This window comes from Arvicola amphibius, chromosome 1 (assembly GCF_903992535.2).
Source record: "Arvicola amphibius chromosome 1, mArvAmp1.2, whole genome shotgun sequence".
NCBI lineage: Eukaryota > Metazoa > Chordata > Mammalia > Rodentia > Cricetidae > Arvicola > Arvicola amphibius.
In genome coordinates this window covers 72,432,570-72,719,373 of record NC_052047.1, presented here as the reverse complement: position 1 = coordinate 72,719,373, position 286,804 = coordinate 72,432,570, and the positions used below count along the sequence as shown (strand labels likewise).

The following is a 286,804-nucleotide window of genomic DNA, read 5'->3' as shown; positions in this document are numbered from 1 at the left end:
ACTTACTTTGTAGCCCAGGTTGGCCTCGAACTCAGAGATCTGCCTTTCTCTGCCTCCTAAGTGCTAGGATTAAAAGCATGCACCACCACTACCCAGAAAATTCACTTATTTTTTTTATTTTATGTGTATGAATGTTTAATCTGCATTTATGTCAATGTATTACACCATGCAGTGCCTGCAGAGGTCAGAAGAGAGCATTAGGTCCTGTAGAACTGGAGTCATAGAGAATTGTGAGTTTCAATGTGGATGCTGGGAATTGAACCTGGATCCTTTGAAAGACCAACCAGTGCTCTTAACCACTGAGCCATCTCTCCAGACTCTAACATACCTTTTGTCTACCATTTTGAAGTCAAGACATTTTTTAAATATATAGGTTAGTTTAATCCAGCTGTGTCCTAGCAGCTGTCATTTCTTTATTAGAAGTCAGAAAATCTAAAGACAACACAACAACATACAGAACCCAGACTCTCTGTGTATTTTCCATCTTTACATGGTTTATTATATTTTTTACTCTATTCCTTTTAAAGGTCTTTATTTTTTTTAACTACTTTTCAATCTTTGACTGTTTCTACCCTTTCTCTTTTCTCTCCCAAGCCTATGTATATTTTTAAACACACTGTTACCTGTTTAGAGATTTGTTTTTTGTTTTTTGTTGTCTAGATCTGTCTTTACTAAGCATCTGTACTGTTTTTTTGATCATGTGAGAAGAAACTTAAACAGCTATATTAGTATCCCCTCATGGTTCAGTTTAGTGCATGGCATTGGTGGCTCCTCCTCCCCTTAGTTCTTTGAGAACTTAGCTTCACAATGGAGGTATTGGCAGGAGCCACATTTACCACCCCAGCTCTGGAAAGTTGTTGGGTTCACGATGTCACCAAGTAGTGCACAGCCTGCTACTTATAAGCCCCATTTAAGTGTTAGGTAGCATTGGTGGGGGAGCTCTTTAAAGAGCTGTGCTCACTAGCAGCTAGCACAGAGCCAAGGAAACCGTCTCTCAAAGGAGTCGTGCCTCCGTTTGCTGTTAGAAAAACCATTTATCAGAAAGCCACATCTGGCTCTATATTTGTGTGCTTAGAATCTTTTTTTGTTTTTCAGACTTTGTTAGATCTTATGTGAACATTCCAGCCCCACGTTGTGTGCCCTACATAGGCAGAATTTCTCTGTGTCTCAGCAGCTGCTCCCAAATAACCATTCAGAGACTTATTATTATTTATAAATGCTCAGCTGATAGCTCAGGATTGTGGCTAGCTAACTTCTACATTTTAATCTGCTCTCTGCCATGTGGCTCTACCTTCTCTCAACATGGCATGTTCATCTTGCTTCGCTCTGAATCTCTGGCGACTCCCGAGACTCTGCCCTTCTTCTTCCCAGCATTCTTTCTGACCCTAAAATCCTGCCTGGCTATCAGCCAATCAGCTTTTTATTAACAATGAGAGCAATATATTTTCACAGTGTACAGAGGATTACTTCACAGCACACACAGTGGCTCTCAACCATCTGAAACTCCAGTTTCTGGGCCTCTGATATCCTCTTCTATCCTTCCTGAGTGCCACATGTACCTAGTATCCATGCATACATGCAGACAAAACACTTGTATAGTTAAAATAAATAATTTTTAAGTGGCCAGCCAGTAGATGAAGGGCAAATTTGGGGAAGTATCTAGAAAGCAAGTGTGTGAAGGTCCACAGGACCATTGTCTTAGAGACCACAGGGAGCCCCTGAAGCCCTAAACCCCAGCATGCAGCAAAACTTCAATAGTCACGTGTGGGAAACAGCCGGCCAAGCAAACATGTTACAAGCATATGTGTGCCATCTGACTTTCGGATCCTATCTTAAAAACAAAACAAATGAGTTCAAGTTAATGAAGTGACTTCCTCTCTTCCCTCTTCCCCGAAGTGTTCACAGAAGGATGAAGACATTGGAAAGCTGCCCTTGAGCTTACACACCAGCATCTGCTACCCTGCCTCCCCAAGACAGTGGGTGCCTGGAAAGGGGGGTACTCAGCCAGCTGAAGTAGCTCAGAAGGCAGAGATATTTAAAACCCTAAAGAAATCTACTTTCCAGCAGCCTGTGAGACCCCGGATGTTAGACCAACAAATCTCCTTATTCTCCCTTACATAAGACACATGCAGTTTCTTCATATCCTCTAAACAAACTACAGGCAGCTCTGAACCCTTCTTCTAGGCTAGCGGGGAACTCAGTCCTGCGGTTCTGGGTCTTCCTGCTAAGGCCCTGGGGGTCTTTCCAAACCTTGATGATAATGAATGTATACAAGAAATGAAAAAAAATATAAATTAACATGAAGTGGACATACCCACGTAATTGTCTCCCAGGTCCAGAAAAAAAAAAAAAAAGCATCAACAACCATCCAGGATCACGCCACAGCCCTCTCCAGTGTCTGATGTTCCCAGTCCCCACAGATGACCACTGTCCTGACCCCTGGCTCGCCCCAGTTAGACAGGAGCTACTTTGGTGCAGTGACTCAGTGGACACCCTCCATGGCCCACTGCCCTGACAACAGGACGCCATCCCAAGAAGTGAGGCTCCAACATCCTTCTAAACACCAGAGTGATACTGGAGACCACACAGCTTCCTCCCTCAGATCTGGGATTCAGGACTAGAGCCGCGCCCCAACATCTGGGAAGTTGTGCTTTTCCCTGGAAGGGCAAATCCCCTCCTGGTCTTGGAGTCCTCACCCTCCAACAGCCGGAGGCTGGGGCGGGATTCCTGTGGGAACCTCCAGGGTCCTGCAATTTTACTCTCCTATAATTTCCAGAGCTTGTGTCTATTTTGGGCTCTGCTACTCAGAACACGGAAATGCAAGTGCTGTTTCAGAGTCTGAAGACATGGCGGACCACGGGCCTAGCTAGCCACTCAGAGCGAGTATGTGGGCTTATTTTTTTATTTTTATTTTTTGAAATCTTTATTATTTTGGGAGGGGGATGGGTGCTAGAGATGGAACCCAGACCGACCTTGTGTATGTCAGGCAAGAGTTCTGCTACACAGAACTAAACTACACCCTCAACCCTTGGCTTCATCTTTATCTTTATTTATTTATTTATTGGTTTTCCGAGACAGGTTTTCTCTGTAGCTTTGGAGCCTGTCCTGGAACTAGCTCTTGTAGACTAGGCTGGCCTCAAACTCACAGAGATCTGTCTGCCTTTGCCTCTGAGTGCTGGGATTAAATGCCACTACTGCCCAATTTTGGTTTATCTTTAATTATTTATTTTTATGTATTTATGTTTTGCCTCAATGTGTGTCTGTGTGAGGTGTAAGAGCCCCTGGAACTGAAGTTACAGACAGTTGTGAGCTGCCGTATGAGTGCTGGGAATTGAACCTGGCTCCTCTGGAAGAGTATTAAGAGCTCTTAACCCCTGAGCCATCTCTCCACCCCTAAGCTTGTTTTCAAATAAATAACAGAATTAATTTTTAAAATCCTATGCCTCCCCATTCGTTTTAATTGTTGTTGTACTAAAAGCAAAAATACTTTTCATAGTTTGTAACTAAGAGAGAGTTCCCTGCATTAAGGAATGCAGCTGGAAGGCGAGAGAAGGCAGTGACCTTCCTCTCCCCAAACTGGGACGTTAGAATACTCTAATATACTCCCTTTTCTGTAATTGATTCAACCCAGTGATTCAGAAACTTCAAATGCTACTCATTAATTGCTCTAATTCTTATTGTAAGCTGATGGGCTTCTAAGTATAATTCCCCTGAAATATAAAAACTCATCTTAGGACACTACAGAAGACAGCCTGCAACCTGATGGTGACTCTGACTCCATCCTGGAGAGCCCTGGCAGGGCCAGTTCCAATGCTCTATGCCAGACTCCTAAGGCTTAGGAGACAGGGACCCTCATGTAGGAGAGACATGACCGGAGTACTGGAGCAGAGAGGGCGCACGCATACTCGCACACTCGGAGAGAGGAGATGGGGGACGGAGACACGGGGGCAGGATGGGCATGATGAGGGCATGACCCCTTTTAGGGTCAATTTCAGAGCACCTGGGGTATAGAAGAGATAGTCTATGGGATGAGAACCAGAAAGGTAGAAATAAGGCAGGTGATCCGAGACAATGAGTCATTTCTGTGGCTCTCACCTGCTTACTCTCAGTTTAGCTGATCCAGTTCAGCTCGGAGGTGGCTCAGCAATTAGACCAAATCACAGGCACAAAGGCCTCTGACTTCCAAAGTGGTCCCTTTACGCCTTTGAGTTCACTGGGAACCGTACAGGAAAAGATGACCATACTTTAATTCTCAATTTTATGATCTTTAAGCTTGACAAAAGCCAATGGGCAGGAAGGAAAAACGTCGAGAGGAGAATGAATGAGAATGTATGCTTGTGAAGAAATGTAATCACATTTAGAAAAGACTGTGGTCAGGGCTGCCTCTCTCTCTCTCTCTCTCTCTCTCTCTCTCTCTCTCTCTCTCTCTCTCTCTCTCTGTCTCTGTGTGTGTGTGTGTGTGTGTGTGTCTGTCTGTCTGTCTGTATCTATGTGTGTCTGTGTGTGTTTATGTGTGTGTGTGTGTCTGTCTGTCTGTATCTGTGTGTGTCTGTGTGTATCTGTGTGTGTCTGGGTCTGTATGTGTCCAGTGCCTAGTCCCCCCTCCATGGCCTCGATCCTGGGTATCTTGAGACTAGGACACACTATGTAGCCCAGGCTAGTCTTGAACTCACATCCCCCTACTTCTGCCTTCCCAAAGCAAGGATTACACTTGGTGAAAGTGCATTTTTACTCACTTTGTACACGATCAAATAAGTCTCAGGGGTGTTAGATGATGCCATCAGAGCCAGAGAAGTAAGTATTTGTGTTGGATTATACATCTGGCATTCTGGCATCAAAGCCCCCACACTCTGCTACTACACTCTTGGCAGAAACATCCTCCTGGCCCATATTTCCCTTTCCCTTCATGCTGGGGATCAGCTCAGAGCTGCGCTCATGCCAGGCCAGTACCCCTGATGCCCCTGTAGTGCGCTTTGAAGCTCTCCAGCCTCTGAGCCAAGCTACCTGGACAGTGGCACCAAGCGCATGACCCTGTGTCTTAAAATTAAAATTTAGCTGGGTGTGATGATGCAGGCTTGCCTGGGATCTCAGCTACTGAGGCAGTAAGATCATGAGTTCTAGACTAGCCTGAGCAACTTAGGAAGCTCTCATTTCAAAGGACAGATGTGGGAGTGCTCCGGGAAGTGCAGTGCTGAGTACTTGCCTCGGCACTGAGTTTGCTGTTCCCAAAACTGCGGGAAAAGAGGAAAACCCTCAGTGTTTGTCCTGAGCCTTTGCTTCAGAGACTGTCCTGTCCCCAAGGCTGGAGGGATAACATGGGATCCACAATTGAGATCTGTCCCACACGTGTGTGGAATATTTCAGATGACTCATTGTTTATTTTAGAGATGTTTGTGAATTGGGCATTTAGGCCATAATTCATATGGGTTTATTTTGAGGTTTTGTGTTGAAATGGGTGGATAATAACTAGAATGACCCTGAGAAAAGTTGTAAACACTTGGATGTGATTTCCTGTGGCCCGCGGTCTTTAGGGACATTTCAAGGGGGCTGGTAAAAGGGACAGAGGTCGTTCTCGGAACACAAGGAATGGTGACACTGGCTGTTCTGTCCTCTGTGGGAAGGGCAGTTGGAGGGAAGGGGAGCATTGTGTGACCACACCACACAGAGATGTTTGATCTCAGACAGGTGGCTTCTACAATCTTGGTTTCTCACTCCATAGTTGGGACCAGTTATCCATGCCTTCTCGTACAAGTAAAGTTCTCCACATGAAAAGTTGCAGTCAACGGCAATAAAAATCTTGGTGGTGACCCAGCAGGATCTTCCTAGAAGTAAGCAACTGAGGCAAATGTCCTGCTACGGAGCTGGCCCAAGCGTTGGTCACTGAACCATACAAGGTCAACAGCTGGAAGCATTGTTCCCAGTGCGGGCTCTTGGAGCAAGGTGAGCCATGACACCCTAACAATGTTGCCCTGACAGTGGTCCCCATGAAGGGATAATCAGCGGGATGCAGGAAGATCAAGGTAGGCTGCCTGGGAGAAAGGCAGAAGCAACTGAAGATTGAGGTCTAAGACACTTCCCAGCTCCCACAACGCCTTGCATTTTCATTTCCTGTCTTGTGAAGGCGGTACGTGCATTCCGAATTATTTTCAAAATCTAATTTTCCCCCCATGATCTCAAACTTCCCTGAATGTATTTCCAAGGTAACTGACAATCTTCAGATATAGACACATGTATATGTTTTGAACCTCAGAACGACCTCTCAACAAACATTGGGGGAAGAATGTTGGCATGAGAGCCCACATGCCTCCTGTGGTTTGGGTTGCTGGAATCTCACCGAAACATTAAACCCACACATCCGTCTGGGTCAGGAGGAACACAGGGCTGAGTCCCACCCAGCGAGTCTAGGACATTCCCGGAGCTTGGGTCTCTGTGGGTCGGCCTGAGAAGTTATGATTTGCAATCATCTCTGTTGTCCGTGGTTTTTGTTTTGTGTTGTTTTGTTCTTGACTGTTTCGTAATCCAGAAACAAAACAGCCCTTCCTGGCTTTAATGTGGCTTTTGTCTAGAGGATGACTAGGGAGCCAATGGAGACCCTCTAATTATCAAACATCCATGGAACGAACAAAGTTTTAGAAACCAAAATAGGCTGGTCAATGGAGGCCAGTGAAACAGGACATTCTCTCCCCTTCATTAAATTTACCATTCCCAGGTTGGCTCACCCCAGATCCAGGGAAGGGACCACACTATGAGTAAGGGAACAATCTTTCTCTTTCTTATTGCCTTTCTAAGACAGGGTCTCATGCAGCCTAGGCTGACCTCAAACTTCTGATGTAGCCAAGGCTGGTGTTGAACTTCCCACCCTCCTGCCTACTCCTCCTGAGTGCCGGGATTACAAGAGTGCACTTGCCTGCATGGTGTTGTGGATAGAGCCTGGGGCTTTGTGTATTCTAGGCAAGCACGCTGTCAACTGAGTTACCTCCCAGCTCCACAGCTTCTCTCTTGATGATAAGGAAAAGAAAGATAAGCTTCTTCGTGGGTTTTAGAGCATGAATCCATAGGCCAGCATAAAACACATCCTAAGTTTGGTCTCAAATGCCTGACCCGGGAGCTCCGAGATAGTTCGGTTTGTTTCCTTTTTGTTTTCTTGGGCTGCATCCACAATCCTCAGAGCTAATGATATAGCTCGTGTTTGTGGAGTACTGAACTAACCATTGACTGAATGGCCTCTCACTGCGTCTCTTTTCTAAGACACTTGCTGAATCTGACTGTGAGACCCTTGTGACGTACCGTGAACTCAAGGCAGTCGTGAGCACATACGAGCCTGGAAGCCTCCATGTTACATGTTGCTGTTTTCCTTCTCAGGAATTTTCCATGCCCTGCTTCAGTTCCACTTGGTATCAATAACTCTGATTCCACAGGGCATCCGATGGAGCAGCCTGGACAGATGAAGAGGAGCGAAGCTGCATGTGGACGACTCCTGCTGAGACCATGTGAGAGGGATCAGCTGCAGGAGGTGTGAACTCCTGTTTGCTGTCATGCCATAGTCAGGTCCACGGAAGAGACAGAGCAAGAAAGCTTCTGTCCGCTGTCACTTACGGGATTATCAACTCCTCTGGCACACTAACCCAGAGACAGCTCATGGGGGGTTCAAAAGAATATTCCAGCAAGTGGAAAGGTGTGCAGCCAAGCAAACAAAAGGCAGGCTCCTGGGGATGCTCTGAGGGTTCCCAGACGCTGTCCCTACTACGTTCTCAGAGGCACTGTCCTCAGCTAAGTGACTTGTGGGGAGAGTACAGTAGTGGCCTCCTGAAGAGTAGAGAATTGACTCTTCACAGCCTCCAGACGCCATTGTAGCCTTCACTTTGTGGTGCCTCTTTAGTCTTGCCTAACCGAGGGGCTTATGGGTACCCATTGAGCGGCATTTCCCGTCCCTCTGAAGCCATCTCATGGGAGGCTCCTCAAGAGTCCCTTCTAACCAGCAGTTATCAAGAGACTGAGCAGGCCAGGTGTGGAGGTGGGGCCCTAGTGTTTGTACTACAGCTTAGGCCGCTTCAGACCTCTCCTGATGAGGAGTTTTCTGGGATTCCAAAGCTTAGCCTGGGAGTCGGGAGTAATGTGGAAAAGTCTAGGGCTTTCATTTAAACTCAGGGCTTTTCGTTATCAAATGAAGAGGTCCTAACAGCCCTGTGCAGAGAGCCTTTCCGTCTTCCATCTGAGGAAACAATGAGACAGCCTCCCACCCAGATGTCACTAACCGGATGTCATTGTAGATGCACACCCTATGCACGCGCGCACGCACACACACACACACACACACTCACTCACACACACAAACACCAGAAGTCAGGCTGTTGTTGTCACCCTCTGTGGGTCCTCAATGTTGCCCACAGAGCAGCGGCTTCACCATGTTTTTAGAAACGCAGCACCCCAGGTCCTTGCTCAGATCTCTTGAATTCACATTTGCAGTTTTTCCACAGGGTCAAGTTCGAAAAGCCCCGCTTCACAGAGCCCAGTGAGTTAGCCCGAGGTTCCCCCCACCACCTCCACCCAGTGTGAGTTCTGAATAATCCCGGCTCTAACCACGCATATTCAGCTCTGTAGCTGCTCTGCATTTGAGTCTTCCTGTCTAATTATGTGGTGACATTTGTGATCTTTAGGACAGCAATAACAGAAACAAAACTCTAACAGGCGTGCTTCTGGACCGAGAGAACAAGACTGCAAATTAGGAAGCTCTGGGCCCTGATTTCCATGTAGATAAAGAGACTGGCCCAGATGACTTTATAGGTCTCTTGGTGACACTCAAAGCTCTGTAGTACCCAAGTAAATGACCAGGCAAGGAAAAGCCACATAAGGGCATTTAACTTCCCAGGTCCCACTCTCTCCCTGGTATGACATGGTTGAAGAAAGCCATAGCCCAGCTAACCCTTTCAATCCAGAGTGGGCAGAGAAGTTTCTGGGTGCAGTGTTTGATGTGCCTGGGGATGGCCTGACGAACTGGCCTCTTGCACCTCTCTCTGTGCTCAGAGAAAAGCGGTAGCTAAGATTCCAGGCTGAGAGGGGTGCAGGAAGCAGCGGCACCACACACCTGCAGGTGTGTCTCTGTGTGTGGTGGGGGAGGGTTGGGCAAATGAATATGACAGAATATCTGAGGCCCCTAGTGACTCTGGGGTGAGGTTTCTTGAAAAATTCAGCCGTTTAAAAGCAACCACATAAATAGGGAGAATTAGGAGGGGAAAAAAAATCTTAAAGTAGTTCAGAAAAATCTTAAAATAGCTTATGCCTTCATCTGGGCTGATCTCAAAGCTCAGACCTGTTCATTAGCAAAAGGCCTCCCAGTGTGCAAAATAGCATAGCAGAAATCACGCCTGTGTAACCCAGATATCAGACTTGTTGATAAAGGGCTTCAGGAATTGTTTTGAATGTGCTTGAAGAGTTAAAGGAAAATGCAGAACAACCAGAAAAAAAAAAAAAAGATCGGGGAAGGGTGTGAGCAGCTATTAGAACAGAGTACGAAACCAACGAGATGAAAGGAAGCTAAATAGAATCCCTGTGCTGAAAAAATTTAAGAGTCAAACAGAAAATCAGGACAAGCACACAGAAAACCAAAAGTCTGTGAACCCGAAAACAGGCTGCTTTGGGCCCTCTAAGGCACAGGGAACATCACCCAACTGTGGAAAAGGAAACAAATATATGAATCGAAGATGCGAGTGGGCGTGGATGCCTATAACCCTGACACTGGCGGAGTGAAGATGAAAGGATCAGGAGTTCAGCCTTGGCTACGGGAGACACTGTCACAGTAAAACCAAAAACAAAAGGCAAATTCATGGAAAATAAATCTACTCGTGAGAGCATGAGCTATAAAGAGGAAATGGATCAGAAGATCCAGTGTGGGGAGCAGAGCTGTCGAGAGCCAAGTCTTTAGCGGCAACTGAAGTTAAGTTGTTATCAACTTAAAAGGGGTTGTTGCTGTTTTAAGACAAGTTCTTCCTACATAGCCCTAGCTGTCCTGAAGCACACCGAGTTGGCCACGCTGGCCTCAGACTCACAGTGATTCGCCTGCCTCTATCTTCCAAGTGATGGACTCAAAAACCTGCGCCTGCACGCCTGGCCTAAAATGGATTGTTAAAACTTTCATATGGTATATACAATCCTCCAGAGACACTCATATACAAAATATGAAAGGAAATACCAGGTATTAAAGGAAACGAGACAGAGTTTAAAATGTATCCCCACCAAAATTAATTAATCAAGCAATCAAGCCCATCATGAAATGAGAGAGAAAATATTTAATAATATTGAGAACAAATCACATAGCATCAACACTAAGGTCTTCCCTACCAACAACTCATTTTATGTACATAATTTACTCTCAGACCCAGGACAATGTGCTAGTTTTTAATTGTCAAATTATACAACATAGAGTCTTTCCTGAAAAGAGAAAAGCTCAATTGAAGAACTGGCTGGACCGCACTGGCCTGCCTGTGGAGAACCTCCTTGTTTACTAATTGATAGTGAAGGGCCTCCCCCACTGTGATGGCGGCATGCTAGGTAGGTGAGCCTGAGCTCTGTAAGAAGGTTCACCAGGAATGAGCCAATGAGCAAGCCAGTGAGCAGCCTTCCCCCATGACTTCTGCTCTGGGTTCTGGTGTTGAAGTGCTGCCCTGACATGCAAAAGACAACACAGAACTTTGTATACTTGTTAAAGAATTAACTCACCAAGAAGTTGGAACAATGACAGGCAGAGTCACTAACATCAGAGACCCAACAGGCAGAAGTCAAACTGTGATGGAAAAGGAAGGAAACACAGCAGGAGTTCTCAGGACCAGCTTTCAAGAATGCCCTAAAAGAAGATCAGTTACGAAGATGGAGTTCAGGGGTTCCTGCCTGTAATACAAGCTCTTGGGAGGCTGATGCAGGAGTCCTGGCATTTTGGGGCTAACCTGAACTATATAGTAAGTTCTAGGCCAATCTTTGCTACAGAGTGAGACTGTCTCAAAAACAAAAAAAAAAAAAAAAAAAAAAACCAGAAACAATAAAAAACTCAACAACAACAAAAACAGGCAAAACAAAGAAAGGAAGGAGGGAAGGAAGAAGTCAAGGAGAGTGGGAGACAGGCAAGAAGAGGACGGAGGGAGACAGGCAGGGAGAGAGAGAGGGAGGGGAAAACAATGATTTTTTAGCACACTATAGATTAATTGTGCCTGACAGACACATGGGGAACAACTCACCTGTCAAGAGAATATTTTATTTTCTCAAGTCCACTTAGAATATGCATTAGGCCACAAAACAAATCTTTACAAATTTAAGATTCTATTCAGTCAAAAATTAATCTCAAATAGATCAAAGGCCTAACTGTAAGAATTAAAAACTGTTAAACTCAAAAGAAAGTTTCATGACACTTGACTTGGCAATGTTATTTTTGATACAGCATCAAAACCACAAGCAATAAAAGAAAATTTAGTGGGCTGGAGAGACAGCTCAGCAGTTAAAAGCACATATTCCAAATGTTAGAAATAAAAACAGGGCTTCAAATAAAGAGACCACCACTCCAACGGAAGTGCCTGGACAAACCAAATTACTTTCATTTTTATTTTATTTCATTTGTTTGTTTGTTTATTTGTTTTTCTGAGTCAAAATCTCTCTATTACAGTGGTTCTCAAGCCTTTAGTACAGTGTCTCATGCTGTGGTGACCCCCAAACATAAAATTATTTTTGTTCCTACTTCATAACTGCAATTTTGCTACTGTGATGAATCATAATGTAAATATCTGATATGCAGAATATATTATATGTGGCCCCTGTGAAAGGGTGTGCATTCCCCCCATAAGGGTTGCATCCTACACGTTGAGATATGCTGGTCTATTATGTAGCCTTAACTGTCTGGGGACTCCTTATACAGACCAGACTAGCCTCTGCCGCCCAGGTGCTGGGATTAAAGGCGTTCATCATCATACCAAGATGCAAAACTCTGCTCTTAGTCAAGAGAGTGTGTCCAGAACGCTGACACACAGACAGGAACTGTAGCTGGATTTTATTTTAATGCATGCAAGAGGTTACTGTAACTTTCTCCCTGTGGCTGCGGTCCAGCCACACAGTCTTTGAAGACTGGTTACTTTTAGAAGAATTGGTATGGGTAAAGGAGATGAAGGGGTTTAGGGATAGGACACTGTAATCAGAAAGTGTAGCAGGGACTTTGTGTAAAAGACTTTACCAGGTGGGCAGGATTAAAACATTTGCATAAAAGCCTTGCAAGGAGGTGATGATTAAAGATTTGTATACTTTGTCCTAAAGAATACAAGTTTTATAGTATCTGATAGAAAAGACTTAGAGTTACTGTTTCTTATAGTCTCCCAAGGGATACAAGTCAATCCCCAGCACCCACACCAGGCAACTCACAACTTCCTGTAACTCTAGCTCCAGGTAGATCCAAGAACTCCGGCCTCTGCTGCCACCTGCACACACCCCCACAAAAACATACACAGAGACACGTGAACTTAAAAATAATAATAAAAAACTTTTTAAAAATTGGCAGCTTGGACTTCATCAGATTCTGAAACTTTAGTGCATCAAAGTGCACAGTCAACAAAGGGGAAAGGCAAAGTCACAGAACACTAGAGACTACAGGCAGATGACAGATGACTTTTTGTTTTGTTTTGGTTTGGTTTGGTTTGGTTTTGGTTTTTCGAGACAGGGTTTCTCTGTGGCTTTGGAGCCTGTCCTGGAACTAGCTCTTGTACACCAGGCTGGTCTCGAACTCACAGAGATCCGCCTGCCTCTGCCTCCCGAGTGCTGGGATTAAAGGCGTGCGCCACCACTGCCCGGCTTTCAGATGACGTTTTATAAAGGATTTGCATCCGGAATATGTAACAAATTCTACCAGTTCCACAAGAACACAAGCAATCTGATTTTAAAACTGGCAAAGTTCTAAAAAGAAAATCTTTTCTGAAGAAAATGTACAGACTCCCAGCGAGCATATGGATAATGGCTGGGGAGATGCAAATCAGAAGCCTGGTGCCTGCCTGTAATCCTAGCATCCTTGAAGCTGAAACCTGAGGACCACGGCAAGTTCAAGGTCCTCCAGGTCTGCAAAGTGTGCTCCAAGCCAGCCAGGATACAGAAAGTGACCATGTCTCCGAAAGAACAGATTAGACCATTCTATTGGTTTGGAATCCTTACAGAAAAAAGAGACAGAGAAGCAAAAACATTTTCCTTTGAGAACTGGGAACAAACTTTTTCCTTCTCTGCACATGAAACTCCAGCTGTTGCTTCTGTGGCTGGTCCAAGCCTGAATGATGTCTACTGTTCTCACATAAGCCCTGTAAACACCCTCCCAGGCCTTGAGGCCCCTGCAGGGCCAGTCCTCTTCTTCAGCTCTGGTTATTCATTTTCTAGTTGGTTTCTTCACACTTAGAGACAACTCCCTCCTTCTCCACCTCCCCTCTCCCCTTCGCCTTTTCTTCCTCTTCATCTTCGTTCTCCTTCCACTCTTGATTCCAAGAACCAAATCCAAGGCCTTGCACACACTAAAGACACTCTACTGTTGACTGTATCCCCAGTCCCCTGACTTTCCCCTGTTATTTTCTTTGTTAATTTATTATTTTATTTAGAGTAGTATCAACACAATTCACTCTACTTCAAACTTCTAATGATAAATGTTTGGAAATCCAGAATCATCACGACTAACAGAATATACACAGAAATTACAAGTAGTCTTTAAAAATCTCTTACTCTATGTGTAACAACTGTGCACATTAATGTGGTATGATGTGGTATTCTAATATATGTATATGCTGTGATCAGATCAGGATCACTGGAATGACTGCCTCAAACAGCAATGAATTGTCTGTATTACAACGTTTCACATTCTCTCTATTAGCTCTTTTGACAATTTCACTTAATGATTGTGAACTATAGTTACCTGATTGTAAAACAAAACCTTCGGTGTTATCTGTGTTATCCTGTGCCACCCCTGGGCCCGTCAGTCATACTTTCATCTTCCCCTTCCTGCACACCACCCCAAGTTTGTGGTCAGACCTGCACTCCAGTTCTTTGAGGTCTCACACATAAGTGAGAACATGTAGAATTTGCTTCTCCACGCCTACCTAATTTCGCTTAACACCGTGTCCTCTAGTTCCGTCCATGTTGCTGCAAATGACAGAATTCGAGCCTTGGTATGGCTGACAATATTCCATTTGGTACATACATGCTATTTTCTTTATTCATGCACCCATCAATGGACCCATTCGCATTCTGTACCTTGAATGGCAAACGGTACTGAATTACAGATGTCTCTGGCAAACTGGTTTTAAGTCTTTCTGGGGTGTGTGCATGAGTGTGTGTGTGTGTGTGTGTGTGTGTGTGTGTGTGTGTGTATGAGGGTCACACAGTAGTTCTGTTTCTACCCTTACAGGAACCTCTGTACTGTCTTCCATAGAAGATGCATTAGCATACACTCCCACATCCCTACCAGCAGTGTGCAAGGGTTCTTTCTTCCCCACCTCCTCACAGGCATCTGTTTGATAACAGCCACTCTATAGGGTAAGATGTCTCGTTAGGGTGTTGGCTTGTTTCTTCCTTGTAATTAATTAGTGATGGTCAGCATTTTTCTCCTGTAGCTTTTGGTCAGAGAGCTCCATGTGTGTGCATGCATTTGGAAGCCAGAATACAACGTCACATGTCTTTCTTCATCCCTCTCTCTGACTTTCTTTTTGAAAGAAGTTCTCACTGAGCCTAACACTTAGTGGTTCCGTAGACCAACAGGTTAGTAAGTCACAGGAATTCTCCTGGCTTCTCTTCCCTAGTGATGGGATATTGGCCACCAAGCCCAGCTTTATTTGTGCATGGATGCTGGGAATATGAGCTCAGGCTTCATGCTTGCCTGGCAAGCACTTTACCAACTGAGCTAGTTCTTTGAGCTCATTGAATGTTTTTAATTAAATGATTTTGAGGGTCCTTGGTGTGACTGCTGGTTGCTATTGTATTGTTTGCGTTCCTCATATTAATTCTGGGAACTGCTTCTGACTGCAGCAATCGTTTGCTTTTTTTTTTCCTTCCATTCTACAGGCTGTGTCTTGACTCTGTTAGTTTTTGTTGTTATTGTAGATTTTTGATTTAATGTGATTCCATTTGTCAGCTTCCCCTTTGTTGCCTGTGCTTCTGATGTTGGTGTTACACACTTAAACACACACATACACACATGTGTGCAATGTGAAGATTTTATATATAATTATACACATTTGCCGGGCGGTGGTGGCGCACGCCTTTAATCCCAGCACTCGGGAGGCAGAGGCAGGTGGATCTCTGTGAGTTCGAGGCCAGCCTGGTCTACAAGAGCTAATTCCAGGATAGGCTTCAAAGCTACAGAGAAACCCTGTCTTGGGACAGGCACCAAAGCCACAGAGAAACCCTGTCTCGAAAAACAAAAACAAACAAACAAAAAAAAATTATACACATTCATTCAAATGCACTTAGATATAAAAATAAAATCTTGAGAAACCAAACCCTTTACCCAGATCAATGCCCTGATGTGTTCCGCGTGCGTTTTGTTCTGGTTTGGCTTCGTCTTTCACCGACTTCACACCGACGGTTCTATACGGTCAGAGGCAGAGACTGAACTTCATTGTTCCACACACAAACACTCAGCTTTCCAAGCTCTCCTCTTTGAAAAGATTTTCCTTCTCCCAACTGATAACCCTTCCAGCTCAGTCCAAACTTACCTTGGCTACGCCTATGCAGAGGGTTATTACTGTATCTTGTATTCGATTCCATTGGCTTTTGTGTCCATTTTTCATGCCAGTGCCATGCTGTTCGGCCACTGCTACTTCACAGAATGTTTTGAAGTCAGATATGTCAGTGTTGCCAGCCTGTTCTTTTGTTCTGGATTTTGCTTGAGTATTTGGAATCTTTTGGGATTACCTAAAACTCTAAAGATTTGTCATGTGTATGTTTCTGTGTGTATATACTTACTTATTTATTTATTTATTGTGTGCGCTCAAGCATGGGTGCAGGCGCACCCCTGTGTTGATGAGAGTGGGAGAGTTTTTGAGGCAGGATCTCTCTGGTTCATTTCGATGCTACACTACATATGAGAGCTTCTGGCCTTGGCTCCATCTCCCCTCTTGCTGTCGGAGTGCTGGAATTACAGACATGAACCGCTGTAGCTGCCTTGTATGTTTTTAACCATGTATGTATGTGTGTGTTCTGTCTGTATAGGTGCTGTCACAAGCACGCGGAGGCCAGAAAGACAACTTTTGAGAAACAGTTCTCTCTGTCCACCATGTGCTAGCTGGAAAGCAGAGTTAGGTAGTGCCCTGGCTGCAGCATCTTGCACCCACTGATCCGTCTCTGGTACCCATCCTGGTTTTCTTCCATGGGTCCCAGGGATAGAAGTCAGGTTACTGGGTATGTGATGCAAAGGTCCTTTAGCCTTTGAACTACCTGGTGGCCATTCCTACCAATTTAAAATGTTTTTCTTTTTCTGTAAAGAATATCACTGAGGGCGAAGGGAATAGCTTTATTGGTAAAGCACTGGTATAACGTGCATAGAAAACTGAATCAATCCTCAAAACCTACCTAAAAGAGATGAAATCTGAAAATCGGCTCTTCCCCAGCCCTCATCAGAGAAGCCGCTTCTTGCGTTAGATGGGAGCTAACACTGAGAACCATGTATGGACAATGTATCGAGAATGAGAGACGTTGGAGCACTCAGTCCTAAATGAGATGGCATCGTTGTCCCTTTAAGACTGAGAGATCCATGTGTAAAGGGAGTTTGAAAGACATAAAGATGGTTGACTCCAGAGAAACAGGGTCTTCCAGACACCACACGACCTCTGCACACAGGAACTCACAGATACTGGTGGTACACATAAGGCCTGTGCAGGTTCAATCTAGATGGCGTCCCAGCATGGACAGGGGGATGTAGACATGGGCTTCCATCCTTGATCCAGAAGCTACCTGCAACTGATACCTGCAGGCAAATGAAAAATCAGTCTTCTCCAATGGAGTCTCACTGCATATTATTAATCATAGCTCAGGGCGGGTCCCCCTCCCAGGAGTAGATGGCCAACACAAAATATCAATGATGTTTTCACAGACTTTTCAGATCATTTTGCTTTGTTTGGACATTTTTTATCTTATTGTTCTTTTGCTCATTTATTTTGATTTTTCATTTTTGTGTTGATTTTTTCTTTTTTTGGAAAGTGTGTTTCATGGTTTTTGTTGTCTTATTTTAGTTTTTTTTTTCTTTAAAGAGAAATAAAAAGAACATAAAACTAGATAGGGAGGTGGGAGGACCTAGAGGAGGAGAGAAAAATGTTCAAGACATATTGTATGAAAGCAATGTTTTTCAATAAAAGAGGCTCTTTTTGTTGTTGTTTTTGGATTTTTTGTTTTTGTTTGTTTGTTTGTTTGTTTTGAGACAGGGTTTCTCTGTAGCTTTGGAGCCTGTCCTGGAACTAGCTCTTGTAGACCAGGCTGGCCTGGAACTCACAGAGATCCACCTGCCTCCTGGAATGTTGGGATTAAAGGCATGAGCCACTACCACCCAGCTCAATAAAAGAGTTTTAAAAAAACAAGCAACTAGGTGTAGAGGCATGTGCTTGGAACTCAAGTTCAAGAAAGGCAGACAGGACAGGCCCCTGGGTTCACTGACCAGCAAGCCTAGCTGCTCGGCAAGTCCCAGGCCAGGAAAAGATCCCAAAACAGCTGGTTGGTGTCTGAGGAAAGATACTTGACTGATGTAGGAGTGTCTTCTGTCTATGTGTTACTTTCATTGGTTAATAAAGAAACTGCCTTGGCCTTTTGACAGGCCAGCCCTTAGGTGGGTAGAGTAGACAGAACAGAATTCTGGGAGGAAGAAAGCAGAATCAGGCAAACACCATGAATCTCCGGCCCAAGACGGTTGTAGGTTAGGATCTTTCCCAGTAAACCACAGCCTAGTGGTGCTACACAGATTTAATGGAAATGGGTTAATCAAGATGTGAGAGTTAGCCAATAAGAGACTTGAACTAATGGGCCAGGCAGTGTTTAAATGAATACAGTTTCCATGTAATTATTTCTGGTAAAGGTAGCTGGGTGGCAGGACTCAGCCCACTTGCCTCATCACTACACTTGACCTTGTCCTCTGATGTTCACATAATGCTCACACACAGGGCAGGCACTCAACAACATCACTGGTATCGTCATAGGAAGTTCATTGACTCTATAGATCTCTATATGTGGTATGAACATGTTGGCAATATCGATCCTTCCAGTTCACAAGTACAGGCTGTTTTTCCCTGTGTGTGTGTGTGTGTGTGTGTGTATGTGTGCGCGCGCGTGTGCAATTCTTACCACTGTTTTATAATTTGCATTGTGTAATCACGTTCTGTTCAAATTTCTTCAAGACATTTTTGTTTTTATTTTTGTCATCACGAATGAAATTGATTTCTTGGTTTCTTCCTCAGGAATTTCATAACTGGTACACAAAAAGCTATTAGTTTTATATATTGATTTTATTTTCCACAAATTTGCTATGTGCATCTATCAATTTTAACAGCCTATGGACGTAGTATTCAAGTTCTATCTATAGCCATCAGCAGAATAAACTGACCTCTTCCTTTCTTAACTGTAAAATCAACATTTCTGCTGGGCGGTGGTAGCGCAGGCCTTTAATCCCAGCACTCAGGAGGCAGAGGCAGGAGGATCTCTGTGAGTTCAAGGCCAGCCTGGTCTACAAGAGCTAGTTCCAGGACAGGCACCAAAGCTACAGAGAAGCCCTGTCTAGAAAAACAAAACAAAACAAAAATCAACATTTCTTTCTCTTGCCTTATTGCTTGGCTAATACATGGCAAATAAGATCTTGAATAAACTTTGTAAAAGTGGACCTTGGACTTTTCGGGGGAGGAGAAGCAGGGTCTCCTCAGGGTAGTTTAAAACTAGATCATTAGCTGAAAATGAGAATGACTTGAGCTTCTGATCCTCCTGCCTACACCTGTGATGATAAGAGTTTTCCACCAAGCCCCATTTGATGAAGAGCCTGAGACTCTAATCCAGAGCTTTGGTCACAACGGACCAGGTTCTACCACAGAGCCACACCCTCAGCCTCAAAATGAACGTTCTTGTCTCGGTCCAGACCTCAGAGAAACAGCGCCGGCTTTCCCCAGTGGGTATGATGTTGACTGTGAGTTGTTTGACAGTGTCCTCTGAGATTGAAAGAGTCATCCTGCAGAAAAGCTCCTTAATCAGGAAAGTAAACAACTCAAAATAGCTTCAGGAAGTCCCTGAAACTGACCAGATCCTCCAGGCCCTTCCCTGCCAGAGTAAACAATAAAAGTTGAGCCCTTTGAGACTAGCAAACCAGAGCTGTATCCCAGAGGAGCAAAGCTCAAAAGAAGGGATTGCAAGCAAATTAGCTGACTCTTGGAAGAGGGTGAGACCAACTGAAGCACATGGAATGGACACTTGTCAACCTTTTGAGCTGCCCACAGGCAGCTCAGTGTACTCCAGGTTCCCAGCTTTTGTGAGTTGTTTGTCACACATGCTGGGATGGGCTTTGGTGAGCAGATGTTGTTTCTGCTCCTTTAAGTAATTCCTCGCCTTTATTCCTGTAAGTAACCCCCCCAAAACTCTTTGGTTCACCAAGCTGGACTTTGATGTTATCTTTTTTTTGGTCTGTCATAGTCTCTGTATATGGGGGAGTAGACATGAGTGTAGTAGCTCCCCAGGAAAAGATTGTCCTTCAACATTCAGACGCATACCTATGCAGTTAACCAGGTATTTAGTGAGATGTGTAACACTTGGGCTGACTATTACCTTCGGCACCTGAAGGGGATCCCTGTATAGCAGAGATTTCCTCCTGGACCCCAGATTAGGCACAAACCACACTGAAACACCTGTTTTCAAAAAGAGATCCTTTACGAAGCAGGGATTAGAAAGTTTCAAGTGACTGCTTTCTGACTCAGGCATAAAGCAGCAAATGACCTCAGATGTAGTTTTTAAGAGGAGGAAAAGGGAAGTCCGTGTTAGAATGGGCTAGGATGTGGTGGTAAAGGAGATAGGGGACAGGGGAGAAGGGGAAGAGGGTAAGGGAAAGGAAGCAGAGATGTTGATCCCAGAGGGACAGATGATGCCTCTGGACAGAACAGAGACAGACATGGCACCACACACAAATGGTGGTCTGTACAGGTAAAGGGGGAGGCCCCATATTAGGATGAGGGGTTTAATTTTAGTTGGGCATGTTAATTAGGTGAACTATAGAGGGCTTCTGATACTGAACTTTGGTAGTCAGCCTCAGGAGAAAGAAGTGGTCAAAAAAGGAAATAGGCTTTGATGGCTAGCTTTAGGAATGTAATCTAACGGTTTTTAGTAAGGCAGAGGCGGGTGGGAGAGAAGGGCACGGCCTGCCAGAACCATACTTGCTGCTTGAGTTGGCCAGAGTCCCTTCAGCGCCACCTTGTAATGAAGAAAAATAGGCACAAATCCGAAGGAAGAATATCAACAGGAATGAGGAACAAGAAGCCAGGCAAGTGGTACACACTGTAATCCAGTGCCTAAGAGTCCAAGAGGCAGGAGGGTCAGAAGTTCAAGGTCAGCATGGGCTATACAACAAGTTCAAGGCTAACCTGGTCAAATAGGAAGATCCAGTCTTAAACATATAAAGTTGGCAAGCAAGGAAATGTGAGTTTGAGATCCCAGCAGGGCTCAAGATAAAGCCTTTGCCTTGGAAATACAGACACAGGCAAGTGTTAGATCCATCTAGGACAAGGGTGACTGATAGATCCAGGGCTCAACCTGAGCCCTGGGTTAGGAGATAAATCCATCCTGTTGGCTGCTCTGGAGTGTACTCGCATGTGAGTTCATGTGGATGTATTTTTAAAGACAGGATAGCTATGACCTTTTTTTAAACTTCATCATGCTTTATACTAACTCACACAGGACTCCAGCAGCTCCCCTGGCAGCCTCAGTCGTGCGTGGAGTCCAATGTCTGCTGCCGCCGGGCTCCTGTCTATCACAGTTCTCCCTTCTGCACCTCTGGAGCATGGCAGGGGCCTGACTCACAGTACAGACTCAGTAAACACATAGCTGACCAGCAACAGCACTGCTTTCTGGCTTCGAGCACTGGGACTCTGCAAACCTACTTATCGAAGTCTCTTCCACTTGGCGTCCCGTAATCCACAAGACAGTGTCTTTCTTTCCTCTGCAAGCACCCCAAGGCCCCACTGGCTTTGTGTTGACAAGCAGCAGAAGTGGGGTCTCCAATTTTCCCTGCCCCACCCCCACTGGTTTATTTTATTTCATTTTTTCAGAGATGCTGCCAAAGTAAAGAGGATTAGCCCTGTTCCAGGGTTTTGATGCTCTGTTGTGCATTCCACAGGGCGCTCAGGTTACATTCCGAGGTGGGGCTTATTCCTGGGCCAAACTGAGCCCGAGCTTCTGTCTGGAGATGGGGGAGGAGAGGAGGGATGCATGGCAAACTGCAAAACAAATCAGGCCATGAGCCAGGCTTTTTGGCAGGACTCAAAAAGAGCAGACATGCACACACATTGGCATTCATGCACACTCACAAGAATGCACACGCCCCACACACATCTTCACTTGCAAAAGCATACACTCACAGGCCTGTTGGCACACACATGTGCATACACATACACACCTACATGTTCATACTACGTAAACACACGCACATGTCGGGAGGTGTTGTTTATACTGCGTCAGATGCTGTTCTGCCTTATGTACCATGTCACTCCCTTTCCTGGCTCCCCCTTCAGGGCACGCGTGACCACAAAAACCAACACTCCAGCTCCATCTCGGACACTGTGAACTACAGTTCACTCGCCCGTCCTCCTCTCCCACCAGCTCTGATGTCTTATGCTTTAAAAGGTGAACATCTTGCCATTCTTTAAGGTACCCAGCCGGGTTCATCTGATAAAAAGATCTCTGGCTATAAGCTGGCCAGACGACTCTGCTTTCTACCAAGCCTGACAACCTGAGTTCAATCCCCAGGATCCACGTGATGGAGAGCACCAGCACCCACAGATTGCCCTGTGACCTCTAACACACACAGTGGTACATGCACACACACACACACACACACACATACACAAAATAAATAAATATAATAAAGACAGGAAGGGGTCACGAAGAGTCTTGTTTATGAGGTCATGAAAATAAAGCTGCTTCCCTGGGCTCAGGTGTCTGCACTTTTCTCATTTTCTAACTTCCATCATGACATTTCAAGAATTATTTCGTGTTTGGCACAGCTGAGATGAAGGACACTCGTGGGCAGGTGGGAAGCCTTGATGCCCAATGGCTACCACACAGAGAGCTCACAACCACAGAAATAGTGAGTGTCCCGGTCTCCTAACTTGATCTTTCTATTTATGAAACTCTTGAAGATAAAAGAGTTAATTCTCGAGCAGACTCTTCTAAGTGGGCTAAGCCTGCTTGGAGCCTGAATCTTCCAGCACACAGACCTCCAGTGCCTGGAGGCAATCAGACATCAGACAGTGTTTCATTCTCCCCTAAGTGACAGCCATAACTAATGCCAGGCTGGGAGGAGGATGCATTCCATGCCACAGCTGCCAGGGACTAGGAGAACTGTTTCTGCTTGACAGCACCTTAAAGAAAGAGAAATATCTTGGGTGTAAGACTTGGGGAAGAATGGAGTGAAGGCTTGCCCTAGCTTCCAAAGCAAAGGATGACAAGCCCCATGTCTCCTCAGACACAATCCTCTGGTGACAGTAAGGGGGGACTCCAGCAGCCAGAACTTGCTTCTGGTCCCCAGCCTGGGGGACCACGGAGGGTGCTCTCAGATTGAGAAGACACTTAGGCTGGGCTGGTGGTCCCAGGTTAAGTAGGAACAAGCCTGTAAGCAGCCTCTTCCATCCTGTCCACATCGGCTCCTGCCTCTGGGTTCCCGCCGGGTTTAAGTCCCAGACTTGGCTTCCCTAAATGGACTATGATTCAGGATATGTAAGCCCAATAAATCCTCTCCTCTCCAAGGTTCTTTTAGCCAATGTTTCATCACAGCAACAGTAACCTTAACTGAGGCAGCACTGGACCAAAATTAGAGGAGAAAGGCATTGATAGAGATCTTATTCTTTCTCCTTCCTGCCTATGCCTCCTCTTCCTCCTCTTCCTTTTTGTGGGCTGTTGATATTCCTTAGAAAAGAAAGGGGGAGGGAGGGACGGAGGGAGGGAGGGAGGGAGGGAGGGAGGGAGGGAGGGAGAAAGGAAGGAAGGAAGCAAGCAAGAGGTAAAGATGACGCACAAACCAAGGAAACAGAAGGTTCCATTTTATCTTCTAGAGGAGGCCAAGCCTATGGACAGACGGTCTGAAGGCTAGAGTGTGTGCTTCGACCATGATTCTGCTGAGTTGCTGTGAGTGTTCCAGGTTCCTCCACACAGATGCTTCTCCCCTCACAGAACTGAAGAGCAGCTTCTTATTTTTATATGGGGCATTGTGGCACACCCCTGAAATACTAACAGCCAGGAGGCTGAGGCAGGAGGATCACCACCAGTTAGAGGGTAGCCTGAGCTACAGAATGAGCCCTTATCTAGGAAAGAAAGAATAAAAGGAAGAAAAGGAGAGGGGGGGCTATCGGAAGGGGCGGGCTTTCTTTTAAACACTGTCATGGGAGCTGGAGAGATGGCTCAGTGGTTAAGAGCATAGCCTGCTCTTCCAAAGGTCCTGAGTTCAATTCCCGGCAACCACATGGTGGCTCACAACCATCTGTAATGAGATCTGGTGCCTTCTTCTGGAGTGCGGGCATGCATGCAGACAGAACACTGTATATATATAATAAATAAATAAGTATTAAAAAAAAAACACTGTCAGGACAGTTGTCTTGCTGTCCATAAGCAGTGGACGCTCTTGTTAGAGTCAGTGGCTTAGTTCATATTTCTTTATCACTCCCACACACAGATGCCCATGAATACAGCCTTGGAGAATTAAGTACCAAGCCTCCAGGGCATTTGACAGGCCCTGCCCTGGAGCCAGGCAGAGCTGGCTTCTGTGCTCCTGCAGCCACTCTGCCCTGAACCTCTCCAAACCGCTCCTCTGCTCCTCCGTGTCCTCAGCTCTGGAGTGAGCACATAGGCCAGGACCTAAAAGCTTCTGGTGACCATCCCCAATCATGTCCATTGCTAACCAAGCCTTTGGTAATGAGCTTCCATCTGATGGCTGAAGGGTGTCAGGAAGGGTCAAGGAGTGTGAGGAGACGAGTATTTTTAAACCTTTGACTCACACAGCAGGGGTTTCCACATGCACCCAAAATGGGAACTCACTCCGTTTCTCTATCACTTTCTGTGGCACCGAGCATGGTTTTAGTTCCCTCCTTCGCCCTCCCACTTCCCTTAGAATCCTCCTACCCACACCTTGCCCCACACTGTCTGCTTCTTAAAACACTTTTGCCCTGTAGACCTCGTGGTGGTTGCCCATTGCCCAGGCACAAAGCAAGCTTTCCCAGTCTGGCAGCCCTTCTGAAGCCCACACGCCCTCCCTCCCTACACACCTAGATGTCCCCGCCTTGCTCTTTCCAACACAAGAAGAAAAGCAGACACGGTGGCTTCTGCAGCACTCTGTCCTGAAGGATTCCAGTCTGCTCCTCCCAAACTTCTGAGTCTCCTCAGTATTAGCCTGTGTGGGTAGGGACTGTATAAGCAAGTGTGGGGTTGATCTGGCCTTGAGCGTCTGTGTCTGAGAGTGCTCGTGGTGACTGACACAGCAGCCCATGGTGGGTCACCATATCACCTGCCTGCTGTGGGCGGGGATTCAGACGAGGCTTGGCTGTCCAGCTCAGGCGCATGTCTTCTCAGGAGGCTGCTGGCAGGGGCTGCGTCAACCGAAGACTCCGCCAACACTCGAGTTCTTTTTATTTAAATATTTTTATTTTTTAATTATGAAAGCAAGCCAGGAGGTGGTGGTGCACACCTTTAACCCCAGCACTCGGGTGACAGGCAGGCAGATCTCTGTGAGTCCAAGGCCAGACTGTTTTACAAAGTGAGTTCCAGGACAGCCAGAGCTGTTACATAGAGAAACTCTATCTCAAAAAAATACCAAAAAAAAACAATGAAAAATGACAACAAAAAGAATTATGAAAGCTCAGCCTCTCAGCCTATAGCTTAGACTTGTTCCTAACTAGCTCTTATCATGTAAATTAACCCATTTATATTAATCTATGTTCTATCAGGGTGGCAGTACCTCTCTTCCATCTTGTACTTCCTGTTTACTCTGTGTACCAGGTTTCTCCTTTGTGCCTAAATTCCTCCTCCTCTTCCTTTCTCTCCCCGGAAGTCCCACCTATACTTCCTGCCTAGCTATTGGCCACTCAGCACTGAGTTCTTACTTCAAGTTCACTCATAGGCTGTTGGCTAAAGACCTCAATTTCTTGCTACATAGGCCGCTCCAGGAAGCTAAGCTGTGGCGTCCAGCTGGCTTCTCCCACAGCCAGCACTCTACGCTAGAGCCACAAAGCTTTCTTAGGACCTGATCTCCAAAGTCACATACTACCACTACTGCCAGACACTGTTCTTCACCAGTGAGCTCATCCCCAAACTGGCAGGACAGCAAATGGAGTCCCACCCTTTAAGGAAGGCACAACATGAAGGTGTAAGTCTATATTGGATTCTACTGTCACCTGCACTTCCAGAAAGAGGGGGTACTGAGTGAACAGGGACCTCACGCCTTGAATATTTCTTAGAATTTGAAGATATACTTTCTTTTCACATTCATACAATCCGGAAGGGAGACATGTTCCCAGAACATAACCAGGTTTGAGTAAAAAATGCTACATTATATGAGGTTCATGTCCACCATCAGTTGCTGAACCCTTATAACAGTGCTGAGAGGTAGCTACTAAGAGGGGTTCCTTTAATGTGAGGGCCAAGGTGTTGGCTGGAGTCACTGGGTTTCCAGTCTATGCCTAATGCCCAGATGGCTGACATTGAAAACTAAGGCATGTTTTGAAAGCATCAACTCATTGGTTCTGCCAAGGCTGCCTTCTCAACATGCTTTCTGCAACTCCTTGATCTGGTCATGTTCCATCAGCTCTTGGAACACCATCAGTGATTTGAATGTCAATTACAAACTCGAGGAACTCTTGCCTACCGCAGGCCCAAACTCTGGAGCACCAAGAAGGAAGGTAGGATAGGTGGTCTTGGTCACATATACTAGGCTGTGCCACTTAAAACTTAGTAAAACACACGTCTGGTTGTGTCTATGAATGTGTTTCTGGGATGATTGGCATATAGATCAGTGAGCTGAGTGGGGAGGACCATCCCCGAACACGGGTAGCTCCATCCAGATGGGCTGGGACCTGGATGGAAGAAAAGGCTGTGTGGGGAGCTCACTCATGCACATGCTCAGCTCTTCTTGAGCAAGTGTAGTTGTTTTCTTTTGTTAGGCTTTTTGCTGTTAACACTATGTGTGGGCATCAGAGTCCAGATGGTCCATCGTTAAATGTGGACTTAGACCAGGAAGTGTCCAAGGGGCTTCAACTTGGTCTGAGGCTGCTCTGGTGTTTGTCTATAGCCCAAACTCACCAGCACGTCTTTCATGCTGGACTGTTCACCACCCACCCCCTCCCTAGCCCTCTCAAGAAGCCTCATGAGCTGGGTGGAACACACCTCTCCCGTGACCCTTGCAAGTGACTGGAGTGGATCGGGACTTCGGGACTCCATCACAGAGCACAAGCCCCTAGCTATTAGTTTCTTTTCTTTTTTAAATATTTATTTATTTATTATGTATACAATATTCTGTCTGTGTGTCTACCTGCAGGCCAGAAGAGGGCATCAGATCTCATTTCAGATGGTTGTGAGCCATCATGTGGTTGCTGGGAATTGAACTCAGGACCTTTGGAAGAGCAGGCAATGCTCTTAACCGCTAAGCCATCTCTCCAGCCCCTGTTAGTTTCTTTTCTGTTACTGAAACTGCAAGTCACAAATAAACACATTTATAAAGACAAAGTCTTGCTCTCTTTATGTTCTGAAGTAGAAGCTTGAGGTCAGGTGCCCCATCTGCAGGCAACTCAACAGGTTGGAGAGTGTCCTTTCCAGGTGATTCTCTTGGTTTAAACTTCTTCCAGGCAGCTGGTCTGGTCTAAGCATCTTGGCTGTAGCTGTGTCTCTCTAGTCTCAAAAGGACAGTGTTCTTTTATTGCTTACTTTGCCAGGGAGGGCTTAGTGAATCTGCTCTGTTTCAGGGACTTCCTTGAAGCGCCTTTGATTTGTCTACCTTCCTGCTTAAGGAGCTTCCCTGCAGGATGGATTATTCCAGTCTCAGAGGAAACTGCTACCCAACATAAAGCCATACAATCTCTTTGTATCATATGCTCTTAAAGGGGAATTCAACCTTAATCACCTCCCAAAGGTGCCTTATCCAAACACTGTAGAGGATTAAATTTCCATCCTTTTAATACCACAGAAAGTGTACTTATTTTCAAGGTGAGGTTTTGTTTGATTTTGGTTGAGATGGAGTCTTGCTCGGTAGCCCTGTCCTGACACTCACCATGTAGTTAGGCTGGCCTTCAATTTACAGTTCCTCTGGTTTTTGTGTCACTGGAGCTGGGACTACAGGCATATACCACCACACCCAACTCAGAGTGGGTTTTGATGGGGACATTCAAACCACAGCGCTGGCTCCTCCTGGACACTGGCCATGTGCTTCTCTTCTGCCCTGCAGGAAGCCTCCCCTGCTGAGGCATTACAGGGTTTCTGTTTCGGTTAGTGGGCCGGAGCAGCCCTAGCTCATTAGGACATGCAGGAGGACATGTGTTCCTATAGGGAGACTTCCTGCCACTCACAGCATCTAGGAAACAACCGTCCCCAGACAGTCATTAGAAGCCAGAGTGCCTACAAGGACATGGAGCATGAGAGTCAAAGCCAGAGCCCTAGACTAAGAATCTCTTTTTTGATGTCAGCAGCAGTAAAAGTTTCTGAAGTTTTGCAACCAGGACCAAGTTCTACATGTGTAGCATCATTTAACAATTGGAAAGAATTTAGTATTAAATCCCAGGCCCAGTTCCCCCTGCCATGCTGCATGACAGATCTTGTTCCATAGTATCTACAGCGCCCTGCTGAGAACTACACATCTCTTATTTGGATTTCACCAGACTAAACCATGCCATTTGCTGAGTCTTTAACGAGTTGACTCATGTTCATCTTGTCTTCTGGTGTCCAAGGGTCACCTAAGGAGGGGAGGCTATTTGATGGTTGGACTATTCCACTTGCATGCTCCCCCATGAAGGAGGGGGGAGGTTCTGGCTTCCTGTTGACTCATCTTGTATGTCTGCAGGTGCCTCTGCAGCTGGATAATCACAGCTGGGTGATTTCAAGGGCTGCTGGTTTCACAACAGCTGGCTCAGGTCTTTTGGGCTGCTGAGTCAACTCATTTTTCCTCCACTCCTGGCTTGGGCCTTTGCCCTTGACCTCCTTCTTATAGCCCTCTAGCCAGGTCAACATCCTCAGATCAAGAGGATCCATGTATCTGTGCTCTCTCACCCCAGCCCTACAGGTACCAGACCTGCATAGGGCCTTGTCATCCTAACCCTAGGGCCAGCAGTAGATAGTTCTCAACACTGGGTCCAAGCACTGGATGACAGGGTATCCCTCGTTCTTCTTCCCACCACCCTGGTACTCTCTGAGCTGTCCATCTCAAGGGGGTCACCCATCACAATGGTAGGTTGCTGCTCACCAGTGGCTGCACAAAGCCCCCAGGAAAGCGGGCCAGAGTCTTTCAGCTCTCACTCCTGCTTCTCTCTTGTTGTCCCTCAAGGGCCCGAGGAGTGGTTCTTCCCTCATTTCGGGGTGTGTTTGGGAGAGGTTATATCCCCATGTGACCTGAGCAGAGACCTCAGAGATCAAGGTGTGGAAGAAGGACTCATCTTGCAGGAAGAAGAGATCCCAGAAATTCTTCCTCTATACCAAGCCCCACGTCTGTCCAGACCCCAGGGTAGAGCAAGAAGGGGCAAGTCTGCCAGATGCAGGAGTTATGAGAGAATTAGGTGCCATAGTTTAATATTTGCTCCCTTTCAAATCTAGTCTGTGAAGACTTAGCAAGGTATAGTTGGGTGACTGTCCAGGAAGCCAGCTGCTTGGCATTTCTTGCATTTTTTGGGAGTCGCTTGCTTGCACTTCCAGCTTACTCAGTTAATAGTGTTTCCTTCTTGGGTCTCTGAGGGAGTTGAAGACTAGATAATTATAGGTTTCCTTGTTCACCTGACACGGAAAGCAAATTATGATAGAAAGTAAATTGGGTACAAAAATTTGGATTCACCAAGATAGGATAGATATGGAGTATTTTCTTGTGTTTGTCAAATGCAAATAAACTAGACATCATTGATGCTTTATTGCCTATATATTGTATATAGTTATTGTATTTATTGTATATAGTTTTTCTTATATTATTTATAGACTTTTATTTTAGACCAGATGGGGAAATATAGTGGTGTATTATTTGTATTTTAATAAATAAATCTTGCCTGAAGATCAGAGGCAAAGCTAAAACCACTAGAGGTCAGGTATGATGACACACATCTTTAATCTCAGGATTTGGGAGAGAGAGGCAGATGGATCTCTGTGAGTTCAAGACCACTCTGGTCTACACAAGATCAGTGCAGAAACAAATCCAGATGGTAGTGGCTCAGACCTTTGATCCCAGTACTGGGGAGTCACATGCCTTTAATCCCAGCAGTAGAGGGAATATAAAATAGGAGGAGAGAGAGGCTTAGGTTGCTTAGTTTGAGATTACCCAGCCTTGGTAAAGGTAAGACTTCTCTAGTGGCTTGGCTGCTTAGATTTTCTGGTTTTCAGATTGAACCCCAACTTCTGTTGCTGGGTTTTTATTATTCATGATATAGTGTAGTTAGTAGTGGAAAGCATTACTTGCAAGTAAGAGTATGACAAAATTTCTATGTCACTATGAAGATGATGATGAATAAGGACACTGATGATCGCAGTAAGGCAGCCTATGGTTGGTTCTGCACAGGCACCTGTTAGTGCCTATGCAACACAGAGCAAGGACGCATGAGCTTGCTCCTGAGTGATGAGATCCCAGTGAAGAGGCTTTTTTCAAACCTCTCACCAGGTATTTCAAATATTTTATTATAAGCCTGGTTTATTTTTAAATTGGAGGATGGCAAAATAAAAAACAAAAAAACAAATAAAACTTTCCTCCCAAAATAGGTATTAAGGACTGGAGAAATGGCTTAGTGGTTAAGAGCACACCTGAAAGACCTGAGTTCAATTCCCAGCACCCACATTAGCTGGCAACTCTAATTCCAGGGGATCTAATGCCCTCTTCTGGCCTCTGCAGGCACTGCACATAGATGGCAGACATATAGAGGCGTATACACCTAAATTAAAAAGCAAAGCAAAACTTTACTTTCAAATATGTATATTAAAGTATAAGAAAATGCCCTCTGTCCCATATGTCTACAATATTTGGGGTGGGGGGGTTGTTTGTTTGTTCAGTTGGTTGGTTTGCTGGTTTTTTGGGATAGGTCTCTGTGTGGCTAGCCTGGAACTCAATACGTAAACCAGGGTAGTCTCTGCTTACTGAGTGATGGGATTAAAGGCATATGCCGCTAAGCCTGGCTTGTTGGTTTTGGAGACAGAGTATCACCATGTCATTCTGATTGGCCTGGGACTTGTCTTGAACTCACAAAGATCCACCTGTCTCTGCTTCCCAAGTGCTGGGGATCAAAGGAGTGCACGACCATGTCTGGCCAGTCTTGCGGTTCTATCTTCAGAACTTGGGCTTCAGGGAAGAACATCACTTCTGTTCTGAGAAAGGCAGAACCTGGAAGACTTGAAGGCTGAGAGCTTTTCTCCTTCCCTCCCCTGGGAGCCTCTCCTGAACACTCATGAGCATAGCCGAGTGTTCTGCTGTTCTGGCTGGAGAGAGCTGAGGCACCATCCACGCACCATTTCTGTCTACACTGCATAGTCTTTGCTTCTGCCTGAACGCTTTGTCCAGTCCCAGGCCCCCTTTCTCATTTTGCCTACTCGCCCGTGAACACCTTCAGCTTCTGTGCACAGATGCTGCTGGGAGGAGACAGCACAGTGAGGATTGTCAAGGACCCCAAGCTGTCTGAGAGCCATGGGTCTGGGGGCACTGCTCACCTCCTCCCTGAGTCACACTGTGGGACCAATCCGACCAGTTCCTAAGATGCAACCTGTTCCTAAGATTGAAGCCTCCTTTCTGCCTCTGTGTTAGGAAGTGGAGACCACAGCCACTGCCTGCCTCCTCTCCACTCAAGTTAACTTCAGGATAGGTCCTGGGACATAGATAAATTTAATGTACTGTTCCAGTTTTATTCAATCCCTAAGCGCATGCGACTGCCACAAAAAGACCAGCCTGTGTCATGGACCTGAGCTTGGGCACAAAACAAGAGCCGCTGAGTTTTGGTCTCTCTTTGGTCCAGCTTTCCTCACTGTGCTCCTCTTTTTGGAATGGTAATGTATATTCTGTGCTATTGTGTGGTAGAAGGATGGGATCTGCCTTTCCATGTTGATTTTATAAGGGATTACATGCATGAGACTCAGAAGAGACTTTGGACTTTTAAATGAATTTAAGACTGTAATAGACTATGAAGACTTTTGAAATGGGACAAATGCATTTCTGCATTATGATATGGCTACAAGCCTATGGGGGTCAGGGAGTGAAAGTAGCAATTTGAATAAAAATGGCCCCCCATAGCCCTCTAGGGAGTAGCTCGATTAGGAGAGGTGGCCTTTGTGAAGTAGGTGTCCGAGAAGATGTGCCACTAGTGAGTGAGCTTTGAGGTCTTTGAAGCTCAAGCCTGGCCAGTATGTCATTGTCACTTCCTTCTGTCTGTGGAGCCATATGAAAAACTCTCTGCTGCTTCTCCAACACCGTGTCTACACGCATGCCGCCATGCCTTCTGCCATGACAAAAATCAACTGAACCTCTGTACTATAAGCCAGTCACAATTCAATGTTTTCCTTTAGAGGAATTGCCATGGTCATGGTGTCTCTTCACAGCAATAAAACCCTAACTAATGCAAAATCTCACAAGGACCTCGACCCTAGACAAAAAACACAAGCAAGTACAGAATGCTAAAAGAGGGAAATATAGTTGTCTCCAGGGAAAAACCCCCTAACTGGTTACCCAGTGTCAATTGTTCAGCTGTGAAATCACACAGGTACAAGCAACATTAAAGGGCATCAGCAGATTGTGTCTGTGTTTGTATGTATGTATGTTTGCATATACTTATGTATATGTAATAATAATAATAATAATAATAATAATAATAGAAAAAGACTATGAATTTGAAAGGGAGCAAAGGGAAAGACAGAAGGAAGTGGAGGAAGGAAACGGAAGGGGAAATGACATAATTTTTTTTAATTAAAAAAAATAACAAAAAAAATTAAGTAGAAGAACCAACCTAGAGGGAGAGTCTAGCCCCTGAAGCTACAGCTTCAGAGTATGATCTGCAGCTATTCAGAACCATAGAGGATGTGTGTGGTTGGGAAGAAGGGAGCTTTGGAAAGAACTCAGATGGGAGGTAGGTAGCTAGCAAGGAACCCAATGCTCTGTGCACTGGGCTACTCTACTACTGAATATAAAGACCAGGAGATGAGTGGAGACATCACACTTCTCTAGGGAGAGCTAGGGAATTTGAGTTGCTGAAATTGCCCATTATGCGGCTGAGTAGTCTCCTGATGTTGATGATCAGTTCCCCAATACGATGAGCCATGGATGCAAGACTGAACGCTGGCTGCAAGCCATGAATGACAGGATGGACACCTAGGAACAATTTGCAACTACTGAGTGCCGCCACAGGCTGCACGTTCTGGGTCCAGGAGGACAGATGGTGCATGCGCAAGAAACTGAGCTGGCAGAGAGAAACATCGCTTAAGGAAAGGAGCCAGCAATGAGAGTGCTGCATATCACTGAGTCCTCGGGGCTAGAAGATTGCACCTTCACTGTACAGATGAGAGAACCGAAGCGCTCTCAGATAAGGTCTAGAGCTTATATGAAGATAGGTGGATCCCGAACCCGGATCCTCAACTTCCCACGCTCACATGCATAACCACTCCTGCTTGAGACTGATCTGGCTCCAGTTAGTCAAAATGCTAGGCAGGGAAGTCTGAAACAGTGCCAAGGCCTCTCACTCGGAATGTCAGAGCTCAGCTTGCCAAGGCTACGCTGTATATGTATACACATTTTAATGTATCCTATTAGGTATGCATATATGCATTTTTACACACATTCAGATGCACGTTAAATGTATGCTATGCACTCCTTTGTGGATGCTCAGAAATTTCTAGACTGATGTGTGGTCAGACTAAACAATGTCATCTTCAAGAGGATACGTAGAGTTTGAATACAAGAGAGGGGGATTTCTATCTGCTAGCCTTTCTGCCAACTTTGGGCTTTTACTGTGTATACACTCCATTTGCAGTATTATACAAGCTTGGCTCTGCTCTTTCTTGTGTGGAAGAAACGTGGCCTCTGGGACCCATTGTGCTCCAGAAGACTGTGGGGACAGGGCTGTGCCAGTGTTTATTGATGGGGAGGCAACAATACGTCCTTAGAAAGCATGGATGACTTACCTCACCTTTACCCCAGAGGGGTCATGAGTATTCCAAAGCCCTATGCCAGCAATCCATTTGCTTGGTCCTAGAAAAGGAGGCCACTCTGTGCACAACTTCTCAGGCTCTAGGACTTCTGCCAGGATCCCAGAGAACTTGGCCTAAAAGGTGCACGAATTGGGACAGTGGCTTTTGATAGTGGAACATTCCCCAAGCTCAACTTCGACAATGGGAAGGGAGTTATTTTGAATCTCTGGCCAGCTTGGGTCGTCTCAAGCCGCCAGCCTTCAAATGGCATCTGGGCTTCCATTGCTGCTCTTCACTTCTGTCTCCCACAGAAAAACGAACACTGAGTGGCCATGCTCTTGGATGACTCGTCAGGCAAAAGCAAGATGGACTTTAACCCTGACAAAGCTTTAGAGAGAGATCCAAAGGGGCCTGTGTTCAAGGAATTCCCAACACTGAAGAGTTAATACGACTACTAATAATTGTTGACAGGAAGATCTCTGTGAGTTCCAGGCCAGCCTGGTCTACAGAGCGAGTTCCAGGACAGCCAGGGATACACAGAGAAACCCTGTCTCGAAAAGCCAAAATGATGCTGATAATAATGGCAATAAGAGGGTGTGGAGAGTGCCTTTTGCAGCAAGATAGTTGCTGTGGTGTTTTGTGCCGTGATAAAAATGAGATGCATGCCTACCATGGATGGGGGAATGGGAGAGTAACCCCAAACTGAAACCCAAATGGGTTGGGGTGTGGTTCAGTGGCAGAGCACTTCCCTGACATGTTCAGGGTCCTGGGTTCAATCCCAGCAAAACAACAAACGGGGGGGGGGGGGACCAAATGTCCATGGTCCTGGGTGTTTTTCATGGTTCGAGTCATCTGGGAAGAGTGAATCTCAGCTGAAGATCTGCCTAGATCAGATCGGCCTGGGGTCAGGATTGTGAGGGATTGTTTAGACTGATGATTGACGTGAGCCAGGGCCTATAAGAGAACTAGCAGAGCACCGGCCTGTGAGGGAGGGAACCAAAGAGCAAGCGACAAGTGGGTTTCCTCCATAGTTTCTGTTTCGGTTCCTGCTTGAGTTCCTGCCCTGCCATTCCTCGGGGATGGCTTGTGACCTGGAAATGCAAGCCAAACAAACCTTAGCTCCCTCACCGACTTGTGTTTAGTCATTGTCATGGGAGCCAAATGAAACTAGAAGAGTACATTAAATTCATCTTTGTCCGAGGACCTACCCTAAAGCTAGCTCGAGTGGAGAAGAGGTAGACGGTGGCTGTGGTCTCCATCTTTCCAACACAGAAGCATCAGGGAGGCTTCTGTCTAGCTTAGGAATAGGTTGCAGTGGCCAGGGTGAGATCAGGACAGCTTGCTGCTCCGGAACATATCTGTGCTAGTGTCATGCCTCACAGAACAGCTGGAGTCCCCTCTAACCTTCCCCCTTCTTCGTCCAAGTGCTTAGGGACACTTGTCTCTTGAGAAAGCTGTCATCTGCTAACTATTGATTTCTAACCCATCGACACCCCCTCCAGTCAGATCCTAAAGTACAAACAGGAGAGCCTTCCTTTCAAGGCACACACTTTCAGATGTCTGTACCCCCATCCAGGTTTCTCTGTCTATAAGTCCTGCCGTCTGTATTCAGCTTCCGCTGTGGTGTGGTGGTGGTTTGTCCTTTCTGTAACTCGGCGGTGCTTGGAACTGGGCCTGATGCTACTGTAAGGTCTCAGAACATCAAGAAGTTAAAGGAGCATGAGAAGGGCATGGCCCTTCCTCCTCGGGAGTAGTCCCTTCGAAAGCCCTGGCCCCAGGAAAACTGGTGAGAGAAGTCACACAGCTGAGTGTCCTCAAGACAGAAGGGCTCAGTGTAGACGTGTTCTGAACAGTGCTGCTGAGAGTACTTGGGTCTGCCTTGGGGTCCAGGACGACAGCAGGAGTATGGACGGTGGGAGTGTGCAGAGACTGACACAGAGAGAGACACTACTCAAGGACAAGAGCCTGCCACAGACTTCTCCATAAACAGCCCCCAGCAAGGAGGCCGAAACCCGCTTCCCAACCTTCCATCCTTGCGACATCGCCCGAGTGTTCGGGAGAGACCACACATTGCTTTTCCGGTTGTGTAAATACAGACGTGCCTGCAGCAGTGACCAGAGCCCCTGAGGGCATGAATCATGAGACGAAGGACAGGCCTGTGCCAGAGGGAGATGCTGCTTTGCTGCATCTGCCCCACCCCACCCCATACACTGACCATACCATTGCCCCTGTCCCCATTGCTTTGAGGACTCCCTGGAGCAGCCCTTCTCACCAAGAATGGAACTGCTTCCTGACCAGTCTTTAAAGGAAACTCTGCTCCACCTGAGATAGATCCAGCGCTCCCTGCATGTGGTTGTCCTGAGGGTGACATTCTTCTGGTCACCAGTGAGGCATCCAGATAACAATTTCAAGTGTACACAGTTGATCTCATCTCCCCCTCAAAGCTACCTATCTATAGGCAATCAGGAAAGTTAAGGGCTTTCCTTAAGGGCATTATGAACTTTTCCTGGTCATCGGTGACCTCACTCTAAGGTCACGTGATCAGCAGTACACTTCTTGGGTAGGTCACTTGAAGGCATGCTTGGAGCAGATGAATCAAGGGCCTTCAGCTTTGGGACTACAGGGACAAGTGTTCTTCAGAATGACCAAGTGTTGTATTCACACAAAGGTATGTACCTTGTATCACGGCACAGGTCCATAGGCTGTGGGACACGGCTGTAAAATAGGGGGTGCCAGGTGGGAGCGGAGTACACCGAGAGACTGCAAAGACGTAGTGTCTTGCTTCCTGTTTAACCGACTAGGCTGTCATAAGAAAGAATTGATCTCTCACTGCAAGTTCATAGTCAACGTGTTGGTAGGATTGGCTTCTCCTCAGCTGCCTCTGGCTGCGTCTTCTCATGGCTGTCTTCTGTGTGTGTTCTCATTGCTTCTCGTTTTCAAGATATCAGTGGGGTTTGATGAGGGCTTACCTCACGTCACTCATAACGTTTATAAAACGTCTGAAATAAACAACTTCAGGGGGAGGAGATGTGTTCTGCCAGTCTGAGACTTCAGTCCATTACGACTGGGGTGCGGTGGGGTGCTGTGGAACGCGGGGGTGGTGGTGTGGGGTGTTGGGGTGATGTGGGTGGGTAGGGAGGGGAGGGATGGCAGAGTGGAGGTGGTGGTAGTAGTGGTAGAGTGGTGTGTGGTGAATAGGGTGGGGGAAGTGTGAGATGGAGTGGCGGTAGTGGCGGTAGGGGCAGTTATGGTGGTAGTAATGGTAGAATAGAGTAGGGTAGGGTGGGGGATGGTGGTAGAGGGATGGGGTGACAGTGGTGGTGAATTTAGGTGGCAGTGGTGATTGAGCAACTGGCATCAGGTCAGTATAGAGATGGAACAGAATAAGACCAAGGATGGATGGACACACACACACACACACACACACACACAAATAGTTGGCTTCCTCTAGCCAGTTCCCACCTTCCTCAGTTCTCTCTGCTCTCCGCAGTCTATTCAGATGTTGCAGTCATTAGGTTAGCAATCTCATGATTGAATTATCTCTGCAAATGCCTACTTTATTAATTTCATAGGTGTTTATCAGTCTGGTCAAGTTGACAGTCAATGAATCACTATGAACTAGGGATGCAGCGTGGTTGGTCAAGTGCTAGCCTAGCATGCACAAAGCCCTCAGTGTTAAATGTGCAGAGTCAAAACACAGGGCATGGGACACATGCCTGCAATCCCAGCATTAAGGAGGGAGGATGATACGTTAAGGGTCATTTTGCTATCACAGAGAGTTTGAAGGCAGTCCAGAAACCCACGTGACCCTATCTCAAGATAAAAAGATTCCCAACTGGGCGTGGTGGCTCATACCTTTAATCCCAGCCCTGGAGAAGTTGAGACAGGTGGATGTCTGTGAATTGGAGGCTCTCCAGGTCTACAGAGAACAAAGTAAAAAGGCAAGCTACATACTTTCAACATACAATGGCATGCCATGAACAGCTCCATTCTGAGAGGATAGAATAAGAGAACATTGAGGAAAGATCCAACCAAAGATTATGTGGAGAACATCACCCTTCAGTTCTGTGTTCCACATCTGGGCACATGGTATCAGGATGCCAGCTCCAGAGAACTCTGGCAGCCCCATCCTGCTGTTTACATCTGTGTGGCCTCTCTCTTAGGATAGCTCTGTTCTTCTCGCCCATGGCCCATGAGCTGACTTGCTGTGACAGTCCGAGATCTCTGAAATGGCAGGCTAAACAGACTTCCTCCCTTGAAGCTATGCGAGCTATTTTGTCACCCTGCTGAGAAGCCTAACCAGAAACACTCTAATGACCTATTTACCTTTAATGACCTCTTTAAAGATCTTAACTAGATGGCTTGGTGGCACATACCATGCACTTGGTAGCCTGAGGCATGAAGACTGTGAATGAGAGTCGAGCCAGATCTAAATAGCCAGTTCCTGGACAGCCTGGGCTGTAAGAGCCTGTCTCAGACAATAAACAAACTAACTAAAGTGATCTTAATTCAAATTCAGACACACAGGGACTTTCTGAAGTGAGAACTTGAATCTTTGAATTTGGGGTAACACAAGTCAGCTGACTATCTTGTACTACTTAATATTTTTTTCCTGAATGAAATACTGTGTATACATTTAAGAAGTTAATAAGCATGTGACACACAAATGAAGCCCGGGGAGAAATCTTAGCCTGCCTGACCTTGCTTTAATAAGAGACGCAATTTACCGACAGGCATTGGCCATAGACAGTTGTGGTAAATCTCTGCTGGTGCCTCAGGCTTGCCCATGCTCAGTCAAAGCACTAAAACCCCCACCATCTAAGAGAAATCAAGACAAGCCTTCTGCCACTGTGCTGCTCTGGACAGGGCTTTTCCAAGTCTTTTGTTTCCTCTGATTCTGTCCTGACTCCAGATTATGCTTCATTTTCCAAATTTTGACTGAGCTACACCATAGCTTCCAACCTCCAGTGATCTTTCCCCCCTCCGCATTGAATTGGAGGCCCCTCAACTCCCCAAACCATCTACCACCCATGCAAAGCTACACTGGGTCACTTGCCAATCCAGCTGTCCCCATCCCTTGAGGCAGCAGGTACTTGGTAGGTAGCCCAGGCTGGCCTTAAATTCCAGATTCTTCTGCCTCAGGCACTGCCCTGGTCTTATAGGCACATGCCATCATGCCCAATTCCCTATATAATTTCATCATGGATACTAGATGGGCAAAGAAGAGAGTTTTCTTGAAGATTAATATTTGGAATTCACGTGGGGCAGTCGGTGGTGGCATACACCTTTAATCCCAGCATTCGGGAGGCCATCCTGATTTCCAGAGCGAGTTCTAGGACAACCAGGGTCTCAAAAACAAACATAAAACAAAAAAAATATTTGGAATTTTCTCTTTCCATCCAGCATGGCATGGGTGGTAGAGGGCCACTGTAGTCCACGAGTAGGGCAGACTTACGTGTGGATTCACCTGTAACTTCCACCCGTGTACATACACCAACACAAAGGGACTCAGGGACCTCAGTGCTGGAGAATCCCCTTGATTTTGCTGTTCTGTCTCTGCAGCAGGGCCTCCCTCCCTTCAGTAGTTCACTGCCTGCAGCAACCGCTGCTTCTCAGAGAATCAGAGAGGAAGTTAGGATGCTAGGAAGGAATCTGGACTCAGCATCCTTCATGGCACATGTGGGTGTATGCTGTATGCTGCTCACCACGGGGCCTGACACTGTGCAGAGGTTACAGACAGTATACTGTGAAAAGCTGGAAGGCTCACCCCAGAAAGGAATGTTGGCAAGGGAAATTATTTACCCAGAAGTTGACATCTAGGCTGGTTGTTGGGACTTTCCACGCTATTTAAAAGAATCCTGGCATCCCAAATATGTGGCAAGAACTGACCAGGGTGAAAAAAAAGTTGCTTCGTGTCACTGGTGTTTGGAGAAATGAAACTGGCTTTGCTTGGAAACAGCACCCAAAGGTCACTCGAGTGGGAACTGGGGAAGGTTTCTGGGGAAAGCAGGATCTAGAGCCCATGGCCTATCCTGTCAGACAGTCAGAAGAACAAGGGACCACTGTTACAATTACATATTGCTTGGAAACAGTGGCAAAAAGTATATAAGTTCATGGCTGAATACCTGAGAACTGAAGAAAAGCCAATTATCTGTAACCACCCACACAGACGCCTATCACTATGAGCCTCTGGTCTGCTTCTAAGATTCCTTCTCAGTAACGTTTTCACTGTTTGATTTTGTTGGACACAGGGTCTCACTACATATCTTGGCTGGCCTGACACTACGTAGACCAGGGGGCTTCAAACTCACAGAGATCTGCCTGTCTCTGCCTCCTGAGTGCTGAGAGTAAGCTCATGGGCTACCACACAAGGCCATAGTTTTAAAATATGTCAACATGTTTTTTTCTGCCCACTTTTGAATAGTTTGGTTAAAATCTCCCATGAAGAAAATCTCGAAAAACCAAAAAAAAAAAAAAAAAGAAAAAAAAAAAAAAAGAAAATCTTTTGAAGGGACTGGAGAGAAGGCCCAGCAGTTAAGAGGGCATATAACGCTCATGTATTTAGATACATACAAATGTGTAATTATAGAATAGTAAAAATACATGTTTGAAGCTATCATGCTTTAAAAAAAACTTTTAATTTTTTTCTTATTTATAGAAGTTTTGTCTTCATGTGTCCCACATAAATGCATTGCTTGAAGAGGGCCTACATTCCCCAGAACTGGAATTACAGACAGTTGTGAGCCACCATGTAGGTGCTGATAACTGACCTTGGGTCCACCGCAAGAGCAGCCAGCGCTGTTAAGTACTGAGCTATATCTCCAGTTGGAAGCCATTATTTTAAAGCCTGTAATCCCAATGCTGTGCTGGACGAGTTCAGTCTCCCTGATCCCTGGCACACGTTAGACAGTAACAGTTCCTGCCTCGGTGGTGCTCTTGAACAAAACACTTAAGACAGCCTAATTTATCATGACTAGAAACTTAGCTGGGGAAACACAGTCTCTGCTTCTTGGGTGTTGCCTGACCTTAATCTCTCCCAAGATAGAGGGGACAAGAAGGGTGGGGAAAGACTAGAATCCTTCAATCCCAGTCTTGTAAGAGTAGCTGGTCCCATGCACAATATCGGAGCTCTGAAGACTATCCTCCCCAAAGACCTCTCAGTGCATTGGAATGTTAAGTTTCAACATGAAGTTTTGAGGGAGCATCTTCATTGAGCTCCACCTCAGGCTATTCAGAGGATAAAAGAACTAAAATCTTTAAATCCTGCAGACTACTCCCCAATCGCAGTGTGTCCTCGAGAAGTGGTCCTACATCCTTGTATTTCTGGTAATTAGGAAATGTGAACAGTCTCTATCCCAGATCTCTGATGTATTCCTGAGGACTGAGTCTTAGCCTTTGCTTTATCAAGGGCCCAGGTAAGGCCCAGAGCTGGAAATGACCTCTCTCTTCTGGAGCTTTGGGGAAACAGTTTAATTCTGAAATATGAGCGTCAAACCAGTGTCTGTGGATGCCATGGCCACATGGTGTACCAAAGAAGGAGTAGCAGGCTGTGTCAAGATCCTCCCTCACTTTCCAGTCTCTATCCCTGCTCATCTTTCGCGGACATGTGCTGAAAACAGCATAATGCCTCAGCTTGGCCTCTAATAGTTCATTCTGTTTCCATGGGAAACACCATGCCCCAAAGCAACTTAGGAGTGAAAGAGTTTATTTGACTTATATATCCATGTCAACAATCCACCATTGAGGTAAGTGAAGACAGGGACTCAAGTGGATATTTGCAAGCAGAAACCATGGTGGGATGTTACCTGCTGGCTGGCTAAGAGGCTTATGTTTAGCTAGCCTTGTAGAGCCCAGAACTAAGGGCCCAGAGAATGACACCACCCATGGTGGGCTGGGCCCTCCGACATCAGCATTTAAGACTATCCCCCCAGAGACAAGCACTGACCAATCTGCCCAGGGCAACCACTCCATGAAGACTCCTTTCTCAGATGATTTTAGACCATGCTAAGTTGACAGCTAAAACTAAATACGACCATCTCCAAAGCCACACGTGCAAGAATCTTTGTCAACCTCGTCCCACTCATCTTGTTCCACAGCCTCTACCTAGGTCCCTGCTCAAGTCTGGTCACCTCTTATGTGACCCAAGGAATCCATGGCCTACCCCATTCCTTCCCTGAATAAGGTCAAAGAACAGAGGTCAAAGGGTCCCAGCTAGCTGGCTTTGCTCCAGATCAGGGAAGTGCTTGTCACCAGAGGGTGCCTCTGTAATGGAATTCTTCCTGGGTCTTTAACCTTACAGTGCTGGTGCTGAATCTGATGCAATGAACGAGAAATGTGAATTTGGTTAGAGGTCCCAAGAGGTCGCTCATTCCTCGCTGTTCTTGTGGGGATGGTCCCAGCCTTACTTTCTTTTCTATTGCTGTGACAAAACACTTACCAAAATCAATTTGGAGAAGCCGGGCGGTGGTGGCGCACACCTTTAATCCCAACACTCGGGAGGCAGAGGCAGGCGGACCTCTGTGAGTTTGAGGCTGGCCTGGTCTATAAGAGCTAGTTCCAGGACAGGCTCTAAAAAAGCTTCAGAGAAGCCCTTTCTCAAAAAAAAAAAAAAAAGTATGTAAAAAAAAATTTGGAGGATGAGGGACTTAATTTTCCTTCACAGCCTGTCACTGAGGGAAGTTACGGGCAGGAACTCTAGCAGGAACCTGGGGACAGGAACTAAAGGATAGACCAAAAAGAGGAGCATGGCTTACTGGCTTGCTCCCCATGGCTTGCCTTATACCACCCGTGACTATCTTGCCAGGGTTGTTCTTGTGCACAGTGGGCTGGGCCTTTCTACACCAATCATGAATCAAGAAAATGCCCCTCAGATTTGCCTACAGGCCATCTGATGGCCTCAACTAATGCTCTCTCTTCACAGATGACTCTAGCTTGTGCCAAGTTGACCAAAACCTAACCAGCACAGTCCCCAGAAGTCTCTTGGTGTCAGCTACACCTTCTTTGTCTGGATTATCCAGATCTCCCATTTTTTCCTATTTTCCCTCCACGAGAGTTGGCTCCTAGATCTTTCTCCTGGTAGAATCAAGTTCTTTATCTTTTTTTTTTTTTTTTTTTTTTTTTGGTTTTCCAGTCATCATGTCTAGGTTATAACAATGGAGCCCCAGGGCAGTCTTTCTCTGCTGAAGGTCTCTAAAAGGGATCACTGTAGAACATTATTTAAAAGGGGACTCTGGGTTTTCATGCTGCCTAGATGGGATGAATGAGACCAGGGCCATCCACAGTAAATTTTGACCCCAAGCTGGGCCTTCGGGATGAAGCCAAAAACTTGGGAAGGAAAGAACCTGGTGTGGTGAAGGCCTTGATTCTACCTGGAGAAAGCTGTAGGAGTCAACTCTCGGAGGTCACCCGTCCTGTAACCCTGGTGTTCTCATCTGTGGCTTACGCCTGTGGAGTCACGGAGAAGTGGTTTTCAGGCCTTTCAAATAGTGCGGAGAGAAAGGCATGGTTGAGAGACCAGGACGGGATTGAACCTGGCCCATACAGTGCCCACAGATCAGAAAAGACACATTCCGTTCTGTACCGGCAGAATAGCAGAACGGTATGGCCAAATGAAATTAGCGACAATCCGCTCCGGCAGCCTCCTCCTGTCTGTGAGATGGTGGGAACTCTTTAATGCTCACACTCACCGAATGAGGGCTCCTTAAAAAACAGAGACTTTCTCATAGCTCGTCACCATTTGCACTCAATAAACCTGCTTGCTTCTCTAAGGGGAAATTTTTTCACCAACCTGCCCAACCTTCACTGCTCATAGAACCCTGCAGTCAGCCGAACTAATACAGGACCCTGACATTGAAAGGGCCAACTGTCATCCCTGCCTATAAAAGTGTATATTCGATTTGGAAGACGTCATCTCACACCAAACCACGGCGAAAGGCGCGGGTTGAAGGTGATGACTACAGACGCCAGGGAGCCAGGGAGCCAGGGCATTCTGGCAGCCTCCACGCCGACAGCTTCCTCCCTCCATTTGGTTCTGTGAATAGGATTGTGAAGGTCTTGAGGCGCAGGCAGCCTCCAGCAGATTGTGGTTTGTGGATCATTTGCCAGAGCTTGAGCTGCAGAATGAGGAGTCTCCACTTGACACAAGTCCTGAAAGCCCGCGAGGCTAGGAGGAGACGTTTTCTTTGAATCATCAAGGTTTTCCTGTAGCTTGAATCAAGTCACCGCGCTCCTAAGAGGCCAGTGGCAGGAGGCCAACCATCCAAAGGTGTTGTGTGGGCAACACACACTGTGACCTGCTGTGTTTGGGCTCTCTTGTCTTGGTCGAGCTTGCTCTGGGAGTCAAGGGAAGAGCTAAATTTAGGCTGGTGTGAAGGGAGAGGAGCGTTTGGTGGGTGCCTGGTGTTCTTGATTAGTTTCGGGTAGGGAGGGGAGAGAGGGCTGGCTGGAATTTCTGCGCTTTATCACGCTGGACTCTGAAGAATTGGAAAATAGTTATGGAGCTGTGTGTTTGTTTGCTTATTGTGTCATTTCTAGGAAATGAATGCTGTGTTCAAAACATAAGTAAAAAAAAAAGCAGCCAGTCCAACAGCTGCAGCCTATCACACTCAGCCTCCTAGTATATGCCAGGGAGCTGGAGCGCCTGAGCAGACAGGGCAAGTGTGTGTGTGTGTGTGTGTGTGTGTGTGTGTGTGTGTGAGTTGGGGTCGGGGTGAGGAGTGTGTTTCAGAGTTTGTAGGTTAACAAGATGGCTCAGTGGATTGAGATACCTGGAGACCTGAGTTCAATCCAGAACCAGCATAAAGGTGGAAGGAGAGAGCCAGCTTCACAATTTTGACCTTTGATTTGTATGTATGTATGTATGTATGTATGTATGTATGTATGTATATAATTAATGCTCATGCAATAAAACAATGTTTTAAGTTAGCAATGAACATATGAGAGCCCGATGACCTGCTTTATTTCAATGGTAAAAGTGTAATTCACACATACTCAGAGTCCATCTTGGAGGGCCTGGGGTTTCTTGGGTGTTATGTGAGAGCTCTGAGGACAACTGCTCATTCATTCTGGGATCCAGTGGGATCCAGTGGGATCCAGTGGTCACTGAGGCAGAGACGAGGGAGGTGGGCACATGAGTGAGTGTGGTATGATAGTGGTTCGTTCTGATACAAACAGTGTGGGCTGGTAATGGGAGAAAGGCAGAGGTGTCCCAGCATGCCTTCAGAGTCTCGCGTGGCTTGTGTTTAGTGCTTCTGCTTGCCTCTCAGACCATATAAATCTGTTTGACCTCCAAAGCTGAGGTGTACACTAAAGGGCCAGACTGGATCTTGGGGGATCCAAGAACTAACCTCCAGCAGATCCAAATTCTTCCCTTAGAACGGCTAGAAAGATATTCAGCTAAATTCTTGCACCAGACAGTGTTCAATAACAACAGAGTCTCAGGCTAATGAGGAATGCACAGGGATAACCCAGCCTCCTAAAGACACAGATTCCTTCCTTAGATGGATATTACAAAAAAATCCAGAGTACTCCTTTCTCAGACTTTCTGGACCCAGACTGGGAGTTCAGAAGATATGGGATGGAAATGTGAATGTGTAGACTTTCTGCCTCCAAAGTGATGCTGATGTTCTTCGAGGTTTGGAATCCATACCTGAGGCAGAATATTGATTTGGCTTTGAAAGAAGCTATGGAGCTCCAAAAGATTCCATAGTGCAATGTCAATCCAATTCAGGTGGCTGGGGAGCTGACTAAGCTGTTCTCCCGTGGAGTTAGTCCTCATGCTCATTACCTGGGCTGGGTCCTGAAGTGTGAGTAATGGGGGTGCTCATTTGTGATGGTCGATATTTGCACAAAGTGCTACACTGAGTTCTAGCTAACATTCAGCAAAGCAGGATTAAACTTGGCTTCGTTCTTTTCTTCACACTATATGGGGAAAAAAAATAAGGTGCAATGAGGCTAATTGCCTTGCCAAAGTCACAGAGCGAATAAAGTGGCCACTGTAGCATCTGAAACCCAGGCAGCTTGCCTCGCCCCAGGCTATAAAACCAGAGAGCTTAGGGTAAGGTGGAGAAGACAGAGCTGTGAGCAGATGTGGTCCCCAGTGGCTGGATGGAAGATGCAAGTGATGCCAGTTCAGCAAGAGATGCCACAGCAAAAAATAAGGTGAGGCCCATGCCCCCAGACAGCAAGGCCCTTGGACCCTAGGACTCCAAACAGGTGACATCACAATGCCCAGGGTCAGGGACGGGTTCAGGTTACCCTGATTGCCTTTCCGAGTAAGCAATGAAACTGTGCTCTGATATTAGATGCTGGCACACTATGCAAACAGCGCAATGAGGCAAGGGTTATTGTGAGAATTAAAAACATACCCTAAATGTCCTCTGAGGTAGTGACTGAGTCTAAGCCAGGGCAGATGACATCACCATAAGGATCCAGGAAGCTGTACAAGTCCTGCCTGTCCCTGGAGAGTTTTCTGGAATAAGCAGGTTTAAAGAGAGTCACAGAAAGGGGAAAGGAATGTGATATCTAAAGCAGACCACACTACTGAGCCGGCTTTTCTTCTTACATGAAGGCTAGGTCCTCCATACTCATTTAACTGCAAAATCCATTCAAGTTCTTGGAGGGAAGCTATGAAAAGGACATAAAAATAATGTTTCCTTGTCTAATTCATAACTGTTTAAATATAAAAATGAAATCAAAACCACAGAGCCCTCAGCTCACCATCTGGCTGCTTGGCTGTGTGTTTTTTGACAGTGTCAAACATGGCCTGCCAAGGTTCCAGATACTGTGGGCCAGCCCTCGTTATCAGACTCACTGTGGATGAGCGGTCCTCTTTTCTACCTCCAGCCAGTCTCCAAAGACACACAGGTGTCCTTCTACACCATCCACAGCCTCAGCTCTCTCTGTGTTAGAGCCAGTGCTAAGGACCGCCGGGACCCAAACCCATGCCCAGGCTTGAGTTTTAGCAATTTCATTTTGCAGATTAGAAAAGGGAAACTCGGGAGTGTAATGCTTGCCTTTCCTACCCAGGAAATCCAAGGCCATGGGTTCCATCCCCAAAACCATAGGAGAAATAGAAAAATCAGAGGTGTCTGTGATATGGCTCCAGATTCTTATCCAAGTCTTTCTGGATTAATAGCAATGAGCTTAGCAATGCTGCTGCCTGGCCCTTACCTGAGTCTTTCTCTGTATTGAATCATGTAGCACACAGTCCACGTTCCCAGTAGGCTCCCACGGGGGCTCACTTTTATGCTAGTTCTTTACTTCTGTCCCAAACCCTTCTGGACCCATCCTCCTTCCCTGGCGCAGGCTTAGTGCACACACCATGCCTGTAGGAGGCTCTCTTCTCATGCCATATACATTCCCCCCCCCCAACCATGTTCTATCCAAAATATCTACCCAACACAGGCTTGCTTCTTAGCCTACTGCTTGATAGATCTTTCTGCAGTATTCTGCCTTGGCTGATGCACAGCCTTGGGCAGACAGGTTGTGGCCTCCTTTCTTAGAAAGGTCTTCCCAGCAGGCCACCCCACACATATTGAATAGATTGGTTTTTTCACAAAACTGGACAGATCCTATCACTGGAAATTGTCAAGCCAAGGTAATGTGCATCTATCAGAAGTGTTATGGTGAAGGCTGAAGGCTCCTCCATCATCAGGAAGAGTCTGAGATCTCAGATTCATCCAGTGTGACTCACTGTACTCCATTCAGGCTGTGTTTTCTGCCTGCGGCTATCCAATCCAGGAACAGAGGGCCTTATAGAACTTCCCCAGGGCAAGAACTCCATGAAGGTTTATCCATAAACTCACCACTCACCATTCACAGACAGGAACAGAGCCCAGATCCCAGGGAAACTGAACACCCGTGCCTGTATCTGTCTCCTAGCATCCCGAGCCTGCATCTGTCCTCTAGCATCCATGTTGCAGATATTGTCCCATTCGTGCTTGCTTAGGGAATATGGTACCACATCAGCAAGGCTTCCCAGGAAATAGAACCAAAATAACTTATTAATAAGACAGGATTTGTTACAGAGATCGGCTAGTGTTAGACTACGGAGGCCAAGAAACCCCACCACCGGCTGCCCCCAAGCTAGAGAGCCAGGGAAGCTGTAGTAAGAGCCAGAAGTGATCTGTTCAAGGGCAGAACAACATGAATTCACAAGCTCAAGAAGAGAGAACATTTGCTCTTCTGTCTTTTTTTTCCTCCTCAGCCCTCAGGGAACTGGAGGATGTGCAACAGTCTTGGGGAAGGCCATCCTTACTCACTGTGCTGATCCAGATGCCAAGATGCACTTGAGACATCTTCAAAAATGGCTTCTAAATAATGTTGGTCTAGCAGTCTATGCATCCATTGTCCTTTTCAAGTTTACACATACAACTGGCCATAGGTCTGTAGAAAGTTCTAGAGACAAGGTAGGCAAGGGTCAGGCTGGGCTGTAGTGTTTCACATCTGTAAAAACAACACTTGGGAGGCAGAAGCAAGAGGATTATGAGTTTGAGAACAGTATGGGTTACGTAGTGAGGTCTGTTTTTTTTTTTTAAAATTTAATCTGACTAAATAAATAAACAAAAATGAGGTGACCCTGCTTGGGGTTGGCCGGTGTGAAGTTTACGCTGTTGAGTTGTGGGTGAGGAACTGCATGTTTGGGGAGACAGAGGAAGAAGAGAAAGGGCACAGGGCTCAGTGAAGTTCTCAGAGGACGTGACATCTGAAGGCCAAGCCTTGGCATGTGTTCACACTCAAACCCGACGGCCTCACCGCACCACCGGTGATGCTGCTGCCGTGTGTATGCTTCCTGTTGCCATCCAGTAGGTCTTTGGAAAGCATCCATTTTCAGTGAAAAGGGAAGCAATAAGGAAAATACACGTCATCAATCTACGAATAAAAATCACCAGGCTTTTTATCATGGTGGTGAGGACAATCCTCACTGCAAAGACAAAACTACTAAGAATATTCCAGACTCTGGTGGGGAAGAATCAAGGAGGCTGCAGTGAGGCAGAGGAGGGCTGAGCAAGAAAGGAATACCACAGTGCTTCCAGCCTCACCAGCCCCTTCCCCTGCTGGGGGAAATGGCAGGGAGGGGCCATCTTGGCAGGCTTTTTTTTTTTTTTTTTTTTTTTTTTTTTTTGCTAAGTAGGTTTGACACTTTTGTTTTCAAATCTGAGAATTTTTTTTTTTGGAGGGCTAAGCATGGAAAAAACCACATGATCTCTTTTCCTGATAATTGTTCATGCTTTTTTTCCTTCTTTTTTTTTTTTTAAAGATTTTGGAAATTCAAAGTCATGACATGTGAAGGGGGGAGGCTCCATGGAAGTTAGCTCTGGATGAGCCAGGCCAAGGCTTCTTTGGTCAATCTGTAGACAAAATTCAGGAACCAGAGAGCTGCCAGACAGCCTGACATAGAGTACCCGGGGGTACACAGTCCAGCTTTCCTTTTCCGTGTGTGTTTTGAGCACTAGCATTGAATGTAAGAATGAACATTACATGCACTAGTCCCCACGTCACTAGTGCAGAAACAAGGGTCTAGTTAGGATATCCACCCTCACCCCACTGGAGCTACCCTATCATGGACTGGGAGCAGGAATGATTTCGTTTGGGTAAGGGGAACAGAGCAGGGAGATCTTACGAAAGACTTCTGCTGGAGGGATGGAGAGCCCCAGCCTTGCCTGGAGTCTTCCTCATTCTGAGCTAGCAAGCATTATTCTATTCAAGGGTGGTCTTAACACCTTGTGGAGTTAATGCAATCGGTCCTTCAGGCAGCAAAAATCAAGCAAGCCAACCCAGTGACTCATAAGAGGGCCAGAGTGAGTAGGCCATTGGAAAAAGCCTGAAGGAATAGCCCAGAATCTGGAACAGTCTCTGATCCCAATCAGTTGGTTTACCTTTGTCAAGTTAAGTAAGATTTCGGGGTGTTTTCTTGCCAGTTCAAAGGGCAAACAGTCCCTACTTCACCCCCGTATGTAGCAGGATGGACGTTACCACTTTCCTATCCCCTCCTTCTGAAGGATCATTTCCCAGCTTTCTGTGCCTCCCCGTGACCTCTTGGACACCTAGAGGCAGGGGGATGAACTGCTTTATTCCGCAGGGCCTGTGGCTCCTGCTGGGAATCCTTTGCCTCAGGGAACGAATGACCAGATTCTTCTCCTGAAGACGTGGCTATTTCCCAGAGCTTTCTCAAACCATGAAGGTCTCACACCTGTTTGCCTGGTGGAGGGGAAACAGAGTGTGGCCCAGGCTCCGCATTCTCAGTGATGAAATGGGTTTCAGTAGATTACCAGGGATTCAGATGGAGACTGCACTGAAAACAATAGTTCTGCTGGTTTTCCTTGAAGGCACAACAGGGCAAGAAGGACAATTCTTGGTACCTTGGCATCAGGCAGTGTCCTTACCTGGCTCCAGGTAGTACCCTCAGAGTTGTTGTGCCCGGCAGATGCAACCTTTGCCTTCTTTTGCAAGATGTAAGGCTACCTACCCTGAGTGTGTTCCTGGAACAGTGTCAGAGATATCAAGAGCTGCTGGTATCCACTTGAAACTGATGGAATTCCTTTGTGATCTCTAGGGAGGTACAGTACATTTCATTTCTGTAGGAGTGTTAGAAAGACTATAAAATAGCATGCTGTCCCTTCCTTATAGTTCACAATGAGAAATCTGGGACAGAGGCCCAGCTACTTGAAGCTTAGGGATGGACAGTCTATTGGTATGCCCTCAATAGAGAAAGGCTATTCAGCGGATCTTCTGGGTTTCTGGCTTGCTTCAACCTTGCCTTCTCCTGCTAGGTTCATTTTAAGAAATCAAGAAACTTCTAGCCAGCTTCCACCCCCCGTGTGAATTTGGGACCCTGCAGGGGCTGTTGAAGTATCCTGAGCTGTCCTTATATCTAGTGGCTCCCACTAGATATAAGCCCCAGGAGGGTACTGTAGGTCCCGGCCGACACAACACACTGAATGAAAGACTAAACTGGTTTTGCAGGAATGGGACTCGAACCTCCCTCTCCAGGTGCACTTGAAACGGATGAGTCTCTAAAGTACTGGGGCCCCGAGGTGCTTAGGGAGGCCAGCGGGTGGGAGGGTGTTTTAAGAGCTCATCCTTCTTTTCTGGAACCCTGGGGGGCGGGGAGGGGGTCCAGCCCCTGGAAGCGCAGGACATTGTTAGGGTGATGAGACCAGGTGACCGGCAGGGCCCCGGTGAGCGGGCCGTCCGTGGCGATTGCCCGAGCCGCCTCGAGGGGGCCCTGCGGCGGGCGCGGGCGGCCAGCCAGGAGGACGGGCCCGCCCGCGAGCAGCTCGGAGCCCAGCCTCGCTTCGGCCATCGCCCCACCGGATCGCGCTGCGGGTTCGCCCAGGTACCCGGGCCGGGAGCAGGACAGGGGAGGCCACGCGCCGCCACATTCTTTGTTTGGGGCCCCGGTTTGGTTCCAGAGCCTGGGAGTGCGGGGTCTTGCAGCTGGGACCCAGACGAGCAGGCACCATATCTGGGCACGGAGACAGTTGAGGGTGCGGAGACAGAGCGCGGGGAGCACCCGGGAAAGCCATTCGAGATCCAGAACTGGGCATGGCCACCGCGTCTGCGGCGATCCGGGGACTGGGGCTCAGCCAAGTCCCCGGGGAAAGGACGTGGCGCGAGCCGGCTTGCCTGAGCTGAGCAGGGCTGGGGACGCGGCTGGGGCGCGGGCCGGCAGGGTCCGGGCCGCTGGCGCCTTACTAGGCGGGCAGGGGCGGAGCAGCTCTATCGTCGCCTCGGCCCAGCGGACTTTGCTCCCTGAGACTGTTAGGGACGGGGCGACGGAGAGCCGCTCGGGGCTGCAATGGGATATCTCAGAACTTTACTCCCGCCTTTTCCAGGCAAGTGCGCTGTGCGTCTCTTTCCCTTTCCTTTCGGTTGCTGGGGAGGCAGGGGTCCCACCGCGCCTTTTCCCATCAGTCGGAGTACGGGTGCAGGCGCAGCCCTGGGGGCCACCTGTGACACGTGCCTCCTGGCACGCGGGCGTTGTAGCTGACAAGTAAAAGGGAGGGTCCTGGGCCCCCGGGTCGTTTTGCTGCGGTGTTGTGTTCTTCCCCAGAAGACATTTGTTTGAACTGATTTGAGAGTCTACGCTGCGGGAAGAGACCTTGAACCCCTTCCTTACCCCACTGGCATTCTGGCCAGTGCCAGCAGGTGATCCGGACTCCTAGCGTGACTGAACACAAAAAGTTCCATCTAGGGCGTGGGGCCAGCCGACCGCACTGGCACTGTCGAGGGTGATCACAACTGATTGGGATGCCCCAGGCACTGTCTAAGCCCACTCCAACTTTTGTTTTCTGAGGTGTGCCTCCTGCCCAGAATAGAGCTTTAAAAACACACCCCAAGCTGGGAATACAGAAGTGACTCTAATAATATTATATAGCCGGCCCATCAGAACTAACTCTTGACATTTGGTACATTTCCTTGAGGCTTTGCTCTGCTCATATTCATTCTTTTTTTAAAGTGCTTTTAGTTCTTTGCCTTTTAAATGAGATTTGAGCGTCCTTGTGATTTTTGTTGCTTCCCTCTTTGAGGCCTATGAGGTTATATTTGCAAATCAATCAACAAGTATTAAGAAAGGTTTTTCTGTGTGAGACCTTGAGGCTCAGGAAGGGGGTGGGGTTGAGTGCAGCTGGAAGATGGAGGAGGTCAGAGCTCGGAGTGTGTGTATTGGAGAATGTCTATATGTGTGTGAGGGTAAGGAGGGGGGAAATGCAGGGAGGTGCATTTACCGGGTACCAGGAAGCTAACTGGGGCAACCGGCAAGAAACCAGACCTCAGAGAAAGTCATGGTGACCCCCCAGGGTGATAGAAGGGCAATAAGGACTGATGGCCGAGTGTCCTAAACTCTGTGTGTATTCATCTCATTTCACCAGAGGGACTCTTGGAAGGAAGGCGGAAGTGGGATTATCACTCCATTTCGCAGATGGGCAAAGAAATGCCAAGCGCCCCGTTCTTGATGTTGAAGTGTGGCGGGGTAGCTGGGATTCTGGGGGAGAATGTCTGGGTTCTCTGCTGCCCCTGATCCTGCAGGTGGGCTGCCTCTGCTCCTCTGTCAATTGGATTTGAAAGCTTGTTCAGACAGCGCTTCCTCCACTGAGGCTAGCTCCTCTGCTGAGGCTGCTAACGCTTTCTATGGCAGCAGCTGAGTTATTTCTATACAAGTCATAGCCACTAAGAAGATAGGAAAGTAGTTGCTTCGGAGAACACCACGCTCTGAATGCAAATTGATTAGCTTTCCCCAAGTGTGTCTCTGACCTGCTGTGCTTTGAAACTGAGTTACTTGCAAATGTTGACTCCATAGCTAAAGTTCACAAGGTCAAATTATGTTACTGTGCTGCAGGAGGCTGCAGGAGGCGCTATGGGAGTGGTTGCATGTGGTAGAGCCTTAACCTGGGAAGGAGGCCATAATACAAGAAGGTGGCCTTGAAAGACACCTAATGGGGGAGAAGACATCTGAGCCTCTGCCTGGCAGTCTCAGCGTCTTTCTGCCCAGGGCACAAGGATCCATTTTACAGATGAGGAAAATTGCAAGCAAATTTCCTAAGCCCTGGAGCTACTTGTGGTCTGTCTGCTTGTGACCTGCCCCTGGTGCTTGTGACCTGCCCCTGGCTCTTTGTTTTGTTGCTTAGGATCAACCTGCTGTAAGGGCACTTTCAAGGGAAGCCTGTTCTGACCTTGTGTTTGAACTTGGACATGGGGAGGGCTGGGTGCTCCTAGCAAAAGCTCTTGACATTTCTTTTTGCAAACAGAATGTTCTTTATAGGACCATGCCCCCTGCCAGGTGGTCATGGGCATTGAGTGCCTCAGTGGCACCCTTGACAACGACTCCACACAGTGGCTCCGATAGACTGCTTTGCATAATTTTTTGTTTTGTTTTGTTTTTGTTTTTGCGACTGGGTGGAATCTGGTGGGTCTGGATGGGACATGTTGGGTCTAGGCAACAGTTCTTTAAAATGTGCATTGTCTGTGGCCCTCCTTCTTGTAGGACCATGAAAAGCAGTGGGGGAACAGGTGGGTCTTCGGCTCACCTGGAAAGAAACCTGCCAGCAGTGACCTAATGACAGAGTGAACCTCATTTACCTCATTCTGCTTGTCTAGAATAAGGGGATTAGGTTCGCTGCCTAAGTAGGCGTTTGGTTAACTGATAGCCACCGCTTGCTTCTCAGAGAGTAGAGAACGTTATCTGCCAGAGCACAGTTAACGTCTAAGGTACATAGTGAAGCAGATGTATACTCACTGGGTTCTCCTCCACGTGGAACTGCTGTCTAAATTCCTTATGGTGAGTGAGCAAGAGGAAGTACGGACTTCATTTTACTCCCTCCCCCAACTTCCAAGGATGTAGGGTATCTATCTTTAGGTGAAGTATTTCTGTAGCCTGTGAGAGCTTGGGTTCTATCACCAGGACTACAGAAGAAACTAAACAAAGTAAACCGCAGGACAAGGTGCATGCATCCATTCTCTTATTGAGCACAAGTCTGGGATTCGATTTTGTCATATCCGCCCCCATGTTCCGTGCATGTCTAGTTTGCTGAGTGCCGCTTGGGAACGGGGACATTGACTTTCTTGATGTCTGTTTCTTGTAAAAGTAGCAGATGCACATTTCCAAGTTTCTTGGGTCTTTCTTTTGAAGTCTTTGGGCGTGACCGCTGTTGTGACGGAAGTGGTGCTGAGCTCAGAGTCCCTGGGGTGGCCCTCAACGTTTGTGTCAGCTCTTCCCGTGGCACAACTTTTGTATGGCTCACCGCATTCTCAGACCATTGCTAGGCCACTTTCTATTTTGTTTATATTTGTGTTTTGAGATGGGGTCTTGCTACATAGCTCAAATGGCCTCAGACTCTAGGTGATCCTGCTGCCTCAGCCTCCCAAAGAGCTGGAATTACAGACATGAGCCACCATGCCTGTTTCTGGCTCCTATTTTGAACCTGTCCTCAGCGCAACCATGTTTAAGGTTCCTCGTGTGGTAGCACAGATGCCCAGTGGGGACTGCTTTTACCACACGGGAAGGCAGTGAAGAAAGGGGAATCAATGATTGGGGCCATCCCGCTTAGGAGATGAAAGACAGCACAGGTTAGGAGCCCCTGGAATGCTCCAGTGTGTCATGAAGGGGGACGTTTTTCTTTTTTAACTGTTTAATTTATTTATTTACTTACTTACTTATTCTGTCTGATGTGCCTGTTCATCCCCATGTGTTTCGCGGCCTGTGTGTGAAGGCGAGAGGACACCTCGCTGAAGTCAGTTCTCGCCTTCCATCACGTAGATCCCAGGGATTGATCTCGGCTCATCGGGCAGACACTCTCACCTGCTGAGCCATCTTGCTGACCCACAGTGGCAAATCTTGAGGGTCACCATAACGATCTGTAGATTCCTAAAATGTATTCTGATCTTTTAAAAAGAGAGCAATAAGGTTGGCTTTAATGTGCTTTGTCTCAAATGGGTAACCATAATGAAAGATAAGCTGAAAGCGTTCCGCCACTCATCTGGGAAAGTTTTCCGTGTGGGGCCCCTGGCCGAGACGGTTCAGGCACTCCTTGCAGGCATCAACCAACAGGTTTGGACCTTTATCTCTGTGTCTACCCCAAGCTGGGGAGCATCTCATTCCCCAGTGCTTGTGGCTTGTGCCTTCTCCCTCTCCCGCAGGCTGATTTTTCTCCATTTTCTGCAATAGACAGCAAGTGTCAGCGAGTGTAAGCAATCTGCCCACATCAGGGATGGCACTTTCTCCATGAGTCCAGTGTCTGCAGTTCTTGGTGTGCTTGCTCTGAGGAGGGGCTTCCTCAGCCCCTGGGAGGGCTGCCTCACCCCGCTTGAATGGACCGGCTTGGCTCAGCTGCTGCTGCCAGAACTCTGCTCCCAGCTGCTTCCTCAGCCACGGAGGCCAGCTTTTCTTCACATCTCTCTTCCTTCCTTTCAGCTCTAATTATGGCTCGTTAAGTTACTGGGTCTTCCTCTTCCTTTTCTCTTTGGAGAGAGATAATCACAGTCACACACCCTTACAGCCTGGCCTTGTTTCTGTCCCAAAGATATTAGAAGATATCTTTGGCAGTTCAGATTGCCAGCTTCCCAAGGAGGGCCCAGCAAGTTTTAATCTAGGTGCCTGCTAATGACTGAGAGGCAAGCCACGCTCTGTAGACCATGGGATACTTCAAGTAGATGAAATTATTGCCTTCTTAGCAGACAGTTGATAGAACGTCTCGTGTAGATTGTATTTATTTACTTATTTAAAACACCTATGTTCGTTTTCTATGTATAAATGTTTGCCAACATGAATTTATATGCACCATGTGCATACACAACCGTGTTGTTGTGAGCCATACAGTGTGGGACTGGACCAGAACTCAGGTCCCTTGCAAAAGTGAGTGCTTCAGCCTCTGAGCCATCTCTCCAGCCCTTGTGTGGAGTTTTTATTATTTATTTTTATTCTTTTTTTTTATTGGAACTGTTCGGAGAAATAGGGACCAAGTCCTGATGCTTTTAATGTATCAGAATCCAGTAGTTGGGAGATGAAAAGAAATCACTCTGGAATCGTGGGCAGGGCCTTGTAGGTTGCTTCTCTTTTTACAGGAGAGCCTGGCTCACAGGGGCCTGTTATTTCCCGCCGGAGGGTTCAGGAATCCCGGCTCTCCTCATTATTTTGGAGCACAGCTGCAGCTTGCTGCCTCACTGCGGGCCCACAATAAACTGTGCAGGCCCACATCTGGCCTGCCGGCGGGCGGGCAGGCAGCCCTGGGGCCACGCTGGGCCATTAGCCAGGGTGTCTGAGCCTGTGCACATTCCTTCCAGAACAAAGGCCTCCCTCGGCCTGGTTCTGGCGTTCCTCTACTTTAGTAATCCATCACCTTTCTTAGCTGCATCTTTACTCACCCACACTGTACTGGCCATTTTGAAAGTAGATCAGAAATGTGCACAGGGAACTGAACAGATCAGCCCCTGGCATCTCACAGACGTGAAGCAAAACGCCAGAGCTCAGCAGTTCTCTTCTGAAGTCCAGGCACTCTGAGAAGGCAAGGTGCTGGGTGACCGTGACTCTTGCTGCTTGCTGGCTTCAGGTCCAATCCTCTTTGGGTCCTGCTAAATTCCCTATGCCAAATGGGTCCGAAAAGCTCCCTGCCTGCTGAAGGGGGTGCGTTACCAGATCCCTGTCTGGAAGGGGAGATGGGTTTACACACAGAGGATGGGGACCGGAGTGTCCAGTTTGACTCTCCTGGAAACACCTGTAGAGTCAGGTGCTGGGGGTGGAGGAAAGTCCGGCTTTGTGTGTGCGTGGGGGATGGGCTGTCACTCAGGGGCTCTTTGGGAATGTGATGTAATGTATCTTGAGGTAATAGATGTGTTTTTGTTCTCTTGCTGCTTTTTGACCAAGTTTTTTTTATAGAACCTGCCCTCATTATCGACTTTGATAGGTCAGAAGAATGTTAAGGAAGCTGGGCCATTGTATTCTGTCAGTCAGCTTTCTGTCATTGGGGCAACACACCCAGGAAGATCTGTGCCAGGGAGAACTTTAATGTTGACTTCTGCTGTCAGAGCGTTTGGCCCATGGTCAGTATGACTTCTTTGCTGTTAGTCCCGTAGCAAGGGAGAAGCATCATGGTAGGGAGTTCAGGTCCGGCAACCTGGAAGCAGCCAAAGAGAAAGGGCCCCAATATCCCCTTTGAGAACACACCTCTCTTGACCTAATGTCCTCATCTCAGTCTCCTGAAGGTTCTACCAGCTCCTGATAGAGGTATCCATTGCAATCTGGAGACCAGTGCTTTAACACATTGGGCACCTGTGGGGATGTTTAAGATGCAAGTCACAGCAATTCTGGAGTCTGTTTCTGGGAGCCTTGTGTTTCCTGAGCTTTTTGAATCGACCGAGCTCAGCTCCTTCTATTCGCTTTATTTTATAGCCTGCATTTAAAAACACGGTGGCAGCTCACACATTTTCCCCTCTGAAAATAACTGCCCCAACAGTTTCTGTTGACAGTCTGCGTACACTGTGGTTAGTGGGGCTTACCTATTTGTCTGTTGGTCACGACTGGCGTCTATCTTTGCACGTAGAATTTCTTTTGGACAGATTTAGCTAGTCGTGTTCCTGGGAGGCTTTACTGGTGGGTAGAGATAAGAGAACTGAAACTTTTTTTTTCACCGTGAGAAAATACATGTTAGCATTTTAACCATGCAAATATAGCTCATTGCTTCTCGGTGCCTTCCCATTGCTGTGTAGCCATCTGCACCCTGGGTCCCCAGAACTCTGTATCCTGCAAACCTACATTCGCCCCCGGTTTCTCTCCCCTAGTTCCTGGCAACTGCCATTCTTCTTTCTGTCCCCATGAGTTGGGCTGTCCTGTGATCCTCCTGGAAGCAGAAGCACCTAGCATTTCTCCTATGACTGCCTTATTTCACATAGCACAATGCCCAGAATGGTCATCTGTGCATGCCAGATTTTCTTCGTTCCCCTCCTTCTCCCCCATCACCCCGCTCCTTCATTCTGCAGGCTTCCTAGCACTCCACTGTGGATCCAGCATGGTTTACTGGTCCAGTTGTCAGGCAGTGGTATCAAAAGTGCTTCCCTCTTTGGGTGGCGAGAGATAATGCTACTGTGGACATGACCGTGTTGTCCCTGCTTCTGGTCTTCTGTCAGACACCCAGAAGCAGCTGAGCACAGCTCTCTGGAGCTTCTTGACCTGGTCGAACTGCAGTGAAAACACTGTGTGTGATCACCAGCTTATCACTGTCCTCCCGCTGCTTTCAGGCTCTTGGTCGGCATCCACAGGGTAAAGCCCAGGCCTGCAGGGAAAGGATGAAGGAGTCCTCGCACCAAGCTGTTTTGACAGATGGCATAAACTTGGTGATTAATAGAATGGGAAAGAGGGAAGACTGGAGAGAGAGAGAGAGAGAGAGAGAGAGAGAGAGAGAGAGAGAGAGAGAGAGAGAGAGAGAGAGAGAGAGAGAACACCAGCCTAAGCAAGCACCTTTAGGGCTGCTCAGTTTTATTTTCAATTAGAAGGGTCTAACTTGGTTTCAGGAGAATGGTTTTAATTTGGATAAATGGTTCAGTCTGGGGACCACATGCCAGCACTTATGATCTATGAGTGCAATTACACAGGGTTACCTCAGCCGAGATTTGGAGGGAGTAACGCAGAGCCTCCGCTTGCTCGGGTCTGGCTTTCTTGAATGGCGCTGGAGGCCCGAGTCGCCTGAGAGGAGGCAACTTTTCTCATCAGTATGAGGAGCTTGCTGGGACCAGCAGCAAGAGCACCACCACAACACTCTTATGGCTGGTGCTGGTTAATTTTTACCCTCTAAGAATGCATTCACAATTCCAAGTCAGGAGTGTCAATAAATGGACTCCCGTGCCCCTTGGAACACACTCCACCAGAATTGCAGACACCTTTCCCAGCATGAGCATTTGCACAATTGGTCAGGTTTTGGAAGGAGGAGGGACACTCGTTCTCACAATCACCCAGATTCTTCTAGGATCCCGGGGCAGGTGGGAATGTGGGTCCTAGGGAGAGAGGGTGAGAACTGATCTACATGGGTGGTCAGCTCTGGCTTCTCTCCAAGGGAGTGTTGAAGGACTTGGGGCCACATGGGTGCAGGGACAGTGAAGATGAAGCTGCCAGGGGCAACCTCATTGCCAATGGAAACTGCAGAAGGCCAAGGAGAACGGGGAGACTCAGGATGAGGATTCCACTCACTAACTCGGGGAATGAGGTGGGCATAGGGCAGCTCCGCACACCGTTTGGAGCACTGTGGCCTGCAAATCTGCACCAGGGAGTGGTGATCTCGGGGGTGGGGTGACTTTAGAGAAGGTGGTCATGGGGGATCTCAAGGGGGGGAGGTGGCTATCTAGAGTGCAGACTGCAGAGCAAGAAGAGGTGTCATCTTGGTGGCTACAGAAAGCCTGGTTCTCGTCATGGTACCACAGTAAAGAAAGCAGAAGGGATGGCTGTGGCGTGTGAGGGGTGGCAGGCAGAACAGGGTGGACTCTGGCATTTAGGTCCTGACCCATTTCCTAAGGAAGGACAGGCAAGTGGGTGTGTCATTCAACTAAGAGTTACTATAATGAAACACCTGAGGCAGGTTGGCTTTGAAAAATACGGTTTTGGAGAGTACGTGTCCAGTAGTCCTTAGACTCTGCTGAGGGTCTAATAGAGGGTGTTAGCACAGGGGTGGGAACACATCCGGGAGAAGGTTCACATCTTGAAACAGGAAGCCAGACTGTGATTCAGACCTATTCTCCGATAGCACAGGATCCCAGGAGACCTACCTTAAGGTTTCCATGGTGGTGTCCCCAATGGCATAGCCACCTTCCACCCTGCCACTGAGCACGACTCTGACAACTTATAATACACAGACAGCTTATAACATGCCACCTTCTGTCAGGCTGTCTCTTACAGGTACATCCTATCTCTAAGTACCTCCACACAGAGAATCGAGGTCCTAGCATGTGACCCTTTTGGGGGACACACCAAACTGTACCCAGACTATAGCAGGCCTTGTCCCTGTTAGTCCGCTATGTACCGCTGCTCTGTAGTACATACCCTCATTTCTCCAAAGCACCCTGGATGTTCCTTAGAGACCCTTCTCCTCTAGCAAGAGTGTAATTTTAACCAGCTCATAACCGTTAAGAAATTGAGCTGCTGAGTACCCGGCAACACGTGTGTTATTTGTCTCATTCTTTGAACTCCCCCACCCTGCCCCTATTATAGTAGGAGTAATCTAAAAATATGGGTCATCAGCACACAATGCTCTTTCAAGGCAATTTCTTAGAGATGATAAAATTAACAGAATGATAGAGCGCACATAATTCTCCTCCTACTAACCTTCTCACACAGTGGCATGTCACTGCTGTCCTGTCTAGCTTTTTCAGAGGCTCCATGTTAGAAGCACCGTGTATGTGCTGTCCTCATGCTGATGGGTTTCCCAAAGCCGCCTCCCCATTATAAGGTGAAATGGCTTCACACAGTGCTCAAGGTAATGACCAAGCTTGGTCCCTTCACTTCAGGGCTGATTTGTAAGTGATTTTTGTCAATGCTTCTTCCCGGAAACCTGAAATCCTCTTCAGCTACCGCTGGATGGATACTGAGTGCCCTCTGATTTTGCACATAGCCTAAGCAATGTCTGTGATGTATGTATCTCCCATGCCTTGTGGTCTTATCTCCAGGTTCTGCTTTCCGTCCCGGCCCGAGCACAGACTAGTGTAGTTGTCCTGGCTTCTTGGGCTTCTTGGGTGACTAACGCTCTGATGAAGCTGGACATGCACTGGAGCATTAGTGCTGACTTTGGTCCTGTGGATGTTTGTGACTGGGGTTGCTGGTAGATGTCCAGCTGGGGCCTCCGAATTCAGCTGCATGCCCACTGCCAGCCCAGCCCAGCTCTAGCAGACTGGGCTTCAGTTCTCCGTGCCAGGATGATCTGGGAGGATAAAGTGAACAGAGGTGACAGAGACTTTTGGCTGACTGTGATCTCTATAGTTCTGTGTCCCTTTATCCTCTGGAATTGCTGTCTGTCCTTCTGTTGTTTCCGCCACGTTCTGCCTGTCGTCAGGCCCATGTGCCCTGGGAACGTCAGTTCTCTGGTTCCCGTGGTGCCAGATGGTTTTGTGCAAATAAGAGCAGGACCTCAGCCTTGAGCTGCTGGGGACAAACTGGCCCCGCCTATTTGTTCTGGGGGGTGAGATGGAGCATGGGAGACTTTGCAGGAACAAGGTGGCTCACACGCTTGCCTCTGCCCTGGGCTGCCAGGTGGTTCTGGGGCTGACGACCTTGCTGAATGAGTAGGGGTTGTCTGACTGTGCACCCGAGGGCCTTCCTAAGTAGAAGCTAAGGACATACCTGTGGCCTTTCATTCCTTTGACGTGATTTCCTCTTGGAGAGAGCACTGGGCCCAAAGAGTCCTCTTATAAGAAGGCTAGTGCCCTCACGTCAGACCCTGTCCCCTGACTGGTCAGGCCGGGCTGACTGCAAGGCCTTTTCCCCTCCGGGATGGTCTAGTGGGCTTGCTGGCTGTCAGAAGTCTGAATGCTTAGGTCCTACAACGGAAGTAGCCGTGCCCCTCCTTCTAATACACCCTGAGAAGTGGGTGGTGACGTGTTTGATCTCTCACTCATCACTGGCATTTGAACTCCAAGGACAAGAACCAAGGCCATGCCCCCCCCCCCCTTTTTTTTTTCAATGCGATAAGAGTTTTGGAAGGAGTTAAGAGATAGCTTAACTCCTTGGGCCAGAGATGCATCCTTGGGCCAGGCACTCATTACCAGACTCGGGGGCTTTGTTTGACTCTTGTCTGGTGCCCACATGCTTGGCATGAGTGTGTGTGGGATGCTGGTGGTTCTGTGCCCAGCCGGGAACGTTCTAGCTTATCTTCGCGAGAAGGGACAGGGTGGGGGCGGGGGTGAGCCCAAACTTGCACATTTTCCCAGGGTTTCATTAATGTTTCCAGGGTCGTGAATTCTCTGCTGGAGTTTTGCCTGGCAATATGTATCTTTAACATTCAAAAGAGTAATTTGTACTTTATTGAGATTTGGGGAATCTAGCCTGGCATGGCTTTCTTGGAAATAAGCCACGCGCCCGCCCAGTTACCGTCTTGGTGAAAGTTGACGGAGAATGCCAGAGAGGAATGCCTGTCAGGCTCCCTGCTGTGAACTGCAGGTACAGAACCAGTGTTTAGCTATGCTCGCTGGAAGCACAAGAGGATTGTTCTTTCTGGGTAGTGTGTGGGGAGACGGCAGTCTCCCTGAGATCCAGACAGTAAAATGGCCAGAATTGTTCCCTTTGTCTTCATCTCAGAATGAGTTCCAGTCGTAATACAGACCCACCAGTAAATGTGTAATCTCTTGTTTAACAGTTAAGTAAAGGTTCTGTTCTCCAAAGATGCCAGGCATCCTGTCGAGTCAGCTTGTGAAACCAGCCGTGGGGATCTCCCTACACGCTTATCCGGGTTCTGTTGAGGCTTCCTGAATCGTGTTCCTGGATCCTGCACTCAGGACCACACACACTGAGGAATTTTGCAGAGGTGTTTTTATGAAGACACCGGTTCCTGGAAGTGGAACAGCTAGCCTGGGTAAAGTGACAGCAGGTGGCCCCATCCACATTGTGGTCTCCCTTTACCTCCTGTGGTGGGAGATAGCACCTCTAGTCCTGCCCCAGTCCCTTGATCCAGTTGACCTTTCTCAGAGGATACAGCCTCCTCCTCAGGATCACTGAGCCAATCAGCTGGGTGAGGCCTTGACCCTGGGAGAAGCACTTGGCTGCTGTGTTGTCACGTGGTCAGAGCTCTCAGCTTCTGCCTGGGTTTCCATCATGCAGTTCTGTGGAGAGTTGTGTGAGAAACCATGGATCAGTGGCAGCCGGACCACTAAAATTGGTGGGGGTGAATGACAGGCCTGTACCTTGGGGTGGAGGCAGCGTCAAACATTATTGAGAGGTCATGAGCCTTAAGATTAATTTGTTTCCTTCTTTGTTCTTTAATTTTCCTCATTCTTTTATGTGCGTGTGCCCCAGACACCTTGAACCTTCCGGAACCAGAAGTCCAAAGCTGGCCACTGCTACGGGGTCACATAGCTGCCCATGCTTGGACAGAGCCAGCAGGAACTGCCAGATGCTGCCTTTCTCAGATCCAGGCCTCCATGGCTGTGTTGAGTTCTCCTGAAATCCTTTGCTTGCTGGCTGTGGTTCACAGAGTCAGGGACATGTTTATTCTGGGGCTGATGTCTGCTGCTGAATCACCCACTGCCTGGATGCCTTCTCTCCCAAGGGGGCCAGAGGCTTGGGTTTTTTGATAACCAGCCTCTCCCTGGGTAACTTTAGTGATCCACCAAATTCTCAAAGGCTAAGCCAGGGCAGCAAGTAGGGGCTGCTGGGGATGCTCCAGGGACAGGCTTTGCCGAGGTACCACATGCTGTGGATATTAACATCAGCGAAGATTTTCACAAGGAGGCTTGGAGGCTGCAGAGTCACCCACCTGGATGCTCCTCAACATGGCCCCAAGTTTTGCCAGTAGTGCATCCTGCCCCTGCTCCCATGTTCCGTGGCCCCACTGCTGCTAAAAGACTCCATGTGACGATAATCAAGATCTCTGCCTGTTTTCATGGTTCCCTTGTTTGTCCTTGGGACCAGAAGCTGATGTGGGGCTTAGGACAGATGATGGTAGGAATGATCATGCTACTGCCTTGTCTCATTGGCTCTGTCTCAGGTCTTCGTCTTCAGCGAGTGGTGTGGCATTTGGACCACGGGACCAAGTCAGCGCCGAGTTGACAACAGTGCAGAGTTGACCTGGTCACCTGGTCTTTCTGGAGTAGATACTGAGGGCCTGCCCTGAGCAAGACAACCAGGATATAAGGACAGGGGATCTTTAGGGACACTGCCTTTCCCCAGGAGCCAGGGGAATCTCTCTGTCACAGAAGGGTCATATGTATTCTGAGGACTGGGGATCAGTGGTCCTGCCAGTACCCAACATGTCAAGATAGTATCCCGAGGACGGAAGATCAAGGGGCAGCCCCATCATGGTCTCATCATAGATGAGACCCCCCACATTCACACTGTAAAAGGTCATGTGCTTTAATCTAGTTTGCCAACTAAGTGTTAACATATCAGAACAATCCTTTACAGCAATGGCTTCCTAAAGTCTGAGCACTTGTGTACCTTGCTGTAGCTGAGGCACCTTCACTAGGGCTTATCTTGGCTTCCTTCTTTTCATTATCTTGGGTTCCCTGGACAGCTGACTTCCCCTCAGTGGTGTTAAGTGTTCTTTAGGCCTACTGAGCGTCTGTAGATTTGCATAACTGGAACAGCCAGAAGCAATGTGGATGTCAGACTAGGTTTGACCTGAGGAACACAACCCAGGGCTGCCCATAAGCAACTTTGTTCCTTTTTCAGTTGCTTGCTGTTGCTTGCTTGCTTGCATGCTTGCTTCCTTCCTTCCTTCCTTCCTTCCTTCCTTCCTTCCTTCCTTCCTTCCTTCCTTCCTTCCTTCCTTCCTTCCTTCCTTCCTTCCAGAGAGAAAGAGAATATGTGTTTTCTGTGGCAATTTACAAAAATCCTAAAACAGCCCTCTATCTGCAGATGCTTTGTACTACCTAACCCAGGCCTGTGTTTCACCCAAAGTCAGTGACTGAGGTAGAAAAAAAAAAGACACATGGATGTGGGAAAAATTCCCAAAATATTCCCCTTACTTGATGGTTTTAGTGGATAGCTCTCAGGAGATGGAGCATTGTCGGCACATGGCTTATACCAAACAGTGGTGAGCAGACTCCAGAGAGGCAGGGTAGGGCTTCTGTAGTGGGAAGGTCAGGTCTCCGAGCATAGGGCACAATGTCCCCTGAGAGAGTGGCTTCCTGGTAGCAAAGGCCATACATACCTCAGCCCTCCTGGCAAACCCTGCTCCATCCTACACTGGGCCACAGGAGCTTGTGACTTACCCTATATCTTTACAATGGCTTTTTATATTTGTAATTTTAGTAGTTTCTGGGTTTTGCTTTTGGTTGTTTTTCAAAAATAGGCTTTCTCTGTTTAACAATTCTGGCTGTATTGGAACTCACTCTGTGGACCAGGGTGGCATTGAACTCAGAGATCTGCCTGCCTTGCTACCAATGTGTAAAAATGTCTTTGGGGCACATGCTGGGTTTTTTTGTTTTTGTCAATTTAACACAAGTTAGAGTCTTCTGAGAATAAGCAACCTCAATTGAGAAAATATCTTCAAAGATTGACCTGTAGGCAAGTCTGTGGGACTCTTTTTAAATTGATGGTTGACTTGGGAAGGCCAGCCCACTGTGGGTGGTACCAACCCTGGGAGGGTGGCCCTGGAGTCTGTAGGAAAGCAAGCTGAATAAACTCAGGGAGAACAAACCAGTAAGCAGCTTTTCTCCATGGTCCTGCTTCAGTTCCTGCATCCAGGATCCTGCCTTGAGTTCCTGTCCAGACTTCCCTCAATGATGGACTTTCAGTTATAAGCTGAAGTAAACCCTTCCTATCCAAGCTACTTTTAGTCAAACGATGTTTTCTCACAGTAATAGAAACCCTAACTAATATAGAAATTGCAATGAGGATCGTGGAATTGCTGTGCCAGACCTGACTATGTGTTTTGGAGAGGACTGGGAAAGAGAATGGAACTTTGAGCTGGAAAAGCCATTGAGTGTGCAGAGCTAAATGAGGTGTTGTGGGAGCATAGAAGACAGGGCCGAGAGCGGTGCAGGCGATGGAGGCTTGGCTTGTGAAGTTTCTGAAGGAAACAAGACTAGCGGGGCTTTTCGTGTGGAAACATTTGCTTTATGGGACAATCAATGGTGGTCAGCTGGGGCTGAGTCATCAGCTGTGCTTAAGAAGAGACCAACATCACTGAGGTGCAATCTAGGAGTGTTTCCTCGGGGTGAGAACACAGAAGCTTGGTCCATAGAGGACCAAGGCTGCATCTCACACTGGCGGCTGTCTTGCTAATGTGTAAGAGTCTTCCCGGTGTTGCTGGTGTTGGCAGCATGAAAGATGCTGGATTGAAGAAGTCATGGAGAGCAGCTAAGGCTTGGTACTTTGAGAGTCCAGGAGTGGCCATTGGTAAAGATACAACCTCAGTTGCAGTGGGATCTCCAGATTGGGATGGGGTCATGGAGAGAGGCGGAGGTTTAGCGATTGTGAAAGGGTCAGAGCCCCCAGAGAGAATGAAGTTGCAGCCTGTGAAGACCCCAGCATGCTGGAGGTTCCAGGACTGTAGGGTGACTGCCAAGGGCAGCAGCAGCTGTGCAGTGGAGCTGACCTGGGCCTATGAGGTGAGCTCTGTGAATGACAGAGTTGGAGAGGCCAAACAGCTAAAGTCCTTTGGAGCTCAGATGACCCTAGGTGAATTCCAGATGTGGGGCATCGAGCGCCAAGGTTTAATTTATACTGTTGGATGCCAGTTTTGCTTTGCTCAGTAATAACCAAAAATAAGTATGTAGCTTGTTATTGATTTTACAGGAGCCTACAGTTAAGAGACTTTGGATTTTTAGCAAGTCCGGATTTCTAGAGAGACACTGGATATGTTAAAGAAACTGAGTTTTAAAAGGCTTGGATTTTTTTAAAGACTGGAACTTTTAAAGTTGTGGCATGTTTTATATTTTGATATTACCTTGAGTGCTTGGGAACGAACAAGAATGGAAAGTAACACATTTGTATGGCAAAGGTGGCAAGGGGTCAGTTGTGCCTGGTTAGTTTTTTTGATAATTCCACACAGGATCAAATCACCTGAGAAGAGGGGACCTCAGTTGAGAAAATGTCTCTACCAGATTGGCCTTTAGGCAACTCTGTGCAACATTTTTCTAGGTTAATGATTGATGTGGAAGGGCCCAAACCACTGCAGGTGGTACCATTCCTGGCATGTGGGTCTGGGTTGTATAGAAGGCAGGCTGAGAAATCCGTGGAGGGCAAGCCAGTAGGAAGCATTCCTCCATGGTCTCTGCTCCAGTGTCTGCGTCCAGATTCTTGTTCTGACTCTCCTTTGTGATTGACTGTAAGCTATCAGTGGAAGTAAACTCATTCCTCCCGAAGATACATCTGGTCATGATGCTTCATCACAGCCATCTGAAGCAAACTAAGACAGATGTTGTGGAGAGGAGCGCTGAGTGAGCCCCTCAATGAAGGGACTTCGGTGCATCTCGGTGACATTGGGGCTGACCCTGCATCTTTGCTCTTGTTAACCAGTTCAGCTCCACTTAGAATGTCCATTCTGGGCTTAGGATTGAGAGCCTGTAAAGGGAGATTCCAGGTAAAAGAAGGCTCCATGTTCCAGCAGGGTCCCCTGCTGCTCTTGGTCTTTGGGTACTCCATTTGGAGTTTCTTGCTCAGGAGACCCATGCATTGGGAAGTACAGCTTGTTTGGGGATGGCCCCCACTGAATGTTGGGGCTCTCGACTGGGGCTAGGTCTTAGTCCATTTGTGTTCCAAGAAGATGCAATGAGTGGAGACAAGTGTATAAGCTTGTCTCGTAGGTCCCCAGACACATAACGTACTGTTAGCTGATTCTTGCCTGAATGGCTGCTATTGGAAAATGGTGTCAGAATCTGGGCCATGACTGGCCACCTTCACTGAGCAGCAGGTATGTGTGGTCTAGGGTTGTGGAAGAGCTGCCATGTGGCTCGGAAATGGCGGCTTTGTCTCTCTGGATAATCTGCTTATGTGTCTGGATGCTGGGATGGAGGCTGTGAGGTCTGAGAATGTTCCAGTGGCTTGTGGTAATCTAGAAGTAGAAAAGGAGTCTGAACTCCTCCTTGGCCCAGCTGGAGAGGATCTGCTCGGGGCTGGTTTCTGAATCCTTGCAGTGTTTGTAAAGACACAGCGTTCATCATGCATTTGCTACAAGGCAGGTGGGCAGCCCTTAGGGCTGGGGACATTGAACATTTTTAACAGTGAGTACAAATAAGGGAAAAAAGATTTATTTTAGGTAGGCCAGACAGGACAGAAGCCAGAGACTCTCTGTGAGAGACCCTGACTCCTTCTAGAAACAGTAGGTTTTTAAGAGTGTGGGGTGTGTGTGTGTGTGTGTGTGTGTGTGTGTGTGTGTGTGTGTGTGTGTGTGCTGGCGGAAGCCAGAGAGGACTGTATCAGATCCTTTGGATGTAGAGTGACAAATGGTGGCAGATCACCTGAGTGGGTGGCAGAAACTGAACACAGGTCCTCTGGAAGAGCCCCAAGAGTCCTTAGCCACCCGGCCATGGCTCTAGCTCTAGGAATGTGCTTTTAGTCTCCAAGTCATGACTGTAGCCCACAGAATCTCTGACTTTTTCTTAAAGATTAATTTTAATTCTCTCTCTCTCTCTCTCTCTCTCTCTCTCTCTCTCTCTCTCTTTCTCTCTCTCTCTCTCTGTGTGTGTGTGTGTGTTTATGTATGTGCACGAGCACGTGAGTGTGCACTCAGTGCCCAGAATTTGAGATTCACTCTTGTCTGTTGTGCCGTCTCTCCAGTCCCAAGCCCTCAGAATCTTATGTTCCTGCCTCAAAACCCTGCCAAGTTCCAAAGATGGTTTTCAAAGCATGCAGAATAAAGCATCTTAAAAGAACACATATCTGCAGAGGGAAAGCAATCCTTTGAGAGGTGACAGAGCCCAGGGAAGGTCAGTATTCCGTGGGCTTGGTGTGAAGTATTGTTGACTAAGTGACTAGGTCATGTGCCCCCTGAGTGTTGGCTCACACTGACTCTCAGGTGGGCCTCGGCTTCCTCATAGAGCTGCGAGCTGAAGTGGAGTCACACTAGGAAGGTCCTTGCTGTCCCTGAGCTGACCTCGGTGACCAGGCTCTCAAGGTCATTCTGCAGGGATACCTACTTGTCCTGCTAGATGGCATATAGGTCCTGCAGTCTCATGGGATTGCACAGTCGTATATTTGCCTCCCCCCACACCTGACCCTCTGAGAATCTTGACTGTCTTTGGGCTCCTCACTGAGGACAGAAAGGCTTAGGTACTGTGTCAGACAGTAAGATGCTCTTGGCCTGATTTGAACCTCAGAAGGGAAACTGCACAGCTCTGGAGGAGGTGGCTCTGGTACTGAGAGATGGAGATCTTTGTACCTCAGAAGGGCAGCATTCTGCTGGGATACTAATAAGAAAGGTTGCAGGATCCGGGATAGGCTCAGGCACATAGCTTACTAACAATGATCCATTAAATGTCCTTGACATTGGTGTTGGAAGGTGGGGTGGGGGACTTAGTGTGAAATGAAGCCATGAAGTTCTGTTGGCAAATACACAGAAGACCTTGTATTGTCAGGATTTTATGGTGGTTTGGAATAGGATGAGATCTTATTTGTCAGTCCTGCTGTGGTTTACCTGAAATCACTGCACATGTGGGCCAGGAAGTGAACCGTGTTTAGTGTAGTTTCTGCAGGCTAGTGGTCCATGACTTGGATACATCTGGCAACCATGGTGTTTGGTCGGGCCCACTCTCTGCTTCACAGAAGTGCTTGGTTTACATCTCCATGTGATAGAAGGACCAGTGAGCTCTTTGCTAAGGACACCAATCCTGACTTTGGACCCTCCACCGTCCTGACCCAAATATCTGTGTCTTCAGCCTCCAGATACTGCCTTCTTGGAGGTTAAGTTTCAGTTTGTGAGCTTTGGGGAGACATGAATGTTCTGAATGCACAGCAGTGTATAAAAGCCCTGGTCTTAGGATGACTGGCAAATGTGCAGACTCAGGGTTGGTGCTGCAGTGCTGGAATAGGATGTGTGGGCTGGAGCATCCCATATTCTCTGGGGAATGGTTAGCTGCATGCATGCAGGGGCCCTTCTGCACCAAAGGCTGTGGATGGTGTTGGGCTTCAGACTTGGTTATTGGAATGTGGAAGCATGAACTTTGTCCTTTTTAAACACCTGCACAGCCACAGTGTGCTCTGTGGTGTCATACCCAAGTTTGAGATTTGGGAAGGGGAGCTAACTCTGTTTGGAGGAATTTCTGACACTCATTCTTTTGGTAGTGTCTGTCTCAGCAAAAGCACCACAGCGGCAGCTACCCTGCTGCCATGGTTTCCTGAGGACACACTCCAGCAGGGATGGAGGGATGAAGGGATGAGAGCTGACAGGCTGGAGCTCCTGTTGTTGTTTTCTCTCACCAAGGCTTCCGCTGTTTTCTGTCTTAGTCCCTTGTGTGTTACCATAGCATACTGGAATACCCGAGAGTGGGTAGTTGATAAGGAAGAAAGCTTTATTGTGGCTGGTTGTTCTGGGGGCTGGAAGTCCATGATCAGAGGCAGCCTCTGCTGAGGGTCTTGACCTCCTTCACAGCACGGGAGAAAGCTGAAGAGAAAACACATTCCCACTTCCCATGGGCTCATTCTGTAGTAAAGGTCTATCTGGTACAGTATCTCATCTGTCTGGTCTAGAGAGGTAGGAATTCCTCATTCCCTAGAGAAAGGCAGTAATGTGGCTAACATCCTCATTGGTTCTACAGAGAAGGACTGTCATAGGAAAACCTTCTTGCAATGAAGGGAAGGGCAAGATTTTGCATGCTTCCTCCTTCATTCCTCCTTCCCCAACCCCCCTCCCTTGTTCATTCTATCTACAGTAACCCCATCTTTCAATTGCTTGATTAGGTAGGTAGATGCACATTCTAGAAAATGTCCTGTTTCCATAACCACAGTCCCTTCCAGGCACCTAAAAAGTGACATCATTGCCTGTTTGCCACATTGGTGATTAGAACTGTTCTGTTACAATCAGGGTCTTGCTCGTGCCCACATGTCAGGGGCTTAGTCTATCCCAGTTGTCCCTTTATCTCTCAGCAGCTCTGTTGTGGCTATCAAAGATAATGAAAGATGTGCTAGGTTGGGCAACACAGGTAGAGGAGTAGGGGGAGGGGGACTGGTATGGACAGAGGACTTGGGAGATGGAGCCAGAAGGGCTGGGTGGCTGGCATCTCCCTGTTTCTGCCTCAGTGTCCCCACTTTTCTATATATTCCATTCTGGATGGGTATGGACAGTATGAAGGGGACCCCTCCACTCCACTAAGTCCTTTGACATCATCAGGGGCTGGCGTTATTTTGTCTGAGGTTTTTGTCGTTGTTTCATTGAGAAAACAGGAGCTAGTTGGAATGTTCAGAAGGTAAAGGCAGATGTGAGACTCAACCTCAAGCCCTGAGAGTAGAAACCAGGTCTTTCTTCTCCTCGGAGCACCTGCGTCATGGCGAGATAGGTCGGCCCCTTTGAAGTGGCGTTGATGGACAGTCTGGGGGAAGCTGGGGTGTCCAGACCTGCCAGCACGAGGGTGCGGGACCCTGTGCAGAGGGTTGGAGTGGGAGCTGCACTTCTTGCCTGAAGGGAAGAAAAGAAAACAATGCCGGAGAGGAAGCATTCCTGGCGGGGATTAGCTGGGAGGTGGCTCTGGGCTTTGATCCTCCCGGCACCTGGCTTGCTAAGGCTTGCTCTGATAGGGACAGCAAATTCCCTGTCTCCTTTTATGCTGGAACCCACACATCTCTGACGCTGGAAGCAGCTTCCCTCACATCTACCAGTGGTGGGGTTCACTTAACCAGGGAGGGCAGCAGAGGGTCTGCTTTGCTTGACGCCATGGGGAAGTAGTTGTGGATGCTCTGGTCAGATGGGAGAGACGTGTGCTCACTGCCTCCTCCTATCCAGACCTCCCCCAATAGGATGTCCTTCCAGTTTGCAGAGAATTCCGTGACACGCTATTGAACCCTGCATGTGGTTCCTCAGTGAAGGCTTCATGGTGCTTTCCATGGTATACTTTGTTGGGGCCTGACTCCTACCTCGGTCCATTAAATGCTGGTGCCCACCCACCTCAGTCCTGGTAATGCCTACAAAGAACCGTTGCATTTCCAAACATCTCCAGGTATTAGGCAGGGAAATCAGCCATTGATCTAAAAAAAAAGAACTAGGTACATCCAATATGTTTACATATTGCCAGAAGATAGCTTTTGGCTGAGTGGGTGTGGTAGCACTTGGGAGTCAGAGCCAGGTCTCTGTGCTTTGAGGCCAGCATGGTCTAGTTAGTGGGTTCTAGGATAGCCAGAACTACAAGGGAGACCCTGGTCCAACCAAACAAAATGAAAAAGCATCCAGCGTAGGGAGGGTTGAGAGACTGTCTCGATGAAAACTGTGAGCTCCAGGGATGCTAGACTGGAAATAATTGTGTGGTCCTGGCTAGTTCAGGCCGTGGGTGTGGCTGAAGGGGTCTGTTGTCTCTTTATACCATTTATCAAACCATCTTTTACCTGTGATGCTATGAAGTTTCCCAAGTGCCCTGACGGCCTGGAGGGTCATTCTTACTGATGCTAGCGGGGTGTTGTGAAGGCAGGCTGAGCTGCTGCGGAGTCTGAAGTCGCTGATGAGCATGGACTGTGGACTCGGTCACACTCCACTTACCCACTATCCTGCCCCTGATTATCCTCTGACGGCAGATATGGGACTGGAGGACATCAGGCAGGTGGCAGGTCTCAGCTAGGTAGTCCCTCCCTGGGGCTTTCCAGGTACCATCCTCATGTAGTAGCAAGGTCCTTTCCAAGGTGAAAGAGAGAAGTTCATGTTGGGTCAGCCTGGATCGGATCCCAGTACTCAGAAGTCTGAGTCAGGACAGTCGTGAGATCAGGGACAGGCTATATAGCAAGACCCTGTATCGAAAAGGGGTGAGGTGTACCTCCGTGGTAGAGCACTTGTGTAGCAAGATGTAAGGCACTGGATTTGATCTTCAGCACTGAAAAAAAAAATCGAACAAGCAAAGCAACAACTGTGCCTTTTGCAGGTTGGACAGTCTGTCTCTCATAAGGATGCTGGCCCATGCAACATCAAACTTGAGACCTCTAAAGTTTGGGGTCCCCTGCATCCTCACATTCTGCCTCAGAAGCTCTGCTGCCCAGGCCCATGTGCCACCACCCTTGCTCGCCTTATTCTTTCTGGACCAGAGGTTGCTAGGGCAGAGAGTATATCCAAGGACATACCTTCTCTGGCAGGTTTCAGTCCTCAGTGTGGACCCAAAGATCACTCTGAGGACTTGCTTGGAGTAGCCAGTTTTTATTTTGTTAAATAAGGAAAAATGATAAAAATCACATTTTGATTTAAAACAGTCTGTAGGACTTCCTGTAGGCATCACTTTAGACCAGACCTTCCTTCTCCTTAGCAGCCATGGGTAGTTTTTATATAAACACACCTCGCAGCTCAAGAAGAATCTGAACTCACCACTCCCACAGCGTTCTGCCTGCTGCCTTTACCTTTGTGTGGGTGGATACGTGACTGTGCATATGAATGTGCGCATGCAAGTATCCACACGTGCACACAGATATGTATGAGTGCATGTGCATGCCCATGTATGCAGTGTACGTGTGTGTATTTGTGTGCATGCGTCTTGATTTCTGAAAGGGAGACAGAGGCAGGCTTTTTGGTTTTTTTTCCCCTTCATTCTTAACTCGCTCGTATGCTGAACTCTAGACAGCTTCCTAGCTTGGTAGGATTACGACAAACCCATCCTTAAGCATCTCTTTTATTTGTCAAATCCCTGTTGTTTTGTTAGAATCTATCTTGCAGCCAAAATAGCCTGAGGAGGAAAATGACTAACGATGAAATGAATTAAGTGTGTCAGAAGAATGTGACGGGTTGGGGTCCACACAAGTAAACGTTTGTGGGTAGCAAGGGCATGCCTCCCAAGTCTGGATGGATGCTTGCTTTTGAAAACTTCGCTTTTGTGACTGCATCTGTAGGAGGCCAAGACAGGAGTCTGCTTCCACACCCAGCTGGACCCACTGTTTCTTCACAGACTGTCCTTGTCCTTTGCTTTGTGGGTATACCGTTTGGAGTTTTTTTCTCCCACTGACAGTCTTAGGAGGAAGGAATCCTTCCTTGTTATTTCACAGTCTGGGGACCCTTCTGCCCTAGGTTTGCTCAGTCCTCCCTTTTCCTCACCTCAGCATGAGCTGTTGTCTGTTAACTCCAGGGTTGCCCGGTGCTGTATCTTTTTCCTCCACAGTGCAGGGTGTTTGCACATCTCTGGACTCTTTCTTGGTTGAGAGGCCCGGGTGGGGAGCAAGGCCAGTGGCTGGAACACCCTGAAGCGCTCCCTCTAGATTGTTCTGTTGTTTCTGCTCTGTCTCTCAGTCAGCTGTTGGACATTGGCCTGGCCAAAGGCTGCCCCTCCTCTGGTAGTTTTGCTGGTGTGTGCCTTTTGTCGCTTGTCCCTGACCTTCACGTCCCAAGGTGAACATCCCAAAGCTACATTGCCTAGTGTTTCTTTTGCCATCTCTTCTGCTTAGGAAACACCGGGTGCTGCAGCAGGATAGGGACTGTGTCACAACCCAGATCTAAGCCTCGATGGCCTTCCACCTCTAAGTATACCTAGGGGCCAGCCACTACCTAAGACACCTGTTCCCTGCCACTACCCCAACTCTGGCTAGCAATGACTCTGGCCATTTCCTGGAACCCATAGGCCTGATCACTGGCAGTTTTGTACCTTGGCTGTGGTCCTCGGATCAGTCAGGTTTTTGTTTCATTCCATGCCTCCCCTCCAGTCTGTGGCTCACAGATGGGGTAGCCAGAAACTTGTTAGATTTTTTTTTAAGTCATATTTCAGCAGCAGCTGGTCCTTCCTTCTATGTTACCTTCCGATTGCTCCATTATTTTTCCACATCGCAGGCTAGGTCCTTCTGCTGGCTACAGGACCCTGGGAAAGCTGCTTGGGGATCCTGCCCCACACAGCCCGGCTGCCTAGCTCTGTGTGCTCATCCATGACCTTGGTGGTGTTTGTATTTCTGTCTGAAGTCACCATATCAGCATTCCCAGATAAACTGCGGAAGCACCCTTGACAAAGAGCTGTCCGCCACACATCTCCACCCCATTAGCTGCCCTTTTCCCCTGCTTTCTCTTTGTTAGTAGAGGACCTCCTATGTCACTTATCGGAAATGGGAGGGCCCCTGAGGACAGGAGCTGTTCCTGGAGTCTAGCAGTAGGATTTGGGGACGCAGATCCACCGTCCTGCAGGGAGGGGCTCAGTGGCATGACTTGTCTGCCTGTTGTGGGATGGACCCTTGATGGCTCCTCTTGAGAAGCAGGGGCAAGGACTTTGAAGAGGTTTCCTGGAGACGCCTGTGTCTAGGGGGTGGTTTTCTCACCCCACAGCTGGTCTGAGCATGGTTGTCGCCCACAGGTCGCAGTGAAATTGAGCTCCTGGTCGGCCGTTGTGAATTAGTCAGTGCTGCTCGCCAGGCTCAAGCCTAGAGGTGGAAGGCAGCTAAGCCTTCCCGCAGTAAAGGACTGTCTTTGCCCAAGTGGTGTGATCCTGAGGATGGGCTAACACGAGGAATGACTCACAGCTCTTGCGTTTTGGGTACCGTATTGTTATATCATCGAGTGTTCTCCGTGGCAATAAAAATAGGTCTGTTATTGGCGTTATCACTTGTTTCTGATTATACTGAGAATTTTGCTTCCCATGCCAAGCAAAAGCTGTACCACCGAGCTACGTCTCCAGCCTCTCATTAGTCTTTTTATTGACTGCTTAGTTGTAGATGTGGTGACCCCATAGGCTGAGAGATTCTGCCGTGAATGTGTGACTGAACCACCCTCTCCTCAGGGTCCACACTCTCTTATCATGGGACAGAGACTCTCTATGGCCTGGCTGCCCACCCTCTTGTCTCCATATTTGACTTGTGCAGCAGGCACTGCAGTCCCCCAAGCTTGCTCTGTCTGCAGCTGTGAATACTGTAGTCATTTCTGGTGCAGACACACAGGGAGGTCTCTGTTCACATTTCCCTACCCCCTTCTTTGGTCCATTTAGCAAACAGGTCAGGCTGCCGTTCTCATTGTCCAGCCGTGGGCTGGGGTGTGGGGATAGACAGGGACAAGAGGGCCCTGGTGGAGCTGAGACCGCAGATGTTCTGACCAGCACATGAAGAAACGTGAATGGGCAGTAAGGGCTCTCTGTGTTGGACCCATCAGTAGTACCATTCATTCATTCATTCATTCATTCATTCATTGGGCACATCCTAACCCTGTCCTACTGGATAGAGTCCCTGGCCTCTTAAAGATGACTTTTCCTGCATCCCTGCAGTGATAAGGACACCAAAAAACAAAACAAAGACAGGAAAGAAGTACCCATTGGCAGGGACTGGTTTCTGTAGGGCATCTTATAAGGCTTCCTGGAAGAGGCACATTTTGGCAGACATTTGAAAGAAGAGGGAAGAAAATTGGGTTGGTAGGAGCAAGAGATAGGTGCACCTAGCAGAGCTCACAAACCCGTCAGGAGGACTACTAGTCTGGGAGGTAGGGAATAGATGAAGTTAGTCCGAGGGGCCTGTGGCTTTTTAAGCAAACCGATTAGATGTGGGAGGGGTTTTGCTGATTTGCGTCTTCTTCAGAAATCAGGCCCAGAAGAAGCTCCAGCTGGCTGACTTTGGATGCAGAGGTCAGTTTATTGGTGAACTGTGTGGCGGGAGAGGAGGTGAAGAGTCTAGCTTCACTTTGAATTTATTCTGCAGGGTTAGGTTGTATGCACTGGAGAAAGGGCAAGGCTTCAGGCTGATGGTAGCATGGTAAAGAAGTCAGATGGGTGGGAGGAGCTCTCAGAGAGAAAGAGTTGATGTTGGAGTCTTCCAGTCAGTACTGTGGGGAGAAGGGCATTTGGCTGACTAGTCAGTGGCTGCAGGGTGGTAGTTCTGGAGGATGCCCACAGTGGACCATCTGTAGGACAAAGCCCACCCTGTTTTGCAAGGGCAAGGCATTGAGATAAGACATACCATCTTGGAGACCAGTGTATATAGAGTAAGCCCTTGTTGCTGGAAACTTGGGAGTCAGGTGGGGAGGGGCAACTGAGGTGAGCAAAGAGGACTTGGGTATTCCTCCTTAGACTAAGAAGCTGTGGAGAGGTGGGGTCTGAATGTCTCTGCAGCATGAAGCCTAGCATTTGGATGGCTCAGTGGGATGAGGTGGAGTATCCTGCTTTGGGAGAAAAACGGGGTTACTCTCTACAGATGTCTTTTGGGAGGAAAGCGAAGTTGTAAATTAGAGTTGAGCTGGGAGGGTCCGTGTGCAGTTGATTTAGAAGGATGTTATGCTCTCTAGCAGGTTTTATTGCGGAAGGCAGGGAGGGAGAAAAGGATGGCGTTAGGACGTGCTGGGCCAGACGTGCTGGGCCAGCAGCATATGATTAGAGTCACAAGGCCTGGGTTCTGTAGTGTGTATCTAAGGCTATAAATGGTGGTGGCCCTGAGTGGCCAGTGCTGCCCTTCTGGACTAGAATTTGAGTTGTGTGTGTTGGTGCCGCAGCTGTACAATGGGCAAGACTCGGAAAGGCCAAGGTTAGACTTAGGGCTGTGTTCAGAACTGGAAGTGGCAACCTTGGCTTGCTGCCCCTCTGGCCCTTCACCTTTCATTCTCAAACAGCAGATGCACAGAGCAGCCTGGCCGGCTGGCTGGTGCAAGTCAAGTGTGATCCAGGGTAATGACAACCCAGGAGGAGAGTCTTCCGGTGTCCTGACTTCCTGTGCTGTCTGCTCTAAGCAGAAGCAGGTCTTCCCTTCTTCATCCCTGATGTCTACCACTCTTATGAGTGGAGATGTTGCCCTGGGTTTCTCTGCGGGTGTTTTTCCTGTCAGTTCCTAGCTGAAGTCTTTTAGGAGTGCTGGGTGCCGTTGGTCTCCTAAGTTCTTCCTTCTGCACTGGGTTCTGTTCTCCCTCCTCTCAGCTTCTGGGCACCCTTCTCACCAGGGCTCTTTTCTTTTCATCTTTTTATTTTCCAGAGGTTGGATTCCCCTTATCCCTTTAGGCTTAAGGCGTCTCTGCCCCTCCCACTCCTTAGTAAACTCCAGAAGGCATGAATGGAGAAATGGTCCCTATTGCAGCTAATCAGAAATTCAAAGGGCAGCTGATAGGAGACCTTGCATTCCAAAGGCCTAACCCAGGGTGTAACCGAGGGGTGTGGCCCCCAAGTGACAGTCACCTTAAACCCAGTGGCTGTCTTTGTTGATTTACACACTTACTCCTTGTATAAGGAAGCATTTGTCAAGCACAGCCCCATGGGGTGTGGGCTGAGGAACACAGAGCAAACACCCAACCTACCCCTGGAGGCTGGTGTGCTATGAGCTTGGGCAACAGTAAAGGTGTCATGCCCTAGCCAGCAACTCCCCTCACCCCCAACATGAAGACAGTAATGGCTAGAAACTTGTTCTTTTTTTTTTTTTCTTTAATAAAGGAGGGCTGAGAAGATATTCTTCAGTGACTGTTTAAAATGAAAAGCAACTGCTTAAAGTCTTTAGGAAGTTGAGAGCTGACACCTTCGGTGTCTACTCTTTGGAAGGCTTTCCAACCTTTGCTGGGTGGTTGTGCAGGGCTTGGGGTGGAGGGGTGGAGAGTGTGGGGGTGCCCCTTGTTTGGTAGTCACATGCGTTGGAGTGGTCATACGTGTTGGGCTCCTGCAGCGGTGCTGTGCCAGACCTGAGGATGAATTCTTCAGATCCAAACCTTGCCGGGAAAGGGGAAGGAACTGCCAGGAGTGTGGTGGATTCCCTGAGCTATCTGTGACCGGCCTGGAAAGGAAAATGCTGACTCACAGCCACATAAACAGCAAACTTACCTCTGAAGACTTTGATAATAAGTAGCTAAAACTTGTTGTGTTGATGAAAATAGAAAGGGTTGGGGAGGGGTGATTGCCAGATACTGAACAAAGCCCCTCCATGACTGCCTCATTAACATTCACTAGAAGTCTTTGAGGTCTGTCAGCTACAGTAACAAGGGAAGAAACCGTGACTCAGAGAAGTTAATATTAAACCCACTTTTGCAGCTAGCCTGGTTGGAGTCTTCCAGGGCACTCTCTGGCCATTGCAGTATGTGCTTGCTGCTCACCTCTTTTTAGGCTTGTCTGCTGTGGGAAGGACTCAGGCTATGGGCTTCTGTTCCCAAGATCTTTGCTCCTAGCCTGTTAACTAAGCTATAGCTGAGAGCCCCCAGTGAAAGCTTTTGAAGACATACGGGCATCTGGGGATCGCCCCAGGATTTGTGGTGTGAATGACTGGGGTAGAGCTGGTTCGTTTGGGGATGTTTCCATCCACACCCTTCAGGGCAGTACAAGGGTGAGTGTGGCCTGCCGTGACCCAGGGTGGCCCCTCTGATGTTTTCTTTCCAGGATCCAGATGGGCCTTTGCTGTTGTGTGCTGGCTTCAATAGGGGAAGTTGGCTTGTTTCTAGTCTGTAGAGCTGAGGAGGTGTGAACGAACTTGGGCCAATCCCTGGGCTTCCCTGTGGTTTCTGGAAAGGAACTGAACCAGATCTCTCTGTTGGAGAAACTGTTCCAGCTGTACTGGCCACGCTCTGTGGCTGATAGGAGACTGGGTAGAAACCAGGCTTAGGTTCTTTGCCTGGGCGAACTACAGGTGTTCCATAAATGACGTTTGATTGCTAACTTTAATTTTTAAACTCAAATATAGTAATTGTAGATATTCATAGAACACAGCAGTGAGTCTCTCAGCTCAAGCATGGTGTTTTGATATGGATGTGCATTACATACTGATAAAAGTGGGGTAATTAGCCTATCATCATCTTAAATGTTTATTCTTTCTTTGTGGTGAGAGCGTTGAAATCTATTTTTCCTCCAGGAGGTGGTGGCACACGCCTTTAATCCCAGCACTGGGGAGGCAGAGGCAGGTGAATCTCTGAGTTTGTGGCTAGCCTGGTCTACATAGTGAGTTCCAGGAGAGCTACACAGAGAAACCCTGTATTCTCAACTATATCAGCCTTCTGAAGAAAGATTTAAAGAAAACAAAACCAAACAAAAACCCAGAGACAGAAACTGGGGTTCAACCTGAAGGTCAAAAAAAACCAAAATAGCCAGCCACTGGCTCTTACCTCCACCTCAGTCCGGAATGGTGATCTTGCCTCCAGGAATCTCAGAATAAGACTCTATGAGCTGTCTCCTCCCGATTTATATTCCTCTCTAGGGGGTGGGATTAAAGGCGTGCACCACTACTGCCTGGTTTCTATAGCAAGCTAGTGTGGCTACTGGGATTTAAGGTGTATATTATTGCTGCCTGGACTGTAAGGCAGGCCAGTGTGGCTGTTTTACTTTTCCGATCATCAGGCAAGTTGTATTTATTAAAATACAATTGAAATGCCATTATAGCCTCCATTGCAATAGAAACTCAGAACTTACTTGCATCTAACAAACTTTGCACCGTTGGTCTGCCCACTCCCTGGCCCCCTCCTGCCCCTGTCCAGATGGTGCTAACCACCTCTTTCCTCTCAGTTCTGTCAGATTGTTTTTTTTTTCCATAGTAGATATAAAAGTAAGCTCTTGTGGTGCTTGGCTTTCTGTGCTTGGCTTATTTCAATAACCAAAGTTCAACTTAGATTGTTGAAAATGGCAGGATTTTACCCTCTTTACGACTGAGTACTAACCCATTGGTTATGTATACCGCATCACCCTTATCTATTCATTTGTCAGCGGGCCCTTAAAGTGATTTAATCGCTCCTGAAGCTGCCAAGACTTTGAGTCTGATCAGGTTATTAAATTTCCTGGAGCCACTATTTTTATTACTTTAAAATTCCTATTTGTTATTTTTAAATGTTATATATATATATATATGTGTGTGTGTGTGTGTGTGTGTGTGTGTGTGTGTGTGTATGTATGTATGTGTATATATATATGAGTGTGCATGTATGTGCACCTTATGTGTGCTGGTGTCTATGGGCTGGAACTGGTGCTCCTGATGGTTAGGAGCCACCATATAAGTGCTGGGAATTGAACCTGGATGGCAGTAGTCTCCTCCTCCCTCCGTTCCCCCTTCCTCATCTTTTGAAACAAGGTCTCACTAAGTGTCCCTGACTCGAATGAAATTCCCTGTGAAGTCTTGGCTGGTCTTCACAAGAAATAGTCCTGTTTCTGCCTCTTGAGTGCTAGGATTAAAGGTGTGCCATGTCCAGTTTAGAACACAATGGTGGGTCATGTTCTACAAGGAGTTCTCTAACTCAGTGTGGGGCACACGAGAGCATCTGGCAGCAGTAAAATGCTTTTGAATGCACGATGACCAAATGAACCTAAGCTGAAGCGCAAGGAGACTAAAGCGTTTCCTGCAGCACTTGCTTGGGTCCTGCGGCTTCTCTGCATGCAGCCTTGGTTCTGAACACAGCGTGCACACGTTGCACTGCACAGGCTGTCTTGCAGCGCACTGCCAGTTAAGACACTTTGCCTGGAACAGCACAGACTCCAGACTCTTAGGTACATTTCGGTGTTTTTAGTGTGATGGTTTTCTGCTCTTATAGAAACATAATGGCCTCATTGCTGAAAACAAAGCTTTGATATGTTTGGGCCATCATCTTCCAGCATTAACAAACTAGCATTTTTATATTATACTGTGTTGGAATATTTCCATGTGTCTTCTTCCTCCCTCTGCAGTGGTTGTGTGTATCCTGGCTCTGTGGGATTAGAAATCTGTCACCCCAGGCAGGTCACTGAGGGACAGACGTTCCCTTCTACTTGGTTGGCTCAATAAACACACAGAGCATTTGTTATGCATTTATCACATTTAATAATTGAATAATTGCTTTTCAGTCCCACCACTCCTTTCTTAGAGTTAATTCCTCCACTGGGAGGGTGAGACTGTATTTGAGTAGACAGCCTGGTTGGTTTGGGCATCTGGGTCAGAAAGCCATAGGAGGGTGGCTTGGGAACAAAACTCCTGTGTTTAGAAAGTTTCATACCAAAGGGCTAGAAGCTCACAGTAGGGATGGGATCTGCAGGAAAAGCAGTTTTTCTTTCCTTCTCTAAGTCTGGGGGAAGGAAGTATATGATGGGAGAAAACAGGGGAAATGGAGCATATTTCCTCAGCGCTGGTGGAACACCCTGCTACGAAGTCAGAAGTCACCATCTGTTGTTGACAAAGAAGTCTCCAGATGTGGCTGCATAGACTGACAGTTGGCCCTAAGCTGTTGTCCTGACCGATGTCTTGAACTCTGTGGACAGTGGAGGCGTGTTGGTGAACTGGTAGACTAAGGCCTGCCCCCTGAGGTCAGTGGCTCCAGGATTCTTCCCAGAGGCAGTGGATGCCAAGGCAGATTTTATAAAACACAATGTCCCTTGGAGGTAAAAGCAGTGTTAGGGGTGGAAACACATAGGCTGCTGTCCTACGTCCATCTTAGTGGTAACAACTGTTTTTCTACCACGTACTGTGGGTCAAGCACCTCAAATGCAACATCTTTAGTTTGTTCTATTGCTCTCTGATGTGTGCTCCTTGTCCCCAAGATGTTTCTGGGAATGAGAAAGCCAGTTTTAGAGATTTCTGCAGGTAAGAGCTGCCAGTAGCTTCCTGTTAGCACTGGCAAAGGCTTGCACGATCCAAGGTCACGGTTATCTTGACCTCTTGATTGACATGGGAGTCTACCACCTTCTCAATCATAGACTTACTCTTTTCTAAGGAAGGTACTGTGGGGCTCTCTACGCTCCAAGGAGATCAGTGCTAGAGGATGTGTCTCTGCCTGTGACCCCACAGAAGCCCCTACAGGATGAGTGAAGCTGGTCTCAACCCTGCCTTACAAACCCTGTATAGCCCTGCCCCATCTTCTCTAGGAGCATCTCCTATTGTTTTGCCTATCCCTTCCTGTTGAAGAAGGCCACTTGTTGTTTGCCAGCTGCTCAGCCCCGAAATAATCACACAGATACTATATTATTTAAAACACTGCTTGACCCATTAGCTCTAGCTTCTTATTGGCTAACTCTTGCATCTTAATTTAACCCATTTCTATTAATCTATATGTTGCCTTGTGGCTGTGGCTTACCGGCTAAAGTTCCGGCATCCAAAGTTCAGGCGTCTCTCTGGCTTGTCTCTGACTCTGCCTCCTTTCTCCCAGCATTCAGTCTAGTTTTCCCTGCCTACCTAAGTTCTGCCCTATCAACTGGCCAAGGCAGTTTCTTTATTAAAAAATGGTATTCACAGCATACAGAGGGGAATCCCACACCTTCCCTGTCTTACCAGGTAGGAGGTGCTGACCCCATGCAGACTCTAACTATGTTATTTGTTTGTAACAGTGGGGATTCAAGGACTCTATTGCCTATGGTTTGTGATGGAATATTTTTACTGTTTTGCCATTGGCATCCTCTGAGGGTTAGGCTATAGGCTCCAGGCTGTCTCCATTGTCCTTGTGGTGTGCTCTTCTGTCATTCCTGTGGGTGCGACCTTGCCACAGGCTCCGTTTCTCTAACCCTGACCCCTGTGGACAGAGCTGAGGGTAGCTGTCTGTCTTACTCTCACTTTTAAGTGTACCTATGCCAAGAGATGAGATTCACTGCTGCCCCAGTGTGTCTGCCTCCTGTAGAATGTTCTCCCTACTCCTCTAAGGCAGGAGGCTCCAGGTTTCATTCTCTTGCAGGTATCCAGTCTCCCATCACGTCTCTTTCTTGTCATCCTGTTCACATATGAAAGCTTTTCTAGGCAGGGGGCTGTGAGAGGGAACTCCGCCGCTACGCTCCCTGACATACAACCACCCTTGCACACACACTCCAGACTGTTCTTCCGAAATATCTTCATAGTGCTCCAGGGGTCCAGTCTGGCCCAGTTGGGGTCTTTCTCCTGTCACTGCTTCTTGCTATCTTGCTCAGTCCCCCAACCTCTTTCCTGCATCCTGTCTCCCTCAAGCATTAGCTGGACATTAGCCACCATGTCTGGCCCACTCACCCAAACACATTCTCACTTCCTCCCTTGCCTGGAAAATGTCCCCCCCCCCCCATCCAAATCTCAGTCCATTAGCCTCCCCTGCCCCATGCAAAAAGAATGTCATTTTGCTCCTGGGGACCAAGTGCAGCCAGAAGCCAAAGGGAGACCAGTCTGGCCAGTGGGAAGCACTAAGGAGTGGGGCAAAGCAGAAAGGAAGCAGGAGGCTGAGGAGAAAGTTGTCTCTCGCTGCTGTCTGCAGAGTGGGGATGACAGAGGCTGCCACTCAGGCGTTGCATGGAATCAGCCACCACAAGAGCTGGCTGCCTACCATGGCTTCTGGATGTCCCAGGCCCCATGGTTCTGTCTGCCCACAGCTTGCTTAAGAGGTGGAGCTGGGTGGGTAAGGGTGTGACGCCACCCATGTGAGTGGCCAGGGAGCAGAACAAAGAAGGACCTTTTCTTATCAGCCTCCACACAACACTGTGCCTGTGTGGCATGGGCCTGCCGAGTGTTGCTGCAGGATCCGGATGGCCAAACGAGGAGTGGTTTCCTCTGCCGTGAATTTTGCTCTAGGACGGGAGATGTTTAACCACCGGGGATGGGGACCAGGTGGAAGGTGGATCTTCAGCTGAGCCCAGAGAAAGCAGTTGCTATCAATTAGAAAAGAGAAAAGAAAAAAGGCCCAGAAGTCAGAAGAGAGCACCATGGCTCAGAGTGGAAGGAACCTGGAGTGTGGAGCCCAGCTGGGAGCCTGGCTGAGGGGTCGGTAGGGAGGCCAGGGAACGTTCGAGAGAGGTGCAGTCAATGTGGGCAAGTCCCCTGGTTTCAAGGCTCTGGCTGGACCTTGGCCCAGTGTCTTTGGCTGTCATTGTTGATTCTCCCCAGGATGGAGACAAACCAGTTTGCTGTCAGGAGCTAGAAGGTGTATCACATTCACGTAGTTTATAACTGGTAATAAAGAGTAGGCGTTTTCTGAATGGCGTGTTCTTTTAAATAACTTCCGGCAGATTCAGGTATGCCTATAATAAAGAGGCACCCTCTGATGTTCGCCTCCCTGTGTGGCAGGTCTGAGCGATGCCTCAGCCTTCCTACTGCTGGAATCACAGACACGAGCATCCACATTTGGCAGTGCCTGCCGCTTCATGGTAGTTCTGAGTGGACCTCAGAGTGTGTGGAGCACACACTCTCCCTCAGAGCTTATTACATTAGAACACCGCGTCTTCAGGTTCCTTCTGCTGGCTCTGCCATCACCTTAGTAAGGCGCTGATGCAGTCAACACCTCCTGATAGACAGGAGAATCACTGCTTCCTGCCTTCTTGGGTTTGATGTGGGGATCCAGAGTGAATGCAATCCTACTGTCAGGGATCCCCAGGCAGCGGAGGATAGAGACGGTGCATGCGGGACTATGACGGAGAGGCTCGCGAAAACCAAGGCTTAAATTAGTGGCTACAGGGAAACAGGAATGATGAAGGGATACCGAGATAGTGATAGATGACCACAGAGAAAGTGGGTAAAGATCTTAGTTGAGGGGGCGCGGAAGAGAACACGTGCACATCTGCCTGGTGATAACTGCATGAAGATTTGGCGTTCTGGATGGCATGGTTAGCTTAGGCAAATTCTGGTTTTCTTTCTATTATTTTTTGTAGTTGAGACTTGAAGAGCAGCCATTGCTGCCCCACTGCAGAAACAGAAAGATGGATATTTAGTGCCAGGACCTGAGAGGTTGAATTGATGGCTGGAATTTGCACATGTGGTAACCATAAAGGCCCTTGCGCCCACCCAGACTGCCCTCCCAGCTAAGGCATTTGGGCACATGGACTCAAAGTCAGAGTGTGAGATCCACAGAGCCTGGGCTCTGGGAAACTGCAGGCTATTAGAATGCCACATGGGCTGGGAGTGGCGCCAGGGCCACTAGGGCCTCAGGTTTAGAGCTACATGCTCTTAAACTGCGACTCTATTGCAGGGGTCTCCTCTGCTGCAACGAAGAGACTTGAGCAATTGCTTGAACTTGAACCCATCCTTCTTCAAAGCAGTCGTTCTGTAGTCTGAGAAGTTAGACTTGCCTTGTTTGAAGCTTTACTCTGCTGCTGTGGAGATTGCTTTTAAGGACACAGTCCCACGCAGGTCCGTAGGCCTGGGGTAGGAGAAAGGCTTCCCTTGATAGGAGTGTACCTTCTTTGCTTTTAAAAGGGACCCTCATTCATTCTGGGCTCCTGGCTTGCCCTCCTCCATCCCAGTGCCTTTATCCTGCCCCCACTCTTGGTTTTTAATTTTTTTCTAATACACCAGACCGTGAGTTTCGGAAAGGTTGAGATTTGTCAGGATTGTCCAGCAGCGGGTGGTACTGAGGATGGGGAATGGACACCCACACCCAGGTGTGCAAAGTGGGCAGTCATTTACTTTGGGCTTTGCCCGAAACCCCACAGCCACCAACCTTTTCCAGTAAGGTCACCCACCCCCCACCCGGTTTATTTTAAAGCTTCAGAAGCACATTGGTAAGAAGCCCTCTCTGCCTTAGTGTTTTCCCTCTTCCTACTCCAAATGCACTCTGGCTGGGTCGTGTCGATTACGGGTCGATACTTCCCAGCGCAGACTCAGGGTGGACTGGAGAACAGTCAAGATTTTAAAATGCCAAAAGCCCTGGGAACCTGCTGCGTTTTGATTCTCTTTAAGCCCCTGGGCCAGCGCGCCTAGAGGTTTGAAATCCTAGTAATGCCGAACCCCGAGCCAAGCGTCGGTAATTCCAGTCAGATGGCGGCAGGGAGGCGCCCCCACTCCCCCCACCCCCCGGGGGAAGGCGTTTCTTCGCCCACTTCTCCCGCGTCTGGCTGAGCAGCGGTGCCCGGCTCTGGGCTGCGGTCTGCGGGGGAGGGCGGGCTAATTCGTGTCAGATGGAGGGCGGCCGCGCGGGGCCCGCCACTCGCGCCTGGCTTTTGTTCCCGGCGTCTGACTTCTGACGGCTGGAGCTTTTGCAGAGCCCGCCTGAGACGCACGGGACCAGGGCCTGGCCCACTCAGGGCTTAGAGCCGTCGGTGCCCCCCGCGATTGCCCGTGGAAGGGGGGCGGATCGCAGAGGTAGCCATGCGGTGGCGCGCGTTGGCCCCGGGCCCGCCCGCGAGGTTGGCGCGGGAGACCGGGGCGCGTGGGCGTCCGCACCAGGTGAGTGTAGCGCTGCGGGCGGATAGGGCTTCCCCGGGCAGGCACGGGGGCGTCCCGGGTGGGCTCCCTAGGCACTCGTGGGCTGTGAGCGCGCGCGTACCCCGGCTGCTGCTCATTCGTCTGACTGTGCTGGGCTGTGAACACGAGTGTGTGACAGTGTCTAGGGACCGAGAACCGGATGCAGCCTACTGTCCGGGTAAGGCCGGGGCAAGGTGGGAGTCAGGACAGTCCTTGCCCATATGAGTCCAAAACCGCTGGAAAAGGCTTCTTTGCGACTCTTTCTCTGCAGCGGAGGCGGGCAACTGGCCATTGCGCAGACTCGCTCTTTCGCGCGCGTGTTTCTTGCCGAGGTTTCTTGCAGATGACCCGGTCGCGCCTGGAAGAGGTCTAGTGCAAGTTTCCGGGTCTTCCAGGACACCGCAGCGTCCTGTAGATCACAAGACCATCCTCTGTGGCTTTCAAATTAAACAGGCGCACGGTAGAAGCCCCACCCCCTTTTCTATATCTTATAAATCCAACATCAACTTCGATTGTTTTCCCAGAAAACTTTTGGGAGATTCTGTAGAGTGAAAGGTCCGTATGTCAGCTTTACTTGAGCAGCCAGGCGTGGCTTTTCTAAAGCAGTGTTTCTCAACTTTCCTAATGCTGCGACCCTTCAATAGCAGTTCCTCATGTTGTGGTGACTCCCAACCATAAGATTCTTTTCTTTGCCCCTTCACAACTGTAATTTTGCTACTGTTATGGATCGTAAATATCTGATAAGCAGGGTATCTGATATACAACCCTCATGCAATGGACGCTATTGTGACCCACAATTTGAAAACCACTGCTCTGAAGTGTGAGACTAATGTTGCGTGCCTGTGTGTGTGTGTGTGTGTGTGTGTGTGTGTGTGTGTAGGGGTCTCTCTTGCCCTGCGAGTCTGCCTTCTGTGGGTAGGTCTGGGGACAGCTCTGCAGACGAGAAGGGTTCTGGTTTGGTTGAGCTGGGAATGTTTTTGATCAGTGTTGTCTCCCTAGAATGTTAGCTAGCTACCCCAGTTCAGCTACATTTGCTTCCTGTGGTGGGCTGAATATTTCCTGAAGGGAAAATATAGCTCGGATTGTGCAGACACATCCTTGTACTAAGAAACTACTTAGCCACGATGACCTTTGGTGGAGAGAACCTGGCTGCGGGTTCCCTGTGCGGTTTTGCTTTTCCCCTGAGCTCAGGGCTTCCCTACCGTCCAGAGACCTCACTATCAAGGCTAATTGCCCTGGCCCTCTCCCGGTGTCCTTGTGGAATCAGCAGCCTTATTGGTTAGGCTTCCATAGTTTGGCTCCTAACAATTAAATGCAATTTAGGTTCCTGAACTGGCTTTGCCAACTGCTTTAGCCTTGCTGACCCTCCTCCCCCTTTCTGGGAGAAATGAAAGTGCGGCATCAGGTGAAGACAGGGGCAGGCGATCTAACTCTATCCAGTCTTCTTTCACAAGAGATGTTATGTAGGGTGCACGTGAGCAGATGTTATTACACTATCTTAATAAACTCCCTGGGGAGCCGGCAATTGAAATGGCTGAGCAGGCACCACAGTGCCCCTGCTGTTTCCACTCTGCCTCTGCTGTTTCCACTCTGCAGCTTCTAACTGTGGACCAGTGAGCAAGAACCTCGTAGGGAAACAGTATCTCTTTCTCCTGGCTTGGAATAAAGGTGTTTGTGACCACTGAAATGTTACAGTATCTCTCCCTGGCCCACAGACTACATACAGTCAGTTCATTTAGTGCACAAGTCTTAATTGAGGGACTGTGGTCTGCTATCTGCCAGCTGGGCAGGGCTCACAGAGGACAAAGGCAAAAGAGCTTGGCACCCCACACCTAGGGTATGGGGGTCTAGCACAAGAGAAAAGATTATAAACAAAGAGCAGCGAGATTGGGCAGAAAAGGTATGTGCCAGCCTGGGTGTAATGAAGGGTGAATTCCCATGCCTGTCTGAGTGTGGCACTGGAGTGAGCCTTATCGCTCATTGGTTGCCTGTGGGCTCTAGGTCTTGCATGTCAGTCTCCATCTGTAGGTCTGTGGGGATTGTGATAACTAATAACTACATGTAAGTGACTTGCTATGTGAATGTTTCAGACTCTTGCAGGGCTCTGGATACAGGGTGTCTGCTATCAAGTAGGCAATATCTATTTTGACACAGACATAAGAAGGAGTGGCAGAGCCGTTGCAGAAGTTTCTGCTGGGTTCAGGACACTTTCTCTTTCTGTGACAGTGTTTTCTACATCCTAGCAAAAACAGGGAGATAGGTAGGCTGGGAAGTGTCCACACAGCCAAGGAACTTGAAGCCTTTGAAAGAGTCTAAATCTAGAAATGGCCTCTGATGCTCTTGGATGTGGCCAAGGTTTCTGAATTTCAGTCAGGAGAGCTCATTGGTGACATGTGGACGGAATGATGTGGTCTTGCACCCCCCCCCCCAGCTTTGCTAAAGGTTTTTGTTTGTTCGTAGATCTCATCAGATTTTTCTATCTAGGCTGTCAGACTACCAGGAAGAAGACTATTTTACAGCTTTCTAAAAGGGGGGCCTTTTAATTCCTTTTCTCGCCTCATTGTACCTTTTAGACTCTCGATGTGAAGTCTTGATTAGGCTGCTGCAGATCTTAAAAGGAAGCCTGGGCTCCTCTGACTAAGGATGTTTGCTGTAGGGTTTATCTAGCCACATGTGATCACTCAAGGAAGCCTCTTTTTCTCCCTGTTTGAGATTTTATCAGAAAAGGATGCTAGATTTTGCCAGTGGGTTCTTCTCATTGATTTAGAAGACCAACTGGTTCCCTTCTTAGCTTATTAATTGCTTTTTTGATAGTTTTACTTTTTGAGACAGGATCTGGCCTCTACCATTTCCCTGTCTCAGCCTCCAGAATCCTGGTATTTAATCGATTGATATTTTGAATGTATGAACTCTTGTATTTCTGGGATAAGCCAAGTTTTCACGACATAGTATGTTGTAGATTATGTAGGCTAACCCACGGGTTATTTATTTTGTTTACAACTGTTTGGGAATTTTCCAGAGCTTGCTGTTTGTGTTCCCAATTTGGTTCCATTGTGGTCAAAGAAGATTTCTTTTTTTTTTTCCAGTGGGACTTGAATGCATTTTGATTTGTTCAGACTTGTTCTGTGTCCACAATAGGGCTGAACACGCCAATGCACTTGAAAGAATGTGTGTTCCCTTGCTCTTAAGTCAAGTGTTCAGTTTCTGTTAGGTCAAACTGTTTGATACTATCATCCAAATCATTTGTATCCATGTTTATTTTCTGACTGGATCTGTTGATTGCTGAGAGAGGGTTGCATAACAATGCCCCCGACATGGTGGCTTAACAGAAATGCATTCCTGAAGCAGTGCTGAGGAAGGACACAGACATCATTCATGGTGTGGGCATGGTGGGTTTGTTTTGTGGCCTCTTCTTCACTTGTAGGCAGCCATCTTCTCCTAGGTCTTTATATGGCTATCCCATTGTGAACACAGCTTCTTTGATGTGTCTTCTTCTAAACCATGACAATTGTTTGTATTATTGGGTAGCTCTAAGGTATCCTTGACCTACACCTCATAGGGAGATACTAAAAGCCTGACGGTGAGATTTTCAATAAAGGACCAATGTCTTCTGGGAGCAGCATTGTCTGTCCGTGTACGCTGATTCCATTTAAACTTTTTTAAGAAATATATGTTTAAAATCAGTTCACTTCACAAGATCGTGGGTTTCAATGTGGTTCTTTCCTTCTTCATTCCATAGCTTGGGCTAGCTTCTTTCTACCTCCTTTTCTCCACCTCCCTTCTTCCCCACTTAAACTTTTCCACCCTTGGTCTTCTGAGCCTTTATTTTCATATCACACATGTTCTCCCACAGCCCCGATTTAAGCCCCCTGCTCCCTCGATGTCTTGAGAGGGCAGCTCAAGTGTCTAGGCAAGAGATGGAGCTATGGGAGGCCCAGCCTCTAAGACCCCCAGGCCTGTTCCCCCAAAACAGGCTAGAGAGGGAAGGTACCAAAGGTAACCCAGTCTAGACAGTCAAAGGCCAATGCAGGGAAAAATTCTAGTTTTCTTTCTTTCTTTTTCTTTTTTTCCCTCACTGGGCAGTCCCAAGTTAAACATATAGATTTAAAATTTGAAGCTAGCATCCATATATAAGAGAGAAAATGCAGCCTTTGTCTTTCTGGACCTCATATATGTAACTCATTATAATGTTTTCCGGGTTCATCTGTTTTCTTTTGCAGCTGACTAAAATTCCTTTATGTGTATTTCTTCTTCATCATCCATTCTTCAGTTGAGAAAACGAGGCTGAGTTGATTTCATAACTACTATAACACATTGCTTTGTATTGGATGGTTAGTTACCTTTTGGTGGTTTCTAATAGGACAAAAAGTGCATATTTACCCATGATTTGCCGTTTGGGTGTTCCTCATTCTGCTATAAAGTCTCTATTTCCGTCTTCCTTTTATCTGAGGACCATTTTAAGTATGTCTGTGGTATTTGCCAGTTGTTGGCAAGTTCTTTTAACTTCTAGCTTTTGAGTAAATATCTTAATAAGTTTGTAAAAGTCTTTCAATTTTGGAAGATACATTGACTGCAGAGTTTAAATTGGCTGGTTTCCTTCACTGTTTTGTACTGTTTCACTAACTTCTCCCAGATGTTTTCAAATTTATTATTTTCCTAAACGTTTATGCTCATTTTAAAAATTAGGTACATGTGAGTGTGTCTGTGTGTCATAAAAATGGGTGCCCTTGGAGGCCAGGAGCATCACATCTTGGACTAGAGTAACAGGTAGGTATAAGCCGCCTGTTGTGTAAGCTGAGAACTCATCTGAGGTCCTCTGGAAGCAGTCTGTGTTCCTAAGGGCTGAGCCATCTCTCTGTCCACGTAGCTGAGCAATCTTGAAGTGAGAAATCTTGTTAATCCTAATTATTTGTCCTCTGGATGTGATGTGCCCCCCAAACAGTGTTTTTAAGATTTTTCTTTTTGTTACTGGGTTTGAGTAATTTGTTTTCATGTGCCTTAGCATAGTTATAGCCAATTTTTGTTTCTTGGCTCTATGTCTTTACAGTTTTCCTTGTATTTCCACACATATTTTAGTCATTATTTCTTCCAGTATCTTTTCTGTGCTTTTGCCCCATTGGGGCGCCAAGTAAACATTTATTTGTCTTGCACAGCTCTAGACACTTGTTTGTTTGTTTATATGTACATTATCTCATTTTGTTGCTTTATTTGGGAGGTTTTCATTGTGATTTTTTTTTTTGTGGGAGGGAGCATTTGAGACAGTATTGCTCTGTGTAGCTTTCAAGTCTGTCCTGGAACTAGCTCTTGTAGATCAGGATCTTGTAGATCCTTTAACTCACAGAGATCAGCCTGCCTCTGCCTCCCCAGTGCTGGGATTCAAGGTGTGCGCCACCACCACCGAGCTTCTTTGTGATTATTTTTTTTAAGTTCACTATATTTTTTGAGTCATTGTCCAATAATTATATCCTATATTTTTTTTTTACCTCTAAAGTTTGCTTGTTTTTTTTGCGATCGTTTTCTTTGGCTCTTTATGCAGTGTTTAGATCTCCCCATTTAGAGAATTGTAATACAACTGTAATCGCGCCCTCAATGTCCTTGTCCTCTAATTCTGACTTCTCAGTCAATTTCCATCATTTTTTTCCTTTTAGTTATGAATCTATTTACTTTCTTGCCTCCTTGAGTGTCTGATAAGTTTTGACTTGGTGAATTTTACCTTGTTTGGATTCTGGGAAATTTTATGGCCTTTGTGGTATTCTGGTGTGCTTTTTCTCTGAAATGCAGTCATGTTGCTGGACAGCAGTAACAGCCGTGGGGCAGTGTTTTTCAAATTGCTTACGCAGGCCAAGGAAGGTGTTCAAGGTAGAGCTAATTTTTACGAGGCATGGTCTTTCTGCATCTCCTGTAGTAAAACAGGGCATAGCTGGGGTTCCTGACCTACAGCAAGCAAGCACTGTTCTCAGCTCTGGGGGAGCACGGGGCCCTGTTCCTCTAATTCTGCTGGAGAGGCATAGGGTGTGTGTTGGAGGGCTCGGGGGTTCTTTTCTATATCCTTGATGGTCACAGATATGCTCTTCACTACTGGTGCTTTTTAAGAGCTTTTCTGCAGACCTTAAGAATTCTGCAGCTCTTTGGCGGTAACCTGTCTAGGAGACTCTTCTTGCCTTCCTCAACAGAGATATCTCAGTGGACTCAGCTTGGATCTTCTCTGCAGCCTAGAGAGTCTCTTCAGACAGAAGTGGCAGTAGGAGTGAGTGAGACAGGAGGTTCACTCCAACTAGGTTCACCCTACCCAACTTATTCTTCCCTTTGAAGTGCAATCATGGGTCCCTGAACAAGGATGCAGTTAGTATGTACGTCATCAGGTGCAGTTGTCATTGTGATGGTATCACAGAGTCTCTTTACATAAACTACAAGTGCCCTAAAATCCCCAAGTGGAAAGGCTTCAGCCTCATTTCAATCTCATGGCGGGGCATTGCTGACCAAAGCATCCTCATCACAGCTCTTCATTTCCTGCTGCAGTGATTTCAGAATAGTGCTTCTGTTTATTTTGTGCATGATTTTAGGTGTGCGAATACATCTAGTCTCTAGTAATACTTTTGAGCCAGCAATGAAAGATCCTGTAGATTCAGAGCTAAGTAAATAAAAATGCTGTCGTGGTGGAAGCAGGTTGTCACATCTTCCCGGGATTGTTATTTTATTTAGATCTACTAAATAAAATAAATACTAAATAAATAAAGTCCTTCCTGCAGCCCTGGGTACTTTGTAAATTAGGTTGTCACAGTTTTTAAAGTTTGAAAGAAATTATCAAGCTTTTTTTTCCCCCAAATCAATTGTTACTGAGAGCATGAGACATGATGTATTTTATTTTCTCAGTGAATGTAAGTTGTTTTGGTGTGTGTGTGTGTGTGTGTGTGTGTGTTTGTGTGCCTGCGTGTGTGCTGACAGTAACCACATGGTTATTAGTTACTGATCATGCCCTGTCATCAGTAAATAGGCATAGGGATGTTTTTAAAACACAATGAACTTTTCTAAGAGCCCCAGACTCTGTAAACACGAAGTTGACGGATGAAAGTTAATCTCCCCATACAAATACTTGTCATCGTGGTTAAGGACGGAGCATGCGTTGTGGGTCCCGGCTCATCCTAGGCCTGTCTTTTCTACAGAAGAGCACATCCCAGCACTGCTGGCCTGCAAATCTCTGAACCTTAGTGGTTATTTTGGGACACCTTTGAAAGAAAAAAATGTTCAGTGCCTCTTAATTCAGTACCTCTTAACTTCATTTTGCTCTGTGCTAATCATTTGTCCTAGAAGAAAAAGCCTGAGGGTCAGGGAGGGGTGTGTGGTTACTTTGTTATTACAGTAGATGATGTCAGGCTGGAGGCTGGAAGGAACATAGTATCTATCACCTAGGTAGCCGCCTAAGGTCTCAGTCCTGAAGCATCCCAGGGGAGATGCACCCACTGACAGAGGGTGAGCTGCCCTCTGGATTCCAGAATGTCATCCACGGACTCTTTTCCGGAACTGTAGTTTGCTTGGTAAAGCTCCTCTTTCAGCCCCTTTTAAGGCTCACTAGATTTATTATCTCCTAGGAAAGAAATGAAAAAAAGAAAAAAAAAAAAAAGAAGACGCCACGAGCTAAAGTGCTGACAGTTTCTTCCTTTACTCTTTCAGCCAGAAGAATTTACTACATGTCCTCACAGTTTTAAGAAAAAGGACTTTAAAAAATCCAGAGTCTGTGGAGTGTGCAGACAGACCATTGCCGGTCAAGGGATCGCTTGCCGAGGTAAGTCTATGCCCTTGAACTGCTCACCCATTAGACTCTGGGGAAGGAGGCGGGGGAGGGGGGAGTAAAATGAAGACTGCCTTTCGCCTGGGAGTTTCCAAGAGTTAAGTCATGGAATTTCCCTTTGTGCCTCTCTTCACCCCCACCTGGCAGGCCTTCCCATGTTTACACAGATAAATACTCCTAAGGAGAATTTCTAGAAAGAGCTGAGCTATTACCATGGGAAAGTAGGTTGCCATGGGCAATTTGTGACTTCATGTCAAGTCTTTTATAGCCTGCACTTCAAATCTTACAGTGTGTAAGTGAAATGCCTATTCTTGTGTTGGGGTTCATTTGTTGTTGTTGTTTTAATGACATTTATTTTATGTGTCTTCCCTCCCTCCCTCCCTCCCTCCCTCCCTCCCTCCCTCCCTCCCTCTCTCCCTCTCTCCCTCCCTCTTTTTTTTTCCTGAGTGTATGTCTGGATAAAAGTGTTGTATCCTCTAGAACTGGAGTTACAGACAGTTGTGAGCTGCCATGTAGATGCTAGGAATTGAACACAGGTCCTCTGGAAGAATAGCCAGTGCTTTTAACCATGGAGCCGTCTTCCAGCCCTAGTTAGGGTCCATTGTATGTTGGCACCTTCTTGATGCTTAAACCTTACAATTAGTGCAACTTTGAACTCTTTTCTGACTGTACACTGATAAGTCTCCAAAATGAACGTGTAACTGACTTCCATCACACAGCCTTTAAGGATTGGGCCTTTGGGGAATGATGAGGACTGTTCTTCCGTATCCAGTCCATTGTGGAGGTTTAGGGTTTCCTTCATGGTCAGTGTTAGCTCTGCCTAACCTCTTGTCTGCCTAGCTTGGAATCCGAGTGCTGGGATTTGTAGTGTTCACTGCCACCCCCAACAGTTCCTTTGTGGACGATTTTCAGGGTGTCCCTGGTAGGCCTCTGTAGCCTTAGGACCTCCTTGGCTCTTTTCTCTCTTTTTGACCTCCTGAAGTTTTGGAGTAGAGAGAAGATGTACCATGGCGAGCCAGGAGTGGGCTGAGAAATGGGCCCTCTTAGGATCTGTGTAGAGTTAAGGGCATCTACCTGGTCGGTAGTGTTACGGTTGGATGCCCTCTGCCACACAGTGCTAAAGAACATGCTAACTGCTGTCCTGTGGCTTCCATCCTAGGTCTGCTGAGTGTGTCTCCCGGGTACCTGAGCCCCAGATGTCTCCTCCCATCCTAGGTCTGTTGGGGAGGGGTGTCTCCCTGTTTACCTGAGTCCCAGTTGTCTCCTCCTAACCTATGCCTGCTGGGGGTCTCCCTGTTTACTTCAGTCCCACATGTTTCTTTCCATCCCAGGACTGCTGGGGGTCCTCTGTGTCTCTTGTTTACCCCCATGAACGGTATCTCTTCCACTTCACTCCTACCCCAGCTTCCTCTTCTCAACCCATTCCCAGGCCTCTCACCCCCTGTAGTGCAGGGCCTCTTCTGCCATTTGCTTTTTTTTTTTTTTTAAATGTTTTATTTATTTATCATGTATACAATATTCTGTCCGTGTGTATGCCTGTAGGCCAGAAGAGGGCACCAGACCCCATTACAGATGGTTGTGAGCCACCATGTGGTTGCTGGGAATTGAACTCAGGACCTTTGGAAGAGCAGGCAGTGCTCTTAACCTCTGAGCCATCTCTCCAGCCCCCTGCCATTTGCTTTGAGGCAGTTTCCTACAGTCCAGCACGGCTTTAAGTCATGACTGGGAAGATGTCATGGATACTGAGGTCAGCTAGGCAGTGGTGGGTGGGTGGGGCCTCATTGATTGGGGAGGGGCCTCCATGTGCCAGACTGATGTGTAAGACAGACAGTGGGGAGTGGCACAGCCACAGGAACAGGCAGGGTCTCTCCGTCCTTTTACTGATGGCCAACAGGAAAATTGAAAGGATCTGAGGGCAGATCACTGGTGCCCATGAGGTGAACAGAGCTCTTTGATTGTTAGCAGAGGTGACCTTGCAGGGAAAGTGCTCCGAGAGTAAACACGTGCTGTGTAAGCCGGAGGATCTGAGGTTAGTTCCCAAAACCCACATAAAGTTTAAAAGAATCAACTGGCTCCTTGAAGTTGTCCTCGGCCCTCTGCCCATGTCCCACACGAAATCCCCTATAGTAATGTTAATAAATAAAAATAAATAAAAGTAATTGGATCTCTAAACATGACTCTCAAATCTGAAAATGAGAGGTGAAGTGGAGTTGAGGCGGTCCCTTGAGTCAGCATTAGCTAGTTATGTGCAGCTTGGGGACAGTGTAATAGTGGGTCCACTGAGTCCATATAGACCTGGGCTTTCTTCTGAGCGGCAATCTCAGCAAAGACAAAGTTTGCTTCTCCATCTTGGACTAGAACCCACAGAGTGATTGAACCAGAGGGCTGGACGGATGAGTGCAAAGCATTCCTCCAGCTTTGCGGCATGCCTGTCAGAGCTGTGTCTCCCAAGATCCCTTTGTGGAAAGTGCTCTTACGGTGGTCCCGCCTGTCTGATACCCACACGCGTCTTTTTCTAATATGTAAGAACAGCTCATGTACAGAGATCTGGTGGGAGGGCTCTTTAGATGAAGAACTTTTGCTTTCCAACCCCTCCAGCAGTGACTGGCATGCGCCATGTTCATTGCCCCCAAGAAGAGTCCTATTTCTTTATATAGTGAGTCCTGGGTTTATTGAGGAACTAGCCCACACAGCCTTCTTCCTGTCTTAATATGCTACCCTTAGCACATCAAGTAGTTTCTGTTACTTTTACCTAAAGAGAATCAGTGAGTAAGAGCAGCAAGGAGAAGTCGAAAGCAGTGTTGAAGCTCTGACTTGCCGTCCGTGTGTGCTGGTTGGGTGGGAGCTATCGTCTTTCTTTTTCTGGACAATGCTCATTGTGTTAACCCTGTCATGGCCTGGCTTGGGGGTTCTTGCAACTTCTGCAGACTCTATCGGTGATGTTTTTAATAAGTGGTCCATGAAGTGTCAGGGATTTCAGTGGGCATGTCAGAATGGTATGTGGTTGTATGTATCTGACTGCCTGTGCTTGGTGCAAACATGTGGGGACTACCTATGTAGTCTTGTTTGTACATATGAATGGTTGCAGATATGAAATGCACATGTACATGATTTTTCTCATGGGTGTGGATGTGCCCATTCCTCTGACTGCATGTATTTGTGTGCACACATCTGTGTGCGTGTGTCTATACACAAAGAAGGTTCACCTGAGAGTATCACTGTTGCTCAGGGTGTTTGGTAGGATTGCGCTTCTCTGTTCTGCCATGCCTGTAATCTTTGGCAGAGCCTGATCTTTTTTCAAAGAGAAAAGTGGGGCTAGTGGTACTTGGAATGGAGGAGGTATTCGGCAGGTTCCTCCGTCATTCACTTCTTAAGAAAGATTTGGTAAGGTGTGTCATTCCCAGATAAACATTTCAGGTTTTCAGGTCCTGGGGATGCAATCAGGCATTCGTTCATAAGCGTGAAGGCCTTGTCGCCCAGATGGCACTAGCATTATGCAGCTTTCTCCCAAGTTCTGGCTTTCTGTAAACTGTGAGATGCCATGAGCACGGGTACCCCCCCCACCACACACACAACACTGGGACCCTCAGCTGTGCTCCCTCGGTGCTTTCTCCCTCATCAGTCAGCACTGTGGCCCCTCCTCACACTGCTTTGTCCTAGGACCAGAACTATGAGGAATAGATGTGCTGGCATTGCTCAGCCACCCAGATCGTGGTAGTTTCTTTTAAAAATAACAATCCAGGCCAGGCAGTGGTGTTGCACACCTTTCATCCCAGCACTTTTGGGAGGCAGAGGCAGAGGTAGGCAGATTTCGGTGAGCTTGAGGCCAGCCTGGTCTACAGAGTGAGTTCTAGGACAGTCAGAACTGTTACACCGAAAAGCCCTGTTTCAGAAAACAAAACAAAACAAAAGCAAAAATAGCCATCCAAATAGACTGAGACATCATATTTATACACCCAAGTACAGCAATTCTGTTGTTATGCAGTTATTACTTTAATACCCTAGAATTACATTTCAGGAATCTTAGATCTGGTCTTTCTCATGACCTTTAAATTTTTTTAAAAGATTATTATTAAATTTGTTGCGGCAAGTACTACTTAGCAGGAGGATGTTTCATCCTGTCTCTTAAGTGCTGCCCTCTGAGGACAATGTAGTGTGCCAGGAGGGAATGCTATGATGCTGTGGGTTGCATGTATGAGCCCGGAACCCTTCAACAGTGCGTTCAGAAGCACCCTGTGAATTCCACAGGCAGGGGTGTCAGCTGGGTTGTCCTGGGAGGCATAGAGATGACTGCCGCACGCAGCGTGGTGGCTCAGAGACAGGCAGACCTGAGGTGCATTAGGGAGATGCAGTAGGTTCTGCATAGTATAGGCATGGGACGGGAGACATCACAATGCCAGAGGCAGTGGACTTTCAAAGGGTGCCAGGGCCCAAGGCCTTAGTCTGTTGGCTCAATAAAAGCAGCAAAGCCTGTCTGTGGGAGGTCCAGCTCGTCTCAGGAGAGGAATCCGGCATCGCTGTATTGCCAGGTCTGCATCTCCTGCCGGGGGCATGGATCTGTGATATTGTGACCAGATACTGTGACCAGAACAGCCTCCCTCCAATGCTCTGGTTCCCTGCTCTGCGCTTGTTGTAGCCTTCTTAGAGGTCACTGCTCACCCCACCAGACTGCAGAGCTGGCATCTTCCCTCTTAAGTCAGTGTCCCTGCATTGTCCGTTGTCTGTCCGGGCTGGGTTGCCTTTGAGACCCGCCTCCCTGCCCTTTGATAGCTCCCATCTCTGGCCTGTTTTGGGGAGTGGTCCTGGGAAACCATAAAGCTTCCATTAGGAAGACTGCATCCTTCCCTGAGTGGTCTTTGAGGCTGGGCCTCCCGTGTGCATCCACCTCTTGCTCAGACACCCGAGTGACCCTCTCACAGTGCTCAGTCATGGCTGTTGCTGTACTGCTTCCTGGTAGCTCCCATCATCCTTTGGGCTTCTGCACAAGCCCCAGTTCCTCAGAAGGTACCTTGCTGCTCTGATTCTCTCCTGATGTCTAGATGATCAGTGAGTAGCTGTAGAACATTGTTTGGTTTCTGTCCTAGCAGGAAGTCCAGAATACTGAAAGGCTGTCTTTGCATTGGGGACCTTGGTGCTGAGCGTGTCCCTGGCACAAAGCAGACGTGCTGCTCTTGGTGTGGCACTCACTTGTACCACATTGGGTGAGCAAGTTGATGCTTGTGTATGATTACACTTGTGTGATGGGTGTGGTTTGAGTATGGTTTGTCCTCTCTTTTGGTTTCTGGAGAGAGGGTTTCTCTGTAGCTTTGAAGCCTGTCCTGGAACTCACTCTGTAGAGCAGACTGGTCTTGAACTCACAGAGATCCGCCTGCCTCTTTCTCCCTAGTGCTGGGATTAAACACATGTGCCACCACCGCCTGGTGGTTTCTCCCCTCTTAATCTCCATTGTGGATGTGAAGAGAGTGGAAACACTCTGACTCTGGTATTGTTATCAGGGTTTACAGAGTTATTCCCATGGACCTCAATGATTAAGTACTGGTGCTTTCTGTAAGAGGGTGCGTGGTTATGCTTGCATGCCTCATACATACACGCACACATGTATGCGTCCTATGTCTCACCACATGTCCTTCTCTGTCTTGGAACGTTGCCATTACGATACCATTGCCAGATATGGCCCTTCCACCTTGGAGAAGACCGAGGTCAAAGTCAGTTTCGTTCAGTCTGTTGGTTTCATGACAAGCCACACAGAATAGGGTAAGTTAATCAGGAGGACCCCCAAGGCCCAGTGTCTAGTGGGTAGGTGTCAAGTGCAGGAAAGTATTAAGGTAGCCATGGTATGAGGAAAGGAATGTAAACTCTGGGGAGCGGGCCGTCTCCAGGAGCAGGCTTGTGAAGATGCCACTCTGATTGGCTCTTCTTCACCCTCTCCACTGCCCAGGCTGAGAGCACCTGCAATGCCGTTGAGTCTCACACATGCCTCATGTCACTCAGCAGGCACGCAGGGGCAGCAGGCTGCTGGAAAATCTATATCAGGTTGGCAGATGAATGCCTGGCTCCTCCAGCTGTTCTTTTCTTGCAAATCCACTGGAAGTAGGTAACTCTAAACACTTTGCCAAAGCAGTTAGAGGTGACTCCCTTGACAATCCTAGTCTGACCTCTTCCGTAGTTTCCTCTGTATGGTCTTCCTTAAAATGCCCCTGTGATGAACTGGCCTGGCTCAACAACCTCTGTCCCCATCAGACTTGCTCCAACACAAGACATGGTGGTATGATAGAATCTTCCAGAAGAACAAGGAGGGAGAAAAGGCACCTGAGAAACTTCTGTCTCTCTCATCTCTCTCATATTACTTATCTGGTACAAAGTGCATGTTTCTCTTTCTCTCTCTCTCTCTCTCTCTCTCTCTCTCTCTCTCTCTCTCTCTCTCTCTCTCTCTCTCTCTCTCTCTTTCTCTCTCTCTCTTATTTCGCCTCAGTTCTGGATTTTGACTGAAATGCTCCCTGCTTTCTGTAAAGAAATCCTGGGTTTCTTCCCACTGTTTTTTTTAAAAGTTTGGGTGGTTAGACTTTGCTGTTTCTGTAGGCCAGGGACTTCTGAGTCCTGCTGGACAATTTTGCAGGCAGATTTTGCTTGAAATTTTTTTTGCACAGCCTGGCTATTAAAATTGAAGCTTCTGCTCCCCAGCAGCTGTAATCTGGACATGTTTAAAATGGCAAGGTTGCTGATTTCCACGCTATTGCTCAGCCAGTGCTGCTCTCTGAGTGCTCAAGGCTGTTCGGGCCACCCTTGGGACAGCTAAAGAAGTCGTTTCTGAGTTCCCACAGAGGGTGTTGGAGAACATGAAAAGCAGACAGAGATTCACTCACAGGCTCATTTGTAACTTGGTAAATATCTGTAGAGTGTTGTATAAAAGACTCTTGACAACCTTGTCAGCCTGTAGCCTGGATTCCCAAGGCTCCTGGAGACACTTTGAAGAATAGCCCCTCCAAAACGACATATAGCAACGTCAGGCCTTTGGGAGCCAGAAGGCTATGATTCGAGCCATGGCGGTGGTAGCCTGGATTCTGACGCCTGACTTTGCAAACCCTTCTGTGACTAGGGAGTTGAGGTATGCTGTGTGGACTCTCCCATGGAGCACGGGGTGCAGGCAGGCACTGAATCCAGGAGCCAGGACAGGAAGGAAAGCCCTCGAGTGTCTCCTGGAGTGCTGAAGGCTCCAAGCCTGGCCCTGGAAGCTTCTGAGCATTCCACCTTGCAATCAATTAAATGCAATTTAAGTGGCTATTACCTGAAGTGTCTGCTGTGTTTCTATGTCTTGAACAGGCTCGCTTTTCAAATCCTTTGTGTAAAAATTAGATGACTTTTTTTTTCTTTCTTTATTTCTCATTATGTTAGGAATGCTGCCTCTTTAAGATAGTATACCAGGCAGAAACATTTGCCACTTTCTAATGGCTATGACTTCTAAACAAATTGACATTTCTTACTTTTTCTGCCTTACATATTGCAAATTCTCATGCCGCTGCTCCCCCCTTCTGTTGGTGGTATTTATAGCATGCAAACGTTGTAAAGGTTTCAGGCTTACCCACCTTTTTATTTATATTGCCTGTTTGAGTGCCTACCCCTGCTCTCTGTCACAAAGATATTCTACTATGGCTAATGCTTATTTCTACCTCTCCTGTTTCCCGGTTGCCACATCTGGAATTCATGCAGTTAGTGCTGTTGGATTTTTTGTGGACTAAGCAGTTTACCTGGTTTTTTTTTTTTTTGCCCCGCCTCCCTTGGTACAACTTGTGATGTTTCTCCTGTGTCAGCTTCTTAGGGATGGATGAGCTCCTCATCTTTGCTTTGTATTATACAAAGAGCTTTCTTTGTATCTTCTAGCCTTGGCTTCTGGAAAGTACTTTTTTTCTTTTATTGGGGTGGGGGGAGAATTTTGAGACAGGGTTTCTCTTTGTAGCTCTGGCTATCCTTGAACTCATTCTGTAGATCAGGCTGGCCTTGAACTCAACAGAGATCTGCCTGCCTCTGTCTCCTGAGCACTGAGATTGAAGGTGTGTGCCACCACCGCCCAGTGGAAAAAGTATTATCACATATCAAATCTTTACCAGCATGTTTTCTAAATAACTACTTATATTTTACTTGTAGATCTATTTATCATCTTCCCTTCCTCCCTCCCTCCCTCCCTCCCTCCCTCCCTCCCTCCCTCCCTCCCTCCTTCCTTCCCTCCCTCCCTCCCTTTCTCTCTCTTTTCTTCCCTCCCTCCCTCTCTTTATATATATGTATTTTTTTCTAGGTAATTTTTCTTTTCAAAACGGAGAGGTCACTGCTATCACAGGTCTCTTGTCGCATTACCGAAAGAGAGGTGGTGGCAGCAGGTGATGATTGGGTCCTCATTGAGGGGAACTGGGACAGTTGCTCTTCACTTTGGTACAGTTTCTGACAGATGTTTGTATTATTAGCTTAGTGACGGTGGAACCCAGTACTGCACCAGACATAGAAGAGCCTTTGCTTCTGGTCTTACCATATATTTAAGTCAGGCTCACATGAGATATGTGCTAGCCTGGAACCCACTTTGTAAGAACAAGGTGGCCCCAAATGTGTAATTCTCCTGCCTCATCTCCCGAGTGCTAAGATTATGAGCTTGGGCCACCATGTCTTGCACTTTTATTTATTATTTGTAAAGCAGATCCGAGAATGTGACTGTGCCTTTCTCTGTGGTTGCTCTGGGAGCATTTGGGACAAGGTTTGTCAAGCAAGTGGTGTTGTGGCTGCTAGACCTATAGGACCTAGTCATGATGGAGGACTCTCATTGGTTAATAAAGAAACTGCCTTGGCTTTTTGATAGGGCAGGATTTAGATAGGTGGAGTAGACAGAACAGAATGCTGGGAAGAAGGGAAGTTAGTCAGATGCCATGCCTCTCCTCTCTGAGACAGACGCCATGGAGCCAGCTGCCAGGTCAGACATGCTGAATCTTTCCCAGTAAGCCACCACCTCGTGGTGCTACACAGATTATTAGAAATGGGTTAATCAAGATGTGAAAGTTAGCCAGTAAGAGGCTAGAGATAATGGGCCAGGCAGTGTTTAAATGAATACAATTTGTGTGTTGTTATTTCAGGGCATAAGCTAGCCAGGTGGCCAGGAGCTGGGCATCAGGAACGCAGCCCGCAGCTCCTTCTACATAGTCAGACAGTGGTGTGGGGTTTCTTCTGGGCCAGGAGGTGCAGGGGCTGTTGACCCGGAGCACAGCAGTTAGTGTGCCTGGGCACCTGCTGTGCAGACTGACTTCAGTAGCTTTCTCTGTATAGATCTAGCTCCATTCTCGGAGTGGATAGCCACCCAAGAACTTTTCCCTTCTTGTGTGTCTTGTAAGATAGTGAGGGACTTTATAGAATTCAGTGGGTTGGGTTCATTTGCTTATCCCTCAGTCAGAAGTGGATCTCTCCCCTGTTCTAAAAGAGACAGCCAAGAAGGATGAATGGAATTACCATCTATCCTAGGGTTGTCATTGCTCGTGTAAGTCAAAATGCCTTCACTGTCACCCTGCTTCCGGTCACTCAGAAGACCAAGTAGATATGATCCATATCTACTTTCATTTAACATGATAGAAATGGAAACAGATGGTACGAAAAATAAACTGTTTAAAAGAAACAATAACATACCTATTATATGGTAATTCATATATATTTACTGAAAAACGACTTCCTCAAAAATGTCATTCGCAAGAAGAAGTGAGACATTGTTCTGTTTTTTTTCTTTAGTGGGTAGGCGGGACTCCCCTGCTTCCTTCTGTATTCGTTCTGCGCATTCTGTGTAGGAGCTGCAAGCTCACGCGGCCCTGTGTCGATACCCCGACGCGGCCTGCTGTCAGCCTCTCAGGGTGCTCTGGTGCTCAGAGAATTGTTTTATAGAGATTGGTCTCTCAGTGTGGAGTCTGAAATGGAATCAGTCGTTTTTTTCAGCTGTTTGTGTATGGTCTTGTGTTTGAGGGGATCTTTGACATAGCAAGTATCACGATGCCCTGGTCATTTGGTAGTTCCGGTCAATTGACTTAGATTTCGTAGTCTTGAGGCATCTTTTAAAAAATCATCACGCATGCACGCACGCATGCACGCACCCACCCCAAACCAACCAACCTTTCTATTTGTTGGTAGTGTTGCTGGTGCTTTTATCGGAAGGGTCTTGCATGGTCAAGCTCCTGGTTTTGGATGTTCGCCTTTCGCAAGGAGAATCTCCACTTGAAATCTGAAGTTTCGCCTTTGGTGTGACAGGCTCACTTGGATTCACTTCAAGAATCTGGCAAGCAGCCCCTTCATATTCTGCATGCCAAGATCCCTTCAAATAAAAATGGTGTTCCTGAGTTAAGTCACTAGTTAGCTGACAGCTCACAGCTGCATCAGTGCTGTTGCTGGATGGTCCTGTTCGCACATGGTCCCGCTCCAGGTTGTCCCATTCCCGGATGCTGAGATACTCATTGCAGGCTCTCCCCTCCCCCGCTCTCACAGAATAGTGAAGAGGTGTCTACTGAGATTTTACATCAGGATATCCTGAGAAATAATTATTTATTTACATACACAGTTGTTTTGTCTGCATGTCTGTCTGCACACCAGAAGAGGGGATCGGATCCCATGGGACTGCAGTTACAGAAGCTGTGAGCTGCCGTGTGTGCTGGGGATTGAACTCAAGCTCCCTGGAAGAGCAGCCGGTGCTCTTAGCCGTTGAGCCATCTCTCCAGCCTTCATCAGGATATTCCTGAAGGCAGCTTTTTAACTCGAGTAGCTGCTGGTACTGAATGGAGTGGATCTTGTTTCCCAAATTCTTGCGGAGTCCTCAGCACTTTACCCACTGTGTTACACAAGAGAAAGGAGGAAGAGATGTCTGAACATATGTTAGGCTCATCAGCCCATTGGGAAGTCAGAGGGACCCAGAGGTCTATAGACCCCCTCTGACAATCGCTGGCTTCAACCAGGCAGGATCTATCTGTCTGTCTAAGGATGACCTTTCTCTGACTCACACAAGGATGGAGTGAGGGGAAGCTAGACTAAATATGGCTCCGTAGGCAAGGAGGAAGTGGGAGACATTCAGAGGGCAGCGGACACTGGCCAGCACAGGGGCACGAGGCTTCCCGAGAGTCTCAGAACAAGCGTGTGAAAGCTCTCAGAGCATGCTGTCTTTCTGAGAAACACTGCATGGGTGTGGGAGTGGCAGAGGGGTCCGAGCCAGCTGGGAAATAGGGTTCTGTGTGGAATCAGTGGATGGATAAGAAGGCACACGGCCGTTTCATATGGAGCGCTCAGGGGACCATGAGTTCAAGGTGCTTATGGGGACTCTGAAGAGTGAAAGGACACCTTTGAGCCCCATGAGCCTGGTGTTGAGGGGAAAGGTCATGGGCCGGGAGGAGGAAGCCAGTCTGTTAAATGGCATCTGTGAGACTCTGAGCAGCTGACTGTGGCATTGATACATGTCCTGCCCTCTTTCACTTGAGGAAGTTGAAGGGACTCTGTCCTTCAGTTTCGGGATATACTGGGTGATTTCAGCAGAAAGAAGTTGGTTTGGATGCTGAGGGGGCAGAAGCGGATGAGTAATAGCACTGTTTTTTTTTTTTTTAATTTTTAAATTTATCTTTACTTTTTATCTCTGGATGAGAAAAATATATAGGTTTATCTAAGACTCTAAAAACCAAAATGTTCCAAAATCTAAAATTTAGATGCAAAAAGTATCTCAGATTTTGGAGCAGTTTCAAACTTTGGGCTTTTGGAATAAAATTGTTAGCCAACAATATCTACGCAAATGTCCCCAAATCTGAAAACTCTTAATTCCAAGGATTTAGGATATGGGCACTCAGCCTCCAGTTGTCTTTAGGATGGACAGAACTCTTGCCCATGGATGATTGTGAAGAAGTCCTGGAGAAATTGTAGTGTACATATTTATACAATATAACCTTATACCTCCTCGATTTTAATCCACCACTAATGGCTTGAGAGGCAGAATCACAGCCTGAGGGAATACCATTAGAAAGGCTAGAAGTCAAGGATTTATGAGTGGTGGATTTTCTTTTGGCCAGATGTGGTAACTTAAATACCAAAAATCTCAGCGCTTGAGAGGCTGAGGCGGTAGTTTTGCCATAAGTTTGAGGCTAACCTTAGCTACAAAGTGAGGCTCTGTCCCAAGAACAACCACAACCATAGATTTTTTTCCCCTTTCTTTCCTTCCTTCTTTTTAGAAATTTTAATTAGGTGATAAATGAAAGATTTAGTTAGTTTTATTTCATATGTATTAGTGTTTTCCTGTATGTTTATCTGTGCACCATATGTGTGTCTCATGCCCAATGAGGTCAGAAGAGGATGCCAGAAATCCTAGAACCAAAGTTAGAAACAACTATTCGCTCCCATGTGGGTGCCGGGAATTGAACCTGGGTCCTCTGGAAGAACACCAGTATTCTTAACCACTGAGCCATTTCTGCAGCTCCATCCATTTATTCTTAGTAGTTTATGACCATTTATTTAGTAGGCAGCTGCTAACTGTACTCTCTGCTAAAGTTCAGAGAGTAATTGGAGTGCATTAAATACATTCTTGAAATTGTTAGAGAACAAGTATAGTAGTAATTTAAAAAAAACGCAGTATTTAAATCAAAACGTGATGGGCAGATGGGTGGGATTGACTGAGGGAACCCTTGCCTTTGGGAGCCTGCGTGCCTGTTGGTGGTGAGCTCTAGTGATTTGGGGGGGGTCCCATTTGCTGGCACCTTCCCCACTTGGGGGACCAAAGGCTGCTAGGTACAAGATCCTTGCTGTGTGTCAGCCTGCTTGCGGTGGGCTTCTACCAGCGTGGCTGCAGCAGGTCATGATTGGTTCACAGTTGATGTATGAATGAGTCGTCAGGATTCATCCAGACTCTGACCTGCCCTCAGTAAAAGAAGCAAAGACTAATGGCTTCTTGCTGGGATCTGATGAGTTTTTAGGAATGCCTGTGTGTTCCATGCTGTAGACACTGAAGTGTGAGTTGCCCTTGTGTGGTCCACTCGTGTTGCCCTGGGTAGAATCGGATGCTACACAACAGCCCGCTTTGAGCGATGGACTTTAAGATGATCTGACACCACAAGCCTTAGGGTCAGAGGCACCAAGGTAGCTGGGTGGGTCCTACAGGCAAGCATAGGATAGTCAGAACCAACACTGGAACCAGACTGAGGTGGGCAGGGGTATGTGGGGAGCTGTCATTGTGGGCCCACTGAAGATCTTGAGCTGGTGCTGAGGTGGCTGAGCTTTCCCTGTGGGCGATCTGACATTGGCTCTTTTTCTGGGATGGTTGTAAGGCAGCAAGCATGTGACAGCCCTGAACGAGGGACAGTGATGTCTAAATTTCACTGGGCTGTGAACATGCTCTCAATGCCCTGGGACAACTGTTAGCATCTGCTCTTTTCCACTGCGTCTTGGTTTGGGAATGTAAGACTTAGTGGACCAAGCCATCCACACGAGGCTTCTTCTCAGAGACTGTCCATCACTGAAGGCCTGGTCGAGGTTGGTGTCTGCTGTCACTGAGCCATCACGCTCACAGAGTTGGCAGCCGGACTGGCCAAGTGCTGCGTGCTGGCTGGTGGCTTCAGTTTCTTTCCAAATTGGCAGCTCTGCAGGGTTGCTGAAGTGGCCCCATAAAGTGGCAGGAATCACACAGCATCTCCTCCGCTGCCTTGCTCTAACATGCAGACAGCGGTGATTCGTTGTGCATGAGGCTGGAATTATTAAGGTCATCTCAGAGGCTGCCTGTCATGTGATTGGCCCAGTCATCAGCCGCTCCCGGGCTGTGCTGCCTCTCCTACCTTAGTACTTTCTGCCTGCCTTCCTCTGCCTGGGCGCGCTTCTGTCTGGGTTTTGAAACTCTCGTGGTTGTCCTGTTGTTATCCAGTGGAAATCTTTCTTGATTTCGAAATCCCTGATCACAATCCTGTGTTGTGCTGATTAGAAGATGAAGAATCAATATTTGTGGTATGTATTCTAACAGATCTCAAAAAGCTTGGGCAGACGATTGAAAAATCTAGATTACACACAGATAAAGACCTAAATAGGTTGTTAACTCCTGGGGTACACAAATGCCTAGGCCCTGGGCAAGTTTTTCTGTTTCAGCCTTAGTTAACCCTCTGTGAACCTTTAAGTATTGTCTAGAAAGCAGGATGGAAGGTTTCCTGAGCTCCTAGGCTAACAGCTCCAAGCTGAGATTTGGTCCTCTGTCTCTCTGACCTCTGAGGCCTTGCTGTCTGGGCTCTGCCCATTTCTGCTTGGGGCATTACCCTGCAGTGTGAGAGCAGGGGCCCATGAAGGATTCCATTTGACATCGATAGTTCTGTGAGGGGGCACAGGGGTCCCAAGAGATCCTAGGATTTGCCTTGGGCAGCCCTCCTGGAGAGGTAGAACACAGACAGAAGGTCTCAGGCAGGTGCCCCGGGGAAGGCATCTAGGCCCCTGTGATGCCCCCGGGAGTGGTTGTGGGGGGGCTGAGATGCAGTGGCTTCATTTCCCACCGTCCTCTTCCTGCCCTCTCTCCCATGTCTGGCCTTGTCACTGCACCATGCTGCTGCTGCTGCCTTTTATTCCTTGAGGCCCCGCTGCGGGCTGCCTCTGGGCCCGAGGGGAGGGCCTGTGAAATCCACATTGGTTCCAGCACCCCATCTGCATTGTTGGGGCCTCCCGTGACACAGGACCCGCTCTGCTCACATAATGGCCCCTGTTGAAGGACTCCTCTGTCGGAATTTAGACATGAATTTATTTTGACAGTGCCCGCTAAGGTCTCCCGGAAGTGAAAACCTGCGAGACCAAATGACCTCAAGATCAAATGACCTCGTGACTTTTTCCCTCTTGGGAGGGCTCTGATCAAATAAATGCCTGGGGCTTTGTTCCTTCCCTTCTTCTTTCTCCTCTTCTTTCCCTAGGGATAAATTATAACTTCTGTGTGTGCGCAGAGGACTTCTGCTCCCCGGGTTCTACTTGCCTTCTTCAGCTTGACTGGATGAAACCTTTTCAAAAACCTGTCTTCTTAGGACCCCACTCCTGATAAATTTCTGCCTCGACTGACTGAACTTTCGCTCTCTTTCTTCTTTTTCCTGCTCTGGGAACTGGAGCCAAGTCCTGGTGCGTGCCGAGCCCATGCTGTAACGCGGTTCTTAGGTGTCACCTTGGTCTCAGTTCGCCTTCTCGGTGTACAGCCGCCTCTTGTCGGGGAGAGACCTCCTTCCCCAGCCTGCCTGCTACACTTTCTCAAGGAGGGAGACCTGGCAAGCATCACCTAAGATTGCCTGACTAACAGACATTCTTTCTCTTTCTTCCAGCCTGCAAGTATTCCTGCCACAAGAAATGTGAAGCCCAGGTAAGCGTTCCGTGGCTTTCCTGTGGGACTTCCTGGTGGAGCTGGTCTGCACTGACTGGGCGGAGGGGGAGGGCAGCGCAGCGAGGGAAAGGAACTGGGACCAACTGGGACCGGCTGGAAAGAGGCCGGCCGGCAGATACTGCTGAGTGCGGCATATAACTTTCATCTCAAGAGCAAACCGAAAGAACTTTGAAATCCATGTTTTTAATTATAGAAAATAATTCCGAAGAATTTGATTTCAGATAAGGCCTCAATCATCCTTTTCAAAATGGCTATACCACCAGCTCCTTCCTGGCGATGAGTGATCCCGACTTTCTCTGTGTGTTGCCATCTATTCATGGGGTAGAGGTGCAGAGAAAGAGTCAGGGTGCGTGTCTAGCATGCCTAGAGGAGCATGCTGGCTAACTTTGAGGGTAGTAAGCTGTTCACTGTGGTTGGTGAAAACCTGGGCAACCTGGAGTAGGGATCTTTAGGCCTAGTGTCTGTGTCCCCAGAGTGCTTGAGAGCCAGGTGGTCCCCTGGTTGCTGTGGCCTAGCTTCCTTGCCAATGATGAGCAGAGAAGTGAGGGGCCTAGAGAGGAAGGTGCCGAGGATGTAGCTATGGTTCTTCCCCTTTTCTGTGCCTACGGCTCTGGATTTCCTCGCTTTGAGGCTGCTCTTCAGTGTGACTCCAGCCTTTCAAAACCTTGCTGATGTCAAACTGTCAGGGGTTCTGGCAAGCTGTCCGTCCCTCTGGCTGTAGGACGAGAGAGATGGGCTCTGCTGATGTTGTTCATGCTGTTCCCAGGTCTCCATCCTGTCTTCAGTCTCTGAACTAGAGGCTGTGGTGGAAAATTTAAGGATAGGGCTGGAGAAATGGCTCAGTGGTTAAGAGCATCGTCTGCTCTTCCAGAGGTCCTGAGTTCAATTCCCAGCAACCACATGGTGGCTCACAACCATCTGTAATGAGGTCCGGTGCCCTCTTCTGGCCTGCAGGCATACATACAGACAGAATATTGTATACATAATAAATAAATTTATTTAAAAAAAAAAAAAGAAAGAAAATTTAAGGATACCATGAACTACATGACTTCACATACATGTTTTCTATGTGAGGACCAGGAAGGGCAGAGTTTCTACACACACACACACACACACACACACACACACACACACACACACAAATATTTATGTGTACACATCCCATGTCTTAGGGATTTTTGCTGTGAAGAGACACCGTGACCATGGCAATTCTTATAAAGAAAACATTTAATTGGGGCTAGTTTGCAGTTCAGAGGTCTAGTTCATTATTATCATGGCAATGCGTGGCAGCATGCAGGCAGACGTGGTAGAGGGGTAGATGAGAGCAGGGCTCCAAAGGCAACAGGAAATGCACTGTCTTTGAGTTTAGCAGACCTCAAAGCCCAACCCTAGTGACACACCTCTTTCAATAAGCCACACCTACTCAAACAAGACCACACCTCCTATTAGTGCCACTCCCTATGGGTTAAGCATTCAAACACACGAGTCAGTGGGGTTCATACCTATTCAAAACACCATACCCCACATGAGTACACTCATTTTGTTCATATGTACATGCGTGTGTACTCACAGTCATCCATGTGCCCTGTGCACACATAGGCACGCATATTCACATACACACAAGTACCCCCACAGAGTTGCAAAATGAATGGTCTTAGCCGTAGGGCTCTTTCCAGAGATAAATGACTTGTCTTTTAAGTCTTCTATGGGCATAGTTAGAACGCGCAGAGAGCAGAGAGGGTTGCTCAGTGCTGCTGCTAGATGCCTTAGATAGCTTAGGACCAGCACCCTCTACCCTCTTCAGCTTCTGCCTCTCTTTCTTTCTTTCTTTTTTTTTTTTTTTTTTTTTGGTTTTTCAAGACAGGGTTTCTCTGCAGCTTTTTCAGAGCCTGTCCTGGACCTAGCTCTTGTAGACCAGGCTGGCCTCGAACTCACAGAGATCCGCCTGCCTCTGCCTTCCGAGTGCTGGGATTAAAGGCGTGCGCCACCACCGCCCGGCCCTGCCTCTCTTTCTTGAGGTCACTCAGAAGCTTTCCCAAGCCCAGTGGGGTAGCACGGAGCAGCTCTGCCTGCCCTTCTCCCTCAGCTCTATGTTGGAGAGGGTCCTCTTCCACCTGGTCACACGCCCTGGCGTGGGACTGATTTCCGACCCTGGTTTATCTTAGCCTCACTTCTGTGTGCCACCCACCTTTGGTCAAAGGAACCATGCCGCAATGGCATCTGGAATGAGGGATGCAGTGCTGAGTGGGGCCAGTCAGTTTCGGGAGAGGCTCCCTTCCCATGCAGGGGCTTCAGTGTGCCTTTCCGGTGGTGTGTCTCTTTATGGTGGCCCTTGTCCTCAGGGCACATGTCTTGTCACTGGTGGGAGTGTGATCAAAGGGCTGAGTGCTTGTCTTGCCACCCACTCCATCTCCTGGCTCTAGTCCTAGGCTAGTCACCTCTGACCTGAGCTGCAGCAGTGAGCCTGCATCTTTCTCTCCATTTCTGACTACTTCAAAGCATCATCCAGAAGTCTTAAGTATAACTGATATGGCATTGCTAAGCCCAGAAGTTGGCAGTCTGCTGAGAGATGAGTAGGCTTTCCTGCTATCAGAGCCCGCCAGAGGGAAATGTAGCCACATTCTTTTAAAAAAAGTTTTTAATATGGCTTTGAGTAGCATGAGAGAATGCCACCAGTAGTAACAAAGCACCTTCTCATTCCACACACAGAGTTGTGGTGTCAGGGAATTGAGAACCATAAATTCCCAGCAGCCCAGCAGAGCTTAGTGGCTGGGAAGCATTTCTTTCAGGAACTGGAGTGTGGTTTGTCCCACGTTACATCTGTTAGTTCGGGGTCCTTGCTTGTATGTCTTAGATCTCACTCCTTGGCTTTGGGCCTTTACTGCTCTGTGTATATGGATCACTGTGCAGCCTCCCTGAATGCGGCTTTGGAAAATCGGAAAGCTTGGTGAAGGTTTAGACTTGGCTCCCATGTTAGACGTCGTCTGTCTTGTACTGACAGGGTGACGTGTGCCCCATGGACCCTCCTCAGTGGTTCCTGAGGGTGAGAGCTAGGAAGGGTCCCTGCAGCGTATGTTCCGCGTGTGATGGAGTTCAGTGTCATGACCGCTGTTCTGTTCGGTTAACGCCACAGTCTTAGGTATCTGTTGTGCCAGTGGTTGCTCCATTAGTACTGAGGATGTGGAGGGAAGGTTCTATAAAGAAGACTGAGTCACAGTAGGGAGACGAGACATGGTGAGGAAACATAGAAGCCCCAGTGTGGTAGATGAGGTTTCTATCTTCCTGTGCATGTCCCTTATTCAAGGTCATGTGGGTGAACGGAGGAAGAGACCTGGCCTTTGATCTCCTTGTGGCTTTTGGCCTGAAACTAGGCCAGTCTACCTGCTGTGTTTCTAGTGTGGTCCTAGTGTCTCTAGGGGGTGGAGCCTCTGGGAGGTTATTGGGTATTGTTGGGTGGGACCTTATGATTAGTGGGCTTAGTGCCCCTTTCACAGAGACACCTGAAAGTTTTCTTCCCTTTCCATCAAATAGAGACTGCAGGAAGGCATGATGGGGATCCAGAAAGCAGATCCCTACCTAGCACTAAGCCTGTTTGTACTTCGATGTTGGAGTGAGTGTCCAGCCTTTTGAACCGTGAGCCATAAATTCCTGTCATTGAAGCCACTAAGTTTAAAGTGGGCTTTTGTTTATTTGCTTGTTTCTAAGATGGCTTGGATAAACTGAGGTAGGTCTGTCTGAGCCTCAGTTTCCCCCTGTGTGGAACAGACAGACAGTACTGCTTAAATTACACACAGCAATGGCTTTCTCTTAGACACGGTGTACAATAACACTGTGTGTGACCCTAGGGAAGTCAAGGAGACGATGAGAAATCTCTTTGAGAGTTTGGCATCTCAGGGTCCTGCTCCCCGGGTGCTCAGCTGATTCATTTCAGCCCCTGAGCCGTTTGGGCCTCGTGACTTGGTTTTTCCCTGCCCTCAGTTGACTCACTGACGTGAGGGGAAAGGAAAGGAGAAGTGCAGAAGTTTTAGGAAAGCAGATGTTGTGAAGAGAAAAGAAGAAGAGGACCTGGGGATGGTCCCCGAGAAGTGAACAAGAACAGATCATGTCTTTGCAGCCTGTGGCAGCCACGGACATTGGCTATTTTGATGTCTGCCCATGTCTTGAGTCACACTTTAGGATCAGGGATCAGCAGAGATTCCCCCATGAAGACTGAACACAAGTTAGCTGAGCTGGAGCACACCTGGGACAGCACTGAGCAGCCATGGGGTCCTGGCAGTCAGCCCTTGCTTTAGTTCACGAAGGACCAGTCCCTAGTGCCAAGGCTCCATCGAGCCCTCAGCCTCTAGGCCGTCCTCAGTCTTGCCTGCCTGGCTTCATTCTGTCTCTGACCCATCAAAGATGTCCAGTCCTCTACAGAGGCTATGGCAGGACTAGCGTGTGTCCCTCCATCCTGTTGCTCCTCAGCGTCATACGCAGGACTGGGCTGCCACAGATAGGTATGACTATGTGGAGCAGGTGATGTTCTGAGGTATAAAAGGAAGCCATGTGAGTTCTTGCTTTGTGGCATGTTAAGCCCTCAGCTGTGGATGTCCCTGCTCTGTCTCATTGTCTTGTATCTGGACTTAACCCCCTCAGGCTCCAGAGCACCAGACAGGGTCCAGGTGATTCCCCCCTGGGGCAGGGTGGCTACACTGTGAACATTCAGGAAAGAATGAACTGGCGGTGCTTGCTCGGGCATTAGCATTGAAGATAAGGGTGTCCACCTAATAATCCCCTACCCTAAGGAGTAGAAGGGATGGACCCAGATATTTTCCTAGGAAAATGAGCCAATTTCACTTAGTAAAAAATAAAAACAAAAACAAAACAAAAAACAAACAAAAAATCAAGCAAAACATTTTTCATTAAAACAACAAAAATCAAAGCCCCGACCCGTTAGGAGCTGAGCTCTTGCGCTGTGTGTGTGTTTGCCCGTTTCCTGATACACTTTCTGAGGTTCAGTGTCAGTATCTGAAGCTGGGATGGATACACTTTCTGAGGTTCAGTGCCTGTATCTGAAGCTGGGATGGATACACTTTCTGAGGTTCAGTGTCAGTATCTGAAGCTGGGATGGATACACTTTCTGAAGTTCAGTGTCAGTATCTGAAGCTGGGATGGATACACTTTCTGAGGTTCAGTGCCTGTATCTGAAGCTGGGATGGATACACTTTGTGAGGTTCAGTGTCAGTATCTGAAGCTGGGATGGATACACTTTCTGAGGTTCAGTGCCTGTATCTCAAGCTGGGATGGGCAGTTATAACAGTTATAGCAGAGTGTTGTAGAGTGACGTGAGGCACGTAATGTCTTTCATGAAACTGGCTTGTGGTGTATGCTCAGGAAGAATGTAAGTCAGTCGGTGCTCCCCAAAAGTAACAAAGAAGAGCTGAACCTTCAGGCATGGCCATTTCCTTGCCACCTGACACTGAGGGCTTCTGTTCTTGAAGGTGGCAGCTTCGGAACCAGGTGATGGCACTTCCCTGAGAGATGGTCGGCCCATGCTGCCAGCTCAGCGTTTAGCCAGCCTTCTTCCACTTAGACTCCCCACCATTTGTCCCAGTCATGGAAGTAGTTGAATTTTAAGCCGGGCAAATCAATAAACAAACACTTCTGAGTTTTGCTCTAGCCAGATGCTGAACAGGGCCCAGGTACAGCATTGACTTCAGGACAATTCCAGAGGACCACTTGGGAGCCTGGGTCTGCCAAGGGACGCTTCTCTGCGTTGCTTCAGCATGTGTGCTCGGTGTTTTAGAGAGAGGGAAGCTGGTGTGTGTGGGACGGGGTGGGGGGAGTGGGGGGTAGGGGATATCCTGAGCAGGGGATGCAGGGTTTTGGGCTTGCTGGGCAAATGGTCTGCCACTGAGTTGCCAGCTTTACAGCCACCTTCTACAATTGTTTTTAGAAGCCATTGAAGTTATTCTTTGGGTGTTTATGCATTCATAGTGAAATTGAAAGGAAAGTGGGCAGAATTCTCTGTGGTTCTACACAACCTCTCCCACCTTAATCATCTCTGTTGCAGCCAGTGGTGTCCATCGAGGCGTTGTTACCATCCAGAGTCTAATCTTTAGTAGGACTCTTTCTTGGTGTTGTTTTCTGTTGCTTTTCTCATCGCGGTGACAAAGATACCTGACATTAGACAATTTAAAGGAGAAAGGATTTATTTTGGTTCCTGATTTTACAGGTTCAGCCCACTGTTCTTGGCTCTGTTGACTATGGGCCTCAGTGAGACAGGTCATGATGGTGGGGGAATGTGATGGAGACACCATCTAACTTCTGGTGGATAGGAAGTGGAGTACAAGGGACTGGGAACCAGGCATATGCTTCAGAAGTCTCCAATGCCCTGCTTCCTTCAGCTTGGCTTCATCCTCTGAAGCTTCCTCTACCTCTCCAAACTCAACCGTCAGCTCATGAGCCAAACACAGCATGTGGGCCTGTTGGAGATATTTCGTATTTAAGCCACGACTCATATTCTAAATGTAGAGTACAGAATGTGTATAATATGGAGTATCTACCCTGCCTTAAAAATCTCCTGGGCTCCCTTTCTCTCCTGGCTTCTGATAACCCCCAGTCTTTTCGTTGTCTCCATAATTTTGCCTTTTCCAGGGTATCACATCTTTAGAATCCTAGAGCAGGCAACCGTTCAGATTGGTTTCACTTCTCCACAGTACACATTTTATACGCTCTCTTGATGTTTTTCATGGTTTTACAGTCTAGTTTCTTTTAGCATCATTGGCTCTTCTAGTCTGGATGACAATGGTTCATTTGTCCATCCATATCTTGCTTGCTTCAAGTCATCACTGGTGTGAGAAAAGCCATAAGGATCTTTAAACTTTGCCCTTTGAAGGACACTTTCGTCTCCCCTAGGTGGGCCTTTTTCAGGGAGGCTATCCTCATTGGCTTTCTTTCACCCATTTTGTTGAGGAAACTCATTGAAGTGTTGAGAGCTGGAGGCTTTGTTCCTGAGAGGGAGGGCTCTTCTGAGACCCTGGACAAGGGGATGGTTTGCCCCTAGGGAAGCCTCATGTGTGCTCTGAGCTCACCTCAGAGTCAGCAATTGCCCTGTGTATAAAGATTTAGGTTTTTAAACTCAATATAATCTGAGCCCCAGGCAAGGCCATTGATTGTGAACTTCTGGAACTTCACTGGATGGGGACAGGGAGAAGAAACCAAGGTCATTTTGCTGTTTTTTGTTTTGTCTTATGGTTTCTTTTGTGACAGGGTCTGGTCTTACTTTTTAACTAAGGCTGGAATGAAACTCACTGTGTAGCCCAGACTGGCCTCAAATTCATGCCAGTCCCCCTATCTCTACTTCCTAAGCGCTGGGATTATAGGTGTGACTCCCCACACTGGCTAACCAAGGGCTTTGAAGCTGGCTATGATGGGTGGCCAGACTAGCAAGAACGACTATATTGTCTTGTGTAGTTAACAGTGTAAATGTCTTTGTGGTAACATGTTTGCTCTTCAACAAGGTTCTATATTTAAGTAGTGTTTGTAGAGGATTACTTTCCTTGCCCCAACAATGGGCCAAAAAGGAATTATGGCAGGCGTGTACTACATAATGATGCTCTGGTCAACAGTGGGCTGTGTGTCTGATGGTGGTCCGCGAGCTTGCGTCATCTGGTGATGCTGTAGCGATCCTGGTCGTGCAAACACATGGTGTGGTGTTTGCACAGCAACAGTCTTGCGTCACCGCATTTCTCAGAGCACATCCTGGTTGCGAAGTGACGCAGGGGTATGTGCTCTTTTGAGATACTACCTTTGCCTTAAACTAACACCGGGATTTTAAAAACTACCGTTTTGATTCATCAGAAGTCGTCAGTCTGCGTTGCGTTGTAACAGATAAAGTAGATCTAGGTAGATCTCTGGAGTGAATCTGTACCAATTTGCTCTTTAATCGGGTTGCTTGGCTGTAATCTGTTATTGGCTGTGGTTGCCTGTATGCAGGAAGCTGGACGTCTGGTAGAGACGGCATCAGGCCTTTGTGTCCTTCACTGGGTTTGGGTCAGGCCGTGTATCTTGAGGAATCTTAAGAGTCTTCGCAGTGAGAAACTACCTTCCTACAGACCCTGATGGGATCTCGAGAGGATCGGTTGATGTCAGCGAGGGCACACCATAGCTGCAGGTAGTTTTGTTTTGAGTTAGAACTAGTGAAGTTCCCTGGGAAACTGCTCCATCCCTGTTTCCCTCAATGGTGTCCTAAGGAAGAAAGCTCCCTGCTGACCCTTACAGCTTGACCATTTCAAGCAAGTATAATTGTTGGTTGAGATCCATTCTGGTCATAGGCCATGGATGGGGTGTTTGTGTGACAGTGACTGGGGAAGGGTACAAGGCAGTAGATGTCACCTGACCTCCTGTAGACAGGTTGTTGCTAGTAAGGAAGGACACTGGCAATTATTAAAACAGATGCCATCTTGTGTGTGTGTGTATGTGCACGTGTGCATGTGTGGGCACATGCATGTGTGTGTGATGAGAATAACAAGCACATGACCACTTGCCCTGGGACCCCACAGAACGTGGTAGGACATTGGGTCTTGGAGGTCTTGGTTCTAGAGTAGGGGGACAGAACTCAAGACAGCTGTGAACAGCTGTCCCTCAAATGTAGATACTTGGTGACTATGTTTTGCCCTCTGGTTATATCTTTCGCTACCTGAATTTAGTGATAGGTTGTTCCATTCATTAGTTCTGGCCTGGCCATTTTTTGTTTTTGTTGTTGAGAACAGAACTGTAAAGTGGAAATTCCCATGTATTGCTATATGAAGCAATCTCGAGACCTTTGAGGACCTTTATGAAAATTCTGGGTCTGAGTTCTAATTCTACCTGTGTTAGTCTGGTCTTCTTCCACGAAATTACGGCAAGAACACCTTCCCGAGAGCCTTGGGAAGAGGACTTCAGTCCCCTTGCTAGCCCAGGCCTGTGGCTTCTTTGGGAGCTCTCTCTTGTTCCTCTGAAACACCGTTTTTCAGCCTGTGGGTTGCAACCATCAGAAAACACATATTTCCCGTATTTCCGGTGGCCTTAGGAACTGATACAGGGCTCAGTAGTAAAATTGCAGTTATAAAGTAGCAACAAAAGTAATTTTATGGTTGGGGTCACTACAACATGAGGAACTGTATCAAAGGGTTGCAACATTAGGAAGGTTGAAAGAACCTGCTCTGGAGGTACTGTGGAGCCCTGCAGTGTCAGCAGCTGAAGGACTTTCCTGAGGCATGGTTAGGGACACTTCCAGGGAATGTGGGAGATGAGTAGCATCCTAAAAGCGTGCCTTTAGGTAGGAAAGGCACGTGTGCTTTCTCAGTTCTTGAGAATGCTGCTTGCTTGTCTCATTTAGGTCTCAGTCAGAGGTTGTTTCTAAAGACTGTCAAAGACCCTGATCTGGCTTCTGGCATCTCAAGACCTCTGTCAGACTGGCTATGGACTGCCCACCTCGCGTACTGCCATTTTCTCTCAGCCTCAGGATCCTGCATTGTTGTCTGCATGGTCAGCTCTGGTTTGTTTACAGGGAGGCTTTTGTGCTCCTGGTCCATTTGTTGTGCAGCCAGAGTGACTGCCTGGATTAGAGTCCTCGCCTGGGTGCATGCTAGGGCTTGCTGCAAGTTCCTGAAGAGCAGGCCTCTGTCCCCTTCTTTAAGAAGTGTGTATGTGTGTATATTCACGTCCTTGTCCATGGGCATTAAGTTTCAAACCAGGGACAAATGGCTGAGCTGCCTATTTGACAAAGCAGACCTGGACACCAGGTTTTCTCCACATCTCTCAGTCCCTACCTGTTACAGGGTGTGTCTTGAATACCCCACCCTCTATCCTGAACTTTCCAGCCCAGGGACTGGGCCGGCCTTCCCCACATTTTGGTTCCCTGCCCTTTTTTTGTACCTTTGGCATCCCAACTGCTGCACCTGGTTTCCTCTTCTCCCCTCTCACACGCCTCAAGGTCATTTGTCTACTCTGGACTTTCCCAGATGTGTCTGCCTCTGGCTATGCTTTTCCCTTTTATTTACAAATAAACTTTCTCCTCCACCACACACACACCTAGGAGCAGTCACGTCCTTTCCTTTCCTTTATTTAGTGTGTGTGTGTGTGTGTGTGTGTGTGTGTGTGTGTCCTTTCCTGCTATGCATATGAATGTCTCTACTCTTCCCATGGACTCGCCTGCATCCTTGTTTCCCAGGCCAACTCGCTTATGGGTGATACTGCTGTACGGTCTTTAGTATCTCTCACTTTTCTCTGGAGACCTGACTGGGCTTGCATGGTGAAGGTTTATATCTTCTGGGTGCAGAGGCTGAAGGGTGACACTGGCTGGCTTCCATGCCTCCTCCATATTCCTGTACTCATTACTAAATGAAAAAGGAAAGAAGGAGAAAGGAAAAGAAAGGAGAGGACTGCTCCTAGGGACGGTGGAGGAGAAAGTTTACTATAGATATATGGGAGAGGGTAACCAGAGTGGACATGTCTAGACTGAGCAGGGCCTTGTGGGAAGAGGGCAAGGAGGTAGTGGAACGAGGGGCAGCAGCCAATAGGGCAAAGGTAGCAAAGGTGTGGCTAACCAAAATGTCTGGATTCTATAGGGAAGAGCCTCTGGGGGAAGGGCGGCCCAGCCCCTGGGCAGGAGAAGTTTAGGGTAGGGGGCAGAGTATTGCCAGCCATACCCTGTAGCAGGTAGGAACTAAGGGATCTGCTTTGGTATGTTAAACAGGCACCTCAGCATTTGTCACAGGCTTTGAGACCTAACAATTATCAACTTGGGAAATTCTTGCTGTTATGCTTAGCTCTCTGCCTCCCATCCCTCCTGCTTTTCTGGTCTCAGGAACAGTGTCTTCTTCTTCTTCTTCTTCTTCTCCTCCTCCTCCTCCTCCTCCTCCAACTCCTCCTCCTCCTCTTATATTTATTTATTTATTTATTATGTGTACAACATTCTGTCTGTGTGTATGCCTGCAGGCCGGAAGAGGGCACATACTCCATTACAGATGGTTGTGAGCCACCATGTGGTTGCTGGGAACTGAACTCAGGACCTTTGGAGGAGCAGGCAATGCTCTTAACCGCTGAGCCATCTCTCCAGCCCAGGAACAGTGTCTTCTTGCTGACACCGGCTTTCCTCTATGGGAGTCCTATGTCTCTTGGGTTCCTGCTAGCCTTGCTTTCTCCTTGCTTGTTATGGCTGTCTCCTGTCTAAGCCCATGGCATCTGGAGTCCACTGACACCTCTTGTTCCTTTTCTCCCCAGACTCCACTCCTCCTCTTTACAGGTGAGAAGCCCTGCTGGTGGCTACTTCTCCCCTCACTTCCCTTCTCTTCTCGTTGGGGAGATTTTCCCTTCAGTCACAGGATGGCGAGCAGCATCCAGCTAGGAAGCCATCAGGATGCTCTCCTTACACATTAAAGATACTGTGGGGTTCATCAGTGTGCTCCCCAAGGAAACACGTGTCAGAGAAGTTCTGACCGTTTTGGGAACACTCCCCTGGTCCAGTTGCGGGGGAGAGGGCTTTGCTCCATCTCTGAGTAGAGGCTCTTCCCAGCATTGCCCTCCAGAGCGTAAGTTTAGCCTGGGAAAGACGTTCTGACCTTCTCCTCCCCTAGCAGGACTTTTTTCGGTCCTGTTTGGGCAGGACACTTTGGTGGTGTCTCTAAAGGCTTATCCTTGGATGGGGAAGGCTCCATTCCCGGAAGACTTCCAAATACTTCACTTTGCCTCTGGGTAGTTCCCACTTCCAGTGCTGCTCTGTGCTGTGGACCCTGTGCCTGTGGACAGCCAGCTTATTGGGTTATGACGGTGTGTTCTCAGGGCAGCTTTGTGGTGTCTATAGGGTGACCTTCCCTGAGATGGGGTGATTCTGCTTATGGTCCAGCTGCTGCAGTATTCTGTTCCAGCCACTTTTTAGGGTGAGGTTTACTAGAAGAATCCCCCCTCCCCACCCACCACCTCCTTTTCAAGCAGCAGCGTCCAAATGAGTGCACATTTTAGTCCTCAGAATTTTAACTTGCAAAATCAAGTTTCTTTGCCACTTGTGTAAAGCTATTAATTTTAGGCCAGGATTCAGGAAGTGGCCACCCCCATGTTCCCTTGAGCACAGAAATAGCCCCAGAGCTTCCTTCAGCCTCCCTCCCAGGGACAGATGACAGCTCATTTTTGTATATTTCCAGACTTTTGACTCACCTGAAAATTCCCCAACACTTTCTCAATGAAGCAATGTGTGGGTCAAGCATGCCAGGATGTGGGGAGGAGGATAGGAGGCTGACCCTCCTCCCCCACCCCCGTTTTAGCTCTCCTGTTACTGTAAACATCCCCCTGCTTGCAGGATCTTAGGAATGATAAATACTTGCGCGGGGCTATCTGGAAGGCTGGGAGAGCCCCATGAGTGGAATGTAGATGGTTGGGTAAAATCTGAAATTCCAGTCTTATTGTAAATTCCCTTCTTTTGCATTTAAAAAGCGCTGGAGGTAGTTCACTAGTCTGTTGGTGGCCTGACCTTGAAGGTGTTTCAATGAATGGGGTCAGGATAAGGGAGGTGAAGGGCATCTTGTTTACTGTTGATTTTGCAGTGCTGAGCTGGAACACAGAGCCCCCACTGCTAGGCCAGCATTGTGCTCCATTTCCAGTCCCTTTGTGGAGACCTTTAAAGGGGAAATCTTGGGCCCGAAGTACTGGTCAGGTGGCACAGAGGTGGGTCTCGTGGGTTGTTCTTTATGGTGTAATATGCCCGGGAACGGAGTGACAGCATCATCAAGGTTGTGGGTGTGTTGTTCGATGGCAGGGTAATGTCGCATGGTATGAATTTGTTGGTGTTTGCAGCATATGAAGATGTGAAATGAAAAGTTAGCCAGTTGGATATAAAAATTATAGTTAATTTTACTTTAATTTTAGAAAAAGATGTATTTTTTGTTATATGTATTTGTGTATGTCTGTGTATGGGTATGTACCTATAAGTTCAGGTGCCAACAGAAACCAGGACGCCAGGAGAGGGTGTAGGATCCCATGGACCTGCAGAGGCAGTAACTGGAACACGGGTGCTGAAACGGATCCTTTTTAAGAGCACTGTGTACTCTTGACTATTGAGCTGTTATTAGCTATTTACTGTTGTTTACGTATTTAATTTACATCACATTATTCTTAGACATTTTGTACAAAAATGTCTTAAAGTTTCCTTTAGCATCCTGCTTTAAGTTGAATTCCTGAAGGCACTACAGTTTCTTTCTAATTGTTGGGTACGCTGTGCTGAAATATGGTATTTGATCAATCATTGTGGCTGATGAGTGTGTGAATGAATGAATGAATTAATGAATGACAGAAGGCTGAGACCACAGACTCAAGAAGAGTTAGAGATGTGATAGGTTGAAGGATCTCTCTGTCTCTAAGATGCTGACTGCAAGGGGGCACCCCCATGGCCTTTCTCAGTGTTTTACTAGAGACTGGATGGCCCAGTGTGTCCTTTTGTGGCCTGTCTGTTCACAGGTAGCTTTGGCTACCTTTCAGAATGGCAGCTGGTTGCGTCCATGGATGGGCTGGGGGTAGAAGCCACAGTTGCAGTCCTTAAGACCGAGCTCTGCCATATTTCAGCTCGGGTTTATTGGCACACACCAGCACTTAGGGGGTCGAGGCAGGACAATTGCTGTGAATTTGACCCTCGCTTGGGCTTCAGTGTGAGTTTAACCCTTCCACTTTCCCAAGAGAAGAAGGAAGACCAGGAGGAGGGAGAAGAGAAGGAGGAAGAAAAGTGTTTTTAAATTGCCTGATTTCATTGGTCATGACAGGTCACAGGACAAACCAGGAAGACATCCGATTCAAAAGAAAGGGCTAGATGGGGCCTCTTAAAAAGCAAAAGAGCCCCGATTTATTCGTTTTTAGTTTATGTGTGTGTGTTTGCTTGCATGTGCGTATCGGGTTCGTGCAGTGCCTGAGGAAGCCAGAAGAAGATATCCCTGGAATTGGAGTTATAGGTAGGTGCTGTGGAACAGAATCCTGGTCCTCTCCAGGAGCAGCCATTGATCTTAACTGTTGAGCCAGCTGAGCCATTTCTCCATCTACGTTGACTCTACCTCTTGATGGGGGAATGACTGACTCTGCAGAGACCCCGTGTAGGGCCATTATCTCCGAAACAAACGGACACAAAGTGTGGGACATGATGGGAATAGCACAGGGTTCTTTGGCTCAACACAAGCTAATGAGGCAATCATTTCCTCCTCCCTCCCTCACCTCCCTCCCGCCCCCCTCCCTCCTCCCTCCCTCCCTCCCTCCCTCCCTCCCTCCCTCCTCGCTCCCTCCCTCCCTCCCTCCCTCCTCCCTCCCTCCTCCCTTCTTTTCTTTCTTTTTTTTTCTTCTTTCTTTCTTTCTTTCTTTCTTTCTTTCCTTTCTTCTTTTTCTTTCCTTTGTAGGACTGGCTCTCACTACATAGCCTTGGTCATGCTAGCAATTGCTAAGTAGCTCAGGCTAGCCTTGAATTGACAGAGCTCTTCTTGCCTCTGCCTCCCAGTGGCTGGGATTAAAGGCATGCAGCACCTTGGCAGTCTTCCTGTTTAACAAAAATGTGAGTTACCAGTGCCAGGGTTCATTATTGTTGGCTGTGATTGCTGGTGATACATTGCAGGGCTAATGACGAAGTCCCTGGGAAACTGTGGCTATGGTCTGAGGCATGGATTTTCCTGTGGAAATGGGTCTGCTTATTTTGAAGCAATTACAACCTGATCCTTGGCATTCTAAGTGAGGAGAATGGCTTTAGAGGAATTAATGTTTCTCTGAAGCCGTTGTGTTTATTAGCTTACCTTTTCTTCTGGTTCTTTAGAAAGCATTTTACCCATGATCATGTAAGCTTTGTTTTTCTGTATGGGAGATAAGACAAAGGTTAAAACACTAGCTGGACCCCGGTGTCTTCTGATGGTGGAGGTCTAGGATGGTCCCCTTTTCCCGTGTGCCTAAGAGCCCCGCGTGCAGACCTTGTCCTGTCCTTCCTCTCTGACCTTGGACTTTCAGACAGACCGTTTTGCCTGTCCCTGGACACATGGTTCTGTCCTGCAGTCCTTGTTAGATGTTGAGACTGGTGGAAGCAGGATGTCCCAGGGGACACCTTTTGTGTCCTTTCAGACTCTCATTTGATTTCTGATCTGGGGCCCATGTTGGGAGCATAGAGGATGTAGAGTGAGACTCGGCTGTTTTAATTCTGTTGCCTTCCCCGACAAGCCTTGCGTGGTTTGCCTGAAGCCAATGGAGACCCGAGCTCCCCTACCACGGCCCCTTCTCCTAAAACTCAGAAGCATGGAGGTGGAAGAGAGAACACTAAAGCCTTAAAAGCTGCGGCCAGCTCACGTCAGCCCAGCCAAAGCTGAGACAGCTGGGATGGACTTGTTGATAACTGTACCAGAGGCATAATCTTTCTTGACCTGTTACCTTTAAGAGAAACAGAAAGCCCCAGTTCCAGTAATTTCCCCTCCTTTTCTCCCATTCTGATGCCTTGATTGGGGCTGGCAGTCTGGCGTTTAATTACGTCTGCCCGGCTGGCTTGTTTCTCATGGGGATTAGAGCAGGCTAAATTGGTCTTTGCCATTTAGTGGATAACAGGGCTTCCTAAGGAATGTGAGCCTAATTAGGGATCCCAGGGTCATGCCTAGCAAAGAGATCCCAGGAGCAAAGGTAGAGAGGACTCTCTCTCTCTCTCATCCTTGGAAAAGTTAATAAATTCTCCACAGCAGCAGCCTGCATTTCAAGCCCTTGTCCCTGTGGATCCCTTGTTCTTGCAGGCTTTGGGGGTAGCTTGACCTTGGCATTCATTGGCCCTGGCCTCAGGCATTGGAACTGCTCCAGAAGTCACCATGAATGAGGAGACTTGTTGCTGCTTGGGGGTCTAGCCCCGACTGATGTTCTGAGCATGCTCTCGTTTTCCCAGACCTTTGATAACTAACTATTCAGCTCAACGATGCTCCCTTAAGGTATGGGGGAAAGCCCGACTCTCTGAACTGTATTTGTAAGAATGGTCATTTACGAGGTGAAGTTTATAAACGAAGTCACCAGAGTGGGTTCTAATCCCCTGTGACCTTTGTCCTTCCAAGAAGAATTTAAGACTCAGGTAGGGAGGCAGAAGACCATGTATGGGTACGGGGAGAGAGCAACTTCACAAGCCAGAAAGCAGCAGGAAACAGTCCTGAGTCACCTCAGCCAGTCTGTCAGTTGGCCTTCAAGGCTGAAGACATAAAAACCTCTATTGTTTAAGCCTTCTGTCTATGGGGCTTCACGGTGGCCCCAGCAGTCTAGCATGGACTGTATTAAAGTAATGTGTCCCTTTGCTAAGTGACAGGATCGGGGATGAGGAACTTCCCTCTTGATTCACCTCCTCCATATAGAGTGAGTGATAATCCTGGCGATAAAAAAAATTTACAACTTACCTTTTCTCAAGCTTAGTACAATGGACCAGTTCTTTGGTCAGTGATATTTGACATACGCTGTAAGGGCTATAAAGTGATAAAAGCGCTTCTTAGAAAACTCCTCTGCCCCAGATGCTACACTCAGCAGAGATGAGCACTGACCTGACCCCATTGCATTGTGGGTCTCAGTGACCAGTCACCAGCATCTCTGTGGGTCTCTCCCAAGCCCAGGCAGCCACAATATCTCTTCCACTCTCCTGCGTCGGTGTTGTTGCCATGGGTTTGGGGTCCTCTGGAAATGGGGTTACAGACAGTTGTGAGCTGCCATGTGGATGCTGGGAATTGAGCCTGGGTCCTCTGGAAGAGCAGTCAGTACAAAGCCATCTCTCCAGCCCCCACTTTCCTGATTATGAAGGAAATTGTTGCCCTTCTTTCTGGCTTGGTGTCGAAGCTGAAGTAAATTTTGCCTCCAGTGTTATGTAGCCGTGAGTCATTGTTCTGATCAAAGCGATTTCACGTTAACGTGAGCACCAAGATGGCTCTTTCAGTGCTGAGGTAGCTGGTGACTCACCTTTCTCCTCTGTTCCTTTATCTTGCTCCTGAAAGGTTGTTGGTGGATTTATTAGAAGTTATGTGCTTTTATTTATGGGTGCATTTGTTTCGTCCAGGGTGCGGTGCATGCTGGGCTCTGCCACACTGCAACCCCAGCCCCTGTGTGCCTTTGCTGAATGCCTTACATGACTGATGGCTGATATCGCTGGGTTGACTCTCCTTTCCACATCCCTGTGTGCGCATGCTTGATGCCAACTTCAGAGAGCCCTCCCATGGGCAGAATTACATGGAGAGCGAACGAGAAAAGGGGCCAGAAAGCACCCAGGCTTTCACTGTAGTGGTGAACCGGTCGTGGAAACTAGAGGAGCCTGTCTCTCCATTCTTCCCTCCAGAGTTCCGTGACGTTCTAGGAAACTCACTCACGGGACCCAACAGGATTGGGATTTTTAATGATTGACAAAAGGTTGAATTCACCTTTATTCTGTTTATGTAGTAGCATGTAGTGGTCACAACCATGCATCTCTTAGAGACACTGGCAGGAAAAGAATCACTCTTGACATGGCTTGGCTGAAATGTAATTTAGTCGAACATGACAGTTATTGCCGAATTCATGCTTTAATTGTGTGAATCAGAAGGAAGACAGGGTCTGCAGACTGTGTGTTTGTTTGAACTGGGCTGCCCTTTCGCTCTCTGGGAGCCACAGTCACAGTAGACCTGGTCCTCTCCTCACCCCAGAGGCTCCTGCTGGTCATGGTGAGGGGGCAGAGGCAGCTGGCTGTGGACGAGTCTTTATTTTTTAAGGTAGACTCACTTGTTGGTCAAAGCTCTGCCTTTTGTCCTAGCTTCAGGACTACAGGACTCATTGGGCATACTAATACACATGGATACATACATGAACATGCTCACAGACAGACATTCTGACACAGGGAAGACACACAAACACATGTTCCCACATGTGTACGCATATACACATCCACATATACACACTTAGCTACTCTCTCTGTCTCGCACAATAGAGCTCACTCACAGGACTCTCAAGACTTCTAATTAGACAGACTGTCAGACCAACACACACATTTCTCAAAAATGCTCAATTTGGCTGGACCATCACATATTCTACGCAAGCCTTGTATCATAGAACCCACCTCCTCACCTTCTGCCCTGTCCCTGAATTTTAAATATGCACACTGCCGTTCACATACTCACCCCTGGGACAGTCCTGAGTGGAAGGCAGTAGGCCCCTCCTGCTTCCGCCTTGGTGATCTGGCTGGCTCCGAGACAAGGTTATCAACATCAGCAGGTTCCAGGCACCCACACAGCCAGGTGTGGGTTGGACACAGCCTTGTTTGTTTGTGGTTGTCCTTGGTAACCACAGATTAGGCCACAGACCAAGCCAAGTAAAGGCCATAAAATGGCTCTTATGCAGGTCTCTCAGAGAGGCCCTGGGTCAGGGTAAGAGAAGGACATGAGTTCCAACATCTTATGCTCATAGCTCAGAGTGTAGCTCTCTCCTGGGATTTTCTGTAGCTGCCAGACCTGCCCCTTTACTGCCACCTTTTGTCCACCCTAAGTCCAGTGGGTGCTCTCATCAGTGGAGGGGAAGGCAACTGGGACCCAACTGCTGTCTTTCGTCTGTCTGAGGACCAGTTCTGCTTGATTCAGCGTCCCACGCTCAGGACAGAATATACTCGCTTTCTGTGTTAGTAGGGTTCAGAACCAAGAGCAGCAGACAGGTGTGTCTTATAGGACATTTATGGCGCTGACTTGAGCCTGTGCATGTGAGGCCCCCTGAGGGTGTGTCCTGCTGCTTGGAGCACAGCCTGCAGGCCTTTAGTCTCCGCCCTTCTGCAACTTGTTCACGACTAATGTATATTTAAAAAGTATGCCTTGGGTGGGCGGTGCATATCAAGGAGTCATACACCGAAGGAGCCATCCCAGCTCAGAGATTCCGGGGGTAGAAACACGTGTAGGATTGTACCTGAGGGTGGGTTGGCACTGGGCCCTTGTCCAAGTCCACTGCATTCGTGTGTGTTGCTCAGTGTTCAGTGCACTTCATGGCCTTGGGTAGATAGCCTGAACACAGCCTGGAGATAGCCCAGGTCTCCGTGTTTCCCTCCGTCATGTGGAAGGGGCTTCAGGACCAGAGTGTTTGATCAGAGCTGCAGCTGGGGATAAGTCAGAAACAGATACCATGAGGTGACATTCTGATCTGGACCCTGGGTAGCAATCCTTTTTCTGACAGCTTATCAACTGCCGCTCTTGCTATGTCACCTGGCTCTTCATCCTCAGGAGATGGAGTTGGGGAGGTAGGCAGGTGGTTCTGCAGGTGACAGGGAAAAGAGCAGCAATGATGATAAACCCTAGAGCTTTCTAGGCTCCCATGAGGAGAAGGAAGTGTGGAGAAACTGTGTCCTGCTTTTCTAGACAGTTTGGATGGAAGGTGGAACCTACAAGCCTACAAAAGCAGCCAGAGAGCCCAATCACAGAACTGCTGAGCGCGCACATGTTTCTTAGTGCCAAGGAGACTGGCATGGACCAGGAACACTGGTATCCTGAGAGAGGCAGCCTCTGTTCATGGTTTCCGACTGTGGGCAATTGCCCTCCTTATTCCAAACAAGGAGGAAGAAACTGGAAATACTGGTTACGTCCTGGTGTCTCCTGTCCTGATACCTGCTGATAGCTATATTGGGAAGACACATCTTGATGCGTTTCCTTGATTGTAGATGGTCTGTCCGGAACTTTATTGAGTAACTCTACTCATTTGCAGTCCTAGGACTCCACCCTGAACACCACTTGTTTATATAGGAATGTGGGATACAGAAAACATCTGACCCCCCCCATTTGTCTATTTTAGACAATGTCTCATTGTGTGTCCTTGCCCGGTTTGAACTCTCTACACAGATCAGGCTGGCTTGAAACTGACAGATTCACCTGCTTCTATTTCCCAAGTTCTGGACTTAAAGACAATGCTCATGGCCAGTCTTTAGCTGTTGTTAAACTCAAGTTTCTGGTGTGGCATAGGAACTCCTTCTACGATCCTTTTGGTCAATTACTTGAAAATATTGATAAAGTTTATATTTAGGGTAGTTTTCAGTATATAGAAAATTAAGCACTTGTTTGGTGAATTTAAAAGTCTGTGTAGGGACTGGAGAGATGGCTCAGCGGTTAAGAGCATTGCCTGCTCTTCCAAAGGTCCTGAGTTCAATTCCCAGCAACCACATGGTGGCTCACAACCATCTGTAATGTGGCCTGCAGGAAGAATACTGTATACATAATAAAAACAAATAAATAAATATTTTAAAAAAATATAAAAGTCTGTGTAATGCAGACTGCTTAATGACTCAAAATCGATACATTGTTAACCAAGGTCCACAACCTATAGTGTAGGTAGGGAGTTTATTGGGTGTTGCTCATTCCGCGAGTTTGGACTGTTGTCAGTGACATGTACCCACCATGACAATGTCAGTCCAATAGTTCAGCTGCTCTCAGCATTTGTCTGGTTTTCCTCTTACTCATCTCTCCCCTTAGCCCCTGAAAACCACTCATATTTCACTGTTTCTGTGGTTGTGTGTTTTCTAGAAGGTCATAGTTGGACTCAACGTAGCAGGTGGCATCTTCAGGTTGGCTGCTTCATCTTAGTGACAGACATTTAATGTGCCTCTGTGTCCTCTCATGCCCTCTCAGGCCATTTCTGCGTGGTGATGAGTATCATTCCGTGTTGTGGAACTCAGGTGACATCCTAAGGAAGAGCCTGGTTCCTCATGCGTTCCTTACCAGTGTGACTGTCACAAGGCACCAGGATGCCTGTGTGCCCCAACTGCAGGCTTGCTGGAATGGAGTGAATCATAGCATTCTATTAACCATGGGGTCCAGCCTAGTCACCGTCCTGTAAGGTCCCGTTACCAGCTCCCTGCGTTTCCAAAGCCACATTTCAGTTTTCACTTTACATTTATTTATGGACTCCTTCCCCCACCCACCTACCAAAATTTAATATGGACATGTGGAGCCAAGGACACACAGATTTGAATTAGGTGTTTCTCTGCCTGCCGGTTGCTGTCTGAGTCCAGAGTTGCTGAGGATGTAGTTGAGGGAGAGGTGAGGTGCAAAAACAGAGGACCCCTGTCTCTGCCAAGAACATGAGTCATGATCTTGGTGGAATAATGGCGTGTCCCAGATGGATGAGTGGCCATGTGTCACATGTTTCTTGAGAAACTTACTGGGCAAGATAAGCAGGAGGCCTATAAATAATGTCCCCATCAGGGACCAAGGTCATACTGCTGCCTGAACTGCAGTGACCAGTCAGGCCCCTCGTGTCTCCTTCTTTGCCAGTTCCAGAAAACTCCTAGAGAACTGGAATGAGCCAGGGGTCTGAAGTGGGAGAGCGAGGAGAAAGGTCACGGGGGCAAGGTCCTCGGATGCCTCCCAAAGGAAGGAGAAGCCAGTCCAATGCCTTGACTCCCACAGGGACTTTTAACTGAGGGCCGCAGCATTCTCTGTCTCTGTGTTCCCACTGCTCTTTGAGCCTTCACAGCTGCCTGGCCAATAAGGTGCTGCTCTGAGCTGGGGGATTAACTGAGGTCTCGCAGCTTTGCCTGGGATGCTTTAGTGAGAGTCCAAGGGAAGTTCTTTCCCATTTTACGTGGTGACACAGTCGACAGGAATAAATACGTACAGACTCCATTTTCAGTTTTGTATGCACAGATCATAGACAGTTATAGAGAAAGCAGCCCAGAGGAAATCCGTCCCTGAGTGGGACTGTAAAGACTGTGGGCAACTTGAAACCACCCTTCAGAGCCCTCCACCTTCTCTGGGTCCCACTTCTCATGTTCCCCAATGAGGAAGAGCCGTTTCTGGAATTCTCAAGAGGGTTCCCAACTTCCGCAGGGTTAGCAGAGTGTAGGTTCTGTTGAGTCCCGGCATCCCGACACAACCACAGCCTAAGGGAACCCGCTTTGGCTACTGTGCCCCTTGTTGCCTGAGAACCCCTTGCTCATGTCTCTTTTCCCTTTCAAGGTGGCGGTTCCCTGCTCTGTGCAAGTCCACCCGGGCCAGGTAAGACCGTCACTTCCCTTTGGGACTTGGTGTGAGCAGGTAGGGTGGTCTTCCTGTTTGTTCAAGCTCTGTTCTCCCTGGGGACTTTGCTCACCTAGAGGGTGGAAGTACACTCTCGTTTGTTTTCATTAAGATCGAAAATCCTATTGGACTAGGTGGCTCACACCCTTAGTCCCAGCACTCAGGAGGCAGAGGTAGGCGGATCTCTCTGAGTTCGAGGGTAGCCTGGTCTATAGAGTAAGATGGGACAGCCAGGACTATACAGAGAAACCCTGTCTCGAAAAACAAACAAACAACAAACAAAAAGGTGGAAAATCCCTGTGCCCATTTGTAGTGGCAAACTTCAGGATCAGTAGCGTTTACCCTTGGGGCTTGCCCCCCTGGCGAAAGGTACCTAAGCTGTCTTTAGTGCCAGTACCAGTGTCCCAGGGTGGCTTTGTAAGTGTCCCAACAATGCCAGCAAGGTCACCTCTGACACGTGCTGTGCCCTGCTTTTTATCGCACTGACAGTAAACATAGCAACACTTTCTCTTTGATGCGTCATTAGGTGAATGTAAAATTTCCCTCTGCTTCTTAAATGAGTCTGCTTTGTGTGCCATGGCCACCTGCCTTCTAGTGACTTCTTAACTGGGAGGAGGCCTGTGGACTGGGAAGTGGAGAACAAGGTAGTCTTCTTACTGTCAGTCAGGAGTGGCCCTGAAGAGGCCACTGTTTGGCTGCCTATGGCTGTTTGTGGAGCACACACTGCCCTAGCCTTACTTGTGAGGGAAAGAAGTGGCCTGCCATCTCTCCCAAGGTGCCTTTTGTGTATTGCTTGACTTTTCCCTTCTGGATGGGGTCATGCTGCCACCCTGCTTCTCCTATATGTAGGACCCGGTGGCTCAGTTGGTGTCTTTGCTTGTTTTCCTGCCTTCATGTCATTGTGGACAGAGCCCAGAGCTCTCTAGACATGAGGCTGGTGCTGTGTCTCTCGTAGGGTGGTAGGACGTTCTCTGAGGGCTCAGCTGAGAGGTGGCATAGCAGCCTTGTTCTCCCGGAGAAGCCACACTCAGACTCCGCCTCACTGCTGAGCCTCAGCTTCCTTCTGTTTCCAGTGAGGGTGGTGCTGGTCCGTGACCTAGCTGGCAGCCAAGCAAAAGCCAAGGGATGCTGGATTGGCACATCACAGATGCCTCATTCACAAGATGGCTGTTGTGACTTGCCCCTTTGAGTGCGCTCAAAGGTCTCCTTCCTCTGGGAATGTAAGCTATGCATCTGACGTCATTGGAGGGATTTCTACCCAACTATAAAGACCATGCCGGAGCACTGAGTACAGAGTACTGTATGCTTAAATCCAGGCTGCTGTGCTGGTTTCAGGGCTGCCTAGGGCCATTGCCACTCCCTCCCCTTCACTTCTCTGTAAACTGCATAGTCAGGGTCCTGAGACATGTCTGCCTGTCTTTGTTATAAGTGTAAGGGTACCTAGATGTATGTATTATGCCTACCTATAATTATTATGTTTGTATGAATATGTGTATTATACATGCATTCGTTGTTTTTATATGAATATATATTATATTTATAAATGTTGTATTTATTGTTTATACTTTTCCTGTGTGTGTATATTGTATATAATTACTGATTGCTATGCCTATGAATTTGCATGCATGTCTGTTAAATGATTTTTATGTATACTTGATTGTGTATATTTATACATATACATAAATATAAAACATACATTGCTTAAGTTCTGAGAAATACATTGCTAGCTGGTGTTTACACAGACTGAGGTGGTATAACCAAACGTAATAGCATAGCTGATGCTTACTTTTAAAAAAATGTTTTAAGCTTCTTTCGTTAACATCTAACACCCAAATACACACACACACACACACACACACACACACACACACACACACGCACGCACGCACGCACGCACAAGCTGAGGCTACCGTTGTCCCTGCTGCCTACACTCGGCTGTGTGTTGCAGTCTCCCTTGTGTGACACCTGCACCACGGGAGGGTCTTGTCCCTGCAGTCCTCAGCATTATTTCTTAGTTCAGAAAGCATCTAATATTCCTTGTACTTCTGGCCCCGTGTGGGCTGAGAACCCTCTCACGTTGGCCATGGACGTTGAATTGGCTTGGACACGCTTTCAGATGGCACGGGGAGAACACTAAACATGTGACTGGTCAGGTTACCTGAGAACAGTTTTGTTTTCCTGGTTGTCATTCGCTGAGTAATTTCTCTGTGTCTGACACTTTGCCTCCTGAGGTCACCTCTGAGACTTAGTCAAGTCCTGAAGGTCGTTCAGATGTGGTGTCTTTAGCTGCAGCTGTGCACTTGCTGAGGCTAGAGCGACATCTTCACTGTGACTGTTCTGGAGTTAGTCACAACCTGGGTCCTAACAGCCCTAACAAGCTAGGCTTGGCCACCCATCCTCAACATGTCAGTTAAAGAGACAAATAACCGGAAGAACCAGGGAAAGAAAACTTACACAGTGTGCTCACTGAGGTTTGGTACACCCCCATCCCCACCCCCAGTCTGTCTTCATGGGCACTGATACGCAGTTAGGTCTAAACAGAGGTTTACATAGATGAGCAATCCTGGTCAAGGTTGGTCCTATGTGTCATCTCGGGTCTTTTCTCTCCCACAAGGTGGTCTGACTAGTTGCCAGAACCGTGTGAACCCTTCCTGGGAGAGTCCTCGGACTGGCACCAGGCTTTAGCTTTCCCCTTCTCCCAGCGTGAGTTTCCTGGGGGAAGTTCCAATTCCTTGGGAGCCTTTGTCTCAGCAGTCTGGTAGGCTAAGGGAGGGCCACTCTGGGCTCTTTAGAATATCTTCCCTCCCGCCAGGATGGTTACAGTGCTGCTTCTAGTGTTTAGTGTAACTCATTTGTAAAACAAGGAGCTGTCTTGTGCAAAACTGCTCACTTAGTAAAAGTGGGGAGGAAATTAGTGGTTATTTAGGGCTGCTGTATTTCCTGTCCAGGACTGGTGACCATCTCATGAATTCACAGGCACGTGTGTGGGATGCCCATTCTGGGACCAGTATCTGCAGACGCTCTTCCAGGGTTCACTGCTCGTGGATGAACTTGACAAGCAGAGGTTTTGTTGTCCTGTGTCTTCTGAGTCCCATATTCCTGGTCTCAGTGTCGTCTGAGCTGACATGACACACACATCCTCTGGGATACTCTGGCTCTTTCTGCCTGTGTGACCTTAGGGGTTCTGGTGGCTCAGCAGACCTCCAGGTTGGGGAGCAGGTGGCCTGCGTGCCTTCTGGGTGTGCTGTATGCAGCTGTAGCGGGCAGTTGCTTCTGAGGCCTTTTGCCTTGCCCGTGCCTCTGTCCTGCTGCCTGCACCTCCTGCCCTGCTGCTGTGACCTGTGCTGGTGGCCTTTTCTCCACCTGTAGCGTGTGCTGCCTCCCTCTGTTTGGTAGGTGTGAACCTGTAGAGTTCACATCATCCAGCACATTTCAGCTCAGCGAGCCGCCAGGTTTCTGAACTCCTGGAGTGATAAGGTTTGGGGAGTGACAGTTGGAAACTCTGGCAGATTTCATTGTCCTGGACAGTAAGAAGGGCACCATGAGCCTTGCCAGATGGACTGAGTGACAGCCTTTGATCAGTGACTGACTCTAGGGATGCCATTTATTGGTGGGAACAAAGGTGCCTTCATGATGGGGTGAGGGACCTTTGGAACGGCTGCCAGTCGTTTACCTGTGATGCTTGGCCTTCTGGCTTTTTTTTTCCTGATGGCAGAACCTGTTTGTCCTCCTGGCTTCCAGCAGTGGGATGTGAGGTTAGAATAATACATGAACTGAGAGGTAGTTGTGGTTGAGAAGAGGAGCTGGAAGGCAGACCTCTCTCTGTAAATCATGACGTTGTTGATGAGGCAGGCGTGCAGGCTGTGAGTTCCTGTGAGTCTGTGTGAAAAGAAAACCATGGTGATTGGCCGTGTGTGTGTGTGTGTGTGTGTGTGTGTGTGTGTGTGTGTGAGAGTGACAATGAGTACAGGGTTTTGTACATGTTAGGCAACTCCTCTATCAGGGAGCTACAAGAGGACTGTTACAGCCCTTCATTCGTTTTCATCTTTGAGACAGGGTTCCACCAAGTTGCTGAGGCATGCCTCGAACTCGTGCTTCCTCTCTTAGCCTCCACGGCAATGAGGACCACAGGCCTGTGCCACACGCCCTGGATAAAGCCAGGCACTTTGTAAGGATGGAAAAAGGGGGAAACATATATAGGAAATACAGAGGAAGTTGATCCAGGTGATAGAACATGTCCTGACCCAGAGCTGTCTTGTGGTTGTCAAGGTTTGCTTCATGGTAACTTTATTCAGACCCAAACCCATATGTGAATAGTGCGATAGGGTTTTCAGAAATGTTGAGGGGCGTTGTGGGTTTATGGTCTATTTAAATCTACTTATATATGATGAGAGAGGCAGGACCTGCAGCTTAGCTGTTCTGTACACCTACATATGTATACATGTATGTGGTCACATGTATATGTAAGGAATAGAATGTACTTACAAGTGTCAGATTAAACGTAACTCTGGTCCTATCCAGTCCATGGCACAGAGAATCCTATGATGTTGATCTGGGTTTCTTTTCTGTGAAATGGCGTGTCACCACTTTCCTGTGGGGGCCCTGTAGAGACCAAGAGATGTGTTAAAATAGCGCTACCTGGGCATGGTGATACATGTCTTTAGTTTTCCAGAACTCGGGAGGCAGAGGCAGGAAGATTTCTGTGAGTCTGAAGCCAAGTTCCTGGCCAGATAGCAAGTTATACACAGTGAGACCCTGTCTCAAAGAAACATCAAAACCAATTGAAACAAAAAAACCAAGCAAACATATAAACACACAAAAGGTTTCCAGTGTCCTCACGCTACACGGAACACACAGGTTAAATGCAAAGCCTGCTTTGCTTTTCTTTGAATTGAAGAGGACAATGAAGTCTTTGAGTTTTGTGGTTTTGCTGTTTGCTTTGTGTTGTTATCTTGTTGTTTTGGCGTCTGACAGGGAGAACCAGTCCGATGAGCTCTGGAGAAATAAATCCTCTACTTCCTGAGGGCAAGGGTATGGAGGTCATGCAACGTTGGTGTCCAGAGGATCCTCTGTGGAGACCGGGCACTCGAAGCCTGGGCGTGGGGTAGCACTGTCAGATGGGTGTATGTGCATCTCTTGTGAGACCTAACCACGCTCTAAACAGTAACCTGACAGCTTTCTGCTTAAGTGCAGAGGCAAATGGTGTATATACACACACACACACGCACACACGCACACGCACACGCACACGCGCGCGCGCACACACACACACACATATTGGTCGTGCTTTTACTTCACGTACTGTCCTAGGGAGTAGGTTTGTATCAGTCACCAGGGAATCCTGATTGCACATGCAGGAGTGGCTTTTCATGTTGGAAAGCAGGAGAACCCTGGAGATCGAGGATCTGGGGAGACTGAGCAGGTTGAAGTGGAATAAGCAAAGGCAGGGAAGTGGCTTATATCCATGCTGGTGTGACTTATCCTAGGTCACATGACTATAAAGTGGGCAGGCTGTGTGGTCAGCAGCACCTGGGGAGCTCTCGTTCTTGTTTGCCTAAGAGCCTCAGGCCCGTTTCTTACCAGCTGGTTCCTGTCTGGTCTTCCTGCCCTCTCCACTTTGCTAAGGCGTGGGCGTCGAACCTCTTGTTCTGCCTCCTCCCAGAAAGCTCTAGTGTGCATTGCAGGTGGCTTGGTTCAGTGCAAGTTCAAGGAGGCACAGAACCCAGAGATAGTCAGAGCTCTTGCTGGGAAGTTAGAGAGTATAGAGACAACTAAAAATGATTGTAGTTGCACCTCTTTCAGACCTGTAACTCAGGGAAGGTGGACATGCAGGACATCCACACGGGGAAATATGCAGGTGTTTTTATAGGGTTTCTGCTGCTGTGGAGAGACACCATGACCACGGCAACTCTAAGAAAGGAAAACATTTAATTGGGGTTGGCTTACAGTTTCAGAGATAGAGTCCACTATCATCATAGCAGCATGTAGGTAGACTTGGTGCTGGAGAAGGAGCTGAGAGTTCTAGCTACATCTTGATCTTCAGGCAGCAGAAGGAGACTGTGTATCATACTCTGGGCATAATGAGACCTCAAAACCCATTCCCATAGTGACACATGTCCTCCAATAAGGCCACACCTCCTCATAGTGCTACTCCTTATGGGTCAAGCATTCAAACACATGAATCTATTTTGGCTGTACCTGTGTAAAGCACCGCAGCAAGAAAAAGGCCATGTGATGGTGGAGGCAGAGATGGAAGCAAATGTGTCTCTAACATCTCAGGACCACAGTGGCTGTGTTTAAGGTGCAAGAGGCAGGGCCAGCATTGAGGTCTGAGAGGGGTGTGGCTCTGCAGACTCCAGTCTCTCATTTTTTTGTCCCATATATGGGGGAGGGGGGAAATAAATGCCCGTGGTTTTAGGGTATGCAGTGTGGGATCCTTGTTCTAGTGTCTTGGGAAGCCAATACTCTAGGAGACATTGTCATATTGCTTAATTGTTCCCTAGACAACTGTGGACTGAGTGGAGAGGAAGCCACTCTGGCTGCAGAGCAGTGGTGTAGCCTTCCCAGGAAGAGCACATAGCGGGCATGGAGTCAGAGAGGCTCTGGTGAGGTAGAGTACAGAGAGAAAGTTCATAGAAACAGACACAGCCTTTGGCTTTAATCTGTCAGGGGCATTGGGTAGAACGTTGACACCTGTTTCTCCAGGAATCTTCAGGGAAGGACAGCAGAGCCGTCCTCCTAGGGCTTCCTATCTCGCCAACAGGGATGGAGTGAGCAACATCCCGGTAGGCCAGCCAGGACCAGGCCAGTGTTCATGGATGGTTCCCTGGGATGCCTGATTTGAGCTTAGACCTTTGTCCACCTGGGACTTGTTTCAGCTCTGCTCTAAAGGATCCAAAATGTTGTTACCCTGGAGGCCCAGGTCTTTGGGAAGTCTGTGACACTTCCCCCTCAGTCACAAGCCAGACTTTGATCCTCCTGCCTTTTCTTTGATTTCACCATTCCCTACCACACCTGAAATAACATCCATCTTTTGACTGTGTCCAACTGTGAGGCTTTTAGTGTTCTGGATTTCTGGGAAGGGCAGCCCCAGAGAGGAGGTTCCTGGCAGCCTGGTGCTGTCATCTGTAGCTGGGAGCTACAAGTCTCAGCACCGATCCTACTAGGAAATGGAAAATCCCCCAACAAACACACTGGACAAAGCCAGCCTCCCAAATGCAGCCTGTCACCCGCATTTGCAAGCCAGGTTGGTTCTGGCTTTGAGCTATTGTCCCCATCTCTGCAGGTGGAAGGATTGTGATGCAAGACCAGGACGTGTTGACCTTTGGTGGTGTCAGCTTCCGCCCAAGGGGAACACAAAGCCTTAGCTAATGACTAAATACCTGCGCTGGGCTGAGGGCCTGGGTTCTCACCACTCTGTCCTCTCACGGTGTAGATTTGAGGCTGGCAGAGTGAGAAGCGAGACTGGCAGGGTGACAGCCCTTGTCCCTATGGCCCCCTACTCCTCCTCTCCTCTGATTCCCTGAGGATCAGCTCCAAAGCCGCTTCCTCTTAAATATTGACCTGAATCCCCAGGATGCTATAGCCTGTTTCTGAAGGACTCACAGGAAGCAGGGATTTGAGTGACGGGAATGCTGCCAAATCTGGTGGCTACTTTGCCCTGCAGTGAGCCAGACAAGTCCGCTAAATGGGATTCCTTTCTTTTTCTCATGGCCATGCATATTAATATGGAAACATTGAAGATAGTGACCGTGTTTGATCTTTGAAGGAAGGAACTATGACTACTGAGTGGAGTCAAATGCCTATTTGTTTTCCTCCAGTTAAGCATTTAGAAAATATCTTTACTAATTATTTGAGGATTTCATATAATCTATTTTTATCATTTTCACCTTTCTCTTCCCACAACTCCTCCCAGATCTACCCCCACCTCCGTATCCCCTTCAAACTAAGTTATTATTATTATTATTATCATCATTATTACTATTTTTAAGTAATAATAAGTCCATAAAGATCAATATGTGCTACCCATACATATATACTCCTATGTGTGGGGCCGTGCACTGGAGCATGGTCAGCCTACCATGTTAAAAACATGGCTCTCCCTCACCCAGAAGACATCAGCTGTCTGTAACTCCCCAGTTAGAGATGGGGCTCATGAACCGCTTTCTGTGTCCATGCTGGAATGTTGACGGGCTTGGTCTTGCTCAGGTCTTGTGCAGGCAACGGTAGCTGCTATGAAGTCATGAATGGAGGGATCCAGTTACGTCCAGCAGGCACAATTCCTTGCTCCAGACCTCCCCAGCGTCTTGGCTTTTGTAATCATTCCACCGCCATCCCTTCTGTAATGGTTCTGAGCCTTGGTGGAAAGAGATAAAGATGTCACAGCTGTGGCTGAAAACTCTACTGACCCTCATCCTCTGCATTTTGATCCGTTGTCAGTTTCTGTGTTAACCACTGTCCAAAGACTCCTTGGGTGAGGTCTGAGAGCCACAGTGTTCTATGGGTAGAGAGATCTGAGTTCATAGGCAGTTTGGTTCATTATGCTTGTTTTAGCAGAATAATAACCAGATTCTCCACTGGGGCCAGTGAGCTCCCAGCCATGGGCTCTTGGCCAGATTTACAGTAACAGGTGTGTTTTTCTGCCTGCAGTGTAGGCCTTAACTGTGATTAGAAAGCAAAAGTAACATTCTTGTTCATGTTGCACCCATGGACAGATCTGGCCTCACCAGGGTCATTATTGTAGTTCCCGGGGTTCATAGCTGGGTAAGACTGTTAATGACTATGTCCCCACATATCCTCTAGTACTGTGAAAGCTAGCCAGCAGCAAGGAAGCTTCTTAGCCAGCACCTGCTTCATTTCTCCACATCCTATGACTAAAGTGTATGGTGTCTTCAGTCATAGGACTTACCATAAAGTTCTGTTAGAAATTGTAAACAGAGACTTCTCATTTGTTTCCTGGCCGCCAAGACCCGAATAATCATACAGAAACTATATTAATTACAACACCATTTAGCCAGTGACTTAGGCATATTCATAGCTAGCTCTTACATCTTAACCCATTTCTATTATTTTGTCTTTTGTCATGAGGCTGTGACTTACCAGATAAGGTTCCGGGATCTGACTCCTTCAGCAGCTACGTGACTTCTCCTTGACTCTGCCTTCTTTCTTTATGTATCTTTGTTTGGACTCCTGCCTAACTATATTCTGCCCTGCCATAGGCTGAGGTAGCTTCTTTATTAACAAATGGTAATAAAACATATTCACAGCATACAGAGGAGAGCCCCACATCAGGACACCTTACTTAATTTTTATTTCCTGAATTGGAAAGCTGTTATGTTATTGTGTGTCCTGGTGACATTGTAAAGAGGTGGGACATTTGTTGGCATAGTATTTCAATAGTCTGAGAGCATTCTACCTTCAAAAGGGGTGTCCAGCAAGATACCATTCCCTGCTCCCTGAATTTGTATCAGTGGCTTGTCTGAGAGCCCTGAGTTGACCTCAGGCTCCTTCCTCACTTACATGTGGCTCTTTTGGCCTTTTTCCACCCTGCTTCCTTCATGTGTTGGGAAGGAGATTACTGTGTCTGTGATCTCCTGTGATTACAGAGTCTACTCGGAGAAGCAGGTGCCTTTAGTTTCCTGGATCACTGAGAACACGTTTGAGTGCTTTCTGCTGCAGCAGGCTGCTGTATTTTGGAAGTCTGGAGCTTGCAGATATCAGCATATGCTGTCATAACTGTGTTCCCTGAGTACACTGGGAACTTCCCCTACATGAGTAGCTTCTGTAGAAAAAAAGTTGCTTTGTGTTTTACTGGAAGCTGTCATTTTCATAGACTTGATTATAAAGGAAGAGTAAGGAAATTTGTGTGTAATTGAATGTTTAATTCCATGGATGCCTTACATTTGAGCAAAACATTCACACCTCTAGGGCTTTGTTCCCCAGCGTGGTGATGATGGCTCTCCCCACCTGCCTCCTTCCACAGGATTCAGAAATGTGGGGCTGTTTGTGGACTGTCTTTCTAGAAAGAACTAGTCCTAGAGCGCAGGCATAGGGTGGCGGGATCAGGGACTTCAGAGGGACCAGTTGGTTCTGGACCCAGGTAGAAACAGCTGTCAGCTTTGTTACTTTTGGGTGACACACAATTTTAGTCTATATAGCTGAATTTAAAAATATTATTACTTAAATAACAGTAATACTCTTGAGTTAATTTTGGATGATGCTAAGAAACTCATTTTAACAATTGATAAAGAACTGGGCTGTGGTAATCCCAGCACTTGGCCAGCACTTGGGAGGCCGAGGCGGGTAGTTCTCTGAGTTTTAGGCCAGCCTAATCTACAGAGTGAATTCCAGAGAAACTCACATTCTCCAGAGAAATCCTGTCTCAGAAAAAAAAAACCCAAACAACAAAAAACAATTGATAAAGAAAAATAATTGTTTAACTTTTCTTCCTTCTGTGCTGGGGACCAACCCTAGGGCTCCGGCACTTGAGAGCTGCTCCTCACTACATTTCCTTTCTTGTAGGATAGTGTCTTGGGGTTTCCAAAGAAAGCAAGAAGGGAAAGTTCTGTTGCTAGAGGGATGCTGGTTCTTAGCCTTGATCCTGGGTGGTCTGCGTCATCACAAAGAGGAAGTGGGCTGCGGGTCATGTGTTGCCTCAGAGGAAGAAAGCACCACCCCTGCTGTGTTCTTACTAGAAATGGAACCAGAATCAGATCCAGCGCAGGTCCATGAGCAACTGACAGGAAACAGGGGCTGAGTGATCCTTGAGATAGTGCCAGAGGGCCAGCTGCCTCTGGAGGCAGGGCAGTCAGTCTGTTGGGCAAAAATAGCCCCAGTTCGTCAAGATTTTTTTGGTTTTGTCTTAATGTGTGTTTTGCCTGCCTGTGTGTAAGTACACTACAAGCATCCCCCCTTACCTGCAGAGGCCAGAAGAGGGCACTGTGTCTCCTGCAACAGGAGTTACAGGTGGTTGCGAGGCATCCCGTAGGTGCCAGGACCCAAACCTAGATTCTCTAGAAGAGAAGCCAGTGCTTTTAAACTGCTCAGCCATCTCTTCAGCCCCAACCCTGGTCTTTTAAACATGTATTAGAAAAAGAAAAGAAGGGGGTCAGTTAAGTTAGAGAACCTCTGGTTCTACCCTGTTTTCTGAGACAGTGTCTGTCACACACCTGGAACTTACCACGTAGCTTTGACTGGCTGGCCAGTGAGCCCTAGCAACCTGCTGGTCTCTGCTTCTCAGTGCAGGGACTAAAAGCAGATGCCATCATGCCTAGCTTCTTAACATGGATTCTGGGTATCAAACTCAAGTCCTCCTGCACACATGGAAGCATGTTTTATCAGCTGAGCCATCTGGTAAACCCTCCTCCTTCCCGACTTCAAAGGTAAAATGCCCAGGCGCTGAACCCTAAATAATGAAAGTAAACAATGGCCAAGGAAACCACAGAGGGAGATTTTGAGGTCATCCTCTGGTTTCCCAGCACACTGTGTGTGTGTGTGTGCATTTACACGAAGTCATCGGGTGTTCCTGTGCACGTGCACACACTGAAGTGCCTCCCTGAGGACCTGCCCGGGTCCTTGCATGCAGCTCATCAAAATGGGTGGCACTGCTTTCTAACGCATTCACGAAATCCTGGGGAGGAAAGGGTGGTTTCAGGCCAGTGTGTGTGTGTGTGTGTGTGTGTGTGTGTGTGTGTGTGTGTGTGTGTGTGTGTGTGTGTGTGTGTGTGTGTGTGTAGGTGTTTCTGTAAAGTTTCCTTCATGGGAAAATTCTGTCCCTTCCCCAGGAAGGAATCAACATGGAGAAGAGTTGACCAGGTCCGGGGAGGTCAGATCTTCACTCTGTAGAGTTAGGGACATTGGGAAATGAAGAGAGTTTAAGACACGTGGGGCAGTGAGCGTCCTATTCTTGGTGTTATTCAAGGGGGACCTGACCATGCACCTCAGTAGCCATCCTGAAGAGATGGGGACACTAAGGGAGGTCGGGCCCAGCAGAGGCAAAGGCATTAGTGGTTCTTAGTGTAGTCCAAGGTCTCAGTGGGAAACCGGGAGTTTATAGATTTCTGTGTTGTCCACCCCAAGCCCTGGTGATTTTTAAGATTTTTAAGGTAACAGGAAATTAATTAGAGTGCTGTGGGGTCCATCCAGCTGGCTCTGGTGTGGAGCTAGGCTACTGTAGCATATGTCTGGGAGAATTAATGGGTAACCCACAGGTTCCTGACCAGCTGGAGTCCTAGATAGGCCATTTGGGTGAGACTTCATTTATTTGGTTCTGAGAGCCTAGGGTAGAATTTCATTCTCACTAGTAACACAGGAGTGGTTTTGTGAGTCTTGCAGCCAAGGCAGTCCTTGAGTCCTCATTTTGACATCTGTCTGCCCTTCTGGAAGATGCTACTTGAGGTCTTATGTATAGGACCTCCCTCCCCACCCTGTGGGCCTCGTCCCAGATGTGGGACATACAGTGTGCTGTGACTTTTCCCCATCCTTACGGTCCGCTGTGCGCGGAAGTGCTGGAGAGTATCAGGTACCTTCTCTGAGAAGAGTACTTTCTCTGAAGGCGACTGCAGTTGCATTGCTGTCTGATACATTACCCAGAGAGACCCCAAGTCATTGGCTTGGAGGTGATGGGCTAGGGGAAGAGCTCACAGTAGTGAGAGATCCAATGTTCCCCAAGTCTGTCCAGTTCTCAACACTTTTTGAAGTCTGGCAGATTTTCCCTGCACCAGCAGCTCCACTCACGCTCTTGAGAGCTGCTTCCCTGAGCAGTGTTCACGAAGGAAAGGGGAGCTGTTCATGGGGATAAAGGGGCATTTCTTTCATATACACTAAGCCAGTGGTCTGATCCAGCTGCCCAGTACTTCTCTTCAGAAGAGGACAGAACAGTGGACAGGATTGAGGAGTACTGGTGTTTCCAAGTCTCCTGGGAGGCCAGAGAACATTCTGCTCGTTAGATCACTTTCCAAATGGCTGCTGGATTTCGTATACTTTAAAGATAATGTTTGCATCAAATAGAGCTTCTGTAATCAAGTGCTAAAGGCGTGTCACCTGAATAATAAGCATTTCCCCCCCACTGTCTGGTATTTGGATATTGGAACTCAGTGCACGAACAGGTTCTGGTGTTTGGGTATCAGAGCTCAGTACACGAACAGGTTCCTTCCTTTTGCAACTTTTTCTTGGCTGTCACACAGCATGCTCTCAAACAATCATCCCTGTGTGTGTCTCTCTGTCATATCTCACTTTTAATGAGCACCAGTGAGCTTGGATTGAGACACCACCCTGATGACTCCATTTAAATTCTTACTGAAGTCAGATTCCTAGTTCCTGGGGTTAGCACTTCAAGGTCTGAATGTTTCAGGGGCTGTTTCAGCCTTGGCCATTGGCATCAGACTTCATCAGCCTCCAGGACTAGGGTGTGGGTAGTAAGTCCCTGCTTTAGAATCATCATCTTTATTGTAGAAGGTGCTAGTGGGATAAGCAAGTACTTTCTCCCTAAGTTTAAAAATGCTTTGTGGGTGCTTGTGGTGCCTGGCCCTGAGATTTGTGCAGGGAAGTGGAGGTCTAATGTGGCATCCTGGTGATGGGACTTAAATTCTAATACATTCCGTTGGGACGCCCATCCTGGGTCTGAGTACTACCACAAGACTGAGTGTAGATGCTGCATGCACGGGGAGTTGGAGTTTTGCCTCCCCACTCTTGTCTATGGGACATCCATCTGATTGATACCCAGGGCCTTTGGGTCCTATTAATTTTGTCTTTGTATTTTCCCATGGGAGTCATTCTGCCCACTTTGGAAGTGTTTTTTCCCCCTCCTTCATGGGGACGGTGTACCTGGTTCTGGCTATCACAGGACCTCCAATAGGAGGGAAGTCTTTGTAATGAGTCTGAATCCGTGGCACCTCTAGCTGTTTCTCCTGCCACAAGGATACCATATGTATCACACTACAGAATATTCCCCTCAGTGTCATTCACAGGAAAGAGAGTGGGAAATTAGAGATGAGACAGAAATCAGACACGGGGTTGCTCAAGCTGGACCACTGGATACCGTACAGTTTTTAAAAGCAATTGCCTTGTAAGCCTGAGCTGCACAGAAACTTACAGGCTAGCCTTGGCTACACAATGAGCTCTTGTTGTAAACAATATAAAGTAGGTTACAGTGATTGGGAGATGGCTTAGCGGTTAAGAGTGAATGCTGTTCTCTCAAAGAACCTGAATTCAGTTTCTATCACCTATATGGGATGGCTCACAACCACCGTAACTACGTTTCCAGATGGGTCTGATGCCCTCTTCTGGCCTATGTGAAGAGTCTCATACACATCATAAACACTACACAGACAGTGTACATCAACATGAATAAAGATTTCACTGAAGAAGAAAATTCATTGACTTGTGCTCCTTGGCTCCTAGATGAGTGTGTATAAAGTTAGGGCGATCCATCCCATGTGTCTAAGTCACCGTGGAGTGTGGAAGGGGCTGTGGGTGTGTGGGACTTTTACAAAGCTCCCACAGGCTCTGACGAGATTTGCGCTGGCCATTGGGAGCCCGGTGTGACTGTGGGGAGTGAAGATTAGCTTCATTGAGAGAGCTCCTGATGCAGGCTGCTGTTGGGGAGCAGGGCGACCACATGTTCCCCCACAGAAAACTGTGTCTGTGGCTGACTTCCGCTAATCTCAGTGAAGCTGCCAATATCAGCCCAGCTTACCATTTTATCATTATTTTCAGAACAAATTTGTACTGGGAAGTGGTCCTTTCTAGAAGGGTGGGGAGTATTGATGCCCCCAAGAGTCTTGGCTCTAATACTTCTTGTGGGCCTTACTCTCTTGAGAGAGTTCCAGATTTAAGCCCCCGAATACAGAGGACGTAATTATCATGTTTAAAGCTACCTTTTCCTGCTGCATGTGTGTGTGAGAGAGACAATGGTGGTGATGGGTTAGGGAGCAGTTGGCTCTGTTAACCTCGACCAATCAAAAGGCAGAACTTCAGTAAGGAATTGAGTAAAATCGCCTGTGATTACGGTCTGTAACTACGACCTGTTGGTCCTATTTTGTCGTGAGATTCATTTACGCCAGTAGGTTTCCAGGCTGATCTGGGAAGACATGTTTATGGTGTCTGTCAGGATTCTGCAGGGAAGGAGTTGACCTGCAGTGTCTCCTATGGTTCTTTGGAGGAGACTTGACTTGATGCTTCTTGCCAGAGCACTGTGTGGGGCAGAGGCAGCTCCCCTAGGGCACCGGAGTTTTCTTCTGTGTGCTGGATGGGGCAGGCATAGGGTTCTCCTGGGACACCTTAGGGTCAGTGTTGATCTTTGTAAAATAACACTGGGTAGTAGACAAGGGGGCGGCCTGAATGAGCCCAGAGTGCATGCCCTTAGAGACAGAGCTAGGCTAAGGGCTTCTTGCTTCCGTGCCTTTCCCTGCACGTGGTCTTTCTGCTGGCGTGTGCCGCTGTGCATGCATGCTGCCATGGTGATGATTAGTTTGGAGGGTGCCACTTGGATGCCACTTGAAGTGGGATGGGGTGTGCAGGGTGAGCTGACACGTCCGAGAAGTGGATCTAGACTGAAGTTCATACATAAAGGAACTATTTTAGGTTCCCGAGTGGTAGAAGGGCCACGATGCTAGTGGGTTTTTAGAAGTGTCTTTTGGGGAAGTGGTAAGTTAGTGGGGAAAGTGGGAAGAGGGGAAGGAAGAGGGAATGCAGGGAGAGGCAGCTCTCAGGTCATCAAAGCAACATTGGGGCAGGAGGGACTGTCCTGAGACTAGGTGGCTGATCAGTCCCGAGCCAAGCATGCACTCACCTTGCCCTTTCTCCATCCCAGCGCCACAATTTGGCGTCACAGTTACTTCAGCCTCCCCCTTCTTTCTCAGACTCTGCTGTTAGCCTTCGTCACTGCATCTCCAGGGAGAGCGCAGGGGGAATGTAGTGAGCCCAGCTTGCATAGCTCAGAAGAGATACTCACTGCCTTGGCTTGCACATAGTGTTCCCCCAAGGGGTTCTCTGTGGAAGGCATGGTCTTCAGTGTAGAGATCAGAAGCAAGGCTTTGGGAGAAGTGACTGGTCACAAGGGCTCTGAAGTAATCAATGCCTTAACCCACTGATGATACAGTCACAATTTGGCAGCATTATTGGGAGGTGGCAGACACTAGCTGAGATCTGGTTGGAGGGGGTTGGTCACCGGGTGAGGGGTGTGTCCGGGAAGACTGTGTCTTATTTTTGTTCCCTCCACCCCGCTCTTCTCCCTCTCTGCTGACATGAGGTGGGCAGTTTTGTTCCACCAGGGCCGTTTTCCATGATGCTGTGCCCCTGCCATCAACAGTGGAGCTAGCTGAGCCCCCACCGGAAACAAGGAGCCCACACAAATCTTTCTTCCTCTTGTGGCTTTCCCCAGGTTTTGTCGTGCGATGGCAAGGGAAGAAAGATGAGATGAAAGAAAGGAGGTGTTGCTAGGGGAAGGGAAAGACGGACTTTAGGAAAAAGTGTCTTTTTAGTCAGTTTTTATTCCTCTGACCCATCTTGAGAATGTCAACTTGAGCCAATAAGAGCTTACTTTGGCTCAGTTTCAGAGAGTTCATGGTCACATGGCCTTGTGTTCCTGGCTCTGTGGTGAAGCAAACATCACGGGGTGCAGAGCTATCAGGAAAGGGGCAGTGGGCAGGCGGTGTGCAGGGTAAACAGGAAGCAGGAAGATGTCTGACCAGGTAGGAAGGGCAGGAGAGATGTTCCCAGTGGTCCTCACCTCAGTGGACCCCTCCCGCTAGTGTAGCTAAAAGCCCACCCAGCCTGGTTTTGTTTTGTGTCTGACATAGAGCAAAAGCCTCATGCCTGGTCAGTATCCAGGCATGCAGCATGCCCAGTGCTTGCTCTTGCTGGCTCATCCCACCTGGCCTAAAGCAAGGCTGTGCCTTCTTTATGGGTAGAGTTCATTCCTTATGTGCTGTCTCTGCCACCCTGATCTTGGCAGAGGTAACAGTATGGTATAGCCAAAGAGTATGACTATGTGTGCAGTCTGTCACTGCTACCTAGGCAGCCCCTTCTTCCAGAAGAGCGGGACTTCCTGCCATGTGAGAGGGGACTACACACAGTGGGTCCCCAATCTTTTGGAACAGCTTATGTCATCTGGAGGACTGCATTTGTACCCGCCATCCCTTCTGTGAATCCTGTGTCCAGGAACCAGCCATAGATAGGTCTGGCCTGTATCTACGGGCTATGTTTGCCAGTCACTGCAGGCCTCTCACCTGTGTGCTTGGACTTATCCCATCCCAGCCCTTAGCACTGATGTCTTGATAGTAGGGCCCATGTCTGCTGCCTGGTGACTGGGAGGCTGTCCACAGTATGATGCCTGCTCTTTTGCCTATGGAGCTGGGCTACATATGTTGGGGGTGATGGGTCACCTAGGCAGTAGGACAGGATGCTTCTCTGAATAACACACCGAGAGAGGACACAGCACAGGCTGCCTACTCCTGCCTACTACTACAACAGAGTCCACACCCTGGCACCTAGGTAGATGTTCCCTGCCTTCTCAGGCAAATGGTTGCATTTGTTTGTTCTGTGCATTGCCCTGCTGTGCATCTCCTGACTGCTTCTGCCTGCCCATCACTGTAGCGGGGAGACCCATCACTGTAGGGGGGATGCTCTTCGCTGTAGGGGGAGGCCTATCATTGTAGGGGGAGACCCATTGCTGTAAAGGGAATGCCCATCACTGTAGGGGAAGACCCATCACTGTAGTGGGGGATGCCCATCACTGTAGTGGGGATGCCCATCACTGTAGAGGGGATACCCATCACTGTAGTGGGGAGACCCTTCGCTGTAAAGGGAATGCCCATTACTGTAGGTGAAGACCCATCACTATAGTGAAGATGCCCATTGCTGTAGGGGGGAGACCCCATTGCTGTAGGGGGGATGCTTCTTTGAGGTTCGTTTGTTTCTGATACATACTAGCTGTTAACTGTTATTAGCTATTGTCTCCCCGCTGGAATTCTAGAACTTAAGCTTTGCCAGTTGTCATTTTGTGCCAGGCTTGCTCACACATACTCTGTCACCCTCCTACACACACACACACACACACACACACACACACACACACACACACACACATTGTTGGGTGTCTTCCTCTGTTGCTCTTCCTTACTCTTTAGACATCTCTCTCTCTGAGCCCAAAGAGCACCAGTTTGGGCTACAGAGGGTGGCCAGCGAGCCCCAGATCCCCCGACCTCAGGGCTTCTTGCCTACAAAGCAAGTACTTGACTGATGGAGCCATCTCCCAGCCCCATTTTATCAGGTTTTGATGGTGTTTGAAGGATGCAGCCTTTGAGTCCTTAGGACTGAATCCCACCCTTTCTGCAGCCCCATGAAATGCTCCATGAAATGAGAAACCAAGGCAAGGACCAAAGATGGGAATGTTTTTTTCTGTGGCAAGGTTGGTGGCATTGCCGGGCTCTAGTACTACACAGGACACTTGACAGCCCGTGCTTAGGCTGTCAGGCACCATTGGCAGTCATTCCCGCGTCCTGGGCCTTGCTGCCATCAAGGCTGCTGAGATTGAACCCAGTTCACAGAGGTGAACGCAGATACAGTGAGGAGTCAATGTCCTGTTAGTGCCTCGTCTGACACTGTGGCTGGCAAGAGGGACAGATGGTCCTATTTAATTCCAAGCCCTGCTGTTCTTTCTGCCTCCTGCCTGCAGTGGGTGGTGGGGTCCCCCAGTTCACCTTAACTCAGCATCCCTATCTCCGCTCTGCCCTGGAAGCAGATCCAGTACATTCTTGGGGAGCGGTGCCCTCCAGAGCTCAGTGAGGATGCCTGGTGGATCTTCCCGTCTCTTCCCGATCACTTTTGTGTCAAGTATTTCATTTTCCCATGAAATGCTGAAGCAGAGCAGCAGTGCCTGGAGATTAGTTATGAAATAAACGCACAGCCCGCCTCACTGTCAGCTTATGGGATATGACTGACCCTGTCATAAAAAGCCGTTTGAACAGCTGCCGCGGCACTTCTGATGGCCAAGGACAAGGACAAGCAGGCTGATTGCTGTCTCGCTCTTAGCCAGGTGATAGATCAAGCCTAACCTCCGACAGTGGCGTGGCCTTTAAAGTCGCAGCTGTCACCAAGCTCTGTGTGCCTAGCCAAGACCTCCCTTTGTAGTCTGGCCCGCGGGCAACTGCGAACCAGCAGCGGGTGTACCTGCCCTAAGCTAAGCTTCAGGAGGCCTTTCCTGTCTGTTTTAACCACCTGGTCTCTGACCCTGGTTTTCTGTATTTGTTTATTGGTTTGCTTTTCTTGAAAATTTTTTGATTGGTTGTATTGAGTTTATGGATGAGCCCCCTCTAGTCCTATTTGGAGTGTGGTGAAGCCGAGGTCAAGGAAGGGGAAGAGATTGAGGGAAGCCAATTGGGAGGTAGGCAGGTGCCAGCCAGGCGCTGCTGGGTCCCCTACGAGACTTCTGGCAAGGTTTTCACCAGGGGAGCGCTGCTTCTGCACCTTAGGAGAGGTTCTGTAGGCTGTTCTGAGGGCCTCTGTAGAAGGACACAGTCACGCCACCTCCCACAGCTCTCACACATCGACTCCCAGACCAACAGGCAGCCCTTCCTGGTTTGCCGGCTCTCCCTAGTCAGCACTGATCTTGTTCTGTAGGCCCTTGGCAGGCTGGCCAACAGCCTCAGGCTCACAGCGTCCTTGCCATTGTGCAAGAGTGCATGCTCGCCTCCCACACTTGCAGGGACCTCCTGCCTGCTGGCCACTCTGGTGTCCTCCCCTAGGCTCGGGACAGAGGCTTTCGTGGGAAGGGGCACTGACAGAGTGACAGGAGGAACCAGAAGTGATGCCAGTCAGAACAGCTGCTCCAGGAAGGAGAAGTAGCCCACAACGGAGCACAGTAAGTTCCCGTCCTTGGCTGTCCCTCTTCTCCCAACCGTACCCCAGCCCCAGGTTATTCAGTGCAGAGAGAACGTGGGCTATCATGTTGGCTTGTGTACACGTCCATCTCTGTCTCCCTGCTCCGGCCTGCTCCACACTTGCCTGCCTTCCTCTGCACTCCTGTTCCATATGGCTGTAGACCAGACAGGCCTTCTGGCTGTGGCCAGATCACTGGGAATAATGGGCTACTTATGATCATACATGAATCCCAGCATGTTTGGAGTTGAACTCGGAGGCAGAGCGGAGCTTCTGAACGAGTGTATTTTATCTGGTACTTTCTGCCATTGCTGCTCATGTTGAGGATACTGAGGGGAGAAAATGAAGTTGGCTAATTCTGTTAACTTCCTTCTTGTGTGCTCCTGGACATGGACATGAGAGTCTTACCGGCAGTGGAGCAGTAAGTCATCCTGCACCCCGAGCTTTCCTTCTCCCTCCGAAGGGGAGACTAGGGTCAGGGCTGCTCTGCAGTGAACTTCTACTAGCTAGATACAGGTAATGGCATTTCATGAGCCCAATACCTAAGGGCATGCAAGTGAAATGACTGGGTCTGTAGCTTGTGTGTAATTATTATTTCTGCTAATTAAAGTGGTACTGTGCACTTAACACCCCGCAAGTGCCGTTTTCACCCTCTCGTGATTTCCCTTCCTTTCCTTAACAAATGAAGAAACCACAGAGGGGTACTTCTGCAAGGTTGGGCAGCTAGTTAAGTAGGAGAGCTGGCTTCACACAGCCCTTTGGCTTTCAGAGCTTGCCCCCCTATCCTGTGTCTTACATATAACAAGTCAGAAGGCGGGTGGCTTAATTCTGAGTGTCGCTGGGGCCTTTGGGAAATGCTGGCCGCCGTTCCTGCCCTCACTAGGAAGGGATAACAGCTGTGGTGTGGTGAGATGTCTCAGTCCAGACACTGAATAAGCCCCCTCCACCTACAGCCCAGCACTGTGTCTGTGCCTTGTCACCAGCTGCATAGCCAATTTCCTGGTACTTCTGGCCATTGCTGCTATTGTTCCTTTTCATGGAGAAATGCACATCCCGTTGTCCGTGCTGGCTGGGCTGTTGGGAACAGTGCAGAGGCCTGGTGTTATTAAGATGTGCTATTTGCTGCCCACTCAAGCCTGGCTCAGATTTCCTCCCATGGTATCAAGCAGAGAACTTTCTGTCTTCTTAACTCTGTGTGGAAGATGTAGCAGGGTGCGGCTGTCCCGAGCCCTCATTGGCACTGTGAGAGAATCTGCCATATCTGCTCTGGTTGGTGCCTCTTTGGTTTAGCACAGCAAAGAGGGGTCACGACCTATGTTCTGGGGTACTGCACTGCATGGGAAGGTGGTCAAAAGGAGGCTAGTGAATCGTCTTGAGGCAGCCTGATGGAGGGTGGGGAACATGCAGCCAGCCCCCAGTAGCCACAGCACACTGACCTGAGTCACGCAGCTCTGTTGGGCTGCCTGATGTCCGGGACCGAAATGTGAAAGCAGACAGTCTTCATACCTCTTAGAGAGGCTGGGCGGCTGGACACATTGGGGTCTGTATGCTTCCTCTTTATTTTGTAGATCCTGCGTGAATGGTGGGTCCATGAGGGACACTGGCCAAAGGCTGAGAGGCCTCACGGGACCACATTTAGTGCTTCTGCTAATGTCAGCAGGCAAATTCAGGGTGCAGAAAGGAACTGACACAGTTGGGGTGGGCATGCGTGGCCAGTGGTGGAAAGTGTTTAATACATATGGGGTTCTGGATTCTGTAGACAGACAGATGGACGGATGGACCCCCCACACACACACACACAGAGAGAGAGAGAGAGAGAGAGAGAGAGAGAGAGAGAGAGAAAGAGAGAGATCCACACAGCTGGTTATTTCCATGTAGCCACAGTCAGTGTAATAAATTTCTGTGTTAAATGAGAAGATATAAGCAGAGCCCTGACTGTTAGAACAGGGAGACCAGGCATCCTTTGGTTGTGAAAGATGTGTGTGGCCAATGGGATGAGGACCCCCCCCCCCCAAAGAGTCATTGGAGTCAGCAGTAAAACTTGGACTTGTGGGTTTAGAGCATCCGAGGCCACGCACAAAGTGTGTAAAGGCCCTGGGGTAGGAGAAGCAGTGTATTGAGGTGGGCACTCAGGGTGACTGGGGACTACCATCAGGTGGGACAGCTCACTGGTGCCCCAGTGACCATGCTGAGTAGCTCCTCTTTGCCTTGTGGCAACAGGGCATTCACCTGTGAACGATGCTTTGCTCTAAGTGTGCACAGACGTGAACTAGAACACACCGTCTTTAACTGCCCAGTGCTGGTCATGTGCGGTAGGTGAGCTTCTACCCAGTGGATCTCCCAGCAGTCCATCGTACCCTCCCAAGACTCCTTCACAGCCCCTGCTGTCACTCCCTGGTCTTCCCTTCCCAGGAGGGTGCCTGCTCACTGAGCCTTTTTCTAGAGACCTTCTCTTTTTTCTGGGGGGCATTGCTACATTCCTAGAGAAAACCTTACTGGATTCGGCAGTCATGGGTTTATTTACTCTGTGCCAGGCACCATTAGGAGGATGCAGCAGGCCACACTGTTTTGATACTTGACAGGAAGGACATCACTTGAGAAGATCATTGTCATTAATAATCCATTGTATGGATGAGGAGCCTGAGCATGAAGATGGTGAGGCCCGTGTTCTGGGTTGCACAGCTTCAGATGCAGACCCTGACCCCATGGTAATTCTGCAGGAATAGTTCTCCCCACTCGTTCTGTTGTTTCCTAGCCTCTGTGCCTGGGTCCTATGCTCATTCAGCCAGGAATTGATGGAGTGCAGCTCCCCATCCTGAGGGCAGCTGTTACAGGCAGACCCGTGGGGAGCAGAGGGTATTGTCCTGGATGGCTGTGCATTGAAGGATACTCAGGGTTGCACGGGACTCAGTCTCCAGGGCTTGGTATAGGTGAGCAGTGTGGTGAGATGCACGGTTGCCTAGGCTGTGCTGCTGTTCTTGTGGATACCTTCCTGGCCTGGCTGCTGTGTCATTTGCACTGCAGGGTGTTCTCTGAGCACCAATTTTTACAGAAGCTCTCAGAACACCCGGATGTTCCATTTGAAGAAGGACATTAAGCATCCACCAAGACACAGACTGCCCAACAGCCATGGCTCTGCATGAATGCCAGTGTCCTAAATATGGTGATAATCTAGCCTCAAAGACAGAGGTGCCCCTCCCATAGGGTGTCTCTCAAGACCAATGGAACCTGCGATTGCAGAAAATCCCAGTGTGTTTGTTGCTATAGAAAGCGTGTGCGGTTGACCAAGTAACAGCAATCAGTAATCAAACAGAACCGGCACAGCATCAAGATTGTGTACATATTATGTGGCTGTGGGGTCTCTCTCCAAATGCTCTAGTGTTGGTGCTCACCTTTCTTTGATGGCTACCTGTCTGAGACCGCCTCATCCTATGCGTTGATGGGTGTTTTGTGCTTTCAGTGGATGCAGGGAGTTGATGGTTGTTGTACTCTTCCTGGTGCAAGGTCCCTGGGTATGGGCTGAACACAAGCATGGATCTTGATTCTTAACTTGGTTTTGCCGTACCCTGAGCAGTGGCATTTCTGGGGAGGGAGACATTGGGCACATCCCAGTATAGCATGAAGCCAGGGAAAAACAACAGTTGCCTTGCGATGGTAGCATCAGGCAAGTGCTGGGCATACATCTTTGTCTTTTTTCCTTGAAAGGGCCAGTAGTCAAGAGAGTCTTTGTCCCAGTCCACATATGAGTCCATGTGGGCTCATGCATGTTTGCGTCCATGGTCCGACAGCTACCAGGTCGATGGGGAGATGGTGTATTATCACACTCAGGGCTTCCTGGTGCCAAATTGTGCCACTGTCCCATGATTCTGCTTTGACATAGGTCTGCCACAGACAAAAAGCAAAGCCAAATCCTTGTACATCCAAAGGTTCTCATGTTGGGCTGGGGTATGTGAAATCCCGGGACCTCATCTATAAAGGCCATCACTGGTTGCAGACTTGGTGTGTTTTGGCCTTCTTGGAGGATGGGATGCCCAGGGAAGCTTCAAGTTTCCTTTCAGAGTGAGTGGGGCGTTGTTTGCCCTCAGTCTTAGTTCACCTGTGGCTACGGGATGTTGGGTGGATATATATGTGCCTTATGTATGTCCTTGTGTCTGGCTGGTGTCTGACATGGTGTTCAGCAAGCATGCATGTCCTTGTGTCTAGCTTGTGTCTGGCACTGTGTTCAGCAAACATGTATGCCCTTGTGTCTAACTGGTGTCTGGCACCATGTTCAACAAGCACTTCTGGTGAAGATGATTCTGGAAACATTTTGGTGACAGTTCCCTGGCACCTTTCTCATGGCCTTCTTCTTAGCAGTAATGCCACTGCCACCACTCTGGCCACCACCACCACCACCCTCTCTGTATACACACAGCCCTCCTCTTCCTCCAAGGAGTGTGTTCATCTCTCCCTAGGTCTGCACCACATTTGAGACCTCTTCCTGGCAGAAGCCATGGTTTGAGCCTGCAGAAAAAAACCTCCTCTATCACTGAGGTCTTTCCACTCTGCCATGCCGACTAACGTGGCCACTTTTCCGGCCTTGTGTGGGAGCTATGGCAGGGTGCATGGGGAACGAGCATTCACTGCAGCTGGTGTTCTACAGGATGTTATATTGTTGTTATACATTAGGGACAGCACTGTAGGATGCCACAGTGTAGCATAGAGCAATGGCCAGTTCACTGGGCAGGCGGTCTTTCTGTGACCAACTGTTTGTCCCACCAGGCTCTGTGTGGATTCCTAACCCCAAGTGAGGTTTGGTTTGGCACAGCCTTGGGAGGGGGTCATAGCAGTGTGGCCAGAGGGACTTTCCTCGGGCTACAGGGACCCTAATGGACCCTTGTGGAGTCTGTGTCTGTGAAGGTGGGACTGGTAGTTTATCCTATAGCAGATGTCTTTGCTTCTGTGCCATCTGTCTTGTGTTTCTGTCTTACCTGACACATATGTAGCATGTACAGATCCGGTGAAGTGTCCACACAGCATCTCATGACTCACAAGGCCACTGTCCTCTCTTGAGAACAAGGTACTCACAAGGTACCTGTTCTGCCTGGAATGACGCTGCTTCTACTTCACACGATAAGAAATACCACCTTTAACAGAAGATGTTAGTTTGAATTACTTTAAGAAATATATATTTTTAAAGTGTGTGTGTGTGTGTGTGTGTGTGTGTGTGTGTGTGTACAGATGTGCATGTCCATGGGTGTTTATGTGTTACTATGTATAGTTAACCTACAGAGGCCAGGAGAGGACAATGGACCCCCTGAGACTGGAGTTGCAGGCTGCCTGATGTGTCTATTGAATTTAGGTCCTGGGTTAACAGAAAGCACACTTAACTGCTGCGCTGCCTCTCCAGCCTCCTAAAAGAAATTACGAATGCTCAGGTTAAATTTTTATCCCGTTCTTCTTTGTATATCATTTGTGGGTGTCTGGGCTAGCCTGGCTCCCAAGTGCTTTCCCAGTTTTATGAGAAGATAGTGGTGAGCAGAATGGTTAGGCCAGGATGAGCACCGGAGCTCTGCGTGGAGAATGCAGTGAAGGACAGAGCAGCCGGAAATGGGCGGCTTTGGCAAGGCTGCCTGGCACAGGCTAGACTTCCCCATGGATCCTGCCTCACCTCCCCCACTCTTCCTTCCCTCTGCACTCGTGGACAGTGGCTACTGTGCTAAGTACTTGCCAAGAGGGTGAGAGTGATAAGGGCCGCAGACCCTGGGAGCTCCCACCTGAGGCAGGAAGTCCTGTGCGCTCCTCTTGTGGGAGATCTGGTCATTGCCAGCACTGGGCTCATGGTCAGGAAGTTTCTGGGGACAGAGTGGCAGCCAGAGCAAGTGACCTCACCACGCATGTCTTTAGGACAGCGATACCCAGTGGGGTATGACTGCAGCTTCCCTGTGCAACTCTAGGCATAGAACCTTCACACGTTGATGTGGAACACGAGGCTGGTGGTGACTTTGTAAACGTTTTGATCTGGGCTCCAGGAACTGCTGAGTATGGCCTGGGTTGAGTTGCCAGTGGGAGGCAAGCAGCCAGCACACACAGGACTGGAGCTTGGGGTGCTCGAGGGCATTGAGCTCTCTGTAACCACAGATGATGGCCCAGAAGTATTTGAGAACTAGATTAGAATTGGATGGGGCCAGGCTGATCCCCTCCTTCCTAACACATTCCCTCAGATAGACGTGATGGAAGATGCTCCTTCATGCATTGGGGTGAGTTCCCGTGGGAGGCACCTCAAGTCATTGGACATTTTAAGAAGTTAGCATCTATGTAGCTCAACTCAGGTTGAACTTGCGGGTTGGGGGATGGTATAATAAATAGCCTCTTTCTCTTGGCATCATCCTCTGAAGTCATTCAGTTATCAGTTAGCAGAATTATCAGTAGCTGTGATGTGCAAGATTTCCGATTGTGAGCAATGACTGTGTCATGTGGTCAGTGTGTGTGACATCAAAATGGATCCATAGATGCTGGAGTAGAAAAGTCTGCCTCAGACATCTTCCCCACTCCAGTGTGCTTGGGGCCTGGGTCCTCACGGATACCCTCACATCTAGAGAGTCGGCATCCTTTCTTCTAGCCTTTTCATACCAGGGAGGGTGACACCTACCACACATGTCATCTTTTGGGGATGGGGTGGTAGTGGTAGTGGTGAGGGGTGGTCTCAGTCACAGTTCTTGTTGGCCTGTAACTCATTCTTTATCCCAGGCTGACCTCAGCAGATCCCGCCCAACCTTGCCAGACCCGGGATTCCAGGCCTGCCCACCACGCCTGGCTCCAGTGCCAGCCTCTAACCGTCACACATTCTCCATGTGGGTGTAAACTTTAAATCAAGTTTAGTGGGAGAGCGAAGTGGTTTGGCCAGCGAACCTCATTGTGTTTTTTGATAAACTACAAGGCTGTGGGGTGTGACTCATGGTCAATGGTATGATTTAAATTCTGAAACCTATCCGGGGTGCTTAGAGAAATTGGGTGCGGGGGGGGGGTGTTTTAGTCTGATTTTGTTGCTATGTGTGACCAAATACCACCACCTAGGTAATTTATAGAGAACAAACACTTGTTTAATTTTTGAATTTTATTCAAGAATTACTTTATTTTATGTGTACACATTTTGCCTGCATGCATGTTTGTACACATCATGTATGTGTGGTGCCCGCAGAGGCCCTCAACTCTCCTGGAACAGGAGTTGCAGGTGGTTGTGGCTGCCATGTGGGTGCTGGGAATTAGAGCCAGGTCCTCTCCAAGAGCAGCAAGCATTCTTAACTGCTGAGCCATCTCTTCATTCCTGGAATGGATATTTATTTAGGCTATTTATTTAGTTCATGGTACTAGGGATGGAGAGGCCCAGGCTAAAGGGCTGTCTAGTAAGGAACTACTTTTGAAAGGTCTCTCTGAGATTCCACCTCGAACTTGGATTGCCGAGTTCACAGTGTCAAGGACCAGCTGCTACTCCATGGGCCTGACAGGCCTGCTTGCTGGTAGGGTCTCTGCAGAGTCTCGCAGTGGCAGAGGGTGTCACGTGGCAAGAGGAGCCCAAGAACAGGCAGCAGTAAAGGGGTTCTTGTGGCAGACCCATTGAAGCTGGCCTGTAAGCGCATGAATCTGTGAACGTCTTAGTCACAAATGAAGACAGGGTAAAGATCCCTCCTGAAGAAACTTAAGCAAGGATTCATCTCAGCCTGAGTCTTGGTGAGGACAAGTCATACTCAGACCACAACCTGCGTTCCAGTCTGGTGCCCCTAAGTGAGCAGCCTGGGGTATTGGTATGGTCAGGTGTAGAGGCCAGGGCAGCTTCGTCTATCATCACTGGACAACATAGGTCAACCCGTGACATTTTTTACTCAGAGACCTCTTGAACATTTGAACACGGAGCATTTTTTTCTTTTTGCTATAAATTGGACATTTTGTTGGCACTGAGCCCTTCCTGGTTCCAGTAAGCAGAAGTCGGTCAGAGGTGCTGTAACTTTAGTCTTCCTCTCTTAGGGCTTCTGTGTTGTTTTTTTTTTCTCTGCTTTCTTGGAGAGCTTGCTTCTGCATTCTGTTTGCTGCATCACAGGAGAAGCAGTGAGGAATCTAGCTCGTGTTTTCACTGAGGCTCCTGGTCTTTTTGCTAGCAACTGAGGCTAATGGCTTTATGTGGATGAATGGAGCAGAGCCCTCAAACCTACCCTTGGCACAGAAGAAACCGAAGCTGAGGACAGTGACTGAGCCCAGGCCTATGGCAGCTCCAGAGCCAGAGTCCTGGTACCGAGCCTTCATTCATACATTTATTCTGCAGTTATGAAGTGATGCCATCCTCCAGCAGGGCGGTGCTGCCTTCCTGTAGGGTGGTGGATACAATCACCACGTTACCTGGAAACATGACAAGACCCTGTCCCAGTATCAGTGATTTTGATTATCCACTGGGACTGGTATGGAGTCCAAAGGGAGGGGCATCCATCTCAGGAAACTCCCTGTGGTGGCGACCCTATGCTTGTAAGGGTGGTGGGATGGTCCTGGGCAGCAGGTGCAGGCCATGTGTCTGGATCACAGCTGCAAGGGAGGTTCAGGGCTGCTCTTGAGGACTCCATAGTCTCTCAGCCAGGTTTGCGTGTGAGCAACTGCACATTGGTGGGGTTCTCACTCCAGGTCCAAGAGCCTCAGATCCACCTTTTGTGGCTCCTTCCATTGTCTCATTGGGAATGAACGACAGGGAGCAGCCCTTTGGGTGGTAGGGAGAGGCCTAGATGTCACACCTGAGGCTGGCAGTGTCCCCAAGCTGAATGCAGGCATGGTGGCTTTCTCCCTGCTTGGATGTCCTCTGTGTTCTTAGTAGAAAATGGAGCAAGACAAATAGACAAAAGATGAATCTGTGGAGATATAAGAGGGAAATAGTGCATAACTGTTTTCCAGAAAGAAACTGCTTCTCTTCCAGCCTGCATTCAGCATCCAACCTGCGTCTGCATGGGTGTGGGTGTCTGTTGTGTGAGAGATTCAGAAAGTTTCTGTCCCACCTGGTCCCATAGCCATTCAGTCCCAAAGAAGCACACAGAGGCTTATATTAATTATAAACCGTTTGGCCTACTAGTTCAAGCTTGTTATTAACTATCTCTTAAATCAACCCATAATTTTATCTATGTCTAGTCATGTGGCTTGGTACCTTTTCTCAGTAAGGCATTCTCACCTTGCTTCCTCTGTGTCTGGGTGGCCATGCATCTCTGCCATTCTAGGCTGGTTGCCCTGCCTATACTTCCTGCCTGGCTACTGGCCAATCAGCATTTTATTAAACTAATATAAGTGACAAATCTTTACAGTATACAAGAGCGTTATCCCACAGCAAACGATCCTGATTTATATGATTGAACTTGAGCCCCACCCCACCCCCATGGCGGGAAAGTGATGAGCTCCTCCCTGCTGGAATGGTTGGAAACGGATGAGCATTAAATGGAAACCTAGTGGATTTGAAGTCCACTTTTCCTGGACTTGTGCTGTATAGTGTATCTCTAAGATTCGCAGTGGTAGTCAGCTCTGCTCTGGTCAGCCATGTGATCACAAGGGGACTTGGTGACCTCTAGGTGTTGCTGCCAGGCTATTCTCCAGATTAGATGTGTTAAGCTTATTTAAAAAGTTATTAGTTAAATTTTAATGTGTGTGTGTGTGTGTGTGTACACGTTTGTGTGTATGAGTCTTTTTGTGTGTAGGCCATGCATGTACAGATGCCACAGAGGCCAGAAGAGGGTTCCAGAGTCCCTGCAGCTGGAGTTGGAGTTGTGAATTGCGCAGTGCAGGTGCTGGGAACTAAAGGTCGTCCGGAAGAATAGAAAGCTCTCTGAACTGCTGAGCCATCTTTCCAACCCCTAAACTCAGTTTTGTTTTATGGTATTTTCCACTCTGGGTGGGTTTCTCGGGACTCCGCCCCACTACTAGCGGAGGAGCACCTGTTCCCCTTGTACACCAGTGAGGTCAGGCGCTTGAGCAGGATGTTGTCCATCATCTACCTAGGATGCATTTCAGTTGTAGAGCATCCACAGCACCTGCAGAGCTGTGCAGTTTCCTGGTCACAGTTCTTTCTTTGCTGTTCGCCCTTGGCAGTTATGTAAGCGCTGTCTGCATGTCTCGTGCCACACACTCTCGGTTAGAACTGTGGGTCCTAAGTGCTTGTCATATCCACTCGCAGGACTCAGTTTACACTCAGCAACACTTGTGCAAAATCTTCTTAGAAGTTTCTGTTTTGTTACATTCTAATAAATACAAATTCTGTCCTGAGAGCATCTAGTAGTCTGAGCCCCGAGTTCAGTTCCTGCCTTCTGTGGGACTTCTGGCCCTCCCCGGAGTCTTTCACAGATTCAAGGGTACAAGAGTGGTTTGGGAAGCCACAGGGGAACTTCTGGAGACAGAAGGACTCCCCCGACTGGGAGCAAGCAATGAAGGCTATGGTCACTTGGGGCTAGACAGATTTCCAAGCTGTGACACGGATCATACCAGTGACCCCCCAAAGGGCCTGGGAGAGGGGTGGGGCCTGGCTCTGTCATCTGATAAATGAGGGAAGCTGCTTCCAAGAGCCTAGGGAGATGGTGCTGTGGAACACAGCCACTTGAATGCTCTGGGAACCTTCAAGTCCAACACGGGGTCGATTCCGGCTTCTGCTTCAGAGGCGGGGTTTCCTATTTGGGGTTTCAGGTTTCCCGGGAGGCTTTGAGTGGGGGTGATTTTGGGAGAACAGTTTTCTTGACCTATTTGTACTGTTTACTTTCTGTCCCCACAATCACTCTGAGTGGAGGGGGCCAAGGTATAAATTAGAATTGGGGGTGTCTGATGCTTCTGATTATTCATAGGGCTCTGCTCCCCAAACAGGCTCTCGGCCTCTTAGTACAGTGTCACCCAGTGCCACCAGGAATGGGGCAGGAAGAGTACTTTGGAGTGCCATGGTGCTGCCTAGGCGTCTGTGTGACCTAGGCGTGTAACACGGCCCTTATATACCTACTGTCAACAGGAATTAGAACCTGAGGGTTTTTCTCGTTGTCGGAATACGTTTAGATTTAGCACCCCTGAAAGTTGCTGCCACACATTTATGATTAGCCACCATGGCTGACATTGATGTGAATGGTCTTCTGTACGTGTTGAGTTTGTGGCCGCCCAGTCCTGGAGGGGGCGCGGTCTCACCATGCCCTGCCTGCTGCCCGTCTGCGGAATTGTGCCATGGGGCAAGCTGAAATGCTCTGATATGCTGCACACCTTCCTGGGTGATAAGGGGGGGTGGAGGTGACAGTGTTTGCTTACCATTGATGATTAAGCCGTGGGGCAGCTGTCATTTTTCCTCCTGGTGGTGGTGGCGGCGGCGGCAGCAAGGCTGGGTGGTTGGTCTTAAGTGCCATATGGGTTGGTGTGTAAGGAAATCTCAGAAGGATTCGTGTTTTGATATTTGCAGGCTCCCGAGAGTTCCACCCCACCTGCTGCAGTCCGCTGTGACAAGCCTTCAAGGTGAGTGTTCCCTGGGAAAGAAGCTCATTCCTATGTTCCTGGCCCTGGTTTGGGGGTGATCACCAGAGAGGAGACTAGAATATTCCATTATTTATTTTGTAGTAATCGTGATGTTTTTTGGAGGCATGTGAGGTGTTAGACCCATAGCCTGGTTCATGGTAGGCAAGTGCTCTTTCACTGAGCACACCAGCCCTCCCCCAGCTAATGCTTTAAGATTTAATTAGCAAAAGTAAAACATGTTCTTTATAACTATCTCTTGATTTTATGTTGTGGAAGCATCTGTGATTGTCTTTTGGTAGACAGTGACATTGCTGACATCTAATTGTTTGATGTCTGTAGTAAGGTTGGCATAACCCAGGGATCAGCCACTTGCTATCAGGGCCCAGAAGAGGTGGCCTTCAGCCCAGTCAGCGTGCAGAACCTCTGGGAGGCACCTCCTTGTGGTCTGAGGTGGCCAAAAGGTCACATTATCATCATCATCACTATTACTGTTGTTATTATTATTAGTGTTTAATTTAAAAAATAATCAAAACTCTTATGTCTGTGTTTAAAACTATAAGATGGAAAAGAAAAAAATCTCTGAAAATGCTTAGATAAGCCAACTGTAAAAAAAAAAAATCAATGGTATTGAATGCTTGTTTCTACTCTTAAAAATGAAAATGGTATAGATTATTTGATAATAATAAGTCTTCTAGAAATCTATACTATAACGGTTTTCCTGGTGTCGTCTGTCTGTCTGTCTGTCTGTCTGTCTGTCTGTCTGTCTGTCTATCTGTCTGAGACAAGCTCTCACTGGGCGGCCTGGCTGGCCTGGAAGTCCTATGTAAACCGGGCTGGCTAAGAACTCACAGAGATCGACCTGCGCTTGTTTCCCGAGTGCTGGGATTAAAGACGTGTCCTGCTATGCCTGACACTATTGGAATGTTTTACAGTGAAAAATAACTAGGCTTGCTTAAAAGTAGTTGCAAGAGTAGAGTGAACTTCTGGACAGAAAGAAACTGGCGAGTGTTGGGTGGAGATTGCAGGGTGCTGGTGATTATGAAGGGTGAATAGGGACAAAACTGGCCAAAGTCTGGTGGTTTGATGGACGGATGGGTGCATGAAGGTGTACTGAACCATTTTCTCATGTTTTTGATCTTTTTTTTTTTTGCCCTCAAAGCCAAGGAAAGTAGGAAAAACAAACCCAGGCAAGCAGGCTGGGATTGGTGGCAGTGAGGTCACAGATGACCCTGCTCTGATTTCACTTAGTGTTTCTCTTGGGTTTAGTACTCTGCCATGTCCCTTGGATCCCCTTTGTATCCTGCATGCAGGCCCATGCTGCATCCTGTTCACCTGGGGCTCTCCCCAAAGAGCCTGTGGGGAGCAGGCCGCCACTCTCATCCTCCTTCCAGGGCTGGTTCTAGCCTCATTGCTAGGCTTCTTGCACAAACCCCCTTTCTCCCCACAGTTTGTCCTTTCTACTTCACTAGCCTCTGTCCCCAGGAGTAGCAGCATGTAGGCAGGGCGGCTACTGGCTTCTCTAATTGTCTCTGGGCTCTGCGTACACCGTCCTTGTTGTCTGAGGTTTGCTTCCTTTAGCTGCTTCTTGCGAACCTTGAAACCTTGGAGTCAGGGCTGTGCTCCTTTTCCAAGAGCCAGTCTGGGCACACGGTGGAGCCCGATATGCCTCCCTGTGTACCCACATGTTTTCTGCCCATGTGCCTGCACTCTTCTCCGTGCTTCTTCTGTGCATCTTCCCAGTAGTTAGGGCCTTGTACCTGCTCAGTGTTGGCCTGCAATAGATACTACGTACCCCAGTGCATAGGAGAACCGTATATATGGACTCCCAGGAAACTGCTGTTCCCAGCTCCTGAAAATCCCAGCGGCTGAGTCTTCGCCCCTTTTCTCGTTATCCTTTGACTCCCTGCCTTCTCATGTCTCGCAGGCCCCTGGTCCTGAGTCCAGCCATGGAGGACAGCCATGAACTGGACCTTACCTATGTCACAGAGCGTATCATCGCGGTGTCCTTCCCTGCCAGTTGCTCAGAGGAGTCCTACTTGCACAGCCTGCAGGAAGTCACGCGCATGCTCAAGTCTAAGCATGGAGACAACTATCTGGTGAGTGGGCCGGACAGCCACAGCGTGACAGAGGGCCTCTAGGTGGGCATTCTTGAAAGGGCGCATGCGAGGGCCAGCTATGTCATATGCCTTGCTTACAGGTTCTGGACCCTGACTCGCGAGTCTAGGAAGTGGGGGTGGGCCATCCGCTCTGCCCTTCCACTGTAAGCTTTGCTCTTATTGATTGTGTCGCGGGCTGTGACCGCTGACTATAGGGGTGGCTGTTGCCACTGTCCTGCACTGATGATGACCGTCTCATCAGGAAGACTGGCTTCTGAGACTGTAGGTATTCCCAGTCAGTTACCCCTGGCTAATGCCAGGTGGTCTCCCTGGTGTCAGGAAGCAGCCCTGTCCCCTCCTGCTGTCTAGTATATTGGAAAGGGAAGAGGGTGGTTGTTCAACAAACATGGGTGGTCCTGGGGGCAAGCAACGGTAGCCTGATTTCACAATATGTGTACTCTGAGGGGGACCATATTGGAGGAGAAGTAAAAGGATGGCTTCTCACGGTCCTCTCTCTGATTGGCCGTGTTCTCTTCCAGGGCCGCCTGCCCCACAGAGCCTCTTTCTGCTGCTGTAATCACTGCTTAGATTACACGACAGCTTCTAGCACCTTCTCTCATGCTGCCGCCTTATCTCCCGAGAGCTAATCTTACAAAGCCAACAAGGAGGTTATTGTCACCCTTAGCAGCCCTCTCCCACGGCTTGACTCAGGGTTAGGCTCAATGGGGACCGGCTGTAGTTTCCAGGATAGTCTCTGCATGAACTGCCTATGACCTCTTCCTGCCCTTGCACTCCCTGAGGCCCAACCTGGTTGTGCACAGGGGAGTAACATCCTAGCCCCCAGGATGGCCACGCCTTTCATGAGACCCCTCCAGAGCTAGCTGCCTCTGCCATCACACTGCCGCCTCTTCAGGACCAGGGCTCCTCCAGTGGGAAGCTGTACCCAGACCAGTACCTTCCCCGTCACCTTTCCCAAAGAGACTGTGGAGGGCCTTCCCAACCCACCAACTTTTTATGGAAGGCCCCCCAGAGTGAGGGAGCCGGTCAGGTCGTGGTGTTCTGTGCCCTCCAGGGAAGGGCAGCTGAGTGCTAATGATTCAAGCAGGGCATGAGTGGCGCTGACACCTAGTGGGCCCCGGAGGTAAGGAGGAACCCTGCATCCTATGAGGGCACAGGTGGTCTTTTGTTGGACTCGATTCCACAGGTAGCTGTGGTGTGTTAGTGACGAGTCTCCAGCTGAGGCTTTTCCATACCTGGCTCCTCTACAGAGGAACGGATTACTCCCTGCCCCCTTGTGTGGAGCAGGCCAGGAAGGCCTTAGGTTTTAGAATGTTTGCAGATAAACAAACAAACAACAAAATAACGAAAAGGAGAAGTGTTCACCGCGTCCATTTTAGCTAACAGAAATGCTCATGTTGGCTATAAAAGGCAAGCTCAGGATTTACAGAGGTTCAGATGCCATCTGCATCTTGCTTTGTGTCCTGTGATTACACGCGCATCTGTGCATTTCTGTCCCTTTTGGGCCTTGATCCTCAGGGACAACTGTTTGAATGCAGTTGTCTATTTTCTTTCTTCTCTGGGAACCATGCATTGTCTAAAATTGTTTTTTTCCCTTTGTAGGTATTAAATCTTTCAGAGAAGAGATATGACCTTACAAAGCTCAATCCTAAGGTATGGGATTTATTTCTTCATATCTTGCATTTGTAAAATGTAAGTGATACATGTTTTGTTTGTGCAAAAGTAATTTCTCAGAGTCTTTGTGGAACACAGCTTGGTATCAAGAAATATTAATGACTATTTTATATTCTTTGTTTACTTTCAAAATTAAAAAAATAATATATTCATGGGACGTGAGGTACTGAACACTTTGTCTCATTCGATGGCAGCAACTTATATTACTTAAATACAGGTCCAGCATCCCTCATCTGAAAATCTGAAGTTCTAGCTACTCAGTGGCTAACACTTGGCCTGGAGCAATCACTCAGTAGCTAAGAGCACTTAGGGCTCTTGCAGGGAACTTAAATTTGATATGTGGTGTTATGTTGACATGCAACCAAGTTTTGCCTTAAATAAAAAAAGAGTTATTTGATTTTGTATATGTGTGGGGGCGGTATGTACACATACATGCACGGAAGGAAAATTCCACACTCTGGAAACTGCATACAACATTGAAAATATTATGTAAAATTGCCTCAAGGTGCTGTACATATGGTGCAGATGAAATGAATGGATTTATTTTGTGTCCAGGCATGTGTCCTGTCTCCAAAATACATGTGTGCAGATATTCCAGAATCTGAAACAGACAAAAACCCAAACCTGTCAGACCCGATGTGATTTGGAGAAGGGATACTCGTTTGTAAAACACCTGAGTCAGAAGGCTTGTGTCCCTGGAGCTCACAAGCTTTGTTCACAACTCACTAGTCTACATTCACATGTGTCTGTGTGTAATTTTCACACTTAGCTTGTGTTTAGATTTGTTAGCCAATACAACCACGGTGCAGGAGCCTTCCCATTGACGCAAAGATGTTTCTTCTGACACCTCTTAATAGTCCCAAGTATCCCCTTCATTCATGATTATTCTCAGTAGCAAAATTTGGGGATGAAATTAGGACTGTGGGACTTTGTTTGCATATATATTCTATATGTTGAAATGCTTTGGCACCCCTAGAATAGAACAGTACAGCAGAACATCCCATAACCTGGGATAGAAAGGCTATAAAATTCAAAACTGTGGGAGTGCTGTCATGTTCAAGAAGTTTAGATTTTGTTGTATTTACAGTTTTTCAGAGTATGGATTCAGCTGGTAAAGTCTCAGATATTCGGAACCTGTAAAAACTGTAAGCTGATTCTGGCCCCAGACCTACTAGGAAAGAAAACAGTCTAGAATTTATATGTGTCTTGGTTATTCTGGGTGCAGGAAAGGGACTCAGGGCTGCATGGAACTGCCATACTGGCTGCTTTAGCTGTGGTCCACCCTATTGAACCCCTTTCTACTATCCTCTATGAAAGGGCTCTGCCCCATCCCCCAAAGTTAGAAGATAGGAGGAGAAACAACACCCCCATGTGGCCCTCCCACGTTATGTGGCCAGAGGCAGGACTGCTTGCTTGGAGCCTTAACCCTTCTCAGTGATTTTCTATGTTCATGTGCCAAAATAGAGGGTACTTCCGCTCTTCTAGAGGACTCCGCGTCCCTGAAGTGTGGTCGGTACGGCATGGGTAACATTGGGTTCACTGTATTTGCCAGATTCCATTTTAGCTCGAGAGGGCAGTATTTGACAGCAGTGTGGGCCACAAATCGCTGTTTTAAATCTTGTAGGTCCTTGGATTACTCTACAGTCAACTCTGAACCATTAGTTCCTCTAAAAGGCCTCTGTAGAATTGTCACCCAGCTACAAAGGAGCAGACCAGTGCCTGGGTGGCGTGTGGCCTGTGGGCAATGTGGTGGCCGTTATTTTCTTTCCTGTAAAGGAACCTGGCCAGATGCTCATTAGCTTTCAGAAGAGGCCTACATAACAACCCCTATGCCTCCCAAGGGGATTATTTCACTATCGGATTACCTCAGAACGGTCCAGGCAGTGGAAACTGAGGCAGCTCTCTTCTCTCTCTTGCAGATCATGGATGTGGGCTGGCCTGAACTGCATGCACCACCTCTTGACAAGATGTGCACCATATGTAAAGCTCAGGAGTCCTGGCTGAACAGCGACCCCCAGCATGTGGTCGTCATCCACTGCAGGGTGAGTGTCCCTGCCCCCACATGCTCTGAGGTCTAGCTTTGCTTCTAGTGGTTAAGGGGCCAGTGAGTTGAAATGGGTGCTGGTCACAGTCACCAGCTGATTTTCTGTGGTTCCAGGGTGCTTGTCAGCTGATGCATCATGCTCTATGTGGGTATACATTTTAGATTTCCTAGTCGTCATAAAATAAAATAAAATAAAATAAAATAAAATGAACCCCCAAGCCTGCAGCTTGGCTTTAGAATTCATAGGTCGGGGCTGGAGAGATGGCTCAGAGGTTAAGAGCATTGCCTGTTCTTCCAAAGGTCCTGAGTTCAATTCCCAGCAACCACATGGTGGCTCACAACCATCTGTAATGAGGTCTGGTGCCCTCTTCTGGCCAGCAGGAATACACACTGACAGAATATTGTATACATAATAAATAAATAAATATTTTAGAATTCATAGGTCTGAGGTTTCTGGTATTACTAGACTTTTTAAAGGTCCCCTTCTGTCCATTCCATTCTACTTATTCATTCTGAATATTAATGAAATTGAAATAAATTGTCGTATGATTGAGAAAATATGGATCACCAAAGATGAAAACACCATGTAGATACTCTCCCCCCCCCCCCACTTTCCGTAAGCGATTCCGGGCTCCCTTCGGGTGGGTGTCCAGTGATTGTGCTGCGATGTTCCCATTCATCATCCACTATGGCGCGCGCCTGGCTTTAAACTACTTTTGAAATAACCCAGAGGATGTGCTATGAGAGATAAGCTTTTAATGTGACGCTGTGGTTGCTGATGCCATCATCATGGCTGCAGGGCTGGGATCTGCTTGTTTTGCACAATGAGTGTTTCTTTTCACACATGCCCAGAATGACTAATGGATAGATCTGTCTCAGCTAGGGCAGGGGCCACGTAGACCTGAACTAAAGTAGCCATTCTGCTGCTAGCTACAAGTTGCATTTTGTGTTCAACCTATGCCCGAGCCATCGCCAACCTGAAGGAAGCAGTGCTTCTGGTGGGAGCGTTCGTCCACGTTTTAGCCCTTGCTTGAAATCCACAGTGAGGGAGATTTCCAGTCGATGGTGGTTGGGTGAGTCTAGGAGTTTGTTAACAGAACTGGACATCCAAAAGGCTGCAGCCAATACTCTGGCCACCAGTATGTCCCACCGACCACGTTTTCCTACAACCTGTGAGCTAAGAGCTGATCTGAAGGTGAAAATCATCACAGTGCGCACCCACTGAGCCATCTCTCCAGCCCATGTCTCAGTATGTTTGTAAACATTCCTTTTAACCCTTTGTTTGACTGAGTTGCCGTTCATGAACATGTTGTTTAACATCTACATATTTGAGAATTTTGCAAGTCCACCTCTCCCTCTTCCTCATTCTGATATGTGTTTTCATACCACTGTAGTCAGAAAGGATACTTGGTAGGATTTCAGGCTTCACTCTGTTGGGAATTGCTTTGTGTCTTCGTGCATGAACCATCCTGGGGGATGTTCCTTATGACCTTGAAGCACATTCTGCTGCTGGTGGGATGTTCTGTCTACGTTTGATAGGGTCATTTAGTCTGAAAGGCAGTTTGGGTCTGACTTCGTTAGTTATTGCTTGTCCAGATGATGTGTCTGCTACTGAAATGAACTGTCAAGGCCCCCACTGTTGCTGTAATGCTCCCTTCCCTCCTTCACCTCTCCTTTAGACCCATAACCAGTGCCACAAAAATGATTAATGGTATCAGTGTGTGTGGGTCTGGTTTGGGCTGAGCTGGGGTTCCCTTCTAATTGACTTCTGTTGTTAAGACAAAGACTATTGAATGCAAGAAATACATCAGCAGCTTTATAGTTAATAATGCCAAGAATCAGGTTCACACTGCCAAGAATTTGCCAAGCATCTGCATTGGTATCTCCCAGCATGCCCAGCTTCACACGATGGTTGATCTTTGAAAATTTGAGTTTGTTCATTTACTCACTTTTAGGAATAGAGCTGGGGGTGGGAATGTAGCTCCGTTGTAAATGCCTCCTGTGTGCACAAAGTCTGATCTCTAGAACTGACTTTTAAAAAAGGAGAGAAAAAGAAATGAATAGAGTTGGGTTGCTCCAGATCAGTGGCCTGCCAGTTTGGCTTTGTATGCTTTGGGATCAGGACTTGGCAAACATTTCTTAAAAGATCTAGGCAGCATTTTAGGCTCTGCATGCCCTGTGGTCCTGCCGAGTTCTTCATGCCTGCTCCTGCAGGGTGGGTGGGGCCTGCTGAAACCGAACAGCCAGGTTCTAAGCAGAAAATGAGGGCGTTTAATTTCGTGTGATTTTCACATTTTTTTCCTTTTACAATATGTGATAATAAAAGTTAGCTCATAGATGGTAGGAAAAGAGTTGGTAGGCAGAATAGAACGGGCTTATGGTTGCCGTTTGCAGACCCACGTTAGTATAGTAGTACGTCCTGAAATTTCAGTCCAGTCTGTGGTTCTGATTGGGGGTGCTTTGCCATAGAGCTGCTTCTTCTACTGTTGATGACATCAGCTCTAATTGTGATTGTGTCTACAAGGATTTCCATAGCACCTGCCTGGGACATGGATTCCCTCTGTAGAAGGGGTCCCCCTTGTTGTGTAAAGTATGGTATTGGGCACTGATGGGGGATCCAGCTCACCATATTCAGAGGTTTTGCTACACACACACACACACACACACACAGAGAGAGAGAGAGAGAGAGAGAGAGAGAGAGAGAGAGAGAGAGAGAGAGAGAGAGAGAGAGAGAGAGAGAGAGAGAGAGAGAGAGAGAGAGAGCGCTCTGTCACTGCCAGCATCTAAGATCTAAGTAGGCATTCATTCCTGTTTCACCTGGGTAATTAAGTCATGCTAATTGCTGCAGTTCCTGGCACCGTTTCACCTAACCTAATTGGGAGGTGGTGAGTGACTGGCTGCCGCCTTGTGGATATGCCCTCTGGGGACTCCTCCAGACACCCAGCTAGCACCTGCTCTTGTTATGGGCCCCTGTGTGAAGAGTCTCTGCTAGGGGGAGCTACTGCTGTGCCCGGTGCCAGACTCTTCCCTTACTAGGGAAGCAGAGGGGTTAATGCTTGTTCTGCCATTCTGCTCGTAATTGAGCCTGCCCTGTCTCATCCTGTCTCTGTGTGGGTTGCTATAGAAAGAACATTGATTTCTCTGTGGTCTCCTGCAGGGCGGTAAAGGACGTATTGGAGTGGTCATATCATCCTACATGCACTTCACCAATGTCTCAGCCAGGTAGGATGGAGATGGGGGCTCCTTTCCGTGGGGTGTTGGATGTTGGTTTGCTTATGTATGTGGGCAGTGATCTTCCTGGGAACCAGCCTCATCTTACCTCTGCCCCTTAGTACCAGAGTGTTCTGTGCCTGAACTCAGCTTCCAGCAAGGCTGCAGAAGACGTGCTCCTATTTGACATGTTCTGTGTGATTGATGCCAGGGAGCTCCATGAAGGTGATAAAACTAAGTGAGCCCAGTCGTTCTCTAATGAAAGATGACAGGCTGATGTCACTGTGTTGAAAATCCTCACTGCTTCACTCCACACCCTGTAAATCGTGGCACTTAGAACCAAGAACCATCATCTTTTTTTTTTTTTTTTTAAAAAAAAAAAGTTCTGTGAATTCCACTGTTTTCTTCTAAGATAATAAACAGTACCTTCTAAGATAATAAATGGCCTAAGCACAGCCATTCAGGCACTGGACAGTCAGGGTGTCTCTTGTCTTCTGAGTTCTTTCTTAGTTTAGAAGATGTCATTGTTGAGCAGGAGTGTGGCTTAATTTAATACACTCGCTTAGTGGATGCAGGACCTCAGATTCCTCCCCAGGCCTGCACAAGAAAAGAAAATATCATTCCTGGTGGCTTGTGCATTTGAACACTCCCTCTCAATAGCTGCGTTGTGTACCCAGGCCATTCCACCCTGAGGAAACCTAAGCCTTCTCATCTCACTTGGGAAACTTCTCCTCTGCAGTGCGAAGGAATGAAATTGGACTTTTGGAATGTTTTCTCTGGAAACAAATTGAGAGGCTGGTGCTGCCAAAGAGGAAACCCTAGCCCAGGGTGAAAAGCAGAGCCCTGTGGGTTTGAATAAGCGTCATGTGTGTGCCAGACACATCCCGATTCCCAGTCACATTGGCCCCTCAGTTATGTGAAAGGAATTTGGTTGGATACCACACTTTGCCTGGCTTTCTCAATACAGACCACCCGAGTGAACGCAATTTAGAGCAGTTTCCCCAACTGTATTTACTGCTGCATCTGGGAAACCACCCTTGCTGCCCCAAAGCATATCCTGAGAGCTGTAAAACCCTGCACCCCTGGTATCATTGGTACATCACATGCGAATGGTAGGAAGCACGCACGAGTCTCTCTTGGGCCTCGGCATCCTGTCCTTATGTGAACTGTAGTCCCACAGACAGGCCTCATGCTGTGGCCTTGCTGCATGTCTACCTGTAGAGTGCTTTGTGAAGCATCAACTGGGGTCAGAGCGGCCACTGATGCTGCTGTTTAGCAGGGGTCAGAGTAATAAGGGATTTTCAGTTAAGTGGGTGACCCATGGCTACACTTTCTGTCTCTTGCTCTTCTAAGTTGATTCTACCTCTTGAGCATCTGCCCCAGCATAGCCCAAGCGGCTATGAGACTCTGCAGTCCTTCAGTGTGGTTATTATATATTTAAGCATTTATTATGTTTGCCTACCCAGGTTGTGTTTCCTTTTCCTTAGAACCCAGGTTGTTCCCAGAGCTGCTATTCTTACACATGTGCCCGATCCCCCTCACCCCTTAGGTTATATGTTCACGCCACAGGGGACACACCTTATTTAAGTTTATTACAAGCCTCAAGTAACATAAAACAGAGACGGCAAGTCACACAGAGAGAACATTCTTGTTCCCAGCACTCTTGAGAGTTCAGAAGATGAATGCTGTTAAAAGCTATGCATTCTGGGACTTCTAAACACTCGTACTGGCCAGGGTGTTTTCCTGAATGAATGGATTTCAGAAAAAGAGAATGTCAAAGACTGGATATGAAACCATGAATTTCAACCGGAAAGAGATCCACTTGCTATTTGACACGTTCTATCTCCATCTGACAACCTCACTGGCCAAGCCCTGTTTTGTGTTGAAGCACTCACTCACTCTGAACTTGATTTAGAATGTTTTTCTTTGGCCTTGTTGGTCATGTTCAATATTCTTGATGTGTCATTTTTATGGAGGGTATATAAACATTTTTCATGGAGAACTCACATGCCTATCTGATTTTTTTTTTTTGTTGTACTTATTCTTTTTCCTTTGAGACAGGGTCTTACCTTGTAATCCTGGCTGGCCTGGAACTTACTTTGTGGACCAGGCTGGCCTTGAACTCATAGACCTCTGCCTGCCTCTGCCTTCTGAGTGCTAGGATTAAGGGCGTGTGCCACAATGCCTGGCTGCTTATCTCTGATTTTTTAAGGATGCTTTTTGTTTAAATAAATCTTATTTCATAGCTTAATCATGTCAGTAACCCTAGAGTGCCCTACAGTGAGGTTTCCAGAAGGTTCTGTGAATACCAACGTGAACATGAGGGGTGGGGTGGAAGATCAGTTCGACTGTTGCAAGGTAGATTTACTTTCTGTGGAGTTTCTTGGGAAGTACCCAGTGAAGCCTGAGTCCCCACTCACTGTCCCAACTGTCAGCCATGCCCTGTCCTCAACCTCCAAGCCTTTCCATGAAGCTGCTCACCAAGTGTCACTTATTATACTTGGAAGAGTTCACGGGGTATACGCTGTGTGCATGCGCTAAGCTTGTTCCTTGCATCTTCAGAGTTCCGAGCCTGTGGCCTTCAGCCAGTTCCTCTCCTGAGCCAGGGGCACACCTAAGTCTCACAGCCTGAGATGAGGGTATTCAGAGGGGAGTTTGGTGTGGCCGCTGCTTTGAACTGGTTGTGCTCCTGGTCGGAAATGTTGGGCTGGCTCTGTGTGAAGGTCACTGAAGGTCACTGATAGACATGGGATGATTGCGCGTCCTTGTCGTTCGCCCTTGAGGGGCTGTGGATACCACTGACCTGACATCCTTCTTCATTCTCCCACCCCACCTCTGCTTCCCCAGCGCTGACCAGGCCCTGGACAGGTTTGCAATGAAGAAGTTTTACGATGACAAAGTTTCAGCTTTAATGGAGCCCTCCCAGAAGAGGTATGTATGTATCTATCGGGGGGGGGGGGGCAGAAGTCCTCTGGCCTCTTCTATGCCTTGTCTAAGAAGATGAGGGTGGGGTTTGCTGCTTCCCAAGGAAGGATGTGAGGCATCCTATGTCTAGTGAAAGCCGTGTGTCTCTTGAGGCCTGTGTGCTTCTGTCGTGCCCTCCCAGAGAGGAAGGCTCAAGGCCCCCTCTCATTTCCGGTCTGAGGATCGCCTTCTCCTTCAGAGCATGAGCATTGCTTTCTATGATCGTGTTGAACTCACTTCTGCCTGCTAAAGCAGGGATCAGTGAATTTGATGGAGAAGCTAGTGGGTAGATGTTCCGGGTTGCATAGGTTTGAACTCACCAGGGTTCGAACACAAAGCAACCATATCTAGTTTGGAAACGAGTGGCTATGATCATGTTCTAATTAAACTTTATCGACACAAGCAGGGGCTTCAGATCATCATAGGCTGACTTCCAGTCTACAGTATCAGCTCCCTGGTGCCAGAGAGAATTCCTTTTGAATGTGTCCTGCCAGCCTCTCCTAGCTGCAGCATGTAGTAGAGCCCCGGAAGTATTAACACATAGCTGTCGGGGAGCCTGACTTTCTCTTTTTGAGGCGCTCACATAGCTCCGTTGGAGTTCTGTCTTAAGCCTAACACCAGAACTTATCCAAGAATTGCAAAAGCAGCCAGGCAGTGGTGGCACACGCCTTTAATCCCAATACTCGGAAGGCAGGTGGATCTCTGTGAGTTCGAGGCCAGCCTGGTCTACAAGAGCTAGTTCCAAGACAGGCTCCAAAGCTACAGATAAATCCTGTCTCGAAAAACCAAACCAAAACAACAACAACAAAACAAAAAAAAAGAAGAAAAAGAATTGCAATATGGCTCCCGTTTTGGAGACAGGGTTTAGTTTTCGCCCTGAACCTTTGCATGGTGGTCTTGAGGCTTCACATCTGCTTTCTCTAGTACAGCTGCAGGCTAGGCCAACAGTCATAGTGATTCTAGTGGTCTGCATCTGCTCAGACAGGTCTAGGCTTAGAAGAATGTGGGATACACTGTGGGACCCTGGGTTGGAGCCAGGCCATGTCCTGTTTTGGGCAACAGGCCCCACAAGGAAGGACCCTTTTTGCAAACTTCAGCATGTTATGAGGATTCCTCTTAAACAGCCCCTTGAACCCATGATTTTTCCACTGAGCAGTTTCCAAAATGGCAAAATTCCTAAGTCTTGCACAGAAGGCGAGGAGCAAACAAGAAGCAGCTCCCACAAATGCCTGGACCCAGCAGGCAAGCGTGGCTGCCAGGGTTTTCCACTTACAGAATCAGTAGCCTCTAATGATATTGGCGCGTGGAGTAGAGACAGGGAAACAGCTCATTTTCCAATGCTCACAGTTTTCACCTAGCCTTTTTGGCTTAGAACGACACCAATGTTCAATGTTGCATTCCAAGCTACTGCCCTGCCCTTGAGATTAGGGCTGCTTTTTTCTGTCTATTTTCTTGCCACCTGCTTGGTGCCTGTAGTAGAATTCCCTAGTGGTCCAACAACTGAGTGCATGATCTGGACAAACCCCCAGGAAACATCGGAGACCGGAAGAATGTGTAATGACCACTCGCTCTCATGGGGGCAGCCCCTCACGGTCGTCTGAATGCCTGTAGACGGGGTACTGTTCTGCAGGTTATGGTAGGACCAAAGCCAAGAAATTATTTCAACGTTAAGATCATAATTAGTTCTCTGTAAGTTGAGGGAGAAACCTTATGATTTGTGGCTGAGAAACTCAACACTCTAAGCAACCATGGACAAAGAAGGAATTGCCCAGAACCTCCTGGCAGGGGGACTGGATCTCGATCCTGTCTGTAATCAGCAGATACCCAAGGTCTTTACATAAAGTGGCCTGGGATTTGTGTAGAGCCAGTGTGAGTCCCTCTATGTTTTTTTCAGTTTCATTAGTGTCCCGAATAATGGACTCCATTACAACATTTGATAGACGTATATTGTACATTGTGCTCATATGCAAACCCCCATTCTTTTATCCTATTCCTCCTCTTCTCATTCCGTCCCCTTCTCCCCCCACCCCCCCCGTGTGTGTGTGTGTAACACATATATGAAATCTGGGTTCACATATAAGAGAAAACACAGTATTTGTTTTTCTGACATGTTACCACGATGGTCTTCAGTTCGTCCACTTTGCTTTCTTCTTTCAGGCTGATTATCCATCCACTGTAAACCTAGATTTTATACAGCGCTGAAGACAGTGCCAGCACGGAGTGCCAGGCTGTTACGCTATACTGGCTGCACTGCCTGGGGAGTCATTAGAGGAAGATAACTTGCGTGTCTCTAGTAGAGATGCGAGTTCTTTTCCTCCAGGATATTTGGTTGAATCTGTGGATGTGGAACTTGAAGAGGCTTATTGAGGATTCTTTCTGGATGGGTCCCCTGTGAGCTGAGCGCCCCCTAGTGGGCAACCTGGAAGACGTTGTCCATTAAGAGCAAGTTTGATTGAGGAAAGACTGAGAGCTGGGTGTAGGTGGGGGTCTGTTCTTCCTTCTAGTGACCACTTGCATATGGGTGGCTCTCTGCCTCAGCTTCTTCAGGAGCAAACCTTTCAGATGCAGATTTCTGCTACTTTCACCTCTTTCTGCACAATGGAAAAAGCAACACTTTCTCCTTTTTTGGTTTATTTAGGTTGTTGTTGTTGGGGTTTTTTATGTTGTTGTTTTTTTTTTTTTTGGCAGGGGCTCAGGATAGCCTTACACTTAGGATCATTTTGCTTTTGCTTCTATCTCCCCAGTGCTGGGATCACAGGCATGTCACCCTGCGTAGAAAAACAAAAGACCAAAAAACTCCAAACCAAAAGCCGTTTTATAAATTGTCTGGCACATGGACGTCGGTCTCAGACAGACAGCTGACATTGTGGGATCTCCCCCTCTGCAGTATTGATAGGAGCTGGTGACCCCTGGGCTGGGAGAAGTGTCACCTCCCTGAATGATTTGTCCCACATAGAGAGTGGGAGTCACAAATCTTCAGGTTGTAAAGCGCCACATACACAACAGTTGTCATACATGAGGAAATGTGAGGAGACACCCTGCCCACGCTAGTGCCGGGTAGGGGTGTGCATCAGAGCAGGAAGTGACCGTCAACACAGCCCTCGCACCTCCAAGTCCCTGTGTGTCACTATCTGTACCACCTGGTTGGTCACTGAAGAGCCACCCACGCCAGGCCAGGTATGCAGTGACACTGAGTTCCCGCGCAGGGAAGACGAGCCGGGAACACACATTTCCTGGTGTCCAGGATTTCCCAATGCTGAGAAAGGGAAGCGCTGTCCTAAACAAGGTCTCAGGTATTCCATCCTGATCCTGGGTGAAAGTCCACGACCTTTGCTCAAGGCTATGGGGCCAGGGCAACTGATGAGCTCTGCCCCTTCAGGGTGCGGGTAATGGGTCACAACACGGGCCTCCCTTCTATGCCTGCACACAGCAGATCAGGAAACACTGCTGTCAGAGTAAGCTCACGGAGTAGTGTGCTGGCCGGACCCCCATGGGAGTGTGTGGGGATCTCAGGCTTCTGTGACTTGTGAGGTTTTGCCCTCATCCTAACAAGAAGAACAGTCTGCCACTGAAACAGTGGGGCACTGTTACGCCCATCTGTCTCTGTTAATTTCCATACAGTGAAAAGAATACTTGTGAATTATACTAAAGCCTTCTGAAAAGATATGTCCTAAGTTGGGAAAACACTATAAGTTTTCTCTTTGGTTTATTTTACCTCCAAACTCACCTGTTTAACAAGGGATTTAGTCTACATTCCAGTGGGCATTCAAAGTGTTTTCTTGTTGTAAGATGAAGCCCATGACCGTGTTGATCCAGGGGCTTGTAGGTATGAGGACCCCGTGTCCCTGTATTGGTGACAGCCGCTTCGTGCTTCCTGCTTGGTGCATGGACTATTAATTCGATGGCATGTTTTGGGATCTCTCCTTGTTCGGTTTCTTCCCCCTGTCAGTATATACAGTGCCATCGTGGAGAAAGGCAAGAAGGCAGGCAGATTCCCAGAGAGGTATTGCAGGGTCTGGTGAAGGTTGTTTGACTATAGTGGAAGTGCTGTCAGGGGCCTTAGGGTGTTGACTGCTTCTGGGCTCCCACGGAGCAGGATACAGGTGTGCAGGGCAGAGGGAAGGAAAGTGGAGGCCAGGGGAGCATCAGAGTGTGACTCGGGAGCAGCTCACACTCCGGGTGTTGCTGTCAAGTCATGCCTCACGAGTACCTTTGATCACACACACGCTTAGTATAGAAACTTCTCTGGGATGCTATGTCTGCAAAAGGGTGTGGACATTTCTGTAAGGTCAGCTTGAGTGCCTGAGGTCAGTGCTTGGAATTCGTATGGCAGAATCACATCTTCAAAGTGTATGGGTGGCTATGGGCAGACCTGTGCTCAGCTCAGACAAGAGAGCTCAGGAAATGCGTGTGGAGAGGAGCAGAGTTTAGGGGCCTTTGAGTAGCTGCTCCTCATGGCGTATGTGGGAGCCCTGGGTGGAATGAGCTGCTGGGGCTGTGCCATGTGACTCTGTCTCGGGTGCTGGCCTGAGGGGCTTGGGAGCAGGTGAGGAGACCTCCCAGGTGTGGGTGTCCATGTGAAAGAGATGCTTATACGTAAATGACACAGCGCCAACCGTTCCTAGAGCTGTGGGTCGAGCTCCCTCCAGGCAGCGACTCCCCTACTCTCAGGCATGGGATAACTACTACTCTTTGTGTGCAGTGGGACAAGGTGTCCCCCAGGACCTCCAGACGCAGTTCCCATTCCCCTCTGCCTGCTCCCGAGTCTCCCAGCATCTGGGAGTCAGCTGTGGAGTCTTAGCTGCTGTCCCCTGCAGGTATGTGCAGTTTCTCAGTGGGCTACTGTCCGGGGCGATGAAGATGAACGCCTCACCCTTGTTCCTGCACTTCGTCATTCTGCATGGCATTCCCAGCTTTGACACCGGAGGAGGTAAGAGACTTCTCATGACAGATGGAGCCCTAAATTAGAAGCCTTTTCCTCAGATAGCATCTAGATTCTCTACCCATGCTTTCTGGGTGTGTATGCAGCCCCAATGTACGGGCAGAGGTCCAGCTTTGTAAGGTGGGACCAAGTCATCAGTCATTGGGACAGGCAGTTGTGAAGGGATGACAAACAGCCCTGTTACCCAGGTACGGGAACTCTTGTTAGGCCAGGGTCTTTTTGGCTCAGCAGCTCTGTGGTTCAGTTGTGTTCTCCTCAAGGTTGGCAAAATGGAGAGAAGCCAGCATGGTCGACCATCCCCTAACTCAAGAGTCCTTTCTTTTTCCTCCATGGCATATTCTCATGGACCTTGTCTCCCTATTCCATGTAGGTGATTATAGCATATAGCATAGACCCTGACGCCTGTCCTAGGCAGGTATTCCCAACACGTGTCTCAGGGCAGGACCCATCTTCTGCTCCCTGGTTGCCTCTAAGTAGGTACCATCAGTTGGCCGTATCCATAGCTTGTAGTCCCCCTGGGCATTAGTAGTAAGATGAACTTACAGAGCTGCATGTTGGTTTTGAGCCCCCATGGCCCTCTGGTTGAAGAAGTCCCCTGGTTGGAGGTCCAGGCACGTTACGTTGGTGTCTGTGCGTGGGTTAGTAATCCTCTCTTTCCCTGGCATGTGCCTCTCTTTCAGCGTGCCGGCCCTTTCTGAAGCTTTACCAAGCCATGCAGCCTGTGTACACGTCTGGGATCTAGTAAGTTTCTGGCTTGTGCTGGGATTTTAGGGTGGCTTGCTGGTTGGTTGTGAAATGAGTTGTCTCTCCCACAAGAAGAAGCGGACCTGGTGGGTGGGTCATGCTGAGAGCCGAAAGGAGGTGTTCAAGCTGCTGCTGAGAGGGGCCTGGTCCCCTAGTCTCTAGTTGGTTTCATTAAACAGTGTTAACTCCAGGGGAAGAGGGGATGGGGGAGGAATTGTTACTGTCTGGAAGTGGATACACTGGGAAGTGCTAGGATGAAGTCCCCTGGGGTTTTCCTTTCTTTCTTGTGTTTTGGATATATATCTTCAGAACCTGTATGGGTTTCTGAGTTTGGTTAGCAATGCATGGAGCTAGCACTTTGCTATGAGGATGGCAGAAAATGTCCCGGCACTTAGACTCATTATCCCCTTTCTGGGCCCCCTCCCCGCCATGACACTGTGGAAATTGCATCCTCAGATTGCCACAGAAGCTGGGTCTGTCCCTAGCTGAGGCATCCCTGAATGTGACTTTTCCAGCTTGGGGCTGTGATGGGGCTAGACTAACTCTCCCCAGCTCAGCTCTCTCGAACCCCCTGACTCATATCTGTAAGGTAAAACCGCTGAGCTTGGAGTCTGGGCTGTTTGTGCCGGTTCTAGCCATTTTCTCAGCTTCTGCTACCGTGGTCATGATATGGCGAAACTCTGTAATGATTTCTTTTCTTGTTCCTCCAAAGCAATGTTGGCTCTGACAACCCCAGCAGGATCCGCATTGCTATAGAGCCGGCCCAGCTGCTAAAGGGTGACATCATGGTGAGTACCCCCGTGTGTAGCCCTTGCCCGCACCCACCCAAGATAGTGACCCAGAAGGAAAATTTATTTTTGCCTTAGGAAAAAAAAAATCACCCAGTTTATGACTCCCTTCTCAACCAATGGGAAAAGAAAAACAGCCGTCCCTTTAAGGGCTTTAATATATGAGTAAAAATATTTTTAATAACAGTAACACATCTTTGTCGTTGCCTGTCTTTTCAATCAGAGCTGCTGGGTCTGTGCAGGGTCCCCACTCAGCCTCAGCCCTACTGAGCATCCCACTGCCTGACCTGTGTGAGCCCAGGCCTCCCAGATTGTAATATCAAGAGCCAGAGTGCAGCGTATATAACAACTCGTGTTGTTACAGCGTGATTAATGATCGAGACAGTGATTTCTCAAGATAATTTTGTTCTTGGAGGAGACCAAGCGTTACTTTTCCACCTCCTGCCTGTCTTGAATGCAGAAGAACCTATACGCGTAAAGGAATTTTAGAAAAGGTTTTGTCTGAAAGCCTGCGAGGCATGTGCACAGCTTCTAACATGTGTAGAATAATTTAGATACGATCTCTTCGTGGTCTTGGCACACCGACTTTGTTGAGATGATGGTGGGTGATTGGGGAGTTTGTATTGCATTTTGTGATGAATGACTCTCCCGGAGTGGGCACCTCCCCGTTTTCTTGGACAGATGCACTGACACTCATGCCTCTTTATGAGCCGTGGTAATGGTGGGAAACAGACACGGAGGATGACGGGGGACTGGGGTGAAGCGCCTCACTTCTCTATTCCCAGGAAAAGCAAAGCTAAACCTCCATCTGAGCTCTCTGTTCATGAGCATCAGATTCTTTTACGACCAGAGCGTGTCCGTGCAGAGGCTGGATCCTCTGGGGTGCGCTTCTTCACTCCTCCAGCTGCCTTTCCCCCTCTGTCTACCTTCCAATCTCCTTTTGTCTTTTTCCCCAGCCCTTCTGTCCTTTCTTCCATTTCTCCCTCCCCCTTTTCTCTTCTCCTTTTTTATCTGCCTTTCTTCCTCTCTTTTCACCTCTCGCCCATCACATTTTAAATTTTTACTCACTTGTCTTATTTTTCTTTCTTTCTTGCATTTGGGGTTTTATTTGTTTGTTTCCAGTCTTGGCACTGGGCACAGGAAGGACAGGAATACAGAGTGATTTCTTTGTCCTGGAGGTTCATCCTGGGGACATAGGCTGTTGCAGAAGGGCACCTGAAGATGCTACATAGGCTAAGGAGATTCTGAGATACCAGTGATGGTCCTTGAGGCACGTGGTTGGAAGATCATGGCTCTAGAAGGTTATGGCGTCATGACCTCATGCTCCGGGGTGGGCCTTCCTTTAATATGTCTGTCTTTGTGAGGAAGCTCATCGTGTTGGAAAGGAATGTGCCTGGCCCTTTTCTTTTGGGAGCTGTGGCCGCTGCCTCGTGAGGACCATGTTTAAGAAGGTCTGTGGGTAGGAGGTAACACTTGTCACTGAGGTGGTTGAGAGAAAAATCGGTGACACAGGGAAGGAATGGAGCCTGGCGTGGGTGAGGGGGATGTTTACTGGTGAGCATGCCTGGACTTGGCCTTTTCGTGGCCCTGTGTGTCCTGTGGAGCTGGCTGCTGCTACAGCTCAGGATGGTGCTCCTGGGTTGCTGCCATTTGCCAATTGGCTGGGCAAATTACAATGTGGATGCGCATCTAGAGGCCACCTGGAAGCAGTTCTTACCTCGTGGGTGACCCATGGCCACACAGTTATATTTATAAGCGGACTATTTGAACCTGTTCACCTCAGGGACCGTACTGTTCTGGTCCTTCGCGGGAAGTCTGAATTGATGGTATGAAACTTTCATAAAAATTTAATTTCCAACCTGAACGTGCAAGTCCGATCATTTGGGGTGGTAGTGGTCAGGCCTGTGGTAAGGGAGGCATTGAGTCAGGGTGGGAATCAATGCTATGATACCATATAGGGTATCTCCACACGGAGTCCCCCCCCCCTTTATAACACATAGGGCTTGTGAGGTTCTATGTGCAAGTTTCTCTAGTCACTGAAATAGAAGGGCCAGGCCAGGGACAGTCGCAGCCCCAGTGAGCACAAGGTACCTTGGAGAGCAGTGCTGGCCTCAGAACTAGAAGCATCCTAACACGAGGTGTTTCTTGAAGCAGAAAGTGCGTAGCTGTGGGTGTTTGGATGAACCCGGGAGCCACGGGGCCCATCCTGGGTGTTCCCCTGGCTATGAAGCACAGCCAGGGATGGAAGCCAGGGGCCAGCCTCTATTGACCCTTAGGAGAGGTGTAGTAAGAGCTGCTGAGATCGAGAGACCAGCAGGTAGGGATGTTAAAGTATTTTGCAGCTGAGTTTCAGTATGAGGCTTGTGTTGAGTTTATATCCAGAAGAAGGGCTGTTCTGGTTGGCAGCTTTTGAGTGCAGGCCCCGCCTTTTTCTTCCTGCTGTTTGCTGACTAGCCTCACTTGTTCAGGCTACTGCCGTAGAAACCTATCGCACTGGGGTGCTTACATGGGTGGGTGTTCGTGGGTGTTTGCATGGATTCTCACCGATGCTTACGTGGTGCTTACGCGGGTGCTCACGGGTACTTAGACTGGTACGGTCCCATGTCCAGGGCTGGCAGGTTCCATATCTGGTGGGGATCTGCTTTTTTGTTTGCAAGGGTACCGTGTCCCTGTGTACTCACCCACAGGAAGGGGATCTGGAGTCTCAGAGGATGCTGGTGACATTCACAGGGCCTTGGCCTCCTGATCTCACCGTGTTCCAGAACTCCCACATTTTCATACTGCCCTCGTGGGGTTTAGAGGGTACAAAGTTAACCCACAGCACAGGTTGCCATCTTCCCACTTTCCCTGACTGCTGCATCCGGCCTCTCAGAAGTGTCTCTGTCTTTCTTTGGTAGGATCTTCTGCTCGCTTCTGACAAGGCCCCAACCTCCTGGTCCTCTTTCTGTCTAATCCAGGCTTAGAGAAGGGTGACTTGGGCACAGACCATTCAGTGATGGCATCTGCTCCACCCATGGTAGCCATGGTGCCACGTCTGTGTGCTTGCCTCATGGGCCCGTTAAGGTCCTTTGCAGCAGCGCCTTCTCCAGATGTGTGGCAGCCCCCTTTGAGCTGGTAGTCCAGCTTTCTCCCTCCTGCCCCATTATCTGTGCTGCTCCAGACAAGCTGCAGGTAATCTCTGTAAGAAGTGGGGATAGCAGCTCCGTGGGGATGGGGAGCAGTGTCCTAGGCGAGCCCCAGTGATGAAGAAGCCAGCCTTGCTGGAAATCGGAGAGCATAACGTCTGAGAGTCAGGCTTGAATGGCTCTGGATGCAAACTTCATGCTACAGATCCCCACGGATGACTCACTTCCATCAAAGTGCTGGCACACAGGAAGTTCTAGATCTTTCCACAAGAGATACTTGCTTTTGATAAGACGATTTCCTTCCTGCACCCCTTTTCATGCCCCACATGGAATATTTTTAGGATTGCGTTATGACTTGATTTACGCTTCCTGTGTTTACAGTTCTTTTCTGTGTACTCTGCGTTTATTCTCTGCAGGGTTATCAGATAGGGGCAGGGAGATGTGGCAGCTGGTGAGGGGATTTTTCCATCACAGAGTGTCATTTTTCCTTGTACAGTTCATAGAAGTGACTGTTAAGAGGTCAGCTCGCTGACAGAAATCGGAAAGCACTGGTAGCCTGCTGTGTTCTGCCAAAAAGGCCACGCTGAAGGGACAGTATCACAGACTGGGCGGCCTATGCAAGGATTTCTTTTCTCTTGGTTTTGAAGGTTAGAAGTCCAAGGTCTGGATGTTAGCAAGGTTGGTCTTTCCTGAATGTGTCATAGGTAGGTGGTCTTATCAGTATTATTTCCCCGTGACTGTCCTTCCCTGAGTCCTAACAAGGACACCCGTGTTAGTTTGTCAAATCCAATCTTGACAGTTTTGGTTAAAACTTCGTAAAGCTGTCATTCTGAGGTCCTTGGGGCTTTTGACTTATAAATATGAAAGGGCATTGCTTAACTCACAAGTGAGCATGTACCACAGAGTGTAGTGTGATTGACAGTAGGCTTTAGTGTTTCCGTGTGTGGTATGATTGACAGCAGGCTCCTGTCCTTCCGTGTGTGGTGTGATTGACAGCAGGCTCCTGTGCTTCCATGTGTGGTGTGATTGACAGTAAGCTCCAGTGCTGTTGGTGATCATCACCTTTGCTGGGGCTTATCACTAGCCTTCTCTGGTGAGCCAGTGCCTGTAGCTTTTGGTCCAAGCCGGGTAGTATAGGAAATTTGTAGAGACATGCTCAGGGCCTACTCCCAGAGCTTAGAATGCAAGTGCGGGATTGGCTGAGTAGGCAGACTACTAACTCAGGCTGGTATGTGCACAGAGGTGAGCTGAAGTCCAGTCAGAGAAGAAAAGACCCTTTTTCCTGGTCAGGTATCATTGACCACTGCATTCCTGGTGGGCTGTGCTTGGCCCAGAGGGTGTAAGATCAGGTGCCCCTGTCAACTCTTCAGATCGTATGCCTTGCGCCATAGCTCAACAGTCCCATGCTCCTGGTCCCACCTCAGGAGTTCAGCAGAAGAAAAGATGCTGCAACATGTTCTGTGCTGGCACTGCTCCCGAGGTAGCGAGCCATGCCACTGCCATCTTCAGTCCTGCGTCCTGGGGTTTGGCAATTCAGGACTTACCCAGATTCCTCCTCTGCTGCCTTGCCCATCTCTAAATGAGCCAAATAGACATCCGAAGCATGAGGCAGCCCCGTGGCTCTCCCTGGGGGCCTGGTCTTTACTTCTGCCCATTACTGCCTGATGTGTCCGGCTGTGGGTGGAATGTACACCTGCACAGGTATGTAGGTGGCTTCATTGCTCATAAGGGACCTGGCAGCCACCACAACTTGCAAAGCACTGCAAGGGGCACAAAAATGTGTGTCTCGATTCACCTCCCAGTGTGTACGGTTTCTGTGGCCCTCTGTATGAGCAAGTCGCCCTTGTGTTTTATTGGTGGACGACTGTTTCCCCGATGGTCTTTCATCTTATTCTGTCTAAGAGGCACCTTGTCCTCCGCATTTCAGTGAATGTTTACCGTGTGTGCAGTTACATCTGCCTGTTTTTTTTATCCCCTTGCGTTCAAACAAGTTGGGAAAGATAACCAGGATTACGTCTAAAAGATGGAATGGCCAGAATCAGCTTTAATTGATTGGGAAACACTTCTTGGGAAACAGTTCTCTAGTATCTGTTGACTTACAGCCAGCAGATGGCGCTGTTACTGGCGACATCCAAGCTGACATTGATGTATCTGCTCTGGGCCGTCCCTTTGACCATTCTCAGTGGCACAGCCAACCCACCGGTCTTTACAAATGCGCTTTTCGCAAAAGGTCAGATTTTGTGATCCTGCCACAAAGTACGCTGTGGTCAGGTGCCAGGCCCTCCCTTAGGGAGGCTGCCTGTAGCTTATGTAACCTGCTCAGGAATTCACACTGTATCAGGCCTGCCAGGAACCTGGCAGGGAGCCTGGGGCCTGAGCCAGCTTGCCCCCTCCCCGGCTCAGCACTTGGTCCAGGGCTTGTAAACATCTCTCCTTCTGGCATGCTCCATCTTGCTGTCCTGCCTGGGCAAACCACAGCCACTTGTACCTTGCCTTTATGGTTACTGGCTCCGTGACCAGTGACTGGGCTTGTGAGCACAGGTGAAGCCTCTTCAAGAGGCTGCACAGATAGCCCCCTTGCTTGTTGTTTCTTACAGTGGGCACGTGTGTGTGTGATGAGGGAAAGTGGAATTGTCCCTCCACAGCTGCCCCCGGCTGAGGCCCTGGGGAGGGATCTCTCTCTCGCTCTCGTATCAACGACTGCATTCGTTTGCAATGTTCTGTTTTCTCCCTTGCTATGCGGTGTGTCTAGAACCGGGCCAGGTCTTCATCCGTGCTCCCATTCAGCACCACAGTCTCCGCTGTGTTTTCATTGCAGCCAATGTCGGCTCACCTTTCATTGCTTTTCGCTCACGACTTTGACAGCGTTGTGAGCGTCTGGAATCACACTTGGCTCCCAGGGAGATCATAGAGGCTCTCTTTGACCTTTAACCTAGATAGTCCCACCAAGCCGAGTTGGGCCAAAGTGGCGTTTCTGTCTCTCTTGGTGATGCTCTAGTACTCTGGCTGTTTTGCTTAGAGGATTTGGGGGGTGGGGGGGATTTTGGGTCTCGCTTGGCACATGGAGAGGAGGGTGGGAACTGACTGTCTTTAAGAGTTGACGTGTCCCCTTCAGGCATTGTTCTTCCTCAGCCTTCTAAGTGCTGCGGTCATAGGCGTGTGCTCCAAACACACTCAGCTTGGGGGATTCCTAGTTCTGCACCTCATCATCTTAACATCCAGTTGAGGGTGGAGATGCATCTTCATGCAACTGTAAGGAAGCAAGATTAGGTCAAGGTTTTCAGACTGTTTACTTAGACAACACAAGGAGAAAACCACCATGGCCGTCACCACTAGCAGCAGGTTTGAGCACCAAGAACCCCTCTGCAGAAGCTATACTTTTACATTGATTATTAAGTATTATCACGTACCCAGTTGTTTATCAGTGTGCATGTGTGATTAGCTCTAGGACTTGCCTGGATGGTGAACACATGAAGATGTTCAGGTTCCATACAAAATATTTGCATGCAACCCATGTATATTTCCCCATACTTAAAACAACCTCTAGACCGCTCATCATACCCTGCTAATACAGAGTAAGCGCCATGTAAATAGTTCTCTCTGTTGATTAGGGAATGGCCATGAGGAAAAAGCCTGCGTGTGTTTTGAGGTGCATTGAATCTGTAGGTATGTAGTAGTCTGCAGTATGGATGGGATAGTGTACTTATGATCATGGAGCTGTCACAGAGAGCTAGATTTGCAAGCTTTCTTAATACTTCTCAGCTATAGCCTCTGCTATCCGTCTTGCAGCTAGAGAGTGGAAGGTCCCGAGAGGATGAACGTCCCTGAAGGGTTCGGTGCAGATGTTCGTAGGCGCCCAAGGTGGGGGTCTGTGACAGCTGGTCCTTATCATTCAGCACAGAGCTTGCCACAAACTGTGGCCACCACATTGAATTGTTTCAAAGGAAAATGTTGTAAAATCTGAAGCAGGGGACCAGGGCAGTCTAGAAACATTCTGTGGAGACTCAAGCATGTGTTATCACCCCAGGACCAAAGGGAGGTTTCAGACCTCCCAGTAATCTTTATAAAAAGTTTTCTGTCTTAAAGAGCAGCCGCTGGGACCCCATGTCCACTTTGTACTCAACATGTGCTGTACACAGTTCTGATCTTTGACCACTGATGCTACAAAGAGTGATACTGACACTGAGTGGACCTTCTTGTGGCGGTCAGTGTCACCACATCAGGGTCTTGGTTAACAGGTGGCCTTTTCTCAAAGTCGGACCTGTTGTGTAGCTGGGGTCTGTGGGGGAGTCCTGAGATTTCTCCAGGTGTTCATGACTGGATGAGGATGGGGCGGGGCAGTGCTGTTGCTTCCACTGGTCCACGGAAGTATGTCAGAATCCCTCCAGGAGTGATCCCAGGAATGCGGCGCTGCGCGGCACTGTTCAGTAACAGCTTGCTCAGTGGACAGCCCCCCCCCCCCGGAGGATTTGCAACCTTGGGATATGATAAATAAGAATTTGCAAGCAGGAGATCACACTGGGCCCAAGGTGCTTGAGAGCTACCCAACCTGTGGATACCCATCCTCCTCCTCCCACGCCTGGCTCGGACAGAGTTGGGATGCCTGGGTTGTGAGTCAAAGTGTTTGTGTGGAGCTGAGTGATGGCCAGAGTAGAAGGTGTACTCAGGACACCCAGCCCCAGGAAGGCTCTGGGGAAGAGGGAAGGACCGGGGAGGAGGAGAATAGTGTAACTCACCGTGAACAAAAACAACTGTGGCTGCATTAGGTCTCCCTGTTCCTGGGACTGGGATCTCCTGTGATGCCCCTGTATTTACCCAGTTAGGTCCACAGGCTGCTTCCTCCCAGCAGGTCCTCACTCACTCTCACGCATGTGCCTGAGTGGGCTCAGCTAGGTCTCTGTCCCCTGCCTGCCCTGACTTTCTGAGACCTTGCTCTGCAAATCTCTGTTCTCCTAAATGTGTACACAGTTTGAGAGCAAGACTGCCTCGTAAGGGGCTTCACACTTCCTCTCCCATCCCTACCCTGACCCTGGTTACTTCTCATCCTCAAAGGCAGCCAGTGGAGAATAGGACAGGGTTGGAGGGCCATGTGGAGTCAGCCCTGGCTAGAAGGACTGAAGGGTAAGTCAGTGTTGAGACCCAAGGGCTCCGAAGAACATTCTGGAAGAATGTCTTTGATTCCAAGGACCGTCTTGGGTTTGAGTCCTGCTGAAGAGTCAAGGACTCTGCCACAGGGAGTTGAAGACTTGGGGCCATCCTGCCATTGGTTGTTGGGAAGCAAGCAGGGCTCTTGGTCTTCATTGCTTATTCTCAGTATATAGTAGATGGATTGCACCAAGACAGCTGGAGATGATGGGGTCCTTGCCTGACGCCCAGCAGACCTGTGCTGCTCTGGCCACAGGGAGCATCCCTTGCAGGCTTGTTTATGCATTTTTTGTTGCTTCTTCAGACTGTTTCCTGGTAGATAGCACAATGTAAACAAGTTGTGGGTCTGCCCAAGGCCCTGGTTCCCAGCCTTCCTGCCTAGGCTTCTTGGCTTTCTGTTTTCTAGAGTTACTGGGGGTAGGGGGATGGCTTACATGGTAAGAGGATGCCCCCAGATGTCACCTGCTCATTTTCTTACCGGGGTGATGGGTGTTGACGATTTGTGCCTGCTTTTTATTTAGCTTTGTGAAGTGTGGTGTTTTCCAGCAGTCCTTCCCCACGAAGAGTCTCTGACGGAAAGTAAGCTACACCGCATAGGCAGGACTACCTACCACATTCTCCCATGGCGTGGTGTGCCACTCTGGGCACTGTGTGGTCTTAGAGCTGAGAGCAGCTCAGTCTGCCTGGGACCCATGGAGACCCTGGCAAGGCGCTGCTGGCTTGCGGTTCTTTCTTTGCCACCTGCGTGAGGTTCCTTTCATATCACACCTCTTCCTCACTATGGCCTGATGCTGGGAGGCCTTTGGTAGCAAGACGGGACCGGGCACACCAGGCACACACTCCTGCCACAGTCTGTCTCTCATGTCTGCACCCTGCTTGTCAACATAGTCATCCAGGATGGCCTGAGCTGCGCCTGAGGTGGAGAAGTCACGGCCTTTGTTCCAATCGCAGATGTCATTCTAGCGCTTCCTTTAAAACGCCACCTCCAAGACCCCTGGACACCTGGCAGAGAAAACAAAACCAGAACAAAACCAGTGCTTGTCTGTCTGTCTGGGTCTCTGTCTGTGACTCCCCCTGCCCCCACCCGGCCCCCACGTTCTAGCCTATACTCAACAGACAAGACTACAGCGCTAACCAGTGTTTCCATGGCGTGAGAACCAAGAGGCATTCAGTGGAAACGGAGATTTTAGATGAAAGGGAAGTGTCCACGCCATCAGCTGTTGAGACCACAGATGTCTTCTAGCACAGCTCCCTGTCTGAAGGGTGTGGCCCATCGCAGGACAAAGGACTGTGGTCTTTTGAGATTTTCCTTTTGTTGAGATAACATGGAGGACGTAGGGGGACAGTCAGTGGTGTGCTGATAACTGTCTGCCCCCATGGCATCTTAAGATGTAACTTTCCAGTGTGAACTCCTATCCCTGGGCAACACCATCCACACTTCTGTGCTAATCAGTGAGCGCTGCCCCTCAGCCATGCCTTGCTTTCTCGTCCTCTCTTTGACCAGGTGAAGTGCTATCATAAGAAGTTCCGCTCGGCCACCCGCGATGTCATTTTCCGCCTGCAGTTTCACACTGGAGCTGTGCAGGGCTATGGACTGCTCTTCGGGAAGGAGGAGCTGGACAGTGCCTGTAAAGGTGTGTGGATGAAGCCCTTTGGGGTGTCAGAAGCGGTGTCTTCTTTCCCACTTGCTGGCAGAGAGACTGCCAGCGTAAGCAAAACGGAGTTGATCTGTGGATAAACAACTCAGAGAAACCAGGGAGACGTTGACACTCTGTGTGTGCGGCCCTGGCTGGGCTGGCTGGAAGACGCGGGTGTCTACAGTGTGATGTGTTCATTTTGCAGATGACCGCTTTCCCGACTACGGCAAGATTGAATTGGTCTTTTCAGCCACACCTGAGAAGATTCAAGGTAGGTTGCTGACAGGACACAGCCAGACTCTAACTCAGGCTGGAGACAGTTCTGAGCACCCTGATCTTCTAGTAAAACCTCCCATCTTGGCACATACTTGGGAATTTTTATTATACATGGTGGTGTTGCTTAGAGCCTTATGTAGTCTAGGCACGTGCCCTACTGCTAAGCTTGGTCTTAAATGATTTTCTTAAAATAGCATATTGGATAATAAGAGGGAGGTGACTCTGAGACATTGGCTCTCACTTGGAAAAGACGGAAAGGTAGTTTGCCCTGCCCATGGTGGCTCCACTAGGGGAGGCCTTGCAGGCTAGGGGACTTGCTGGTGTCCCTGACGGTTCACCGCTCATCTGTAAAGTTGTACCAAATGTTTGCTTCTCCCCTCAGAAGAGGTGTTTAAAAATGGGGTTGCCAGTACAGTATATTGAATGTCTGTGTGTTTCAGAAAATACGTTTAATAAAAAAGAATTTTCCTGACTACTGTATTGAATCTGTCACCAGGCCTCTCGCCTATGACCATTTCAATTATAAAATTTTTTCCTTCTTATTATTTTGGAACACAAATCACTTTGTAGTCTAGGCTGACGTCCTGATCATCCGACCTCAGCCTCCCCAATGCTGAGATTGATTATCAGGGGATGTTACCACACCTGGCTACATGATACCTTTTAACTCCATTTTTAAAAAAAGATTTATTTATTTACTATGTATACAGTGTTCTGTATGTCTGTATGCTTGCTGGCAAGAAGAGGGCACCAGATCTCATTACAGATGGTTGTGAGCCACCATGTGGTGGCTGGGAATTGAACTCGGGACCTCTGGAAGAGCAGTCAGTGCTCTTAACCTCTGAGCCATCTCTCCAGCCCCCAACTCCATTTTTAATAGCTTAGGAAGTTATCACTCTTTTACCAGGCTCATTGTTATGGATTTAGGTAGGAAAGAACCATTAAGCTTGAAGACTCACGTGTTATAATTTCCCATGACGTTTTGGAGCCCTGGGCTCTGCTAAGGCTAACACACCTGTGGTGCCCCCAACAGGATCTGAGCATCTGTACAGTGACCAGGGGGTGATCGTGGACTATAACACGGCAGACCCGCTGATTCGGTGGGACTCGTATGAGAACATGAGTACCGATGGCGAAGGTGAGTGCGGCCAGGGTGAGAGAGCATGTTCACGGCCACGGCAGCAAAGCCCTGCTGCTGTTGCCTACAGTGTGACCGTCACCCTGCACCCCACAGTCCAGAGGCTACACGTGTCTGACACTGTAGGATTTGAAGGCACTCACAAGGGTCAGACTTGGTGAATTTAGATCAGGGCCTTTTATGAAGCTGTAGCATGTCGAGGGTTGGTTGGAAGCCTCCTGACTGGAGTTGGGCATGTGTAATGCTGGGGCCTGGTGCCTTCCATCCGTTTTTCCCATGTGTGCTGGGGAATGCCACGTAGCAGTCCAGGGTGGCCTCTACTTGCTGTATAGCCCCAGACTCAAATCTTCTGGCACTGTTCAGGTTTGCTTGTTACTCAGGTTGTAGGTGGACGCCCAACTTACTCAGCACAGTCTCCTGCCCGCCCGCAGAATGAATGTACACTGTGACTCCCGGTGACCCCTAAAGAAGATAAAGAATAAAGGGACTGTCATTTCCTGGGGCTACTAAGAGAAGCCACTGGGGTTGATTGCTGAGAAGTGGGCATCCAAGTTTCTTTCTTTATTCATATTTTGCTGTTAACTTTAAAAACAGTGCATTTTATTTGCTTATTATGTGTTGTGGGGAGGTCATGAGCATGCTGCATTGTGTGTGTGTGTGTGTGTGTGTGTGTGTGTGCTCACGTACTTGCATGCTATGCATAGGTTCCTTGCATGCCATCTGTGGGAGTGTGGGGGAAGCTTGCAGGATTTGTTTTTTCTTTGTGTTACATGCATTCTGGGGATCAAACTCTGGTTGTCAGTCTTGGTGGCACTAATCAAAGCCCTAGTCCTGGGCCTGGGACCAGGCAAACCATTGGTTAGATTAGAACCATAGAGTCATGTATTGAAGTAGCCAGTAAGTGGCTATGTGGAGGGGCCACCAACGACCAACTGGGACATCTCTCTGGCTTAGTCTTTTATATGTTTAAACTACTTGACTGAGAGTCAGACCTGCTTGGAGGAAGAAAATTGGAGTTATTTTTGTCAAGCTAGGTACATCCTGATGTCAGACACCAGACACCAGTGTCTGGAATGAGCCGCACCAGCATCACAGGCTCGTCGGTCACTGGACTTCCAGACCTGGGCAGATGGCCAGTGCTAGAGCCACCAATTCTGTGTCCCCCCCGCATGTGCTGGGGAACTCACATGGCTTTCTGTGCGGCGGAGGGTGAAATTTCATCTGAAAAAAATTGCTGGGGTGACAAAGCCACCTGGATTGTAAGCGGTGCCTGAGGTGAGGAAGGGTGGGCGCTCTGGGCATCGAAACAGGTGAAATGTGGACGTGCGCAGGCAGGTGTGGACACGGCGAACCTTTCTCTACGTGTCCTCACAGCATGAATCATCCAGAAGCCTAATCCTTCAGGTGCCGGCGGCACAGAAAGCAATTACAGCCGACCACGTTCAGAAAACTTTGCACTGTGTCTCAAAGACCCGTGCTGTACGTAGGAATTGTTGAGAGCTCCCTGTTAAGTGTATTCATACAGGATTGTCAGCCTCGCCCCTGAGGGTCTGTCCTGTTGATGTCTGATTGTGTGCGGCATAGCTATTCCCCATCAGCCACGCTTCTGCTGCCTTCCACTGGAGATGGGGAAGCCCCTGCAGTAAGAGTAAGGGACGCTTTGGAGGTTGGGATGGAATACCATCAGTACTGGGAGGGAGTGGGGATGGTGACCAGTAAACCACTGGCTAGATTAGTCCAGGGAGCCAAGCAGTGAAGTAGGTGGCTGTACATAGTGGCCACCAAGGACTAGGGGAATGTGGTCAAGAAGTCTTGCTGGAGTCATGGAGATGTGGTTCTTTATATGATGGAAGTCAAGTTACTTACATAAAGCTGGAGTACTCTGGCGGTCAGTGTTCCCTGAGAGTCAGTGTCCAAAGGCTCAGTTTAAAGGATGAAGGAGTGATTAGGGCTTGTATCTGATATCTTGTTATCTTGAGATTTCAGTCCATGATCACCTTGTTTGCGGTGCTTTTGGCTATGACAAATGCATCATTAGAAGAAGGGTGTTGCAGAGCTCCTGACCTGGCATCCAGGAGGTAGAGGTAGAAGAAGAGGAAAAGGCAGGGAAGAGGATACAGCCTTTAAAGACATGCCTCCGGGGACTGCTTCCTCTACTAGACCTCTCCTTCTTGGCTGGTAGAGCCAGAAGCAACAGTCAGAGACCCACAGAAAGCTGTTAGGTGGCTGCTGGGAGCATCTTGCTGGCTTCAGTCTGTCAGATATGGTAACAGAATATCAGAGCTTTGTGTCATAGGCAGCCCTGGGGGCTGGAAACGGGGATCAGCGTGTCCACAAGGTGGTATTTTGCTTAGGTCTGGTTTATTGCACTGCTCTCTTGCTGTGTCTTCATGGCAGGAAGATGGTAAGAGAGCTTCCTACAGTCTCTTTAAGGGCACTAGTCCCATGACCAGGGTCCCTTCGAGGCTTAATCACCTGCTAATGCCATCTCTCTGGATGATGGGATTCAACATATGGGATTTTGGAGGACACAGGAATTCAAAGTATAATAGATATTTGATGTGCTTGTTGAATGAATTATCAGAGAAACGATTTAATCTTTAGCTGTCTATTCTGACAGCTCCCCTTGGGGTAATCTTTCTCTCAGTGTCTCCCATGTAAGGCAGCATGATCGGGGGCAATGCTTGTAGTGTAGGTTGTGTGGTTAGAAGTTCAGGTGGATAGTCTGGCTGGGAGGACATGATTGAAATCCTCTGAGTTGTTTGTTCTGGGCTTGAGTAGGCAAGGAGCTGGACTAAATATGTACACACAGTAGTTGTATATAAGTAAGTATGCACACACAGTAGTCATATATAAGTAAGTATGCACACACAGTAGTTGCATATAAGTAAGTATGCACACACAGTAGTTATATATAAGTAAGCATGCACACATAGTAGTCATATATAAGTAAGCATGCACACACAGTAGTCGTATATAAGTAAGCATGCACACACAGTATTCGTATATAAATAAGCATTCATACACAGTTAGTTGTTGACCACATTGTTTTTGAGTAGCACCTGGCTACAGTTAGCTCAAGCCCTTGAAGAATGGCACATGCTCTAATGAAAATTATCCTGCCTCACATATCACAGATTCTCTTGGTCTGGGGTCTACCTGAAGGAATACTTGAAGGTCGTGGACCTCTGTTATCAGTGGGCTATACCAATGCTAATGTTAAGTTTTAAGAAATTGGGTTAGGGGATAGGAACAGGAGAAAGGATCAGAAGGGGTTACATTTTCCTCTTGGAATCAAATTGTATTTATACATTTGCACTTTTTAAAAAAATGCTGATTATCATTGAAGAAAGTTTTACTGGTGTTAATTGCCTGCAGATAAAGCTCTTGACATTGCTATACTTTAGGCTTTATTTTAAAATAGCACATAAGAGGTTCATACTCGGGCTAGCCCCGGCACTTTCATAGCCTTGGCTTTCTGCTTAGCTCACCTGCCCGAGCATGCATCTGTGAGCAGTTTCTCTCCTTCTTGCTTTGCCATGTTCAGTTGCATTAGACAGGTCACCATAGTGCATATGATCCTATCACTGTCACCCAATGTGTCCTTTGGGTCTCCATTGTTGTACCCAAGACCAAGGCCAGCGCAGAATAGAAAGATGCATTCCTGTAGCTGGAAAGTGAGTCCTCTCCCTCAGTGCTCCAGTCCTCCTCAGCACCTCTCAGTCAGTGAGGATGGTCTCTGTCTAATTCCAGGCAGTCCCTGGCTCTTGTCAGGGCTCTGCAATCCCTGGCTTGGGTTCCTGGACAAAGCCACCACCTTGGCGGGCAGAAAGTGAAATCTCAGCTGCTCTTGCCAGGGACCAAGCCTCAAGCGGCATTAGTCCTGACAGCTGTCAGAGCTTTGAGTAGCAAAGGGAAACTTGGCAGCCTTTGAAACATTTTCTTTTAGCTGCAAAATGGGGTATTACAATGCTCCCTTTTACCCCTACCCCTGCCTCTAGTTTCTATTAGTCCTAAAAATAAGAGCTGAAATATTGGCTTAAGCTTACATTTATCTCTAGAAGCTCCCGCTGACCTGAAATGAGCCCTCTGCAGCTGCCTTCATCAGGGCTCATGTTAGGAAAGCTCTTTCTTTTATGTCTGAGCCTGATGCCCCCTTTCCATACCAAGAAGAGAGCCAGACCTTGAATCTGTTCCAGGGTGCCCCATCTCCGGTATAGCGCATTTAGTTATTTTGGGTGGGCAGTGGTCTGCTATGCTAGTGTGCTGTGGGAACATTGGCCTCTCAAGGGTCCTCACTATCACCTAGGACAGGCAAAAATGTTCTGGTGTGGTATGGTGCCAAGAAACTCTTGGTATGGGTATGGAAACCTTTAGTAAGCTTGGCTGTGTTATTTCATCTTCTTTAGAAGCTACGAGCCCCTCTTAGAGATAAAGGGAACAGTAGATCCCAGGAAAAGTGAGAAGATAGGAACTTCAAGGGCCCTGGGAACCTCCTGGATTTTACTGCTGTCGATGATTGGTACCCTCAGTGAGTTGTGTTATGTTCAAGGTTATGTGGGACCGAGCACTGTCTGCCTTCCTGTGTGACACATGTGTGGCGTTGGACATCATTGGATGGATTGTGTTCTCATCCTCCAGAAGCAAATGGGGATTTCTTATCTGGCTGGGAGAGGCAAAATCAGCTTGGCTGTGATGGGCTAAGAAAAGGTCTCGGAGCAGCTCATGACCTCTGCACTTGTATGTACCCAGCTTGCAGACAGTAGACAGGCTGGATCACGTGCCACACACAAATCTTTTTCCATCAATGGCCTCATATAGGAAGGTTTACAGTCCCACCTTGCCCCAGCATGGGTGGTGTACTGTGGGGGCCACTGTTGCTAGAGTTCTGTCGCTTGCTCCTCTCATCCACTCTTTTCTTACCTGAGTAATCTGACTTGCTTTTCATCTTCCATTGTTGGACTTCAAACCCTCCGTCGCTGTACATGTGGCTCTCAGGAAAGCCATCACACCTCCCACTTAAGTTCTCACAACGTCAGCAACACTGACCACAATCCTTTCTGAGAGATGTGTGTGTTTGCTCAGATAAGCTGTGATTGTGTTCTAGCTCCACATCTGTGAAATGCCTACGTGGCCCTAAACATAGCCTCCCCTAGCTCTGTGAGGAACTAGTATGGTCTGTCCCTTCACATTAATGTACCTCATATGGACTGTCCTCCTTCAGTATTGGCAGGAATTGACTCCAGGGCTACCTGAGACACTTGAATACATGGATTCGCAAGTCCCCTTCTTTGAAGTGAGATAATATTTGCATGTAATCTACACAATCCTCCCATATGTGTAACCATTCCAGGGTTTCTTACAATGCCTACCATAATATGAACCCCGTGCGAGTCATTGTTATCTCTCATTCTTTGGAGCAAGGGCACACAAAAATAATCTTTATGTTCAAAGCAGATCTTCCAGATGGAGGGTTTGAAGTCCAACAATGGAAGATGAAAAAGTATTTTTTTTTAATCTCTGATTTGTGGAGTTTATGGTTTCAGAACCTGCAGACACGATGGGCTGACTGTATATCATATCCATATCAATAGTCCTGGAGGGTGTGCCATGGGTTGGAATTTGTAGTGCCAAAGATTGCTAAAAAAACAGAGAGTGGTTACTCCATCAGGTGGGGACAGTGTGTGAAGTCCCGCCAGTAGGTATTGGTAGCAACTTTAGGACAAGGCTTGGGCCTGATCTGAAGTCTCACAACACTGTGGTGTGTCTCCCTTTTACTTGGCAGTAAGAACGGTAGAACCACGGGCTTGGAAACCTAGGGTGATCAGAGGATGTCCCACAGTCATTACAGTCCAGAGGGCAGGGCAGGTAGAGGAGGGGCTTATAGAACTCTGTAGTCAAGAACAGAGAGAGCGAGGCCTGGATTGGCACAGCTCTAATCCTGAAGCATGGGAGCTTCAGGCCCTCAGAAGTGCATGGATAAGGTCACCACAGATCAAACAAGAATGAGGGGAAAGGAAGACTCAGGAGTGGCTGGGTTGCACTTAAGAATTGCCGGGCCACTTCCAAGTCCTTGGTCCCCTACAGAGACCTAGCTTTCTGATCACACCACTTCCAGTCTAGGGGTGAGAAGTGCGAGGACATATCCAGATCTGGACTCTGCCACTTAAAGTGGGTACCTTCTGTTCTGGGTGTTAACGCTTGGCTTCCTAAACAACTATTGTGCGAGAGCTCCCTCTGCGGCTGGGGAGCAGACAGTCCAGAGGGGATTTAGATTCTCCACTCTCAACACAGTAACCTTCAGTGCTAAAATGGCCATGTCCAAGTCTCAGAATATTTCATCAGTCTCCTAACATGGGCCACTGATCAGAACAAGTTGGGTCAAGAAGTGCTGGCCGTGCCATACGCAGGGCCATGAACATGCTGTATCAAGTTGCAGCCATTCAGGTGTGGCCATTTGGATGGGGGATTTAGGGTATTACGATTGGGAAAAGCAGAGCAAGTTTTGACAGCTGCTGGAAGGAGGGACCTACTGGAGCTTGCCTGTCTCTCACACCGTGGCTATGCTTCTGTTAACTACTTGGAGTCATGGGGTCCCTCCTGGGCAGTTCCTAATTTTAGTAGGATGGATGCTCTTGGCTAGCGTCTCGAGACAACGTTTCTTCTTCTCGTGGTGTTGGCTACAGAAGCTACTCTGTGAAGGGTTGCCTGATAGAAGACTTTCTCTTGATCTTCCTATTGCATAGATTTGCCATTTAAGGCGAGACTTGCCAGGTCATGACACCTGCTGAAAATATTACTGAGATGAAGTGTGTGTGCTGTAGCTAACAATACCTAATGTAACTCTACAAAGAGGTTGAGGCACGCAGAAGTATTGAGAAGCAAATGAATACTATGTGTGCATTATGGGGCAGCCATCTTCTGCTGCGATTGTTCCTAACAAGGACTGCGCCGGCCGGCCTGAAGTGGAATAGGGCCGGTGACCCCACAGAAGAACTTTCCTATCAGGCTAATAGTCAGTTAACTTTTCTTATTCCTGTGATAAAATACCTAGCAGAGGCAGTTTAAAGCCCTTGAGGCTTATTACTTTATCTCACACTTGGCAGAGAGATTTCGTTTCAGCCCCTCATGGCAGAAGATTGGTGATGGCCGTTTGCATGAGGCTGTTCCATGGCATCTGACAAGAAGCAAAAATTACAGATGGGAACCAGGGCAAGTAGAGCCTTTGAAGACTTTCCTCTGGTGAGCAGCTCCTGTCCATCTGGTCTCACCACCTATAGGCTCCCTAGCCTTCAAGACAGGGGTATGCATGTGAATTGAGTCAAACATAAACCAGTGGGGACAGTTCACATCCTAGCCCAGACCATGGCAGGAACCTTGTGCCTATTAGTGCTTTGCACTTTTCTGTGTTTGATTCAGAATCATGTGTGAAAAGTCTGCCTTCAAAATATTCTCTTTCTGTTTATGCTTAACACACGTGACTCTTATTTTTTTTTATGTTGACAGCTTTCTTAATATAAACTCAGCCCTTTCTGAGTCTTGCCTACTGAGCTGGTCAGGTGCCAAGCACCTCATGGGTAACCTTACATGCCCTTAAGGGATAATGACCCATACGGATGAAGAGCTCCTCTTTCTCCTCTTTTCTGTGAATCAAGACTCCGTACCACTGTCCCCCAAGCCCGCGAGTCCTCCTTTCATTGACCATGTGGTCTAACTCCTGAGTGGGATTTTAGACACACGGTACAGTGTGACAGGTCAGAGAACAATGGCTCTCAACTGCTCTCGGAGCCCTGAGAAGCCTCTGCTCTGTGTTCAGAGCCACACTCCAGTCATGGACTATTGACTTTTGAAAATGGATGTGACCTGTTGGAAGGCAGTGTGCTGTTGAGACTGTCAAAGGACAAGGGCCAGACCCTTGCCTGCCATTACATAAGAATATTATTATATTATATTATATTTACATAATACATTACCATATAATATATATAATATATTATGTTACTATATTATATATACATAATATATTACTAATATATATATTATATATTATATATATTATACACACACATAATATATTGTATTCCTGAGTGGTACTAGAGAAACTGTCTCAAAATGTACGTCATCCTGTAGTGTTGTATGAACCGACCATACAACTGGAGTGTTCCAGTGACGGCCCCAGGAGCTAAGTGTCACCCCAGGATTGTGAATCGTGGCACTGAGATTTGAGTGGACTTGACCTTTATCCTCAGTTTTCAGTCTCCAGCCTGTGGGTCTCCCTCCCAGGAGGACGTAGACTCGGGGTGCCGTGTGTGTTTGGCAGGTGATGAAGCTGGCTGGTTTGTCTGTGCTGGTGCAGTCACTGTTTTTGTGGAGTCCAGGAGGCACGTGCAGTCCCTCACTTGCCACTTTCCTGTCCTCGTTGCACTGATGCTCAGCGCCTCCAACTTTCTCCTGTGACCTCACCCTCTTAGCACACACAGTTATCGGCCTTTGCCCTGTATTCTGTGCCCTGGTCTGGGGAACTTTGCACTCCAGTCTCACCCGCGGCCTCCGAGCTTAGTTCTTGCTCTGTTGCTGTTTTCGCTGAGATGTGAGCCTGGGCGTGGCTCCTTCCACGCAGCTCCTCTATCACCCCAGGAGGCTTCCAGCTTCACATTCTGTGTGAAGTATGTGCAGGGAACCCTGGTGCTGTAAACGGGGTTCTCCCACTGTTTCCTGCCAGGAGGTACAGATGGCTTCAAAGGGATGTTCAGTCACACCTGCCTGGCTGTCTGCTGTGGCCTCCCTGGGAACACCCTACCTCTCAATGCCAGGAAAAGGTGGGATTTAAACTTGATTTCTACAAAGTCTGAGGTTGCGTTTCTCATTTGTGCCAAGTCCAGGAAGGAATTCAACTATGATATTAGCTCAGTGGGATGTACAACAATAGAAAGAGCGAGCTGTGTCCAGTGGACAGCGGGTGCTCCTTCCTCCTGTGTATCTGCTCGCTGCGCTCCCCCACCTGCTCGTTGTGCATCCCCACCCGCGCATACGCTACTTCCCTCTCTCATGTTTGACTGAAAGGTGAACGAAGACTCGCACAACCCTCTCTTCTTTTGGAGGCCTGAAAAAATACCAAGGCAGGCCTGCAGGTCAAACCCATGGCGCTGTGTCCTGCGCTCTCTCTTTCAGAAACACTACAAATTGAGGAGGAAATGGAGGAGGGAGTTGTCTGTGGGTTCATTTTAAGGGAAGGACTTGTAAAAAAAAAAAACAAAGTTCAGCTGGAGCAGTCTTCATTAGGTCCTCTTTGTAGTCACACATCCCTTACCTGGTCTTGCCTAGTCAGAGTGGCACCTCCGTCCTCCTGTGTCCTGCAGCTCTGGACTGGGAGACTCTTCCTACATGTGTGTTCCCTTTCTAAGCATGCCACCTGATGATTGTGGTGGAGCGCTGCTTTGGAACAGTGACATTTTCAGGGTCTATCCCTTCTGACTTTATGTAGCTTCATAAAAGCTGAGATTAGAAGCTAAGGCTTCAGTGATAAAGGCCCCTGAGGGGTAGACCAAAAGCTCAGAGAAAGTTGCTGGTCCCAGGAGCTGAAAGCAGGTTCTTTAGACATGGGAGGAACCAGGAATCAGGATTCCGTGTTGGTACTTTTGGATCCTCTCTTCATCTCCCCTCCTACCAAAACCCTCCCTAGTCTCTGCTCCTACCTTTATATCCTTATAGTCTTCATATTAGGTTTTTGTGGAGAATTTTATTTGAAATCCTATTTCTAGCTCAGCCTTCAGCAGTTGGAAACTACCATCCCGTGTGTTGGAAACTACCATCCCGTGTGCCTTTTTCAGATCGCTGCAAGCGGAGACTGTTTGCTTGTTCCTGGCTGCCCAGATCCAAATAATCTTACAGAAACTGTATTAATCACCACACTGTCTGGCCGATGTCTCAGGCTTATTTCTAGCCAACTCTCAAATTAAGCCATTTCTATTATTTATATTTCACCGCGAGGCTCGTGGTTTATTACCTCTTGCTTCTTGGGCAACGAGGCAGCATCTGCCTCCTTTGGCAGCCACAAGGCATCTTCGATTCCACTTACTCTCGCTTTCTTTCTGGTCGGATTTCCTACCTGACTTGACTCTGCTAAGCCATTGGTCAAAACAGCTTTATTCATTAAACAATAAAAGCAACACATATACAGAAGGACCTCCCACATCAGATCACTCCTAGTTGAAATTGGTTTTTAAGTTTTTATATACAAGACCTTCGAAATCAAATACACGACACAACATTTAAACAGTCTTGCTTTTCACCTGTAGGTCCCAGGACAGAACAAAAGTAATTTCATTCTTGTAGATCCTATGAAGGGCGGGGTATGAGAACAGAAGGAGAGGTCAAGACAGGGAATGTGTTCTCTACTTGAACTAGCTTGTTTGTTTTTGTTTTGTTTTTGTCTTTTTATAGACCAGAAAGCTACTTGGAGAATCAGGGTATCAGCTGGTATAACAGCAGTATGTGGTATTATGTAAAAGGAGTGGGCATCCAGGAACCCTCAGATCTCCTTGGTTTACACTGTGACTAGGACGAGCTTTGGCTACTTTTGTAGATAAAAGGTCTATTTCTACATGGTGTTCCTCTCTCCCTTGGGGGCTGCACTACATGGAGAGTGCTCCTTAGGGCTCCTTAGGTAAAGCAGAGATCTGAGACCCCCGGGGCTATGGCTTCTGTACACTGATGTCCTGGTAGAATCTCCTGCACCTCTAAGAAGAACTAGCATGGAGGCCTTAGTCAGGGCAGGAGACAAGTGGGGGTCCCTTTGCTGTGTGAACCAAGGGTGAGCAGAACAAGTCAGAAAAGATCTGACTGATGTCTAGGTCAGAAGAGAGTGAGTGGTGGTAGAACCACGCAGGTACCGAGGCTGAGATTAGAAGCTAAGGCTTCAGTGATGAAGGCCCCTGAGGGGTAGACCAAAAGCCCAGAGAAAGTTGCTGGCCCCAGGAGCTGAAAGCAGGTTCTTTAGACATGGGAGGAAGCATTGGAAATTCTCTTTTGCTTGTCCCTCCTGTGGTTTGACATGTCCCAGATGGGCTAGGGATTGGTCTATAGGAAGTTATTTCCACAAGAGCGAAAATGAGCCTGGGTTTTCTTTACACACAGTAAGGTGTTGCTAGAAGGACAGGTGACATTATGTTCTTTGAATCTTCGTTATGGAAAACTGAAAAAATGAGGAATCGATGGTGGTAACATTCTTAGAACACCAGAGTATGAAACTTGGTATTGTTCACTTTTTCCACTGAGCTGACGTTTTACCTGGAACCTGCTACTCTCTGTGACATTAGGCCCAGTGGCTAAACTTTTAGTCGCCATTGCTGGTGTCATACCCACACTGCCTGTGGACTAGGAGCAGGTCCCACCACTTTTATGATACCACTGGGCTGTTGTGTGGGGTAGGGAGAATGGGAAAGGAAGAGGAGCCGCCCAGCGATGGCTGCTCTGAGTGAGAGCAGGGTCTGTGAGGAAATCATCCTCTCAGCATTGGGTTCATTCGCTGTTGTACATAAAAGCTTCTGTCACTCTGCCTACACATCACAGGACCGGGCCATCCGCAGAGCAAAGGTGGAGCGGTCAGTTTCTGGGGACCTGATTAAGGAAAACCCACAAGTCTATGTGCTCATGAGGCAAGTTTGTCTGGGCTTTGGACACAGTGTGTCTCTCTCCTTTTTAGTGCTCCGTGTTACAGACCAAGCTAAAGCAGCCACTCATGGCCCACGCAGCAGGGAGATCTGTAATGGCTACTGAGTGTTGCTCACAGAACTCAATGTTTGGAGCGAGTAGCACATTTCATTCTGACCACACCCCAAAGGGTCAGATAGTTCATTGGTGTGTCCTAGAGCAGGCCTAGTCAAACGGCTGTGTGATGCTCCAGCCTTTGGTGTGCACTGGACAGCACACGGGTAGAGGCAAGAAATAGAAGATACTGTGTGTGTGTGTGTGTGTGTGTGTGTGTGTGTGTGTGTTGTGTGCGTGCACTCGAGCATGCACACGTATGTTCAGGACAGGTGACTTGAGGTCTGGTAGTTGATATGGAATAGAGCACTGAGAATATGATCCTACACTGTAGCCTTTCTTGACCTACGGAGGAAGGATATGTTTTCTGTTGGAAGCGGCTGACAAGTGGGTGGGAGCCTTGGGGCCAGGAAGGCTTAGAGGCATTGCCAGTGACAGTAAAGGGTGCTGAGAGTCAGCATCGTGTGCCAATGCTGTAAACACTCAAGGTAGGACCGCCTGTGATTTTAGGGGTGTACACACCAGTGTGTATACCATTGAAACAGCAGTGCCCCCTGGGTCTTTATAAGTGAGGGAAAGAAGTCCCAGGGGTTCATGCTACCCTTGGTCTGAATGTGGGGCTGGAATTAAATCTGCATTGGCTCTATCTCCACCTGATGAGGGAAGAACCTGATGTACATGAATCTGTACATGTGGTGTACATAGAGAAGAGGAGGAGCTATCTGGACCCTCCCAGGCATGTGCGAAGGAGACGTTGGCCACCATGTTGGAGGAACTTCACTTTGGTAATAAGTCAGGATTAGGTCATCAGTAATGCTATGATCAAGCTGAAGTCTAGAGAGTCCGAGCCAGGGACCCAATCAATTGAACACCCCAGGAGAAGAAGCCATGCTTTTTTTTTTTAAAATCACAGTTAGCTGTTTTAGGTGATCTTAGGTTAAAGCTGATCATGGATATGGGCATAGGACTGGTCAGGACCAGGTGACCTTGGCTGGAGAGCAGGGCACCCTGAAATTGGATGGATGAGTCTTGATTTGGGGAAGTTGTGGAGAGGCACAGACTTGGGTGTAGAGCTGCCTAGGAGAACTCCAGAGAGACCTGGGTTTGACCAGGGAGTGAAAGGTCATTGCAGTGGGATCTTGGGGCTCAGGGTTGTGGGATGCAGGGAGGCTAACTCAGGAGAGACAATCTCCAGAAGGCCAGCTGGAGAAGGCAGCAGAAGAATAGGGGCCAGTGGACCAGAGGGGAACTTGGTAGTTATATGTGGAAGGATGAGAACTTTCTCCAGAAGATGCTCCCGTGTTATCTAGGTGAAGAACAGTCTTACCATGCCCAAGTGGAACCTTACACATTAACCATCATTTCTGTTTCTGCTCTCCCTGGCTCTTGAAAACCATTAGTTCTTTCTCTGGAGTGCACTAATCTTGGCCTTTCACATCAATGGAACCATTCATTCTTCTGTGACTCACTCTGCCTGTCCCGAGTTTTCAGGGTGCATCTCTGTGCACTTCATTCCTCCTGATGGCTGATGTTCCATTGTAGGTCACATTGAAGTCGTCAGTTCCTGTCCATTTGGGTTGTCACTGCTCCTGTACAGTTATGGATAATGTTGCTATGAGCATTCTTTTGTATGTGTTACCATTAGGATATTATTACCGCTCTGATAGTATCAGTTACTTTTTTTTTCCTTCCAGTTTTCACATCTTTTACTATCTTTTTGAAGTGACTTCTCCCTTTCTGGAGTCCCAGACGGGAATCACACTAAACCTCCTGCAGGTTCCCTGCCTACTCGCTCAACCACTTTCAGAGATACGTGAGAAGCCCTTTCCAGCCTTTTCTTCATTAGATATATGATTTCATGCATAGCATTGCAGCTTCCCGAGGTCAAAGGTTTGGTGCATTTCAAAGCCCTCTGGGCTGCAGAGCTGCCTTCTGGCCAGACTTCAGCAAAACGTCAATGGACCATGTTGTTTCATGAGAAGCTAATGCTAACAGCCTGAGCAGGCCCATGTAATCAAAACCCACCAGTGGGGAGTGTATGGGAACCGAGAGCACTGGGGCACACCTGCCTGGTGGCCGCAGCAACGGACAAGCAGGACTGGAGGCCAAGTGGACGCTGGTGGGTGAAGACTTGGAGCAGCTCGTTTATAATGTTGTCACCGGCACCCTCTGACACGACAGAAAGAGGGTGAACCTGAGCCCTAAATCAACTCAGTTTCACCATGAGAAAAAAGACCCCTGCTGTTGTAAACTATTTTTTTTTTTGTTCTCTTTGTTATTGGTGTCCTAACTCTTGTTTTTCCTGTACGGGCTTGGGACCTGAAGATTTATGTTCAAGGATCTTGTGCCCTAGAAGACTTGGCCCAGCAGTAGCTGAACATAGTGAGCTCTGACTCAGGGAGGCCACAAATGCTCTAAAGGGACATAGGCATTCATTTTAGTCCCCGAGCTAGGTTATTCAAACATCTCCTAATCTTTTTTCCTTTTGATGTGGATTCTTTGAGGGGAAAGCAGGCTGGGGTTAGTAAGTCCTGGCCTTTATTGCAGTGCCCTTGCTTGCAGAATGGGAACAATGATGTTGCTTCCCTTGCTGGGAAGATGTGTTACCCAATACCCTCTTCTGAATTCCACATTTAACAGAACTTCTTGCACAAGAACTGCATTAATGTCCTTTCTCCTGAGGGTGAGCGGAGTTTATCTTGAGATCTTGTAAGCTGTGTGTGCTTCTGTTGAGGTCTCCGGTGATTTATTGACGATAAATCTTGCCCTCTGCCTGTACTCAGAGCCCAGGCATGTCTCCCTTCCTTGCTGAATGGTTGAAGACATTTGTAAGGGCTCTCATTGAGAAGGGGAACCTCGTAGATTTGGAGGGGCTCCCCTTGTTATTTGTGGTGTCTCCATTCTCTGTTTAGAATAGAGGCACATGGTGTGCTGCAACTGACTTCAGCCAGAGTGGGAGGGCATTGACTGAATCCCACCTACGTTGAATATAACACGGCCTGGGATGGGAAAGGATCTCCTATAGAAACCACAAAGGTACGCTGTGCCACAGTTAATGCTAACATTATTCTCTGCCACATGGAGCGCGGAAGGCAAGCAGCGCCAACAAGGGGGATGTCCCGCAGAGGTTTTCTGTCTGGATCTTTTAAAGAGAGCAAATAAAAGAATAACTTGTTTGTAAAATGTACGGGAGCTGGCCGCTGAGCAGAGTAAGGGCTTCTGGCCCCGCCCTTAAGCCTGTAGAGTTCAAATTTCACTAAACCTGATTGCAGTAAACTCCGCCCTCGTGTTTACATTGCTTGGGCCCTCTTGGACAAAATCAAAGTCCCGCAGCCAAGGAGATTTTTACTTTCTGTACTCTCTGGAGCGGGAGGCGAGGTGCCCTGGGAAAGAGGCGGTCCCCGGGATGCTGTTGAAGGCGTTCTTTCCCAGAACTGGCCCGGCTCTCTGTCCTGGACGAGCTGTTGAGCATATAGAGGAGAGGTAAGCAATGAGTGTGTGCCTGCATCCGTCTGCTTGTGGTTTCTGTGAGGCTCCAGGGGCCTCAAATCCAGCCTTGTGTTCTCCTAGACTTGCCAGCTCGCTCCTGGAGGGGGAGTTGATGCTGGCCAGAGCTGCGGGGATTGTGTAGTGGAATGGGGAGAGGATCCGAAGTCCCTTCTTGACATATTCAGCAGGACTGGTCTAGGAATGCCTTTATCTGCTTGCTATCCAGAGGAGTCTGTCATACCTGTTTCTTTGAGGGAAACATTCAGAGTGGCCTGAGGTGGAAGGTCTGTTTTGAAGTGTATCTTTAGCTCTTTTGACCAGCTCTTTGGCTGGTCTGCCCAGGTGCCTCTCTGAAGGCTCTGAGATTCTGTTTTTTTTTTTTTTTTTCTGAATCTATTTCCTGTTTAAAATGTCTTCAGAAAGCTGGGTCACAAGGTATCAGGATGGGTGCTGCAATCCTGCGGCCTGCATTTGTGGGTTGAGGGGATGCGTTTTGGAAATGCAGCTGGTGGGGAGGGCACCTGGTACTATTTTGGATTTGCTGTCACAGACCCCTGGGATTCACAACCCTCCTTTACTGCCACATTGTGGTGCCTTGCCCAGGAAAAGTCAGGCGCCTTAGATTCCAGGTACCCCAGTTGCTCCTGGCTGAAGTAGGGTGTAGGGGCAGAACAGTCCCTTTCCGGGTGGTGGCTTACTGCTGGCCAGGTATGCTGGAGTGTATCTCTCCCTGCTCTCACCTCCATTCCTTTATTTGCTGATGTATATTTGTCCAAGATTGTCCAGCCTGCCCTACAAGGTGCTCGCGTTCAAGCGTTGATGCCGACGTCCTGTTGCTGATACCTGTTGGTGTCCCCTGCCCCCGGCTTTCACACCTTTCCATTTAGAGGGTTGATAATTTAGATAATGAGAATCATGGTGTAGTGGGTTGTTTCTGGGATTCTGCCTGTGGTGAGGAATTAGACACTGCCTTCTACAATACAAAAGTTTGCTTTCTTCTTGGTTATTTTTTTTTTTTTTTTTGAAAAGAGGAAAGGGACTCATTTCATCCTCCCAACAATAAATGCATGCTGTCGAGTAGAGGTGATATTTCATAAGACCCGCGCACAGAGTAAATATTTACCCCTTGATTGCTTTGTGATAGAAAATAATTCAGTACAAACCAAGAAATATTTAATTAGCACAGAGGCAGAACCCTAGTGCAGGAGTCAAAGCCAAGCTGGTTCTAACAAGAGGTCATGGAAAAAACAAAGGCTGAATTGTGCATGTTTGACTAACAAGGTGACACCAGGAAGTGTCCGGGTTTAGCATCTCCTGATGGTGGAAGATTGATCTTCTTTTACCTGAGCCCCCACCAGACCCTGAGAAAGCAGGGTGCCTTTGGGTCATGACCAGAGCTGCCAGCACTCAGCCCTATTTTGTACTCTGGCACAGCCTTGGTTTCGGGCCACCTGACTTGGTGATAGGCTTTCTCATGCCCAGACATTGAACCCTGATACCCCATCAGTGCCAGTCCTGCCAGCAGTACACATGCTTCTGCACAGCTGCTCCCATCTATCAACCATGCTGTGTGTTGGGAAACTCCTGGGTCCATTTATTGCACATGCTGTACCTGGACTGTCAGCTGACTTTGCAAGTCAAGAAGAAATGTCTGGAACTCTAAGGAAGGGTCAGGTGATATGGTCAGGGCTCCTAAACATTCATTATAAGAGCCACTGGGCCATTCTAGCCCTGCCCCTGGGAAGCCAGATGTGGTCTGTATCTCTCATGACATCACAGAGTGAGCAGAGAGAATCTGGGATCCCTTGGGGGCTGTTGCTAGCCTCACGAGACACAGTACTGTGAAGTGCTCAGGGCACAGTGACTGTCCAGTCATTTTGTTCCTATGCTTTTTGCCACCTAGGAGAAAACTGTTTGACCAAAATGTGTATCTGTAAAGGTTCACAGGTCATCTTGGCCAGAAAGCCACTGGGGTGTGTGTGGGGGGGAGATTAGAATCGGGTCACTGACTTATAGAACTGTTTGATAAATTACAAAGTAAATTCTTGCTCATTTTAAAGTTTTATTTTATTTTATGTGTATGGCTCTTTTGCTTGCATGTGTGTATGTATACAACGTATGTGTAGTGCCCCCCAGAAGCCTGAAAAGGGTGTTGGAGCTCCTGAAACTGGGGTTACAGACAGGTGTGTGTTGTCACATAGGTGCTGGGAACTGAACCCCGATCTTCTGCAACATTTGCAGCTGCATGAATCCCTGAGCCATCTCTTCAGCCGTTTAATCTGTGGCTTCATAGATGCATCTTAAGGAACAATTCATCAGTGTAGTTCCCAGTGTGGACTTTTATTTAGATGCTCTGGAGTACTCTGCTCTCCTTGCTCAGGGCCCTGGAAGGGGGGGCACAGAAGTGACATCTTACATGAGTTTGGGTTGCCATCCAGTGTTGATGTGTAGCACACCGTCATGGTGTTGACTCCGAGGCTGCCACCCGGTACCTCTTTCTAGGTTAGTGGCTTACATAAAGGAAAACGAGGCACAGAAAGCAAGAGTGGTTCACCCGAAGTCACAAAAAGCTGTGACCAATCAGAATGATTATTGCAGGAAATGAAGAAGGGAGTTAAAGTACACACATATTTCTTCAGTGAAACCCCACAAAGAAGCTCTATGCCACAACAGAGGCACAGGACCCATGCTGGCTAGCCCAGCAATGAGATCCTACCCTTTTCAGGGACATGGACAGACAGAAAGGGTCATACTTGGTACCCCAGCAGTGGCATTCTACCCTTTCAGAGATACAGGAAGGAGGGGATTGTGATGGCCACTCCTGACTCGGCTCACTCCTGTGTAGTGATTGCTCACTCCTGTGTAGTTTTCAGAGGCCCAGACAGCAGGCTGCCAGTGAGCAGTCTTTCTTCTTCTTCCTTCTCCTCTTCCTCTTCTTTTCTTCCTCCTCTCCCCCTTCCTAGGAGGATTGTTGTTCCCAGGGTTTCTTGATGAGGACCCATGGCTGCCTCCACTTATCTCACTATTTGGATGTTGAGATGATTCAATTTAGTAGCCTCAAGTAGAGCCACTTAGGACAACCTGGAGATAGCCACTGTGCAGAAACTGCCTGTGCCTTTATGATCCAGGGAGGCCTCCCAATGGTAGTGGGGAACTGAGGAGCCTAAGCCAGGAACAGAACTCAGGCTCATTAACTGAGAGAGCAGAAAGACACCTACAGCTTCAGCTTAGGCAGCGGGACATTAAACTGACCGTGAGCATAGATGCATTGAAAATACTGAGTTCTGGCCTGGCTTGATTAGCTGTCTTGAGAGTTAGGGAGGAAACCCCAGCATGCTGAGTGGTCTCCAGGGACCGAGGGTGTAGGAGTGTGAATGTAGCATAGTTTGGGTACTTTATCTGTGGAAGCTAAAGAAAACATTCCTTTCCAGAATTAAATTGCTGATTTTGTGTTTGGTTGGGGTTGGAATGCAATCTGAAGGAACCAAGAGGCCCAACTCTCCAAGTAGATAGTGGGTCTTAACTCTGATGCTGTATTGAGTTAGCCTTTATTTTTTCCTTTCCTTTCCTTTCTTATATACGTTTCTTTTAAATCTTCATGTATATGTGTGTACCATATGCAAGTGTGCCTGGTGTCTAAGCAGGCCCTAAGAAGGTGTTGGATCCCCTGGAGTTCCAGCGGTTGTGAGCTACCTTGTGGACCATTCTGCTCAGGAACACCAGGCAATCTCTTCAGCCCCCCAAGCTGACCTTTTATAATGGTTTAACATTAGTTCAGCTGCCCTGTACTTCTGTTTCTATCTGTAACGTGGGCTTCACATTTCAGGTTAGTGACTGCTTGGTGATTTCGTCATTGTGCTGGAGTCACAGGGACAGCAGTTGCAGGAGAGGGATGGTGGGAATTTCTGTAGCCCCTGGTTCAGCCAGAACAGTCCTACTCTTTCTTTCCTTCCATAGATCCTTCCACGTGCCCATGTCCCTTCTATCTCTGATTCTCCCTGAACCCAAGGGCTGAGTTGTTCTGAGCTCCAGGCATTGCATTGATCTCTGCATTTCATTTATAACGGGAAGTCAGTGCATGTTTAGTACACACACACACACACACACACATGCACACAATCACGCACACACGCATGAGCACATAGTGGCTGGGGGCAGTGCATAGGTTCTCTGTTGAAGGTACATTTGGCTCCTTTGAAAAGTTATTTTTTGAGCAAATCTATTACAAAACCACAACATGGGATCAATGAAGTCAGGGCACAAAGGAAAAGAGCATCCAGACAGCTTCTTAGACATGTGAGGCTTATGTTTCCCTGGTGTCAGTCAGCTTTCTACTAGAGGTGGGACCAGTGGGCGGGGTGAGTATCTAGGTTCTTGCTTGACACTGAAGCCTTCTGAAGTCTGGAGCCAGCATCTCTCTTCTCACCTGACTCCTCACATATGTGTGAGCACAGGTGTGCACTTTCCAGTGTCCTCAGTCAGGAAGGGAAGGGATGTTTTCATCTTTTTCAAAGGTGTTTTTTATTCTGTAATCATGTGTAGGTGTTCATGTCTGCTTGCGCGTATGGAGTTGGAGTTCCAGGCTGGTGTGAGCTGCCTGATGCGTGAGTGCCGAGAACTGTGCTCAGTTCTGCTTGTTCTTAGCTGCTGTTTTATCTCTCCACCCCCTTCATCTTGTTGTTGTTTTTGTTGTTGGTCTTTCTCGTTTGAAATACTTTGTGGATGCCTCTCCCTGTTTGTGGGAAAGCCGCATTTTACAGGTAGGCGTGGTGGCTCAGGCCTGTCATCCCAGCTCTGTGGGATGTGGAGGCAATAACTTTGTAAATTCAACGGCTGCCTAAGCTGCAGGATAGGTTTAAGGCCGATCTGGGCAATTTAGTCAGACGCTGTCTCAAAGCGAAAAGGGAAAATTGGCTGGGATAGAGGTCTTTGGTAGAATAATTGCTGTGCGTCTAAGTCCCTGGATTCAATCTTTACTACTGCAGAGATGAGGGAGGGGGGAGGGAGGGAGGAAGAGAGGGAGTGTGTGAGGTAAGGAGATGAGGAGGAATCTCACGTGGCGAGGGTGGCACATCTGTGGTCATGGTCCTCCAGGAAATGGGAACGTCCTGTCTGTATTTCGTTCCCTGTGGTTCCCAGCCCAGAACCTCCCCTGTATCATGCAATACAAGTCATCCTGCACTGTATGTGTGTTTGATAAACAACCTTGGTGACAGAGACATCGTGACCAGTCGGCACACAGGCTGCTTCTGAAGAGGAGGTCCTGTCAGCCTGGCTGGGCCTGGTGACTGTGGACAGAGAAAGGGGCCACCGAATGGAAAGCCTACCTTGCTTGTATGGAGATGTATTGAGCTTCTTCCCTTGTCTCTGGAAACCCGAGTTCCTCGGCAAATTTTTCTTCTGCTCTGGTTGCTTCATCTCCATCTTCAGAATGAGGCCGGTTTCAGACTGCTCCCGTATGTCTGTCCTTTGCACGTGGGAAATGCTGAAAACTTGCTGTTTAAGCAGTCACTCTTGTAGCTTCGGATTCCACATCCACAGAGTCAACCAATCAAGGGGTGAAATGAAGAAACAGTGGTCTGAATTCGTAGAACCCCTTCTCCTTTGTCCTTATTCCGTAGACAGTAATCACTAGCTCACAGCTTCTGCTTTGTGAGGGGCTTTTAAGCCTATGGGCGGAGGATGTGTCTAGTTTATATTCAAAGGCTAAGGCATTTTAAATGAGGGCTTTGATAACCTATGGGAACCAAGAGATAATGGATACAAAAGGAGGCAGGGGTCCTGGGAGTGGCTGTAGTGTAGCTCCCAGAATCTTATGCCTTACACTCCCATCCTCAAACAATGGCAGCTTAGGCAGCACACTGTGTTCCATAGGAGAACGGTGCTCAGAACCTCGAAGCTTCTTAGGGCTAGGGTGAGCCAGGCTAGGACTCACCTTTTCTGCCCCTTGATAGCATAGAACTCACCAGGGGTTTTTTTGGCAGCATCATTTCTTTGGCCTAGATGAAGAAAGTGAGTTCCAGCACCATTTTTCCAAACCAGAGCTACTACATCATAAGGTGCTGTTTGCCTGAAGGAATGATGGTCATGCTTCAGTGTTTAGTCCAGGCCCATAGGGGCCTCCAGTGGTGAGGTCTAGGTTCCCCTTTGGGTTGGTTGGCAAGATGGCAACTGGTCGGTGCTCATACCAGATGCTCTCTGTGTCATTCTTAGCAATTTTTGCATTCTCTTAGACACACCAGCATTTAGATGAGATGGCCTTTGTTGCCCAAATAGCTTAAGAACATTAGACACAGATGTTCATAGAAGATGGATTGGTCCCCCACCCTGCTGCTCGGAGCTGAACTAGTCACCTCAGAGGTGACAAGAGCACACGAGACTGGAAATTGTGGCACCATGTATTCTTATCCTGCTGGCCTCCCTGCTGTCTTCCTCTCTATTGCTCTGATTCAGAGCACCCTGGCCAGAGAATGGCCACACATCCCTCACACCTTCGGTGACTGCCTCTTACTCCGTGGGCATGTTGAACTGCCATGTAGAAATTTTGGTTTCTTTTGACTTTTTGGAGTCCTGAGTATGGTTCACTCCAGGGACTTTTCTCCTTCTGCTCTTTGTCTGGTAAAGGCTGGCCAAGAGAGCAAGGAGTGGCTCCCAGCCCTGCCCCTGCCTTGCAGGGACAGCCAGACCTGGTATGTCGTCTGGAAAAGAAAGGAGAAGCTGGCTATAGTAGCCCAGGACTGCTGGGCACATCTGCCTTTAGACCCCAGTTGGCTGTTTGTGTGACCCAGGTTTTGTCATGCAGTGAGAAGCTGGGGACAATTAGTCTCTCCATTGTTTAATGGCCACTGGGTGTCCAGAACGGAGGTTCTCAACCCTCCTGTCAAGAGGGCGACCAGTGCCACTTTGCCCAAAAGTGGGGTGGGCTCAGTGAGGACCAGAGCTGTTTGCTCTCCTGCCTGTGGGCTCTGCTGGTGCAGATCAGGAGCTGTAGCCCTGGGGCAGCTTCCCCCGCCTTCCTGGGCGCCCTAGCCTCTCCATCCTCTAGCAGGAGAAGCCAGCTTGGAAGCTTAGTATGCTTTCCATGTAGAATTCTTGGCCATGTTGTGACGTTGAGAGCTAGTAGCTATGCGTGCAACAGGAAGCTCAAGAGAGTCCAGTATGTCTCTCACTCTTGTTGGGGTTGGACCGTCCCTTTCTGATTCTATGATACCACCGGGGTTGCCTGTGGTATCATAGCCATATACGTATTAAACCCTGTTAGTGGCTTAGAACTGAGCCAGACTGAGATTAGGCTCGTAGGCAGGGTAGATACCATGCTGTTTTCCTCCGTCACTGTCGTTTGAAGATCTCTCTGATTTGGTACTGGAGATGTGGCTCAGTGGTTAAAAACACATACCGCTCTTGGCAGCATTTTGAGTTTGGTTCCTAGCACATCGGCCATGGCTCTCTACCTCCTGGAACTCCAGCTCCAAAGGATGATGTTCTGTACTGGCCTTTGCGACCCCTGTACTCATGCAGACCCCCACACTCCCATACACACGTGATTACAATTTCTAAAAACTCAAATTAAAAAATTCTGTTATTAATAAAAATAACAACAGGATGATTCATGGCTGCCAGCCAGAGAAATAGCCCACTCTTTACCATTTTCTAGGTTTTTTGTGTGCAGTGTTTTCATAGGAACAGCTTTGACTCCAGAATTTTTGAAGGTATTTTTTTTGTGCTGCCTTCTGGTTTAAACTAGAAAATGAGAAGAGTATTTTTACAGTTCATTCTTGCATTCCCTTTTTTTAAGCCTTGGGACCATTTAATTAAGATTTACAGAGAACTCATGCTTCAGACCTTATGAAAGCTGCAAGTGAACTGTCTTAGCAGCGTGCACTCTGCCCTCGAGATGAGCAGATTCCTACCCTTAGCTCTGTGTCCCAGTGATCTTTGCTCCAGCTGCCTGCCTAGAGCAGGGAACTGGAGTAGCAGTCTTCTGGAATTCTGCCTAGTGTGTGCGTGCGTGCGTCCGTGTGTGTGGGGGGGGAGGGGGCAACACACACAGTGTCTCTGTAATCCTCACGGAGTAGAAGCTTCTCATTGACGCCTTTTCACACTGAGCCGAGCAGAAGGAAGCGCACTGGGTCTTCTGCAGTTGAGTTTCCCCACAGCGGAACACTCTGATGACAGATGGAGCTGATGCTTGCTTGGGGCCCCTAGAGATGCTCCGCTGTGCCGCCGTTAGCCCTCAGGTCAGCCTTCACACAGAATCCCGTTTACCTTTTGTGGTGGGAATTGGAAGATCACGGTAAACTCCCTGATTGGTAGAGCCTGGAATCGAGCTGTGGGCATGATGTTTTCAGGGGCCGTTCTTTTACACAGCCTTAGTGATTCTGCCCATGGTTGCGTGGTGATCTTTGTAACAGTGACATTTAGGATCACCTTTCCAGGCATTTTTATCTGATGTTCACAGAACTGGGTATAGCATGTTCCTTTAGTTTCTTTGTGTCTGAAACCTGGCTCGGTGTTGCTTGCTCAGGTAGGGCCACCAATGGAACCTCAAGTAGGAATACTCCTGACCTTGTCTGTGCAGGTAGGTGGTGTCAAACTGCAGGTGCACCCAGGCCCTGGAGCCTCAGTTCTGGGCGCCTCCCACTCCCGACAGCTGCTTAATCTTATTTACTCTTCCAGAGCCTCTCATCTTCCTAAACAAGCAATAACAATATGAAGGTCCATAACTCCACACCCCCGTCCAGCGTATGTGCATGTCTGCACCTGCCTTCTCTCTGAACTTGGTCTCTTTACAGCTTGTCTGTATGATTCCTACCCCCAGAGCTACCTTCCCCCTAGTTCTATGTTAAGATGTGGTTGGGCTTTTCCAGGATAGACTGCACATCCATGTTCTCTATCCCTGTCCTCTCTTCTCTGCATGCTTGCCCTACAGTGCAGTTAAGCTGAGAAGGGAGCCCAAGCTAAGCATCTTCCTGGAGCTGCGTCCTCAGGACTGTGTGAGCATTTGGCACAGCACCCCCATACCCTTCAGCCCCATTCCCAGTGAGTCAGCCCATCCCCAAAACGGCAGCAGCTGCTGAGTGTGACTATGTGTCCAGCTGTACCCAGGGGCCATGAGACACATGCCCAGGGCTAATCTCTCTTGAACGGCTGTATGAATAGGCTCAGTAGCCCCCAGAAAGGCGGATGGTGGCTCAAGCCTTGAATTCTAGGTGCCTAAACAGCTTAGGATTCCAGCCATCCGCAGCTCCCCTGCTGTGGAATGCCCATGATTCCACAGTGCTGAGAGTCCAGCAACGCCGGGGAGGCTTACCGGGGAGATGTGCTGACTGCGAACTCCAGCGTATTTTAGGAAGCTCTTGCTATGACACGCCCTGTGTGGCCAAGGCAATTACAGCTGCCAGTCAGCAGGTCGTGGCTCGCGAGTCTCCACGTACAGCCGCCAGGGCCCTAATTAATAACAGCAGCAGGAATTCAGCTCTTCCTGCCCACACGTTTGCATGGCTTCCCGTGTGTAGTCCATGCAAGTGAGGCCGAAAGGATCCAAGGTTCTGACAGTTATCAGATGTCTCTGTTGTCCGAGGATCTAGTGCTGTATCAACAGGCCCTTTGATCCCCATACTTTGCCTTTCCATTGGAGCTGCATGTTTAGATTTTAGCATATCCTAGAGTGTTGATAGGATGGCAGGTTTATCAGTGACTTGGGGGGATTAATGACAGTTGGAGCCTTCATGCTCAAAAAGCGTTAGATGTATTTATGGAAGGACAGATGAGCAGTTGAGTCTTAGGGATTTGTGAGCTGAGCTGGGCTCCACATTCAAAATGATGACATTAATGATTCAAAGAATAAAACATCTCTAAAGAGGTGCATGTGTTCGTGCGTGTGCGTGTGTAATCCTACATGGGTATGTAAACATGAAGCTGGGGTACAGCTCATGAGACCCTGGGTTCCATCCTCATTGTGATAAACTAAGCTGAAAAAGCAGAAATGATTTTTGCTGGATATGTTTGATACATAAATCCTTTTTATAGATTCTCACTTGATAGAGGACCTATAGAGTTTTGGGACTCCAGTTGAGTGTGCACCTGTTTACTGCTGAGTTCCATTATAGAAGTCACTCCTCTGTAGGCATAGCTGTGCCCACTGTGGTAGGTGGTATTCCCTTTGCTTCCTAGTTCATGGCCTGTCTCTTGTTCTGTCTACAGTGCTGCATACACAGGGCCCAGTTGATGGAAGCCTGTATGCCAAGGTGAGGAAGAAGAGCGCCTCGGATTCTGGCATTCCTGGAAGCCCTCAGGGCATGCCAGCCACCAGCAGTCCAGACCACAGTGATCACACCCTGTCAGTCAGCAGTGACTCGGGCCACTCTACCGCCTCAGCCAGGACCGATAAGACAGAAGAACGCCCGACCCCGGGAGCACAGAGGGGCCTTAGCCCTCAGGAGAAGGCTGAGTTGGACCAGCTACTCAGCGGGTTTGGCCTGGAAGAGTCTTCGAGCTCCCACAAAGAAATGACTGACGTGCACAGCAAGTATAGTGGGACACGCCATGTGGTGCCAGCCCAGGTCCACGTGAACGGAGGCACGGCCCTAAAGGACCGGGAGACGGACATTCTGGATGACGAGATGCCCCACCATGATCTGCATAGCGTGGACAGCCTGGGTACTCTCTCCTCCTCCGAAGGGCCCCAGTCAGCCCACATGGGCCCCTTTACCTGCCTCAAGAGCAGCCAGAATTCCCTCCTGTCTGACGGCTTTGGCAATGGTGTTGGTGAGGATCACCATGGTGCCCTTTCTCCAGACCTAGGCCTTGGTGTGGACTCTCTCTATGAGCGGGAGCGGATGTGTGGGGGCCGAGAGTCAAAGCAGCTGCAGCCCCTGCTGAGAAAGCCTTCTGTACCCACTCCCCCACAGGCCTATGGGCAAAGCAACTATTCCACCCAGACCTGGGTGCGCCAGCAGCAGATGGTGGCTGCTCATCAGTACAGCTTTGCCCCAGATGGGGAGGCCAGGCTGAGCAACCACAGTACAGTGGATGGTGCTAGCCTTGCCCAGCCCCAGCCCCACCTTCCGGTCACTCCGACTCGTGGAGCCAGCAGCAGAGTGGCCGTTCAGAGAGGCATCAGCAACGGACCAAATCCCCCCGACACACAGCCACTCTGTCCTGGTAAATTGCTTCAGCCAAGATTTCCAGAGGACAGAGGCATGAACGGAGTCCATCAGGAGCTGAACGCTGGTCATTCCCCAGGCTCTCCTACTCTGGACATCGACCAGTCCATTGAGCAACTAAACAGGCTGATCTTGGAGCTGGACCCCACCTTTGAGCCCATCCCCACACATTTGAATGCCCTCGGCATCTCAGCCAATGGCTCTGTCTGTGCTGATGGTGTGGGAAGTGGGCTCCTGTGTGGTGGCAGGCTGGACCCGGTGGAAGGCCCCGGCCGGAGCCCTGGCCAGCAAGGTGAGCTGATGAGAGACCAAGGTCAGGTAGGAGGTTGTCCAGCTAAGAATTTGGATTTGCTGAAACTCATTTCCTTGACAGTTTCTACCCTGAGCTGTGACCTAGGATACAAGTGGTACCTTGGCACTATGGGAGCTTAGTAGCAGATTTGAATGGTGGGAAGGAAGAGATGCAAAACTTGCCTCTAAAGATGTTCAGGGCAGGAATTAAGCCCCCTTGAAGAGGAATATTAATGTCTTATTTCACACATTTGGTCACATCTCTTGGGGAGTACAGTGGGCTATTTAAGAACACTGGGTAGCCACCAGCTAGTTGTGTGATTCAGAACCTATGCATAAATTATCTGAGCCTCAGTTTCCTCATGTGAAGAATAACCTCAACAATGAAGCTTTCCTCAGTTCAAGAATGTTCCTTTAGGAAGAGGGCCAGGCCTCTCCGTGAGTCAGAAGAATTGTTGGGCTCTCAAGTCATCCTTGAGGTCTGAGTAAACACTCAGGGTATGCAAGCTGTCCTATTTACAGATATATTGTCCGAGTTCCTGAGACACCACGTAGGCTGTTCCTGGTGGCAGTAGCCACCGTGTGTTAGAGAGAAGTTTGCCTCTAGAGGGCTGAGGGGGACATGGCGCATGGGGCATGAAGTAGAGAGTGTGGAATGGCCTCAGAGAAGCTCAGGCAGAGTTGATCCAGGGTCCTGGGTCCTGAGAGCCACGATCTAGAGCCAAGACCGTGGGCCTAGGCCTAGTAAGGGAGAAAACGTGGATGTGAGGACCATCTATGTGCTGCCCCCTCTGAAGCAGATGAGAGTTGGCCAGCTGCCAGGGTGTTAGACACCAGGACAGGGCCTTCTTTGGAAGGTCACGGTTGGTGGCAGTGGACAGTGGCCTCTGCCAAGTTTGTGGGAGGGTTTCTTGCAGGCTGTATCAGTGCGATGAGGCCTGCTTTTGGATCAGGTTGCTATCAGATGTTCCCAGTGTCGGCATGGGTCAAGAAGGTCTGATAGCTGCTGGGGTCACTTCATCTTTAGATGAAAAAACAAGCCACAGGTATGACATCCTGAGATGTCAGCGCTTTTGGATCTCGGGCAGCGCATCCTGAGAAGGGGTCTGGGAGATAATGGAAGGGACAAGGCTTGGTCTGTGATCTGCACAAGATTATCCCCGGAGGAGACTGCCCAAAGTGAGGTCTCTGTGCGAGGGTGATGAAGCGGCTGCAGGAAGTGGCAGGTGAGATCGAGCCGTGGTTGTTATTAGGAGCCAAGAAAGCCAGAGCCAGGAAGGGGCTCTCAGCCGTTTCCTTCTTCCTCTCATGAGTGCTTTTCTCTGTTTCTCAAAGAGTCCATGAGCGTCCTCCTTGGTTTGGGTGTTAGTGATGCTGATGAGAGGAGCCCCTGAGTGTGTGGGGTCCTAGTAAGATGGTTTAATCTTCTTGCAAGGACTCTGGCTACAAGAGCCTATCTCCGCCTGTTTGTGGAGGTTAGTAAGTGATGAGGGGTCTTCGGTTCACATGGACCCTGTGGTGTAGACCCATGGCCTCTGCCCTCTTTGAAAGACTGCACCCTGGCTAATGTCTGGATCCCTCTCCAGGTAGGAGCATGGATCCCTGGGAGCAGCATGGATCCTAGCTAACATCAGGGTGGCATGTGCTGCCAGCTAATTGGCATGCTGTCATCAAAGGACAGGACTGCTGTGGTTTTTCACTCTGTCGTCTGTGGAAAGGAAGCACTGTGCCCATACATAAAGACAGGAGATGTGAAGAAAAGCCAGACTCTGGCGTTCCCTGCCCCATGCTGGGGTCTATCACTGGACACACAGCAGGCAGGATACTGTGGTTGTTAGAGTGTCTGGTAGGTACGTGTCACCTGAGGCTGGAAGGAGTGAAGGCTTCTTCCCTGGGACAGTTCCGAGGCTGTGGGATAGCCAGCATCCGCAACCCCGGGCACCAGGACAGAAAGAATAGCCGTGACGGAGGACTCAGGCCAGGTCAGCTCCAAAGCTGCATGAGCTCATTGACTCGAATACTTTCAGGAAATTCAGAGTTCTAAGTTTTGACTGGAAGCAAAACTCTACATTTTTTTTTTTTTAACGAATGTTCTTGGAAGACGGTACTTGGGAAGGTTAAATCAAAAGGCTTTTCTCCAGGAACAAAATCTCTCCTGAGGTTTGGAACAGTTTGTGGGTGTCTTATGGTGTATTTGGCGGGGGTCGGGGGGACACAGAACACAGGCACAGGTGACTGTTTTCTAGTTGACTGGCTGCAGTCCTGAAGGGATTTCCCCGTCCTGTAGCAAAGCTGGTATAGGACCAGGAACCGAAGAGCAGCACTGTGGTTTCCGCCCTCACCTTGGTCGTTCTTAAATGACTGAAGAAATGGGTCATGTTACTAACCAGAGTTTTAGTTTAATCTTAGATCCCCTTTAATTCCTTTTCTTATAAAGATAAATATAATTTTCAAATGGAATAACTTTCCTACTTAAACAATAGATTAGCAGTTTTTAAATCCATCCGTGTTTAACAGGCATCCTGGGCCATTTTCAATCCTTTGGAACCATAGTGTGGTATCACAAGAATATATGTGTCTCACAAAACTGGGGATAGACTCTGAAGGTGTTTTTGAAGTCTGGAATCCTGCTGCACATGAGATGCTGTCCCCAGGCAGCAGCCGCGAAGCTCAGCATGAGGACAGAGCTGAGCCGGTGACACCCTTCCTTTAGCCTCCTCTTCTTCCAAGCCAGGCTTCCTGTCATAGGTCAGCACCCAGCTCCAAATGCAGTAAGGCCGAGTCTTGTACTGTATTTCATTTAAGAAGCCTGGGTGTGGTGCAACTGTCTCCTGGATCTCAATTCAGGACATCTTGTTTTGACGAAATCCCTTCAAGAGAATGCTTATGTACTTACTCCCTCTGAGTGAGGAAGGGGCAGTCTTTCCTCCATGTTAAGTAGAGAAAATGCTCAAACTCTGTCGACCTCAAATTTAATAATTGAATTAAAAATTTTTGTTTAATTTTATTTTTTTATGTGTATAGGTATTTTGCCTGCCAGCATGTCTGTGCACCGCTTGTGTATCTGGTGCCTGCAGAAGATGCTGTCAGATCCTCCGAAACTGGAGCTATAGGAGGTTGTTACTCACCACGTGGGTCCTGGGAATCCAACACGGGTCCTCTGGAAGAGCAGCTGGTGCTTTTAGCCACTGAGCCCTCTCTAGCTCCTGATCCTAAGATTTAAATTTCAGTGTAAATTTTGCATGATGTAAAACAGAAATCCCCAGAAATTAGCAGAGAGATTCAGAGAAGTACAAATGGCTAGGCAGCTGGTTTTGAACCCCTAGAAGTTCTGCAGTGATATAAAACCCTGCACTTTGAAAGATTCTCGGGTCTGTTTGTCCAGGCCTGGTTTCTCGGCAGGTGTGAGCCAGGGGTGAGACCTGCTGAGCTAGGGTCCTCTGTGTGTGGCTGTCAGCTGCACTGTGCTGAGTAAGAGGGGCCTAGTCAGGCAGAAAGGCTTCGTGTCATTCCCAGGACATTGCTATTCAGGAATCCTGGCCCCATGGTGGACATGGGATTGCCTGACTGCTCTCTTTCTGAATCTTGTACACACATGAAAATTCTGGGCTGCAAAATTCCCAGAATGCTCGTATCTTCTTCATGCCCTGTTCCTCCCTGACCCACCTTTCCTCCTGATCCCAAGGCCAACTTCTCCTGAGCTCTCAATTCTGGCTGTAGATGCAGGTCCACTGTAGGATGCCGGGACCTCAAGTCAGTAAAATCCTTCACTTTCCGGATCATGTCTTAAATGCAAGGTGAGGGCAGGCAGTTCAATTGTGGGATTTTGCTGCCTCAGAGTGCCCACCGGTCAGTAAGACTGCTCCCTCACTCTAGTGCGATAAACTTTGAATGGACCTTGTTTGAGAGCCCAAGTTGTTTCATTGACAGACCTCCATCCTCTGTTCTTCTCCCCTACTCCAATTCAGCCTGCAGGTGGGCTGCCTTCTGGGATCACAATGGAATGACCCAGTTACCTGAGTAACCAGAGAAGGGGGCCAAACTATGAAGCCTGTCCTTCTATGCATGACAAAACGCTGGCTGCTTATTCCATACCTTGGGGACTTCTTGCTTCACGCTGTTAAAATCTTTGATTCTTGTTACATTAGGCTCGGTGCCCCAGTAGCAGGAACCTGGCAGGCACTTCTTGCCGATAGCATCCTGACCTTCCTGCCTGTGTTTTTGGAATTCCTGTGCTGTGGGAGGAGTGTGTGAGGCTTCAGAATGCAGCCCTTGGGTGCTTCGATGGCAGGGACTAGAGACTTGTGGAAGGGGAGACCCGTGTACAGTTTGCCTTTGCTAACACATTTCAGTCCCCATCACCACGAGCAAGTCAAGGAATCTAGGGAGTGCTTCATGAGACCCTCATAGCCAGGCTTGGCTGGTGCAGGGCTGCTGGCCAGGTAGATGTCCCCAAAGGGTGTGAAATGTTGGGGGAAGCTCAGTGCTAAACAACCAGCACCAGCAGAGGTGTCGGGCAGGGTGGGCCCCACCACAGCTTCAGTCTTGTGTTCAAGGAGCCCAGAGGGCGAGCCATGGGCTCTTGGGCTGCTTGGGGCTTGTATATATGAACAGCTGTCCCATCAATGGCGAAGGTGGATCTGACAGGGGACACTGTGGGCCCAGGGATCCTGGGTTGGGGCTAGGTGCATGAATATGCTATCCATAGATTGTGTTTCCTTCTAGCTCTGCAGAAGAGGTTCAGATGGGAGAGAGTTCCTCACTGGGGATGTAACTCAGTGGTACAGCATTGCTTGACTTGACCTAGGGGAGGCCTTGGGATTTGTACCTGCAGGGGGTGGGGAGCTATCGGGTCTCAGTGCTTCTAGCAGTACTACACTGATGTACAGCCACCACCACTGTGTGTTTTCTGAACTCTTCCCAATTTCCCAAGAGAAGACTTTTACCCCTTAGCACTCACTTCCCGCCTCAGCCCGCAGCACACTAACCTACTTCCGGTCTCCCTAGAGATCAGCTGCTAGCTGTTCTTTTTATAGGAATGCAGTTGTATGCTGTGTGACTGGATTCTCTTTTACAGGGAACATTATTTTCAAAGGTCTGTGACTAATGGAGACTGTTTATGGCTAGATGCTACTCCATAGTTCATCTGTTCCCCTGTCAGCAGACACGAGGATTCCGTCAGCATTCTAACTGTTGGGAATATTGCTGTTATGTGTGGGTGCACACAAACCTGTTTGAATACCTGTTTGCTTATCACTAGATGTGGATTTGCTGGGTCCCGGGGCAGTTCTTGCTGAGTTTGCCAGGAAAGTGCCACTCAGATGTTTGAAAGTCTCTTTGGAGACTGGCCAGCCTGTCAGTGGACAGGGTCACCTTCTGAAGCTTCGAGCTCTCAGGATAGTAGAAACATTTGGTCTGTTGTCATCTCCTAATGGACCCAGGTTTTGGGAAGTCCACCATCGGGGAGAACTGCCCTTTGTGGTCTTGTCTTCCACGTGGTGGAGGTCAGATCCTTTCTCTCCGTCAGAAGGAACAGGCTCTGACAGTTCCCAAGCTTGGTGATGCCAGTGGTGTGCTGTCATTTCTGCTTCTGCCACACGGCTTTGTGTCATGACACGGGCCGTGCCTGAGTGTCTTGCCCTCTGTAGATGTAGTAGAGAAAGTTACTTAAGCTTAAAACAAAGGAATCAAAACTGGGTCCCGAAACCGTCCTGGGGAGTGGACTCTCTCAGTGTGAGTGGAGGGTGACGTGACCAGAATCCTCTTTGGAGCTTGGAGCTCTTTATATAGTCAGAGTTCATTCAGCATTGTGCTTGGTGTTTGTTTCACAGAAAAGACGTTCTTCACCGGGTTTGGGGACGTGTTCTCTCCCTTTCAGTTATGCCTTCACGTACTCAAGCACTTGCAGGATTCCCAGGGGACGCGTCTTCAATCCCATTCCCTTCCTCATAACTTTGCACACAGAAGTCGTTTTTCCAGTTAGGACCAGGCTCGGAACAGAGAGGGGGAAGAGGAGATGACCCTGTGTATACCCAGCGGGCTTTTCCTGACCTCCTCCTGATTGTCACTCAGCACTGGGGCTACCAGTGTCCTCCTACTCATTTTCTTTGTGGGAAATTCCCGCCTTGGTCCATTCTCTCTCCACCGAGGTTATGCCTGTTTACCCGAGTGAGCTGACATCAGGTGGTCCCCTGCCTCAGCACAGAACAGCCTTTGCTCAATTTGTTTTCATTCCCAGAAATGCGAGGGAGTTTCCAAAACCACCCGCATGCCACGGTGGTGCCAGGCTTGCTCTGTTCTTACATGATCCTGTAAAGACGAATTAATCACGGATGGGCGCGCTTCTCTTTCCAGGGTCCCAGGTAGAAAATAAAGATCACGTTTGTAAAAGGGATCGTGCTCTGGGACCTGTTCCCTTTTCTTTGTATTAGATATGTTCGCTCCCGTGTATTTGTCAGATGCTCGGTGCCTTCTGACTTACGCCTTTTAGATACATTTCACTGCATGCCTGTGCAGAGTGCTGGTAAGAGCCTGAGCCCACCATCACCTGGTGTCACCCAATTTCGGATTTCCTGCTAAGACTTAGATTCAATCCATTCTTTGCACTGCACTCTGTGGCCACCTGTGGGCTTTCTGAACACAGGTACCAATGATGCCCACGTGTGCTTCTGTCTGCAAAGGGAGGCCTGAGTGTCTGAAGTACTTTATGTTCAGTTACTGACTTGCGGGGTTTAGACCTGCTGTGCCTACAAGTTGAAAGCTTAACAGTCATCTCCTGACTCTAAGGGAAGGGATAGATGTCAAAGAGGAAGCGTGAAGCGTACATGGAAGGATCTTAGGGACACACTGCTGGAGAACCACATGCTTTCAGCTGTGGCTTGTCCCATGGCTCTTTGCAGCTAGGATGTTCTCCCAGGTTGATTCCAGTGGGGCCAGAGTTTGGGACCTTGCTGTGCAGCATGTGGAGAACAGCTTGTGGTCCTGCTTTGCCCCATAAGCTGCCTCCCACTAGGACTTTATTTTAGCAACAGAGTGGGCCATGTGCCTCACCGAGAAGACTCTACCCTAAAAAGCCAATGTGGGTGTCACATTGTCTCCTGCTTGGCATCCCTCTCCCGCTTTTTAGATAGACCAGGTGACACTAAGAAGTATCCACATGGCCCATAGCAGCATTGGAGGACACAGTTGCGTGAGACCAGTGAGGAAGGGCTTTGTACTCTCACAATTGGGAGTTTGGTGCATTTGAACAAGTGCAGAACTGCCAAGGAGCATTATGGGGAATTTCTTCTAAAAATTAAGTTTCCAGTTGAGTGGTCTAAACCTTTTCTTTCCCCTCCCCCATCCCCAAACACATACTCAGGAATTTCCAGTCGTGATATTATCTGTCTCAGACTTCATGGACCTGGGATTCCCAGTTGTGATATTTTCTATCCTGGACTGTCATGGCCTCGGTCCTTCATGTTAACATGTTAACCTGACAATCTGGGCCCGGACACAATTCTTGTGGTCTCTGTGGGTGATGTTCTCCTGTCCACGAGGCCTTCAGTGTCTACAGATAAAGATGCTTGAGGGAGTTCCCTGTCCTGATCTCTCTACTATCATGATGGCTTTGGTGATGTGCCCCCTAGCTTGGCTGTCTTTGCCCCGTTGCCACACTGCCTAGACTTGGAACGCTACAGGGCTCTGTCCTCACGCATGCACTCAGTGATTTAAGATCAGCTTTTCACACTCTGAGGTTCAGTGCCCTCCAGAGACCTATGGTAGTCTCAGCTTCTGTTATGCTCGACATGATCTGTGGTGGTCCTGGCAGTACTCAGAAGGCGTCCTCACATAGCAAGACATTGGCATTGGGAGGAGCAATGAAGAGCACACAGGAACTCATGTCTTAAGCTATAGCCTGAGGTCACGTTGGTTCATAGGGCCAGGTGGAAGGACGGCCCATGTGAGGACAGCTGAATGCTCGAGGAACTGGCCTTGTTGATGGTGGGGTCAGGTGTCCAGTCATGCTGCCACAGCAAAGCATGTCACCACATGATTGCCGTCTGTCCCTTCCTCCATGGGGAGCCCAGCTGCACAGAGGGTTCCTGGAACAAGGCTCATAGGCAGAGCTGCCTCCTGTATGATCTATGCTTACTTAGGCCTGGAGTGGCCTCTGTGTTCCGAGCTCTCTGAGCTTTTGTAAGCACCAGGGTCCAGTTCAGGTTTCCTTTTTACTGCCAGGGAACACGCTGGAAGCAAGTGTGACTCCCCACAACAACTGAGCCCCAGCAGGCACAGGTGGGAAGAGAGCTAAGTGGGTCCCAGCAGGTGCAGGTGGGAAGGGAGCCAAGTGGGTCTCAGTAGGTGCCGTTGGGTCTGCACAGCTATGGTAGGGGCCCTTTGCTTGCAACTATTCCCTGATGCCTGATTTTGTCCCTGTTTTCCCTTGGCTCTTAGAACCTAGAAGGGTTGGTATGAGTGTCAGACTGCCTAGATCTTGAGGAGACTCCCACAAGCCAGCAAAGTTTCTCTTCTTCGTTAGCATCCACCAGCAGTCCCTGCTCCTACCTATCCTTTGCTTTCCCCCCCTGGTTTTGACTTCTTACAGGAAAATGAAGAGCAAATATTGTTGTGCCCACTTGTATGACAAGAATTTTACAGCTCCGTTCAAAGAGTAGATTTACTGTTTCCTCATTGACTCATTAAGTATTTTACTATTCAATTGCCCAAGGTCATCCAGTCAGCTTTGCGCTGGAGCTCCGAAGTCAGTTTTCAGTCCATATAATATAAGCCAAGGAAATCTGCTCTTTCTGCTTCTGCAGATGTGAAACCCCAACTGTAGAGGGAAACAGGAGGCTCTGATGCAGCTCCTCCCCCAGTGCCTAGGGTCCTGCTAGGACAGTGGTTCTCAGCCTTCCTAACGCTGAGACCCTTTAATACAGCTCCTCATTTTGTGGTGACGACCCCCAGCCATAAAATTATTTCGTTGCTACTTCGTAACTGTAATTTTGCTACTGTTATGAATCGTACCGTAAATACCTGTGTTTTCCTATAGTCTTGGTGACCCCTGTGAAAGGGTTGTTTGACCACCCCTAAAAGGATCGTGAACCACAGTTGCTTTGTTAGGAGCTGGCAGACCCTGAGTGGGGGGTGACAAAGGGTGGTGCATAGAAGTGGCCGTGCATGCAGGTGCTTTCGTGGTAGTCCAGAGAGTGTAACCCAGTGAACAGAAACGGTTTACTCCCCAGCAGATGCTCACAAGTTGAGCCTCGAGTGGAAAGAGAAACAAGCAAGCAAGCCGCGTGGCTTCCTTACTGTATGGCTCTGTTCCCAGGGAAGGGAGGGAGGGAGGGCTGAGAGCATATGCTTGACAAACCACCATGGGCTCTTAAAGGGAGGCCAGCTTTTGGCATAGACTGCTGACCAGGTCATTTGTCCCTCATCTGTGCTCCATCCTCCATCTCCTGCCCCCCCCCAATTGTTTCCCCATTTGGAGACAGCCAGTCCTCAGGAGCATCAGTGGGATGGACATCAGAGCTGAGGTCTGACGTGACTGGGTAGTGGCTGTCTCCACATCTATCTTCAGTAATGAAGCCAAGCCCAAGGGAGGTGATGGTGCCGAGATACGGTGCTTACTGTTTCAGTCCTTCTGAAGAGAGGTGACCTGCTTGGCACCCACCAGAGATGCTAGGTGAAATACCTAGAGAGATGTCCCTGCAGCCGCCAACCTCCTGCCGGGCCTCTAGATCACCAGAGCGTGTGGGGGAAAAATGTCTGGTTGCTCCTGTGTCTTTTCTACCTAGGAACATTGGCTCTAGAGGCCCTAAAGTAGTGAGGAGTCCGGGTGAAGCTCCTGTGCCTGCGTTTTTCTCTGGGCAGTCCCTGGCCCCACCTTTCTTCTGAGGCGCTTCTGTGTGTGAGGCTTAGGACCTTGGCTTGCTCATTGTCATAGGGTCATTGCAGACCATCAGGAGGGGGTGTCAACACAAGGGGTTTGATAGGCACGGACTGCTTTCTGCAAGAAGGGGAGCCTTGGACCACACCTGTTTCCACACCCCTGAAGTGCAGATGCTGGGGGTTCTTCATTTTAGAAGCTGTCCATTTCTAGGAATGCCCAGCACCCTCCTTGCTGATAGCAGCCTTCAAATGGGAAGTCTTGTAGTACCCAGGAGTGTGGACCCGCAGAAGTGGGGTGAGTGTGCTGAAGTACCCCCCTACACATACCAGTATTGAGAGCACAAAACTTGAGCCTCATCTGTCACGGATGTGCAGGCAGAGGCTGTGTCAGCGTGGAGGGTCAGTGTGTGAATGTATGAGTGTGGAGGGCTGTGGGAGGGACCAGATGCAGGAGTGTGAGCTGCATGAGTGTGAGGTGTAAGACAGAGCACATGTGGTGTGTGTCTGAACGGCCATGTGTGAGTATGGGGAGAGAATGTGTGACTCAGTGTCAGAGTGTGTGCGGATGAGAAACTAAGCGTGTGGCGTGTGCCCGCATGTGTACACTGTAAAGTAAGAATCAAAACATGTGAGAGCGAGTGCCGTGTCTGTGGCAGTGAATGTGAACATGCCACTTGAGCCTGGGCATGACAGCTGAGTGTGAAGAACTGAAAGATAATGGGTGTGGCAGAGACCACGCCCATCCCTTGTGGATGTTTCGTGGACAACTCAGTTCTTGGGCTTAATTCAGTTCTCAAGCTTGGTGCTGCCATCCTTGGGGATTCCCTCTCTCTCTTTCACCTCCCAGTGCTGAGGAGGAGCAGCTGCCAAAAGGGTCTCTGTCGTAGATGCTATTGGTGCATACTGGAGACGGTTGATGGGGTGTTCCTTCTCTAGATGCAGCTTCAGGCCTCGACTTAAGCTTTGCTCTCTCTCTGTTCGGCTGAGCTGTCTTGGGTCTGTTGTGGAACCTAACTTTGGCATTGTCTTGCCTGAAAAATAGGAAGAACCGGTCCTGCCTTGGAGCTGTTAGGTCTACCTACTGTCTCTGGATAATTAAAGAAGTGCAGCCTGTGGGGTACTTTGCCTTAGAATGGTGGGAAAGGTCACATCCACTTGGGTTCCTGAAGTGTGTTCCTCAGGGAGGAGGAAATGCTTGTTTGTTTATCGATTGATTGATTTGATTTTTTGAGGCAGGGTTTCTCTGTAGCTTTGGAGCCTGTCCTGGAACTAGCTCTAGTAGACCAGGCTGGCCTTGAACTCAGAGATCCCCCGCCTCTGCCTCGCAAGTGCTGGTATTGAAGGCGTGCATCACCACTGCTCGGCTGGAAATGTTTACTGGCCCAACCCCAGAGTTTCTGAAGATAAACAGAAGAGGGTGCAATGTAAGACCAGAGGCTCAGAGAGAACCAACTTAGGCCAGCAAGTAGTGCAGACTAGAGAGCCAGCAGCCATCCATGTAGAGCGTGAAGGGTAGAGAACCAGCAGAGGCAGTCTGTGCTCTGTGCAGAGTACAGAGCCAGCAGAGCCCTGAAAGGTAGAGAACCAGCAGAGGCCATCCGTGCAGAGAACTGCAGAGGAGAGAAAAAGGAATCAGGTTTGTTTCTCCCAAAGGGAATCCAAGTCTTGTCTTTCTTAATTTGAGAAAACAAAAACGTTATTAGTGAGAATTTTAGAAGAGAGAATCAGAGGAACAGGAACTTGGCTGTGAGATGCTTGGTGTTTCCTAGAAATGTCAGAGAAGCTACCCCCGTGAAACCTTACCAGCATGGCTGCCTAAACATGACCCTAAACATGACATCAATAGATGTGTTAATGTGGACGGGGGAGAGCTCGGGAGGCCTCCTGAGGCAGCTGAGGATTGCCGAGAGCAGGAGAAAGTCTCCAGGAAGGGCATACTAACTCATCTAACAACAGTGGTCAGCTCTGAGAATATATAAATTCAAGTGACATCACACAGATTTAGCAGGTTGTTTTTATTTATTTAAGAATATATGTATGTACACATCTCTCTCTCGCTCCTCTCTCTCGTGTGTGTGTGTGTGTGTGTGTGTGTGTGTGTGTGTGGCAGCAATTAAAGAAAAATACCAGGAATTTGAAAGAGAGAAAGGCATACAGTATATGGGAGGGGTTGGAGGGAAGAAAGGGAAATGGGAAAATGATGTAATTATTCAATAATTTAAAAAAATAAAATTACAAAAAATAGGGTTTGAAATTGTAAAGAAGACGGAGGCATTTGCATGGAATTCCACCTCCCAGAGATTGGCTTTTGAATATTTTCGTACCATTTCTTCTTTCTTTGGACCCTAAAGCATTTGCCGCTGCCACTGTGACATTGATATATGACTGTTTACTGATTTTCTGTGCGGTGTAGAGCAAACTCCCAGCCGTGACAGCCTGCTGCTGCTCACCGCTGTTTTGACAGGATTATGGACTTTTTTACGTGAGAGCCCCTGCCCAGCTTGGTCACCATGGCTGGGGCAGGTGCAGGGCACCTTGACTCTTACTGGGGCTACTGCCGTGTTACAAGGCTCTCTTAAGGGGCTTGTTCGGCCCGCTGTTTCAGACTTCCCAGTCCCAGGACCACACACATTTTAAGAGACAGGAGGGCCACCTGTGTCCCTGAGGCTGAATTTTGGCAGCCTTGTGTAAAGCCCCTTCCCTATGAAGCAAGCTCTTTGTCAACTGAGCCACCTCCCTGGCCCCTCTTTATTTACCATTTTGAGACAGGGTCTTGGCACCTATTCCAGGCTCACCTCGAACAGCGTCTCTGACTCATGGAATCACAAGCATGCACCGTCATACTTAGGGGTTCTCTGTTTTTAGCTGATGCCTAGTCTGCCAGCAAAGCCTGATTTGTGATGCAAAGGCTACATTGTGACTTGAGACGTTATCACTTCAGTACGCTGCTGCAGATGTCCCCCACTGCCCAATTTTAAGAATTCCCTGAGAGAAATTCTAAGATAGACTCTAGCCCAGATATACTTTTCTCCCTAACGAGATGAATATCAGCTTTGGCTAAATGCTGGGACCATTGGCATCTGGGTCAAAAGTAAAAGCCTGTGGAACTTCTGGCCAAAAGTAGCATTGGGCTATTAAATGTCCATTCTTAGTATTTGGTTTGGGGTTTTCCCCTCCATGTGAAGGTTCAGTTTGTCCTGGTAAACCACATGCCTGGGTCGTTGTAGGGGCATAGTCTACTCGGTGTTCACACCAAGCCTGGGGGCTGAAGTCAAGTTTAGCTAGTCTCCTGTTCCAGCACTGTGGGCTGAGTCCTAGTCCCTGGCCTTGCCTGTACTCCTGGACCTTGTCTGGATGGAGTTCCATGGTTCGTCTCTGGGCATCCTAGAGTGCCCCTGTGTTGTGTCTGCCCATAGCAGTCCTTGTGTCTGTCTGGAATGGCTGACTAGTGATTATCCACGAATGGTTTAAGATGGGTTTAATCAATGGTCTCTGCACTGTGCTGTGGGGATCGTAATCAGAAGAGCCAATTGTTTTCCTGCTCACTGGCTCCACAGGTGATGAGTCCATCGGGGGACGGCTCCGGAAGCTGAGTCTCGGGCAATATGACAATGATGCTGTGACCCAGGTGTCCTTCTCTAAGTGTGGATGGGGAAAGGCTGGTGTGGACCCAGCCCCAAGTCTGGGACCATTTTCCTCTCCTGCAGACATCAAAGAGGTATGTTTTGGCCCTGTCCCCATCTCCACTCAACCCCACTTTCCTGTCCTTGGGCTTAGGGCAGTGGTTATGCCAGGTCCTTGTATAAAACCACCAGGCACTGTAACCTCTCTGTCCTTGACGGTCTTCCTTGTCCCTTAGACATGGTTCTTCAGTGGCAGGCAGGGGTTCTGATTGGAAGCGCAGGTCAGAAGGGCTGTGTGGGGTCTGCACACTCCCTAGAGATGGCTATACAGCGGGTGCCTTGCATGGGCCGTTGAAACCTCAGTGCTCTGATATGTAGAATGGGTGTGGGATGCAAAGCATGAAGGTGGGTTGTGAGGGTTAGGGAGCATGACCCTGGCCGCGAGCAGGACCCTGGCCCTAGCAGGACCCTTCAGATAGATAGCATGGCCAGTGACAAATGCAGACTTCTAGCCTGCACACAGGGCTCGTAGTTCTCCATGGCAAATGATGACCCCGAGGAGGTCTATAGACAAGCGTCTCCTGCCTGGGACAGGTAGCTAAGGCTTCTTGTCAGAACTGGAGTAAAACGGGCCAACCCCCTCCCCCAAATAGTTAACCCTAATTATACATCTGATTCTCAAGTTGAGAAATTGGGGCCTTTGCCGTAACTCTCACAAACACGCACTCTTGGTATCTGAGTGTTTCTCCTAGAGTGCATTCCTGTGCGTTGCCAGTGATGTAGCTAAGGATTCCTTGGTGCTCTTTCGTGCTCAGTGGTGCGGTGCCTTCTTCCCTTGCACCAAGCCTCCATCACCTTTGCCCCCAGCTCTCAAGCTCTGTCTTAAGATGATGGCCCATAAGCCCCTCCTCTCTGTGCTCCAGCTTGGGTGGTAGCGAGTACTAGCAGGAGACCGGTTTCTTCCCCCTTATCCCCCTTTCAGATGTGGGCTCAGTCAGCAGATCATCTTGAGGACCTGTATCTCTGTGGAAAGGGCCTTTGTGTGGGAGTCTCATTTTTCTCGTCTCCCTCTGTGCTGGTTTCAGACGATGATCACTGCCTATCCCCCTGGCCTCGATATGATCGACGGCAGGATTTCCAACAGCAAGGATTCTGTGTGTCTGACCCCAGCGTTCCCTGTGTCTCCAGAAACTCCATATGGTAAGAAAGAAGGAAAACCAGCTGGGTGCCACTAGGTACCACAAAGTGAGATTTAGGCTTTCTTGTCGGACAATCTTTGTACCACCAGGCTGCAAATAATGACCCAGAGACTTACTATTAATTATGAAAGCTTGGCCTTTCCTCAGGCTTTTCCCAAACTAGCTCTTATAGCTTAATCTACTCATTCTGCCACGTGATTCAGTTACCTCTTCTTAGTACGGCACATCCAACTAGCTCCGAGTCTGGTGGTGAAACCATGCACCTAGTTTCCTCCTCACAGCTTCTCCCTCTGCCTGGAAGTCCTGCCTACCCTCTCCCGCTTAGCTACTGGCCATTTCGCTCTTTATTAAGCCATTCAGAAGGTGCCATAGGCAGAGACATATTTTACAGTGTAAAGAGTAATTCCACAACAGTGGGGAGTAACAATCACCTTTGCCCTGTTTCTTTTCCAGTGAAAACATCCACACGCTATCCTCCCTTTAGCCCGCCTGACCCCCAGCTGAGTAGCCCGGCCAGTTTGCGCAAAGGAGGACGGGGTAAGAACCCTTTGCTCTGGCAGTTATGATGCCATTGGCATGGTTGCTATTTCTACCAAGGCGCATTCTCTGATGCAGAATTATTTCCATTTGGGCCACGTCTGGAAAACCGTGAGCAAGAACATGTTGTGTGAGGGTGTGGAATGTGGTTGTAAATCCACTGGTTGGGAGTAACAATTGAACGTCGATAGGCTTCCCGGCATTGGCAGGAATGCTCAGGTGTGATAGTAGCTGGGGTGGCAGTTTATGCTCAGTTCATTAGGGTCTGTGGTCAGCTCAGCATAGGTGCTTAGCGTCCTATCTCCATTGAGCAAGGGCTTTGCTGGAGGAATGTGATCTACTTCACTAAGAAAATGGGTTTCAGCAAAGAGCAGGGTTATCTGAATGTACACCACAACATGGTCATCTCTTCATGCTGTTTTGTGTGACCCAGTTACGAGCCTAGTCTTCCTGTCCCTAAAGACTTGATACTTTCTCTTGTTCTCTACAATGGAACCCAGAGACCTTCAGTAGTTTGCACTGTAGGGAGGGAGTGCTAACAGGCCAGTGTGTGTCTCTTCAGGTAGGCATTGCCCACCACACTTCTTGGAATCCCAGGATGGGCCCAGCTTGATCAGGTGAAGAGAAATCCCACATATGTTCTTTTGGTCATTTAATTTTTATAGTGTAGTTTGCTGTTTGCTTTTCCTGGAGAACATGGGCAATCTCGGTGTGCTCGAGTCCTAACCCATGGCTTGCCTGGGCATCTTCCAAAGGCATCTCAGTCCATCAGAGATCCAAAGAAACATCCTAACCTGAGCCAGCCCTTCCTTGGTGCCTGATTCATGACATCCCGTCTCCCCAGATTGGCAATGTCTTGGTTAGCAGTAGGGAGTTGAATAAGAGTACTTTGGCCCCAAGGTCACTCTGTCTGCATTGCCTTGGAGAATTTGAAGTTGGGGTGGCCATGAAGCGCCTCTCTTAGGACCTTGTCTTCCATTTTGTTTTCTAAGTGTTCACTCACCTGTCCCGCAAAGGCTCTCCCCAGGCTGCTGTTTCTTGAGGCAGCACCCAAGCGTCTTGGTCTTCAAGCTTCTCTGTCCAGCAGGACTTGGTACAAATGGATGTATGTAGCGTAAGCTCCAGGTTTGAAGAGTCTGCTCCTAGATAGCTTCTCAGCAGTGAACAAGCAATGTGTCTGTTGTCCTGTTCATCATCACAGATGTGGACTCTATGTGGAACACCAAGCTCATGGTGTGAATGCAAGTCTTCTCTGTCACGATCTGCTGTGGTAGCACCGTGGATGATCTCTTCCTTCAGTGCAGTGAGAGGCTTGAACATGGGGCTTCTTGCTGAAGCAGTCCAACTGGATTCCTTCCAGAGGAAGACCAGACCTGGAGCTTGGACATGAAAGCTGGGAGATGAGAAGCTTGGTTGGTCGGATGCCCCATGTGGTTCACCGTTAGAGGCGGGATCACTGAGCAGAACTATCACTAAAAACGAGAAGGGATGTGGAAAGCCAAGGATGAGGGTCAGGCTTTGTGGAAGAGAAGACTCAGGGGCGGCACAGGGACAGTCTTTGTACTAGTCTCAAACATGATAACGCCTCCTGAAGGCAGCCGTTTCCTATGCTCAGGACTCACACTTCCCCTGTGTCTCTCCTGGTCCTCTCATGGTTAGCTTAAGGTTCCCGAGTCAGATGTTCCTAGAGTCAGCCAGCTCCCTGCTGAAAGCACGCTGCACACCAGAGTGTACCTGGGATCTGCTAGTGGTTAGATAAACGGAAGAAGCCTATTTTGAGGAGCTAGAAGTGGTTCTTGGCTTGAGAGCACTGCTTGCTCTTGAGGGCTGTGCCCTGTCCCCAGCACCCACAAAGCGACTTACAACCACGGTGACTACACTTCTAGGGTATGTGATGGCCTCTTCTGACCTTCTTGGTATACACATGGGGTATACATACATGTACTCGGGCATACCCACATACACAAATAAAAAAAAAGAAGCCTCCTTTCTAAAAGCCTGAGAAACCAAAGTGAAAGCCTGCCCACGCTTGATGGTACCCAAGAGCCAGCTGTTAGACCCGGGTTGTCGCAGGTCTGCGAAGGAGGAGAGTTTTCCCGCAGGATTTGGGAGCTCTCATAAGTCAACCCTTCACTTACCGGAGAGTCCTCTCTTATACCATACAGTAGACATTACAACTCCCTCCATTCCCCTTCTGTTGCGAAGAAGTGTCCAGAGTTATTAAGAACGGGTTTTTTACACTTTCCATCTAGAGATCTACGAAACTTTTTAGCATTGTTAGGTTCTAGCAGGCTCTGCCACCAAAGCCCTTCCTCTGTTGGGAAAGCCCATTTGGCTTCTGGAGTGTCTCTCGGTGAACACAGAGGATTAGGTAGGTAACTGAGGCAGGTATTGTCGGATGGCACCTGTCCTGTCAGAAGCAAGACGCACACACACCCGAGCTCTTACACTTTCTAACTGGGTGGTCCAGGGAGGTTTCTGCTACTCCAGTGTTTATCTGTTCCAGTACAGCCCAGCAAGTGATTCCTGCCACACGCCATTCCGGTGAGCGCTTGTGAGCATGGGTAATTTAGGTGCCTTACTTAGACCTGAAGCAGAATCTGCGAGGTTGTGCTTGACAATGTAGCACAAAGAGCAAAGAAAGGGACAGTGTCATAAATAGCGGAAGACCATGGTACTCATAACTTGTCAATAGCATGGAGAGTCTTAGTCTACCCTCTGCTTTAACAGACTACTGTGACCCAGGAAATTTATAATCAACAGAAACATGCCTCATAGTTCAGGAGTCTGGGACGCCGAAGATCAGGGACCAGAGAATGTCTACATGGGTCCCAGCAAAGCAGAGGCGTCCCGTAGGGAGTGGGGAGATAACCAGGAAGGTTATCAGGCACCCATGTCTGAGATTTGTGGTGCTACCTCGTTCATGAGGACAGATTCCATCTGCCTCAGCCTTTGCTTCTGAGATTCCCCTGCTACCCTAGTATTGATTTCCTAACACATGAACTATAGGGAGTGGTTGTGCTCAGACTATATCAGAACATGAGTTGTAGGGACACAGAAGCTTCAGGGCCTATCCCCGCAGCTTATAAGAACATAAAGGGTGGGGGACAGGCACAGGAGATGGCAGAGCAGCCATAGACTCTGGGAAGGGAGCCATAACAGCACCTGAGCAGTGTCCAGGGGCCTGTGAGCATTCTTGCCTTTCTGACGCGAGACCTTGAGCTTTGTGAGGATGGGGACCAGGCAGCCAGCACAGGCCTGGCGCGCAGCTGTCTGTTCCCGCATCATCACTCCAGCCAAAGTGTACCCCAGACATGTAAGTGGTCAGGGCACCCATACATGTCTTAGGATTTTAGAAGTTAGCCTTTTCTAAGGAATTGCCTTTTTTAAAGAATCTAAGTGGCATTGTTTAATCTCAGTCTTTATATGGGTGAAAGAAAATTATGAAGTGCAAGATATAAAACATTTTGCAATTTCCTAGATGATACTATCCTTGGTATTTCTAAAATAAGTGAAATAAAAGATGATGGTAAAAGGTTTCATGAAAAAAAGCCATGTTTCTGACATAACTTACTTTCCAGATTGTTCCAAAATAGTTCATTTGCTACATTCGCGATGTCTTACAACCATTGCCCCTCTGTAGTTGCAGAACGTTCCTGTCACATAACAGTTTCTTAACGATTGTTATTTAGAGAACTTTTGAGAACTTTGGGCATCCGTACAAATGATTAATGGCTAATGTTTGTTTACTTCAAGGGAATGCTTTTGTGATTTTGCAATTCCTATTTTGTATCTGACAGATTGATATGGGCTGTTTGGGGCTGTTGTCTCTACTTTGAATACAAGACTTTGTGAAGGAGTTGAAGGCTGGGGCCATCTGTTTACTGGGTTCATAGGGAATAAGAACCAGAATAACTGGTTCAAAATAGGGGAGCTGGACTTGGTGGAGTTCAGAGGGCAGAAATGGATGGTGTTTGCCAGAAGAGGAAAAAAAGCAGGGTCCAAAGTATTTGAAATGAAACAGAAAGGGAGGAGAAGTAAGGGGCCTTAATTGTTCTTATTAGAAGCATTATTTTAGTTTTGCTTAGAAAAGTAGTTGGGGTACTGGAGAGATGGCTCAAGAGTTAGGAGCACAAACTCTTCTTCCAGAGGACCTATGTTCCATTCCCTGCACCCACATGGTGGCTCACAACTGTCTCTAACTCCAGTTCCAGGGCATTACACACTCTTCTGGCCTCCTCTGCCACTACACACGATGGTGCACAGACATACATGCAGGCAAAACACATAGACACATAAAAATAAAGGAAAAAATGGGGCAGTGGTGCACAGACATACATGCAGGCAAAACACACAGACACATAAAAATAAAGGAAAAATGGGGAGGGTTTGGAGAGGAAAGGGAAGAAGGGAATTATACTATAATCTCAAAGATAAATAATAAAAGCTAAATTAATTCATTTTAAAGTTGCCAGCGTAGGAAGTTTAACATGTTATAAAATGTACCAGACAGCTTTTCCTTTCCTTCTTACACCCAGCTCCTTTTCTGTTTGAATTTTTATGAATTTGGAATGAGAATTTTTACAGAGCAGATAAAAGCACATACTATTAAGTAAACACGGGTGATGTTTATGGTAGACCTTGGTGGCTTTGAATCTATTGAACTTCCAAAGCAAATGTGCCAGTCTGTGTATCTAGACTTAGGTGCACATAACATAAGAATGCCTGTGTGGGGGAGGCATATACCGTCTGCACAAATGCCTGAGATACATTCTGCACTCCAGTTTATGCCAAAGAATGTGTCCTGGGAAGGGTGAGCCCCGACAATGGATGTGGATCAGTAAATTCACAGCAGCCTTCCTGCTCCCCACCCCAGATGAAGAATGTGAAAGAAAAAAAATCAGGCTGCTTGTAAATATATCTGAAAGTAAACACCAGGCATCGGTTCCTGGAGGTCAGGGTCCAGCACTGCCCTGTGAATGGGCTGTTGGGAGTCTGTTTCGATGAGAACATGAATTTGCTTGTATGGAATGTGGCTCAGAACACACAAGCTGCTGGCATCCCTTCTGACACTTCATCCACCGCGCAGGCCAACTTGAAGGATCCCATGAGCGGGGAGCTCTGTAAACTGGGCACAGGGCGTCCTTTGGCTTGATTGGTAGTGGAGCAGGGAGAGCTTCGCTTTCTGATTGTACTCACCAGCTCATCCATGGTCCAGGCCTGTGGGCTCTTCTGGGAGACAGAATGGAAAAAGCTATCCAGGCATTTGGCCAATAGGAATTTTGCCCTGGTCATGATTCTTAGCCCACAGGATGGCTCTGGGACATGGCGACAAGGCCAGGGGCTCTCTGTGTTGCAGAACCTCTGAAAACATCTTTTAAACAACAGGATAAGAGTGGACCACTATGTGTGGTTTCAGGGATGTTGTCTTAGAAATGCGAGTCTATTTCATCTTCTCTCTGCGAGAATGTCTCAGAAATTTGTGTTGGAGTTGAAGCCGCTGCCTCCCACTGGCTATGCAGAGCAAACTCTGGGCCTCAGATCGGAGCAGTGACTTGAAGCCCAGCTTGTGGCAGGTGTGGAACTAAAGTCCATTGCAGACCCGGCCACAGCTGTGAGTGTAGGTTGCTGAACCAGGTAGGCGCCTAAGTGGAGACCGCTGGGGAGACGGCATGCAGGACAAGCGAAGATATTTGTGGTAACGTTTCCTTATTGAGTCTGTCAGCTATGTGCTTGTCTCTCTTCTCCCAAAGCCCTGTCCTTCAGTTCACCTGCCCAGGCTTGTCTCCAGGTGTCACGCAGCCTTAGGCATTGGGACAGTTCAGTACTCTGGAGTCTCCTCTGTAACTCTGGAGCCACTGCCCCTCAGGCTAGCATTTTTTGCCAGGGAGCCCGATCATGCCTGGATTGCAAGAGATATGGGGAGGGGCACGTGAACTGAGTTTGCTAAAATCTAGGAAGATGCGAACCTTCCATTTGCTCCCTGCCATCTCCTGCGGCCTGGAGTGATGCCTGGTACCCCTCAGATCAGAGAGCTTCCTCAGGAGACAGAGATGAGGCCTGACAGTTTCAATATAGTTAAAGTACGTCAGCCTTTGTTTAGATTCCGTGCTAGTATGAGCGCTCTTCCTTCGGGATTTGTGGGTTGCTGGCTCTAGGAACCCGGTGGGTACCATTCTCTGGGTGTGCTGAGCACAGCAGTGTGGACTTTGTCTGCTCAGTTCACCTATTCTCCCATATACTCCATGCCTTGCAAATGTGACCAGCAGTTACTCTACTGTATCATTTAGGGATGAATGACCACAGGAAGTCCATTCATGTGTATTACAGATACCTTGTTTAAACCAAGTTTTTCACCTGTAGTTTAATCTGTGACTGAGGATTTCAAGAGGACCACTGTATACAGACACAGCACAAGAGTGGTCGTGCACACGGCACAGGGTCCTGTCTGCAAATTCTCCAGATTATACCTGGACTTAGAGTGTATCACTGTCTGAGCTCTACATAGGAACTGTGCACTGACGTGCCCGTACCTGTGAGGAAGGACTAGCGAGCACATTTACAGAACAATAAATGCAGGCACTTGTGGTCTTTGTGGGGAAGGTAAGGCAGCACCCGAGTGCTCCAAAGGGCATTATGAGTAAATTTGGTGCTCCTCGGGTTTCATCATGGCACACTAGTAGAAAGTCGGTGCCGCCAGCACTTGGAGTTCGGTTTCCTTGGCAGGGTATGATAGTGGGTGATTGTGAGGTGGCAGGCACACGGATTTAAGGGGACTGTATTTTGTTTTAAATCCCTTATTCTGCAGAACGGTCAGCGAGCATTCTCTTTATCCAGCGGGTGGAAGGTCGATTCCAAGACAGACAGGAAAAGGGCATTAGAGTGGCTTACATATGTCAGCTATGGTAGTGGCTACTCTGGTGGTTTGGGGGTCCACCTGTCCCTGTCCTGAGGCTGCGTCTGTTGCTGCAGATAAGACCTGCAGGCTACATCCACAGCACCCTCTTACATTCCCTGAGACTGTCAGGTGGGTAGCACCCCCTCCCCCACACACACAATTTACACACAGAGCATCTGGTTTCTTTTTCTTGGGGGGGGGGTGTCAAATCCTAGGGAGGACCCTGCGCATGATCAGCTGATTGTGGGAAGAATGGTCCATGCTTCTGATTGGCTGCCTGGCACCCCTGAAGGGGCAGATACGACTCTAGAACCTATGAACTGACGCACACCCGGGGTTGAGCAGCCAGAGCTCTGCCAAACTGATGGGACAGTGACTTAGGAGAGCAGACCGCAGACATGGTCATCATTCCCCTGCCTGCTATGGGCACCTTGGCCGCAGCTGAACGTCATGGCTTCCTTTCTCCATTGTTGCTGTACTCCAGTCCTCTGATGGCCTCTTCTTCTCCCCCCACTACCATGCCTTCCTCCAAAGTGAGCTTTTCCCCTCAGCTCCTTACGCCTTTCCTTATTTTCCCTTCTACAAAGTCCCAGCCAGGGCCTGCTCCCATTGGTTGCACGAGGAGTGCTATGACTAGCATTCCTGAGGCTGAGGCAGGAGAATCTTGAGTTGGAGGCCAGCTTGTGCTGCTTGGGGCTGGGCCTTTAAATCACTAGAAGGATATACCTCAGATCATGGATTCATCTCGAGCACTGAAAGTCAGTTTTTTTTTTTTTTTTTATAGTGAATAGAATTAAAGACAAGGCTTTCCAAGCTAGGGACCAATGTGTCAGCACCACAGTGGGCCTGAGCCCAAAGTATACAGAACAAGGCCCCAGGTGTCACAGGACCAGCATCCTTGCTGGTGAAGGTAAGGGCTAGCGAAACCCACTGTGGGGCTGTGGCTTTCTCCAGGAACTCTCCGTTTGTGCTCTGCTATATCTTGGGACTCCCCTCCCATGGGCATCCCTGCTCGTTCAGTGTGTGCCTCCTGTCCAAGTACTGACACTGCTCTCTAGAGAAAACAGCAGGGTTTATGAGAACAACTTTCTTTCTAAAGGAAGTAATGCTTCCAGATCACTCCAATTGCTCACATTGCAGCTGAGGAGGGGGTGGGGAGATAAGTCAGTCTCTTTCCTAGAGGCCCTTCAAAGCCTGAGGGGACCCACTCAGAACTGTCATGACTTTGACACTGTCACAAATGCAGTATGCCCAGCTTCCTTCATTGCCCATCTCCGTGGGTTTGCCCCCAGTCCTCTGGCCCGTGACTACGTGGGACCCACAGGGGGATATACCTGCCGTTGAGAGTGTCCTTTTTCTGGCAATGGACTGGAAAGGCTGGCACATCCACCTCACCAAGCCCCCAGCCTACTGCTGAGCCTGTTGGGCTGGGGCCAGGCATTTCCGACAGCAGGAGCAGCTGTTTTGAGGGCACATAAACAGGAGGGAGGAAGTGTCTTCACAGGGGTCTTCCTGGCTCTGCCCTAGACACGTGGCCTGGAGGAGCTGGAATGAGGGGCCTCTCCTGATAAGGTTACCAAGTTGGTATCGGGACCTGTGGGGTTGGGCAGGCTTAGATTCAGCAAGATGGCAGCTGGTTGTGCTGGAAGCTTTTGTCTGTGTGGAACCCAGTAAAAGCAGCTCTGGTACGTGCTGGCAAGGAAACATCCCCAGGGGAACACAGAACCTTCTACTCCAGAAGTTCAGGGGAATGTTCTAGAAGCTCACATTTGCAGAGTGAGTGAGATTTTGCCTTACCAGTCAGACAGGACAAAGCAGGACGCACTGCCCCCTCTGTGCTGCCGCTGCCTCATGGTAACATCTGGAGTGGTGTGGCCCTGTCCAAGACCAGGCACACAGGCCCCTATGCGCTGCTGTGTAATCACGGCCACAGCTGGTTTCAAGGCTCAAGTAATAGAACCGATTATTCTGCTTAAAGAGCAAGAAAGTGTCTCAAACAAAAAAAGTAATTAAAATTTAATGTGTTATTTGTAAGCAAATTTGAAGGAGTGATAGGAGTTTGATGGTTGGTTTGGGGGTTCTTTCAAATAGAGGGAAGCACATGCAGAGAGTAGGAGGGAGAGGGGGACGCAGGTGTAGATGCTGCCCAGGGCCTGTTGATAGAAAGGTTACCAGCCAGATGAAGAGGCTGATTTCTGTAATCAGGAGGAAAACCTGCACACTTTGAGCAGATACCAAGGGGTGGGTTTTGTAGCTGAAGTCTTCTGGTAGCCTTATACAGGGCTGTAGTGAAGGTTTTGGAGGGGGCAGATGAACCCCTACAAAGGAATGAAGAGGGAAAGGACCCTCCCTGGCAAGGCTAGGCGAGGCTTCTGAACCTCCTTTGCAGAGAAGGGCAGGTATGGGTGTGGTTGCTGGTCCTGCCCCTTTTCTCCCCCGGGCTTTGACACTGGCCTTGGCGCTGAGTTAGGCTGTGGTGGGTTTCTGGAGGGAGGTTTCCAGAGCTTGGTTGGAGGGGAGGAGGAAGAAGGGAAGCAGAATGAAAAGGAAGCAAACTGCAGCGGGGAGCGGGCGGGGCCAAGTCTGGAGGCACTGACTGGGCAGGCGGCCCGCAGCGGCCCCGCGGCCGCCCAACAATCCCGGGATTCTTTCCTGCTACCCGCTCTCCCGCTGCCCTCTGAATGGGCCTCTTTGGAGGTGGCCGCCCCGCCTCCCGCCCTGACTCCCCCGGGACTGGCAGAACACAGAGTCCACCCAGGGTGGGTGGGGGACGCCTCTGGGACGGGACTCACCACCCGGGGCTGCTGGAGACAGACCCTGCAGAGTGCCTTCCATAAGGCTCACAGATTCTAGGCCCTTCTTCCATGAACTGACCAGATCCCAGGTGCCCAGGTAAGCTAATAGCTGGCCTTGGGGCTTCTTGGGGAGCTATTTCTGCGTTCCTGGTGCCTCTGTGCTCTGGCGCCTTTGGGCAAATCCAGTTGCTGAAACCTGATCTGGTATGTGGGGGAGGGTAGTGGTGGGATTAGGGAGGAGGAGGAGGAGGCAGACCTAGTTCCAGTGGCCAGGATACCTAGGTGAAATGGGGCTTGGAAACACAGCAAGACAGTTTTCTGCTCTGTGTCTCCCTATCACTTAGTGATGTTTCTCAAGTTCCCAGACTTTGGGACAAGATACCCCACCCTTGAGCTAAGCCAGGCTGCCCCTTCAGGAGAAGGCAAGCTTCTGTCTTTGCTGAGACTCTTTGGGGTGAACAAAAGCCTGGCTTACAGATGTGCGGCTTTTTGTGCGTCCTTCTGCCCAAACTGAGGATCATAGGCCGTGGCATTCTCTCGGTCACAGCCCACCCGATAGCCCTCAAGAGAGCACTCCCTGCATTAGCTTCCCAGGACAGTAGTGTTCCCACCAAGGAGACAGGCAGCCTGAAGAACGGATTCTGGGTTTTTAACGAGGCCCTCTCTCTTGAGTCTTCTATGCTTGGAGCCGTCAAAGGGCGTCTTTCTAAACAAATCCATGAACTTTGAAACAAAACAGACATTTTCTGAAGCAATCTACTCAGATAGCTAGCGGAGCGTATGCAGTTGGGGCAACTGGTACCTTCTCTATCCTCCCCTTCTGGGGCGGGGCTGGGGTTGCCTCCCCCATGTGTGGGGTGAGGGAATCTCGGGACTCTAAGTGGTGTGGGAGGATTATGTGGTCTCTTGCAGCATCTGTAGATCCTTCCATGGACATGTTATAGACACAAGGCTGAGTGTGTGTGTTTCTGCTCACATCATGGGCAAGATTAAGGCAGAGAGGGGAAGGAGCCACACACTTGAGAGGAAGCCCTCCATGAGCAAACCCCGAGACAAGCCCAGGCAGGTTAGGGTCTGCCTCAAGTTTCCTGGCAACGATTTATGTATTGTCCCTTCTAAGAGCCAGAGACACTTTAACTCAAATGGAAGAAAATGCCTTTTCAAAAGCCCCCTGCTTTTTAAATGGGATCCACATAAAATAATCATTTTTCCATGAATTCCATATGTACGTCAATGTGTTCTACATTGGCCGTCTCGGATGGAAATGTTTTCCTAGTCTGAGGTGAGATGCAAAGTATGGCCAATCTATTTGCACTTTATAGAGCTCGTGTTTACTAACAGCCTGTAGCAAATGGTGGAGCCTGGGGTACTGGGGGCCCCCTTCCATGTTGTGTGTGGCGCTGGCTTTCTGAGCACAGCAACAGGGCTATAAATGATGCACTGAGAACCCCGTGTCTTCCCTATGCTCAGAGCAAATGTGTGCAGCAGGTTCCCTGTCCTTTCCAGGACAAGTCTTAGGATGTGTGCCTGTGAGGGAGGCTGCTCCGGAGGCGGGCTGCAGAATCAGAGCTCCATGGTGCTGATGGGAGGCAAGGGGCCTGTTGACTGCCTTTGAACCAGCTCCCTTCCATTCTAGTGCCTGCTAGAAGGATGGTCATGTATATGGAACATGTCAGAGGGTTAAGTGAGGTAGTGCCCACTTGTGGCTTAGCAGTGCACCTAACCCATTCATGGAAGGCACTCAGCCCGAGTCATCTGCTGCTCTTGCCTCTTATTCTGTGAAGAAATCATGTGTGAAGTGGCACCAAGATTTCTCCGTATCACTGAAAGTGAGTGGTGTACATATCTGTGTTCATAGCTTATTCAGCCCTGCCCTGAAACTTTGAGAAAGTGAGTTGAGGTGGGGTGGGGACCATGGTCACTCCTAGTTCTGGGTGAGAGTGGGATATTGAGTAGAGTTTGTCCGCTGTTCCCCCCCTCCCAGTGCCTTCCTTTCTCTTCCTCTCTGATTCCCCTCCCTGAATTTAATACAGAACAGACAGACAAAGGCATATAGCCGCCCACTGATAGGAAACAGGTCAGACTGGTAGGTGCCACTGATGGGTTTCGGAAGCTGGTCAGACAGCTGTCTCAGCAGGTCTGGAACCAACTCTCTATTCTGGGGTTATAGAGTGCACCAATGTCTGTATGTTTCATCTCCGTCCTTTCTGGGACTGACTTCCGTCTTAAAGGTACTAGATCACAGGCCACAGTGAGACGTGAAGTCCCAGGAGGACCCATTACAGACTGTATGTAACCTGAGAAAATCAGGGAACAGGTTCACCCCTAGTCTTACCACTAGCGATCAGTGTGACCCACTTTGGGTGGTGGCCTCTGTATGGTATTTGATTTGGACTAGCCTCAGGAAAAGATGAGTACTTGGTTAAACATGTCTAAAGACCATGGCAAACAGTAAGATGGCCAACTTCCTTGAGGGACTGGATATGGTTAGAAAAGCTTCCAGAATGTTCCATGGAGTTTCCTCAAAGTAGTAAGAAAGAAAGAGAGAGAGAATGAGAAGAGTCTAAAAAAGACTAGATCTAGTCATAGAAGATGTAGGTTTGGGGATGTCTCCTGTGTACATTCTGGAAGAAGACACAAGCTGCCCGGCCAGCAGCTCATCTTACTTCAGAATAGATCTTGGTAGGAAGGCATGCGGTTTCCCCAGTGGCCCTACCCACCCTCATATCTGGTATGATCTCTGTCATTACCAAGGTCTCTGTCACCTTTGTAACCCATGCTACACCTGGGCTGGGGGAAATCAAGCTGATACTATCTTACTGGCTATATGTAGTGATAAGTCCCTCAGAGGCTATTTAAAATGACACTGTTCATAAAAGGGAACATTTTCAAAGCTTGCTAAGAAATATTTAAAAGTCATAAATACATGGAGAGAGGGGTCATGTTTGGGCATACATGTGTCAGTGATAATGAGTTTCTCCTGAGTTTCATCTACACATTATTTCTGTGAGTGAAACTTTGTGAGTCCTTTCTGACTTTAAAGAGTAAAGGCCCTGAATATATATTCAGTGTATAGCTGTCAGGAGGTCAGACCGTCATGACAGTGGAGAAAGACCTCAGCCAAGGTTGGCTTAGTTTGGTTCACAGTGTGCAGGTTCTGGTCCATGGGTAACGTTGCCTCCTTTGCTTTTGGCCCTGTGGTGGGGTAGCTTGTCATGTGACAGCAAAGTCTTCATGGCCAGAAGATGAAATAAGGAACGGAATGTGATTCTCCAATCCCTTGAAGTCCATCCCTTCATGACCTGCAGAATTCCTACTAGGTTTCACCCCTTAAAGTTCCCACCACATGCCAGTAGCTTCACACTGGGTACTGAACTTGTAATACTTGAAAACATGAACCTTTGGAGGATCTTTCACATCCAAACTCCAGCAAACAGTACGTGTCTGTGTAAGATGGGATGGTTGGTGCTGATCAGTGAGGGGTGAATGATACTCTGTAAATAGAACCGGAGAGGTCCCTGTTCAGAACACAGTAAGCCATTCTCCTGGTATCACACAGGAGCATCAACTCCGAAGGAGCCCGGGACTATTAATTTTTCAGTTCTCTGTGGGAAGTATAGACACACACGTTTTCCTGTTTGTTTCCCTTTCTCTCCTCATCTCTTTTTTCCTTGCCGTGACATAGCTTCTAAAATATTACAGAGTGAGCTATTTCTTCTTAGGTTGCAGATGTTTTGAGTAGACGCCACCGTAGAAATGTCTTAGTGCTGCTTATGAGGTATCCCATGGAATCGGTGTTTCACTGCTCAGAGCGAACTGAGAGTTCTCTTAGTTCCTCACGTTGAAGTGTAAATGTTTTGATGGGTCTCCTTCCCGAAGGGTGTCGCATCATGTTGGAAGAGCCTTTTCTTTCTGGTCTCCTTAGTTTTGGGGTCTCTTTGAAACCACCCAAGACATGTGGGTTGTTGAACAAACCTTTACCTTGGGTGTCCTGTGGAGAGCGTGAAAATTGTGGCAGGTAAACCTAGCCATACTAGGGATGAGCAGGCACTCAGATTTCAAAATGTGGTGTCATGTGATTGGGCAACTCAGAGTTGAAGAGAGGAGACTGAGGCACAGGGAGCTGAGCTGTGGGTGGGTTGGTTGGGAACAGATAGTGCATTGGGGACCCTGAGCAGGTGATTGATCGGTGGATTATTCTCCTGCTCTGTAGATTATTTTCCTCCTCGGCCCTAGCCAGGAGGCCACAGTGCATGCTGTGGCTATGTGTTGAGCTGTCTGGGAGGATGAGGGTCTTCAGCATGGGGTGGAGGTGCACAGGGCCCGCAGGGCATAGAGCAGGGTGTGGGACTCATTTCTCTTTGGGTTCTGCAGTCCTGGCTTGGACAAATGTGTGATAGATATCATACCACCTTAGAATATTCATCCCCAGCTGTCAGTCCTGTGTCACGGCTAAATTGACAACCGTTTCCGCTTTCCCTCCCCATCCTCATAATATTCTACCGGGGTGGGGGATGTAATTTCCATCTTTAATTACTTTTGGCCTCACTGTCTCTCCCAGACTCACATACTTCTCCACTGTTCTGGATGTCGCTGTTGCCTCCTGCTCCATTGTGTGTTTCAAGGCTGTAGAAAATATCAACATCCAGGGCTTGCATCTGGGCACCCCTTCTGCGCAGTGCGAGAGGTTCCAGTACAGTCCTTTATGCTGGAACCTCTTGCATCTGTCATGACGGAGGACTGCTGAGAATCCAGGAAATGCCCAGTGGATGTTGTCACCAGACATGGGTGGGTGGCCAAGGGTTTTCTCCAGTGGGTCATCTATCCTCCCTTGCTGGCTGAACAATGAGTAGATACTCCACCATACACTGTGAACTTCAACCATGTGAGCTTCTGGAAGAGAACAGTACATAGTAAATCAGGTCATTGTCAGTTTCAGGGGACTTTCTGCTGTGTCACACCCACCCCCCCAAGCACAGTCAACAGCAATTGGAATCCTTCCACAAAGCCAGCTGAGAGCCTCAGGCCCAGAAGGTTCTACCACAGGATGTCCTTCTCTGAAAAGGAATCCTCTGTGACAAAAACTGCAGCTTGCTGTGAGCCAGCCTATTGATTAGCTGTTACTTTGGGAGCAATTTTAATGCCCTGAAAACTTTGTTGGAAGTCCAGTCAAGTGCCAGCACAGCCTGGCAGCATCTGGGCAGTGCTGGTGGTCTGGCTTTTTTTTTTTTTTTTGAGGTTTTGGACTTGCCTAAAGAGCTGGTTGGGCAGTGGCCTCAGCCCTGGTGCCAGTGGCACTCTGCATGTGACACTGCCCTACACTGCTCCCAGGAAAGGAAAGCCAGCCAGAAGCAAAATGGCAACCCTGAAGCTAAGAGATGAGTTGACACTCTCAAGTGAGTTGGCATGGATCACTTGCATGCAAGAAATAAGGGAAATTAGAAACCCGTGAGAGAAACACAAAAACCAAAGCAACTGTGATCTGAAAGCTCACGCTTCTACAGCGCAGCGTCAGAAGTTCTCAGCAGAGGTACCATTGCCCATTCAGGGCCCTATCCTATTCAAGGCCTTCCCAGCTCACCCCGTAAGCTGTACGCCAAGAAGGGAGGAGAATCAGATGAGAAGGGAGACATTGTGAGCTGGGTCTTCCCCCACTCCTCTGGCTGGTGCAGGGCCTCATGGGGCATGGGGTTTGGGACAAGGTAGTCACTTTAGGAGCTGTGACTCAGCCTAGTCAGAATCCCCATCTTGTAAGCCGTGGAAGAGACAGTTTAGACAGTTCACGTGCTAACACCTACTTCTTCCTTAGACTAACATTATGACCAAGCCTTCTCATCCTGTCAAACCACCCCTCCCAGGGGTCACCCAGGACCATCAGGAAACACAGATATTTACATTGTGATTCGTAGTAGTATCAAAATTACAGCTATGAAGTAGCAATGAAAATAATTATAATTAGGGGTCACCACAGTATGAGGAACTGTGATAAGGGGTCACAGCACTAGGAAGGTGGAGAACCACTACCTTTGTGGGTGGTTCTAGTCTGATCATGCTGGATACACACTGCTTATCCTCCCTTCCTTGGTCCTCAAGAACCCTGATGGAGACCCCCATCCACCCTGCTGCCTTCAAGCCAGACTACATTCCTGAAATCTTATTCCCGTGTTAGAACTGAGTAAAAGACCTGGCCTGACCTCAGATGTGACTGTGTTAGGAAATGAGATCTTCACACAGGTCGTTAAGATGGAGTTCCCTGAGGTACAGTCTGATCCAGTATGACTGTGGTCCTTCTCATAAGAGGAGATTACACTGTAGGTACAAGAAGGGAGGCAAAGGGAAGAAGATAACACCCATGATCACAGTAGATGGACGAGAGAGAAACTGCTGACATCTAGAACATGGACCTCCAGGATCCAGAGCAATGACAAGTCAGTTGGTACTTGTCGGCTATGGTGCACTGAGCTAAGACCCTGAGTGATGAGACACCAGGATTCTAATCCATGGAGCTTTGCACCACATGAAGGACAAGCCGAGAACCAGGCTGGGATCCTGGAACAGGGAGCATGCCAGTTCCCTCCAGCTGCACATGCTAATGCCCCAAGCCTCAGTTAACAGCCACTGTCCCAGCAGCCTGGTTTTGAACATGGTGCGGAAGTCCATGGTGCAGTCATTAGATTGTAAGCAGAGACTTGGCCTGTGGCAGGGCAGAATATAGTCAGGCTGGAAGAGATATAGAGGGAGACTAGGCGGAGCCAAAGAGACACCATGTAGCTGCTGAAAGAGAAAGACACTGCTGGAACCTTAGCAGTAGGCCATAGCCTCGTGGTGGCATATTGATTAATAGAAATGCGTTCATTTAAAATATAAGAGCTAGCTAGAAATATGCACAAACCATTGGCCAAACCGTGTTGGAATTAATGTAGTTTCTATGTGATTATTCAGGTCTGGGCGGCCGGGAAACGAACCAAAGCAGTCTCCGTTTACATTAGATAAGAAAGTGATTATACTGGGTGCTAGGGTGAGCATTTGCCAGTTGTTCTAAAGTCAAGGTGGTCTATTAAGTGCCCCACAATGATTTTTCTAGTAATATGTTGATATAATATGAATTTTTTTTTGAAAGACGGGTAAAATGTGTTGAAGGTCAGGTGAGACTGCTACCAAGTTTCACCTGCTGTTGTCTGTCCCATAGTGAGAACAAACCTTTTTGTTAAGTAGGTTTAACCAAAGCTGAGCTCGTGAAGTATTATGTGCCTCTCGGTATTGTGTGCACTGTAACTCACAGTATCAGATGTTCTGGTCATAGATACCATTGCCTGGTTAGGGGCTTGCTTGGGAATCTGACCAGTGATGGTTCCAGTTAAGGAAGGATACAGGAAACTTTTGCAAACTACCTGTGGTCCTGGGTATTGTGTGGACTGCGCGTGCTATGGATACAATAGAGAAAAAGGTCCTATAAAGATGACTTCGTTGGATTTATAGTTTCCAAGTCCCAGACAGAGACTTCATACATAGATAACAGGAATGGTGTCTCTGCATCCTGAGCCTAGGCATAATGTAGAACTCAGAGCAGAGCTCTGTGGTATACTCATGAAAAGAGAAAGTATTTGTACTGGGTCTGACTCGGGGGCTCTGTGAAACCCTCTAGTTCTTGCCTGAGTATGGTTAAGGAATAGGGTTCAGAGTCCTTCACATGCCCCATCTCTAAAGGACAGCTGGTTTCGGTGGGGATTCCGCCCACAGGCACAAAGTACCAAGACTTCTGCTGTGTGCATACCCAGTTATGGAACTAGAATTCTTCAGGGGACTAGAAATTTGGAGCAGCCAGAGCTTGCTAGCATTTTCATCACCAATAACTTCTGGCTGGCCCTGGTCTGGGTCATTTCCCTGGAGACACTGGTCTGCTCTTGATGCAGCCTTGATCCTCAGCCCCAATCTGCCCGGGGATCTTGAAGGAACAGAGATGATGTCACCAGTGTGGTGAAAAAATGCTCCCTCTGCATTTGGAAGTTTGGTGTGTTGGTTTGTTCGTTTCGTTTTTAAACTCTGCATAAGGAGATTTTTCCCTAGGGACAGAAAGAACTATGCCTTCCTTGTTCTTTCTGTTACCACTCCATTCCCCCTCGCTGCAGCTTGATCACCTTATCCTCGATGATGGTTATTTGCCTCCATCTCTACTGGGTGGTCCCAGGTCGGCAAACGGAAAGCATCTGTCACCGAGGCCAGTTTCCGCTACAGTGACCAGTGCCCACTCAAACTGGCTAGAGGACTAAGAGAGACTGTAACTAATGGTTCTAACACACATGTCCTTGCGGCAGTGACAGACAGGCCGAGTAGGAATTCCATTCAGGGATGCTCAGCCTGAGCAGGAGGGGACTTTCTGGCACGTGCCACCATGTGTGTTTGTGAAAGACAGGGACTTTATGCTAAGTCACGAAAGGACAAGTGCTGCATAAGTTACTCACATGGTCTGTGAACGAGTAGAATTTCTAAAGATAGAAAGGAGAGTAGAGTTGCCAGGAGCAGGGAAGCAAAAGAATTGGTTAATAGAGGACAAGGTTTGAGTTTTAGAGATAGACGGTAGTGACGGATCAGCAGCAATGAAAGTTGGACTTAAGGCCACTGGAATTGTCACTTAGAGGTGTCCAGGAAAGTAATCCATGCCTGTTTTACCACAATAAGTTAGTAACAGTGGGGTGTGGCTGAACATTGGGGGCCTGTCACCAGGCAAGAGGGTTCCCTCTCTGTCCTTGGTGCACTGACCACATTCCCAGTCTCTGAGTTCCATGACAGCTTGTCTTCCAGCTGCATGTGGTTTCCAGGTAGCTCAGTCTCCCCACCCTAAGGCATTCTTCCATCAATTTTTCCTAAAAGTCTAGCAGGCGGGAAGTGTTTTTCCTGAGAACTCAGACCACAGAGGGTGCTAAGGATGCTCATCTCTTGTGAGCTGCTGGGGCCCTCCAGAGCTGCTGGCCATGTGTACTGCATCCCAGGGTCTAAGCGGCTTAAAGGCACTGGAAGAAAAAAGCTGTTGTTTTCAGTGCTTCGATATTGGAATTCTGTACACAGAATTTTACCCCGAGTGAGCAGGACAGGGTGTTTGCTTCCCGGTTTCAGTTAGAATCTTTGAATTTAAATGGAACATCTCTAAGGAACAGGAAAACACGGGTCCTTTCTTGTAATGATCCTTTTTATCAGTGCCTCTGCTTTATTTTTCCTGTTGCTGGTTAAAGGGAAGACTGGCAGGATTCTTTTAAAGGAGTCACTCCTATTGGGATGAAAATGTCACAGAAGGGTGAGCTGATTGTTGGCTCCTGGGAATTGTAACCCCAAAGTTAGGTGTGGTGTAACATGTATAATCTCAGAATTTGGGACATGGAAGCTAGAGGATCCAGAATTCAGGGCCAGCCTTGACTGCACAGTAAGTCTGAAGACAGCCTGGGTTCCATGAGACCCTGTTTAAAATAAGTAAATAGATTAGCAAATAATAATGATAATAATAATCCCTCCAACAATAGCTAGGGTCCCTCTGCCCTCCAGGGGAAATAAAAACCTTGCTTGTGTCAAGAGCAGAGTTGACACACCATGAACATTGACCTCACAAATTACCAAGCAGTTTGGCAACAGAAAAGCACGGACCTTCCTGTTCATATGTTTTCATGTGTGTTTGTAAACCCTTCTCAGCAAGAAGCGGGCTGCTCTTCCAGTGTCTGGGGCTTCCACTTGTTAATTCTCGTTAAGCATGCCTGCCTGCCCATTTTTCCCTTGCCTTCAAAAAGCTGGTTTTATTTTTATTTCGAAAGTTTAATGAAGTATATTTTTAAAAAGCAGTAAACACTTCATACTCGTCACAGAAACAGAGCACCCCAGAAGTACTGAAAAAACTGATTTAAATAACCTTTTATTTTTAGCTAGCAGAATTATAAGATAAGAACATCTTATTAAACCTCAAATAAAAAGTTTTGCCTTCTGGAAATAGAATTTATAAATACTTATGTAAACAGACTCCAGAGATCATCTGTTATGACCTCAATTGATAAGTTTATAAGGAGGAAGTGCTCTGAGGCCCCAGAACTTGAGCATGTAGCCAGTAATCCCTTGTGTTGTGCCAGCAAGAGTCAGGCTAAGAGATGTGTTGATACTGTGATGCCAGGGCTCTCGGGTGATAGCAAAGGAGACTACTTATTTAACCTGGGTCTGACCAGTAAGGAGGGAAGAAGGCAGATGAAAATGGATAGGTGGGTGAGTGAGTGGGGATGGATGGGTGGATTGGTAAATGGATGGATGGTGGTTGGATGGATGAGTGGATGTGTAGGTGGGTGGGTGCGTGGGTGGGTGGATGGGTGGGTGGGTTGATGGATGGATGGATGGGTGGGTGTGTGGATGAAGATAAAATTCCTACTGTCCAGGCTATCAGTGGTCCTGGCTGTAAGCACATAGTCCTTTTGTTAACTTAGAAGACACCAGTGACCAGTGTGGAGTGACTGGTGTCCAGCTTCCCACAGAATACTCCTGCAGCAGCTTTTGAAAGAAAGCATAAAAATAGATCCTTTGGAAGAATGCCAGTGACCCCTTCTCACCCTCATTCTGGTACAGGAAGTGGAGGAAGTGGAAGCAGAGAGGAGAAGAGTGCAGACATTCCTGAGATCCCAAGAGGCTGGGTATATGCCCCCCAGTTCCCGCCTGGCCTGGAAGGGAGGCTAGGCAGAGGTCTCTGCACTCCTAAACCCCAGGGCATCAAGGACACTCACGGGCTTGGAGGAAAAGCCAGAAAGTGGGGTGATCTTGGAATTCTAAACACGGTATTATCCCCTCCAGCCCTTCCTCTGCATTTGAGCAGCAGGGGAAAATGTGAGTGTGTGGATGAAAAGAAAAAAAGATGCTGTCAAGAAGACTGCCAGCAGCTAAACGATGCCTGGGCAGGACCCCATCAGGCCTCTCCCTGCCACAGACACTCACTTTAACAGAGGAGGACTTCATGCCTCAGGAAGGCAGGGTCTGGAAGGACTGGTGCTGCCCTATAGACCCTCTGAGTAGTTGCTTCAAAACCCATTGCCCCTTCTGTGATATCTATAGGTCCCTTTCTCCGAAGGACAAGGCTGTTCACCATCCTGGCTGGTGACATTTCACCAGCGGTGTTACTGTGAACCTCTTGTTGAAGTTAAAGAACAGTGGCCACTCCTCCGTCTGCTATTCTCATGAGCGGATTTGTAGAAACATATGCAGAAGGGTCTGAAGACCTCTGCTTGACTGGAGTATGTATCAGTTCCTTGAATAAGATTTCAGCATACTCCCAAGATGTGTGGGATTTCTGTCCCGTGCACTGCATTGCCAGCAAGGATAGTACACAGGAGAACTTATGAAGGTGTCCCCAAAGGAAGCCTCTGAAGATGGCTGTGTAGGTGCCCTGCAAACTAGTACCTCCACCAATGTCTTCTTGGTATCTCCATTGGATCATCATCCTGCTGACTTAAAAAAGCAACTAGCAGCCCGGACTCTGTGAATGCGGTGGTCCAGATAGACAGTGAAGTCTCCGGTGTGATGCTATGCTCTGTAGAGGTTGCTTGTTCGTTGGCATGCATTCCTGAGTGCAGGCAAGGGAAGGGGATCTGCAGCAGAAATTGTACCAAGTGCCTGGGGGTCCCTGCACCAAAAGCTTAGAATGAACATATGGCTTAGGCAGCTGTTTCTGGAAAGAAAGGGTTAAGTACTGACACAAGGCCTGGGACAAGAGGGAACCAGGCTGCCACAGTGCCCCCAGAGTTGGTGCTGTTGAATGATAAACAAAGCTACTTTCATGGGAAGTGCTGGGCTTGCTGTTTTCTGGGAAAACACGATGATAACAGGAACAAAGTGGGGTTTGATTTCCCTCCGCCTGCTTTCACTTGAAGGGAGTCGTTGGCGCCATGTAAGCATATTCAGGGCTTCCGAATCTTGGCGTGGGTTCCCTGCATCCTCAAGGCTAAGGGACTCAGCAAGCAGAGGCAGGAGCAGTGAGGATTGTCCTGTGCTGTGTGGGGTCTCCTGGAGCAGCTGGGTCACAGGGACCGATGCTGAGTACTGCATCCATCCACTGCTGGCCCGTGTGTTTGGTTTTACCTACGAACAGCTCTAAAGATTCCAGAGATCTGTGCTGCTCCTGTGAACTGGATCCTAGGGATGACCCACACCTCCTTTTCAGCCTCCAGCCAGACTGTAACAGAAGTTCCACAGCATGCTCAGGACTCTAGCTCAAAGCTAGCCACTTCTCATGTATCTGTTCATCCATCCATGCATTCATCATATGCGTGACCAGAACCTCCTCTGTGTAGCACCAGTGGAGAGTGGGGACAGCTCCTCCCTATGGGCAGCAGACCAGTGGCTGGTGTTCACCAAGCCTATTGTACCCACTTGTAGCTCACTGTCCTTTTTGGATGTAATCAGATGCCACGTCTGCTATGTTGTCTTTTAAACATGAATTCTGTGGTTCTCTTCCCCTCCCCCCGCCTTCCCCCTCACACACCAGGCTCCTGTGTTTGTGCACACTTTATCTCCAGCTGTTTTTATTGTTCTGGAAGGTGATGGAAGCTCTCGGATGTAGAGTCTCACTGGAGGAAATGGATCAGGAGGGGCGGGACTTGAGGTTTTATAGTTCAGCCGTGTTTCCTGCCCACGTGTTGCTTCCTTAGTGTAACACATCAGCTGTCTCATTCTCCTGCTTCCTTGCCTGCTCCACCATGGTGGGCCGTATTCCCCGAAGCTGTCAGCAAAAATGAATGGTTCCTGCCTTAACAGCCGCAAGCAGAGTAACTGATAAACTCTAGAAGGCATCCGGGCTCCCTCTAGACACAACGGAGCCGTCCACAGTCCCTCTGGAAGCCACAGACTACAGCTCTCTCCAGGCCTTGTTCTCTGACAGATGCTGACCTCTGGAGGGCAGGACCGTGCTGGTGTTATTACTACCATGTTCTGGTTGCCTTCTTTCCATGGGTGTGAATGAAGCCAAGTCACCACCTGGAAGACAGTGAGGGGAGGGACGGTTTAACCCTTGTGTGCTGCATTTGTTTTTCCACACCCACCGCTGTCACTGAAAATTTAAAGGATGGACTTGGAAGACCACGCAGTTAGTTAACTAGCGCACCAAGCGTCTGTTTTGTCGATATTTGTTATGGATTGTCCTGGGGAAGTGGGAATAAGGAGACTACACCTGTCCCAAGGATGTACAGCTAAATCCCAGAAGACAGGGGCATTCACCCTGTGTGATTTTCATCACATCAGTTCTGGGTTTTCCTATACTGAGAATTTTGATAAGAGCTGAAAAATACAGCCCAATAGACAGTGTCCCATCATGGCCCAGTGAGCAAGGCCCAGCATTTAAGATTTTGTCCTGGTTTCCCCAAGGTTTTGCCATACTAACTAGCTGTCAGCTCTTTTCATTTATCCTATTCTGGTATCCATGGTAATTTTCTTCTAACTTGAGGTTTGACTTCTTTGGTATTTTGGTAAATTCTCAGTAAATGTCCTTTCCAGCGTGGCTTCTGCTTCTTCCCGCTCCCTGTAGGTTTCACATAGCAGAAGCTTTCTTCCTGGCCCCGGTCTCTCTGGCTCAGTTTGTCTTTTCCGTCCTTGCTTCCAAGTGTTTCCCCTGCATGCTTCCTTCTCACCCCAGGTGTGCTTTCTCCTCTGCTGAGTCCAGTTCACTGCTGAAGTCCTTAGCCCCTGCGTAGTTTAGTTGTTCTGCTTTTAATTTCTAGAGCTTCCATTTGACTATCTTTAGGGACCCAGGTTCTTTGGTGAAATGTGTATTTCTTTATTTTATGTTTCTTTGTAATCTCTGTGTTTTAACTTCAAATTTAGAACCAGCTATGTCTTTTGTTTGGTGAGGTTTTGTTCCGTTTTGTTTGGGAGGGCGGTGATTTGGTTGTTTTTTTTTTTTTCTTTCACTTTCCATATTTCCTGACAATATTTTAATTAGGATTTTAAGATTGTATTAAAATTAAAATGAGATGGAGTGGGAGGCAGGTTTGAACGTTGGGATATTCCTCAGAGAAGATACAGTTTTAAGTAGGCTGCATGAAAGCTGTCGTATCCTGTCTCTGGTGCCCTGGGGTGTAGGGCATTGAAAGCTTTTGTCACTGGCCAGGGTCATGCTTCCTGAGTATTTTCCACACTTAGGTTTTTGTTATCACTCAGAAGAAACTGTCAAGGCCCTTTTAGCTCCCAGTAGCCACTTGTTTCTGGGTATTTGGTGACAACCCCTGAGGCTTAGGACTGAGGTTTACCTGACCTGTTCCAAGTCTCTTTCTCTCTGACTTTGGCCTTCTTGGTCAATTCCGAACCTGCATCTTCATGTCCCAAGAACAGCGTGTAGCAGATCACATCCATATCCTATGGTCTGGGACATGCAGCCCCAGAGTCACTAATATGGGAGGGAGGGTAGGAAGCAGAAAGAAAGGTAAGCATGCCAGATGACAGCTCTGCAAGGCCTGTGCTCAAGGGAAGAGAGGGAAGAGAGCATCTCGTAGAAGAAGACCCCTTCTGGTATACAGGGTGGGCGGAACATACATGAGCAGCCAGCTCAGGCCGGACATTGCAGATGGAGACTGAATCAGCTGTTCTCTCTTTTGGTAACAGCGATGGATTATAATATACACAGAGTAGCACAAAGCCATTCCCTCCAGCCTCCTGTGTTACTGCTGTCATGGTTCATTGTGGCCGTGAGCAACAGAAAAGCTTCAAAAATCAGCTCATTATGGACACAGGAAAGGGCTGAGATTGTGACATTGTGACTCACATAATCAGGGTCTCTCTGCTTTCTGTTCCCTTTCTTCAGAACCACGAGGCTGCCCAGAGATTATCAGCCACACCGTGGGGATGTCAGAGAGCCCCATCGGACCCAAACCCACCATGCTCCGGGCTGATATGCCTGCCACACCCAACTTCCAGCAAATGTTTGCATCTTCCTGTACAGTTTCCAGCAATGGACCTGGTCAGAGGAGAGAGAGGTAGGAAGAAGAGATTTCACCCTCTTAGACCTTCCTCTCCGAGGCCAGAACACCACGCTGAGAGTAGAAAGGAGAGACTGGGAAGAGCAGGGCCCAACATTGAGACCCCACTCGGTCATGGTGGAGAAGAGCCCATGATCCGGACTGTTTGCCGGACACCGCTACTCATGGAACTTGCTCTTGTGCGCTGGCCCTGGAAAATACATGAGCACATAGGAAAACATCACAAAAAGCTTTGCAACATATGGAAAGGAAGAAAAGGGCTGTGGTAGCCAAGCTGCCCTCTTTTGTTTTAGAAAGAAAACCAGTAAGGCCAACCATGACTTTGGCCCCAAGTAAAACTAAACTCCCCCATGTCTCTTGTATAGGTTTCCAGTTTCCTTTCCCATCCAAATAAAAAGAGTTTGCTGGGCAGTGGAGGTGCACGCCTTTAATCCCAGCACTTGGGAGGCAGAGGCAGGCTGTGAGTTCGAGGCCAGCCTGATCTACAAAGGGAGTTCTAAGAAAGTCAGGACTACACAGAGAAACCCTGTCCCGAAAAATCTACGGAAAGAAATATGATAGATAGATAGATAGATAGATAGATAGATAGATAGATAGATAGATGATAGATAGATAGATGATAGATAGATTAGATTTTGAAAAGTTAAAAATTAAAATGACTATCTCACATAGCGTCTGTACCTAGTGTATATCAATTTAAGTGTGTTTATGTTATAAGAACTATATTTTTAATGACTTTCCTAGGTTCCTGAATGTGGTAGTTGCCAGTCAAGTTGTCCCCCTGTCTGCAGGAGATAGGGTCTGGGGACTGGTTGATGCCTGAGATCCTAGACGGGATGAAACCCTGCACATAATACGTTTTTCTAAAGCATTCGTACCTATTCATGCCTTTTCTCAAAGGAAGTACATTACAGATCCCCATTGGCACAGCCAATCAGCCAGTATCTTCTCTTGCTCTTTGGGACTATTTTTATTTTTTAATGTTTATGTGTTTATTTATTTTTATTGAATAATTGTTTTATCTACATGTATATCTGTTTACTACACGTATGCCTGGTCCCTGCGGGGGTCAGAAGAGGGCATCAGATCCTCTGGAATAGGAGTTACAAGTAGTCGTGAACCACTGTGTGGGTGCTGGGAATCAAACCTGGTCCTCTGTAAGAGCCGCCAGCGCTTAACCACGAAGCCATCTCTCCAGCCCCTTTGGGGCCATTTTTTAAGTAACCTGAGAGTTATGTGAATGCAAACACAACACCAGCCAGTTATCTGACTACTGACGAAGAGTGGGTAGCATATACCACATGGATATGCTGAATCAGGGAAGGCATACAACTTGGACATGATGGAGTAGGGTAGCTTATAACTCACCGTTCCACTAATAATGATGTTTAAGACCTAGCAATTGTTTATTTCTGGAATTTTCAGTTTAAGACCAAGGTTGACGGGTGTTTCTGAAACACATCTAAGGGATGGGGATACTGCCTCTTTTCTGCTGCCCAACAAGCCTCACTGTCCAATTCCCCAGTCCCGTCTTCTCTATGTCTTGCAGTGGTTGCGGATTTCGAGGTAACCGTAAGTCCCTTACGTTCCCTCATGGCTATTTTTGTCTTTTGAACAGCCCGTCTTCTGCAGAACGCCAGTGGGTGGAGAGTAGCCCCAAGTCCACCCTAACCCTGTTGGGGAACAGCCACCCTTCTGAAAATTCTCTCAGCACCCATGAATTCTGCAGCGCTGGCAAGGACTCGCCAGGGCTGCCCTGCTTCCAGTCCCCAGAGCTCCAGGCTTCTTTCCACAGCCATGAGCTGTCCATGTCAGAGCCTCAGGATGCCCTGCCCCCTGCAGGCAGCCAGGCCTTCTTAGGCTTCAGCACGGCCCAGGTAGCAAGTGGCCTTCCACCCAGCGAGGACCCTGGTTCCCTGCTGGTCAATTCTCATGGCACATCACCAGTTCCTGGAACCTCTCTGACAACGGCAGGAGCTCCTGACAACGGCTTCCTGTCCCACAACTTTCTCACGGTGTCACCTGGACTCAGCAGCCATCACAGTCCAGGCCTGCAGAACCAGGGGGTAAGCCTGCCTGGGCAGCCACCCCTCCCTGAGAAGAAGAGAGCCTCAGAGGGCGACCGTTCTTTGGGCTCAGTCTCCCCTTCCTCCAGTGGCTTCTCCAGCCCCCACAGCGGGAGCACTATGAGCATCCCCTTCCCGAATGTCCTTCCAGACTTCTGCAAGTCTTCAGAAGTGGCCTCACCTTTGCCAGGTATGTCTTCACCTCTGCCCGTTCCCTTAGGGAAGGAGGGCTCTGTCTGGGGTTTCCCATTTGAGCGGATCTCCAGGATTAACTCACATGTTCTGCAGGAACAGGTTAGATCCCCATGGCTGTTTCTCATACTGCTGGTCTAAAGCTTTAGCCACCGTGCTTCCGATAGATCTGCTCCGCTTCCTCCTTGGTCCACTGCAGACACATTCCAGCAGTAGACGGTGCAGATGCCGCAATAGTTCTGGCTTCACTTTGACCTGAAAATAGAGATCTTTGAAAGTTACTTGCTTTTTCCCAGTTAAATAATTAATTGAATTGAGTTATGAACTGTTTCAAATGTTTGACACCAGCCTTGCTTCTGGGGCCTCCTTTCTGGGATTGGAAACATCTGTGTCCTGCACTGAGCCACGAGGCCATGAGGCACTGGCGTACCATGCTATTCAGTCCTTGGATCTGTGTTTCCTTCCCTGCTTAGGATCCGTGTGCCTATCCCTCCCACCTTGGCGTAGATTTAGATTTGCATCCTCATCATAAATGAGACAGCAATAAAAATATTCTGTATGATAATTTTGCTTCACAGATAGCCCAAATGATAAACTCGTGATTGTGAAGTTTGTCCAGGACACTTCCAAGTTCTGGTACAAGGCAGATATCTCCAGAGAACAAGGTAGGTGGGGACCAGGGACTTCTTGCAGCGTTGGCCATCGTTGGTCTCTGGGTTCTTCTATCAGGAACTCCTGCAGTACAGATCCAATCAGAGCAGAGCACACCTTTCTTATAGGCCTCCATGGAAAATTTCACAACCTTCACATTTTTGTGGGAAAAACTCAGTACCAGTGAGGATTTGGGTGAGAAGTGTGTTCAGCTGTAGACATCTCAGTGTACGAGTGTGAACACTGGCTGCTTCCCTAAGCTCACCAGCCATGCCAGCCCAACACTGCTTTGAGGAAGAGACATTCTGTTCAGGTCTCTACTGAGGACCCCTCAAAGCATTGCAGAGAGGGCCATGGAGAAGAGAGACGCACTGTGGGACAGTCAGCTTGATGGCTCCGGGTCGTGAAGGGGAGTGGAGTGTTTGGAGCTTCCTGTAGCCTACATGAACTTGTGCACGTGGCCCGCCTGGTTGTCCCGGTACACAAGGAGCTCACGGGGGCCCCTCCATCTCTCGGAAAGTCCAGTCTTCTCCACGAGGTTCTGCCATTAGATCTTAGAGATGATAGAGACAGAGACTCTAGGCCTTCTTGTGGGCTCAAGGAAGCTGTTGTCATTTTAAATGGAAAAGAAGTGGGGAAAACAACCAGGGCCTGGGAAGACTTCCATTTCCCTGAGGCCACTTTGTAAGAGCTGCTTAACAAGTCCAAGGGCTCCACAGATCAGCCCCTGCTGCCGGTGTCCCTGTGCCCTCCTGACTCCTATTTCCCTGCGCAGCAGCACAGATGGAGAGAAGACAGCATTTTCCTTACTCCATGTTTATCTGCCAGGCAGGACCCCCACTGGCCCCAGCTGCAGAAACAGCTGGAAGAAGGGACAGTCTTAGTCCATCTTCTGTGGCTGTCAAGCGCCCCTGAGGTTTGGTTGACTTATAAGGAGTCCTAGAGGCAGGGCACTCCACGCGTACCAGCACCAGTTTCACACTGATGAAGAAAGGAGCACATACATCCGTGCGGAAGAGAGGGGACGTCAGTGGCCACCTGGCTTTGTCACAGTCCGCCTTCAAGCGGCTGAGCCATCCCTTGGGACCATCGCTCAACCCCAAGAGGACAGTCGTATTGAGCATCGGGGCTCAGTTGTCGGTGTGATTTTTTTCAGAGGGGGAGCCATCTTAGGGTCTTAGCGGCCAGTGGCCTTGGTCCCCTGCAGTCATCCATGCCTTTCCCTCCTCTAGCCATCGCCATGTTGAAGGACAAAGCTCCTGGGTCATTCATCGTGAGGGACAGTCACTCCTTCCGAGGGGCCTACGGCCTGGCCATGAAGGTGGCCACACCCCCTCCGTCTGTCTTGCACCTGAACAAGAAAGGTAAGGTTCCGTGGAATAGCTGGGGTTTGTACGTGCTTTGTTTTGAGGTGAAAACAGTGACAGAGAGTGGCAGCTGCGGGCACTGGTCCCTTTAGTGTTTGCTTTATAAGGTTATTTCCTTAGGTAGTTATCTCCTTTAAGAGCATGCATTATTTATACATTTTTATCTTCTTTTGTTTTAAGCAAGTAGTGTTTTCCATAATATAGCAGAGCCAAGAACCCAGGAAGGCTCCCTGTTTCCATGTCAGTCCTTCCTTCTTTGGGTGACCACATGGAAGACATTACTGCTTGGACTTATCACTCACGGGCAGACTCATCTCCGAAATGATTTTTTTTTCCTATTTTTAACTTGCAATGTGAAAACGAATGTACTTGTTCTTATGTGTCTTGTTTTGAGTCAGAACCCTGAGCCACTGACGTCTGAGATTATATAGCTTTTATTCTCTTTCAGAGATGTCTTTTTAAAATTATGATTCTTTTAAACTTTTCTTTTTATTTATTTATTTTTATTTAGTATAGAGTGTCCAGCTAGCATATGTGCCTGCTGGCTAGAAGATCTTATTATAGATGGTGTGAGCCTCCATGTGGGTGCTGGGAATTGAACTCAGGTCCTCTGGAAGGGCAGGCAGTCAGTCTCTTAACCTCTGAGTCATCTTCCCAGCCACTCTGTTTTGTTTTACAAATATATCGTAATATATTTTCCATTATTGGTCAACTTTTTCGTTGTTTTGCTTGTCTACCCTCTTTGCCCCTACATATAACCATCTTTACCACAATCTGGCAAGGAAAAAGTCTCATTTGCCTTCTCATTACCACCCAAATGGTCATTTTAGACTGGGGGGAAAAGCAGCCTCAAGTCATGAGGAGTGTGTGTGGTAGAAGCCCTGTGACAAGATGCCAGAGGTAATTATCTTATCATGAGATAAGGTTTGCCGTGGCCCACGGTTTTGGATGGTTCAGCCCATTTGGTTGGCTCTGGTACCAGGCCAGTGATGAATCATCATGATAGCACGCTTGTGCCTAAGGGAGTACACAGTCACCCTCCGCCTGCAGGATGAAAGGGAGAGGCTGAGGAGGAAGCTAGATTTCACCACTTCCCTTGAGGGCATGCCCTCAGTGACCCTAAGACCTCCTCACACCTTCTCATGGTCTCTCCTGACCACCAGAATGCCTCTCTGAGAGCTGAGCCTTTGCCACATGGATCTATGGGAAGGGACATTGATTACATTAGCAGGCCAGAGGAATCAGAAACAGCACAGTTGAGGTACCTTCTGCACATAAAGACAAGCCTGCTTTCCCACTCCATGCCTGGATCTGAGAAAATTCGTCCAAATCTTGCATGAAATCTGTGCTGAAAACTTCCTGGAGCAAACAGCTTCGAGCTGTTCCAAGAATATAAGATGTGGTTGCAGATGGGCCAGCCTCGGGCATGGGTAGCTGATCTGCTTTCTGGAATGTGTTTGTCCTGCATGGCTAGGGAGTGAGGTTGGGAGACACTTGGGGCTCAGTCAGAGAACCTCCCCCCTAAACCTGTGGGTGTTGGCTGGGCTTCTGGTGAGGGAACAGGATAAGTGAGATCACACAAATGTGGCCTCATAGAACATCTAGGATTTCTATCATAAGACGCTCAACCGAGTGCTATTATTGGGTGAAAATACAGGCCTTCATCACCGAGCGCTCACTCCGATGTGGCTGCTGAGGACTGCCAGGTCTTACTTGGGAGCACTGCTTAGGGACATACCAGGGAAAGTCTTATAAAGTCTGGAATATATCCTGCCTTGGGCCAACTTTCCTAAGTCTGAGGATAAGGAACAAAGTCAAGGTATGTGAGTAGCAATGTCAGCATGGTAGTCTCCATGGTGGAGACGGATGCAGTCTCGCCTCTGTGTGTGCACCCATCTCTGTATTTGACATTTGCATCTTGCAGTCCAAGGACAGATTTGAGAGAAGAGTTTACCAAATGAATGAAGAGCCAGTGAGTCACTGTGCCATCTCCAGTCATCCTGAGATGAGCCAGCTGTGGTCATTCTAGACTCCTCATGCCAAAAAGCCCTTGGCAGCAGGATCTGCATGGGGCCATTTCCCACAAGTAGGATCCAGATCTTCAGTGGGTGTTTTATATTAGACTGGAAGTCCTGCATCTTCTCCTCCCACAGAGGATGGACCATGTGTCTATTTCCTCCTTTTTATTGGACGTGGACTTTAATGGGATCACATGATTTTCTTCTCTGCAAGTTTGACTGCCCCTAGAAAATGCTGACATACGCCATCACTATGGGTGTTATTGCTTATAAGCAGCATTTGGAGCCGAATTCCAGCTCGGTATCCCTCATCATAGTGACCCACATCAAGTAGATGTGTCTGTGGTTTCTGATCAGTTTCAGATTTCAAAGTATTCATACATGCATAATGAGTGAGATACCTTGGGAATGAGGCTCAAGTCCTTACTTTTTTATTATATTATTATTTTATTTGTATGGTGTTTTTCCTGTACATGTGTCTGTATAGTGTGTACATTTCTGGTGCCCATGGAGAGCAGAAGAGGGTGTCTGATACCCTGAAACTGGAGTTACAGACAGTTATGTGCTGCCATGTGGGTGCTGAGAATGGGACCTGGGAGCCCCACATCTTAACATTAAGTTCATTTACCTTTTGTATAGAATTCATGCACACTTCATATATAATGAAGGTAATGTCATACAATATTTTCTATTAGTTTGTACATGAATTGAAGTTTCATGGTATAGAATCTACCATTTATGGCTTTATACTGGTGCTCCAAATCTTCCAGGTTTTGGATTTGGGACTAGGGATGTTCCGCCTAGTCAGGCAACCCCTTCAAGCACAAATCCAGCAGATCTTGCTACCAGGAGGTTTCAGTAGCAGCAATATTGAGAGGTCACCTCTTATGGAGGGTGGTAAAGGCAGCAGTAGAAGAGAGAGACACAGCACATGGGGTGTCTACCGACTTGAGCAGCTTCGGAAGCTTCTGTTCTCCTGGTTCCGCTTGTACTTTTCCATCTTCAGAACATTTTCCATTCAGTGGCTTCTCCTGGTGCCTCTTCTCTTTGGGTTCAGCAGCTGGCGTGAAAACAAGTGTTCTGTTTGTTATCAGTAGAGTGGAATGCTGCTCCTACAGAGCAGAATGCTTGGTGCTGAGGGCGTTTCTGTATCCAGCTGTCAGCTCCACCTCACCCAAAGAACTGGCATCCTTCCAGCTCTTTGCTCAAGTCTTTTCTGCCCGAACCTCAATGCCCTTTTCTCTCTAAGAGGAATGTAGCGAGTGCTTCAAAGCCAGTGTCATTCTGAGCTGCTAATCCATCCCTTCTCTGGGAGTTCTTGTAATGTCTGAGGATGTCTCTGGGGAGTTCTCTTAGTTTCTGTGTTGCTACTCCAAGAAGTTTTGCCATCCACCTGGCTTAAGTACTGCCCACTGATGGTTCCAAGGGTGCTTCTAGGTAGCCCCATAGTGCAGCAGTTTAGTCCTGTTCGGAGGGAGCCTTGTTAGGTGTAGCTCTTAGCTTTTGTATCTGCAGGAGACATCTTTTTATCTGTCTGTCTGTCTATCCAACCATTCACCATCTGTCCATCGCTGTCCTGCTTTCCCTCTTCCTAACCTTTCCTCCTACTCTGATGTTTAAAATTTTAAAAGGTATTCTTTTGTTCTTTCCACAGCTGGAGATTTGTCCAATGAACTTGTCCGGCATTTCTTGATTGAGTGTACTCCAAAGGGCGTGCGGTTGAAAGGGTGCTCCAATGAACCCTATTTTGGTGAGTTACTTGAGACGCTCTCTTGATGCTTACCAGGGCATGGATCCCCTGCTTCAGGTGGCTTGAGATCCGAGGGCCTCTCTGCCATGGTGGGTTACTCATTTCAGCCCCCAGGTCTACAGCTGCTGCCCTTTGAAGTCTTGTATTTAAGATAAGCTGAAAGCGTAATTGTCTTCAAAACCCTTGTCAAACCCAAATCAATGGAAAGGACCTCCCAGAGCTAGAATAAGACAAGCCAACAAGTACCGTGAAAGTCAGCTGATGGGTCCCATCAGGGTTGGAGCCCAGTGTGTCCCCATCCCTCATGCACAAGGAAAAGCACAAAGCCACTGCCAGAGCCTTCCCCCGCCTTTGCAAACGAGAACCTTTCATAATCTTCTGGATAGACTGGGCAACTTCATATCCTCCTTCTTAGGAAGTACGGGCAATTCATACTTACAAAGGCAACGGATGTGCTGGGAATATACCGCAAGTCCCTTGATCAACCTCTTTACTGTCCTGGGACCTTACCATTTCAGCGAGTTTGGGGGCACATCCCACAGTGGTCTAAAGGCTTGGCTTTTGGGAGTTTGGTCTCAACTGATTCTCTGGCTCAGCACACAGCAGGTGAAGAACTTGGGGGTGTTCATTTGCTCTTATCCCTGCAGGGAGCCTGACAGCTTTGGTGTGCCAGCATTCCATTACGCCCTTGGCTTTGCCCTGCAAGCTGCTCATTCCAGAGAGAGGTATGTGATGGAGGGCTGGGTGTAGACGTGTGTAGGATCGCAGCATTATCCAAAGCATGCTGCTCCCAGGATCCGCGGAGAGCCTTAAAAAATAGTTAGGCGAGGATTCTTTAATGACGAGTGCTCTACATAAACCTCAAAGAAGCCAGGTGGCCGCCTGAATTAAGAAGGGAGAAGGCCCTGCTGAAAACAACAGCTCCAAGACATTACAAATTGGAAGGTTTCTAGAAAACAAAGACTCTTCGGCTTAAAGATGTAAGACACTGGGGGACCTGGAGAGATGGCTTGGTGGTTAAAGCACTGACTGCTCTTCCAGAGAATCCAGGTTCAATTCCCAGCATTCATGTCAGGTGGAGCATCTGTAACTCCCATCCCAGGGGATCTGTCCTTTTCTGGCCTCCTTGGGTACCAGGCATTCATGAGGTCCATAGATATACATGAATATAAAATACATATACATAAGTAAGTAGTTAATTTATATATACATGTGTGTGTATATGTGTATATATATACATATATATATTCTCAGATTGATTTTCAAGATCACTTGCACTATAGATTTATAGGCTTACAAAATGGGACATATGCTGCTATGGTTAAATTTAGGTCATGAATAAACAAGTTTTTTACTTCTATATTTGTCAGAAAACACCCAGGATAATTTTTAGAAATTAATATCCAGGGGATATGTGAGTTGACTGTGTATTCCAGTTTTTCTGAAAGTAAATGGGGTTTTTCTTTTAAATTTTCATCATTCATGTAAATGAATTCAGAGACCAGAAAAATGTTTCCAGGGAGGGCATGCACCCCATCTCTGTTCCGGGTGGGATGGCAGTTTCTGTGGACTGGACTATTGAAAGTTAACCATGCTGTCACCATCTGCGGAGTCTGTCATAAAATTGTTCTTGTGTGGACTACTGTGGCGGGAGCACTTATTTCTCTTTTCTTCCTGCAGATCCCCTAGAGGAAATAGCAGAAAACTCTCCCCAGACAGCGGCCAATTCAGCAGCCGAGTTGCTGAAGCAGGGTGCAGGTCAGTGGACACAGCCCTGTTCTCTCTGAGTCTCTGGGCAGAACCGAACTCCATGCTAGGACTTCCCTTTGGACAGTCATTTCCTGCTTTTCTGTGGACTGTGAAGGAAGTTTCCTTTTATAGCCACTTGGCACGACTGGGTGGAGCACAGCTGTGAGGAGACAGGGTCAGGGCATAAGAGGCTGGAGCTGTTGGTCTGACTCGAACAAGGCCAGATTCAGTGGGAGAAATGTCAAGTCCTGTGCTTAGTGTGGGGGCGGAGGTGGGGGCGGGCGCAGCACGGCAGGATGTGGGTGACCGCCTTGCTAGCTGAAAATGCAAAAATGTCCTGAAACTGTGACTCAGTAGTCAGGCAACGTGAGTCAGCTGCTGGACCTGCTCTGCCCTCCCTGTGGTGAGACCAGGCTGCTCTGTGGAAATATCTTCATTAATAGGTTTTCCTCGATCCGTGACAGGAAGCTATAAATGCATAGAGATCCCATATAAATGCTGTTTCTTCACTCCCAGATCCCACACCATGGTGCTACAGCTGATGAGATGGTGTCCTTACAACGTCAAGTAAACTCCATAGCTTATTCAGAGCACAGGCTTTTAAAATTTGTAATTTCTTAAAAATTTACATCATTTCTCTCCCTCCCTTTCCCTTCCTACTTCTTCCATGCCCCCACTCACTTCCCATCATATTCATGACCCCTGCTTCTTTAGTTATTATTACACACACATACACACACACACACACACACACACACACAGAGAGAGAGAGAGAGAGAGAGAGAGAGAGAGAGAGAGAGAGAGAGAGAGAGTGAGTCCACTCAGTGTTGCTTATATATACATGTATTTAGACATGACCATGTAGGGTTTAATAACTTATCAGGGCACCCATGCATGAAGAAAACTGCTTCTCCTCTCTCGGCCCCCTAGCTTCTAGCTTAAATTTCCCAATGACCCACCCAGAGATGGAGAGTTCACTCTTGGAGTTAATGGCCTTAAGAAATATCTTTGGTATTCACTCATCAGTATAATGTCACACAAAGCATTTCCTTGGTCCTAAAATTCCCCTCTGCTCTCCCTACTTATTCCTCCCACATGGTTAAGACCCTCACTTCCACTAATCTTTTTATGCTTTTTCTTAGTTTGGACTTTTCTAGAATGACTTATGCTGCAAACACAAGCTGTGTTGCATTTTCAGATTGGTTTCCTTCACTGGGTAATATGCATTGAGCTTCTTCCATGACTTTCATGGACTGGTGGCTTCTTTCATTGTATGTAGTGCAGGAGCATATATATGTGTTTGTACGGATACACATATATGTGTGCACATGTGTTTCAAGGCATGGAACTTGTGTTCTGTGTTGTATAGTTTTCTCAATTACTCTATATTTTTTGAAACAGAGTCTCTTGCTGAACCTATAGCTCACTGGTCAATGGGTAGACCAGCTGGCCAACAAGCATCAAGGATCCATAGGTTTCTATCTCTCCAGTGCTAAGATTATAGTTCCAATCACTGCCCCCAGCTTTTGTGTGCTTTCTGGGGACGTGAACTCAAATCCTCATGCTTGTAGCGTCCATGACAAGCATTTTTACCAACTAAAGTATCTTCCCAGCTCTGGGTGAGCCACAACTTATTTATCCACACAGCTACTGAAGAATATCTGGTTGCTTCTAAATTTTGGCAAGTAAGAATAAAGCTTCTAGAAAAGAGGTTTCTGGTCAATATGTTTCCAACGTTTTTGATTAAATATGAAGGAGCCTGATGGCTAGATCATGTGGCAAAAGTATAGAACTTTTCTTTTCCATAGTGGTTGTACCATTTTGCGTTCCCACCAGCAGTAGGGAAGCTTCCTTTTGCTCTACATTCTCACTACACCTGATGGCGTCACTCTGAAGGATGTGCTCGTTCTGACGGACGAGCAGTGGTGTCTCACTGTTTTTTGTCCCCCTAAAGACTCACTGTCCAGCTAGAATGCCATTGTAGAGTCTAAAGAAATACCTTTATCTTCTCTGTATGATTTGTAATCTTCTAATGTTGTCCCATCTATAAAGTTAAACCCAGTATGTGACCACTGTACAACCAAAGAAAACTTTCTCATTTATAATGTGGAATGTGTTTTAGATTTCCAAAGAAGTGGGTTAGCCACAGCCACAAGCAAAGGTGGCAGGGACTTGCCCCAAGAGAAACGCCTTTCTCTGGGAGCCAGCCTTTCCATTTCTCTTCTACTTCTTTTGAGTCTGAGCAGGCTGTCCCTGGGCCACCGCCCATGGTGGCTTAAGAAGACACTGTGTAGCACCATGTAAGAGATTAACTCAAAGCCCCCAATTTTGTTTTAGGTGCTCCCTGGAGCCCTCCACGATTAACACACCATGTCATACTGATGCGTATTGATGTCTAACACACTGATGTTGTAATATTCTGAGGTTAAGACATCAGCATGGCCTTTGGCTAATTTGGTTATTTGATTCTACCTCTTAAAAATGTATTCAGAAATTAAAATTAAAAAAGCCTGTGATAATTGGTTTTTAAACCACAAATATGCATCAATTTTATTTTTAAAAAAAAAACCCTGAAGGAAAAGGATCATGGTGGCATGGCCATCTGGGAGAGCTGGGCTCATGGAGCTGAGTGGGTGGCGTGGTCTCATCCCACTCCGTGGATGGAGCTCCTGAGGTAACGAGTGTTGGTCAGAGCACGCTGGCTTCTTGCCTGAACCACCATCTGCATTTGTATTAGCAGCAGAGCTCTGCTTCTCTGGCCCGCATGAAGAGTGCCAGAACCACCGTGCCTCTGCGGGCGTCTCTGGTGTAATATTGCTCATCGTAAGCAGTTCTTACAGTTCTCCTTGTTAACGACATTCATCCATTCAGTGTTCATTCGGTCATGTTAATAATGTTCACTGTAGCCGGGCGGTGGTGGCGCACGCCTTTAATCCCAGCACTCGGGAGGCAGAGGCAGGCGGATCTCTGAGTTCGAGGCCAGCCTGGTCTACAAGAGCTAGCTCCAGGACAGGCTCTAGAAACTACAGGGAAACCCTGTCTCGAAAAACAAAAAAAAAAACAAAAAAACAAAAAACAAAAACAAAAACAAAAAAATAATGTTCACTGTTGTCCTTGTGTTTAGAAGTTACATCTTCCCTTCCTTTCCAGCACATTATCTTAATATAATATCTTTTTGAATCTTCAAGACTTCATATAATGTATTTTGATCATAGTCTTCTTAGCTGCTCCCAGATCCTCCTTTCCCATCTCCTCACCCAAACCTCATGTCCATTTTTATGTAATAACTCACTGAGTTGAGTTCTGCCAATGTACTCATAGGGATGAGGACCATCTACTGAAGCATGATCAACCTACCAGGAACCACACCCGCTAAAGAAAATTGGCTCTCCCTTCCTTTACCAGACATCAGCTGTCACTGGTTCCTCGGCTAGGGACTGGGGTTTGCATGTCTCTCCCAATTGTGTTGGACAGTTGACTGCCTTGATCTTCTGTTCCTGTGAGCTCATGAGTGAGGTAGTCATAGGTATTCAGAGGACGTTGTTTTGCCCCAGTCCTCTGTTTTGCCCTAACCTCTGGCTCTTCCCTAATATTCCCCACATCTTGTGTAAAGTGGCTGCAGCTCACTATTTTTAAATACATTTTCCCATCTTTTAAAAGAACATTAATTTTTTCCCTAATGGATGGATTTTCTTAGTGATAAGATTTTCTGTCAAATCTTGTAGTCTGTTTAATTATCTAGGTTGGGCATTATGACATGAGGTTTAACTTGAGGCTGCTTTGAGATTCTTTCCTTTAATCTGTAACACATCAGGATTGTAAATCTCTATTCCACCGAGCAGTACCTAGGCAGGGATTCAGCTCAGCAGGTCTGGGTGTGGAGCTTGCACCATCCTTGCCTGAGGATTAGCGATGGTCATTTAGAATACCTGTAACATAGACACTGTAGCAACAGGGTGGGGCTCTTCTGATCTCTGGTCACTGAAGTTCCCCCCCTCTCCCAACTAAACTTCCCCTGTCATCCTGCTCCCAGACTCTTGATAAAGCTCTTGGAAATGTCCCATATCTTCATAGTAGAAGCCAAGACTCAGCACCACAGCAGTCAGTGCCAGTGGGACATTTGATACTAATGTCATTATGACTTTGTTCCAATAGCTGAAACAATTTCTCTATTTTAAGCCTTCAGTTCTTAATTATTTCTTCTTGAAACTGAGGAGTGTAAGCTAACCCTTAAAAGGGGCTTTTCCACACCGCTTCTGATGAGTCTGTAGATAGTGTGACTGAGCAACTAGTACTCTATGAGTATAATTTAATAAAGATCGTATGTTCTTTTAAGGTTTGCTTTAAAAAAAAAAAAGAATCGGGATAAATGACTCCCAGACCTGTTCCTTGTGTACCCACTTCACACCAGGAAGAAGGGGAGGGGGTTGGAAGCGCTGTAAACCGGTTCTGCCAGTTCCCCTCTCCTGGGTTGTTCTTCGTGTCCATTCTTTTACATTCTCTTTTGCCATTGTGTAATGAGTTTGATCATGGTTTTTACAAATACAAGCCAAGTCTCAGGTTTTTTTTTTTTGTAGTTATATAGTGCTCTGTTGTATAGTTCAACTCTTCATGGTCACCCAGTTTGCCTGTCTAGTTTTTCAGTGCTATAAGCTATGCTTGAAGGACCATCTTTCTATCAGAGTTTTCCTGAATTCTGCATATTGTCTTAAGCCAAAGTCCCAGAAGTGACACGAATGAATTCAAATATATGGACCTGAAACCGCCTTCAGATGTAAACTTTTCCCTGCACGGGAGCTCCCTGCTGCTCATAGAACTCCCTGCTGCAGGTCTAAAGACCGCTGTCCTCCTTGAAGTCTCATGCAGCTCTGTGGCATCAGGTTTCCCCGCCCCAGGAACACTTGGCTCTGCTGCCACATAGTACCTGCTAGAGACAGCCTGACTCTGTGGGAGTCAGTGCTAGCCCACTGTTGTGCCCAGAGGTGTTATTTCTCCCAGCTTCTCCCAACACCAGGCTCTTGCCTGCTACCATAGTTGGAGCAGTCGTTATCAGGAAGCTCCCTGTGGTGCCTCCAAGACAGCAGTCTAGTCTGTGGTTTCCTGTGAATCACATCTAGGTGTGCCAAGTCTATGGGATTTTCATAGCAGTTAAGTCAGAATACACAGGCACACGCACGCACACGCATGCATGTGCTCACACACACACACACACACACACACACACACATGCTGCCATCTGAAACTGCATGTGCAACATGACAGGATCAGAGGTGGCGTGTTCACCCTCCTGAAGTATGTCTTCCATTTTCCAGGCTTCTCTGCAGTGCCTGTTCATAGCACACATGCTTTTGATTTTATAGTTCTAATCATAGCAGAGACGGTTTATTCTGCTTTGCCAATTACCTGCTAACAATTTTTCCATGTTGCTATATAATTTTCGTGATTACCATTTGCTGCTTGCTTCCTATTTCGTTGAGAGAATGAATTTAACCCTTTCTTTATTCTTGGACATAATCTATCTCCATTTTTTTTCCTGCCGTAATGCATATGTGCACAAACATTTTCCTCTGTGGATTAGTGTACCACGTGCTTATGGGAGATTTTCTTTTTGAATCTTCGAAGAAGTGGGACCCTAAAGTTATTTCCTGGCTTTTCAGATCCTCCTGAAAAAATATGGCTAAATTATCCAGAATGGGCTCGGGTTACCCCAGCATAAAAGGTACCCATTTCATCGGAGGTTTGTGGGCCTAAAGCCTTTGTCAATTTTAATTTTAAGAACTTTTGACACCTTTCACTCTTTTGCAAGAGAACACAGGGAAACCCATAGTTTGGATGGGAATTAACATACAAGTAAACCAGCCAGACTTAAGTTCCTCTTTAGTGATCTTACCTGCAATTGTGAGGCAGGTCTAAACACCGAAGCTCTCTATGAAGTTTGTTCTAGCAAAGTCACCTTGGCCTGAACTCGGGGATGAGTGACTGACTGCCCATATAATCCTTACCGTCTCTGAGCCTAATCTGCAGACTGGGGGTGATAAATATAGGCTGTTCTTTGGGGCTCTTTGAGACCATTACTACTAAGAGGTACTAGGTTAAGCTCAGAGTAGTGAAAACATTTTATTTGGGCTAGAAATTTCTTGTTGGCGTCTGTTTCAGAAACAGTGGCATACAGACACTGGGGTGGTCAAGCTCCTTTGCATGCATGTAAAGGTAAATAAAGTTTGCAGACCAGAAGTCTGCATACAATACTTCTCTCACCAACAGGCTGCCCACAATAGCTTATTATATCCTCTGCTTGGCACCGGAGCAAGCGTCTGCTTGATACTGAAAAGCAAGGAGCGTGTGTTCGCCAGTGCTCCTGGCCTGGGTCACACATTGAAATTATTGCTCCTAGTCCTTTCCTCCTCTGGTTGGTCTCTTCCCATGCGCCGGAGCATGTATGTCCCCAGCAGTCCTGACGGATGCACTTCTCACCCGCTCCGCATTGCCTTGCAGCCTGCAATGTTTGGTACTTGAACTCCGTGGAAATGGAGTCCCTCACTGGTCACCAGGCAGTCCAGAAAGCTCTGAGTATGACCCTGGTTCAAGAGCCTCCGCCAGTGTCCACGGTGGTACACTTCAAGGTGTCAGCCCAGGGCATCACCCTGACTGACAACCAGAGAAAGTAAGTGTGGGGTGGGAGGGGTGTGGAGGCCTGAGGTCTCCTTCCCAGTGTCCTTCTCAGTCATTTTCCATTCTTTTCTTTGAGACAAAATCGTTTAGTAAGCCTGGGACTCACTGTGAGCTCCAGGCATCTGCTCAAGGCCATGTGGTTCCCCCAGTCTGTCCAGTGCTAGAGTTAGAACTCACACCAGCACGGCCAGCTCTTATGTGGGTACTGAGGATCCGAACTCGGGTTCTCATGACTGCTATGCAAATGCTACCCGCAAGCCAGCTCTCTAGCTCCAAGGCTATTTTCTTTTAAGTTTTTGTTTGTTTGTTTTTTAAAAAGATCTTTTAAGTCATTGCTTTAAAGCTGTTGAGATGGACCAGAATCTACTGGCTTCTGTTTTGGCAAAACTACTTCCATAGCTGGTGGGCAGCTCATGTTGGTCAAAGTAACACAGTGTGCTACAGGAGCTTTAGTGGCAAATGCAGGGGACAGAGCCCAGGCCATCCTGAGCCCTCAGTGGTAGCCTCCCTGCAGGCCCCCACACCTGCAGTGCCAGTCCTTTTAGTGAGATCTTGTCTTCATCTTCCTACGTTGCTGAATAGTTTGAAGATAGACTCTCACACCTGCCATTTCAGGATGATGCAGTTGGGCCACAGAGCAGAGTCTGGCTTTGCTCATCAGGGCTTCTCCCCACATTCTCAACAGGGGGCCTTGAGCAAACTCCTTACCTCTCTGATGTTTGATTTTTTTTTTCTTCTTTCATACCTATGTCAAAATACCTACCTCAGGATCTAGTGACTCAGAGAGTGCAGAGGACACGTGTCACGCACTGTGCTGTTGGTAGGGGCTCAGCCTTGGGAGAGCCAGGAGATCCCGAGGTCCTGAGCTGCCTTTTGTGCTCCATCACTGGCCCTTCCAGTTCCTCCGAGGTCCTTGGCCCCTCCCGACCTTCCCTGAGGCTGACACCATCACTATTGGTGGTGCTTCTGTTGGACCCTTGCGAGAACCGTTCCACCCAGGGTCGGGCTGTTGACTGTTCTCCCCTAAATGACGAGTAAAGACATCACACAGTTCCTGCTCCACAGTCATCCACTAGGGAGTGGGAGACTCCCCAGTCCACCTTCCATCATCCCAGAGCCCTATGACTGGAGCTCCTCTCTCTCTCTACCCCCCCAACAGGCTCTTCTTCAGGAGGCATTACCCCGTGAGCAGTGTTATTTTCTGTGCCTTGGACCCACAAGACAGGAAGTAAGAATTTTTCATTTTTATTTCCAAAAAGTATGCTTTTATCCTTTAATTTTAAAACGTTAACATAAATTCATCTTCTCTTCAATTCCCAAGGTGGATCAAAGATGGCCCGTCCTCTAAGTAAGTCGCCAGCATCTCTTCTCTTTCTGAGGATAATCACAGTGCAGAGCTGAGCTCAGGTCTAGATTTGCAAAGAAGGGCTCATTTAAAAGACCAAACAAAACAAAGCAGTCATTGTCAATGGGGATGTTTGTTTGGGTTAAACCGAAAGCAGAAAATAAGGATAAGTGTTTTGATTTTGAAGTACAGGCCTGGACTGTGTTCACTTATCCTCTGTGGTGGGATGGATATGACTGTCTATATTATATCTGTAGTGTCCTTTTGCATACACTAAGACAGATTTATTTTTTAATTTATTTATTAATGTATACAGTGTTCGGTCTGCATGTATGACTGCAGGCTGGAAGAGGGTACCAGATCTCATTATAGATGATTCTGAGCCACCATGTAGCTGCCGGGAAATGAACTCAGGACGTTTGGGAGATCAGGCTGTGCTCTTAATCTCTGAGCCATCTCTCCAGCCCCTAAGATCTCTTAATGCAGCCATTTAAGAGATACCCAGACTGTGGGTGTGAGCAGGACTGAAATCTGTGCCCGATATTTCCCAAACTCGAAGGATTATGTTTTGCACCTCTGGCATTGCTGTTCAGGTGATCAGGGGAGCCTAATCCTCACCCCACTACAGAGGCTACACTGTACCCCTCATAGTCTGCACTGCTGATCTCAGGTGGCTGCCATCACATGCCTCCTTCCTCGCAGGCCCCTTTCAGAGTGTTTGGTGCTCTGGAGAACCGATCAGGAGTAGTAGATAGCCGCAGCTTCCTGAAGTGATCATAGTCTCGCAGGCCTGAGAGGAGTTCTTGGCATATTATCCTTCTGGTTTGGGTGTCTGCTCTAGGCAGGTCTGGGAACTTCTGGCATTCTTCCTAGAATTCCTAAGGCCTTGAAGTTCCAGGGGAGACCCTGATTTTGCATGACCAGCTGGAGCTCAGGACACTGTAGAAGGTGTCTGGAAGACCCCCAGCCCTCTAGAAGAGCTGCTAAGGAGCAAACAGGGCCACAGCTTTTATTTTAGGTGGGGTAACATTCCTCTAAGTTTAGTACTTATTCTCCCTGCAGTTTCCAAGGACCAGAGGTTAGGGTGATGGATAGGTCTCTAAGCTAGTGCTTGGCACATTATAGGCTTCTGTAGGTGCACTTGCTATTGCTCCCAGATTGCTGCTGTGTGAAAGTGAGATCCTGCATGCATGTGTGGTTCATGCATTTGTGGGTGCTACATGCTTGGTGCATGAATGCGTGGTTAATGAATTTGTGGGCACTGCCTGTGTGGTTCATGCATGTGCAGTACATGCACATGTGGTACATACATGTGTGTTTCATGCATTTGTGGGTGTTGTGTGTGTAGTGCATGCATGTGTGCTGCTGCACACTCTTGGCTACTCTGACCTAGACTTCTCTCTTGCAGAGTCTTTGGATTTGTGGCCAGGAAGCAGGGCAGTGCTACAGACAACGTATGTCACCTGTTTGCAGAGCATGACCCCGAGCAGCCTGCCAGTGCCATTGTCAACTTTGTGTCAAAGGTCATGATTGGCTCCCCTAAGAAGATCTAAGTCCCTCATAGCCAAGCCTGCCAGATGCCTCATGAGGCTCTTGAAATGGCAGTGGGGTGAGGCGGGGCCTCCATTTGTACCAGACTGAAAATCCTCACATTCCAGACCCAAGAGGGGAGAATATGGCAGCTCTTCAAATCAGGAACAAACAACATCACTACAATTTGGCCTTTCCTGAGAGTAACTTCTCATCCGACACACCTATATAGTCAGGCGCATTTTGAGTGGAAGGATCTTGGGCCAGGAAATGGTTCCCCAGCGTCCCATGGGCAAGGGCTATACAAGGAGAGAATATAGAAGTCAAGGTAGCTTGGAGTCCCTGGCTCACTGGCATCTGTGTGGATGAGGAGCACCCAGCCTGCTTGGCAGAGGCTGAGTAACCATGGTGCCCACTTGTCGGCAGAAGTGCTCTGTCCAGCGACTCCCTCATCTTGTCTTTCTGCAGCAGATGGTGATGAAGCTGAGGAGGGCGTGCATGGTTGGTGAAGGTGCGTGCAGGTTGGACCGTGGTGGGAATCTAAGTTAGGAACAGTGGAAAGGCTGTGAATTGAGAGCAGCGGCAGCCTCTGGTGTCATGGAGGAGCATGCAATGCCGGAGACCCCACTGCTGCTGGTAAGGACTTCGTGATCCTGCTCGCAGGTGGCCAGCCGGCCTGTGGAGAGCCTAGAGGACCTTGAGAGGAAAACGAGAAACCGGAATCAAAAATGCCATTTTATGTAATTTATATTTTACTCATGCCAAATTATTTATAACTGCTTGCCATTGCCATACGGTACCCGTGTCAGATGCTGCAGCCAACTAAGCCGTGATTGCTAGAAGGCTTGTCCCCTTGTAGACACACCAGAGACGACTGTCCTTTAAAGGAGCGGGTGAGCAGTGTTCTCAGGGCGCGAGACTGCCCAATTCTTCTTCCGCAGAACTGCCCAACAGTTCTGCCTCAAGCAGCCCACCCTCTGTTTGCACAGCGATATGTCTTGCCCAGATGTGGATGATTTCTTTCCTGATGGGAATGTCCAGGAGGAATGGGACACTAAGATACTGGGGTCATTCTCCGTCTCCTCCACAAGACTGGCCAGGCCATCTCCAGGCCTGGGCGATCTAAAGCGCGCATGTGGCATTTCTAAGCTGTTACCGTGATTCTCCTTGTGGCTCCTGCAGCTTCTGTGGGGACCTGTGTGGATGTCAGGAGGGAGAGAAGGGGGATGAAGAGAAATTCTAACTCTCCCAGGCTAGCTTTGATTCGCTGGGTCATCTTAGCCACTGAGTCAGAGGTGATGGCTCGTGCTAAGATTGACACCCTAGGGTTGCAGGCTTCCTGCCTGCTTCTCTCAGTGGTCAGAGATTTTTGAAGAAGCCCGTGAGCCCGACACTTCCCAGAGTGGAGGGCAGCAGAGCTACGTGGACACAAAGTCAGGATCTCCTTCTTTCTGAACTCTACACCCCAGGAAGGCTCTGATCGTCCCCATTCCAACCTGAAAGTCTCACTCTCTGATTGCTAAAATCCACTGCCTGCTTGCGCACCTGGTGGCTGGGATGGGCCACTGTTGTCAGGCTTGGGTTTGGAAATCTACTTAGTGGAGTCTCTGTTTCAAAAGGAGCAGAGACGTAGCTACATGTAGAATTAAAATCAACTCTGTCAGTGTGTGTTGTGTGTGTGTGTTGTGTGTGTGTGTGTATGGTGTGTGTGTGTATGGTGTATGTGTGTGTATGGTGTGTGTGTGTGTATGGTGTATGTGTGTGTGTATGGTGTGTGTGTATGTGTATACAGGTGGACCATTCCACTTTTAATCCTGTGTGTGTCTGTGAATGTATGTATACAGGTGGACCATTCCACTTTTAATCCTGTGTGTGTCTGTGAATGTATGTATACAGGTGGACCATTCCACTTTTAACTCCTGTTAACTCCTGTGTGTGTCTGTGCGTGTATACAGGTGGACCATTCCACTTTTTAGCTCCTATTGATGGGCCAAAAGCAAGTGCCTCGTTTCTGTGCCAAATATTTGCCTTGGTCTTTACAGACCTCCTTCGTGGACACACTCGGATTCAGTGCCTGAGAGAGGGAATGGGCCTTCGTTCCCTAGAGGCCCCATGTCTTCCACAGAGGCTTCTAGTGTTTCAGTTATTCATATGCAGCTAAAAATCCAGATTGGGGTGGGGTTGGGGGGCTGAAGTTTGTGCTCTGGCCAAGAAGTGCCATGTCCTGTGGTGGTTTATATGCAAATGTGACCCAAAGACCATAGGCCAGATTCCTTCTGATGGAGAGGGGAGAGGGCTTAGTTAGAAATCAGCAGGGCAGAGCTGAAGCAAGCCTTCTAATTAATGGGAGATGTCCGGGCTTCCCACAATGGTCAGCATGGAATACATACAAGAAGCCTTATAAATGTGCTTTGAAAACTGACTGGCCAGGTGTGACCTTTACTCACGTTAAAAGTGGTTGGGGTATCATGGAATTTGCTCTGAGGAACCACAGGAAGACGGCTCCATAAGCTGGTAGGACTTGGTTCTGTCTTCTGCGTGTAGCGTGTATATTGAACAGAATAAAATGAGACACAACATTCATAGACTATACTGTGTGCTCAGAAACACTGGGAAAGGGTATTGTCCAGGCTTTCGTCACAAGGGTGTCAGTTGGGCACGAGTTCGTACACTATTCTAGGAGTAAATTCAGTGATGCCCCACCACTTCCAATAGATAGCCAGGGTCCCGTTAACCTTCTCATTAATGGTCTTATAGTCTCCAGTGTTGGGCTGTACCCATGTTAGAAGCCACACTGCATTTATTCTCAGTGTCAAAGACATTGTAATGTTGCCTTATCTGTTAGCGCAGTTTTCACCATTCTATATTGTAAAGAATATATATCCAGTATGTAAATGAGTGTTCTATAAACCTTTTGTATAGGTGTTTTCTCTGCTCTTTAAATATCAGCCTTATTCAGAGTATAATAAAAATTATGACCTTGGTAAGCCTAATGAAACAGATGTCTTGTTTGGTTTGTATAAGTCTTCTGTGCGTATGTGTGTTTGTGAATGTGGGTGAATGGGTGTCTTCCACGTGTTGGGTGTAAAGACCAGAAGACAAATTGGTTGTGAGTCCTCAACTCCAAGCTTGTTTAAAGCAGTATCTCTTTGTTTGCCACATAGGCCAGGCTAGTTGTTCCACAGACTTCATCTGGCCGTGGGAGCACCGGGATCATGGACACATGCAGCAGCCACGCCAGCGTCATGTGGCTTCTGGGGATTTGAAGTCAAGTTCTCAAGCTTGTGTGACAAGTATTTCCCCCCACTGAGCCATCTGCCTTCCTAAATGATCACTTTTATGCCCCAAGTTGTATGCTGAGTCTGTGCGTGTGTTGTGTGTGTGTCTGCACTTGTGTGTGAATGCGTTTGCACGTACATGGATACACTGAGCTCGTTTGCACATACCACTTACTGCCTGCCGGGGTTTGTATGTAGGTTTTTGTTTTTTCTTTTCTGGTGTCTGTTTTGTGAGTCACTGTGTTCAACTACCTACTTACATGCTTTGCTTCTGAGAACATATTTTAGGATGGCTCTCCAAAGGCCTTGGGAAAAATATATTTGAATTATTTTTAATCTGCCAGGCAAGGTACGGTGGCCCACTCTTGCAATGCTAGCACTTGGGAGACAGAGAAAGGAAGATGGCTACTTGTCAAGGACAGCCAGTGATGCATGGCAGGACCTTGTCACAAACATTAACAGTAAAATGTGAAACACGCCTGGTTAATAAAGGAGTTTACTGTGAGTTTGAGGCAGCTATGGGCTGCATGATGAACTCCAGACTAGCCTGAGCTACAAAATGGGTGTCCTCTCCAAACCTAGATATCTTTGAAGAAGTGAGAGCAGTGGGCTGGTGGAGTCGCTCAGGTAAAGCCTGGCTGTGCGAGTGTAATGGCCTGAGTTCAGTTCCTGGGAACTACGGTGCAAAGGAGAGCCAGCTCCTGAAGCTGTCCTCTGACCTCTACACCCGTGTTCACACAGTACAGCAAAAACCAGCATCTTCACAGAACTGATTGTGTGCGCAGGCATGGTGGTGCTGGGGTGTTTCAGTGCCCCGCAGTTACAGCCCAGCCACATGCTGGCTCCGTGGAAAGACTCTAAGGTGTGGCTGCCTACAGTCTGAACATTCTGAGTCTGGAGTAGCCAGGGCACCCGGCCCTACATAGCCCTCAGCTTTCCTGCATCTTCCTTGGACTGGATCTGCTGGCTTTCTGCTCCCTTGGGCTGACCCCATCCTTCTGAGTGAGGGGTGAGGAACAAGGTCCATTGCTAAACCTACTAGGTCTAAACCTGAAAAGAACGGCTGCTTCAGGCCGTGGCTGATTATGAATAGACTCATAACCAGCAGCCGCTGTGTGGCCCACATTTCCATGTTGGTGGCCTCCTGAGCTTCTAATGACATTCGTCCCATACCATCTTCCTACACATACTACAGGAAGGTGGGCTTGACAGGACATAGATGTTGGTTTCCGAACCGAGCTCAGACAGTGGCAGGTTCAGTCTCAACAGGAAACAGCCAGGGGATTTCTTGCAGCCAGTCAGTTACTGACTGGCTCTTAACCAAGGTCCCAACAGGGTATGAACATGAGCAATACAGATGTGAAGATCATTTACTGAACATGACATCTAGGTACCTTGGGTGTTCATCACGATGGCTGAGCATGTAGAATAAACATTCTCATATTTTGAAGCCCCTGGTGGCAGATGATCTCGCCCGGCAGACTGGTAGGAGTTGCAGCTCGTATCTCAGCACTGCCTGGGCTGGGTGCCTATACCTACTCCCTGGATCCTCAGTCTAGTGTGCCGTAGACACTCAGAATCCACCATGCTGAGGACACGAGGCCATGGCTGCTGTGTGGCATCCTAGAGGTTTTGAGTGGCCGGCTGCAAGAGAGTTCCAATGGCCTTGGGAAAATCTCTTGAGAAAGAATGGGGTGAGTCTCAGAGGATGAAATGGAGTTGCCTGAGAAAATGTGGGGCCTGGGACATTGCCAGATAGGATGTTGTGGTGCCTCAGAAATTGATTGTATCTGAACACATTGGCTAACAGGTATGTTGAGCTAGCTAACAAAAGTGAATGTCCCACAAATGACAATGAAGTTATCAAAAATCACAGGCTGTTCTGAAACATGGTCAGAAGCAGTTAGACAGAGTGTGAGCTCAATAAAGTGACCAAGATGTGACTCCATCCCAGAGACTACCAGATGGCTGGGAGATTCAGTGAGGGTTTCATGCTGAGAGCACCCAACCTTACCAGGGAAGTACTCTTTCCCGTAGGCAAGGGAAATTACCACAGCAAATGCCACCCATAGACAGCCACTCCCTGCATGGGCCTGAGATGTCCCTCTCCCACCTACAGATTCCCCTCTGTCCCTCTGCCAGTCTCGGTAGTGGGAATGGGGCAAGGATTCTAGATAAACAGCAAATCAGCCACGCTGGAAAGTCGGGCTAGTGGAACTGTGAGTGGAACCACAACCCCCAGAGCAGGCCCTTGCCTGCCTGCTCATTCAGCCTAACAACAGCGGCGGCGCTGTCTCCTGAAATAAAAGATTCAAGACTCAAGTCTGCTAGGCTCATGGGTAATAGGCAATATGTCTAAAATACGGCGGAAAATTACCTGCCATACCAGGAAATGCTCGGCATGGCTGAGAAAGATTATGCTAACGTCAAGATGCACCAGAGCCTAGATTTCAAAGCAGTCATAAAAATGATTCAACAAACAAATACACATTGCCTTGAAGGAAAATCTTAGATACCGCCGCCTACAGGAAGCAAGGGCCACAAACTTAAGAGATATGCTGGTGGAAATTGAAAAATATTCCTAGGAGCCTAAAACAATGGTTCAGCCAGTGAAGCACTTGCCCTTGCGGGCACAAGAACCTGGATTTGAGCCACAAAAATTTATGTAAACGTGGTGTATATGGCGGCACCCATTTGGGCTCGCATTTCTAGCATTGGGCTCGCATTACAAATGCTCCTGTCTCAACAGGAGATTACCAGCAACATACTAGCTGGCCAGTCTGGACTGCCTGGTGAGCTCCAGGCCAATTCTTATTCTTAGGAGACCCTGTTGCAGAGGAAGTGGATGGTGATCCTGAGGAAGTCATAGGAGGTGGTTCTCCAACACACACACTTTCTAGGTATGTTTGCCAGCAAAGTGAATGTGACAAGACAGAATTTGTGAACTTACTGACACCAGTAGAATTCATGCAGACTGACCTAGATAGATAGATAGATAGATAGATAGATAGATAGATAGATAGATAGATAGATAGAAGCAAGCTTCAGGCATGGGGACCTGCAGACACTAGCCAAAGCTCCAGCATACAGGTCACTGGAGCACTTGAAGGAGAGGAGACACAGAGAGGTATTAAACAGCGTTTAAGGAAATGGTAGCCCCATACTGCCCAGTCTGGAGACAAAAATATAGATTTATAGATACATGAAGCCAACTAAATAGTATCAACCAAATTCCACAATGCAGGCTGAGGGAAATATGTCAGACACACACAATACTATTTCTTGATTTCATTTGCAAAATCTAAAAGATGCAGAGACACAGAGGAGTAGGGGATAGACCAAATATATATAGATGGACATTAGTTATTGTAGGGAAGGAGGAAATGGTATTAAGGTTCTGAAAACTCCACGTGGCAGATGGCTGGGCTCTGGAGCGCAGCATGTAGCTGTTGGGTCATCACCGTGCTCTGTGATCAGATTTTCGCTGAATGAGTGGATTGTGGCTGATCCTCACACCCTGAGATGGTGAGTATATTAACCTGCTTCTTCCTACTGGTCACTGTAGCTCATCTGCATGCACCTTGAATGTGCACAATACATTTTACGTTGAAAATTCTTCACAAGAAATACAAACTTCTGGAAACTAAAGATAAGAAAGCAACCCTGTGGGTGGCCATTGGGACATGCTGGTCTTGTATGGGGGCACACAGGATCAAGCCATGAAAGAACAAACTTTTTGAAGGTTCAAAGAATACAAAATGGACTGGAGTTTTTATTTTTTTAAGGGAGAGGGTCTCGTTTAGCCCAGGCTGGCCTCAAACTCACTATATTGGGATGAACAGGTATGAACTGCCATCCCAGGCTTCATTTGTGATTTCTTTTTTGTTGTTGTTTGTTTGTTTGTGTTTAGTTATTTGAGACAAGGTTCTGGAACTCGCTCTGTAGCCCAGGCTAGCCTCAAACTCACAGAGAACTGTCACCGCTGCCCGACTCAGTTGTGACTTCTCAGTTTCATTCTAGGTTGAATGAAAGTATTTTCTGGGGGTAAAGGAAGTTAGAGGTGCTCTCGGGGAAAAGAGAGAAAAATTCTGACTTACTAGCAAGCCTGCAGTTCTGGTTTGCTCTCTGTTGCTGTGGTAAGCAGTGTAGGAAAAGGAGCCTGCAGAGCAAAGGGTTTATCTCAGCCTTGGGTTACAGTGCCTCACGCAGGGAAGCCAGGCACGGACTCTAGCAGGAACTGAAGCAGAGGCCATACTTACTGCCTTGCTCCCCATGGCTTGCTCAGCCTGATTTTTCAATTCACACTAGGACCACCTCTTAAGGTGTGTATTGCCCACCGTGCGCTGGGTCCTCTTTCCCACATCAATCATTAATTAAGAGAATTAGTGCCCCACAAACATGCCCACAGGGGTGTCTGACGGAAGCAGCTTTCCAGTT

At 48.1% G+C, this 286,804-nt stretch overlaps 1 protein-coding gene across 3 annotated transcripts; it reads left to right on the top strand.

The window, feature by feature from the left end:
- The first annotated feature begins 50,831 nt into the window (after window positions 1-50,831).
- On the top strand, window positions 50,832-280,851 carry Tns3 (tensin 3). Of its 3 annotated transcripts, none has more exons than XM_038325227.1 (31): window positions 50,832-50,899; window positions 94,478-94,589; window positions 109,910-109,947; window positions 131,907-131,945; window positions 163,273-163,325; window positions 165,250-165,421; window positions 167,042-167,092; window positions 169,033-169,155; window positions 172,315-172,379; window positions 175,215-175,298; window positions 180,149-180,261; window positions 180,954-181,014; window positions 181,730-181,805; window positions 191,580-191,709; window positions 191,918-191,983; window positions 193,022-193,126; window positions 218,585-219,838; window positions 233,271-233,431; window positions 234,422-234,536; window positions 234,989-235,072; window positions 259,575-259,746; window positions 261,368-262,005; window positions 262,586-262,672; window positions 263,891-264,022; window positions 267,698-267,793; window positions 268,441-268,518; window positions 269,474-269,551; window positions 276,038-276,206; window positions 277,374-277,442; window positions 277,536-277,562; window positions 278,968-280,851. In XM_038325227.1, the coding sequence occupies exons 6-31, from the start codon at window positions 165,272-165,274 to the stop codon at window positions 279,110-279,112; spliced, it is 4,329 nt and encodes a 1,442-aa protein (XP_038181155.1). In that variant the 5' UTR covers window positions 50,832-50,899; window positions 94,478-94,589; window positions 109,910-109,947; window positions 131,907-131,945; window positions 163,273-163,325; window positions 165,250-165,271; the 3' UTR covers window positions 279,113-280,851. The 3 variants fall into 3 exon arrangements, with proteins under 3 accessions (XP_038181155.1, XP_038181174.1, XP_038181182.1); XM_038325246.1 differs by lacking the exon at window positions 50,832-50,899 and adding an exon at window positions 51,314-51,398; XM_038325254.1 differs by lacking the exons at window positions 50,832-50,899; window positions 131,907-131,945 and adding an exon at window positions 51,314-51,398.
- The last annotated feature ends 5,953 nt before the right edge of the window (window positions 280,852-286,804 follow it).

Excerpts from the sequence above, each read along its gene's own strand:
- Tns3 (XM_038325227.1), top strand. The coding sequence starts at position 165,272 with ATGGAGGACAGCCATGAACTGGACCTTACCTATGTCACAGAGCGTATC. Across the intron at positions 172,380-175,214 it reads TTCACCAATGTCTCAGCCAG|CGCTGACCAGGCCCTGGACA; the intron begins GTAGGATGGAGA and ends CTGCTTCCCCAG. Across the intron at positions 234,537-234,988 it reads GTCTCCAGAAACTCCATATG|TGAAAACATCCACACGCTAT; the intron begins GTAAGAAAGAAG and ends TTTCTTTTCCAG.